This window comes from Phlebotomus papatasi, chromosome 3, assembly GCF_024763615.1.
Source record: "Phlebotomus papatasi isolate M1 chromosome 3, Ppap_2.1, whole genome shotgun sequence".
Classification (NCBI taxonomy): domain Eukaryota; kingdom Metazoa; phylum Arthropoda; class Insecta; order Diptera; family Psychodidae; genus Phlebotomus; species Phlebotomus papatasi.
In genome coordinates, this window is record NC_077224.1 from 34,578,636 (window position 1) to 34,840,397 (window position 261,762).

The 261,762-nt window shown below is 34.6% G+C and overlaps 23 protein-coding genes across 28 annotated transcripts in view; 15 read left to right on the plus strand and 8 right to left on the minus strand.

Annotated features, from left to right (window-relative positions):
• LOC129805400 (phenoloxidase 2) overlaps positions 1–977 on the minus strand; it is a 10,667-nt gene extending 9,690 nt beyond the window's left edge. The window contains exon 1 of the mRNA XM_055853284.1: positions 492–977. Coding sequence (XP_055709259.1) covers positions 492–792 — 301 coding nt within the window. The 5' untranslated portion in view covers positions 793–977. The remainder of the gene's footprint in view (positions 1–491) is intronic.
• LOC129805401 (tachykinin-like peptides receptor 86C) overlaps positions 1–22,231 on the plus strand; it is a 50,496-nt gene extending 28,265 nt beyond the window's left edge. Inside the window, exons 4-9 of the mRNA XM_055853285.1 lie at positions 1,100–1,234; positions 13,579–13,659; positions 13,735–13,885; positions 13,949–14,285; positions 14,363–14,418; positions 18,465–22,231. Of these exons, the coding sequence (XP_055709260.1) occupies positions 1,100–1,234; positions 13,579–13,659; positions 13,735–13,885; positions 13,949–14,285; positions 14,363–14,418; positions 18,465–18,671 (967 nt within the window). The 3' untranslated portion in view covers positions 18,672–22,231. The remainder of the gene's footprint in view (positions 1–1,099; positions 1,235–13,578; positions 13,660–13,734; positions 13,886–13,948; positions 14,286–14,362; positions 14,419–18,464) is intronic.
• A 7,429-nt stretch (positions 22,232–29,660) lies between these two features.
• LOC129805404 (synaptic vesicle glycoprotein 2C-like) lies at positions 29,661–40,244 on the plus strand. Its single transcript, XM_055853286.1, has 10 exons — positions 29,661–30,242; positions 33,275–33,437; positions 33,506–33,687; positions 33,930–34,117; positions 34,520–34,722; positions 37,175–37,355; positions 39,408–39,519; positions 39,579–39,738; positions 39,820–39,947; positions 40,040–40,244. The coding sequence occupies exons 1-10, from the start codon at positions 29,954–29,956 to the stop codon at positions 40,093–40,095; spliced, it is 1,662 nt and encodes a 553-aa protein (XP_055709261.1). The 5' UTR covers positions 29,661–29,953; the 3' UTR covers positions 40,096–40,244.
• A 2,218-nt stretch (positions 40,245–42,462) lies between these two features.
• Positions 42,463–43,430, plus strand: LOC129805405 (uncharacterized). Its single transcript, XM_055853287.1, has 2 exons — positions 42,463–42,966; positions 43,175–43,430. Exons 1-2 carry the CDS (start codon positions 42,709–42,711, stop codon positions 43,343–43,345), a joined length of 429 nt encoding a protein of 142 aa, XP_055709262.1. The 5' UTR covers positions 42,463–42,708; the 3' UTR covers positions 43,346–43,430.
• Positions 43,431–43,648: 218 nt separating this feature from the next.
• Positions 43,649–54,280, plus strand: LOC129805406 (synaptic vesicle glycoprotein 2C-like). Its single transcript, XM_055853288.1, has 8 exons — positions 43,649–43,970; positions 46,967–47,129; positions 47,200–47,560; positions 47,637–47,845; positions 47,910–48,060; positions 50,242–50,359; positions 53,168–53,455; positions 53,956–54,280. The coding sequence occupies exons 1-8, from the start codon at positions 43,661–43,663 to the stop codon at positions 54,009–54,011; spliced, it is 1,656 nt and encodes a 551-aa protein (XP_055709263.1). The 5' UTR covers positions 43,649–43,660; the 3' UTR covers positions 54,012–54,280.
• Positions 54,281–57,897: 3,617 nt separating this feature from the next.
• LOC129805407 (putative transporter svop-1) lies at positions 57,898–65,500 on the plus strand. 2 transcript variants are annotated; one of them, XM_055853291.1, is made up of 9 exons: positions 57,898–58,128; positions 58,219–58,585; positions 58,655–58,875; positions 63,541–63,680; positions 63,748–63,950; positions 64,052–64,199; positions 64,648–64,759; positions 64,843–65,130; positions 65,399–65,500. In XM_055853291.1, exons 1-9 carry the CDS (start codon positions 58,086–58,088, stop codon positions 65,452–65,454), a joined length of 1,578 nt encoding a protein of 525 aa, XP_055709266.1. In that variant the 5' UTR covers positions 57,898–58,085; the 3' UTR covers positions 65,455–65,500. The 2 variants fall into 2 exon arrangements, with proteins under 2 accessions (XP_055709266.1, XP_055709265.1); XM_055853290.1 differs by having other exon boundaries at positions 57,898–58,067.
• Positions 65,501–73,014: 7,514 nt separating this feature from the next.
• Positions 73,015–73,826, plus strand: LOC129805408 (uncharacterized). The gene is made up of 2 exons (XM_055853292.1): positions 73,015–73,232; positions 73,300–73,826. The coding sequence occupies exons 1-2, from the start codon at positions 73,093–73,095 to the stop codon at positions 73,589–73,591; spliced, it is 432 nt and encodes a 143-aa protein (XP_055709267.1). The 5' UTR covers positions 73,015–73,092; the 3' UTR covers positions 73,592–73,826.
• LOC129805409 (uncharacterized) lies at positions 73,588–73,826 on the plus strand. The gene has a single exon (XM_055853293.1). It carries the CDS (start codon positions 73,588–73,590, stop codon positions 73,756–73,758), a length of 171 nt encoding a protein of 56 aa, XP_055709268.1. The 3' UTR covers positions 73,759–73,826.
• A 4,342-nt stretch (positions 73,827–78,168) lies between these two features.
• Positions 78,169–79,593, minus strand: LOC129805410 (proteasomal ubiquitin receptor ADRM1 homolog). The gene has a single exon (XM_055853294.1). It carries the CDS (start codon positions 79,475–79,477, stop codon positions 78,287–78,289), a length of 1,191 nt encoding a protein of 396 aa, XP_055709269.1. The 5' UTR covers positions 79,478–79,593; the 3' UTR covers positions 78,169–78,286.
• A 3,644-nt stretch (positions 79,594–83,237) lies between these two features.
• Positions 83,238–95,112, plus strand: LOC129805411 (rhomboid-related protein 2). The gene is made up of 5 exons (XM_055853295.1): positions 83,238–83,620; positions 83,685–83,940; positions 84,011–84,116; positions 94,157–94,285; positions 94,349–95,112. The coding sequence occupies exons 1-5, from the start codon at positions 83,486–83,488 to the stop codon at positions 94,872–94,874; spliced, it is 1,152 nt and encodes a 383-aa protein (XP_055709270.1). The 5' UTR covers positions 83,238–83,485; the 3' UTR covers positions 94,875–95,112.
• Positions 95,113–99,909: 4,797 nt separating this feature from the next.
• Positions 99,910–144,193, minus strand: LOC129805412 (rho guanine nucleotide exchange factor 17). Of its 2 annotated transcripts, none has more exons than XM_055853296.1 (14): positions 144,010–144,193; positions 143,509–143,756; positions 142,650–143,446; positions 134,760–135,090; positions 127,636–127,896; positions 127,359–127,549; positions 121,079–121,429; positions 120,896–120,984; positions 107,951–108,277; positions 107,609–107,879; positions 107,023–107,465; positions 106,824–106,963; positions 100,773–101,200; positions 99,910–100,700 (listed from the first exon to the last, which is right to left on the minus strand). In XM_055853296.1, exons 2-14 carry the CDS (start codon positions 143,737–143,739, stop codon positions 100,544–100,546), a joined length of 4,017 nt encoding a protein of 1,338 aa, XP_055709271.1. In that variant the 5' UTR covers positions 143,740–143,756; positions 144,010–144,193; the 3' UTR covers positions 99,910–100,543. The 2 variants fall into 2 exon arrangements, with proteins under 2 accessions (XP_055709271.1, XP_055709272.1); XM_055853297.1 differs by having other exon boundaries at positions 143,884–144,188.
• LOC129805415 (uncharacterized) lies at positions 115,946–120,779 on the plus strand. Its single transcript, XM_055853299.1, has 4 exons — positions 115,946–116,257; positions 116,407–116,571; positions 116,637–117,301; positions 120,421–120,779. Exons 1-4 carry the CDS (start codon positions 116,094–116,096, stop codon positions 120,657–120,659), a joined length of 1,233 nt encoding a protein of 410 aa, XP_055709274.1. The 5' UTR covers positions 115,946–116,093; the 3' UTR covers positions 120,660–120,779.
• Positions 144,194–144,329: 136 nt separating the features above from the next.
• Positions 144,330–152,018, minus strand: LOC129805414 (TATA element modulatory factor). The gene is made up of 2 exons (XM_055853298.1): positions 148,550–152,018; positions 144,330–144,749 (listed from the first exon to the last, which is right to left on the minus strand). The coding sequence occupies exons 1-2, from the start codon at positions 151,595–151,597 to the stop codon at positions 144,552–144,554; spliced, it is 3,246 nt and encodes a 1,081-aa protein (XP_055709273.1). The 5' UTR covers positions 151,598–152,018; the 3' UTR covers positions 144,330–144,551.
• A 2,202-nt stretch (positions 152,019–154,220) lies between these two features.
• On the plus strand, positions 154,221–154,886 carry LOC129805256 (piggyBac transposable element-derived protein 3-like). Its single transcript, XM_055853038.1, has one exon. It carries the CDS (start codon positions 154,221–154,223, stop codon positions 154,884–154,886), a length of 666 nt encoding a protein of 221 aa, XP_055709013.1.
• A 1,347-nt stretch (positions 154,887–156,233) lies between these two features.
• Positions 156,234–180,442, plus strand: LOC129805416 (transcriptional regulator ATRX-like). 2 transcript variants are annotated; one of them, XM_055853300.1, is made up of 8 exons: positions 156,234–156,666; positions 156,746–161,584; positions 165,383–166,514; positions 166,590–166,798; positions 166,890–166,910; positions 173,149–175,105; positions 179,617–179,879; positions 179,956–180,442. In XM_055853300.1, the coding sequence occupies exons 2-8, from the start codon at positions 156,751–156,753 to the stop codon at positions 179,979–179,981; spliced, it is 8,442 nt and encodes a 2,813-aa protein (XP_055709275.1). In that variant the 5' UTR covers positions 156,234–156,666; positions 156,746–156,750; the 3' UTR covers positions 179,982–180,442. The 2 variants fall into 2 exon arrangements, with proteins under 2 accessions (XP_055709275.1, XP_055709277.1); XM_055853302.1 differs by lacking the exon at positions 166,890–166,910 and having other exon boundaries at positions 156,262–156,666.
• On the minus strand, positions 180,393–208,223 carry LOC129805417 (FK506-binding protein 59). Its single transcript, XM_055853303.1, has 4 exons — positions 208,169–208,223; positions 196,054–197,223; positions 181,263–181,400; positions 180,393–180,887 (listed from the first exon to the last, which is right to left on the minus strand). The coding sequence occupies exons 2-4, from the start codon at positions 197,122–197,124 to the stop codon at positions 180,756–180,758; spliced, it is 1,341 nt and encodes a 446-aa protein (XP_055709278.1). The 5' UTR covers positions 197,125–197,223; positions 208,169–208,223; the 3' UTR covers positions 180,393–180,755.
• LOC129805418 (transcription initiation factor TFIID subunit 11-like) lies at positions 184,410–192,052 on the plus strand. Its single transcript, XM_055853304.1, has 3 exons — positions 184,410–184,767; positions 184,858–185,007; positions 190,984–192,052. Exons 1-3 carry the CDS (start codon positions 184,717–184,719, stop codon positions 191,947–191,949), a joined length of 1,167 nt encoding a protein of 388 aa, XP_055709279.1. The 5' UTR covers positions 184,410–184,716; the 3' UTR covers positions 191,950–192,052.
• LOC129805419 (delta(3,5)-Delta(2,4)-dienoyl-CoA isomerase, mitochondrial-like) lies at positions 207,994–209,402 on the plus strand. Of its 2 annotated transcripts, none has more exons than XM_055853306.1 (3): positions 207,994–208,244; positions 208,322–208,366; positions 208,429–209,402. In XM_055853306.1, the coding sequence occupies exons 2-3, from the start codon at positions 208,324–208,326 to the stop codon at positions 209,286–209,288; spliced, it is 903 nt and encodes a 300-aa protein (XP_055709281.1). In that variant the 5' UTR covers positions 207,994–208,244; positions 208,322–208,323; the 3' UTR covers positions 209,289–209,402. The 2 variants fall into 2 exon arrangements, with proteins under 2 accessions (XP_055709281.1, XP_055709280.1); XM_055853305.1 differs by having other exon boundaries at positions 208,227–208,244; positions 208,296–208,366.
• Positions 209,403–215,515: 6,113 nt separating this feature from the next.
• Positions 215,516–223,071, plus strand: LOC129805420 (cytosolic carboxypeptidase 6). The gene is made up of 5 exons (XM_055853307.1): positions 215,516–215,568; positions 215,941–215,999; positions 221,093–222,021; positions 222,078–222,393; positions 222,455–223,071. The coding sequence occupies exons 2-5, from the start codon at positions 215,993–215,995 to the stop codon at positions 223,054–223,056; spliced, it is 1,854 nt and encodes a 617-aa protein (XP_055709282.1). The 5' UTR covers positions 215,516–215,568; positions 215,941–215,992; the 3' UTR covers positions 223,057–223,071.
• Positions 223,071–224,069, minus strand: LOC129805421 (NADH-cytochrome b5 reductase-like). Its single transcript, XM_055853308.1, has one exon. It carries the CDS (start codon positions 224,049–224,051, stop codon positions 223,083–223,085), a length of 969 nt encoding a protein of 322 aa, XP_055709283.1. The 5' UTR covers positions 224,052–224,069; the 3' UTR covers positions 223,071–223,082.
• Positions 224,070–224,244: 175 nt separating this feature from the next.
• Positions 224,245–247,387, minus strand: LOC129805424 (DNA mismatch repair protein spellchecker 1). Its single transcript, XM_055853311.1, has 6 exons — positions 247,245–247,387; positions 247,133–247,182; positions 235,835–236,077; positions 230,724–231,014; positions 228,950–230,637; positions 224,245–224,718 (listed from the first exon to the last, which is right to left on the minus strand). Exons 1-6 carry the CDS (start codon positions 247,279–247,281, stop codon positions 224,277–224,279), a joined length of 2,751 nt encoding a protein of 916 aa, XP_055709286.1. The 5' UTR covers positions 247,282–247,387; the 3' UTR covers positions 224,245–224,276.
• On the plus strand, positions 238,197–247,115 carry LOC129805423 (trichohyalin). Of its 2 annotated transcripts, XM_055853310.1 has the most exons (6): positions 238,229–238,264; positions 238,348–238,504; positions 241,106–241,230; positions 241,298–246,509; positions 246,566–246,757; positions 246,821–247,115. In XM_055853310.1, exons 3-6 carry the CDS (start codon positions 241,124–241,126, stop codon positions 247,028–247,030), a joined length of 5,721 nt encoding a protein of 1,906 aa, XP_055709285.1. In that variant the 5' UTR covers positions 238,229–238,264; positions 238,348–238,504; positions 241,106–241,123; the 3' UTR covers positions 247,031–247,115. The 2 variants fall into 2 exon arrangements, with proteins under 2 accessions (XP_055709284.1, XP_055709285.1); XM_055853309.1 differs by lacking the exon at positions 238,348–238,504 and having other exon boundaries at positions 238,197–238,302.
• A 206-nt stretch (positions 247,388–247,593) lies between the features above and the next one.
• On the minus strand, positions 247,594–248,818 carry LOC129805257 (uncharacterized). The gene is made up of 3 exons (XM_055853039.1): positions 248,792–248,818; positions 247,829–248,717; positions 247,594–247,769 (listed from the first exon to the last, which is right to left on the minus strand). The coding sequence occupies exons 1-3, from the start codon at positions 248,816–248,818 to the stop codon at positions 247,594–247,596; spliced, it is 1,092 nt and encodes a 363-aa protein (XP_055709014.1).
• Positions 248,819–261,762: the final 12,944 nt, after the last annotated feature.

Here is a 261,762-nt window from a genome sequence, read left to right on the forward strand (position 1 = left end):
CTTTTAACTCTAAAATAAATACAGATCAAAAAATTATGTTTTAACATTTTTCCCATTCATTTACACAGGCAGTGTCAATAAAAATCAAACTCAGAATGATAACTATAATTTTCAATGATCTTCATAATATCTTACAAGAAATCTAAGAAAAGTATTATTCTTATAAAGCTTTTTTTTTAATTTGTGCTTTAAAATTATTTTAAATGAATCTCAACTCTTCAGTATTTTGTTTGATAAGATAATCAATAAAAAAATCATTAAAATAAATTACCGACGGTCTAGTTGTAGGCAATAAAGTATATCATTAAATTGGTACGACAATTATCCCACTTGTGAAATATTATTGTACTCGATTAAAAGCTGTTTGAGTAAGCATAACAAAAAGAAATCCTGAGAATTCTTTTGACTCAATCACAGATAAATAAACCCTTTGTGGAAGGCTTGTCTGTAGAGATTTGTATGAAATACGAGAAAGAGTTTTGAATATTTACCCATGAAAATGTCGATTAAGCGTCCAGCAATATGACGATGGGCTGGGATGAAAAGAGAGAATTGCTCATGACGTCCGAGGGACATTGGAATCCTCAAGTCGGGTAGAGATATATTCTTCACAGGAATTCGATTCTCAGCAGCTTCGCCAAAGCGATTTTGCAGTTCATTGCCGATTGCCCGATAGCGATCCGGGAGGAAATTGTCTGGTACATCGAAGACAGTTTTCTGTTCTCCCTTCTCTACGAATACCGGCTCCTGGGGCCGGTCATAGAGCAACAGGAGATTCCTCTTGTCAGTCATATCTTCTACTTATTTGCACACAATTCACAGTTCACTGTCGGGGCCACTCGTGATTGGCACTACACAATGCACCAATTGTTATGAGCTCTGATTGAGCTTCTACTGGACATTTTATACAATGGGGACATGAGTCTTATCTCGCTTCTCTAATTTTTTCCCTTTCCACGTGTTAGCAGCTCGCCAGTAAATTTGGGCGAAAAACCACTATTCTGATTGTGGCATAGTGCTGTTGTCTGATACCCGGATGAACAGTAACCGCACAGTCAATTTAGTCTTTCCATTTCTCACTCTCTCCTTTCATTTGCAGATATATTGCCATCGTGAGACCCTTACGACACCGGACATCCCGAAAGAAAGCGAGAATATTTCTCCTGATTATTTGGGCGCTCAGTGGAATACTCGCTACACCGTGTCTTCTCTATTCTACAACCAAAACAAAAAGGTCAGAAACACTTGCTATATTGTATATCCCAAGAACATATTTTAGTGATAAATGTTATGGGAAATGGAATGGGGTTTTATCATCAGTGTACACAGCATGACCTCTTAGACTTATGCTCATTGATGCGTAAAGATCAATGAAGCTTGCATCTTCCATAAAATGTATTTTGTGAGAGACACCTTCAAAATCAAAAGTAATCACCTTTTCTGGATGCCAAGATATTGTTTAAAACAATAATTTGATTTAATAAAATATTATAAAATTCAAAAGCCGTCCAATAAGTCTATAATTTAATCGAGCAAAAATTCAAAAGAAAGTGTCACATTGAATTGATAACGACTACACGAATTAATATGGCAGTTTTATAACTTTTAAAGATAAGATGTTTAATATACAAAAGCATTTTTTCCACCAGTTGAGCATTATATATTTCACTCGTTTCTCTGAAAGAAAAATAGTTTTAACGCGATTTTTTAGGAAAAGTATTCTTAAATTAATCTCTCAAAACAAAGTGCATAAATATTTTCGCTCAAATTAAATTTACATTTTGATTTTATTTTTAAATATTATTTTAAAAATTTTCTTCACGTGTTAAAATTTAAGGAAAAACAATAGGTACCCATTCTCAACTAAAGAATTATAACGCATGATATTACAAGCTCATCTCAATTCAAAATTCAAATTTGATTACAATCAATCAAATAAGAAATTATTATTTTATTAATATAATATTGTTAAAATTAAACAACTTTTCAAGATCGATTTGAATTTTTAGTAAAATTAAATGGCTTCCTTAATTTTAAAAAGTATTAGAAAGACAAAATCGATTAAAAGAGCTTTATGGTGCCCATTTGAATTTTGGATAAAATGTAATTATTTTTTCATAACCAGTTCATAACCGGTTGAAATGAGTTCAGTCTTATCCGGGATTCGAAGGCCTTTCCAACAAACTCAAACTTGCTCCAATAGGTTGAGAAGGCAGCTCCATAAAGCTATTAAACCTTTATATTGAATAAAATGTTATTAAGCAGGATTCAAGGGTAGTACGATAGGGGAGACCGGGGAGACTTGGGACACTTTTTCATGTTTTGACTTTGAGACACTATTCCAAAAAACCACGATAGTGTATTACAATTTTATGCGGTCTATAGGATACTTAAGGGTATTGACTTTATAAAAAGTACTCCATAGAACTTGGAAAACAACTGAGTTTTCTTGGAGAAGATAAAACATTTAACTTGACGCTTTGTCCCAAACCTCCCCGATGTGGGGCAGTATAGGACGCAAAAGGTGATGTTTGGGACGCGTTTTTTCTCGCATCATTTGCATTACTGGAACACGTTAATTAATTTTAAATACCAGATTAAAAATATTTCTGTTAGAAATAAAAATATTTCATCTTTTATTTACACTTAGAAATTAATTGTGAAAAAACCGGTGAGCGTCGGAGATATAGGGCAGCTCAGAAAAACAACGATTCTTCCCCATGGGAAGAATCGTTGTTTTTCTGAGCTGCCCTATATCTCCGACGCTCACCGGTTTTTTCACAATACAAATATTCCGTCGGTAACCACATAAGAATGATTAGAAATTAATATCAATTTTATTTGTACAGTAGAGTCATTTATTGTCAATCAATTATTTAAAGTATTTTCTTCTTATTTTCCATCTACCTTTCTTTTCTTTTTTTATTCTAAATATTGCAATCATGATTATCAAATTCCTCACACGAGTGGATTTTTTTTGCAACTCTTAGTTTTGAACTCATTGATGGATTCCTGTTTGATTTTACGACAACTGCATTGTACCTGTTTTCTCATTATTTCTCTGAATTATCTCTCGCCTGGCCTTTCTGGAGAACTTGTTCGAGAAATTTTCGAAAAAAATAGTTTTTAACTAGATTGGGCAAAGATCGAATATCCTCTGAGAAGGATTCCCAAGACATTGATGGTTTAATTGTCCCTGTAGTTAGAGAAATCTGCTCCACTGCCAAACTTTGCACAAGAGGGAGATTTCCAGTAGGAACTGGGCGTTACTCTTCATTTTGACAATAAACAATTGCATACCACCTATAATCTTGTCGAAAATCAACGTCCCGTTCATCCCCTTTCAGGTGTCCCAAACATCCTCACGTGTAGTTTTGGTATTTAAAACCTTTATGTAAAAAACAAGAACGTATAATCTCTGAAACTTTTATAAAAATATGTTCCCAGATTACACTGCTACCTAATGAGATAAAAAAGTTTTGATTATATATCGCTGATATAAAATACAAAGAGGAAAACTGAGACGTCAAAATATACGATTTTTATCATTTTTTTTAAAAAATGTTCATAGAATTAAAACAATAAAACTGAGGATATCCATTCTTTTAGTCAAGATACATCTTAATATTGCCTACGATACAGTAATGGTTAAATCCCATTTATTTCAAAAATTAATTGAAAAAATCGCCTTGTCCCATACTACTCCTGTCCCAAACCTCCCCGGTCTCCCCTACTAATAATATGATGCTTATACTACCTCCAAACGATATCGAAAAATGAGAGAAAATCCCAAAAATCTTGCTTTATGGTGAGGGATGAAGGGATAAAGTATAAATGGAGGGAATTTTACCGATCCTTGATAAATGATTGAATCGATTTATGAGGGATCAACTGAAAATCAGGGATCTCAGTGGCGCAATAGGCAAGAGCATGGGCTCTTGGGCGGATAGATTCTCTGGCTTGACTCACATTTGTGAGTTCAAGTCCCGCCCGGTGGAAAGATCTGAATGTCTGATTTAGACAATTTTTCATATGACAATAATGTAATATAATGGACCGCCTTCGCTTGACAACTCAGGGAGTAAGGAAGAAGCATCCACATCACGGGAAGGCGCTCCTGAGCGGCCTACAATGGACTTAGCAGATTCTTCCAATACGGGATATAAAAATTATAAAATGATTACCTTCTAATACAATATCCCGGTACGATTAATAATAACTGAAAATCGCAAGTTGCTGTTCCCAACTGTATGGCCTCTCTATCTCTAATGAGATTTGAAATAAAATTTTATTTTTGTCAATAAACGACATTTTTAATTAAAAACAATTTTTATTTTTCAAAAAAACTAGTTCCAAAATTTTAACTTTTTAACTGTTCGTGTATTATGAAGTACTATATTCATACTATTCAACTAATAACAAAATGTTGTAAAATTTGTAATATTAAAAAAAATAAATGCCAAAGTAGAAGCTCTTTTTTCAGGTAATGCAGTACTCAATTTTACTGATCAACAATAAAAAAATAAAAATTTTTAAGAATGGCTGTTTTGAGAAAATAATTGTTTTTGATTTTACTGCTCGAACTCAAAGAGAGAGCAGTTATATAATCGACTTTTTTTTCAACTTCTCACTGTTTTGGAGCTTAAACGGTAAGAGATATCGACTTTCGGTCTTCGATGACCTTTCCTTAAATGACATTATCTCGTACCCAACCTCTTTACTTCCCCCCCCCTCCCCTTTTGTACGTTCCCTAACCCTTCAAAATAGGTCAAAAATGAGGGTTTTCCAATTTTGCAAAAAATTGGCCAAAGCTTTTTCAATAATTTTTGGATATGTTTTAGAGCTGGTCCAGGCAAACATTTCGCCCAAACATACCTATGACCGGAAAATTCGCCATTTTGAATTATTGAAGGTCAAAGTAAAATACTTTGGAAGGCTCATTTTTCTTTTCGGTTAAATTTGGATTTTTTAGAAAAGTATTGCAAATTAGAACCCGGCTGCATCGGTCTTCAGCGGTAATGAATCGGTTAAGAATCGATTTTTTGATTTTGAAATGCTTTTGTGATTTATGAATCAATTTGATCTCTATTGGATCAGTTATTCCAAAACATTATGCAAAAAGCTAATTCAAGGTGAGCTCTATCTCGTGAGTTCGAGCATTCTGCAAAGCTGGGACGCTTTGCCATCTCTTTCAAAAAAAAAATTCAAAACTCTCATGAAAATAATTTAACATATAATACAAAATTAAGTATATCGTATTAAAGAGAACTAAATTATCTTTCAAATAAAAGTAAAGTAAGAAAAAATCTAAACCCGTTCTTGATATAAAGCACTTTAAAATTTTATTCAAAATTTGCAAGTGAGGAAGCGTGAAATCCCATCTTTTGACACCATGTATCTGGAGCCAGGATTTTTTTTGGCAAAAAGAAAAAAATATATATATTACTAACAAAATTCAAAAACTTCTAAGACCATGGACAAACGATTTTCGTTTTTCTCGTCTGAATCGAGATGGATTGGCCCTTATTATAACCCTCTCTCTCTCTTTGGAGTTGGAGCAATAATAAAATATCAGAGGGGCAATTCACGAAATAGCCAGTCAAAATTGACTGGATGGCGAATATGGCGGAGACACATTTGGTGTGGCGAAAAGTGAAATAACCCTAATTAATGCATTTTTCAGTCTGTTTTTATTCGCCGAAAAGTAGGCAAAACGCAATTGGCAGGTAATTTATGGCGCGTATTTAAAATTGGGAGTCGTTATAATATTTTAAGAACTTGAAGAAGCATTCTAATTCTAATTCAAATATCAATATAATTTATATTTTGGTGTAGTTTGTTGAAGATTGAATGGTGTTACTTATATTGCTTCATATCCTTCATATCAAATAAAATAAATAAAGCAATATTGGTTTAGTGCAATTATTAATGTTTATATTTTAATTCATTTTTCCAAAATAACGTTGAGTTTGTTTTAAATTCTAAATACAATTTAAACTTTATATATTAGAATGTTAAAAAATTATTTGGGTATTAAAGATGTCGTCACATATATTTTCTAAGAATTATGATAAATGTTGTAAGTTTGTAAGGACCAATTACCTCTCGAGAGTCAGGAGTAGCATCAGAAAAATTGTATTTAATCTGATAATAAAAATTTTATTCATTTTGTACTTAAAAGTGGTAAATGGTACTTCAAACGTTGCAAATATAATTATATTTGATGCGTGTATTTATTGACACGTGGTGGTCTTGAGAAGGTTAATTTGATATCACAATTTTTTTTTAATATCATTGTAGAAGTCTTAGCTTGGTGAAATATTGTATGTAAAATTTAAAAATAAACAATATAAGACCTATAAAATCCCTAAATAGTAATTCCTTTAATCACTGAACTTTCCCAAAATCTATTTTTCAGAATGCATGAAGTATTTAACGTTTATAAAATTTTAAAATACAATATTTTATTATTATTGTTGTGTCTGGGTATCTTTACTTAAATGAAATAATGCAAATAAATGACTTTTTCGTAAGATTTTGGTAAAAAAATCGTACCCGCCGATCTCGAGCTGGCGGGTGAAATTGTCTGGGTACACCCAGAAATTTCAGCAGGTACAAGACCCAAAACCTTGTACACCCTCCATTTTTAGCGAGGAGACGCACCTTTTACCGGGTTGGCGAAATTCGCTTCACAGAAAACATGCAGTAACCAGTCAAAATTTTGACTGGTTAATTTCGTGAATTGCCCCTCAGGACTATGTTTGAAAAGCTTTTTAGCATTTTATATGAATTCCTTTAATTAAATACAATTTTAATTTGTAATTAGACAAGAACAAAGAGATCCAACACGCTATTTTATTTGTTTTATTCATAGGTATATTTGTTTAAGCCATTGTGAGATAAATATTTGCACGCACAAAAGAGCTTCTCTGGACGCTTTCTACCATTTAGGAAACAAATACATTTAAATTCAATATTATTTCACATAATTAGACCTGAGGTTAAAATACGAGTTTATGATATAAGTGCTTTCCTTTTTCTGCCAGAGGCACTCCTTTTGTTGCCGCACGTGTCAAGTGAAAATTACACTTTGTTCAACGACTTTTCTATGGAGAATGGGATTCCTTTGGAATGCCTTGAATATGTTTCCTTTTTCTCATGATTTATTTCCTTGTTGGTCGTGAATGAAGCGATAAAATTGTTATGTATTTCTGTACATCAATTAAATGGTGCTGAGATTCCTGTTGACCCAAAAGAGGGAAGGTCACCCCAAAATTGTGGGTGGAAATTAATGTTCAACAAGGAAAATAGGCCACAATGGTCACTCTCACTGATGTTATTAGTATTTTATGGCAATTGTGAACATTATATTTCATGCCTCCGAAAATATAGAATCCCGATAGCAATTTTCGTGTCTTGTCTATTTTATAGCTAGACCAACTAGACATTTTTTGTAAGCTTCTTTGATCAATTCTACCATTAGCATTTCACTAGAATTTATTAATAAATAATCCATGACTTATGCTCAGTATGGTAGAAGTCCTTCAAAAAATAAATTTATCTACCCGGAATAGTTAGGGAAGTCCTACAAAATATTATTTTACATGGGCCGAAAGCCATGGTAGAGAGGAAATGTAATATTAATCAAAAGTGTACATTAACGGCGCGAAATGGCACGGAAATGGAAGATAGTAACACTTTATATCTATATATGGAGAACCTATTTATAGAATTTACTGAAACAGCGCGATGTAAGATGGTCTATAACAATATATCTATGATACAACATATTTCATATTTCACAAAATTCACTCATCTCATATTTAACTCTCAAGCATTTGCATATGAATAAATAATGAAATGTAAACAGCTTTTCAGAGGTGTAAAGTGAAAAGTTCTTAGAAATCACGAAAGTCAAACATTAGCTACCTCTGCACATATACTTGACATAGATTTGATATTCCGAAATTCTAAAATTTGGTGAAATGAGTTAAAATGGTTAAAATCCATTTGCAGTGAAGTTTCAATTTAAAATTCAAGCAAAAACAAAGTTTTGATGGTTTTGATATAATCATCATTCTATAAACCTATTAATCAATAAATGTATCACATGTAAGGTAAAGTGCCCTCGAGTCGACCGGTTCCTCGACTCGACCGGTGGTCAATATTTCAATGTTTTAATGGTGAATTTCTATAAAATTGTCACTGATTCGTATTTATTTATGAAATAATTGACCTATTAATGTTAGATCATACGCCAAATATTAGTGCAAATAAATTGAATAAATAAATCTACCGGTCGAATTGAGGGCACTTTACCTTAATTATATTTGAAATTATTTTTTCAAATATAATACTTATTTTTTAATATATAGTGTGTAGGATTTAGATTTAGAAAATCAATTTTAATTATTTAAAATTACTTTAAAATCTATCATCGCCATCCTTCAATCAACTGTAAAGAAACATAGAATATAATTAATGGACATATTCATTGTTATAAATTACATGTACAATACAATGCAATCTTGTGCTACGAGAGATTAATATAATATTAGGAAATTGGAATTATTTCAGCTCATAAATTTGTTTCCGGTATACTGCTTATGTATAACTTCGTCTTGTTAACACCATCATTAAGATATTTAGGTTTTCTTCTACTTTATACACCATTTAAATCTAAATTCTAAAATCTGTGTCACCCATTAAACGTGAAAAAAAATCTAGGAAATTGATACAAATAATCAAAAGAGTAATTTATAAAGTTCGTACCGAATATCCTTCCTTACAGATAAAAAAAATATTTCGTATAATTGTTTATAAATTCTGAGGACTTACGAAATCCTCTTAAATCGTAAAACCCTACTAAATAGTTCGTAAAAATTTGTGCTAAGGTAAGGGAAGTATGTATCGGCCAGTTAAGAAAAATTCTCCATAATTCGCTTAAAATAAATGATCTAAACCAGTTTTTGACATTCTAAAATATGCCAATTGGAACTCCAGTATTACATTTATCTATATATCAACATTTGATTTCTTACTATTTAGAGAAATTAGTTAAAAAAATGGTAAAATTGCAATCATGCACTGCGCATATTGCATCGGCCATATAAAAGCAGATGAGGAAGATATCGGCCAGGAGTGTAGCAGGCATCGGCCGGAAAATAAAACCCAAGAAAAAATATCATAAATTTGAATATTTTTCTAATTGATTACGTTGTACTCGAAGAAACACTCTCTGACATCCACCCCTTACCAGAACCCAACCATCAGGACCACTTTTTAGCACTTTCCAGGGAAATTTTTGGTGAAGGTTGTCTGCATCTTCTCATTTTCACCATATTTTTGATCTAATCCTGGAGCTCGGACTTAAGGATAAGAAATCCAGTTTCGGCTTGATTCACGATCCTCCGGTTCACAAGCTTACGTAGTACAAGCTTACCAGTGATTTCCCTTTTGAATGCCTTCCGGAAAGTTTGTCATTCAGGATCATTCTGGTCACTCCATACTTTGCAGTCATTTTCAAGAAGATTCTCGTGCCGTCATGACATCCAGCACATTTTTCAATCTTTTCTCTGATATTGCAGTTTCTAAAAGACCTCCTTCAAGATGTTTAACTTTGATAAAATGCGGAATTCACACTGAGGAAATCCTTTTTCACAACAAAAACATTACCGACATAACTTCAACTGCACGCGAAAATGGCATCGAAATGCGATGAAAAATGGCCGGTGAGCTCTGTACTTGGAACAAAACGTACTTCCTCTCAATTAACAAATTAATTCTAATTATGCGTAGCGAGACAATTAAAAAGTGTTTTGATACTAAAAGTAGAATAATTGAGTAGTATTTTTTTATTCAGACATTTTCGTAAATAATTTAAATAAGGTATAATTCCTTATTTTGTGTCACTGAAATTCTAGTATAAAATCATAAGAATTTGAGAAATGGCTACTTTTTGATTAAGACTCTGACACAGTGATTCAATTAATTAGATGAATAATTATATTTTGTTAAAAAGTCGACGAAAAACTTAATTCAGAAGATCATATATGAACAAACTTAATATATTTTGTATTAGATAATTGGTAAAACGTAGTTAGTAATTTTTAAATATTCATTTTTATCTTGGTGGCCGATATCTTCTGCAAGCTGGCCGATACAAGGTACATGGCCGATATATACTTCTCTTACCTTATATCACATTGTTCGTAGCATGATCAATTGTTGAGAATTGTTTTTTTCTTTTGAAAACATTTGTTCGTAAATGTTGTAAAATGTTAAGTTGTTTGTATAACATACAAAAAATGTTCGTAAAATTTAGTCATTTGATCGCAAATTTTTGCTAGGCAAACAAATGCGAACAAATGTTTGTAAAAGAACAAAAGATGATCGTTAAGTGATTATGATACAAAGTTTGCGAAAAAATACAAAATTTTACGAACTTTTTAGTGAGTTATACGACTTAAGAGCATTTCATAAGTTCCCAGTAGGAATTCACAAAAATTTACGAAAATTTTTTTTGTATTTATTTTTATATTTTACTCTTTTTTAACGAAATTATAATTTTGATTTTAATCAACACAAAACCTAATCTTACATTGCTCAATGCCGATTAAAGAGGTCAAAATAAATATTGAAAATCTATAACTTCCTTGTTCACATATTAACTTAGGTTAAGAAAGTAAATCGTATCAAAAACTAAAAATTTCAATCATTTATAAAAGTAAAATTTTACAAAAAATTTTAGTTGTGGAATATTATAAATAAACAATGTTACAATTTTCGAGATATTTTAAATGGTTACTGTCCTCCATAAAAGACAGAAAGATTCAGATATTTTTAATAAATTGAAATATTTGTAAAACAATTTTTGTCAGTTACAAATAACTACTCTTTCAAGTTCAAAAATTTCCCACTTTTTACTGCTGGAACTCCACAAAGAGAGTAGTATAGTAGATTTTAAATCTGAAGTTTGTGGTTTTTTCTCTGTCTGTCTGTAAGCAACTCTATATAGACCAAACGGTCAAAGATAATGATTTGATATCCTCGGGGAGCCGCACCAGAAGTCGGCTTCCGTATCATTAATATGCATGATTTTCGTTTTTCCCCAGTCCTATGAAGACCATGTTTTTCTTCGGGATTGCTCGAAAACGTGTCGTACGATTATTCTCATTACTGAATATGTTTTAGAGCTTATCTAAGCGGATATTTTGTCTACATACGAAAATAACGTTGAATCAATCGTACACTGAGAGAAATCCGAAAAAGTTAAAATAACATTTCGGAAATGTTAATTTTATCCTGCAGTATTGATCCAAAATCGATGTAAATATTTCAGGTGTATTAGGGGTTAAAATTACCCTTTTTCATGTTAATTTTACCCTTAAAAAAGTGTAAAATTAACATTAAAAAATGTTGATATATTTTTACACCTAAAAAGTGTTAAAGTTATGAGGAAAAAAAGTTAATCGCACCCCCTTTTTTTCTCAGTGTAATAACGGTTTGTCAAAGTCAAAGGTTAAAAAGGCTCTAAAAGTGTATTTCTCAATCGAATGGTATCACGTTTGGGTTCGTTGGAAAGGTTTTGGAATTTCTGACACGACTAAACAAATTCTAATTAATGAACCGATATAGCTTATTTTTAGCCGAAAGTGAATAAATTGTACTACTCCTAAGCTATTTCGGGAAATCTCTTCAGTTATAGTCATTCGAGGAGAGTTGGAACAGTGGGAGAGATTAACTACTTCGCCTCCTGTCTGCACCCTGTGGACCCTATGCATGATCTCCACCTCATTTGGTCTATTTGTGCCCTTCAACATTCTAATGAAAACCCCCAAGTTACAGATTCCTACCTTTAAAATTGTACGAGAAAATTGAAATAGAATTTTTTGGATGTCTAAAAAATGGCCGAAAATTTTTATTTCGCCATAAGAATACGTGTATTTGGGGGTTGAGGAGAGATTGAACTTAATAGTTTTGGCAACACTTCCGGTGTGAATTTTGGTCAATGTTCTTCAAAATCTTTTCAAGTAAATCTTAGAAATTATTTTCCCTAAATTTCTGGTAAGACTGACTTGATACACTCAGCGAAATTGACATCGAAGTATATGAGCCACATATTCCACAAAATAAATCATTTAATACTGAAAAAATAAAATAAACTCCTATAAATTCAATGAAATAGTGTTCATGTCTAAAACCACTTCCCTCCTATTCTAAATTAACCCATTCAGTCAATGTACCAGAAATACTTGAAATAGAATGTTCATATTTTGGGATAAGTTTCTTACAGATTAATAGATGAATTTTTTGAAAAGAAAAAAAATTATCTATTATGGGGTCGCGGGGAGCCGCTGTCAAACACACGCCTTAACGGTCACTGAATTTAAATTCTTTACAGTAATTCATTACAAACTCTATTGATTCAGATAGAGTAACTATCCAAGAACATAAATTGACAATCAGAATTCAAATCAGAAAAGAGGATGAAGACTAATTTTAACAAATTTGACGGGATGTCGAATTTTCCGTCCGCCATTTTGAACAAAAATTTTGCTTGACCTTCCGCGAAGCAAGAAAACAATAACAAAATGTATTTTCATCTCTGTCGGACTATTTTTCCCAAGTAATTGAAGAACTAAAGTTATTTAAAATCCATTCCCGACAGCAATTCGGATAAAAATTGCACAGGAATAAATCATCTAAAATCACTCAATTTGCGTATGATGTATAATATCATGGTAAGGAATGGGTTATTAAAATAAACTATAAACATTTTGCTAAAATTAGGGGTGTTCCATTTCACCCTCACTTTTTTTGAGTGCCTCAAAATGCAACTTTTTTTAAATCCTATTTTTCGAAGTGACTATTTTCATCTAGGCCTTTCTAATATTGATATCTTGAATTTAGAGTCTTCAAATGATAAACCAGTGAGATTCGTCTTTGCCTCGCATTCAAAACGGATCCGCAATGTTGAATATAAAAAAGGTGTTGCATCTCTCCTCGAATGACTATATTTATATGTTGGCTCAAAACAGATGAGAACGAGCAAACGTTAAATGACACGAAAGTTCTATTGAGGTATAGCATTCATGTTACAAACTTCAGCATTTCAACATTATTGTACTCATTATACTAAATATCTTTTAATGTTAAAGAAACCCTTTTTAAACAGTTAAATTTATTTGAATACATATATATTTCTTTTGTATATCAGGAAAAAAACATTTCTCCTAAAATTAATTTCATTACATGGTTGCAAATTACACGGTTTTCTCAATTTTAAAGAGTTTTTCATAAAGTCAAGTCTTCTGAAAAAGAAAAAATATATCAACTTAAAAGTTTCTACAATTAAAGTAGAGCTGTTTTGTTAAAATTGTGGAATATTCCAAACATCTTCAGCAGACTCAGTCACTTTCAAAATAGCAATAAAGTCTTTCCAAGAAATCATCTGAATAGTATATAATCTAAAGCTCTAGGTATTCAATACACTTACATAGTTCTGCGTGCCATCTTCTACATTTTATATACATATGATGTCATATTCACGCAGTCTTTTTTTCTTCCCTTTAATAGATACTTCAATGGAAAAACTCGAACACAATGCTATATGGCGTGGCCTGATGGGACTTACCCCACATCGATGGCAGATTATATGTAAGTCTCGTTTGAGCTTGGAAACTGATTTGTATAATATTCAACTGCAAGTCACAGAGTTGATGTATTCTGCAGATACAATCTGGTATTTCTCATCCTCACCTACGGCATCCCAATGCTCATCATGATTGTGTGTTACTCTCTGATGGGCAAAGAGCTGTGGGGGAGTCGCTCCATTGGAGAACACACTGAACGTCAGTTGGAATCGATGAAATCCAAGAAGAAGGTAATATAAATTGTAACATTGACTTTCTATCGCATCCGTGATTTATGTACCATAAATTCTCAGGTCGTTCGAATGTTTATTATAATTGTGACAATATTTGCCATATGCTGGTTGCCCTATCATCTCTTCTTTGTGTACGCCTACCACAATAATCAAGTAACATCAACGAGTTACGTGCAGCAAATGTACCTTGCCTTCTACTGGCTGGCCATGTCAAATGCCATGGTAAACCCTCTCATCTACTATTGGATGAATGGGCGATTCAGAGTTTACTTCCAGGAGATTATATGCTATTGCTGCCTCCGCGTCTGGAAGGCACACAACAAAGGGGCTGGGGATAAAGTTCCTGGAATACTCAGCCGACGAAACTCACAGTCAGACTTTGCCCGTACGAAATCATGTGAGAAAATCCCTCTCAATTGTCAAGTGCCTCAATCTCGACTAATACTCCTCTCATCCTATTTCCATTGACTTCAGGTCGACCCAAACCTGTGTCTGTGCAGTGGCATCAAACAATGCCAGGAAACATTCGGGTAAGACGAGATAAGGATTCTGCAGAATGTTCGGAAATCCTCTGCATGTAGCCTGTATCGTACTTTTCGCAAAGATGATATCAGACACATTATAATGCTTTGTTGAATTTTATTTATTACAAAACATGGTTGCTTACGTCTACCTTGACATCTGACTTTGAAAATATATAAATGAAGAAGTAATTTTCCATTTCCTTGATTTTGAACTTTGGATAGAAGTTTCATATCTAAAAGACAGGAACAGAATATCACCCGGTGTGTGCTCAAAGTATTTTCTCAATCTTAGAGATTTTTCTTCCAAAAAAGGCTAGCATTCAATTTATGAAATCTCATGATACAAAACTAACACAGTCCTTTTTCTATTTGAAGAAATTACTCGATCCAGAGCATAAAAATACTTTTATTCTCAATTAAGCAATGGGTGGATGCACTTTTAGCACGAGTGACATTATTAGGGGATTCTGGGGCAAAACACCAATGCTTTAAGTTTTATTGCTCGAACTCCTCGAAAAGAGCAACACAAATAGATAATTCCCAGTTTTAATAATGCCCTCCATAAGTCAGCTAAAAGACTGTAAACATGATGCTCTTTTTTCGTACATGTATGAAATTACCATTTAATCATTTTTATAATAGTTTTTGATGGTCAAAAATATAAAATGCTTTGTAAGACGTATTTCTCAACTGATTTGGTCCAGTTTCATTTCAAAAAATAGGTCTTGGAATTCTGGACCAATTAAAACCAGTACATCTTTGTTGTGATCTGGTGATAAACCTGTTATCCTGTTATGCATCAATAACATTTTTGTTTTCGAGTAAAGCGGATCCCGGATTTAAATTCCAAGTTTTTGACATGAAGTTAGTCACAGTAGGGAATTGAGTTTTGTTTTGATTTTTTTACGTTTTAAGAGAATTTCGCCAGCTTTTCATTTCTGAAAAAAAATATTGAAAAAGGTTGTGTTTTGACTGAGAAAAGTGATAAAAATGAAGAACCTGCGCAAATTGATCGTGGACACGTACCTAAAGAATCCATAAACGAGCTATTCTGAAATCGGAAGGATCACAGGAAAGTGTCCATCCACGGTGCGAAGGGTTATATTACGCTTCAAGGAACGACGAGCCTTATGAGGGGAATAAAGAAGATGGTGCGAGATTTCGCGGAGAAACCGCTTGAATAAAAAAACCATAAAGTGGATTTGAATCACAATGAAATACCTTTTCAAGAAGTATAAATAGGGGAAATGTGCCAAATTTCGGCCAGCTTCATATTTCGGCCACTTTGAGTGTAATTTCGGCCATGGAAATAAATTAATTAAAATTATGTATGTTATCTTCGAATAGTCAATGAATTCATTTTGCTTTTAAATATTTATTCATTTTAGGATGTATTAACACAAAGACCGTTAAATTTTAGGTATAATTTGAATTTAAATTGAGTTGTAAAAACTAAAAAATGTAACAGATCGATTGTGTTTCTAGAAGTCTTGCGATTTGTGGTGAAGTGCAGAAGGTTTTCCTTCGGTGTTTTTCATGAAAATTGTTTAGTTTTCATTAAAGATTGTTTCTGTTTATGTTAATAGTGAATCAATCTTTAAATTTCGGGTGAAATTTCCCAGCTGGATCCTGTATTTCGCGTAAAAAAGTATATACTTTGTGAGCGTCTCTTCGGTGAGGTAGTTTTGCCTATTCCGGCCACATCTTTTGCTTTCCTAAATTTCTTATTCAATTTGTGTTTTTTTTCAATTTCTGAGTTCTACAATGGTCCAGATAAAAAAACCATTGCTTCTATAAAAAGATTATGTGGAAAAGGCATTGGAAGTGTTCAGGAATGGCAAATTGCTACGGGAATCTGCGCGTAAATTTAAGATGCTACTCTTCAGATCTTCAGGACAAATTACACGGAAGATCTCACGGCTTGTGGGTCATATAAACGTATTAAAATAAATATTAAACTCGTTCCGTTGGACGTTTTGAAATTTTCTATCCGTTGCTTCACAAAAGGTGGTCAGAAAAAAGGTGGCCGGTATTTCACACAAAGTGGCCGGAATACTACCCAAAGCAATGTCTATATTAATTATTAATTTTTCAATATTTTAGGAAATGATTTAAAAAAAAAAAAACAAAGATGGTAAACTAGTTTTCAAGGTTCCACACAACCTTCCCGAAAAGGAAGTAACAAAAAATATCAATATGAATTTAAAATAATGCATTTCAAACTTAGGACTTCGGTGCTTATATGCAACTATGCCGAAATTTGGCACACTTACCCTAGTATTTTTATAGTTTTTTAATGAGAGTTTTTTAATGGAATTTAAATCCGGGACACGCTATTAAATGTGTTTATCTTCCAATATTTTTTACCCCCTCAAAAAGCGTTGTTTTAGATACAAATATTTCAAAAATGACTTTTCGAACATAGCATCAAAAAAAATTTTTCAATAATTCAAAATGGCGGGTCTTCCGGTCACAAGTATTTTTGGACGAAATGTTTATCTGGAGTACCTCTAAAACATATCCAAAAATCATTAAAAAAAGCTATAGGGCAATTTTGAGAAAAGCCAAAAAAACGTGGTTTTTGGAGTGGTTGGAGAGAGGTTAAGGAAAAAAAGGAAAAAAGACCACCCGAAGTAATGTCCACTTATGGGGGGGGGGTCATCGAAGACCGGAAGTTAATATCATTTACCACTTATGCTCCAGAGCCGTGACAAGTTGGAAAAAAAAGCAGATTATAAATATAACTCCCCTCTCTTTGAGTTCGACCAGTAAAATAAAGAAATACTGTTCGTGAAGAAAACCAAGGCGTTATATTTGCATTTTAGATACGGTTTGAATTGAATTGAAGTAATATATGATCAGTTAAATTTTTTTTTTACTGAACAAAATGAAACAATTTACTAACCAGAAATATTTCGTCTTTTAGTAAATGGCACATTTTGCTTCAATATAATTCGATATATTATTTGGTGAAGCTGTAAGTTGGTAAATTTTAGGGCAAATTACTTAAATTTTCTATATGATTTAACCGCGTCTAACATTATAAGATCTATAATATTATGCAAAACACAAATCAGTGAAAATTTCGTAGAAATTATCTATAAAACGTTTAAAAAAAACTGGTTAAATTTTTCCACCGGCTGAGTTTAAGAACCGGCCGACTTAATGGCACTTTACCTTATATACTATGTTGAAATAACTTAAATCTTCTGGAAAAATACAATATCCATTTTTAAATATTTTAACTTAGGTTCAGTTGCACACTGAGAAAAAAAGAGGGTGCGATTAACTTTTTCCTCGTAACTTTAACACTTTTTAGCTGTAAAAATATATCAACATTTTTTAATGTTAATTTTACACCTTTTTAAGGGTAAAATTAACATGAAAAAGGGTTAATTTAACCCCTAATACACCTAAAAAGGGTAATATTTACACCGATTTCGGATCAATAATGCAGGCTACAATTAACATTTCTAGAATGTTATTTTAACTTTTTCGGATTTCTCTCAGTGCAGATTTTATGTTAAATTTGTGTCATAACTGATTTAAAATAGACTCTTGAACTGTGATATAAAGATGTCAATCTATAGTATATACATGTATCTATTACCATAGTCTTATGTTTTTAATCTAGCACTATATCTTATATTTTATACATAGTGAGAGAATTTTATATTTACTTTTAGTCTGTTCTTCATTCAAAGTTGGAATAGTTTTATCTCAATTGTGTCTGCAATTTCAGTATTATATCTATTTTGTGAAAAGTTTCTGATTCAGAACAGACATGTATAAAGCAAAAATATATTTTTCATTACTCAGATTTATTTAATTTTATTAAATAATTGCATGCACATACAGAATTATAGAAACTTTCTAAATTTAAATTTTATACTTGTTACATGCCGAAAAATCATAATTCTAACTTTCGCACTAATGGTCAATCACCACAGAAAATTTGCAATTTTCCGCAAATTAGAACTTACCACTTCTGGCGCGCTCTTTTAGTGGACGAAACATATAAATATGTAATGGATTTGCTATTGCATTTTCAGGTGAAGCACTTGAATCCTGATGGAAATGCGCAGGGTAGTCCTAAATTTAACTCTACTGCTACAACCCATATGGATGTTGCAATTCCAGGAGCAAATTACCACGATGGGTATCAGCGGGAAAATTGTATGTTGCAGCCCACCTGTGAACTTGCCCACTCTCTCAATGATGTTCAAGTGTATTCAAACGGTTGCTCAGAGTACTCCTGACATCCTCAGTATGACTGAAATTATCTGAACGGCAGTGGCCGAAGAAATATTGAAGATGTGGCTGAAAGCGACGAAGAAGAGGATTACAAAAAAGATGCTCTATGTGATGTGGATAGGTCTTCAATTTGCCTAAATACCTTTCCGAAGGCAACTGTGCCAAGTGATGCACCTAACAGTGTCTTTACCGCGCCTATGGCACCACAACGAACAACACCCTACAAAAGTACACTTGTTTAGCATCTGAAAACTAACATCCTAATGTCTTTATCTGTGATTGCGTGAGATTTTAATGTGGGTAAAATTGGTATAAAATGTCTTTGAAACCGTCTTTATAAAATATAAAGTTATTTTTATTGCTTTTGGACTGATCGACCTCATGTCCAGTTATTTGGATCTCAAATCCCTTATCTTATGCCCTAGACACACTTACGACTTAAGCCGAGAGACGATTTAGTGGAAAATGATGCTAAGCCGTCTCTCGGCTAATCCTCAAATCTGTCAACGCCCTTAACCTTTTCCTTAAAAAAACTGTTTAAAGAATATTCTCCACAATTTCCCTAAATTTTGTAAGTCTTATAATTTTGACCTTTAACTAGATATTTACATAAAATACTTAAGCCATAAAGAGTCATTGAGTAGCCCAGTAACTGTAATGCTATTTTTACTTATAACAGTTTTCACTATACGAGAAAAATGTTTTGTAAAATTGTTCGTAAATGTTTGTGAATTCTCACTGTGGACTTAAAAAATGCTCGTAAATTGTATAGGGGAAGGTTTTGCACCTTTGTAAGGTTGCAGCTTCGTAAAAATTGATTTTTTTCCAAGTTACTAAATGAATATCATCCATGGTCATATAGTCCAATAGCTAATCCAACAGCTCACATTTCCTGGAAAACTTGGGGCCTAGGCCTTTTTTCCTAGGTCCAAAAGGCAAAAATAAAAAATTAGCCTAAAATCGTAATTCTGATGTGTAATATATTATGCATTTTTCCACAGTTCAAGTGTCTTTTCGAAAAAACGACTATTCCAAGTTATAGAGGGTTTATTAGGGTTAATATATACCGTGAAAATCTTTTGCTTGAAGGGGATCGTTTTTGTGGGTGGAGGAAAATTCATAAAAATTTCCACCTTTACAGCTCAGGAAAATTGAATTTTGCAGATTCGTAAAAACATCTGTCAAAATTATTGACCACCGAATTTGAGAATTCCTCACTGTTTTGGGTCACACTGTGCACGCCGCTCGGGATATTTGACTCATCAGAGATTCCACTGAATAAATTCACAAGACAATTGGGATATTAAACAATTTTCACTAAAATCTCGAAGGAAAATACGCACTTCCCACTCAAAATGAGACTTCATCAGATGTTTTTTTTATTTCACTTCTGTCAAATTAAACATTAAGCCTAAATTTGCTTATGGTAGATGTGATTCTTTCATTGCCCATGCGGTGCGTTTTGAGAATTTTTCATCCAATTTCCTTTGTTTTTAAGTGGAATTTTTCACATTTTACTTTAAATTAATCACTGGTAATTCTAAGAATCACTGATGTTCAAAAAATGTTCTGTAAGACAGATTCGAGGCGTTAGAGAAAACACAAGGATTACAATAGGTGTGATTACTACTCTTTCTGATTTGTGCAGTGTTAAAACTAGACTGCTTGTGGTAGATGTGATTCTTTAATTGCCACTTCGATGTATTTTGAGTATTTCTCATTCAATTTTCCTTGTTTTAAAGTGAAACTTCCCACATTTCACTTTAAATTGGTGGCTGGTCATTTTTGAAATCAGTTACGTTCGAAATATGTTCTGTAAGACCAATTGGAAGTGTTAGAGAAAATCCGAGGATTACAATAGGTGTGATTATGAGAGAATCATACCTAACCAAGCTCTTAACTGACTGTCAGAAGCCAGGGAAAAATGGTTTTCCGAGTGTCAAAAAACATGTGTTAGGAAAATAGCTTATATTTGATTTTTAATGCGTGATACTTCCTATAAATGGTGAAAACAAGTAGATGAAAGCTCCATCTAAGTAGTGATGCCCAAATTTTTGTGTCCGTTGTAATGTTTTCGGGGAAAATGAGGCCTACAGAGGTGGGAAAAAGTGATACGAAGCTGAGTTAATCAGGTCACCTTCGTAAAAAATGCCGCTACATTTTCATTTTCCTGTAGAGAAAAATCCAAAGACTTCCAGGAATTTTGTGGGGCAGAATTATGAACCCAATAAGTAAGAGATTTTTTGACATAGTGATATAATTGGAATCAATTATATCACTATGTCAATGTGTGTCTATGTGTGGCATTCAGTAAAAAATCTTAAATCTTGGACTTCTTTTTTAATACGAACCTTCAAAACCTTCTCCTAGCCCACTCGTTCGTAAAAGTTTGCAATTTTTCACAAACACAAAGTTTTTGTTCGTTTACAAACATTTCTTCGCAAATACTCCTAAACACAGAAAAAATGTTCGTAAAATTTTGTCATTTGCTCGTAAATTTTTGCCAAACAAACAAAAATGTATGTACAAATGTTTTTAAAGGAACAAAAATGATCGTTAAGTGATCATCTTACGAACATTGTCAAAAAATATAAACTTTTACGAATTTTTAGTGGGTTATACAACGTACGAGCATTTCGTAAGTCCCCTCTAGGAATTCACATACATTTACGAAATATTTTTTTCTGTGTAGAAGTAATATAATACAAGCAAATTTTAAGAATAACATGGCGCTTTTACATCTTACTGAGAGACTACTATTAAAAAAAATAAGAAAAAATATTAGAACTTCAAATATTTTAAATACCGGAAACTAGTCCGCCGGAAAGTGTAAGAATCTGTCACTATTTGACCTGTAGCTAATAGCTGTAGGTAATGGCCAGATGAGTATGGGTGTTTGGGTACTTTATGCTAATTTTCCTCCTATGACTTTTACTTCAAAAGCTCAGAATCTGGAGACAAGGTCGACCAATCTAAAATCACTTATATTAGATACCGTTTATGCAGAAATGTTCAAAGAAGATTTTTATCAATTTTTAGTCAGATTTGTTAAACCATAAATCGGCCGAAAACTTGCAGCATTGTCCCACGTAATCACAGTTATATCCTTTGAGTCAACTTTTAGGTTTGTATTTGAAAGTTTAGGTGACAGAGAGTGACTTTCAGAGGAAGTGACTCTGAAGACACATGTTGCATTCACCAGATTTTTTCGCTGCCAGACTCAGGATAGTGTGACTAATTTAGTGCCACAGGAAATTACGAGTGACTCTCTAACAGAGTCATCACATACAGCTATTAATTGTGGCACTTGAGTGCAAAATTCCACAAACTGTAAAAGAGCTTTCCCTTAGCTAAAAAAGCGACAAAAAAATTCATGCATAAAATATCCTTACTGTTTTCTCTCTAGTTTACTTAAAGAGAAATATCTAAAAAGACTGGTTAGTTAAATTAGAATATGTAGTATAAAATGAGAAGAACCTTTCAATTGTAAACACTGATGAGAGCTCTATTGTAAGTTCAAAAGTTAAAAAAAAACGTATATATTAAAGATTATATGACAACGAAAGAATGTTTCATCATTTTCTCTATTTCCCTAATGGACTCTGTGCAAGTACACTAACCACATGAAAGGACGAGATAATGGGAAAGATTTAATACGTCAGAAAATTGTATGCATTACCCTGTTAAACTGTGTGAAAAGTGGAAAGATTTTTACCAGCACTAAAGTCGACAATATTCCTAATTTCCACTTATGCTGAAATGATGAAAAATCACCACATACAGAAAATTAGAAATTCTTATGTAAGTTATACCAATGTAAGCTACAGAATCTATCGCTAACATTGACTTTCATTTGGGAAACTATTCTGAGAAGAACAATGAACAGCCCTAAACTCATTGTTAAAATGCAATAAACGTTCTGGAAACAACTTTTCCCTCAGCAAGGGAAATGTCTGTCGAATGACTTCGGAAAACCGATTATTGGAAACTTTATGTCTTCTAAAAACTGATAATCTAAATTTGTAAAGCGTGTTGTGAATGATATTCAAGAACACTAGTGCAGTACATATAAATAACTCTATATAGTTTTATAACTAAAGTTTTCGGGTGGCTGAATCCAATCCAATCAGTTATATAAAAACAACTATTGGATTGCTCGTAGTCTTTGAAAGCTATATCAAGCTCATTTAAAACGAGATTTTTCAAATAAAGTCGACATATTGAAGTTTTTTTGTTGCTTTGAATTACTTTCCTTAATTTCCTTATTAGTTAGAAGTACTTAAGCATAATGCACACGTAATTCTATAACATATATATTTTAACATTATTGCGTTTCTTTACTGGCTAAACGCTGAGGTATAAAAACAACAAAAGAGATAAGAGCTTTAAGGTTTGTATAAGAGGACTACAAGGCCGCGGTAAGAAAGAAGCAATGAGCGTCTTCAGTTTCCATCCGTGTGTACACATCTAAAGAGCTTTAACCCTTTAAAGACGACTGAAACACTGGTGCCACATACAAAGAATTATTTTATTTTGTTTGAAATTACACGTTTCACTTTTATTTATTGATTTTCGGTCAGTGAAGAGCGTCTCGTCCTTAAAGGGTTAAGCCGGCACAAACCTTAATAAAATTGTACACAGTGATGACCTTTGTTCTTTCTTCTCCTTTATTCTCTCATACGACGTTTCGGAGGCAGATTTCCTCCTTCCTCAGGTACGGAAAATTCGGGAAAAAAATGTCACACCAAGCTTGGTGGGAAAGCCAATGGTCGAGTTACTGGAGAAGTCTGTGGTGCAAGTGGTGGTAACAAAAGATTGTGACATTTTTTTCCCGAATTTTTCGTACCTGAGGAAGGAGGAAATCTGCCTCCGAAACGTCGTATGAGAGAATAAAGGAGAAGAAAGAACAAAGGTCATCACCGTGTACAATTTTCTTGAAACAATTTTCCTTGACCAAAAACACACTTATAACAAACCTTAATATTTAATGTTAAACTTAACTATTTTCTAGTAACTTAATGTTTGGAAAAGTTTAAGACTTTAGAACATCTTCTTAATTAATTTAACCACTTAAAAAAGTTACTTAAATTACTTGATCGTTTGCATTAAATTTTTAAGGTAATTTAAAATGTTTCAGAAAATTCAGGGACATTTTATTATAAATGAAACTCTGAATTTGAAATAATTTTAAATGTGACTGCAAGAGTATCTTTAAATAAAGTATTATCCATGTTTTTAAACATGGAAGTAGTTTAAAGTGGTCTAACCAAGCTCTGACATAAACATAATTTTTGACCACGTATTTTTCAGGAGTTAAAGGGCAAATAAATATATTATTTTTCAACTATCAATAATAAAACTATTATCGTCAATTTAAACTTATACGGGCTTCAGACCTAAGCATAGTCATATGGCTTAACTTCTTAAAATTCCTATCAGTCAACACTTTTTGGAAAATATTAACTTAGTATTGGATATTAAGGATAAATCTTTCATTATATTCTGAAAAATCAATAAAATTGCTTGATAGTTAGGTTATAAAAACTTTCAGGAACTGGGCTAAACCTCTAGTCTGAAGACCACTGTTGGCTGAATTCGAACAGTTAGACATGAATAAAAGAAAAAAATAGCCCCTTAAGAGTTAAAGTAATGTATTGGATGATTATGCAATTGGTATACCAGTTTGCAAATGAATTTCTGCGAGCAAAAACAGTCTATCATGTACCTATATGATTTTTTTTATTAAAATATCCGGTTTTTGCAATAGGTGGTAAAAGCATTTCATTATGTATACTTATTTATTTTGTTCAACTTCTAACTATTAGAAATAGTAATTTCAATATAAATTCGCTGCCTCTGAGATACCTCAGATAAATAAACAGGGGAAACTGGGGCACCACCAAACACGGGGTAGCACCAAACACTAATTTTTATTTATACTTGGACTATCTCAAACATTTCTTCAGTAGACAAGCATTCCTATAGTGCCTATAAATTCCTATAGGTCTTGTCCTTAGAAGTCGAATATCTGATTAAAAAATCGCAGTGTTTGATGCTACCCCGTGTTTGGTGGTACCCCAGTTTCTCCTATATTTAATCATATATTTATTTATTTTTAGTTCAATTCTTGATAAGCGGAAGAATTGTTCTATTTAATGAACTGAAAAATCATTTTAAACAATCTATTGTATATTTATTATAATAAAGCGAAGGTGAATGAGCCTACAAATGGTGCAGAATATAGATGAGACCGGGATAGATTAGCCGTAAAATGAAATTTTTCTTTGCCTTTAATTTGTGAAAAACGTGTTTGAATAAGACAAACAAATATTTTGAATGGAAAAAGAAATAGTTAATTATTTTGAATAAATAGTATTATAGTTTGCTCCATATTCTTTGTAAGAAAAACTAAAACACCTCACTGACTAATTCTGCCCTCGTCTTCTGTAACGTCATTAACTTTTATCTGGAGTTTCAATAATTAATATTATTTTATCGTCATATAAAAATAGAAGTATACAATAATTTAAAATTTAAACACTTGAGACAGCAGTCCACATCCACAAGCTTTTAATATTTATTAAAGATACTCTTTTATTTCAGTATCTTCTGTGACTCTGTGTATTAAAAAAAAAATAAAAACGAAATGGCAAAGCTAAAAACCAATTTATCGGTTAAATTGCTGAAAAATGCCCTCGAAGTTCACAAAAATATTCAAATTTTCATACTATTTGATATTCTTAAAATACCATTTTTAAGTTGATTTTCTATCCAGGAGATTTTAGTTCCATCTTCAATGTGGAACGTGATGTGAAAAGAAATCTCCGCATTTCATATTTAATATCCGCATATGCAAAAAAATTTCACAAGAGTAATGAGAAAATTTCGTATTCTTCCTCAGTAATATGGTACTTTGTATTAAGTGATGAAGGTTATTTTGAGAATGATGGAAAATCCCTGCTAAATTCACGAGCGATCACAGAGTATCAACAGGCGTATGCTCCCATTTATTTAGTGAAAAGACGCACGTCTTTGTTTGCGCAAATATCTAAATCTTATTGCAAATACCAATCCCGAGTGGTGATGGTGCTGATAAAAGTTTTGTGATTAGGAGTTTTTTCCGTATATCGAAATGGGGAGTCAGTCTGAAAGTATCTCAATGAAAAATGCCACATCACGTCTTCTGGTGGAAAATCACTTTTCAATCAATGAAAATCTACTTTGGATTGGGTATGCTTGTCAGCATCTGCGAAAAGATGAGGATTATTTATTGCTACACTCTTGGTTACATTCTCCCAAATAAACCAAAAAGCACATGAGCTGCGCTTCTTTTATTATCACAGCTATTGCTGTGCTGCGGTTCAGTCAACCATCTCTGATCAAACTCATAATCACAGGGTAAGTACGGAAAGTCCTTGATTTCGAAAATAACTAAATAAGAATGAAAATAAGGAAATAAGAAGTACACTAACGGCCAAAACATTAAATACACCCTTCGTAAGCTGGACACGTGCTTACGAAGTTAAATACACGTGATTTGGACCGGGAAAACGCTGTAATATTCAGTTCTATTGACTGAAATAGTTTCATATATAAACCTAAGAACAGTTTTAAACAAGATTTGAGAAAATACATGAGCTACAAAATTTATAATTTGAGGATCAGTCAAAAATGAGCTTTTTGGGAAAAAATGCAAAAGTAGCTCCATATTAAAATAATAAAAAATTAATGAAAAAGTAAAATTTGGGCTAAAAATTTCAATATTCAAAGAAGAAACCCCTTTCAGAACACATCACACCGGAAACCGACCACAATCCGTACCAAAAATATTCCCTCGGTATTATTTTCAGTTTTTCTGACTCTTAATAATATTTACTAATAGTATTTAGCTTATATTAAATGATTATTAAAAGATTAGATCAGTTTTAGAATGTGTAGCTACTTTTGCATTTTTTTTCCCAAAAAGCTAATTTTTGACTGATCCTCAAATTATAAATTTTTTAGCCCATGTATTTTCTCAAATCTTGTTTAAAACTGTTCTTAGGTTTATATATGAAACTATTTCAGTCAATAGAACTGGATATTACAGCGTTTTCCCGGTCCAAATCACGTGTATTTAAGCTTACGAAGGGTGTATTTAATGTTTTGGCCGTTAGTGTACGCTAATTATCCAGAGCTTACGAGATAAGATTTATTCAGTTTGGCTGGTGAAGGCCGATCCTTTCGATAACCCCTCCTGTAAGGGAATTCAGTAATTTTCGTGGCATTGTCATGCGTGAGTTCGAAACCTGACAATGCTATTCGAGCTTTTTTTGTCATATCATATGAGTTCGAAAATGCAATTCATTGAATTTTTAATGAAATCCCTTTACTTGATGATTTTATGGAAATACAGTACGTCTTGGTTGATTTGTTTAACAAAATTCATTGTCATTTGAATTGCCAAAAATCTCAAATATGTGACTTCTGACAATGTCACATGAACTGAAATGGCAATGTCACGGCTATAGATTCGCATTTTCGAAAAAGCTCTCCTAAGATTCGACCCCAATTTGTCATATGGCATTGCCAGAGCGTTACAGAATTCCCCTCCTGGTGCTAACTCACTCTATATTGGAGAGCTTAATCTTGCTTACCAATGAATTTTGCGAGCCAAGGTACCACTCTTAGAATTTTCTGTAAAATTGCAGTTGATTTCAGTAACATTTGTGGCCTGTATTCTTCTGTAACCCCTCTGAATTATTGAAGCAGATATCATATGCTCATTATCGGAGATACTTACAATAAGGTTACAACCCTCTAAATCGAATCCTTGAGTCTGTCAGAAGCATTTTCAGAATATACTCGTGCCTTGTCACCATACAATTTAACTATTTTATGCATATCATGTCATAATTTTCCATAACATTAAACAATTAATTACAATGACGCAGATTCATTCCGGCAGTATCTCTCAACCCTCTGAACTATTTCCCTTCTTTAATTAGTTTGTAACTTGCCATTTTTACCCCAAAATTTTAAATTAATAAAAAAATATATTATTTCTTATTTTTATCATCATTTTATGTGAATATATTGACCGCTGCGAAAACTTTAAAAATGTGCAAATACACTAGCCGTACTCACTATGGCGTTGTTATCTTGTAATCTGTAATCTGTATAGGGCTGTTAAGGCCATCATCGTGAGTGGCAAAATAGTCACTTTGACGTTTCGTAATCTTGTTAAGTTTTTTTGTTTACATTTTGGTGTTTGTCGTCACAATGAGTCGCAAGTACAATAAACAGCATTTTATTAATTTCTTGGAGCAGGAAGCAAACTGCGATCTTTTGGATGTGAATGTTTAAGAAGAAAGGCAGGTGAGACATTCACTTTCTACGAAATTACAATTTTTACCTTATGAATTTTTTTTTGATGACCGACTCAAACCAAAACACTGCACAAATTCTGAGGTTATGTCATTTCTCATTCAATTTTAGCTTTTTCTGAAAGCTCCGAAAGCTTTCGGAAAGGCATGAAGTTAGCTGCTAGTACTTAACAAAATAAAATTTTTACGAGATTACAAGATTACGCACCCCAGAGTCCATTATCTCGTTATGTTCTCGTAATGTATTTTATGAATGGAAAATTGTAACAAGATTACAGATTACGGAGATTACGAGATAACAACGCCATAGTGAGTACGGCTACTATTTGCCTCTCAAATAACACAACTTAATGTAATCAGATTACATTAAGTTGGTTGCATGTTTTTGATAATTTTGAATTACATTTTCAAATGAAGCAACAAACTTTTGGCGCATCACAAATGATCAACCTTGGAAAACTATTATTTTTTATATTAAATAAAATTAATTAATTTAAATAAAATTAATTATTTTAAACAAAATTAAATAATTTTATTTAAATACGTAAATGAGAACTAATTACAGGAAACTAATTTGAAAGAAGAAAAATTTTAAAAAGTAATTTTTGTTATAATTCTTTCAATCTACTTTGTCGAATATACATTAGGCAACAAATTTTTGACACCCACTGTACACAAAAAATATTCCATAGTTACATTAATTCTACTTTATTTTAAAATGGTTTTCTGATGATCTATGAACTAGCCTAGAATCGAATTTTCCTGATTAATTTGCAACTTTTCTAAATTGTACAAGTTTGCATTTAAAACGAAAACTGCTCAAAACCGTTTTTTGTTTTTCACTTTTGCTATATTTATCAAAAACAGCAACAATAGGTACCATGAGTTTTTTTTCAAATACTTTATGCCATACTTTGAAATTCTTGATCTTTTTTCATACTTTGATATTAAAAAAATCAACAGTAGCAAATTTCTTGTGGTTGTGAATTTTTGATAACCAGTTTTTAAATAATCCATCTCGACTTTAAACCGTTTCAGAATCTCCTGTACATTTTTTTTAAATATTTAAGAACCTACTAATAGGCGATAAATCGCCCCAGCTCTAATCTAATCTAGCATAGACCTACAGGACCTACAAAACTAGGTTTATAAGTTTTGTAGGTTTACCAAATTTAAAAAATCCTTCTCTTTAGAATTCTCCGTATTACTGCCACTTCATTAGAATTTACTCACAAAACAGATGTAAATGAATAATTCCAACTACCATAAGCTAAAACAAGCTTATTGCCAGCTTTTATATAAGTCATAGAATTTGTCTGCTGGTATGGTGAGATGGCATGACTCAACTAGATGATTATCCCGAGACTTTAGCGTGAATTTTCCCAGCAATTCACACTTGCCGGTTAAGAAAAGCTAAAGTAAATTGGCTAAAAAAGTTTGGTTTGTTGATTCTAGATTTGTCTTTCTTATTCTCACACCTATCCATTTTGCTCTTGAACAAATATTAACACTCCCCAGATCAGCACATAACAAGTCAATCTGCAAGTAAATAAATGACGATTCTCACCCTGAAGAATATTTTGTCAGATTTTCCACCTCTTAACCAAAATGAATTTATGATATTATTGTACTTTCATCACAGTCATGGTTGTTGACACACATCATCGTCCACAACATATTTCAGAGCTATTCCCGTGCAAAATCTACTTATTAGATACCTGATAGTCATAAAGTGAACTAATAAGAGTTCCAAGGAGCCTCTCAGGTGAATCAGTGATTAACCATCTGTGAACAATATCATTAAATATTAATTTTACTTGATATAAAAGTGTAATTAGGGTGCATAACTTGTCTTATAAGTTACCACAGTGTTTATCAAATGAGACCATTCACAGTGAATTTTCACAGAAAATCCCTCAAATATGGTTGTGGATTCAAGTGTAGTTGCTATCGAAGTACTTGGTGGACAGATTCAACCATCAACCAAGAAAAACACTTCAGAAAATGTTGTGGAAGTAGCTGACTTTGAGGAGGCAATATCTGCCACAGGCTACGGTCGTTTTAATATTTTCATCCTCTTAATTGCCCTCTTCTGCTGTTGCGCCAGCATCAATGAAACCACCACAATAGCCTACATTTTACCAAGTGCACAGTGTGATTTGGATCTATCACTTCAAGACAAAGGCATGCTCAATGCCATTACCTACATGGGTTAGTATCATGGGACACATTTACATCTTAAATTTTCCCAAGGGGCTCATGACTTAATGTTTAGGAACTCCCACAGCATTTAACACTAGAAACAATGAATTGCCTTTCCTCCAAACTTACAAACCTATAAAAAAAAACTTCTTAATTTTCCAAGTGCTTTTTGGTGAATATGTGATACGGAGTTAATCATATATGAAAATTGGTCCATTTTTATAGAGGAAAAATTGCTGAATTAATCACGAATTATCTTCAAAGAATATGGTTATCAAAATTGTTAAATTCAAAAGTGGAGTTGTCTTATTATCTTTTTTAAAAGATAATGTTTAATGACTATTATTTAAGGTGTTCTGGTCGAAATATTTTTTAAAAGGCTATAGCATAATTAACTTGTTTCTCCATATTTTGATTAAATTATCACTTCTTGTTTTGTGAAGAATATTAATAACGAAAATAATATGGTAAAAAATAAAACCTGTACTAAAAGTTGAAAATATGATGAAATTTTATCAATGGCTTCAAAATTCTATAATTTCTATATATTCTACAAAATATTGAATATAGTAGAAAATAAAATTTCACAATACTAGAAACGGGTCTCGGTCTAAATCCCTAATGCCAAAATTGCAAACGTCAAAATCCCGAAAGCCAAAATCCCGAAAGGCAAAATCCCGAAAGGCAAAATCCTGAACGTCAAAATCCCGAAAGCCAGAATCCCGAAAGCCAAAATCCCGAATTCTTAAAAGTGTAGTAATAGCTACTTCTACGATTACACCCGCGCTCGCTGGAGGCAAAGGTAAATTTTCTGTATCTTGCGAAATTATTCTACACATTATCCTTCATATAATTTTATCCCTTTCAGAATTCTGAACATTCGGGATTTTGGCTTTTAGGATTTTGGCTTTCGAGATTTTGGCTTTCGGGATTTTAGCTTTCAGGATTTTGGCTTTCTGGATTTTGGCTGTCTCCGACTAAAAACAGTTCGGAATAAAACGCCTTTAAAGAAAAATTTTAAACAAAAAGTTTTAAAAATATTTTAAGTAATCTAAATAAACTAATCTGCTGAAATTTTATTACCCATCACCTGAATTATTTGTTTAAAAAAAGTCATTTATTATATTTTTTTATATATAATCGAAAAAAAATGGGTTATTTTCGAAAATTGTAAGGCAAAGATGGTATTAAAAGTAATTTGAGCAAAAGGTCATTCAAGCTTTATTTTGGAAAAAATAAATTCAGTCCGTTAAGCATTGTTTGAATCAGTTTACACTTTAATTGGAAAATTTTGGACTCTTCAAATTAATATTTCTAATATTATATTTGTATATCCAATATTTGTAAAAAAAAAACTTTAAAAAATTCTGACAGGATTCTTCTAATTAAAAGCATAAATAATGAACTGCTTTTTTGTAATTTTTTTTGAATCACTGGTAACCCGAAAGTAAATATTTTCTACGTTTATGAAAAGTTAAGTCTTGCTTTAATAATTCATAACAAATTATTTTTTTCTGACCTCCAATTTTTTAATGCTCTCGTTCTTAATTGGTTAAAGAGATGGACTCCCTCCGGATGGATGCGTCACGAGTTGCAATTCTTCCAGGACAGGAAAACACAAAAAAAAACACATCGCAATAGCTTTCGGAGCTTTTACGCGCCTTGCTCAATGGTCAAATCAATGATCTAAAATTTTGTCTAAAAGCCTCTAAAATTTTGTCGTAAAATCTACCCACTATTCCAATTGAGCATTCACAGAAAAATTCGGGAATTCTTACGCAGTCCACCTTCTTGGACATTGATCTGAGCCTAACTTTATTAGGAACGTAGAGAGGGTCCATCTCCTTAATTTGCTTTAAAATTTTCTGTATTCTTTTTGTTCATAAATTTTTATTTCCTATCAAATAAGACAAATTCACAACCTTTCTTTCTGAAACGTTTTACATAATGTCCATTCCACTATTTGGTACTCAAATTTAATTAACACTAAACTTATCAAGACCGGTCAAATTTACCAGTTTAAATCTTTTTATAAATTAACACATATTTAAGCGGTATAATGTCGCTCTCAAACTTTATGAATTTCTTAAAATATGCAAGTAATATATTTTTCAGTGTTTAAATTTTATTTTCTTCCTCTGTACCACAAAAAATTTGTTGTCTGCCATTTGACCGAGCGCACTAGGAAAAAACACGAAAAACGATCGGTAGGTTTATGCCGAACACACAATAACTCTTGTTTTGTAAACATGTTTTTGAAATTTCATTGAGAGTGAGTGAGATCTAGATCTAGTCATCTCGCTCATTCTCATGGGAAATTTTGAAAACATGTTTACAAACAAAAGTTATTGTGCGTTGGGCTTTAGTATTAAACTAAATTCCTGATCAAATTGAATTTAATGTGATGTTCGAAAGAAGAAAAAAAGTGCAAGAAGATACAAATGGGATGTGAATTTTGCTGTCATGAAATTTTTCGGAAGTAAAATATGTGCCAAAGCCATTATGAAACATTTCCAGGAATATTTTATGCTTTCTTGATAAAACTTTCTTAACCGTTTAAGGACGAATGGAACACTGATGTCCCAAAACTAAAAACAATTGTTTCGGACTATTTAGAAGATAAAATTACTTTCTATAATTAAAAACAAAATCTTTTTTTTTTGGACACTGGTACCCCAGTCGTCCTTAAAAGATTAAAAGCCTTCGATCGTGATTAGAATTAAAATAATCAATTTCAATACAGGAAACCACCTTATTAGTTTTCTTATAATTGCCTCATTAAGCATATTCTGAACCTAAAAGAAATAAGGAGACATAAGAAAAGGACAAATAATTAAATTGCTCGAATTATCTGTTCGTAATAAATATTTCTAATAAAAAAAATAATTAAATATTTTTAAAAATATTTTTTAATAAATATTACATTTTTCAAATTTTTTGCATATAAATCAGAATATCTTTTAGGTCTTACTAAGTGCAATATAAGCTTTTTTTTGTAAAGTGTACTGAGAAATGTTACTGAACAGCCTTTTGATTTACAGGAATGATAACTTCAGCCTTTTTATGGGGCTACTTAGCGGACACTTTAGGACGTCGTAAGATTCTAGGATATGGCTACTTACTGACGGGAGTGTTCGAAATGGCTTGCGGATTTACGCAGGTGTTTTGGTTACTCCTCATCTTCAAATACATTTCAGGATTTATGTAATTTCCAGAACTTTTGATTTCTTTTATCAAGCTCACCATTTATAAAAGGAAAATTTCTTTGACAGTGCCTGTGGACCCTTTGCCGTACTCATGAGCTATGTATCCGAACTTCATGGGATGAAGCATCGTGCAAGAACCATGTTAACTGTTGGGACATTTTTCTCAGTTGGCAACATAATCTTGCCTGCCATTGGCTGGGCTATCTTACCAAGATCCTGGACAGTGACTTTCATCGTAAAATCTTTTGGTAAAATACAGAAAATTCAATTTTTATGCCTCGATAAAAGTCTTAAGGCCACGAAAGATGGATATGAAAATTGATGGGAAGGAAGGATATTATCCTGAATTTCCCAATCCATATCTTTTCATCTATCGCTTTATTTGTCCCATTCTGAACTTGGGGAGAAATCCTATGGGGAACTAGGGAAGCTAAAAAAAAATGGGATAAAAGCATTATCTTGCAATAAAGTTTCCTTTTTACTCCGACAGAACTACATTCATGGCACATCTTCTTGCTAATTTGCGCAATACCAAGCCTTTTTGGGGGTATGCTGGTGTTTATACTTTTGCCAGAAAGTCCCAAATTTCTCATGTCTCGCGGCAGGAATGAAGAGGCGTTGGAAATTTTTCAGAGAATATTCCAACAAAATACAGGAAAGGATGTTCAGGAATATCCGGTAATAAGATTTTTATTTCAAGACATGTGTTTTTTTATGCTCATCGCACTTATAATCTCAAAAAATTTATCTTTCGTTTCACGTCAAATAAGATGAATGATGCATTTGGGAAATATGCAAATTTGGAGGAATGTTCAAGAATGTTAAGGGAACATCAAAAGTATTTTATTACTCTGCTTACATTGTAGAAAGGGTAATACAACACTTGGCCAAAATTGTAACACTTCACTCCGGAATTCTACCACGACTATTGCTCATATTTCATCATGGTTATATTTTTAAGAATCCTCCCACTTTAACCACTGTTTAATCTTTAGCTTGAGGATTTATCTATAAATTTTCTAGATATATTTTTTCTCAAACTCAAGATTAATGATTTTGGTTTTCCATTGCACCAAACAGATTAAGGCACTCGTTGACGAGCTACGACAAACTGGAGAAAACTCATCTCAGAAAACTCTACCAAATGGCGCCATGAGTGTCCCCAAATCCCAAGGATTTAATGCTCTGAAGGATGGTTTGTCTCAAATTGCACCAATGCTCAAGCGACCACATTTGGAGAACTGTTGTCTAGTGTTCACTATCCAATTTGGCGTTCTCCTGAGGTAATTAAAGCAATAAATCACGGAAATAGCTTTATTTGTTCAAAGAGAGATTCCAAATTTGTTGAACTATTTACAAAGTAAAACTTCTTTAGGATCAATAAAATTATGCAGAATACGCAAAGTTGATGATGAAAAAATACAATGTCATAGATATCAATTAAATTCCAATTGAATATTTGGTAGATGGATAAGTTCTTGCATAATTTAATACGAATGATTAAATTCAATCAGTGCACAATCAGCTAGTTAGGGTAACTGTACCAAAATTCGGCATCATTTCATGTAAGCGCTAAAGCCTTGAGTTTGAAATGTAATATTTTTAATACAAATTGATTTTTTTGTTGCTTCCTTTAAAGGAGTGTTGCTTGGAACCTTGTTGATAGTTTATCGCTTTTATTTTCTCTAAAATCATTCTTAGTACATTTTGAAAAGAATAATAATATAGACATAGCATTGTGTAATATTTCGGCCACATAGATTCTCCTGTTTCCCTGCCTTTCCTGAATTTTTCCAAAGTATTTTTCCCATCTTCTCGTTCGTTAAAACGATTTTTTTGCCCTGTATGATCTCTAGAATATGCTTAAACTAAAAATATATTGAAATTTGAGGAACAAAAGAAGTGGCCGAAATTACAAGCTGGCTGAAATTTGGTACAGTTACGGGTAAGTGTGCCAAATTTTGGCATAGTTGCAAATAAGCAACAAAATCTTTTTAAATGTAATATCTTGAAATTTATTGTTACTTCTCATTCAGAAATTTTGTTTGGAACTTAGAAAAGTATAGTTTATCATCTTTGTTTTCATTAAATCAATTCTTAAAATATTAAAAATTAATAAAAATATAGACATTCCTTTGGGTAGTATTCCGGCCAGTGTTAATGAAATTTCGGCCACCTTATGACAACCTTGTGTGAAACAACAGATAGAAAATTTCAAAACGTCATACGGAATGAGTCTAATATTTAGTTTAAGACATTTATAGAACCCATAGCTCCCTGAACTCTGAGATTTTCAGTATAATTTATCATGAATAGTTGACCTTGGTAAATTGGCCTTGACCCCAAAGTTATGCGCAGTTAAACTCATACTTGAAAGGCAGATTTTTAAATCTTGATCGCAACTTATTTTACAAGACAAAACGTGGTATAAAATATGCCGAAAATTGTTTTTCTTTCTGTTTTATAACAGGAAATATTTAGTTTTATGACGTCAGATGAATATACTCTGAGAAATCTTATCCACATAAAAGTATGTTTTTTTTTTCAAAAAAGGTCTCCGGAAACCAAATTCCAACTGCTAATTTTTTTTAGATTTCGAAATGAAAATTTCAGAAAATATAGTTTAAATGTTGTACTTTTATGTGCTTAAAAATTTAATTTTACATAAAATTTCTGATAAAAGACATATTTAGAGAATATGGTGTTTTTCAGTCTTTTTGACCCACCTAACCCCTTAAAGAAACGCATAAATTTTATAAGACCAGTAAAATTTTCATACTCAATATGATTCTCCTTCAATTAAAACTATAAGGTAATTGTGCCAAATTTCGGACATGTTGCATTAATTCCAAAATTCTAAATTTCAATAATTCTTTTAATAAAAAAATGACATTTTTTGTTACTACTTCTCCAATAATGTTGTTAAGAAACTTAAAAAGTAGATTATAATCTTTTTACCTATAAAAGTATTCTTAATACAATAAAAAATTGTTTAAACTTGAACAAAATAGATATTCCTTTGTGGGCCATATTAGACATCAAGTTTCGCGAAGTCCCTATCACCAAGGTTGTTTTCATAAAAAATCTCGTTGATAGAGGTGGATGTTTTTTTTTGGCATTAAACAACCTGTGAGAAGCCTAAGAAGTGTGAAATATTTCAAACTGTCCGAAATTCGATAGACTTACCTTAATAGTAAAGGTCTTTGTATAATAATACGTTGAATACAAACTTATTCTATAACTTTGTTTTCAGCATTAAAGAAAATGGTATATTTTATACAAAAACAATATAGTAAAATAATTATGTTTCCAATTCAATTTTCTGTTTACTTCTTTTGTACAAATTTAACAATTGTTCTCGAATGAACAAAGTTTCTTTCAAAAAGAATGTATTTTCTTGGCATACATTTATAGAGAGACAAACCAAGAATGAAATACATGAGGTGAAATTAATTTACCAATCTTAGTCTAAAGTGATTATAATTTTGGTTAACCGAAATTAAAATTTGATACTAATGAGAATACCATTCACGCAAGTAATATTTCACTGTATAGGTATTATGCGATAAATATTTAAACCGCATTGCAAATTAGTGTTGCCAATTATAATTACAATTAATAAGGTATATCGCAATTTAAATTCAATTAGGATCTATTTGTCTAACAGTCCCTCAAATTAATTGCTTTCTATTTACATTTTCCTCATTAATATGTGAATTTGACAAATGATTCCAGCAATAATACATTGCGCCTGTGGCTTCCGGAGATATTTCACATGATAACCGAATACAGCAGTTCAGCAAATAATTTATCAACAAATCATACAGCTAGTTTATGTGAAATAATTGACGCTTCACGTAACATAAAAAGCCTCAATTCAACCCAATTGCCCGTTGAACCTGTGGAATGCAATTCGGTAAGTTCTTTTCGCTCATTCTGGATGCCAAAACCGTGTTGAATCTTTATCACATTATCTTTCAGTGCAAATTTGATTTTTTTTTGTAGATTCTATTTAAGTTCATTTTAAACCAAAGCATAAAATTTTGTCACTTAAATAATTTTCATAATATGAAATCATATTATCATATTACGATTACTCAAACAAATATGATGATACATACATATGTGATATTTGTAACATTTGATAAAATCGTAAATATAACGAACAATTAACAAAGGCTGTAAAATCCTTGAACTTGTAAATTATGTGCTCTATCCCAAAAATAGTTTTCTCAAAAATAAAGCTTCGCTCCATATATCTACATAACAAATTTTTTGAGGATTTTACAAGTAAAAGCGTCATACTCACAAGTTCGAAATTTTCCTCAAAGTTTTTTGTGTAATGCACCAGTTATTAATTTATTTTAACTAATTTATTATCCGATTAAAATATCGCTTAACATACATAAATAATTCATTTTCAGGAAAAATTAAGTTATATATTCGTAAACTGATTATCGCCGTTTGGAATCGGTTCAGTACTGACTGGGTTACAGATTCCAAAACCATTCCAACAAACCTTTGTCCAATCATTTGAGTAATAAGTCCTTTTAGTTTTAGTCTTTCAAATCTTTTAATATTTAACCTTGAAGAACTATTATTACAAATTATTCAATAAAGGCATGTTCGTGAATTGATTGCCCTTCTACACTAAGAAAAAAACGGGGGTGCGATTAATTTTTTTTGCTCATAACTTTAACTCTTATTAGGTGTAAAAATATATCAACATTTTTTAATGTTAATTTTACATCTTTTTAAGTGTAAAGTTAACATGAAAAAAGGTAACTTTAACCCCTAATACACCTAAAAAGCATAATATTTACACAGATTTCGGATCAATACTCCAGGGTAAAATAAACATTTGCGGAATGTTATTTTAGCTTTTTCGGATTTCTCTCAGTCAGTGTAGGAAATCAGTGTGGAAGGGTGGTCGGCGAAGTATCCCAAGTCCCTATCTCTAATTGTTTGACCTCTACCTCTGTTAAGGGATTACGTGGGTACGCAGACTAAAAAGGCAGCATATTTCCTTGACGTCTTTTTTTTTCAACATAATAAAAATATCAATTCAGTTCTTGATCATATCAAAGTACAACATTTCAAAAATATTTTCTAAAAGTTTAAAATTAAAATTTTAAAAATTGTACCGATGGAACCTGATTTTCGTATACATGGTTCTTAAAAAAAAACTTTTCGGTGGACAAGATTTCTCAGAGTTTCATCATACAACAAAAACAGAGAAAAGGCTAAATATTTCTTGTTAGTTTATGTGTTAAACTCGTACTTGAACGGTAAAATTTTTTTTATATTGATCAAAACTTATTTTACAAGACAAAACGTGGTATAAAAAACGCCAAAAATTGTATTTTTTATATAAAACTTTGCCAAAAAAATGCGAGTTACTGGTTTAACTTACCAGGTGACAGGAAATATTTAGCATTTTGACGTCAGATGAATATACTCTGCAAAGTCTTGTCCACGGAAAAGTATGTTTCATCAAAAAAAAAAAGTCTCTGAAAATCTTAGTCTCAACGGCTGAATTTTGAACATTTTAAAATAATGAAAATTCCAAAAAATATACTTCAAATTTTGTATTTCTAAAAGTTTAAGTTCTAAGACCTTCAATTAAAATTAAAATTTATTAATGTTTAAAAAATAGATCAATCTGATGTTTTTCAGTCTTTTCGACCCACGACATCCCTTAACGACCAAAAAGGTGGACAAAATATCGTAACACCATTTCTTAAAAATCGTTTGATTCTCAATTATTTGTCAAAAAATTGTCTTATGGTGAAAATTTTGAGTAATATTATTTTGTTGTCCTGAATTAAAGACTTCTTTTTTTTTAAGTAATGCATGAATGCAAAATGCTCACCCTTCTCTACTCTCAATTAATATCATATCACTACATATAATTAAAATCTCATTCATTATCATGGTTCGATTATGTTTATTTTTTTTTAATTTTCAGATACCTAGTGGAAGTGTATACTTCAATGCACTGATTGTGGGCATTGTGAGTTTAATTGGATACTTCATCGCGGGTTCGATTGTTAACAAAATTGGGAATCGCAATTTGATGAGTAAGTATACTTCAAACTTGCAGCATTTTCTGCTCTAACCCTTAGCTTTTGCTGTTCAGTTGTCGGACTCGTAATTTCTGGCCTCGCAGCTACTTCCATCTACTTTGGTAAAAATATGGGGAGTGTTGTTGCAGCCTCCAGCTTTTGTGTAGCTTTAGGAAGTATCTGCAGCACTGCAATGTTGAGTCTCATTGCAAATCTTTTTCCTACATCTCTTAGGTAGGGTAGAACACTTTTGACCAATTGATCCTTGGGATATTTATCAGATCTAAGTTTTTTGTTTCTTCATTGATTTCTCAGGACAATGACTATTTCCCTAACACTGATGTTTGGTCGAATTGGAGCAATGATCGGAAATCTCGTTTTCCCATATTTACTATCACTCGGCTGCCTTCCACCATTTCTCACAATTGGAGCTCTTTTTGCTGGTAATTTATTGAGAATCTTGAAATTTTGCCACTGAAGCGAGTGCTATCTGATTGCTGGTTTTGTTAATAATTTTATCTTATCTTTTTTTCAGCTGGCGGTTTAGGCGGTCTCTTGCTGCCACGAAACAGTAAAGTTCCTCTTCAGTAGCATACACATCATAAAGGAAGAGATAAAAAATGTCAGTGATAAAATTAACTTAATTTAATTACACAAAGCTTTTAAATTAAATATAAAAAATAAAAGACTTACTGTGAAAGATAATACTAAATAATAAAGAGATTGTTCGGCCAAATAAATAACTTAATAGCTATTGGTGAGCAGTTACACAAGTTCTTTAATTTTCAATAGACGTTCCTTTTCCACGCTGATTTAAAATTCATTTTAAAGCCAATTGCGAAAAGCTTTGAAACGTTCATAATTGGGAAAAATCATCTTGTTCAGTGATATACTTAAAAAGTCCTATATGTAGGGATAAGTCCTCTCCCTTCGAACGTTAAAGCCTTCGAACAATGTGAAATTCTGTTATTTTTCCTGAGAGACTTTCACTAATTATCACGTAATTATCAATAATTGATTATGAGGTAACTAATATTTAACAAAAATGTGTAAATCTCTTAGGAAAAATAAAAGAAAGTTCACATTATTCTAAGGCATGAACGTTTGAAGGGAGAGTACTTTCCCCTAGATATGAGAACCGTGACTGCTAAATATCTCGAACGCCAAAGTCGTGAATAATAAAAATAGTAATGGTTAAAATCCAAATGGGTCAAATTTCGAAAAGCCATAATTGGAAATGGATCAAAATCTTGAAAAACCAAAATACCGAATAAGCAAAAATCCAGAATGGGTCAAAAACTTGAAAGGGGCGAATCATAAATCTTTAAATCAATCTGAAAATGCCAAGATATCCAATAACTTCTTTATTTTTCCTTTGCCAAATTTCACCTGTTTAGGGTAAGTGTGCCAAATTTCGGCATAGTTGCATGCAAGCGCCAAAGTCTCAAGTTTGAAATGTAATATCTTTAATAGAAATAGTTTTTTTTATTACTTCTTTTTAAGGAGTGTTGCTTAGAACCTTGTAGACAGTTTATCCTCTATATTTACTCCAAAATAATTCTTAATAAATTTTAAAATGAATAAAAATGTAGACATAGCTTTGGTGCCCTATTTCGGCCACCTTCATTCTCATAGTTCCTTGCCCTTCGGGAATTCTTCCAATATCTTTTTCACGTCTTCTCGTTTGTCGAAGCTACACTTTTTGTTATTCTTTTGCATTGTGTAATCTCTAAAGTACGTAAAATCTAAAAGTTCATGGAAATTCGAGGAACAAAAAAGTTGGCCGAAATTGCAAGCTGGCCGGAATTTGGCACACTTACCCTAAGTGTTTATAGCTTAAGATTTCCGTTTTATTTTTATACGAATCGAAATTTTGCTTCTTTCGACTCATTCGTAATTTTGGCTAATTCCGAATTTTTGATATTTGGAATTTCGAAACATTTGGATATTGGATATTTCGTATTTCTAGTGTTTAGGACTTTGGCTTTCAGTATTTATCCTTGCAGGTATTTTGCCATTCGGGATTTCGACCCATTCGGGATTTTGGCTTTCAGGATTTTGGCGTTCGGAATTTTGGCTTTTAGTCCAGCTACTGATCTCCTCTCCATTTTTCGCTATGATGATTGTCAATATTGCTTTTTTTTTATAGTTTATAATTTGTAAGCGCTATATAGACTGTAAACGGTTTTGCATTATTATAGTGATTTTTTTTGTTATACTTATTGTAATTTTATAAGCGGCATACACGACTAATGATCTGGGGATTTCTGCCGTCTTACCCGGTGAAGTCGCTTTTGAAGTCGGCGACGACGGAAAAATGGAGATTGGCAATAAACTATTATTATTATTTTGACGTTGGGGATCTTGGTTTTCTGGATTTTGGTTTTCAGGAATTCGGCTTTCAGGATTTTGATGTACGGGATTTTAGCTCTATGAGTTTTCGAATTTCTTGATTTTAACGGGATTCCGTAGAGAGATATTGTTTTAAACCATCTCTATACAAAAACTTATTTTAGTTTGACAAGAATTTCTAATTTAAGCATTTTAATTAAAGTAAATTTTCCTCCTAAAAATATATTATGTTATTTATGTCATATACGGCGTATTTTCAAAATATCCCAAACTAATATCTCCTATGATTCCACCTCTATATTCAGTAATACACAGATGTGTGATTGATTAAAGGAACAAACACCAATAAATACATATGTTTAAGTTGGTACTAATGGTGCTACAATTTTAATTAAAACTTGTTGGAATTTTAAAGTCAACCACATTGTATAATTCATTATAAATTGGACCACTAACTACTTTTTGCGTAAATTACCATTGTTTTATTTTGCCTCGATTAATTTTCAATTAAAACACACTCCTGCATATTTCAGTGTGTTTTTAACTAATGGTCTTGAAAATTTTAAATTAATAAATTTAAATAAACTGGTTTCATTTAAATTAATCACAGTAAGTTTATTATCGAGACAAAAGTACTACTACTGTGAAATAAAAATTTTATAGCGATTTAAAAGTATTTGAGTGCTCTCGTCCATAAAAATTGACTATATGGCTATTTGTTTTAATTACCTTCAGTAATATCTTTATCACATGTCACAAAGATAATTTGCCTGAGCAACAACACACCAGACATCGAGGCTTTACATTGAATTATCGCGGATTTGTTTTGACTGTTTTTCGGAACATAAGAATATGAACGAAGTGAATGATAAATTAGCAATTGTAGCAATTTTGGCTAATGTCCGTTTAGATGTCAATCAGAGAAGGATAATTAAGGATTGGCTCAAGGGATTAACTCCACGATGGATTGATGATGGAAATGTTCAACAGAAGAAGAAAATCTGCCTGAATCACCTTCTTACAACTTTGCTGGAGGACGATGAAATTTGTGAGCCTTTTAATCAACCTCCAAAGGATACCAGGCTTGGTAGCGAATTTTTCGCAGAAAAGGTCAATGTTGGTCTTATTTTCTTAATCTAATACAGTCAAGTTTCTCGATCCAGTAACATAATTGATTTATTTGCCCAGACATCGCAAGTGATTATTTATCATTTGGTGTGACTCTTGACAGGCATTTTAAGTTCGAAGTAGTTGGAAAATTGGGTTAATTATGCTAAATTGGGGTCAATGACAAAATAATTTCAATATAATTTTGCAGAAGTTATCTCATCAATTGTTCACATCGAGTGCCGATGGACTTACAAGGAATGATATTACTGACATGGGACGAAAAGCTCAAAATTGCCAACCAGATGACTTTCTAGCTGAACAGCCAACAGTTGAACAAGGATTTGAGGTCACTGGTTCTTTTAACACTCTGCGTCAATAAGGAAATGCCCACAAAGAAGAACAAAAGAAATCACAGGAAAAAGGAATTGACATACTGAACTTTGTTTGCCATTTTTCCTTATTAAGTATCCCGCATAATTTCGGATGAGTGACTTCTTTTGGTCTTCTAGATAACTTATATAATGGTGAATATTAGAGTATATATATTTAAAGATATGGAGGCAGTAAAATTTGGCAAATAGTAGAAAAACCATGGTTTTTTTTTTATTAAAACTCCTTTTGCACAGACAGGAGATAAGGCATATCATTTATAGACACACTTTAAGTGCTTTAACGCGAATCAAACTTTAACAAGATGTGCCCTCAAAAATTGTGCAGTACAGTAGTCAAGCTCAAAGCTGTAGGATCATTAAGTGAAAGAAAAAAAATGGTTCATACAAGTGCAAAAGAACTCGAAAACAGTGATAAAAAATGCGATTTTGAGACTGCAATATCAGCCACAGGATTCGGCAGGTTCAACTATCTTCTAGCTGCTTTGGGCAGTTTTTGGAATTCACTTAGTATCATCGAAACTACAACATTTTCCTTCGTCCTTCCTGTTGCACAATGTGACGCTCACCTAAATACAAATCAGATGAGTCTCCTGAACTCTGTTGTCTATCTAGGTATAAAGGATAGCGTATATGTAAAGTGCAATCGGGCTGTTTCGGTAGTCAAGCGTTGTTATACGGAAAGTAAATTTAAACTTTTAACTAAGATTTGTTATTTAAGTAACTATAAGTCGTTATAGTGTGTGTTATATTAATAGAATTCGAATGTTTCATCATCGACATTTCATGAATCATCAATTATTTTATCCATTTTTTAATTATTAATTAAGAGAAAGCAGGGGTGTAAAGGTAAAAGTTAGTTTTGGACCGGGCGAATTATTCATTGATTTTAACAAGATAAATTGAAAAAAACTGCCAAGATAGGCAATATCGTGATTTATTTTGGCTCTGAATATCCTTTGTTTTTGTAATTTTAATGCCCAACACACAATAACTTATGTTTTGTAAGCATGTTTTTGACATTTCAGTGAGAGTGAGTGAGATCTAGATCTAGTCATCTCCCTCACTCTCATAGGAAATTTTGAAAACATGTTTTCAATCAAAAGTTATTGTGCGCTGGGTATAATTCCACAAAATTATTAAAAAAAAATTGACTGAAATACGGGAGAATAGGGCAGTAGTAAACATAGGGTAGCACGAAACACTGATATCTATGTCTTTACACTGTGTCTGCCTGGTCTCCTTAAGTCCAAGCTAATTGAAAAACTACAGTGTTTACAACTTACCCAGTGCTTACTGCTACCCCGGTTTCCCAAAGTAGGTTTTTAATTCTTAGTTTTTTCAGTTAAATGAGATGCTTTTAATTTTGTTCTGATGCCCAAACACGCAAATATAGGGTAAATGTGCCAAATTTCGGCATAGTTGCATATAAGCACCGAAGTCCTAAGTTTAAAATGCAATATTTTTAATTCATATTTATATTCTTTGTTACTTCCTTTTCGGGAGGGTTGTGTGAAACCTTGAAGACTAGCTTATCATCTTTGTTTTCTTTTAATATTGAAAAATTAATACAAATATGGACATGGCTTTGGATAGTAGTCCGGCCACTTTGTGTGAAATACCGGCCACCTTATTTCTGACCACCTTTTGTGACGCAACGAATAGAAAATTTCAAAACGTCAAACGGAACGAGTTTAATATTTAGTTTAATACGTTTGTAATTTGTTGTGAAGACCTGAAAAGTAGCATCTCAAATTTACGCGCAAATTCCCGTAGCAATTTGCCCTTCCTGAACTCTTCCAATGCCTTTTCCGCATCATCTTTTTCATAGAAGCAATGGTTTTTTCTCTGGACATTGTAGAACTCTGAAATTGAAAAAAAAACATAAAATGAATAAGAAATTTAGTAAAGCAAAATATGTTGCCGGAATAGGCAACACTACCTCACCGGAGAGACGCTCACAAGGTATATACATTTTTACGCGAAATACAGGATACATCTGGGAAATTTTACCCGAAATTTAAAGATTGATTCACTATTAACGTAAACAGAAACAATCTTTAATAAAAACTAATCAATTTTCATGAAAAACACCGAAGGAAAACCTTCTGCACTTCACCACAGATCACAAGACTGCTAGAAACACAAGTGATCTGTTACATTTTTTGTAAGACTCTTTCCACACTGAGTTTTTGCAATGCAATTGAAATTCAAATTATACCTAATATTTAACGGTCTTCGTGTTAATACATCCTAAAATGAATAAATATTTAGAAGCAGAATGAATTCATTGACTATTCGAAGATTACATACATAATTTTAATTAATTTATTTTCATGGCCGAAATTACACTCAAAGTGGCCGAAATTAGAAGCTGGCCGAAATTTGGCACACTTCCCCTATTAAAAAGAGGAGGAAATTGTACTATTTGAGATCCTTATAAAAAATAGCTTTGAAAGCAGTGGTGTAATAAATTAAGTAACATTCTAAAAGCCGTCAGGTTTTCCTTTTATAGGGGGAAGAGGGGCACCTTTAAATTGAGATACCTTTGAAATTGGGATTTTACTCCTCGACCTCCACAGCGAAATTAGTAGGGGAAAGTGGGACAGTTCGAAACTGGGAATTTTTCTCTTATTTTGAAATATAACTGGACCTTCTTATTGTGATATAATGCAGCTCCACAACAAACTAATTATGTAGATAAATTACATTAAAATAAGTTCCAATCCGTTTTAAAAAGAGGAGAAAAAAGTCCAATTTATAATCCCTCGATTTTGAGTTATATACATATTCCGATTTCTTACCCCCTAAGGGGAATTTTGATAGAATTTTTGAAATCTGAAGTTTCGATTTTTTTGACGTTTCTATGTTTGTCCCGTCTGTCCGTTCGGCCGTTATGCCCTAACCACACTTATTATTCAAGCCATTCAAGCCGAGAGACGACTTAACGTAATTATAATCAAAATAATTATTTGACTAAATTCCCATCAAGCCGAGAGACAGAATAGTCAGAAACCGATGGAAATGTAATCTGATCATTAATTTGATTATAAATACGTTAGACCGTCTCTCGGTTTAAGTCGTATAGGGCATCCCCATACCTAAATAGATTAGAAATAGAGATTTAATACCGTCGCATGACCCTCCTACCCTCCTCCCTTAATTTGACCAAAAGCCCGTTAACTTGCCCTTCATTTCTCCTCCTCCCCTCCCCTTCCCTTCTAAAACCATGTCTTTGGGATTGCTCGAAAGCCTGTCATGCGTTCATTTTTTTTTAGATATGTTTTAGAGATTGTACAGGCTTTCCATCATACAGATTTCCATCCATATACGAAAAGACCTTTGAATCATTCCTACTAACGGTTTTTCAAGGTCAAAGGTTAGAAATGCTCTAGAGAGCGTATTTCTCTACCGAGTGGTATTATGTTTGGGTTTTTGGAAAGGTCTTAGAATTAAAAACTCATTGTGAGAAACTAATTTACCGTATCATATTTTTTTAATAAAGTGCACTATTTGTAAAACAATATTTTGCTGAAACAGTTCGTGTGCGAAATAGCCTTCCCTTATGTAGATTAATGAAATTAAAAAAAATATATTCAAATGATTTATAGGTATGATCGTCGGATCGATTTTATGGGGATTTCTCTCGGACATTTTTGGACGTAGAAATTTTCTTGCTGCAAATTTTTTTGGAATAGGATTTATTAATGTTGCTCTTGGATTCAGCAATACTTTTGAATCTCTTATGGCATTTAAATTTCTTAGTGGATTCATGTAAGTATTCCTTTATAATATTTGCATAGGTGATATTGTATTGCTGATATTAAAAAATATATTTTCGTAGTGTGTCTGGTCCATTGACAATTGCAGGCTCATACATCAGCGAAATGCATGGAGTTCGAAATAGAGTGAAAATCCTTCTATTTACATTCATATTTTTTGCTGCTGGCAATTTTATCACATCTCTTTTGGGTATACTTTTCCTAACACGCCACATGGAAGTGGAATTTCAGGCAATGACGTTGCATTCGTGGCAACTTTTGTTCCTGGCTCTGGCTCTATTGGATTTCGTGGGCGGTATTTTGACTTGTCTGATGCCAGAAAGTCCAAAGTTTCTCATGTCTCGCGGGAGATGTGAAGAAGCTATGCAAGTTCTTAAGACTATCTACAAAATAAACATGGGCAAACATCCAGACACATTTCCAGTGAGTTTCACAAGTAACTTCTTGTGTACTTCTCAAGTGTCGTAAAACTTGGTGATGTATAATTTACATTTTGCAGATAAAGATCTTAGCTGATGAGAGAGAAAGTTCTCATGATTTGAAGGCGATAGGTCATGAATCCGTAGTGAATGGATCAAATTTTAATACATGTACCATCATTGGAGACAAACTCAAGAAAGCTTTCACCCAAATGGCACCAATGTTTAAACCCCCTCATCTTTCAAAATGCCTTCTTGCCTTCAGCATAGAACTATGCTTGCTCTTTGGGTAAGGATCAAATGATTTATAAACTTGTATTTTACTTCTTATGCATTTTCATTTCTGTTTGCAGGATGAACTCCTTTCGACTGTGGATGCCACAAATATTCTCACTCATAGGAGATAGTGAAAACGATACAGAATTTGATATTTGCCACAAAATTCAGTCAAATAGTACACATGTAAAAATAAGTGACATCACCCACAACGATGATTGTTCCTCTGTGAGTAGATTATAGGGGAAAGTGCTCATGCTTCGTACGATCTCAAGCTTCATAATGATTATTTTTTTCTATGTTTCCGAATAAAATTCGGAATTTGGATTTTTTGGAAAGATATTGAAATTTTGAACCCGATTGCATCGGTCATAATCGGTAATGAACCAGTTAAGTGCCGATTTTTGAATAATTTTACATCCCATATTATTAACATTCCCGAAAAATAAAGTTTTTCCAATTTTGCAAAAAATTGGCCCAAGCTTTTTCAATGATTTTCGGATATGTTTTAGGGATACTCCAGGCGAACATTTCGCCCAAACATACCTATGACCAGAAAATTCGCCATTTTGAATTATTGAAGGTCAAAGGTCAACTTCTTTGGAAGTCTCATTTTTCAACCGAATTGGTTAAATTTGTATTTTTTGGAAAGGTATTGAAATTCTGAATCCGACTGCATCGGTCACAATCGGTGATGGATTGGGAAAGTAAAGGTAATAGCTATGTTTTAAAAATTAATGATAAAATTGTTTTTCGCACTTTTTTAGTCTTTTGACCCATATAAAATTCAAACGGTAAGAGATATCGACTTCCGGTCTTCAATGGCCTTTCCTCAAATGACATTATTTCGTACTCAATCTCTTTATTTTTCCCCCTCCCCTTTCATACGTTTCTTATTCATCAAAACTAGGTCAAAAATGAGGTTTTTCCAATTTTGCAAAAAATTGACCAAAGCTTTTTCAATAATTTTTGGATATGTCTTAGAGCTAGTCCTGGCGAACATTTCGTCCAAACATATCTATGACCGGAAAATTCGCCATTTTGAATTTTTGAAGGTCAAAGTTCAATCACTTTGGAGGATCCGTTTTTCAACCGATTTGGTTAAATTAGGATTTTTTGGAAAGATATTGAAATTTTGAACCCGACTGCATCGGTCATAATCGGTAATGAACCAGTTAAGTACCGATTTTTGAATAATTTTACATCCCATATTATTAACATTCCCGAAAAACAAAGTTTTTCCAATTTTGCAAAAAATTGGCCCAAGCTTTTTCAATGATTTTCGGATATGTTTTAGAGTTAGTCCAGGCGAACATTTCGCCCAAACATACCTATGACCGGAAAATTCGCCATTTTGAATTATTGAAGGTCAAAAGTCAACTACTTTGGGGGGCCTATTGGTTAACCGATTTGGTTAAATTTGGATTTTTTGGAAAGGTACTGCAATGTCGAACACGTCTGCATCGGTTTTCATCGGTAATGAACCGGTTAAGTACCGATTTTTGTACAATTTTACATCCCCTATAATAAAAATCTCCTTATGAAAATATTTTTAAAAAAATGGGTTTTCAGTTTTCTATATTTATAGGTATTTGTTGCTAATTTAGATAATTTGTGGCTGACAATAAATGTCAACCGGTCCAGCGGTTCAAAAGGCTCAAACTAACGAGATATAACTTTGCTGGAATTTTTAAAAAGAAAGAATTTTTATCTATTGTCAGGGGCGCAGGCAGCCACTGTCAAAGACACGTCTTAACGGTCACTGAATTTAAAGTCTTTACATTAATTCTTTGCAAACTCCATTGATTTAGATAGAGTAACTATCCAAGAACACAAATTGGCAACCGGAATTCAAATTAGGAAAGAGAGTTAAGGCCAATTTGAACAAATTCGACGGGATGCCAAATTTTTCATCCGCCATTTTGTGCAAAAATTTTGCATGACTTTCCACAAAGCGAGAAAAGAAAAACAAAATGTAATTCCAATTAATTGAAGGACTAAAGTAGCTAAAAATTCATTCCCTACAGCAATTCAGATAACAATTACCCAAGAATAAATCATCTAAAATCACTCAGTTTGCGTATGATGTATAATACCATGGTAAGGAATGGGTTAAATAATTTCTTAATGGCTTTCTCATTGTCTATAAACACGATTAAATCTTCAGTAACCCTATGTGCGTACAAAAAATATGCTAACGAAGAGGACTTTCTCGTGAGTTCGAGCATTTCGCAAAGCTGGGACACTTTGCCATCTCTTTTTTAGTATGAGTGCGATGAGTTACATTTTTTTTTTTGAAAAATAGGAAAAATTTAGTAATTACGAAGCTTGGGATCGTACGAAGCATGGGCACTTTCACCTACTGTATTGCCATACCCAAAACTAATTTTCAATTCAATAACCTTTCAGTCAAGGATTCATTCACCAAACACTTTTTATAATGCTATGATTGTTCAAAGCGTTGGAATAATTGGAACAACAATGGTTTGCTGTTTTATCAGAGTGATTCGCAATAAACTTATGCTGAGTAAGTTTAATTCAATGTTAGTTATTGTTATATATGCAAACTTGAAAAATCTTTTAAATTCGAAACAAATCTAAGTCTTACGTCTTCTTTCGGATTCTGGGTACCCATGAACAAACTTCTTTGGACTCCTTAGAACCAATAAAAATCGGATTGAAGCAAAAATCCCGAAAGCCAAAATCAAAAACGCAAAAATTTAGATTGGACCGAAATCCCGAATAGCCAAAATCCTGATTGGATCGAAATCCCGAATGGGTCAAAATCTCGAAAAGCCAAAATCTTGAATTTGTCAAAATTCTGAAAAGGTCAAAATCTCTATTGGACCGAAATTCTTAAAGCCAAAAAATCGAACTCTAAAATCCCGACAACTAAAATCCTAATAGGGTCGAAATTCAGAATGGATCAAAATCCCGAAAATCTAAAATTCTGAAAAACCCAAATCATGAATTTATCGAAATCGTGAAAAGGTCAAAATCCCAAATGGGCCAAAATCCCGAATGGTCAGAATCATGAAATGAATGAAATTATACGGAGGCAGTGGAAACTCGAGCACCAGTAAACACGGGGTAGCTGTAAACACTGCATTTTTTTAATATGTTGTTAAGCTTCAGAGAACGAAACAGATAGCATAAGGATCCTTGTCCACTGAAGATATAGTCGTTATAGTCCAAGTGATGTAGACATAAAAATCAATGTTTGGAGTTACCCCATGTTTACTTCTGTCCCAATCTCCCCTAATGGATAAAATAATTTCCCAAAAAAAACAGAAAATTTTTCTTTGCCTCCAGCAAGTGCTGGTGCAATCGTGTGAGTAGCTTTGACATTTTTAGGAATTCGCAATTTTGGCTTTTTGGATTTTAGCTTTCGGGATTTTGGCCTTCAGGATTTTGGCCTTCGGGATTTTTAATTTAGATATTTTGACCAGGACCCAAGTTGAGCTATTTAACTTAGAAAATTCCATTAAATTGAACTTCCGATAATAAAATACGAGATTATTCTAAATCGCCCACAATTATCAAATTCTGACAATTAAAACCGGAATCAGAACCATTTCAGAATATTACATACCCTAATTCTATAAGTATATAAAATATGATCAATAATTTTGAAATTTTAAATACTCTTTTAAAAATAGTTTTATGACAAGAAATCAATTTTAATTAACTTAATTTATTCAAAGTTCGTCTATTTGTGTATTTAGAATAATTTAGTTTTGCTGAATATGAATCCGTTATCCATTATAGGATTTTCCGGATTTTCCGAACTTTTAGAATTCTTTCCGTATACCATTATCTGCACAAACTTTTTTGGAAAGATCCAGAAAGGTAACTTTATGAAAATAGCTGGAAAATTACAACTCTTTTCGTATTAAAGAAAATGGTCTTTGAAAAATTAATAAGACAGTAAATTTTCATGATGAAGAGTACTCATTGTATATCACTTAGATATTTTGAAAGCTATAGAAAAAATTATATGTCCGTTTTGCCATTTTGCTCAAAATTCCTCTAATATTTCGACAACATATTAAGTGCTTGTTCTCTTCTACAAAATACTTGAACCTTTAAGTTGTCTTGAAAATATATTTAATTACAAAAAAACTGAAAAGTTTAAAGAAAAGGCATAAGAATTGTTATGACACATTTGGATTATTCTATTGCAATAATACCAAATATTTCCCGTTGGCAAGTAAATATTATTGTTATTGCAACATAAAATCTTATAAACTTTCAAATATTTGTTTTTGACAAATATTTTGCTATTAGAGAAACTTGGAAACTATATTAAATTTCTCTGATTATATACCAATCTTGTAAAAATAGATAGTAACAAAAGTTTGTATTGTGAGAGAAAAATGCCGAAAAAAAATCCAAAAATGAAATTAATATTCGACAAACACATGTAAAAACATTTGAGAGATAGAATATCATTTCCCACATTTTTTGTATACCTCCTCTGTTGCTTTTCTTGCACACTTGGGGGTTGAAAATCACAACATCAACTATACGAAAAAATGTACCACGAGAGTTTCATAAATATAGGAACCCCATAGCAAAAGAAGACATTCCTACATACTGTCTTACCCCATTATGTAGTCAATATATTCTCAAACTTATCTCGCACTCTTATATTATATGCTTTTCGCTTGAACAGCCCTTATGTGACAAGGAACTTGAGCGTTCCTCAAAGTCTGATACTTGGTAATGATAATGTATCTTTAGCATGAAAAAAAAATTGAAGGTGTTTGGAAAAGTTATCTCTCCAATAGAACAGAAAATTGAAAAATTATTTTTGCATTAAACCAGAGCAAATAATTTTCCGTTTAAAGTACCACATTTTGTTGATAAAAGTCATAAAATGTATTTATTTTAATCATACGACATTCATTTACTGATTCTTTCTTGTCTGCTTGCTTTTGCATAACTCTGAATAAATTATTCAGACAAAAAAATGTCAATTTAGGAATTCAACAAAGTTTCATAGACTCTACTCTATGAATATTTTAAATTTAAAATATCTAGTTCATACTGGATTGTACTAAATTATCTATATCAGAATTTTTTTTTAGTGAACGAATTTTCATATTAAATAATTCAAAGATATTTTGATATTTTTTCGTAAATAATTTAAATTAAGATACAGGCTATGGTTCAGTTGATCTGGAACCAACTAAATAACTTTTGTTTTGTAAACTCGTTTTTGGAATTACTCTTAATGTTCACAGAGTTCACAGGCCATTACCCGCCTAGAAACATTTTTGTAAAACAATACTGAGCCTATCCTATGACCTTAATAATTTTTTTTATTTTCTAGTTTGCACAACAATTATACCAGCAATTGCTGCAATTGCTATTTACTTTTCGATCAACCCTATCATGGTTGTCGTATCATACAGTTTGGCTGTGGGAATTAGCTTGACTGCCCAGGCTATACTCAGCAGCATCTTAGCTAATATTGTGCCAACAGCCTTCCGTTCAACTGTCCTTGCAATTTCACTCACATTTGGACGAATAGGTTCAATGCTAGGAGTTTACTTCTTCCCCATGCTTATAGATCATGCATGTTGGACGCCCTTTGTGTCAATTGGGGTGATCCTCTTTGGTAAATTATCTAAACCAGGGGGATGTGGGGCACCTTTGAAATTGGGATTTTTCTTCTATGTTTAAGTGGAACTGAGCCATATCATAATGTAATTTAGCTTCACAATATATTTGTTCAGCTAATTTATATCACGATAAGGCTCAATTTTATTTAAACATAGGTACACTGAGAAAAAACATAGAGTGCGATTAACTTTTTTTCCTCATAACTTTAACACTTTTTAGGTGTAAAAATATATCAACATGTTTTAATGTTAATTTTATATCTTTTTAAGGGTAAAATTAACACGAAAAAGGGTAACTTTGACCCCTAATACACCTAAAAAGCATAATATTTACACCGATTTCGGATCAATACTGCAGGGTAAAATTAACATTTCCGGAATGTTATTTTAACTTTTTCGGATTTCTCTCAGTGTGAAAAATCTCAATTTCAAAGGTGCACCGCTTCCACCTAGATGCTCTGCAATTCAATTTATTAATGTACGATATATTTTGCAGTCTGTAGCTTCTTGTGCATGTTTCTACCCAGATCTACAAAACAAACCCTTCTGTGAAAATTTATAGGTGTTCAGACCTGAAAATGAGAAAGTTAAGGAAACTTTGAGGAAATATATAAAAGATTATTTAAAAATTGTACAAGTACTAACAAAACATACATTCAATTTAGAACACTTAGAATATAGAACGACAAAAATCCACCTAACATGCACTTTTTCCCATCCAAATTTCCCACATCGCACTACACAATTCAACTTAAGTGTAAAAGATTGTAATTATGTGAAATAAATTATTCGTCATTGATACTTGGTCACAGAAGAAGAAATATTTCTCTTATACGTGAGGCAGAGACTTTGAGCGCACTTTCATTAATTCGCTCAGTAACTATACTTCACCATCACTAGAGATTACTGTAGAGCGAACAGCTCGTTCGTAATCTTCTTGGCAACACTGGACTCAATCTTCAATCAATTCTTGAGCACCCACTCTTCAATTCCAAAACTTGTCTCCTACCTAACCGCCTACACGATCCATATCCCCTATATACAATGGGCATGTGGATATGATTCAACAAGTAATTGAGAATAAACCATTACAATTTTATAAGTGCTTTATAAATAAGTGAAGATGATTTTTTTCTTTGTGGGAAACATTCGACAATAAAAGTACAAGAATCCATATTAGACGAGATTCATAACAATCTCACCTACTATAATTCTACGAAAATTTCATGTCCTCCGATCGGGTCCAAACTTTGAAAAACTATATATCGCAACTTCCTGATCACGAAAATATGGGTGGCTAAGTTAGGACTGCAGCAGAATGGTAAGTATTTAGATAAAATGGTAAGCAAAAAAATCAAAAATGGTAAATAAAAAACCAAATTTTTCAATTTTCACCAAAAATCATCATGAACCCCTACCTTGGGAGTTTTAAAAAAGCCAAAATCTGCTCTAAAAACCGCAATTCTTAAAATTTCTCAATGAAAGTCACATTAGAATACTTCAAATAATTCTATCAAACAATTAATATCATTGGTTGATTTTTTTTTGGAAAAATTTTCACCAAAAATCATCATGGACCCCTACCTTGGCAGTTTTTTAATGTTTCAAAAAAGCCAAAATCTGCTCTAAAAACCGCAATTCTTAAAATTTCTCAATGAAAATTACATTAGTGATTTAACTTAAAGTTAGTTAGATTAGGAACATAAGTGGTCCCTAATCTAACTAATTGTCCCGAGATCGTAATCGTCCATCGTAGTCCATGAACTCGTAGTATATTACGATAGAACTACGAAGGGCAATCAGTGAAAGCGCATGTGCTACGCGTTTGGAAGCAATTTTAAGCTGCTGGAGAGCCTTCAGTTGCAGACGTTGTGGTTCCACGTGTATCCACAAAGACGGACAGCACTTCGCCAGAGGTCCCACCAAACCTTTGGGCCAGTATTGGCACCAAATGCCGTATTTATTGATCTTATTCTGCCTCCCATTAGCGAGCCCCATCCCGTCCTTATGGCAGACTGTATTGTCAACAACTTGAAGCCCTTCCGAATTTTGTACGATCAGGTCGGATCTGAGACAAGCCCCGGACGGGTCGATCGGTGCCTTTTTTATAATAACCGGCGCTGAAACCGCCCGGCTGATTTTCAAGATATCATAGTCTCGAACTCTGTCTTATCAGTCAATGCATCGCCTCTTCTTTTGGATGCATATTCCGAGGCTTTGGCCAAGTGTTTCCAGTATAATGCCACATCTACGGCAATTCACATTAGGATGTGGACGAATTTTATTCAGGGCCATGCGGTCACCCAATGTGTTTGAACGTATCCTCTATGATGCTGTGAGAAAGCCACTTGACTTCAGTAACTCCAATCGGAAAAGCCAATTGTTGCTTGAAGGATGCTGTTGCAGACCCCCTAGGTATTCACGTGAGAAATTCTCGGCTTTTAGATCACCTTTTGCAAGGAATTTGTAAAGCTCTCACAAAAAATTTCATTTGAAACACTCACAAAAAAATAAGAATTCATATGACAGTTTTTGTGAAAGCTTCACAAGGTCTTTACAAAAGGAGATCACAGAGCGGTGAGTTTATTACGTGAATAACTCACCGTCTCAGAATTGAACCCTGGTATTTGCTCTCGGCCCACTGTGTCAAATATTTCCTCGAATTTTCTTTAAATGTCTCTAATTCCTTCGAGATAGGCCAATTGATCCGCTTAGTATTGCGGTTTCACGAAGCCTCTTCTTAAGGCCTCTCTCTGTCGCCAAGCTTTGCGTAACTGGATCCACTGCCTGGAAAAATCGCAGGCCCGTCTTTAGGGTGGCTGACACCACAATGACCTCAAGCTGTTGTACACCTAGGCCGTCGTCTTTCTTGCTACAGTATAAAGAAGTCCATCTGATACACTTAAGTGATATATGTAAAATCTGCTTGATAGCCACCCTAGCCACCCTAATGATGCTATCGAGGCATTGGAGAGCTGTTTTAGAGGGAGCTATCATGGTGAGGCGATACAAGTAATGCGGGATTAAGTAAATTTATAGAGTTTTTGATGTAGTTTTAAGGGAGCTTCCGGACTATTCCGAAACATGTCTTCTGCTCCTCTTGCATTCCCGCCAACTTAATGCCCTCCAAAGGCAATACTTGCGATTTCAAGTGTTTCAACGATAAGCCTGGATTAGATCAGTGTAGGGAAATCCCCGTTCGAATTATGATATCGGCGTCTCTCAAATACCAAGTTATGTTCTGCGGTACTACTTCACATGAGGTACATTTAGGAGCTTAAATTCGGCCGAAATGTATGTTACCTATCTTATTTTTGTTGTCAATCCAAACCCTTAAAATACTGTCTCCCAGATATCTTTGTCATTTTATGTATTATATTTCTTCTTAAATGTCGAAATAAGCTAAAGTAATGGGTTCATAATTACTATAATATCCCTCAATATATTGTTGCGATTTTATGTGTGGTGTTCCCAGGAATGTGAATTTTCTTTGAGTTAAGGCTATAATTCTTGGGAGCACCACATATACAATTGCAGCTATAAGTGTGTAGAATGTGTCATGGGGGTGTGTTTGGAGTTACACCGCGAAGGTAGTAATAGAAGGGAGGGATCTGCCCCGGCTTGTCCGTGGGCAATCCAGGATTACCCCGGCATTCTAAGTGGCCCATCAGGCCCCCGGGGCTTAAAAAGAAATGTAAGAAAGAAGAAAGTGAGTTAAATAAATTCCCAATGTGAAATATTAGTGTTTTTCTGGACCTGGGACCCCATTTCGCAGTCCACTGTTGTCGTGGTCCCATTAAGGGTGGTTGCGGGGGTTGTAGGATTTACCCTACCCCCAAAATCGTAACAATATCTTAAAGTTTAATACATTGCATTATTGTATTGAAAACTGATAAGAACATGTTCTGTATAGATTTTCTAAAGACTTTGCTGAACCAGGGGCCCATCAAGCCTAATAAAAAGTGAAGCTATTTTTCACTTTTCCTTGTAAAAATTTTGCAGATATTGCACCGCGATTTAAACAAATTTGCTTGTAGTTCTTGTATTATTTTGACGAGCATTATGAAATATGTATTTTTATAGCTTTTAATGCACTATTTCGAAATATATCAGATTGATAAGTCAATTCTCTTTAGGAAAAAACTTACCAATACTCTTCAGTGTCTCTATTCAAAAACGTATGGAAAAATGAAATGTCGAGAGGCCCCTGGCTGAACACTCCATGAACGTTTAATGTTATTTAAGTAGAGTTTTTTTTAATTTTATACAACTGGGAATTAATCACTTTATATAAATGTATATTTAATACACTCCTAATAAGCTCAATTTAACTACTCAAGCGACTCAAGCTATATCTAACATGCTTAACATACTGAACTTGAGCTTTTTATACTATCTTTTTTTTGTCTTCAATTGTGCTCACCTGCAATAAAATGTCAGATAAGAATATTCCATGAGACAATACCTCATAAAAAGTTTGTGCTTCAATCATCTACTGACTCTGTTGGGGTGGACATCGAATTTTAGGTGAAAGTGTTAATAAGATTCTGTAATCCATGATGACGTCAATAGGGATATCCGGGAATACCATGGATGACCAACAGAATGGTAATTTAACTAATTTGCATGAATAATAGTCCTCAAATGGTGACATTGTTATGTGATTTGGGTAAATACACTAAATGCCAATTTCCATAAACACTATCTTTGGTGATGTATGCTTCATAATGCAATTGTTGCAAATTGTATATTCCGACAGGCAACGAGAGCAAGAACTTTGAGGAGGCTATTTTAGCAACGAAATTTGGACTCTTCAATATCATCCTCTTGGCAAGTTGTATGATTTGGTTTACTGCTTCCCTGATTGAAACAACAACATCTGGAGTCATCTTGCCCATTGCGCAGTGTGACCTAGACTTAGACCCAAATCGTAAGGGATGGCTCACTTCAATTACCTTCTTCGGAATGATATTTGGGGCTACTATATGGGGTATTATTGGAGATATATATGGACGAAAAATAATCATCTCCGGAGGAGTTTTTCTGCTTGGGATATTCAATATTGTCTATGGCTTTAGCACCTCATACTACATGCTCGTTACTCTAAAATTCTTTGGTGGAGTTATGTGAGTTCTGGTGCTAGAACCTACTTCTGAAGGATTTATTAGTGACCACTTTGTTGTGTTTTGAAACAGTGCCAGTGGTCCAGTAGCTGCCTATATGGTTTACGTATGTGAATTTCACGGAGTTAAGTATCGAGTTCGTGTTTTAATGCTTATGTCTGCCTTTATAAGCATCGGTGCTGTGAATGTTATGGTTATTGCTTTGCTAATTCTAACAAGACCCATCAATTTTACCATTGGTTCCACCGAATACCATTCTTGGCAAGTATTCTTCTGGGCATGCAGCATAATTGGTAAGCGACTACACATTTTTTAATTTTTTTTTTACAAATATCATTATTAAACTTGAAGATACTCATAAATAGAATTTGTCAGAGATAAGAAGCAGAAACTCACATAATGGTTTATATACCAAAACACTCAATATCTAGAGAGAGAATCTGAAAATCTGATCTACTATGTATTCCTCAATCCGATTTTATATGCTTATTGTGTTGAAAAGTCGAAAACATTATGTAAATCTACTATATTAAATTTGTTTGGAAATATGTTTGTAGATTTTCAATACTTGTGTGTAACATGTATTTCAGTTGATACCGTGTTCTATAGTTGTTTAATCTTTTGGAAATAAGAGCGTATTCTGCTTCCAGAAATATTACTTATCGCTTAAGTGCTTATTTACTTCTTATATAGTTTTTCACTTTCACTTGAATAATGCGGCAGCTAAATCCTTAGTGAAATTTTTTATATCAGAATTTCTTTACGATTTTAGATGGAAAAAGTTATGGGATAGAGAAATAAATTTAACTTATGTTATTCAGTTGCTGAAGTTTTCGTATAAATTTTAATGCACATATGGTATAGGATGACTGAAGAGGTTACGTAGAGCCATACATGAACGGTAAAATTATAATTTAGTTGGTTGACACTGCTCTTCGAATAGACTTAGCCTTAATTTCATTATTCCATTTGGACCATTTGGATATTTTTTTGCGCTTAACAATTCTCTAAAAAGTTATTAGAATTTCATATTTCAATTTTTGAAAAGAAAAATTTGAATTTCTATGTAATTCATTCATTTATTTTCAACTACTTATTCCTAACGAAGTCGCTGGTTAATATTGTTAAATGCTGCAAGTATTCAAATCATCGAAACTTCACGCGACTACCGCTAGGAGTGCTGAAATCTAAAAATGGATTTTGAAAAATTTGATGCCTAATATCTCGAAATTTCCATTTCGAATTTCAGTTACAATTGTCGTAAATATGTATCTTTATGTGACTAAACAAGCTGGAAATAATTTAAGTAAATTTAAATTTACTTTAAATTGAGGTAAATTTTTACACTAAAAATAAATTGATTAAAATTATGGATTTTTCTTCCAAGACTTGACGAATAATAAATTATATTTGTTCTTTTTGGAAGATTTTAAAACTAAATGCGTTAAGTTTTGAATATGATTTGAGTTAAAATTCCCATCGAGCACAGTTAGTTGAAAAGTGCAGCATTTTCAACATATTTTTGCTGAGTCGATCAGCAAAAATATGCTGACAGGTTAGCAGTTCTCGAACAAAAAGTGCTAACTAAATATATGGAAATGGCACTGCCTCGCGAATTTCGTTTTAGGGTTAGCACAATTCAGTTGAAAATACATATACAGTAGAGTTCCTCAAATTGAACATTTGGGGGGTATAAGATGATATTTCTCACTCCACAAATTTGAACAATATTTTCAAAAACGTAACGTAGTTCATGTAAAATTCATTTTTTTTCTAAATTAAGGAAAATAGCTTTAGAGAATATCAATGAAATTTGGTATTAAATAGGTGGAATTTGTTGAGGAAATTAATATAATACGACAATATTGAGGAGACACCAGAGAATAATAGTTCCAATTCAGATTCCATGCAAAATTTCTTTTACATTAACCTCATATTTTACATTTTGAATGCATTTTGTATTCGGGGTATTGCATTTGTGGAGTTCAAATTTGAGGAACTCGACTATAGTAAAAACAAAGTCAATAACCAGCTTGCCAAGTTTCTATACAACCCTTCTGAAAAGAGAGTAACAAAAAAATCAATTAGTATTGAAAATATCACACTTCAAACTTAGAACATTCATGCTTATAAGCACCCTGTCCAAAATTATGAGCCCTCAGAAAAGAATTATCTCGCCAAAAATGTTATTCAGTCTTCTTATTGTGATCCTAACCAATAAGATTAGGTTAGGATTCAGGGACAAATGTGACATAAATCAATTGGATTAGATTTTTAGCGGGATGAGTATTTTTGTAAAGTTAGAAACTATAGAAATATTATTCTAAACTTCTGTGTAGATTTATAGATACATCGTTAAATCTCAATTAAATTATTGCAAATAATCAAAAAAGCTTTTTGACTCTTTCTCATCACATTAATGGTCTATTATCCAAATTATCTCATTTTCCTATAATATTTGAAAAGGATCTTATATTTTATTCTTGCTCTTTTATTTTTTTTAACCTTTCGTCTCTTATTTCTTTTTGGTATAGACTTAAAAATCCACAAAAATAATTTGTTTCTATGGCTTTGCTACCAAAAACCATAAAATGAGGTTAGATTGAATATCAAGTTACTCAGAATTCCTTTTCTCACACTCCCAAATTTTTTTCGAACGAATTGGGTCATATTTGGACCCGTTGGAAAGGACTTGAAATTTTTAAAAAGTCTAAATTGGTTCCAACCTCTTATGAATCGATTCATAATCGATAAGTAATTTTTATCAGAAAATCAATTTTTTACTCCTAAGCTATTTTTGACAATCTTTTGAGTGATTCAATCTGTGCAATAAATCTGTTGTTAACTGATAAACAGAAAAAGATGCAAAATTACTCTTCATATAGGGTAAGTGTGCCAAATTCCGACCAGTTTGCAATTTCGGCCATCTTTTTTGTTCCTCGAATTTCCATGAATTTTTAGTTTTTACATACTATAGAGATTATACATTGCAAAAGAATAACAAAAAAATTAGCTTCGACAAACGAGATGACGTGAAAAAGACATTAGAAGAATTCCTGAAGGGCAAGGAACTATGAGAATGAAGGTGGCCGAAATAGGGCACCAAAGCTATGGCTAGGGGGAGGCTTTGAACTTTCGCACACAAAAATGATGTTCAAGTTCAGTGATTTTTTCTGACTACCATGCAAACCGTATGGATTCTCCAACTATGCCAAAAAAATGTCTTACTTATAAGGTTCATAATCCCACCAAACAAAATCCCAGGAAATCCTTAGATTTTCCTCCAGAGGAAAATGAAAATTGAATGGCGATTTGTCCGATAGATGAATCAAGTTTCTATTATCGCACACGATTCACGCCATCATTGAACACCCCATTTTCACCGTAAATTTTGCACCGGACACTAAAAGTTGCACATCATTGTTTAAAGGGAACTCTAATCTACTTGATTAAACTATTTTTATAAGGAATAAAACATTTTAATATCACTTTTTTGGAACTTTTATGAGAGATGTTTTATTGACATTAAAAACCATTTTTTTGCTTGATTCTACGAGAATTTCACTCCGGAAACGGTTAAATCTGATGAATACTTTCTTGAAAAGTCCAAATATCACCAAATTTACACGAATCAATAAGTTTTTAAAGCTAAAAATTGACTAAAACTTTGCAAGCGAGAAGACCACACAAGATTCCACCATTCCTCCACGGAGCCGGATATGCACAAAAACCTTTGAATGCGCATCATTGAAGATTTCCCTGTTCCTGCAGCTGCAGGAATCGGGATTTAGCACAGATATTGAGCTTCAGCAGGTGAACAAGCTAAAATTTTCACAAAACATCTTCTTACGGACAATTTCTTTTCTTTGACATGAAAAACAACACAATAGTGAGGTTATGTCAAAGATTGTCAAAAACCAGTTGTAAACTGTGTGAGCTTATTGTAGATGTGATTCTTTCATTGCACATTCAGTTTGTGCAAGCTTGAAAAATATTTTTATATCAAAGAAATGCAAAATTGCTTAATAATTACTCAACTGCAACCTATTTGAGTCAAATTACTTCTTGTTTATCAACTTTACGATTTTTAAGTTTTCCTTTTTAGTGGTGGATCAAATCGGTAGATTACAATAGATGTGAATATGAGGGATCGCATCTAAAATGAAGTTTCTTGGAAAATGTGAGAGAAGCCATGTCTTCTATGTGCGATCGATGAATCTGAGTCAAGTTTGTGAATTTTGTTCCACCCACAAAAAGTGCCTGTTCAGCCTAAAAGATTTTTACTTAAATCTGATTCCTAATAACCCTTCTACCCTGTGTGATAGTAGTTTTTCAGAAAAGTGATATTAATTGTGCACAATCGTATGAAATATTGCACAGCAAAATTACAGTTTTGGACCTGTTTTTAATTTTTGTTTCCTAAAACTAGGGGAAAAGGATTAGACTCCCAATTTTTTCAGGAAAGGTGTGATTTAAGACTAGCTACTAAAATATATGGCCATCAGTGAAAGTTATAAAGTAATACCGGAGAAATTCGAAGTGTCCGATGGTAGCGTATGTGCGAAACATCAAAGCCTCCCCCTACATTTTTATTCATTTTAAAATGTATTAAGAATTATTTTGGAGTAAATATAGAGGATAAACTGTCTACAAGGTTCTAAGCAACACTCCTTAAAAAGAAGTAATAAAAAAAATAAATTTCTATTAAAGATATTACATTTCAAACTTGAGACTTTGGCGCTTGCATGCAACTATGCCGAAATTTGGCACACTTACCCTATATAGCGTTGAAGTCACGAGTTCGAACATATCGGAAAGCTGGGACGCTTTTCCATCACTTTTTAATTAATAACTTCTCTACAAAACTGAGATTCTTAATCTGAATGATATCCAATTTCATAGTTTAGCGAGTTTTGATGGTTCAGTGAACTTTTTTAACTGCTTCTATTTTTTTTCAGGATTATCTGGTGGTTTTATCTCTCTGTTCTTGCCAGAGAGTCCAAAATTTCTCATGTCACTTGGGAGAAATGAAGAAGCACTTAGAGTTTTTCAGCGTATTTACAGAATAAACACGAGAAAGAGCTCAGATTCATATCCCGTAAGATGAGATTCCATCAAACTGATGCACTTGCCGCTCAACACTTTTTTTTTTGTTTTCCATGTAGATAAAAAGTCTAAAGGATGAATCCAAAAATGCTAGCGAAAATCAACAGAACGTGGTGTATATTGCAGAACATCACGGAAAAGCCGAAAAATCTCCTACCTCAGTTATTTGGAAAGCTTTTTCGCAATTTTTACCACTCTTTAGGCCACCATACTTGGGAAAGTGCTTACTAGCAGGAGGAATTGAATTTTTTCTGCTTCTTGGGTAACTTTCTTACCATTTTATATACTTGCCTTTTCTATTTATAGTTGTGAAATTTCCATAAGCTTCTTATATGTATTTTTTTGTCTTTTGATACTCTTCAGAGCCAATACCATGAGATTATGGATGCCCCAAGTATTTGCCCTTCTCTCGGACTCAGACTCCAACGATGGCATCTGTGAGCATATTGTGCAGCCAGAGATTTCAAAATTCGATTTTACCAATCACACAGATGACAATGTTTGCCAAGTGGTGAGTAATCCTTATTCAAAAGCATGCCCAATTATATCAACAACAAAAGAGCTTTTCGAACAGAACACAAAGAGAAGGTATCAAGTACAGGCTTCTGGTTGTGGTTTCCAATTTTCCGGAAAAGGGATTTTAAAATTAGCATCATCATAAGATTCAAATCCGGATAATTCCACGAATAACGTGCAAATGCATTTGATTAAGCGACCCCAATTGATCACTATCATTCAACCAACCTATAATTGATATACAAATTGAGCTTCAATTACACCATTTGGCTAAATGCCGGGAATAGGGACATTATGCCGTGTGTACAAAGAGAACAATCGGACAAATCAATCTGCAAATTACTGACAAAGCTCTGCGGTGAGAGCTTTAATGGATTTGGTCACCCATTTTATCATAAAATTTCAGTGATTGTCTCACGTTCAGGTGATAATTCTAATTTCAGCTCAACGATAAAAGTATCTACGTGAACTCGATAGTCGTCCAAGCTGTTGGTGTCCTGGGCGTCTTCCTGGCAGTCTCTTTGGTCACCACTGTAGGAAATAAAACCATTCTCAGTGAGTATTATTCTCAATAATCATAAAAGAGATACCTTTAGGAGATTCCCAAAAGAGCTCTTTTATCTCCTCCCACATTCTAGTTGTGACCAGCATGGTGGCTTCTGTGGCTACAGTGGCCATCTACTTTGCCAAAAATTCTGTGACCATCGTGATTCTGTACAGTTTGAGCGTAGGAATAGCATTCTCTGGTCAAGCTTCCTTCAACAGCATCGTTCCAAATCTCGTACCAACGGCTTTCCGCTTCACCGTAATCAGTGTCTCGGTAACCCTGGGAAGGCTTGGTTCAATGCTAGGGAATCTCATTTTTCCAAATCTCATGCAACTCGGATGTTGGCAGCCTTTTATAACAATAGGCTTGGCTTTCTTTAGTACGTTTTGCAACCGGTTAGGGGAAACTGGGGGCACCACCAAACACGGGGTAGCACCAAACAGTGCATTTTTTAATAGAATATTCGACTTCAGAGACCAAGACTTATAGAAATTTATAGGCTTTATAGGGATGCTTGTCCACTGTAGAAATGGCTGAGATAGTAGTTTAGAAATAAAAATTAGTGTTTGATGCTACCCCGTCTTTGGTGGTGCCCCAGTTTCCCCTATTTATTTTTTGTATGTTTAAAATTTACCATTTTTTTGCAGTACCCGCTGTGTTGTGCTTATTTCTTCCAAGAACTACGAAACAACCCTTATCCTAAACCCTATAATTTTAAGATATTTAATAAAATTTTAAAAATTAAAAAACAATGGAAATTTTTTATCGTTAGTGGTTTTCTCTATTTTACAAACATTTGCTAAAAGTGAACTGTACGTGGTACCAACTTCTAGTTTTCAGCAATTTTCTTAATTGATCATTATACCGAAAAAAAAAATTTCGTAAAATTGTTCGAAAATGTAAATTCCTATTGGAGACTTACAAAATGAACGAAAATTACATAAAACCCATAAAACTCTAGAAAGTTCGTAAGAGTATGTACTTTTTTCACAAATATTGTTCGTAACTTTATGCTTAGCGCACAATAACTTTTATTTTGTAAACATGTTTTCTACGTTTCAATGGGAATGAATGAAATATAGATCTAGTCATCTCGCTCACTCTCACAGGAAATTTTGAAAACATGTTTACAAACAAAAGTGATTGTGCGTTGGGCATTATAATTTAACGAAGATTTTTTGTTCTCTCACAAACATTTGTTCGTACATTTTAGATTGCTTGGCAGAAATTTACGAATAAATGACAAAATTATACGAACATTTTTTATGTGTTTACAAGCAGATGTTTATAAAAGAACAAACAATGGTCGCTAAGTGATCATGTTATGCCCAACGCACAATAACTTTTGTTTAGTAAACTTGTTTTGACTTTTCAGTGAGAGTGAATGAAACATAGATCTAGTCATCTCGCTCACTCTTATAGACAATTTTGAAAACATGTTTACAAACAAAAGTCATTGTGCACTGGACATTACGATCAATGTTTGGGAAAATGTACAAATTTCTAAGAACTTTTTAGTGAGCTACACAATTTACGATAGCATTTCGTAAGTCTCCAATATGAATTCACAAACGTTTGTGGACAATTTTACGGAACTGTACCAACCTCCATATTTCGAACATTTCGAACATTTCGAACGATTTCTCTGAAATAATGTCATGCTGTTTGTCCGTCTGATCCGTCCGACTGCCGCCAGCTCTACAGGCCAAATGGTTTGAGATAGAGATTTAGAACCTTCGAGGGACCACCACCCCCATAAGCCAAATCAAGGACAGTTAACATGCCCTTCATTTTACTCTCATATCTCCCCTTCCATCATGTCTTTTGGGCTTATTCGAAAGCGCATCTTGCGTTTTTTTCGTTTTTGGATTTGGAGATTACCCAGATATTTCCGGATATTTTTATATTACCCGGATATTTCCCTAACCGACAAATTCTTTATGCAGACGGAAATTTGTCAGATTTCAAAATGAAACTGCCGAAATTTCTGCAAAATTACATCAAAATTTTGGCAAAGGTGATTCCGATCATTGCATTGTATTAAAAAGTCTGCAGAATATGGGCACTTTCCTCAAGATGTCATGTCGTCAAAATGAATTTGGAATATTTTCTCTGAAATTATTTATTAACTTAGTGGAATTTATAAACATAATTTTCGTGTTGTATTTTATAATATTATATAGAAATATTACTAAGGTATGTTGCCATGAAATTGGTTAAATTGGACTCTAAAATATATTCACGACCAAAATTTCTGCTTTTTCTGGTGAGTTGTACCAGAAATTTCTTGAGGAAGAATTTTTTTCACTATGTGATTTTCAGTTAAAGACTATAAAATTATTCATTACTTATGAAAAACGTGTTTTTATTTCTTTTCAAGAAGTATATTTTCCTCAATTATTGCAATAAAATGCAGAGATTTGAAAAAAACCTGAAACAGCCATTAGGTAAAGGTGTGAAACTTCTAATCCGACACAAATTTGAATAACATTGGCTAATCTCCCTTACGATCGCTAGTGCGGTTAGCATTTCATGGTCGTTCGGAAAGAGAAGAAGAAGAAAAGAAGTCCACATACGAAAATACCATTGAATTATTCGTAATAACGATTTTTCAAGATAAAAAGTTAAAAAGACTCTAAAAAGCGTATTTCTCAACCGAATGAGGTCATGTTTGGGCCTTTGAATTCCTAACAAGCCCGAATTGATTCCAATCAGTTAAGAACCGATAATGATCCGGTTTATAACCGAAAACTAATTTTTATTCGAAATTTTATTATATTGTTCCTACACTGAGAGAAATCCGAAAAAGTTAAAATAACATTCCGGAAATGTTTATTTTACCCTGAAGTATTGATCCGAAATCAGTGTAAATATTATGCCTTTTAGGTGTATTATGGGTTAAAGGTACCCTTCTTCATGTTAATTTAACCCTTAAAAAGGTGTAAAATTAACATTTAAAAATGTTGATATATTTTTACACCTAAAAAGTGTTAAAGTTATGAGGAAAAAAGTTAATCGCACCCTCTTTTTTTTCTCAGTGAAAGCCATTTTGGGCGATGTTTTGAGTGATTATTAAATAGATTCAAATCTTTTGTGAACCGGTAAACTTAATAAGAAATTGTATAGTGAAAAACACTCTGTGAAATTCTTGAACTTGTGAATACTACTGTTTCACTGAGAAAAAAAAGAGGGTATGCGATTAACTTTTTTTCCTCATAACTTTAACACTTTTTAGGTGTAAAAATATATCAACATTTTTTAATGTTAATTTTACATCCTTTTAAGGGTAAAATTAACATGAAAAAGGGTAACTTTAACCCCCAATACACCTAAAAAGGGTAATATTTACACCGATTTTGGATCAATACAGGGTAAAATTAACATTTCCGGAATGTTATTTTAAATTTTTCGGATTTTTCTCAGTGTTTCCTCATGAATTGAGCCAATAAAAAATATAGGTAAATAATGTAAAAGTACTTTTGAGGTAATTATATGTCACGAGTTCTATCACTTCGCAAAGCGTGATGTTTTGTCACCCCTTTTTGAGTCTATAACTAAATGCTTTCCTCTAATCTAAATGTCTAAGCTAAATAATCTAAAGTGATTTTTTTAGGTCATTACGAGTGATTCATTTGTTCTTCACCTTCAATTCTATTTAGGAATTTATACATGAAGAACTTCACCTGAAAGTAATTATACAAAATTAAAAGAATAAAAAATTTCAATCAAATATGCAAAAAGAAAAAGAATATAAGAAATTGTCAAACACTATGTTAATAATGATGATTAATGGCTTATTCATAAAAAAAAAGTGAAATAGGGCATTCAAGTTCATCGTGATGTGTTGACAATATTGATTTTTCGCATCTTGCTATTTTTTTGAACCTCAAGCTTCATAAAAATAAATCTTACTTAAAATATATTTTTGCTTACTTCTAGGAAAAGTCTTTCAGGCTTTGCACATCCTCTGGCTTCATATTTTTCTCATACTTCTGTAATTAATCTGAATCTGACCTAGTGGCAATATGTTTTATGAGCTATAGTCTTAAGTCATACATTTCTTCAAAAAAGAATTGGTCAAACTATTAAAGGAATAGCGAAAAAAATATGGAAATGTTCGAAATACTTCCCCTACTTCAATTGCTTTATTTATTCATGCAACAGAAAACATATTTTTCATCGCTTCACGGAGTCTCTGTTACTTGTTTAATTCAATTTTAAGAAATTTACTGGAAAGACTGGAAAGTTGTAACCTTCTTCTACCTTTGTACGGTCTGCTTGGTCTTTTTCTTCTGAGAAGTTTTCAGCGCTGATGAGGTCACAGCAGATATCATTTCATTACTTGAAATCATGAATAACATATCATGAAAAATCCAAATTTAAAAGATGCCCCACTTCCCCCAAAGTAATTTTCCATCATGGGAATGTTTCAATCGTTTTCATTTTTATATTTTTTTGCTATTTTCATTTTTCATCTCATCGCATAATAATCATTCATTTTTGTTAAGTGTTACATTATACATAGAACATTTTGTTCGAGAAAAGCATTTATTACAAAAATTACGTATAAGTAAAATAAAGCTGAAAACCATGTTTTTTTTTACTCTTTTTACTGCTCGAACTTAAAGAGAGAGCAGTTGTAATCGATTAAAGTTTCAAGGGGTAACTCATTTCCATTTTTTCTGACAAGGGTTTCTGGTTTTTCGGGTTTCGCGATGCAGAAATTGGGTTTCTCGAGTTTCGCGATGCAATTCTTGGGTTTCTCGGGTTTCGCGATGCAAAGAGTGGGTGGGTTTCGCAATGCAATTCTTGGGTTTCTCGGGTTTCGCGATGCAATTCTTGAGTTTCTCGGGTTTTGCGATGCAATTTTTGAGTTTCTCGGGTTTCGCGAAGCGTTTTTCGGTCAATTGACGAGGGTTTCACAATGTGAGTTACCCCTTGAATGGATTTCAACTTGTCACCGTCCTAGAACAAAAGGTAAGAGATATCAACGAGAATATCAACTTCCCAATAAAAAAAACGATATTTATATGCGTTTTTTCTTTTCCACCCTCCATCTGTCTAAAATTATGTTTTTTTTTTGGTTTCTCTCGAAAACGGCTCGTACGATTTTTTTTTAATATTTGAATATGTTTTGGAGGTGGTCCAGGTGAACATTTCGTCCAAACATACTTACTTACTTACTTATAACCTAAAAAAATCGTGATCTTGAATTTTTGAAGTAAAAAGTCTTACTATACATAGAGTTTATTTTTCAACCGATTTGAATAAATTTGAATTTTTTGGAAAGATCTACTAGAGCAATTCCAATCCGACTTCATCGGTCGCAATTGATAATGTATCGGTTAAGTACCAGTAAATGACCAGTCTTTTTTAAATATTGTTTTTTTCTGTCCGTAAACTTATTACCCTTATTACCCATAAGGGTCAAACGGTAAGAGATACGAACTTCGGATCTTCGGAGGACCCCACCATAAGTCGACCCAAGGAACCTTATTATGATCTTTATTTCCCCCAAGCCCCTTCCATTCCCTCCAAAATCCATCTCTTTAATCTTTGCCATCTCTTTAATTTGTTGTTCTTTTATTCTTTCCCTCGTTTCTATAGGGGAGACTGGGGCAAAAAGTCACAAATCGAAAAATTCAAAATTCAATATCTTCCAAGATAAAAAAGATACCGGCTCAAATTTTTTTCTGTAGATAGCCTCTATAGACCTTCTTCAATGTCGTAAGTTTCTTAGAATTCGAACAAGGAATTTAGAAAATAAAAAATATCGAAATTTTTAGACCTATTTTTGAAATATTTTCCTTGCAGAAGATAACAATTATTACCTACTTATTTTCCAAAATTGATGCACTGGTGAATATTTTCTAAATAATTTGGATTTTCTGAATACGAATCTGCTGTCTATTTTAGAATTTCACAAAAGTTCTTTTCTCCAGAAATCCTTTTACAGTAGACTCTCACTCAATCGGCTCTTTTTCAATCGGGCGACAAATTTTGCTGACAATTTTCACGTTTAATTATGAAGCTAATTTGCTCAAATTCGCTGTAGTTCTTCCTATTTTATCGTGATTCTTTATAATTGAGCGCTTGTTGTGGAATTTACAAAGGCTTTGACGCTCAATTCTATTGCTAAACCGGATGACATTTTGCCCTATATTCCCGATTGAGAGAGAGTCTACTGTATTAAAAAATGGCCACTTGGGGTAAAAAGTAACAAAAGGTATAGAGCAAAAATAAAAAAAGCGAAGCAATTTCTGATGTCTCACGGCGAAAAGAAACGTCATTATCATGTCTCGCCGCTTGTTGTTTGCATTTGGTCAAACGATTTGCAGTCTTTTGTGTGTATTTTTTTCTAAAATAGCTTGAAAAGCGCTTTTCTCGTTTTCTCACTTTTCTCGCAGAGAAAACGGTGTTTTACAGAGGTGTAGATGAATAAATTTTCTATGAAAATATGTCCTCTAGGTATTTTTTTCAAATTTACGGAAGCCTGTAATGAAGCGAATCAAAATATGATAATAATACCCCATGTCTAGTACTGGTACTATTTGCCCAAGCATTTTTGAGAATGGTCACAAAATTACCTTTTAGAAATTGGCTCGATAAACGTATTTCCTTACAAAATAGAGGAAAATTACTTTCACAGAGTTGTAGAGCGGTAAATTTCCTATAAAACTGCGCTAATTAGAAATTTTTGAAGCGCTCGAGTAGCTTGTAAAAAAATAAAATAGGGTAAGTGTGCCAAATTCCGGCCAGCTTGCAATTTCGGCCACCTTTTTTGTTCCTCGAATTTCCATGAATTTTTAGTTTTTACATACTATAGAGATTATACAATGCAAAAGAATAACAAAAAATTTAGCTTCGACAAACGAGATGACGTGAAAAAGACATTGGAAGAATTCCCGAAGGGCAAGGAACTATGAGAATGAAGGTGGCCGAAATAGGGCACCAAAGCTATGTCTACATTTTTATTCATTTTAAAATGTATTAAGAATGATTTTAGAGTAAATAAAGACGATAGGGAAAAGTACCCAGGCTTGATCCTGTAAAATGAGTTCCCAGGTTTGTGATTATTTTCTGATTAACACACAAACCAAAGCAATTCTTGCACTACGACAAAAAAAATATATCACTTATTAGGTTCATAATCCAACCTCATATAGTTCCTGAAAAACCTTAGATTTTCCTCAAGAAGAAAATGAAAATTCAGTGGCGATTTTTATACAAGTTGGGTCCGGAGCCTTCCTGTATAATAATTGATTGGACAATTCGGAGGCCCATTTTCACTGCAAAAATTTCACCGAATACAAAAAATTGCACATCAATGTTTAGACGGAACTCTAATCTATCTGCTTAAATTGTTTGTACGACTGGTTATTAGATTTAAAATCACTTTTATGTAATTTTTCTAAGCCGTGTTTTTATGACATTAGGGCACTAGCGAAAACCATTTTTTCACTTTGAGTCCATGAAAATGTCACTCTGCAACCTTAAAACTCAGGCAACAGGGTTGAAGGCTATGTCAATTGTCGATAAAATTGGCGGATTACAATAGGTGTAATTATGAAAGAATCACATCTAATGATAGAGTTGCCACAATTAAATTATCATTCATGGACCCTTTTTAAAATATAGGATGGACACAGGTAGAATTTATAAATTTGTCACCAGGCTCAAAAACAGTGTCCCCAAGTAAAAATATTTTTACATAAATATTAATACTGATGAACCTTCTATGTGCCTATGATAGTAATTTTCCTGAAAAGCGACATTAATTAAGAAATACTTATGAAATATCATGTATCGAAATTACAGTTTTGGACCCATTTTTAATTTTTGCTTCCTGAAACTAGGAAAAAAGAGCTGGGATCCTAATTTTTTTTAGGAAATGTGAGGCTTAGGACCAGCTATTAAAATATATTGCTGTGAGTCACAATTATTGATTAACGTAGGGAAAAAATAGTTATTATCAAGCTTGGATCGTATCAAGCATGGTCACTTTCCCCTAACTGTCTACAAGGTTCTAAGCAACACTCCTTAAGTAAAAAGAATAAAAAAAATAAATTTCTATTAAAGATATTACATTTCAAACTTGAGACTTTGGCGCTTGCATGCAACTATGCCGAAATTTGGCACACTTACCCTATCCGTTTTGTGACTTTTTGCCGCAGTCTCCCCTAATATTCCATATTTCTTCCCTGCTGCATTCTCAAATAAAAACCGTTGTAGCTTTGAATCATTAACTTCAGTTCCCATCGTAAGAGGGCAACACCAGCGGGTTAAAAACGTCATCCCCTCAGAGCGCAAGTCCCTAGAAAAACTTCCTTTTTCTGCCCAAATGTTCAGATCCGGGACAATCACACGGTCTGGTGGACTCTTCTCAGCCATCGCCAAACAGTCCAAGTTGATAAATATCAAGCCAGTGAATCGAATCACCTTCACATTTGATCCATTCAGTGAAAAATCCACAGAACTGAGGTTAGAGAAAATGTTTGCGGAGGGAATTCATGAGGTTTTTAATGAAATACTTTTTTTTCAATTGCAGGAGGTTCCTCTTTCAGTATTCCTTTGCCAGGGTAAAAGCTACGAATATCAATTGCAAGTATAAGACCAATATTGTGTGTGATGGCTCACCTCCGGAAGTGCTCTTTGAATTGACCAAACCGTCCGGAGAGAAGGAAAAACTGAGGGTTCTGTGTGAGAATCTCACGTGCCTAGAAATCCTTCAGCTCACAAATAAGCACATAGCGCAATATATTGTGGAACCGGAAGAACCCACGAAGGTGGCAGTGACTAAATCAGCCAAAGCAGGAAAGGTTCAGGCAAAGAAACGATGAAGAAGGGCCATTTGGACATGATTGAGAGGGTTTACAATGATTTCCCTGCCTTCTCGGATATCTTCACCGAAGAGACTTTCTACATCTTTGCATTTTGCTTCGTTCTCTTCACCATCCTTGTGGCCTTTATCCTGTCCAGGTTCATCACTCTGAAGCCCATGGATTAGATTCATTTATTAGAGAATAATCTTCAATAGCTCCCCATGTGAATAAAATGTTGCAAAAATTGCTTTAATTCTTTTTTTTTTAAAGGTGTATTGCGATTTTTCTGAACTTTTTATCAGACCCTCGTCAAAGGGAGCCGGGCCCGTATCCTCCACTTTGTGAGAGAAGATTTTACGCGAACTTCTCTCCATGACATTTTCGCATATTTTTCCACATGCCTTCTCTCCGTACCCACGAATATCGGCGAGAATCAGGCGAGATTTTCGTGTGAAATTCTTTGTGGAAATCGCTTTTTGACAATCCGCGCAATTTATGGTCGCAAAAACAAACTGAATACTGAAGTAATTATAAATTCAATGAATGAATAAACAATTAAATAACATTGTTATAAGCTTTGATTTATTCATCGCGACTCCTCTTAACACTTAAATGACTGCAACGGCATTTCACGCCAAATTTCTTTTTTTAAATATTTTACTACAGTAAAAAACTTAAAAAAGGCCTCTTGCATTTGCAATAAATTCAATTATAAATAACGTGTATAAAGATTTTTTTCATTTTCTTGTGGTTTTGTATATATTTTCTGAAAATTGTAAAACTTGTAAAATAATGCTAAAGTGAATTTTCAGAGATTTTTGTAACAAAAAACTAATTTCCATTGATTTTTTTCTTTTTTTTTAGCAATTTGACAAGGATTATAGGATCCAAATCAACTATATATTTTCCTGTAAAATTTAAAAATTGTCATTTATAACTTTGCTCTTTTTTTATTTGAAAATAATAAGTAAAATTCCAACAGGAATTCGTAAAAGAAAAAAGTGTAAAGTTACTTTTCACCTTATTTTTCTCTGCAATATTATTCGGCAACAATTCTTATTACTTATTTTTTCATATATTTCACATTTTCTTATATTTTTTCTGATTTTTCAAACCAATTTTCAAGAGATGAGGCATATTAAATGTTAAGAGGTTACGAGTTTTCGTCAAGAAAAGTTTTCTAAGTCGCTAATTTGGTATTGTTTTCGGATTTGACTAGTATTTTTGTAACATTTTTGCAATACTTGAGAACCTCGACAAATATTCATGATATTTTCGCAATATTCGATAATCAATTCGCACTTACGCTATTTTAATGGCAGTTTCAGGATTGTTTGATTTTTCGATTATTACAGAATTAGATATAGAATTTTATTCCCTTTCAGCATCCGGTTTTATCTCTATTATAAGAACTTATAGTCAATTTGAGAAAAAAAAAGATCGTTGAATATTTTAAATTTAGAAGGTACTGTACTTATTTACAATCACTCAAGGGTAAAATTCAAAATTGATACATTTTTCGCGGAAAATTCTAGACATTATCCGTTTTCTTTTCTATTTTAAGTGGAGTATTTGAAGGAATTTTCACAAATAAAGACTTTATTAACATAAAGAAAAGCATTTCAAACATTGTAAATAGTTTTTCAATAGAGAAGTTACAATTTTTCTTAGATTTTATGTCGAATAAAAAAGGATAATATAGAATATCAAGAATATCACTCAATATATTTTTTTTCTAATTCAAGGAAGAACACGTAACTACACGATTTTTAAATAATTGTTCAATTATTATCCATTTATTAATTTTAGAATAAGTGATATTATTTCACTGCTTAAAATATTTCTTGAGATCTAACAATTTCAACTTACTAAAAAAAACCTTTTCCCGATAAACTCCCTGTTTATAAATTATACGATCTTTTTTCTCCGGTTTTAGTTAAAACAAAAATTAAGAGTTTTAAACTAAGAGTTCACCGCCAAGTAAACTCCTAAAAATCTGTTCAATTTCGTGTTTATTAAGAATATAAATAGGTTAATCAAAGATCTAATCATTAAATGGCCACAACCGTTTTCTTATTTACGAGAGCTGAAACAAAGTAATATTAAAATACAGTACAGTAGAGTCTCTTAAATTCGAACGCACGGGGGGTATTTTTGACATTTCTCACCTCTCAAATTCGAACGATTTTTTCAAAACCAACGAAATTTGTGTGAGATTAAATTGTACTTTGAATCAAATTCCCGTACTTTTTCTCGCAAATCTTAGTGGTAACCTACTTCTTTTTCATTTTACACGACCATAATGTATGTAAACATTCAGGAAGTTCAGGAAGAAGCACATAAATATGATTTTCATTCACCAAGAATACGAACTTTCTAACATAACCTCACAATTGACATTTTGAATCCAAACGGCGTTCGAATTTGAGAGATTCAGATTTGAGAGACTCTACTGTAGTAGACTCTCTCAAATTCGGGCATATGGGACCGAAATGTCAGCCGAATTCCACACCCAGCGAGCACACTTAGCTGAAAAAAGTAGCGTTTTCAGCATATTTTTGCTGAATCGACTAGCAAAAATTTGCTGACTGATCAGCAGTTCTCGAACAAAAAGTGCTAACCAAATATATGGAAATGGCACTGAATCGCCAATTTTGTTTCAAGGTTAGCAGAATTCAGCTGAAAATACATATGTTTTCAGCTGAATTGCAGTCGGTTAGCATTTGGTGCTCGCTGGGCAGACGAACTTTTTGAAATGCAACGATTTTTTATTCATGTGCATATAGATATTGAGTTTACACACTCATATAACGTAAATTGCATTAAAATCCCTCAATAATGCAAAATCACATCAAAACTAAGCCAAACCCTGACAAATTTGAGCATATTTGATTCATTTCATAATCATAATCACATTTGAAAAATGACAACAATTTTTTTTCAAATGTAACTGCTGCCCGAATTAAAAAGTAGCCCGATCTTAAAAGAGCCGAATTTGCGAGAGTCTACTGTAATAAAAAATTTGGAAAATGATTGTTATTAAACTCAAAAAATTAGAAAAATAATTAGAGTAATAATATTAAAAAATAAATCGAAATTCCTGCAGTTTATTAAGAAAAAAACTTCATTGAAATTATTTATTATAAATACAGTAGAGTCTCTCAAACCCACCCGGCAAATTCTGCAGAATTCTGCAGAAATTCGTCAGATTTGAATTACTAACTGCCGAAAAATCAGCAGAATTTCTGCAGAATTTTGTTCTAAGGTGGATCCGATCGTTGTATGAAAATTCTGCAGAATTTTCTGCAGAATTTCTATAGAAAATTTTAAAATTATCGGCAGAATTTCTTTAGAGTATTTAGATGATTTCTACATTTCTTCTACCCTTTCTAATGTTTCTAAACATTATTTTAACTACATAAAAATATGTATTTCAATTTATTTAAAATTCAATTTTTATTCAACAATTTTACGTGAATACTCTCTTTTTTTACAATATTATTATAATGTTATAATACAATATTATTAAATCAGCCATAATAGAAAATACGAAGGGGAAGAAAATGGTTAGAAAACACGAAAGAAATTCACGATGCTCACGAAGTCGTACGACTATCCCGAAGCCACACGAAGTATCCGATTGAATGACAAGAAACGTTAAAATTTCAAAAGTGCAGAATTGCAGATCGAAGTTTTGCTGGGAATCTGAATCTCTCAAATTCGAACGCCGTTTGGATTCAAAATGTCAATTGTGAGGTTATGTTAGAAAGTTCGTATTCTTGGTGAAAGAAAATCATATTTATGTGCTTCTTCCTGAATGTTTACATACATTATGGCCGTGTAAAATGAAAAGGAAGTATGTTACCACTAAGACATGCGAGAAACTACGGGAATTTGATTCAAAGTACAATCTCACACAAATTTCGTTAGTTTTGAAAAAATCGTTCGAATTTGGGAGGTGAGAAATGTCAAAAATACCCCCCCCCCCCCGAGCGTTCGACTCTACTGTACAGTAGACTCTCACTCAATCGGCTCTTTTTCAATCGGGCGTCAAATTTTGTTGACAGTTTTCACGCTCAATTATGAAGCTAATTTGCTCAAATTCGCTGTAGTTCTTCCTATTTTATCGTGATTCTTTGTAATTGAGCGCTTTTTGTGGAATTTACAAAGGCTTTGACGCTAAATTCTATCGCCAAACCGGATGACATTTTGCCCCATATTCACGATTGAGAGAGAGTCTACTCACTGTATACGGAAATTGTATTTATTAAGTGAAATAATCATTTAAAAACCATTTAAAACTTTTAAACGCGATATTTTAATTTATTTGCTTATTTTCTATGTAAATTAATCAAATTCTCACCGGGAATACCACTCGAGAATTCTCCCTGATTTTTGATGAGAAAAATTCCAATCGAAAATTTCGTGGATACCAAATAGGCGAGTTCCACACGGAGAGTTGGCTTTTTCCACAAAATCAAACTTTCACATCTGGAGGATACGGCCCCTATGAAGCATATGCATCATTGAGCATAAAAAATCATCACAAAGCCATTTGAAGCTTTCCGGACATTCTGTAAATAGAAAAAAAAACATTTTTCGGTTGCGAAACTCATTGTATTTTGAGCAAAAGAAAAAGATTACAAATGGGGCTCATATTGAACAGAAAAATAGATAAATGTAGCGAAGCTGTCCTCCTCTGCAGCATTTGCATCATTTCTCCTCGGGAGTCGCCTTGCTTTCGGCCTTCTCAGCCGACGACGACGTGAGGCTCTTTTCCAGGGCCTGAAGGAAGGATTCTGTGTCACCATCATTGGCAGCAGTCACAGCTTCCACGCCCAAATTGAACTGGGAGAAAACTGGGCCCAACTGCCCACTCTGCAGGGCATTGTTGAAGAGAGACAAGGCCTGCTGGAACTGTGGAGAGGCTACTGTGTCGCGGATCTGCTGTTCCACGGGCTCCTTGGCGGCTGTCTTGGGCAGGAAGGGTTCCAGACCCTGGCGACATTCTTCATCCGTCAAAATTGTGCTGAGGGATTCAGAATTGAGGATTGCTGACAATTCCACAGGTTTGGCTCCGCGATTCCTCTGGCCAGATGCAGCCTGACCAGATGGTGAGAACTCAGACAGGTAACTCTGAAGTTCACTCAGCAGAACATTGGTCTTGTCCGTGGCGGAATTGGAGCTTTCAGAGGCTGTGCCATTATTGGTGACTCTGGCTGAGCCCGTGGTCTTCTTGGGGGCAGCTGGCTGACTGGCAGAACTGGTGACCGGTGGCGGAGTCACTGCTGTGGCACTGGCAGCTCCCGAGCCACCACCGCCAGTTGAAGGAGTATTCCGAGCCGATGAGCTCTCTGAAGAACGTGCATTGCCCCCAAAGAGACTACTCAGGCCACCAATCTGACCAACCCCACCAAACAGCTGCATCAGTTGCTGCTGGCTCATATTATTCAGCATGTACTGCAGATCACTGTTGTCTGCCCCACGGCCTCCAGATGGTATATTCGTGGGTGGATTGTTGATGACATCATTGATCCGACGGCACCACTCATCATCCTTATCCGTCTTTGTCTCCTGCATCCAGAAGAAGAGCTTCCTGGAGGATGACTTGAATTTCAGCAAATACACTCGTCCGGAAGTGCATTGCTCAATCTTCTTGAATTCACAGTCATCCGGAAAGATGATGAGATCATCTTCAGTGTTGCCTGTGGTACGATCCTTCCAGCAAAAGTGGATAAGTCCATCGTCAGACTGATACACGTACACGAGCCCCTTCCTATTGTCCGGATGCACCATTTTGCCCACCATATTCATCCGGCCAGCGCGAAATTCCACCAAGTGACGACTGTTATTGGTGGAGGACAGTCCCGTTGAATTTGTATTGCCGAAAATCGGTCCACTCATGGTGTATTTGTTGAGAAAATTACGATACTTTGTGATAATTTATCTTTCGCCGTGACTCCACTGTTTTTTGACTGTCATTCGAGGTCTGACAGCGTTGTCAAAGCTGAGTACTAAAAGAAAACCCCGGGGGTCTCATGCATCAATTTTAAACGCGAAAGATTCCATTAAACAGAATAATACAAAAATAAATAAGTTAAATAAGAGAAATTAGAAATTATAATCGACAAAATGAAAGATAAGGAATTACATCTTGAAAAATGTGTAATGCAATATTTAACTAATAAAAAAAATTATACAGAGAAGATGAAAATAAAAAATATTTTCTAATTACAGTAGACTCTCACTCAATCGGCTCTTTTTCAATCGGGCGACAAATTTTGTTGACAATTTTCACGTTTAATTATGAAGGTAATTTGCTCAAATTTGCTGTAGTTCTTCCTATTTTATCGTGATTCTTTATAATTGAGCGCTTCTTGTGGAATTTACAAAGGCTTTGACGCTCAATTCTATCGCTAAACCGGATGACATTTTGCCCTATATTCCCGATTGAGAGAGAGTCTACTGTTGTAGCACAGGACTACCCCAAGGTAGCATACTTTTTCGACTTTATTCAATTTGTACACTCTAATACGGATTTACATCAAATAAACGTTGAATGAAGACAATATTTCACTGTAAATCACATACGATATAACAATGATAATATCAAGTAAAAATAGAGAACTTAAAGAGAAAGCAAATGAAATATTGTGAAATTTTCAAAACAGAATTGAAAAAATAAACCTAAGATTAATAAAGATTAATCCAGAAAAATGTAAATATTTTGATAATTCAAAAATTAAAGAAAAACAAAAACCAAAAAAATTAGGCATTCAGGAAATAAAAGAAGTCGCTAGACATGAAATATTATTAGCATATCGTCGGTTGCGTCTACCTCTGTCGTATTTGCATTTGTTTTGTATCTGCATTCGGAGCAGCTACAATACAGACGTCCCCTCTTGCGTGAAATGCTGACACAAAAGAAATGTAGATACGACAGAGGTAGCCGCAACCGACGACATATTGACAAAACTTAAGATGCAGAATACACAAAAAGGTAATTGAAAAATACAATGTAATAAGTGTATATTAATATATACTTAAAATATTTAGTCAAAGTATAAGGGACACACAAAATTCCTCATGATAATTTATAAGTCCTTGATTAAATCGAGATTAAACTCCATAGCACCAGTAATTTTTTAGCTAGAAAAATTATTTGACAACAACATATTTCAAGTTGTTAAAAATAAAGCAGTTAAAGTTGCAATGGAACTTACAAAATCCAAGTCAATGCCTTCATTATAAGATGATTCCGACAAAATGCCTGCTAAGCTAAATCTAGATGAAAACACAATTAAGCAGAGATCAGATTAAGATTCCGTCGGCTCCGAAGACTATTGTAAGTCTACTTACAATAGTATAAACATCAGTGAAAAGTGTCTCGTTCTTTAAGAGCGAAGAGATTAATTTAAAATTGTGAATAAAAACTTATTTTGTAAAAAAAAACTTAAACTTTTTTACTTTATTAATATTTTATTAATTATTTTTAGGATAAAATAATTCATTGTCCAAAAATTATTTTTGTTTTTTTGGGTGGCTCGTGACCCACTGATCTTAACCCTTTAACCCTCTATCAGGTAAGACCGTCTCAAGACGGTCTTCACAAAAATCACATTTACTGCGATTGCAAAGTTTTTATTTATTTAAAAGTGATATAGTGTCCTCGGTAATAGTCTTACTAAAATCTTTTGGAAGTTTGAACTCATTTTGACTATTCGTTTTGTTGCTATTCCCAGTTTTGTGTGACAGGTCAGAGAAAAAGCAACAAAAAATATTTGTGCAAAAAAACTCATTTCCAATTTCCATAAAAATAACGATTTAAAGTTATCTGACTAAAATAAATTTATTTTTTACTGAAAGATATGTCAGTCTACTTTGTATATTTCATTTAAAAAAAATCGAAAAAAGTAAAAATGTGAATTTTAGAGGCAAAACGAGTTTCAAATTTTTTTTATATTTTCTCACCTAGCGCCTAAACTAAAAGAGATAATGAAGAATTGATGGTTTTTTCGACTTTGTTGGACTATAATTATCCAAGAAAACATTTTCTTACAACTTTTTATTACATATTAAAGAAAACACTGGAGGTATCACACTAGAAAATTTCACATTAAAGTTAAAGTGAAAAGTTGCTCATTAAAACTTCTAGAATCACTCGAAATAGCTGATTAAGTCAGGACACATTTCTAGAATTGCTCAATGTCACTATGGCACACGGGTTGTCAGATGAGTGTTTTTGTTTTTGAAGCATTTCAGTCGTTTGAGCGAAAATGTGCGATTTTAGTGAAGAAGAGGAAGTTTTCCTCCTGTACACTACTTTTATGTCATGTAGAAGGACCTGCTAAGCGAGAAGAAGGAAGTTGTGAGCGAGAGATTGGCTCCTAACGCGACCTTCGCATGGTGTCGTTGAAATTTTCTGGGGCGTTTTTTTTTGGACATAATAATTTTCTCCGGATGACTTCGGAGGAATTTAAAGAGCTACTTCATATCGTAGGGCTTTATTTTCAAAAGAAGACTACGAAAATAAGGGAGCCAATATCATCTAAATCCCGACTGAGGTGTGAGTTCCGGCGATTGGTGACTCAATTTGTCGCAAATGGCCTGAAAACCATCAGATCGGCTGCCTATATTTTTGTATTCCCGGCAGTAGTAGTCCCAAATGGTGGTTTCGTTATGCACAGCCTGAATTAATTCGGCCATATCTCATTTGACCACGAAATCGTAGAAGTTTATGAAGGAAAATAAAATATAGATCTAACACATTTTTGTTTAGCTTTTTTCTTACTTATCCTCTGCAGCGATCTTTTTCAAGGTCTTTTGTCCTTTTTCCATCTCGTGCGCGATAAATAGTAGGTATTAGCACTACTTTTTATCACAATTTAATCATGAATAAATTGATGAGAAAATTGTGGCACAGAAACTACCCGAATGATTGCAATAAAGTAGTACCTTATGAAAATTTAATGAGCAAATTTTAATTTTGCTCATAAATTTGCTCACTTCTCATTAATTTGCTCATTAATTATCAATGGTATTTATGCTATTTTAATCTATTCAAACCAATTTTTTGACTCGAGTTCACTTTTTTATCACGAAATGAATCGATTTCTAAAAGCTCTTGACGAAAATTGCACATTAGGACACATATCAGCAACAATTAATGTGAATCACATTAAAATTTTAATGTGAAATTCTCTAGTGTGATACCACGGGAGGGTTAAGGACGATTGAATTACCACGATAAATTTTTAAATTCCATTAACTATAGGGGAAAGTGCCCATGCTTGATATCATTTGAAGCTTCGTAATGACTAAATTTTTCCTATGTTTCTCAATAAACGTGACTCCGCAAAATATTTTAAAAACTGGCCACTTTCCCATAGTTTTTAAAATATTGTTGCGATGAGTCACATATACATTGTGAAACATAGAAAATTTAGTCATTACGAAGCTTCCAATGGTATCAAGCATGGGCACTTTCCCCTATTCAATTTTATAAAAACTATAAAAAAGAAAAAGCCGTATTTCTCATAATCGGAATACATAATGTATTATTCCGAATCGGATGTATATGGTAAACATCCCCCGGATGAATACCCCTTTCTTGTACTAAAATTAAAAAGCCGAGAGCGAAAATCCCGCCAGAATTCGCCGCAGTGATAATATCAAAGTAGTAAATCGGAATCACTTGACGCGCCCCGATCTCTCGTCAATTTTCCCACAATTTCACGCAAATAACAACCCAATTGTTGCTCATAGTGCAAATATTTACCAGATTACTCACCGGCTGAGGTAGGAAAAGGCTAGTGGCAGTGAATGCAGGAGTGAAAGTACAGAAAAGAGTGAATTTCCCAGTGTTGTGCAAAAGGAGAACGATAAACCTGAGCCGGATTCCAGGGCTGAGAAATGGCACAGAGTCGAGAAGATTGGGGTCAGCAGCGGATGCGCCAGGAAGAGATCCCTCTGGATCGCCTGGATAGCGTTAACAGTCAGGCCTCGGAGACTGGAGAGAGAAGAAAAGCTCGTGCCATCTTTAACAATGTGAGTGGAACCTCCGGTGAGAGAGACATCCTGGGATGAGATTTAATGTGTTTTGGGATTTCAGTTGGACAGGGATGGGGATGGGTATTTGAGTATTGATGAATTGAAGCATCTGATACGTAGTCATCAGTGCCGGGAGATGCCTAGGGGAGTGGCACGTCGGGTGATGGAGATCGGAGACACAAATGGGGATGGTCAGTTGGACTTTGAGGAATTTTATCAGCTCTCCCGGACGCACAAGTGGATGCTGAAGCCCTTGGTGGTACGTTACTGTCAGATGGTGGTCCCGTCGCCACACAGAACACCCGAAGACGCAATAGGTGGGCAGGCAAAATGTTTACAAATCTTGTGGTTATTTTGGTCATTGGCTCATTATTTATCTCCCTGCAGATGGCCAGTACGAGCGGAGTATGACCTTCTGCCCACCGCCTCTCACCATGGTTATCTTCTCTCTCGTGGAGATTATCATGTTCCTCATTGATGTTGTTCATCTCAGGTATGATTCCTTGCACTCTTCTCATCATTTTCCTTTTTTTCCTGTAATTCCTTAACACTTTGCCAGTAAAAGTACCAAAGACACGAAGGCCAATCAAACGCATGACTCATAAATTAATTGCTCAATTCTGGGAAATACGTCAAAGAAAGCACGGAAGGAAAACCCCTTTATATATAAATATCCCAATTTAAATAATCCATTAAAATTCTCAGAATTATTAATGGGGATTTAAGAAATTAAATTAATTTTCAAATAAATTGCTCAAGCAACATAAAAGTCCTCCACGTCTTGTGCGATTGATATTGCCTGAGTCGGCTGAATTGATAGCAAATTGCGACTTATCTCATATTTGAGCATTACGAGCATTACCAAAAAAAAATTATTTTCAAGATTGAAAATTATCAAACTCACACTGAACGTGATGTTACTGATAATAGGAAAGGCCGAAAATGAATGTCACTATCTCTATTGATTCCTCACAGTGCATCTTTATCGCGCTCAGAGGAAGGAAATTTTATTAATCAGAGACTTGTAAATATTTGGTGACCCTTTTCAGCTGCGAATGCTTTAAAATTGATCAACACAGAGTGTAATGTTTGTCTGATTCATTTGCACTTTGCAGTTGAGCATCGAATTTTTGAATAACTTTCACCAATCTTTGGAAAACTATCTCATTAATTTAGCAAGGTTCAATTTAATGGGTAATTTGTGAGAAAAATGATTTTTTTTTCAGCTTTACAGTCGAATAGTCAAAGCCTAAAAGAGTATTTTGGTCTATTATTATTTGATCTCTTTAGGTGCATCACAAAGATATTAGTATAAATAATTAAAAATCGAAAGTAAAACTGATTTTCGGTTAACGATAACATTGGACAATGCTTCATGATAAAAAGAAATTTGGAAAATTCACATGAAGCATAGGGCAAGTGTGCCAAATTCCGGCCAGCTTGCAATTCCAGCCATCTTTTTTATTCCTCGAATTTCCATGAAGTTTTAGTTTTTACTCTAGAGATTATACAATGCAAGAGAAAAACAAAATGTAATTTCGACAAACGAGATGACGTGAAACAGACATTGGAAGAAATCCCGAAGAGCAAGGAACTATTAGAATAAAGGTGGCCGAAATAGGGGACCAAAGCCATGTTTATATTTTTAATTCATTTTAAAATCTACTAAGAATTATTTTAGAAAAAATAAAGACGATAAATTGTTAACAAGTTTTCAAGCAACACTCCTTAAGAAAAAAGAATAAAAAAAATCAAATTTGTATTAAAAATATTACATTTTAAATTTGAGACTTTGGCGCTTGCATGCAACTATGCCGAAATTTGGCACACTTAACCTATGCTTCAGTTGACCTAAAAATGCTCAAAACGGCAATTTACATTTGGAGCGATTTTTTAATAAAAAAAAAAATTAAAATCCGGAGTGGACTAAAAAATTATGCTCCAGCCACTGATGAAGGCTTGGAGACCGAGCCGAAAGCTTTGGAAAGGATTGTCGTTTTTCCAAGAGTGACTCCATTCCCCCGACGAGATCCGGTTCCCCTCTAGTAAATTTCCCTAACGTCGGTTTTCAATACACTAAAAAAAAGACTTGTGGGAACAGGGGCATGACATTTCCTAGGTTTCCCATATGTTTCTAGCGAGCCGAAAAAATTTTTGAGTTTATTCGGTGTTTTCTGTCATTGTAGAATGAATTAGTAAAAAATACTAAAATAAAATAAAGGCCAATTTAATAACGAAGAGGCAACCGAAAACCCTAAATTGGCATTCTACGTAGTTTTGGAGATATCTCGTGAAATGTGTACGAAAACAGGGAAAAATTTACACTAAAACTGGTTGCATTTATTTTTTTGGAATATGTTTTTTTTTTAAGATCTAAAGTTGATATCCTTTCCTAGTACTTGACATCATCACAAGAAATGTTTAACTATTTTCTACAATTTTAATTTTACCGATCGATTTAAAATATTCATTCAACGATATATGGAAAGATCGGGTTTATTGTTAGCTATACATTAATGAAAAACAGATAAAAAACTAAAATTTAGTGCTTATTATAAAGCTAATTTAGCCTCTCTGTTTGAAGGTGGATAGTGTCTCAGATAAAGAAATATATGGTGTATTGTACGAGATAATTTGTAATGATGACTGAAACTTTTGATTACAGCAAAGCGTTCACTCAATTGAATAGAAACAGTAACAAGAAACCAGTATCATCTGGATACGTCCGCGAATTTGACCTTAGATAAATTATGTGGTCATTTTTGAACCAGTTTAAACCGGAAACATAATCAGAAATTCTCTTCATGTGAATTTAGTTCAAATTTAAATTATTAAAACATTATATTCAAACCGTAAATCGATTTCTCTAACGTAATCATTAATTAGTTTTGAAAACTTGGGCCGGACATGAATAGATATTAAAAATTTTGAAAGTTTATACAGTCATTGTTTAAAATATTTATAATTCCACTTCTAGAACTTTTTTTTCGTTTAATAGGACCCCTCGCCTTAAGGCTTCTACACATTGAGAGCAATTTTCATCAAAAATTGGATTTTTTACATAATTTTGATATTTTTACCTATAGCTTCGCAGGTAATTTTCATCAAGAAAGTGGTTTTTGATCTAAACTGCTTCCAATGTATAGAAGCCCTTAAGACAAATTTTCATTTAATTTTATTTGTTAAACATTTTTTTCCATGATACTTCAACATAATTCATGTAAAATTTTTAAAATGATTGCAATTTAATTAATAGGGGAGAGCGGGGCAGTTAGCCAGCAAATGAAATTTTTCATTACCTATAATTAAATCTCTCGATAAAATCGATTTTCACACAGAAAACCGAATTTGATATATCTTACCATTTTGTTTCTATATCTAAACACGCTTAAAAATAAAACAAAACAAAATATTCGAACACAATAATTTAGTTACTAATAATTTACCGCTTAATTTTGCTTGGATCCAATGCAGTAAGATTTCAAATTTATGGATCTCTCAATAGAATTTAAGCTTAAACTATGACCTTAAACCTTCAGAACGGTGGATCTTCTGGTCAGAAGCCGAAATGTTAGCTTAGGCAGACTAGAAGATTAGCCGAGAGACGGCTTAGCGTAATAATATTAGAAATAATGGCTAAACTACATTTCCATCATTTTCTACTAAGTCGCCTCTCGGCTTAAGTCGTAAATGTGTCTAGGACATTACAGTTTAATATCCAAAAGTGAATGAAATCTTTTGAAAAATTTTCAGAGTAAACCGAAAGCAATCTTATGAAGGTATATGGGGTGTGAGAAAGAGATACTAATCTGAAGATGAGATTCACTTATGGAGAGGTCACCGTCGTCTGGAAATCGATATTTCTATTTCTAATAATTCGTGCTACTGACAGGTGACAATTTGAAAAACGAGAGGATTTATATATTACTCTGTCTTTCAGTTATACCCAATAATTTTGCGCTAAGTCGACCAAGTCAGTTATCGAACTCAATAATGAAAATTGAGAGCTTCAACCTTATCCGGTCATCGACTTTCGATCTTCGGTGACCCCCACTAAGAAGTACATATGACCTAAAAAAATCGCCGTTTTGGATTTTGAAGGTCAATGGTCAAACCACTTTGGAGGACCTATTTTTCAACCGGTTTGGTTACATTTGGGTTTTTTGGAAAGGTCTTGAAATTTCAAATCCGATTGCATTGATCGCAATCGGTAATCAATGGGTTAATTACCCGTAAATGACCAAAATTTTTTAAATATTCCTTTTTTTCTGTCCGTAAAATGGTTACTCAACTAGAGGCGAAACGGTAAGAAATACGAACTTCCGATCTTCGAAGGACACTCCCAAAAGTCGACCCAAGGAACATTATTATGATTTTAATTTTCCCCCCAAGTCCCTCCAACCCCTCCAAATACATGTTTTTTTTGGTTTTTCACGAAAACGACTTCTACGATTTCTTTTATTTTTGGATATGTTTTGGAGGTAGTCCAGGCGAACATTTCTTCCAAACATACTTATGATTTTAAAAAAAACGCCATCTTGAATTTTAGAAAATCAAAGTTTAACTGGTCTTGAAATCAGGGGTGACATGATAACTTATTTTCGATAGTATCGACTGTCGATTCTGAAAAATTGAAACGATAGCTGCACTTCTTGTAACTAATATAGATGTTTATCAACAGTCTCATTATTTAAGAATGACGCAATGAATTGCCCAACAATCCGAAGAAAGTCGACATTCACTTAATCCAACAGATTATAGATTTATCAATACTATCGATTCGATAGTGTCGAAAAGTTATCATTCCATCCCAGTATAAGGAATCGTTTGAGTATCCGTGAGGGACTTAGAATTACGAGGCCCGAGAGCGGCGAAGCATTCTGGAGGCACGGGCTGCGAGCCAAACGCAGGGAAGCGCTGTCCATGTTTTCAGGGACTCTCGAGAGAGCAATCAATGGCTCTTTCGGCCAGAGCTATTGAGAGAGCTAGCCAAATATCTCACGGCACTTCGTGCGCGAACAAATAATCTTGGCAACAAGGTCGCCACAGTCAGATGTTTGAATCACCAGTTAATAAACTGAAGGAGATGTGGCGCTCTACCCGAGACGCTCGGTCACATTTTGGGTCACTGTACCCACACCAAAAACAGAAGGATCCGGCGCCACGATATGATCAGAGATATCATCACGGAAGAAATAGCGAGAAAGTATCCGGCGTAGTGCTCAGTAAAGAGCAAACCTTCTCCCTCCCCGACGGCAACCGTCTCCGTCCCGATCTGGTGGCAAAGAACCAGGATGGGGTCTTTGTGGTGGATGTCACAGTCCGCCACGAGGATGGGGACGGGCTTGCCCAAGGGTTCAGGTTCAGGGACAAGGTTGAGAAATATAAAACCCTTCTTTCCGTAGTACAGAGGCTGTACAACACAACCTCTGCCTCGGTGGTGTCCATTGTCGTGGGCATAAGGGGTGCAGTACCCTTAGAAACGGTGGAGGGTTTAAAACGCCTCAAAATAAACACCAAAAGGTTTACAACCACCGCCCGTCAAATCATTGCTCTACCTGCCGATTTTACTCGGAGGTTTTTTTTGAATTTTAACGGTATATTCTAGTACATTCAGAGAAAATCTGCAGATTCTCGGCAGAATTTCTCCCTAGAAAATCTGCATAACCTCCATTACTTCACAAAAATATTGTTGATTTATGAAGAAACTGTAGAAGTTATAAAGAAAATTGTATGCTCTGCTTAACAAGCATTACCGAGTACACATTTTAGATAAGTAAAAAAACTGCGAGCAAAAATACTAATTTCTTAAAAATCGCCAATCGAATGATACAAAAACACGAAATTTTGGTCGACACTCTGTTTAAAGTTTTCACTTCACTTTTCTCTACTTGTAACACGGCGTTGCAGAATTCTTTATTTTATATAAACACCGTGATATCACTAAGAATAACTCTATAGAATTTTGCAAACTTCAGTGAAAAATTTTTCCATCTCTTCTGACACATCTTGTCTGGAAAGTCTGGAATGTAGAAAAAATCTACAGAATATCTACAGAAATTCGTCAGAGATTCGTCAGAAAATCTGCCGAAATATTCTGACGAATTTTGTCCCAAGCCCAAATAAAATTCGTAAGAATATCTACAGAATTTATCTGCAGATATTCTGTAGAGGTGTAGATTTTCTCTACAGAAATCTTAAAGATATCTGCAGATATTATTTGACGGGCGTTTAGATGACCGCTCTCCGCTCATCCATCGTTATTTATAACGAATTCATGGACTATGGAGGGCGGTTGAAGTCAGACGTTGGGGTTAGTGATCCCCAAACATACTGTAACGTCCCATGAGTGTTAAATGTCAGTCCTGACTTTTTATGGACTGTTATATTAGGTGAGATTCTTAACAATCTCACCTACTATAATCCTAACAAAATTTCATGTCCTCCGATCGCGCTCAAACTTGGCCAAAATGTGTTTCGCCACTTCCTGATCACGAATATATGGGGGGCTAAGTTACGTTCCCGGCCGGCCGGCCGGCCGTCCGGCCGCTCTTTGGAGCTTAATAGCTCCTAAACTAAAAAAGATATCGACTTGCGGTTTTCGGCAAAGGTTAAATATCGTATGAAAATTGCAACATGGTGCATTGACCCCCCACCCCCCACCCCTCCTTCCGCCATTTTGAAGACCACCATTTTTTTGTTTTCTCAATAGCTCCGGCCCTATGGCATCGAGCGGGCTCAAATTTTAGTATGTTATAGCTGGGCCTTAGAGCTTTCCATCAATACCAAACTTAAGGTCCCCCGACCCCCCTGACCCGAGCTATAAGGGTCCAAAAAAAATTTCTTAAAATGGCCATAACTCCGGTTCTAATTGTCAGAATTTAAAAAATGAGGGCTTTTTGGAAAGCTCTCGTGAAATGCCACTTCCTCTTCTAACATCGCAAGTTCATAAAACCACCGCTAGGGGCGCTATTATTAAAAAGAAAATTTTTAAATCTTAAAAGTTAAATAACTCAAAAATTCCTTATGCGATCGGGCTGAAATTTTAGTATGTTGTAGCCGTTGATTATACCTATCAAACAAAAAAACCTTAAGTCGATCCATAACCCCTGACCCGAGCTATAAGGGGTCAAAGTTCGAACATTGACCGGCCTCTATCTCCGGTTCTAATTAACATAGCGGCCTAAATTTTACCTTTTTGGTTTCGTCTCGATGAGCACTTTCAGATGGAAGTTCAAAAAGTCACCACAGGTGGCGCTGTGATAGCGTCAAAATTCATCGAAATTCAAAGTCACTTTTCTCAAAAACGGCATTGTGCAAGTTAATGAAATTTTAGTATGTTGTAGTCCAGTCTAGGACGTTTCCAAAATGGTGCGTATGTGCGCTGTGGTTTCAATAGAACCGGAGATATGAGGGGTCAAAGTTCACGAAATTCAAAAAATCATATCTCCGGTTCTACGTGACCGATTTTGATGAATGAGGGCTTAAACGAAAGATCTCACCAAATGCTACAACTTTCTAGAATATTTGAACTTCGTGGGACCAACACCAGGGGCGCCACAGTCGAAAAACCAATTTCAATATCACATAACCTTAATTATCTCGACTGTCGCTTAACCGATTTTGATGATTACTTCGACATAATTGTAGAGCACATTTGTCTCTACATTTCGTCCATACATCATTTTTCACTCAGACTATGCTATCACTCCGATTTTTCCGTTTAAGTGTGAAAAAATTGATTTTTCCAATAATAACGCTTTGAAATCACTCAGATGCCAATTTGACTGCCTCTACTCCACAAAGACACTTAAAATAGGGGTTTAAATGGAAAGTCCCGCAAAATACAACAATTCTTTGATATAGTTGAAGTTCAACAAATGACTAGTTGGGGCACTCTGGATGAAAAAACGAGTTAAGAAACAAAAAACCTCGCTTATCTTGGCTTCTGAGTAATCAATGAGTTCAAGTTCTACGGCAAAATTATAGAGAACATTCTGGTCTACATTTCACCCATATAACACTTTTCTGTCAGTTCATCCAAATCCTTGATATTTTGGTTGAAATACAAAATTTGTATAATTTCACGAATTTGATTCAAGATAACTGAATGGCGTCTCCCAACTTCAGCTCCAAATCGAATTTGCATGCACTCCGAGTTAGCTCACGTTAAGAATCTCACCTACATAAGCCGGTTAGGATTATCTGTCCCTTTTACTTATTCGTGTGTCGTCCGCGTTTTAAACAAAGGGACAGAAAAAAAGCGAAAATCCGTAAACCGTCTGTGATACAAAAATCTATGATAACATCTAAGGAATATCTTGTAATGTTTCAATGTTATTTATTTATTTATTTGTAGTCTTTGTAGTATTTATAGTGTGTTCTTCCGACCTTCAGAAAAAAAAAAACCCTAGAGGCGTTTGTAGTCAAAGGGGGGCAGTCATCAGACAAACCCCAAACCTCAATCATTAGGGAGTAAGACGAACGAGCAGGGTGATGGAAGTTCCACGCTCACAATCCCCAGCCGCTCCCTACGAAAATGAATATTTGGCAACCGGGCCTAAAGAAACCGGAAAGTCCGGCTATCTTTTAATAGACGCAAAAAAAATCCTCGTGTTTAAATTTTTTGTTTGTCCACATGCTTGTAATTCATGCTAGAACATTCTAAATGATTTACTTACCAATTTTTGATTTTGAAATGCTTTTGTGATTTATGAATCAATTAGATCTCCAGTAAGATAAGTAAGCACCAAAAGATCATGCTAAAAATTAATTGACGGAGAGTTCTATCTAGTAAGTTCGAACATTCCGCAAAGTTGGGACGCTTTGCCATTTTTTTTTTTTAGCAAAAGCTTATTCAGTAGGGGAGACTAGGGCAAAAAGTCACAAAACGAATGTTTTATTTTTTTACAAGCTACCTGAGCACCTCCAAAATTTCTAATTAGCACAGTTTTATAGGAAATTTACCGCTCTACAACTCTGTGAAAGTCATTTTCTTCTATTTTGTAAGGAAGTATATTTATCGAGCCGTTTTCTAAAAGGTAATCATTTTGTGATCATTCTCAAAAATGCTGGGGCAAATAGTATCAGGCATAATATACTATCACATTTTGATTTGCTTTATTACGGGATTCCGTAAATTTAAGTAAAATACCTAGATTACATATTTTCATAGGAAATTTATTCTTCTATGCCTTTGTAAAACACCGTTTTGTCTATCTGAGCGAAAAAAGCACATTTTAAGCTATTTTACAAAAAACACAAAAAGGACTGCAAATCGTTTGACCAATGCAAACAACAAACGGCGACACATAGCATTGACGTTTCTTTTCACCGTGGAACATCAGAAATTGTTTAGGTTTTTGTTACTTTTTGCTTCATAGCTTTTGTTGCCTTTTACCCCAAGTGGTCGTTTTTAATAAAAGGATTTCTGGAGAACAGAATCTTTGTAAAATTCTAAAAAAGATAGCGGATTTGTATTCAAAGAATATCCAGATAATTTAGAAAATATTCACCAGTGCATCAATTTTGGAAAATAAGTAGGTAATAATTGATATCTTCTGCACGGAAAATATTTCAAAAATAGGGCTGAAAATATCAATATTTTTTTATTTTTTAAATTCCTTGTTCAAATTCTAACAAACTTACGGCATTGAAGAAGACCTATGGAGGCTATCTATGGAAAAAAATTTAAGCCGCTATCTTATTTATCTTGGAAGATATTGAATATTAAATTTTTCGATTTGTGACTTTTTGCCCCAGTCTCCCCTACACTCAAATTTCTTTCCTTGGATTACAGTGCTGTCTCTCTATATGCACACTCTCTATATGCACAGCTTTTGTGTCGGTTGCATTCAAAATCAATTTGTTTACATTTTGACAAAGTAATAAAGAAAATTATTTTCTTGGTAACTAATTTTTCTTGTTTTTAATTTTCTTAATTTTATTTTATCTGTCTCATATTATATTTAAAATAACACGGGAAATTCTAGAACAATAAAAAAATGATAATTTATTAAAAGAAAGAAAAAAAACCGTTGGGAATTTCAAATGAAGTTGTGCATATTCAGAGAGAGAACTGTCAAAAAAAGTACCCAAACTGTGCATATAGCGAGACAGCACTGTATAATGTTTAAGCAAGAAAAAATGTGAGGGATTTAGAATCTTGCCAGGGAACATCTCTGAATCGACGCCAAACACATTATTTCTGAGGTAGCGATGAAGAAAGAAGTGTAGATGGCTAGCCTAAATAATGTCCTAAACCCAACCAGCGTTCCATTTGGGATGCGTGAAAATCAAAATGTAACGGGCATTGAAAATTTATGCACTTATTTTTTACTTCTATTAATTTATTAAATACGACGCCGTGCTAAGAATAATTCTTTAGTCTTTAGTGCATTAAATGATTTTTTTATCGTATCCTTGTCCTTGTACTTTTACACGCAATTTGTATTAAACCATTAACAGAATTCAGCCTTACAAAAAGCAATAATCCTCATTAACTGTAATTCCCCCTTTTAATAATAATTACAGAGATTATACAAATGACGTGAATCAAATAGGTCAGAGCACCAAAGGTCCCGCTGCCACCATCTTCATCTACAACCCCACGCGCCGTTTTGAGGCTTGGCGCTTTGCCACTTACATGTTTGTTCACATTGGGTAGGAATTGTGTCCCATTCCAGTGAATCTCCTCAGTTCCACTAATAATTTCTCTTTTCACAGAATCATGCACCTGATTATGAACCTGTTGGTGCAGATATTCTTGGGCATTGCCCTCGAACTCGTGCACTGTTGGTGGCGCATTGCTTTGGTGTACTTGGCAGGGGTTGTGGCTGGCTCAATGTCCGTGTCTCTTGCCACTCCCACTGTGTACTTGGCGGGTGCTTCGGGTGGTGTTTATGCCCTCATTACCGCCCACATTGCCACAATCATCATGAATTGGAATGAGATGGAATATGCAATTATTCAATTGCTTGTCTTTCTCATTTACATCATCACGGACATTGGGGCAGCTCTGTATCGGCAATTTAGCGATATTCACGATCGGGTATCCTACACGTCGCACATTGGAGGCGCTGTGGCGGGGCTATTGGTGGGCATTGGGGTTCTGAGGAATCTCAAAGTGCGTCCGTGGGAAAAGAAATTGTGGTGGGCAGCTGTTGTGACCTATATCTTGCTGATGGGATCAGGAATTTGTGTTCACATTTTCGTTCCGGATCACTTTATGCAGCAAAATGCCTTCATGTGAGACTTTATCCCGTATTTCTGTGACAATATGTGCATTTAAAAACACCACCATACCCCCCTTCATTCCGCCAATGAGATATCTTGCGATGCGCACAGAAAGCAAATGTTGACGAATTGAATATTTCTTCGAGTATTTTTTTTATCTCTATTTTTGTAAATGGGCTTTTTACGAAGCATCTTTTATCCTTGAGGGTATTTTTGTGAAGAAACTTTTAAAGAAAAAAAAAACAATCCGCCAATGCCTCTTTGTATTATTGTAATTTAAATAAGTGAGTATTTATGCTTAGGCTAGGATGACCAAGTGTCCTTACCAAAGGGGGACATATCTCAAGCACAATAAATAAACGGGTTTACATTTTTTTTTAATGCAAAATCGCAATTTTGCGATAATTTAAATAAGGTAAATTAAGCTAATTCAAAACCTGCTCCAAATGGAAACTTTTCGCTACTCCAAATGGAAACGTCATTTTTTCCATGATAAATACCGTACTAAATTATTATTAATATAATTTTCTATACCACAGTTTCATTATTTTGTTAATTTTGCTCCAAATAAATCAAAAATCCGTTCATATTCACAAATTTTAATTTGTTAATTTCTCAGAAAAATTAATAGTGTACTTTTTCACCATCGAATTTTTCTTCGATTGACCATGTTTTCCAATGAAAAACACAATGAGGTGACTGTTGTTGATTCGTTTTGTTTAACATTTCATGTCATATTTCTGGCTAATATTAGTTAAATTAAGTGTTAATCCTTATTGTTAACGCTCCGTGAAGTTTTCAAATGAAATAATTACTTATTTCGTGAACAATAAAGCTTTTTCTGAAGTATCTGCAAATGCTTCAATAGGCAACCCTGGAAATATGATTTTTTTTTTGGAGAGATTTTCCTATTGTTTTAGATGGGAAAGGAGAATAATAATAATATAATAATAATAATAATAATAATAATAATAATAAGAACAAATCCTGCACTCAAGAGCAACTCAACAAAGTTTTGGAAGCCTTTCGTCGCGGTTTCACTTACACTGTTTCTCTCCAATTAGAAACTTTCCCTTGTCTCCATTTGGATTAATATGTTTCCAATAGAAGCATTTTACGCTCGCGTATTTTTCTTGTATTTAAGAAGTTTTCAAATTATATTTAAAGAATTTTCACTAAACAGTAACATTCTAGAAGAGTCAAGGAGCAAATTTATGAAAATCTCTTCAGAAAAAATACGAACTTAATGCGTTGAATCTTCTGTCAAAGTTAAAGCGTCTAGAAATGGTTTTGAATTAGGAGATTTACCCTAATTTGCGAATTTTAAAATATATTTTTTATTCGCAAAGTGGTTGTCAAAAGTTTGTTGCTTTCTCCAGTTAACCCTCTAACGGGTAAGACCGCCTCCAGGCGGTCTTCACAAAAATCACATTTACAGCGACAATAAAGGTTTTATTTATTTAAAAGTGATCTAGTGTCCTCGGTAATAGTCTTATAAACATCTCTTAAAAGTTTGAACTCATTTTGACTCTTAGTTTTGTTGCTATTCACAGTTTTGTGTGACAGGTCAGAGAAAAAGCAACAAAAAATATTTGTGGAAAAAAAAACTCATTTTCAATTTCCATAAAAATACCCATTTAAAGTTATCTGACTAAAATAAATTTATTTTTTACTGAACGATATGTCATTCTACTTTGTATATTTTATTTAAAAAACGTGAAAAAACTAAAAATGTGAATTTTAGAAGCAAAAAGAGTTTCAAAAAAAATTTATATTTTCTCACCTAGAGCCTAAACTAAAAGAGATAATGAAGAATGGATGGTTTTTTCGACTTTATTGGATCATAATTATCCTAGAAAACATTGTTTTAGAACTTTTTTTCGCATACTAAAGAAAACGCCGTTAGAGGGTTAAGCAGCATTTGATGCACACACACATTGCCATTGTCCCACTAGGTGGGGTTATCAATCCTTGTACACCGTCGCCAGGGTCGCCAGTCAGTGCGATTCTGTGACATCTCGTCTTTAAGACCTCTCGACCTTTTTTTTTAATAATGCACCAGGGTAAAAAATAGCATTGAATTTCACGACTGATTCCCACCTGACTCTAAGTTTGTAATCATATCTGACTGGTTTTGGGGCTTTCCGTTGGCAAGTAAACTCTTCCGCAACACACACACAGAATTATTATTGAGATCGCCAAGACTGTCTTCTCTTCCGACAGTCTTCGAATTCGGGAATTTGGCTGGCTTTCGAATTTATGAATTCGGGATTTTGGCTTTCGGGATTTTGGCCAATTCGGGATTTTGGCTTTCGGGATTTTTACCGGGACCCGTTTAAGACATACCAATTACTCCGAAAATACCCATGTTTTCATAAACTTCATAAACGACCTTTTATCGGCACTCAACCTTGCGTATTATTTACATAAATGCGGATGACCTGTAAGTGTATGTTAAGGATGATCCTTCCAATCCTTCCTTGGCATTCGAACTTATGAATGAAAATCTAGCGCGCATCGAGCACTGGCCGTCCATGATTGGATTTCTGCTAAATCCCAAAAATTCCCAAGTCGGTCATTATTATTACTAAAAAGAGATTAGCCATTCCTCTTCCTTGCCCTCTCCGCCTACACGGAGAAATTATTCCGTATCCTGATCAGGTGAAGAACCTTGGTATCGTTTTTAACAAATCTATCTTACTTGATTTTTACTCTTTAATTCTTCACGACGTTTCGAGGATGAATATCCTCTTTATCAGGTATCGAATTGGAGGAAAAATCACGTACCGGTGGGAAAATTTACTGCTGCACTTCATTTTAACCTGACATAAGGCTGACACCTTTTGTCAGCCTTTTGGATGGTGAACATCTCCGTGAAAAATTGTGAAAAAGTTTAAGTGAAGTGCAGCAGTATATTTTCCCACCTGTACGTGATTTTTCCTCCAATTCGAAACATGATGAAGAGGACATTCATCCTCGAAACGTCGTGAAGAATTAAAGAGTAAAAATCAAGAGAGGTCTATTTTTCCATCCACTATCTCTGCTACATCTCATCAAACCGAAAATTCATTCAAAACTATCTTAGTCTGATCATGCTACTTCCGTATGCCGTAAAATTAACTATTTCCTGTACGTATATAATCTTCGACGCTACCGGGACATCACACCCTATGGCACTCGCCTGCTTCTCTCGCGAGCGCTTTTACTTGTTATTTTTTTCTTATGGAGCTGAGCTCTTCTTCTTGGCTGATTGTGAGATTATCCAGGAGTTAACGTATGCATTTAAAAATTGTATAAGGGATATATGCGCTATGAGTTCTCGTGATCACATTTCTCCTCACAGGGACGTTTTTGCTGGTTGTAATTTGTGATCATTCCTTCAGATGCGTTCCCTTGTTTATCTGCACCGTCTGATAAGGGGTAGTTTCCCTGAATACCTGACTTCCCTCTTGACGAGGGTGGCTTCCGTTAGGGTTCGGGTATTTATAGTTCCGAGAGCTTCAGAGGACACTTTTATACGTACACTCTTTGTCAGGGGAGTTTTCTTGTACAATTCCCTGCTCTGTGAGGTTCGCGCTACTTTTTTAGCATATCGTCGGTTCCGAAGAAGACTATTGTAAGTCCAAAATGTAAACTTTACAGGAAAGAGGTTTAAAGTTTGACAGCTAAAATTTATTTTCATTAATTTCACTGCAATTAGTATACTTTCAGCTTTTAAAACTATTTTATCATACTTCCGCTTTGAATATCTTCTAGTTAACACTACTTTTAAATTAATAATAGCAAAATTGTGGGCAAAAAACTCAATAATTGGGCACGCTGATTTTAAGTTTTTTCTTGTAACTTTTGCAGGAATATCTTAATCAACATAAAATTTTGTGGTGATATAGATCTAAGGTTTCTGCATCCATTGATACCATCTTTTTATACTATTGTAAGTAGACTTACAATAGTCTTCTTCGGAACCGACGATATGTCTCCTTTTAACCATGTCTACTTGACAACAAAATGAATAATGGAAAAATTGTTGGTGTAGGTAAAATAAAGGAGACAAAAGGTACTTTTGACAACCACTGTCGTAAGCCATTATGTAAAATTCATATATGGTCGTAAACTGTTCACAATATCGTAAAGTTTCTACGATAAGAACCGATTTTATGATGGTAGGGGTAAAATATTTGCGTAATATTTGTAAAATCATGAAGTTTCCAATAATTGTAATATCGTAAAATGTAAATAAAATATATACGTAAGATGGGAAATTATTCAGAATGTACGTAAAGCGGTCTTCAGAGTAGGAGTTTGGCACAGTTTCTGAGGGTCTGAAAATCCTGAATAGTAACCAATCTTATTGGGTTTTTAGAATCTAATAGATCATTTAGCCTTAATAATTCAATCCTACGTAAAATTTTTCTGAAAAAATCTTGTTTAAGGCTTAAGCTTGCATAAGATTCCACATCAATTGCGTAATACGCAAAAACGTAAACTGTTTACGTTATTCGTATAAGATCCTGAATTTTTTCCAATATCAGGCTAATAACTAAATGCAATAATCACATGATAATAATTTATATATGCTATTTGTAGGATAATGAACTGTATTTCAATTGTCTGTTATATCGTAAAAATTCATGATTTTCACGAATTCGTAAACAATTTGTAATAGAAAACTTTTCCATTTGAATGTTGTAAACTCAAAACTTCCTAAAAAGTTTATGATATTGATAATGTCATTCATTTTTTGCAATGCTCGTTGTATCATAAATTTGGAAACCATATTAAAATCGTAAATAATTCTTAAACGATTTGCAATTTTCGTAAAAGCATTAAACGTTTGCAATATTTATAAAATCGTGAAGTATTCACTATATTCGTGACATTTTACAAAATATCCCGAATATTTGCATTTATTTACGAATATTATTTCTTTAATCAGTAGATATGTCCCCCTTGATTTTTTGATGTTTGAATGATAAAAGCAATTTATAAGTGTACTTAAAGAGAGACCCTCTCTGCAAAATTTTCTTTGGCATTGAAAAGACATTGTACAATTTTGAAAATGACATAAAATTTTTATTCTCTGTCGAGTAATGCTTTAAAATACAATGTCACTGGTTTTGTACAATTTATATCAATATATATATTTTTAATAGAAAAAAATAATTATCAATAAATTAAGCAAAGTGTGAAAGAGAAAATAAAAAAGGAAACAATAAATCTACCTTCATAAATTTCACTTCCTTAGGAACGTAATAAAAAATTAAAAATGATAAAAAAAATCTGCTCAGAGCAATAAAAACTTCCTGTTTCTTTGTGTCATGATTTTTTTTTAAGTAGAAATTGTACAAATCAAATGATATTGTACCGTAAATAAACTTTTTTTTTGTTATTTTATACAATTAAATAAAAATTCTCTCTAATTTAAATAGTAATACAGTTTTACTTGTTTTTTTTATCACACAAAGATTCATCTCATTTTTGTTATTCCTTGTATTATAACTGAGTGTTTTTTTTCTCTTTTTCATGGCTGAAACACGTTTTTTTTTAGTCCAATATTTGGACGAATAAAATTGTAACTGGGATAGTTTTCTTTTTTTTGCAATCATTATCTAACGCTGGTTAAAATCTTTCAATCTATCTCTCATCAACAACAAAAAAATATCAGTTATTTTTTTTTCTTTTTCTCTACACCTTCCAAAGTAGCAAGTGATTTGTACTATCTTCCCTTCCGGCAATATCATTCATTGAATTAATATTTGAGTTACGGAAATCTTCGCATCCATCTCCTCCAGAAATCAACAAAATTGACGATTCCTTCTTATGCTTCGTTTGTGATCCTTTCCTGATTGTCGCAAGCCATTTAAAAAAATAAATCAACCGCAATTCAAAAAGGAAAAAAAAGTGTTTGACTTACCTGGAATTTGAATTTGAGCCACTGCCCTCAGAAGTCTCCACGCAAGTTAAGAATCTCACATGGCCCGTGTGTCCATGGGGCATTGGCACTGGATTAGTGTTCATCAGACTCCTGCCCGAGGCACTGCCTCCACCCTGAATCACCAGCAGAACTCCTGCACTTGTGCCAATGCAGATGAGATCCCGACACGCCAGCAACGCCGTAATCCTGAGGCAGGCGGCTTTGTGCTGTCGGATTATATCATCGCAATTTGAGAGCATTTTGCTAACGGGTCCGCTGACATTCACCTCCACCACAATCTCATACGTCTTGGAATGGAAACACTTGAGCACGGAAGAGTTCTGGATGGAAATCCAGACGCCATGCTGAGACACCACCATGTTGGTGATTGGCTTAGACTCACTCGAGATTTGCACTTCATTCTCCACCTAATAATTTGTTCAGATAAGAAACATTAGAAAGTGATATAACACCCATAAGATTTTTCAAAAATATCGTTTCATGAAGGGGAATTTTGAAAATATCTTACACTCAAAAAAATATAAGATATGGGGAAGGTAGGTCTATTTTGGACTGTAGGGCTACATTGAACGGGCACTCAATGGGTCAAGTCGTAGAGCACTCGCTCTATAATGCAAGTGTCCCGGGTTCGAATCCCCTTAAGGTCACCAGGAATTTTTCTGGCATTAAAAGTGTTCGAATTGCATCCAGTGAGCTTCACTGCACTTGATTCCACGTGGCATGTGACGCATGTGACTGACAATTTCATCCCAATAAGAAAAATAATAACACTGTGCAACAACCGTGATTTTGTCCCTGGGTTCTCATGCTATATTTTCTATTGCTAGGGTCAAGTGATTTACGAAATACTTATCATTTTGATTTCATTTTGTTTTTTCGCCTAGAATTTAGGCAAAACAGTTTTTGCCGTGTTTGGTACTTGGGTGCCTATATCTCCGATTCTGATGAACCGATTTATTTCTTAATATGGGAACTTTTGTTCTTCTTTAGATGCCCGATAATCCTTTGGACAGATAGAGTTCGTACAACTGACACCAGGGGCGCTGTAATCTCATATATGCCAGAAAACATGGAAAAATCGAAAATTTTAGCAACATTCATCAAAAATCCACAGCCAAAACCTATTTTTTCAACTATTTTTAATCAAACCTAAATTATTTCTATTTCTTTTGGCGTTAATTGAAGAACATTTTCCCAAATTTTTATTAAGATCGGTCAAAAATTGTGGCCTATAGAGATTCTTAAAATCACCTTTTCCATAATTTTTTTTCATCATTTTTGGCTTTTTAGCGACGCCTTCATGCATTCTCATGGTACAGCCAAACGTACTTTTCTACAGAAATTATGCCATATTTATCTAAAAGATGTATCACTGAATGCGAAATGACCATTTAAAATTATCCTTATAAGGATTTACCAGGGGTGAAATGATAACTTTGGTTCTCGCTAGTATCGATTCGACACTATCGAATCTCTAGTATCGTTAGATCCAAATGATGAGATGAAATGAGTGCCGGCTCTTCTCGCATTGTCGACTCATTATTGTGACACTTTGGGACAGTGCAACATAACCTCACTAGTTGCTTATTTTTATTTGCAAACAAGGTTTTTCCAATGATTTTAGTGATTTTAATTAAAAAAGATGACCCCAGAGAAACGTTTTTAAGAAAATTGTGATATACTGAGGGACTACAACTGTCATTTTGGACGAGGACTACAAAATTCCTGTTAGCCTCTGGTGTTTTACAGTTCACAAAGAGGAGCAAAAGATTCGAAGGAAGCAGACAAAACTATGGTGACCTTCGATAACTTTTTAGCTTTCGAGCTCCTGTTTGTGGCGTTCAATTTCACCACGAGGAATCCATGAAAAAATCCTAATCTACTTTCTGGACAGTCTCAAACGATGCAACTTCAATCACTTAGTAGTTGCTTCCACTCATAAGCATTTCCCGGTCCGTGTAGTGTAAAGACATTTTTGTAATTGAATATAATTAATAGAATAAAATATTTCGCATCCGATTTGGCCAATATTATTTCCATGTTACACCGTGTTTTACGATGGGCACAGAATAAATACTATTTATATTTTATATTAACATTAACAACATTTAATAAAGATAAATTAAAAGAGTGTAAAAAAGATTTTTACTGCCGAAAAAACCTTAAACTTTCAATAAAATTCACTTTGAGAGTACAAATCGACAGCTTCAGAGCTGTCGATAAATTAGTGGCGATAATTATCGACACTAGCGACAAAAAATGCAAGTTATCATCTCGATCGCCAATTAGATCGATGGGACAATTAGAGAGAATTATCATTTCACCCCAGGACTTCGATTCATATAATACGTATTACTTGAGATAAATTTCAAATTTTTAAGATTCATCAAGGGTTCTATTTACTTATGAAGCCGCTACTTGTCGCTATTCTGAAAAGGTTTTTTTCCTTCAAATTTAATCTACTTTCATGAAATACTAAGCTCATTTTGCCCAAAGTTGCCCGGGGACCCTTCCGAAGCGATTTTCTGAGACTATGTACACTCAGAATGAGGTTTATAGTACCTAGAAGCCAAGGGATTAAAGATAGAGACTTGGTACCTTCGGGGAACCCCCATAAACAGACCCAAGGATCGTTATCATGGACCTCACTTACGAGCACCCCCCACACCTACCCCGCCAAAACCATGTTTTTTTGCGATCCTTGTAAATGCGTCGTGATACTTTTTTTATTTTTGGCTATATTTTAGAAATTATTTAGGATTAGTATGTTTTAGAGACTATTTTAGGATTATATACGTACATTTAAATTACTCCTAATAACGTTTTTTTTAAAGTAGAAGTTTAGAAAGGCCCTAGAAATCGTATTTATTTACAGCATGGTCATGGTATCATATTTGGACTTGTCAAAAAGGTCTTGGAATTTGGAATCTGAAGCGGTTCCAATCGGTTATGAACCGGTAATGAGTCGATTCATAACCGATAAGTAATTTTTGTCTGAAAATCAGAGGGACAGATAATCCTAACCGACTTATAAACATCCATTCTTCATTATCTCTTTTAGTTTGGGCGCTTAGAATATATAATTTTTTTTTTGAAATTCTTTTTGCTTCTAAAATTCACATTTTAACTTTTTTTCAAATTTTTTAAATAAAATACACAAAGTACAACAACATAATCTTTCAGTAAAACATCGATTTATTTTAGTTAGAGAACTTTAAATTGGGAATGAATTTTCTTGCACAAATATTTTTTGTTGCTTTTTCTCTGACCTGTCACACAAAACTAGGGATAGCAACTACATGAAAAGTCATAATGAGTTCAAACTTTCAAAAGATGTTAGTAAGACTATTACTGAGGACACTATAGCACTTTTAAATAAATAAAAACTTTGTAATCGTAGTAAATGTGATTTTTGTGATGACCTTCTTAAGACGGTCTTACCTGATAGAGGGTTAAGATTACTTATTCGTAGTCTTTATATTTTGTCCACCTACATCAGACATAAGAAATTGCTTCGCTTTTTGTTAATTTTTGCTCTATACCTTTTGTTACTTTTTACCCCAAGTGACCATTTTTAATAAAAGGATTTCTGGAGATAAGAACCTTTGTGAAATTCTAAAATAGATAGCGGATTCGTATTCAATTAATCCAAATTATTTAGAAAATATTCATCAGTTCATCAATTTTGGAAAATAAGTAGGTAATAATTGTTATCTTCTGCAAGGAAAATATTTCAAAAATAGGGCTAAAAATTTCGATATTTTTTTATTTTCTAAATTCCTTGTTCAAATTCTAACAAACTTACGACATTGAAGAAGGTCTATAGAGGCTATCTATAGAAAAAAATTGAGCCGCTATCTTTTTTACCTTGGAAAATATTGAATTTTGAATTTTTCGATTTGTGACTTTTTGCCCCAGTCTCCCCTAGTGATTTAATATCAAGATTAAAATTTATTTTATTATTTATAATATAATCTGTTTCTTGTGAAAATCATATCGTGAAAACGGGTCCCAGGTTTTGAGAAATGCTCAAATTCGCGATTTAGATGCTGTACCTTGAAAGCCTTGAAAGAACTTTTGCATCATTTTTTTAATTTTTGACCTTAAAAAAATACCGTTTTTAGCAATGTTTCGACGGTATTTTCGTATATGGACATAATGTCTGCCTAGGCAACCCCTAAAAGATATTCGAAATATTGAGTTGAATTTCGGAGGTAAAGAATCGCATCAAGAACATAATTCTCAGCTGTCTAATTTAGTTTGACGCAATTTTTATCGCAAACTTCCACTAAAAATCGAATTTGCACTTATTCCGAGTTGCAAGCACTCCGACGTCAACTGTGAAGAATATCTCAGCTTCTCAGCTATCGTAGTATCTTCTGAGCTTTATCAATCACTGATTACTTTCTATTCTAATTAATTTGATATAATAGAAAGACCAACAACAAAAGCAAAATATTCTCAATTAATAAACGTCAAAGACAAAGTTCAGTAAATTTCTGTATGGCACGCGTCGTGGTGTACCGGAGTGAAGTGGGTTAGGGATGTGACCCATTGTCGGAAAGGTCCCAACCTCAGATATAACATACTAAAATTTTCTCAAAATCGGTAAATAAACACCAAAGATATAACCCTGTCAAGATAATTTCGATTATTTCTCGGGTCAAGGTACATCGAAGAACAAGTGCAATCCAGAAAGGTCTCGATCTCAGGTACTACGTATTAAAATTTTATTGAGAAACATCGTATCGGCTTTTCAGTTAAATCGTATGAAATTAGGGTTTTCTGAAGAGTTGTAGCATTTAACGAGACCTTTCCAGATTACGCACGATCATAAAAGTCTTACATTTAAAACTGGAGTTATGACCATTTTAAAATTTATATTTTGACCTCTTATAGCTCGGGTTAGGCTGGTCGGGGAAAGGAAGAACCAAGCTTTTTTCAGCTCTTATTACCAAGTTATAATATTCTAAAATTTAAAATCCATCCATGACACAGGAATCTTGACTAGAGGATGCTTTCCAGGGTTATTCATCCATGTTTTACTAAAATTTACATTAAACCTTATACTTCATGTGAGCTACTCATACCCGCTACGAAGTAAGTGAATTACGCGTGCTCTTATGATTTAACAGAGCAGGTGAATGAAAGGAAACGCTGCTGTACACATTCCGCTTATTCAAATGAGTTTCGCGAAGCAAATTTTGGATTCCTCGAACAATTTAGATTTAGATTCAGATTGAATCAATTGAAAAGGCTTTCTCCATATGAGTTACCTCTTATATGTAAATGAAAGAAAACAAAGTCAAAGTAGGGTAAGTGTGCCAAATTCCGGCCAGCTTGTAATTTCGGCCACATTTTTTGCTCCTCGAATTTCAATTAATTTTAAGTTTTTGCGTACTCTAGAAATAATACAATGCAAAAAATAACACAAAAAATCGATTAGACGAACAAGATGATTTGAAAAAGACATTCGAAGAATTCCGGAAGGGCAAGGAACTATGAAAATGAAAGTGGCCGAAATAGGCCACTAATGTTATGTCAAGATTTTTATTCATTTTAGAATGTATTAAGAATGAATTTAGAGAAAATAAAGACGATAGACTGTCTACAAGGTTCCAAGGAACACTCCTTACAAAAAAGTAACAAATAAATTCAATTTGTATTAAAAATATTACATTTCAAACTTGAGACTTTGGCGCGTGCATGCATCTATGCCGATATTTGGCACACTTAACCCTATAACTTTTTTAAAGAGATAATAAAAAAATGTCGATTTAATCTTTGCTATCCACATATAGTACTCGCACCGTCTATTTCTCGAACTTTTCGTCAAGTGGCGTTCCTACCTTTGAGATTTGACAACTCACTTCGCTCATTCCGCTGGGCATTTTCTTCTCTCTCCTACCTCAGCAAAGATTTAATGAATAAATCCGAATTTAAACTTTTCATATAGGGTTGCATTTTTCTCAAGTGTATTGAATTCAAAATATTCAAGTTCAATTTATTTTATTAATATTTTAGACTTACCTGATGTGTAGAAACATTGAAGATTTTTATAACTCCCTGTATAGAGCACCACAATTTACCATCAACATTGAGAAGTTTTGTGATGGGATTGGAAGCTGATCCAATTGTCAGTGTAACTGGATCTGACGTATTCCATCCAGCTGAAAAAAAATAAGAATCCCTCAACTAAAATCCAAATAAAATTATTTGCACAACTTACTTCCTAAATTCTCTCTGGTATAAATAATTAAATCTCCATTTGCAAGAGCAACATAGACCTTGTTGTTCATATAGAGAATATGATAGACAGCACTATTGTGCTGCATCTTAATCTTATTTCGTTTAATTCGAATGTTATCGGAGCAATTGTAGACATGAATACAGCCATCTTCTGTGCCCAGCCACATGGTGGATTGTGTAAAATCTCCACAATCAAAGGGCTGAAGATGATGCAGATCGGCCTTAACACTATGCCCGTGAATATTGCACTTGGCATCAGTTGTAAATTCCTTCTCAGACTCATTATCACTTGAACTGCTGGAATCGAGGTGGATATTGTTGAAAATAGCCGAAAGGGATTGCACTTTGAGTGATTTTGTACAATTCTCAAAGTTCTCCTCAAACGATGGGGTACTTTTTAATTGATTAGTCACACCGGCATTGCTATAAAAGGTATAAATGGCACCACAAAAAGAAAAAGATAGAGAAATCATTCACTTGACTTTGATCACAATGTGATAATAGAGAGAAAGATAATTGTATAGCTAGAAAAAAAGTAGATGGTAAGATAATTTGTGGTGTATTACCCTTTATCAGGTTGCCACTCAATTTCTGATGGTACCGAAGTCACACACAAAATTCTAGCATTGCACACACCATTGCAGCTCGTGACTGTTGGTTCAGCATTGAGACTGAGAACGCACACCTGACCGACATACCCGTCACTATTGCACACCCACACATCATTCTGCGCCCCCAACGTTGAAGCGGCGCACGTAAATTGTAGACCAGCACGGGTCTTGCGGATGGGAATTGATGAGATGAACTCTGGCATTGGGATCGTTTCTAAATTCGATGCTACACCAAAAACAGAAAATCTTCAATAAATTCACTTCTCTTCAAGATTCTTCTACTAAAAAAAAACCCACCAAATTTCTGTTTTGCCTCCCTAAAGGCCTGTTCCCAAATACTTCTGCGTTCTGGATTAACAAATTGAATAGACATATGCTGACCACCCTCAGATCCAGTCGAATTTCCACCCACAGTGAATTCCAGCACGCTCAATTGACCATCATTGAGTTGCTTTTCACTCAATTGCTTCTCCAGATCCTTCTCTAACTCCCTAGCAGCATCCTCAAGATGCTGATGGGGACAACGAAGAGTAATTACTGCAGCCAGAATATGATGAAGCTTCTTAGAGTCCTCCATCAAATACTCAATCTCCTTAATACTTTTGCGACTATTGTCATCTTTGGCTGCAGAATAACCCAGAAAAATAATGCTTCTTTTAAGGGGGATAGTTTGAAAATATCAGCCATAATAACCGAATTTTAGAATGTCACTTATTTCTAATCATTAATGAATAAGTCCTAATGATTTTAGGAGATTTAACAAAGTTTAGCATTAACTTTATCATGTTAAATCAATTTTTTGTTTCTAAATTTTACATTGTTAGACAATTGAACTGCAAAACTTTGCATTTTTTATTTGAAAACGAAAAACTTATTGATGTAAACGAAAGTCAGAAAATACAAAAGAAATTATAACGTCTATCAAACTTTCGATATAACCATTTTTAGGATGGACTATAGGTCTGAGTCGAGCGATAAACGCCTCACATACTGGCCAAACATAAGTCTCCCCTCCGGAATGCAAGCCCATTCATGACGAAAGGCTGCCTTCAACGCCTTCAACGTATTGATACTCTGATACTCCCTCCGTTCCGAAATAAGTCGTACGTTTGGGGAAAAACTAAGGGTTAAGGAATGGTTTCAGAGAATGTTTTTGTTATTTGCAAATATCTTTTGGATAATATGGGGATCTTACGACGATGGTAAGTTGAGGAATCCATGTTGAAGTTGTTCATTTTTCGCGTTTTCTTCAAAGAGCTCCGTTAGATAGTTAATTACTAAAAAAAGGCCTGTGATTAACATTACAGCTTAGAATTTGTTGTAAATTTTTAGTATGCGCAAGTAGAACTCAACAGTTATTACCGATATGATATTTTTTATTGCTCAAATTTTGAAAAATAAGCAATAAAAAGAACATTCTTTTTTATGTCTATGAATATCTGGGTGCTAAGTGGTTTGAGATAGGGACTTGAGACTTTCGGCGGACCCCCCCATAAGATTACCCCGCCCCTCCCCTTCCCATGAAAAAATCGCACGACATGTTTTCGACCGATACCAATAGTTTTGGATTGGAAGGGGAGGGGTGGGGGTGAAATGAGGGACATATTAATTTTAATTGTATTTTTTAATGCAAACATTTTCGACTACGGGACAGAGAAATCAAGTGAATTTACATCCACTGACGAAACATTTGTTTTTAGCCAGTTTCGGTTTGTACGCGATCTGTGTAACGACGCTAAGTTTGTTGGAACATCCACTCTCTCTCACTAAAATATTTGCATGCCCACAGTTTTAGTTTAGAGCTCCTTCTATAAGACAATTTCTAATGAAAAATTTGCATTATTTTAGATACCATGATCCAAAAGCACCATTATCCAGCTACGATCTGTTATTAAGGCAAACAAACCTATTATTAACTGTTCTAGGCTGCCTAACTTCTGGTTGTTATTCGAATGCAAAAATTGCAGTACAAATCTTAATACAAATTGCTCAATTGTATTTTTTCCTATAAAAAGATGATAATCGAAAACTGACTAAAGTCACACAATGCCTTCGTTTTAACGAGCAAATTTTATTTTTGCAAAATATAGCGCAAATACGCTAACAAATCCGAGTGACATTGTAGCCAAAGTACTCTTCATAAAAAATCACAAATGCTCTTATTGGCCTTGTTCTTCCTGGTAAGGTAGAAATTAAAAAAAAAAGGGTGGCAAAACGTTCCAGGCGTTGCGAAATGCTCGAACTCGAGTTTTAGATGCTAGGGTGAAAGGAACGTCTGTTCGACAGGGAACCCCTATTGACACTCTCATCAAAATATTGAAATTTATTTAATATAAATTGTTTATATCTAGTGAAATTCATATAATCTGACCTGCTTTCCTTTAACCTACCCTTTTCTAGAACTGTTCTGCGAATTTAAGAAGGTTTTAAAAAGGTTTAAGCAATTTCAATTGTCGACGTGGAGAAATTTCAAGATTCTTATGAAAAAGTGTAAGAAAGAAGCTTTTACAAAAATAATTTTTTTCTATTTTTTTTTTAATAAAATGAACGTATATCTGTTGCATAACAGTCAAAAAATAACTAAATTTTAATTTAATACACAATTTGCATCAATTTATTTTAATTAAAATGAATTTAATTACAGTGTCAATAAACCGAGACAAAATCGTCAATTTCAACGTCTATTGACAGGTACAGATTGCCGACTTTTGTATCAGCTTGATAGATGAAAAAGAATAAGAAGAATGAATAAAAGTAAACAAAGTTGCTGCATTTTTGTGAAAGAAATAGTGAAATTACTAACAAGTGTTTGTGCGCAAAAAAGACTAAGAATGTTTGTTGGTGAGTTGCCACTGGTGATATTTTTATAGTAGAACTTCCTTCAGCTCTAGCACTGCAGAAATCTAATGCGTGACAAAAATTTCGACTGCACCAGAGATGCCCCAATGGAAAGAGTATTGTCTATAAGCTGTTGAGAGAGAATTCTTAAGGAGAGTGTCAAGTTTTATAAATCTAAAAGCTGCCCATTGCATCCTGTAAGGAATACAATGTAAGATTATGAGGATAGAGAAGTTTATCATCACGAGAATGGCTGCTGTGAAGGGACATAAAATTTACAGAAATCTCTGTGAGGAAGAGTTTCTTACGGAAGGACGGGGCATTCTGGATGGAGATTTAATAGATTCCCTGGTTGGCAGTCCCCCAGATGGAGTCATCCAGTGCAATAGGGAAATTTTCAGCCAAAATCTCAATCAAAGGTGTAAAGAAAAAGTGTCCAATAGGTGTTCAAATTTCGTGTGTCAATAGATACCGAAAGTGTCAATAGATATGGCATTTAGTCGTGATCTTAAAAAATACAGTTTTTTTTAGTTTTTCAAACATTTTGAGAAAAGTGAATGATACTGAACGGTAGTCAAATTAATAAGTTGATATAAGTTAATATTTAAACACAAAAAAATTTAATACAATAGAAGATATCAGTCAGGAAAGTTACGAAAGTTCTTAAAGTGTCAATAGACGTTCCTTTGACCCTATACCTCAAAAGTATTTTCGCATCATTTACCGGGTTCCAGAATAGTTTTAAAAGTAATAGAACTGATTTTCAGATAAAAAATTAGTTATCGGCTATAAATCTATATATCGGAGGGGTGGGGGAAAATGAGGGGCATGTCAAAGATCCTTGGATCAACTTATGGGGGGGGGGGGTCCTTCTTAGGTTTAAAGTCGCTATCTCTAACCGTTTGGCCTCTAGAGCTGGCGACAGTCGGACGGACAGACGGACAAACAGCGTGACGTCAAAAAACTCGAGACTTCACATTTCTAAAATTCTACCAAAAAGGACAGATAATCCTAACCGGTTTATGTAAGTGAGATTCTTAACGTGTGCTAACTCTAAATGAATGCAAATTCAATTTAGAGCTAAAGTTGGGGGACGCTATTCAGTTATTTTGAATCAAATTCGTGAAATTATACAAATTATGTATTTAAAATTTAAACCAAAATATCAAGGATTTGGATGGACTGACAGAAAAGTGATATATGGGTGAAATATAGACCAGAATGTTCTCTATAATTTTGCCGAAGAAATTGATCTCATCGAATACTCAGAAGCTGAGATAATCGAGGTTGTTTGTTTCTGAATTTGTTTTTTCGACCAGAGCGCCCCTAGTGTTCATTTGATAAACTTCAACTATATGAAAGAATTGTTGTATTTTATGAGACTTTCGATTTAGAACCCTATTTTAAGTGTCTTGGTGGAGTAGAGGCAGTCAAATTGGCATCTGAGTGATTTCAAAGCGTTATTATGGGAAAAGTCAATGTTTTCACACTTAACTCTTTCGCGTCATTAGGGTCATATATGACCCGGGGAAAAAACAATTTCTTTTGACTATTTACATTAATTGAAATCTATCGGTTTGTGCACGACATCATAATAGAAGGATGTAAGATTCTTGGCTAATTTTCTCAAGACTCCAGATATTCAGGAAAAGAAAATATTTGAGATCCAAAATCACGAATTTCGAACTTTATGAAATGACTTTTCTTTTTCAAAATTTTTTATATTCATATATTTTTTTCAGCAAAAAGTTCTTTAGAAATACAAAATAGAATATCCAAAGATTGTATATTGCATATTTTGATATAATAAACTACTTTCAATTTTCCAGAAAAGCCGTGTAGAATTTTCCGGGTCATATATGACCCTATAGTCCCCAAGGGTAACAGTGTTTTCGTCCCAAACCTGCAGCGAAATGTAGTTGGGACATTGTTTTTCTTTGTGAAATGCAGGTGGGACATCTTGCTCCTGGACATTTCATCTTATATCTGATGAATTATAACATATTTTACAATATTTTAGAGTATTCTGCAAGCGTCTCATGTTGTGCAATTGTATTGTGTGTGAATAAATATGTGGATAAGTTTATTTTTGAGAAATACCACTCAAAATATTGTGACAGTGACTGTTCAAGGGATTACCAGGAAGATTCCTTGAACACCAGGAGTACAGTGTTCATCACAACAATCCAATTTGCCATGGTTTTGGCCAAATTAGTAACTTCAAGCAAAAAAAAAACTCTTAAAAAGCCCGTGATATAGATTTTGAAAATGGTAAATACACTTCCCTTGAGGACAACAGGGTCATATATGACCCGGGGGTTTTCCGAGTTTTCACGCAATGGAAAATTTTTTTCCTCTCTGAACTATTATATTTGAGCATAAAGCATTAGGAAAAACTCAATTTTGCATGAATTCATCTGCTGAATAAAAGTGGGACGCGAAAGAGTTAAACGGCAAAATCGGGTAGATAGCGTAGTCTGAGCGGAAAACGATGTATGGACGAAATGTAGACACATGTCCTCTACAATTATGTCGAGATAATTGAGGTTATGTGATGTAGAAATTGGTTTTTCGACTGTGGCGCCCCTAGTGTCAGTCACACGAAGTTCAAATGTTCTAGAAAGTTGTAGCATTTTGAGAGATCTTGAGCCCTCACTCGTCAAAATCGGTCAAATAGAAGTGGAGCTATGGCGTTTTGAATTTTGTGAATTTTGACCCCTTATAGCTCGGGTCAGGTGTTATAGATCGACTGAAGTATTTTTTTTTGTTTGATAGGTATAATCTGCGGCTACAACATATTAAAATTTCAGTCCGATGCACAAAGAAATTTTTGAGTTATTTAACTTATAAAATTAAAAACATCTTCTTTTTGATAAAGGCGCCCCTAACGGTAGTTTTATGAACTTGCGATGTTAGAAGGGGAAGTGGAATTTCACGAGAGCTTTCCAAAAAGCCCCCATTTTTTTAAATTCTGACAATTAGAACCGGAGTTATGGCAATTTTAAGAATTTTTTTTGGACCCTTATAGCTCGGGTCATGGGGGTCAGGGGACCTTAAGTTTGGTATTGATCGAAAGCCCTAAGGCCCAGCTATAACATACTAAAATTTGAGCCCGATCGATGCCATAGGGGCGGAGCCACTGAGAAAAGAAAAAATGGGGGTATTCAAAATGGCGGAAGGAGGGGTGGGGGGTCAATGCACCATGTTGCAATTTTCACCCGATACATAACCTTTGCCGAAAACCACAAGTCGATATCTTTCTTAGTTTGGGAGCTATTAAGCTCCAAAGAGCGGCCGGACGGACAGACGGACGGACGGACGGGAACGGTTTTTAGCCATCCATATATTCGTGATCAGAAAGAGGCCAAACACATTCTGGCAAAGTTTGGGGCCGATCGGAAGACATAAGATTTTGTTAGGATTATTAGGTGAGATTGTTAAGAATCTCACCTAATAAGGAAGTAAAAAGTCAGTGAAAAGTGTAATAATTCATGGAATTGTCGAAATAATGAAATCGATGATAAAATGGCTAGAAAACAAGGTTTATGTCATTCTTATTTTTTTGTACAAATTCTATTTCCTTTCAACGTGTTATTTGAGCTTTAAAATTTAACACAAAGTTTAGTTACTGGTTTATAACCAGCCAGACTTCATAAGGATTCAAACACCTCTGAAAAGAACACAAATTTACCCTAAATTTGTTAAAATGTGCACTCACAAGGGGCTTTTATCTTCGATTTAAAAAAAAATCCTTAGAATGAATGAATAAATAGACCTATAGCAATAACTTCAAGTTAAATACATATAATAACAAAATTACTTATCATTTTATCAATTTTTCTTAAGTTTATCATAAAATTAATTATCCGTAATTGAAGTCATAATTATAGACTTTTAAAATGTAAAAATCGTTTTGTAGATAATACGGAAAAGAATTTATATGAACGTTGAAGTGATTTTTAAGCCACTTAATCTTAATGACATTTATAATAATAATAGAGCAATTATTGTAAAAGGAAATTCAACATATAGGTATGTTTATTGCGGAGCTTTTTCTGTAAAACACATTATAGAATAAAACATAATAATTTTTATAAGCCTTTTTATAAGCCCTAAAATAGATAATATGTAAAAAGTCTAGATAAGCTTATAACAGCTAAAATTCTGTACAGGCGTTCTCAGTGTGCTTTTATCTTGGATAGTTTCCATCTCGGAAAATTCGATTGTGAGCTAGATTTTGGAAGTAAAGAAACGCGTTGATCAAATTTAAGTTTAGGGTTGAAATGGTTAAAACTGGAATTTACTGGCAGTTTTTCGGAATTTCTTGGATTTACGAGAAATTATCCTGTCTTAAGAAATACCTAGAAAATTAGCGATCTATTCTATACGTAATACGGCATGATTTGATTTTTTTTTCAAAAGCAAATTTTCAAAGTGCGATATATTGATAATAGTTTAATTGATCAACAAGTATTTGAGACAATAATATTTAAAGTAAGCAATAAGCATGTTTTGAAATAAACTATAAAATCGCTTTAAAACTGACTTTAACTGACTAACAGAGAGTGTTAAAAAAATTATAGGTTATAATAGAAATTCATAACTAACTTGAATCCATTGAATTTTTTTTTAATTCGTAAACCTTTCAAACAAATTCAATTTTGCTGAAATTGCCCGTGAAATACATTCTCTAGAATTGTTTAACATTTGACCTTGAAAACTCTCAGAAGGAATTATTCAATGTCATTAGCGTGTAAAAAAGAAAAACCTCTACTGAAAAATTGAGTATCCGTTTAACGCTATATCTTACTGTTTTTAAGCTCTGATAACAAGTAGATGGACAGATAAACATCATATTGCTATTTTTCCCAAAACTTGAGATATCTTCATTGGATTTTTATGGATCTTTTAATTATATCCACCTTTTGAACGTTAGCCGAAATCTCCCCAAAAACAGTACAATTTTGTTCTTTACTGTATTCGATGTAAAGGAAATTGATTGATTGTATGAGACAGGTAGTCAAAGTGAGAAGAAGTGTTTATGGAGCCGGTCACTCATTTTATGAAGACAATAAAAATATAGTGATGATAGGCCTACGGTGACTAACCATTTCAGCTACTCCACATGAATTTAATTATCCCACGTTTGAGAAAAGAATTCTGTCTTGATCCATCCAAGAAAACTAATGTGATTCTTTCTCGTGATGATTTCCTCTCATCATCATTCACATTGAATCTTATGACTTTTTATTTTTGTCAAATTGCTAAATTTATTGCTCTCATGCTATCGTGTGGCATACACCGGCTCCACAATTAATACATCACCCGCTTGCGTTGTTATCGAAAGGAGGGCAAAAGTGGTCGATTTTTTTTTTGGATAGAAGTCTTTCACTTTATGTGTATTTTTATCAATATCTTCGGTATCAGGTATGATTATGAAATGCTTTTTATGGCGAAAAACCTCCTGCAAAATTCTCTATTTCATTTTCCGATCAATTTTTGCGGTGTTTGGACGTTTCTTGGAATATATATTTTTTTTAATAAGTTAAATAGGCAATTGTTGAGTGAAGTTGTTTTTGAAGTCGAGAAAACAAAATCAACAATGATTGACGAACGTGCCAAATTTATAAATTCCCTATATCTGAAAAATCTTATTGAGGGTAATTTTCCAGAGAATGAGGTGAAAATCAAAGCATATTCCGTGGAACAATCAAGTGAAGTGATTGCTAATGAAGGGAGTTTCTTCATGAAGAGAGTTCTTATCAAGTAAGGAAGCCCCTTCCAAAATTCTTTTTATATATATATTGTTCGTTTTATACTCAGATAGTCTTCTTTTTATTAAGGCTATAAAATTGTTTCTTTGGTGATTTTTTTTGCTTGTCTATTCTCAATTGCCACTGTTCACGTAATTTTAGATATGCATCCCGAACCACTCGTGATGGTTCCCTATCGTTCATTGTGAAAATCAATGGGAATCCACAGGGACGAAATCCCAAAGATAGGGATGTATATGAAGGAAAAATCCCATCGATTACCAATCTTCTTGTTAAATGTGCCGGAAATATTAAATTCGTTCCAGAGTGAGTGTTTTCCTGAAGGAGATTTACAAGGTATGGTAATAATGGGAATTTTCTCGTATTTTCAGGTTGATTTCCATCACTCAAGAACCCAGGGAAGTATTTGTATTTGAGGATATCACAGCCAATGGCTATCATGCTGAATACATTAAAACAGGCTTAAATTTGGATCAGAGTAAGATGTCCCTGCAAAAATTGGCATTTTTCCATGCAGCTTCGGCTGTTGCAATTGCCAATGATGGGGACACATTCAAAGAGTATGCAAGTGGTGTGTTAACACGCGAAAATGCCCAATTTTATCAAGATATTCTCAAGAAGATTACCCACCCATCGAATCCACTCCAGATCGACGGGATGATATTTGATAAATTGAAAACACTAAGTACAAAAATTGTTACGAAAGGCATTGATGACTACAGAAGAATCACCCCATTTCGGGTTCTCAATCATGGAGATTTCTGGACACGAAATATCTTTTTCAAGTACGAGAACAACAATCTAGTTGATGCTCTCTTTGTTGGATTTCAGAGTGCAGTAGTTGGATCACCATTAATTGATTTACTCTATTTCCTCAATACTTCAGTGGAATACAAGACACTGATAGAGTCACGCGATCAATTGATTTACACTTATCATGAGACACTCAAGTTTGTCCTCGAAAAACTGAATTACAAGGGACCCATTCCTACGCTCAATGAGATCCAGATTGACATCCTAAAGAATTGCGCCCTTGGTAAGTTAGTTTTAAATTTGAAAATTTGAAAATGAAGGTATAAGCTATGCAAGCCATTGTGAGGAGACCTCGGCCTCGAGGCAGACCTAGGACAAGGTGGCTGAATCAAATTCAGAATCTTGCCTTGGAACGCCTCTAATTTGGGCTGCTAATTTGGATGTCATGGGCCCGCGACCCCAATAGGGATAAGCGGTTGAAAATGAATGAATGAATGAATGAAAATGAAGGTTATTTGTCAGTTTTTTGGATTATTTATATCGGTTTTAGAAGTCAAACGGTTAAAGATATATCAACTTTTGATCTATTCGAATATCTCGAAAGTGACTTATACGATTTTCTTTATTTTTCGATATGTGTCAAAGTGTAGATTAGACGGTCATTTCATCCGTATTTGCCATTGACCTTAACATGTGCTATCTTGTATTTTTTCAAGGTCAAAAATCAAACCATTTCAGAAGGTTTATTTCTGAACAAATAATATCAGAACAATAATCGATGAAAAGGTCATAAAACTCGAATTTCGTAACACGTTTTAACTACTGTTTATTACCGACCCAGAGACCAAACGGTTAGAGATGGCGATTTCGGGTTATCGATTTTAAGTTATATATTTGTACAGAGTCGTAATTTGGTAGAATTTTGGAAATTTGAAGATTCGAGTTTTTTGACGTCACTCTGTTTGTCCGTCTGCACGTTCGGCCGAACGCCTAGAGGCCAAACGGTTAGAGATAGAGACTTGGGACCGTCGAATGACCCCCCCCCCGTTTCACGTTCATAACTCAACTAAAGGCTGGTTTACATGCCCCTTATTTTCCTCCCTCTCATCTTGATCCGGTCCAAAACCATCTTTTTAGGATTGTTCTAAGACCCTCAAATGAATAAATGGATAGACTAGTGTCTCTGACTGTAAGATTCAAAAATGAGTAACAGCAGAAAAATATTTCTCATGCCATATCGGGTTTGAATTCGTTTAGTGAATGAATGATTAGTGTCAATGGTACATATTAGCAAAAAAAGTGAACAGCCTGGACAATTGAGGCTGGTACGAGAACGAGTTTCCGCATGAAAGTGGTATTTCGGCCGATGCAAATATTCACTATCACTGATCCAAACACACACCGAGATGGACTGCCGTGATATAGTAGCGGCAATCGGTGTATATAGAGCCCTGATATGAAGCGGCTACTTGTATCGGGGGATAAGATAGAATAGGAATGTGGAAGCATAAGGGGCCCAATTGTGGCCTGGATGCAACGGAAATCCAAAATGGAGAACTGACCCTTGTCAAAATTCTGTCTTATCTTAGGATTGCTCGAACACGCATCGTGCGATTTTTTCCAGTTTTGGACATGTTTTAGAGATTACCCAGGTGAAGATTTCATAAAATACCGTTGAATCATTTCTAAAGACGGTTTTTCAAGGTCGAAGGTTAAAAGGCCTCAAGACAGCGTATTTCTAAAGCGAATGGGATCATGTTTGGGCTTGTTGGAAAGGTCTTGAAATTCTTGAGAAATTTGAACTGGTATAAATTGGTTATGAATCGGTACTGAACCGGTTATCTACCGATTAGCAAATTTAGTTCGAAAATCAATTCTATTACTCCAAATCCAAAGCTATTTTGGAGTACCTTTTAGGTGATTTATGAATTGGTTCAAATCGGTTAAGAACCGGTAAACGATAAATTATGTGAAAGTACTTTTGTGGTATATAACATCTAAATTAGCAAAGTATGGGATGCTTTGCAACTGTTTTTTTTTTATTTTATCACAAAAAATTCTTATGTTTTTTTTTTTAGTTTTGGGTATATTTTGTATAGGTAATCTAAGCTAGATAGATAAATATTTCGCTTAAAAATGCCAGTGATCTCTATTAGTTCTTTTTAACACTTTTTGAAGGTCAAAAGGTCACAACCTGATAAAGTATAGGATTGGCCATTTGAACTGTAAAATGTAAGGATGTATTTCAAGTTTTGGTGACTACCTTCGGTACGAACTGCAACTTTGTGTCTACAGATGAACCTCTAGCATACTCTGAGGAGGTGAACTTCCGGAATGAGGATGACAAAGATAACCTCTTTAACGTAACGAGACTGTTTTTTTTTAATGTTAACCACACAGAAAAAAATATTTTGTAAAATTGTTCGTAAATGTTTGTGAAATCCTACGGAGGACTTACGAAATGCTCGTGAATCATATAACCCACAAACAAGTTCGTAAAATTTTGTAATTTTTTCACAACCATTGTTCGTAAAATGATCATTTGACGGACATTTTTTGTACTTTTACAAACATTTGTTCGTAAATGTTCGTAAATAAACACACAAAAAATGTTCGTAAAATTTTGTCATTTGTTCGTAAATTTTTGTTTGTCTGGCAATTTTTTGTATGTTTACGAACATTTACGAACAAATGTTTGTAAAAGTACAAAAAATGTCCGTCAAATGATCATTTTACGAACAATGTTTGTGAAAAAGTACAAAATTTTACGAACTTGTTTGTGGGTTATACGATTCACGAGCATTTCGTAAGTCTGCCATAGGATTTGACAAACATTTACGAACAATTTTACAAAATATTTTTTTCTGTTCACGGATTACAAAATTCCCTGTACAAAAAAGTCGGTCGGATTTGCTTTCGTTTTTCGTATACATGTAGTAAAATGAGCAACGAAATATTGTATTTTAGCTAATCTTAATTGGTGCGTAATTTGTGTGACGTAGTGAGTCTTGTTGGAACATCCACTCCCTCCCATAAAAATATTTGTTTCTCTACAGCTTCGAGTTCCTTCCAAGACGAAATCCTAACACATATTTGCATATAAAATACAGAAAAATATTTGGTAACTGACCATTAACGGAAGAAGGAAAGCAACTGTGTAATTTGATCACAGTTCAATTGTCCAATTCTGTATTATTTCAAGTGGAAATTAATTTTTATATCGAAAATTCATCGTTTCTAATGCAATATAGGGAGGGTTTTAAAATTATTTACAACATGGTTTAAATCGGTTTTAAAGCAGCACGCATCCCAAGACAAACTTCATAAAATTTACGATGTTTTTTACTGAAATTTTTCTTTTTAATTTTTATTTCAACAACTCTTTTTTATTTTTCTTTTAAGAATTGTGCTACCTCCTGGCTATTGCACCAATTCTCCGTTCAAACACAAACATTGTCCTTCCCCGTGATCAACAAGAAAATGGTGTAGCTGCAGTTTCGGACAAGGAAATCGTGGAAATTTTCAAAGATATCAAGACAGACGTCTCCACCATTCTCTACACCTTCAATGACAACGGACGCCTGGATTGGGCCTTCTCCGAGGGCAAGATTAAGGGTCTAATTGGAAAATTTCAAAATTAATCCATCCCTCGACTTATCCCCAACATTCCTCCCTCTATCGTGAGAGAGATCATCAATACTTATGTGACAGAGATATGTAACAGAAATACAATTGTGGTGTGGCCAATTTTTATCTTATCACCCCGCACGGGTCTTTTCTCTTCTTCGGTTAAATCAGAAAAAATCTCTAGTTTTTTTTTGTTTGATAAAAAAAAGAAGAAATAATGTGTTAAGCAGAAGGAATTTCATGTACTCACTCTTGACAAACTCCAAATCACTTATAGGTATTTTCGTGAGAAATTTGTATTTGTTCGTTTCCACATTGGCGGCAATGTTGTAGTTGATTCTGCCGGATGATTTTGAAATTTACAATAAACAATATCAACCAAATTACTCCCATATGCTCATCAAAAAGGCAAAATATATATTAAATTACTCACATATTTGGCTTCCTAACTGTGCCACTTCGTCGCTTAATACTCGTTAAAATGATCAGATCACTGAACAGGAACAATCCACGTTCCTTCCTTGCTGATTGACCAGAGAAAATGGTTACAAGGTCAAAGGCAATGAAGGATCTGTCGGAGGTCACGAGATTTGACACTCCCTCAATGGCACTCTCAATTTCTCTCAGTACAGCTTCACGTTGGCCACTCTGAAGAGCTTCGCGCTCCTTACAATTGATGTGCAAAAGAATTCTGTGAACAGTCTTGTTGGCCTCCTGAAGGAGAGCTTGGTCAGGATGCTCTCCATCAGTGTGCTTAATCAGGCGTGACAGAATCAATTCGTAGCTGCAGGGGGAATTTTTTATTAAACTATCATTAATTTTTGGATTATATTATTTGAATAATTTTCAAAAAAAAAAAAACAATTAATCCTTCAAATTGTGCAATATTTCTATTTTTTTTTGAGTTTTTTACTAAATGTTTTGCACATTCAAAAAGAAATTTCAATTTTTTGCACAATGATCTTCAAATTTTACTTCAAAATGAAATTTAAATGAATGTTTTTGACATTTTAGTGAGAGTGAGTGAAATCTAGATCTAGTCATCTCGCTCACTCTCAAAGACAATTTTGAAAATATATTTACAAACAAAAGTTATCGTGCGCTGGGCATTAACGCTTTATGCTCAGCGCACAATAACTTTTGTTTTGTAAACATGTTTTTGACATTTCAGTGAGAGTGAATGAAATGTAGATCTAGTTATCTCGCTCACTCTCACAGAAAATTTTGAAAACATGTTTACAAACAAAAGTTATTGTGCGTTGTTCATTAACGACGAGACACTTTTTACGGACTCAAAATCAACAATAAAAATTAAACTGAGAAACATAATCAATGATAAGTCTTACATCTAACCTTGGAAAGTCCAAAAGAGTCTGATTCGGTGTATTTTGTGCTTCTATGAACGATAGGGACAAAAATAACCCAAAAATTTAAGTTTTTTTTTCTGACAATACCAATGAATAATATTTTTCGCTTTAATGAAAAATATTACATATGAGTAATGTAGTTTTTTATTGCCAAAAGGGTTTTGCTTAAAAAAATTGGAAGTATAAAAAATAAACAAAATCAATTATGAATTTGAAAATTTAAAAATTCGCCATTTTTGGGCTTAAATATTTACTACATAGCAAATAGTTAGAGACTTGCAAAAAATATTCTAGATTCCTTCAATTTTCTACTTTACTATTATGTACAGACATAAAAAAAATAACTTTAGGTAGTCAGGAAAAAATATTTTCTTTATGGGACACCGGTGTTCCAATCGTCCTTAAAGGTTTAAAGTATTCAAAACACTGAAACGTGTAAGGTGTAACCAATCAGAGAACGTGATTTTATGAAAATATATTACGGATTTTAATATTTAATACATATGAATAATGCTTCGGTTATTTTTTTTTTTAATTTCGTTCAGTACTGTATTACACAAAAAAAAATTCGTAAAATTTATTGTACATAAATGTTTTTAATTTCTTTTGGAGATTCACGAAATGTTTATAAATTGTATAACCCACTAAAAAGTTCGTCAAAGTTTGTACTTTTTCCACAAGCATTCTTCACACATGATGACCTAACGAGAATCTTTTAGTCTTTGACAAACATTTGTTTGATAATGTTTGTAAGCACATAGAAAAATGTTCGTAAATTTTTGTCATTTGTTCGTAAATTTTTGCTAATCCAACGAAAATTTACGAACAAATGCTTGTAAAAGAAACAAATAATGGCCGTCAAGTGATCGTGTCATGAACAATATTTGTAAAAAAGTACGAACTTTTTTTGTGCGTTATATGATTTACGAGAACTTCATAAGTCTAGTAAGACTTCATAAATATTCACGAGCAATTTTACGAAATATTGGAAACTATTTTACGAAATATTAGGAAACTTGCAAAAAGGTCGCAAATTATTATAGAAAGTTCGTAAAAGTTTGTGCTTTTTTCAAAAACATTGTTCGTACGACAATTACTTGACGGACACTTTTTGTCATTTTACAAACATTTGTTCGTACCTTCGTAAAGTTTTACAAAACATAAAAAATGTACGAACAAATAAGAACAATTTACGAACATTTTTTGTATGTTTAAGAACATTTACGAATAAATATTTGTAAAAGAACAAAAAGTGCATATCAAGTGATCGTGATAGCTTCAATATGTTTATGAACAATGTACAAACTTTTACGAACTTGTTGTGTTATACGACCCATGAGCATTTTGTAAATCTCTAGTGAGAATTCACAAACATTTACAAAATATTTTACAATATATCTGTTTATGTAAGTAAAAACCTCTATGAGACATTTAAAAGTAATACGTAATTAATAATGTACACAGTAAAGAGATTTTACCAGTTTATCGTTTGAAAATTACACAATACGTGAGAATTACACGTTTAAATTTAAAAATGTGTAATATAAAACCGGAACCGGATAAAATCGGAACTGTTCGCGAGAACACCACGTACACTGAAAAACGTCTCGAAATTTCGTAAGATATCCGGAGGTTTTCGGAAGATCAATTAAATTCAATTCAATTTACTCTCTCATATATGCTTGATTGCGGCTGTCGACCGACTTCACTACCGATCTCATCAAGTAAACAGCATAAACCACTGAATCACTGATCGTATAGGGGAAATGCTCATAATTTTGTCCACTTTCTTATTTTGGACACTTTGAGGATAACATTGGACACTAAAAATAAATTGATTAAAATGATGGATTTTTATTCCAATATTTGATGAATAATGAATTCTATCTAAATATTTGTTCTTTTTGGAAGATTTTGACACTAAATACGTTAAATTTTGAATATGATTTGAGTTGAAATTGCTTTGTTGAAAATTCAGTGTGAGCAATTGCTTACGAGAAATATGACAGAACTTCGTGGCTTACTTCAGTCTTATTTAGTTTTGGTGAAGTACTAACAAAGTTTGTTCGCTGTTTTTGAGTGATATTATTAAATATTCATTGAATATAGTGTTGATTCACGTTAGTGGTGATTTGTACATTTGACCTGAAGTGGGATTTGCCTTGTGAATTAGATTTTTCGTGTGAAAAATGGGAAATTTTTTAAGACATTCACCAGTGAGGTGATGATTCTTATTTTGGACAGGTGTTTTTCTCACGAAATTTCGTGAAGTTTTAGCTTTTGTGATAACTAGGTTGGACAAATGCCTGGAGAAACAAAGGAGCATCATCTCTACGAAAGAGATGTAGCGAGAAATGCCTTGAAAGGCTCCCGGAAAGGTCAGGGAATGAGCGAATCTGCACGTACTTGGAGTATCGAAGTCAACTCACTTTAATGAATGATATGGAATGTTTCCGGGCTTCTGTGACATTCTACGTTTCCCTTACATGAACAGGAAGAGGACTTGGTAAGATTGGTTCATCAAATGAAGAACAATGGGCATCCTATTGAGGCGGATTAGCTGTCCAAATTTACAGTCAAGTTGGACAAATTAATAAACAAGCTGTCCAAAATAAGAGCCAAGGTCACCTCTACTTATCAATTCATTTTTAAATGTATTAAAACTAATTTTAATAAAAATAAGGCGATAAATAGCTTGCTAAGTTTCTAAACAACCCTTCTGAAAAGAGAGTAACAAGAAATGTCAATTAGTATAGAAAATATCGCACTTCAAACTTGGAACTTCGATGCTTATAAGCAGACTGTCCAAAATTATGAGCACTTCCCCTATGCCAAATTTTGTACATGTTTTAACAGTTTTACAGTATTAATTATTTAAATTAGGGGAGACTGGGGCAAAATTTGTTAAAACGAAAAATTCAATATTCGCTATTTTCTAAAATAAAAGAGCCTGGGGCTTGAAATTTTTATTATAGATAGCCTTTATGAACCTTTCTAAACGTACAAAGTTTCAAGGGATTCGAGGAAGGATTATGTTAAATAAAAAATAATGAAATTACAGAAAATATGAATACTGATTAGCTCAATTTAAGCACATTTGTCGTTAAGATAGACAAAAATTATCTTCGACAAAGTTATAGAGGAATAAATTTCCTATAAAAATATGTTTTTTTTTTTTTTGATATTTTTAACGTTTGCGACAGTAAAATGTCACAAATTATCCGAAGACTGACAAAATTTGCCCCAGCATTTTTGAGAATCTCCACAAAATCGACTTTTAGAAAATGATTCGAAAATCACATTTCTTTCGAGATAGAGCAAAATAATCTTCTGCAATATTGTAGAGCAGTAAATTTCCTGTAAGAATATGCTCATTATAAAACGTTTAAGTTTTCTCAGAGCTCGTGAAAGAATTAAATATGAGTTTTGACAAGTTTTGCTCCAGTCTCCCCTATAAAATGTGAATGGCCAGTTCTTGCATGCTATTAGGAACAAGCATGGCGAGGGATGCGTCTCAGCTTGGCCAAGAAGGCATGTGTTGCTATAATCTGTATATTTCTTCGGAACACTCACAAAAATGGAAAATCTTTTGAAATCTTCGCGAATCTTTGCGAGTGTGTAGATCTTTTTGGTAACCTTTTGGATCATGACGAACTTTTTTGAAACCAGAGAAACTCAGAAAATTCACGAAAACCGTCGAAAATCCTCAAAAATTTAGTTAGAGAACATTTGGGAACTAAGAATCACTCGACAAAGTTATTCGAAATGTACCTTCAAATAAAGGGAACTGTACCAAATTTCGACCAGTCTGCAATTTCGACCACTTCTTTTATTCCTCAAAATTTACAAGAATTTTTAGTTTTTTGCAAACTTTAGAAATTTTACAATAAAAAAGAACAAAAAAAAATGTTGCTTCGACGAACGAAATGATGTGAAAAAGATTTTGGAAGAATTCCAGAAGGGCAAGAAACTATGAAAATCATGATGGAAAAATTAATTAAGAATGTCGAAAACAAACACAATAAACTATCTACAAAATTCCAAGTAACACTCTTTAAAAAGGAGTAACGGAAGAAATCAATTTCTATTAAAAATATTACATTTCAAACTTAAGACTTTGGCGCTTGCATGTAACTTCCGAAATTGGGTACACTTACCCTACTTGTGAGATAGTACTGAGTTATTAACGAGTTCTAAGGTAAGTGTTTTTTTCTTACGTTTTACGGTTGCAAAAAACACTTATTTAATTTATTTAACACTTATTTTAATTTTATACACAAAAATTACACGTTACTAATAAAATTACACAAATCCTAGATAAATGTGTAAATATTACACAATCGTGTAGTACACTAAAATTACATTTTTATGTGAATTTACAAACTTATTTTTTGCTGAGGATTTAGTAAAAATATAATTGCTTTTTTTTGAGAAGTCATTAACATTTTTGAATAAACAAAAATATAATAAGGCTAAAAATTTATTTTTATTAAATTGTTTGGAATATATTCCAACATTATATGTAAAATGCAAATTTGTGTTTGATTTATTATGCGAAAATGAAAAAAATATTAACAAAAAATCGGCACTGCAAGAACATTTTAACAGAATTTAAAAATATTTTCAATAAAAAAATGTTAAAATTCGAAATTAAAAAGAAAAACAGCGCCGAAATATAATTTTTTTTTACATTTCTTATCGTTGTATGTGAAAACTTTCAACTGGGTAGAATCACATTGACAGTAAAATGCTTATCGTCACCGTCAAAATTTCACCGTATTTCGTTAATTTACGCATTTTCATTGTAATTCTTAGGCAAATTCTCAATTACCGTATTACCTTATCTAATATTCGGTGGCACTAGGTGAAAAAAATATAAGAAAATTCAAGAAATAAATATAAAATGCGAAAAACAGTGAGCAAAAAAAACTGTACGAGAAACCAATCGTAGTTTTCGTTTTATTTCTTTAATTTTCTTATATTAATTTCACCTAGTGCCACCGAATATTAGATAAGGTAATACGGTAATTGGTAAATGCGTAAAATAACGAAATACGGTAGGAACTTTACTCTCAATGTAATTCTGTCTTAGGATTGTATGAAAATTCGTCATTTTTCTCGAGAGGACAGTTATCAATAGTAAGCCGGCGATGGACACAATAAACAAGGTTCTTAAATTTATCAAATTTTGCACTCAAAAATTGATTTTTCGAGCATATATTATTTGCAACATCATAAGAGAGCTTTTAATTAAGATTCTTTAAAATTATTTCACTGAAGAAATTGCGGAATGGAGAATGTGGAAATTCATTTAAATTTAAATTAATCTGCAATAATTATACTTACTTGGGAAATTTCTGGATGGGTTTGATGAGCAAATTGTCTAGTGGCAGTTTTCCTTTGTGCTCCTTGGCCTGCACTTCCAAGAACTTTGCAAAAGATGGTTGTGTAGAGCAACAATTCCTAATGGTATCCCTTGCCTTGCTCAGATTATTCACAAAATTGGAATAAATCTCCAGGACAGCTCCACAGGAAAACTGCAAATCATCATAAATTGCTCAAAATTGCTCCTTGGAAATCCAAAATAGAGTCATAAAAATATAAAATTGTATAGTACACTTACAACATTGTTAAAAGCATCGCCAATGATTTGATTAGAATTCCAGCAATCAAGGCGTTTTTTGAGCTCCTCGAGGAAGCCCTCGTGAATGTTGAGAATCGATGGCACCATATAGAAGATATCGTCGACAATTTGAGTGTCAATCATTACTTCACAATCACTATTTTTCAGGGGATTCATGTACTTTTGCACAATGATTTGGAGACTCTCCACATAGGATTGCTCCGTATTGTACAATTCGATGACAATATGCGTTCTTGTGTCCTGAAAAGGAAGCAAGAAAAAGGGAGAGGGGGTTGATTCGACAAATTCTTCTTCCCTTATTTTTGGGCGGCAAAAGGCTATTTTTTTTTGTTCACAGAAAATTTTCTTTTTTTTTGCACTCACACTCTCAGCAATGCTCTGATAAAATGTATTGGAAAGCGTGGATGTCCTTTTGAATTCATCAAGATCCTCTTCAGAATCCGAACTAGTACCATACATTTTGAGCATATACTTGGTTCTTGAGGAATTTGTGTCGTCACACTTGTTACTATTCACTTGAGCCATTGTCTCAAGTTTTCACAAAACGAGAGAGAGAGGCCAAAAACTTCCCAAAAACTCCTCCGCAAACTCCTACTCTTAAGCACACATGGAGAAAATTCGTTTATATAAATCACAAAATGGCACAAAAATATTGGAATTTTCTGCCACAAAAACCACGTCAATTTAGGCCGTAAAACACTAACTTTTTTCTCTTTTGCAATTTTCCACCCAAAGTATGACTTTTCTCCTATATCTTCCTCTCCTTTTTTCTCTTTCTCTTTCACTCTCTATGTTATATTTCCACTTCCTGAGGCCAATACAATTTTCCTCCAAATACATTCAACAAAAATCAGTCTCTCACTCTCTCACAACACTCTTGTGCCTTGTATATTTAATTGAGATTTTCACTATATAGAGAAAATTTGGCGTTGTGTGAATGGGAAGAAAAGCAAAATAGAAAAAAAAGAATTGACTATCAAAGAGCATTTTCCGCACTACAAAAAGCTCCTCTTTTTCTTCTTCTTCTTCCTCTACAAAACTCAGCTTTTTTAATCCGCGACGCGTTTTATTTTGCAGGAGGGGAGTGACACCTCTCTATAAATACGGAAAAAGATGCGCATAATGATGACGATTTTTTTTTCATATCTTTCCTTCAGGATTTACAACGCATTGGAAGAAATTGTATTTGAATGAACTTGATCAAGCAAACAGTTAAAAAGAAAGAAGGAACAAACTAAAAAAAATCACTTTGGAATTAAAATGACCAAAAAAAAAGATGGAATTGAAGTGATTGTATATAAAGTGGCTATAAATAATACTGCGTCGTTGGAAAATTGTCGATGAGGTAAAGGATGATTGGGGAAAAACAATACTCATGCGTATGGAAATGGAAATCTAACACATTTCCATCCCACAAGCAATAAATTCTCCACATAGGGTGACTCCAAAGATTTGTCTCCAAATCTCTCTCTGTTCCCACTTTATTTTATAATTTATTTCTTTACAGGACAATTTTCTCCATGCAAATTAAGCTTCAAAATTAAGGATAAATTTCTTTATATTAAGTGGAAATTCTAAAGAGTTAACTGATTTAGATTAACAATATTTAGTAAGATTTCTGGAAAGCTTGTTAAAAAAATCATTAAAGATTTAAAAAAAAATCAAAAGAGATATGCTGGCTACAGATTAAAAAAATAATAATGCCCAACGCATAATAACTTTTGTTTAGTAAACATGTTTTTGACATTTCAATGAGAGTGAGTGAGATCTAGATATAGTCATCTCGCTCATTCTCATGACAAAAGGTATTGTGCGCTGGTCATAATCCTGTAACGTTTTTTTTCACAGAGTTTTATCAAAATATGTTTTAAAAGTTTTTAATTGGGAAATATTTCACCTAAAGGTTTTTAATTAAATTTGTTTATATAATCAGTAACCAGGGGCGCAGGAACGAAATTTGCTCACGGGGGGGGGGGGGGCAGAATTTTTTTTACTTTTCAAATTTTTGAAAATATACTCATCCTTAATGTCCTCTAAACACCAGAGATATTTATGTCCATATTAAAGAGTTTTCCCTACACAAGCGTAGGGAATTTGCTCCAATATGAACATAAATTTCTCTAGTGCATAGAAGCCATAAGGGGGAGTGTAAATTAGAAGATCAAAAGTGGTCTATATTTTTTTATTATTTAAATCGATAGATAAACTATCTTAGAATATACCATAAATATTTCGGAAGCTTATTCGAAGTACATTCTAAGTAACAGAGCCGAAAGCAAATGAGCGCCGAACGGAATAGCATGCGTTCGAGCGCACATCCAAAAATTTGAAGCGTGTTTTCTCCACTTCTCATTTTTAAAATTTTGTCGAAAAATTATAGACCAAATGAAATGAATAAAGGCTTATTCTCTTCAGCATTAAATTCTCTTCTAGTTGAACTAAAAGAATTGATGAAAACTTATTTTTCATTTTTTTAGAGCATGTGAAATTCAAAATTTTGTCTCAAAATCGTATCTTCTTTTTTGAAAAACCTTGAAAATAAGTTCCGATTACTGATTTTCTTCAGGATTTCTTAGTTTAACTATGAAATACACTAATGGAAATTGATTTTTTTTTCTCAGATAAAAATTACGAACTGCATATTTTCCTGAAGTAAGGGAGTAGTGAGACGAGGCACTCAAGAAAAATTCAAGAATCTTGACCGTTTCCTTCTCCTCCAAAGAAAAAATCCGAAAAACAGCTAAGTTTTGGCCTTCTAATTGACACTCCTCCCTTACTTCACAATGCGTTAGGGCGGAGTCTAAATTAGGAGACTAAAAATTAACGTTTTTCTGTTTTTGGTTTTACGCGACTTTTCATACGAGAAGGACACAATCAAGTCTTTATTTTTTTTCGAAAAAAAAAAATTATAAAATGGCTGTCTAAAGTACTTCACTAGAGCGTCTTGTCGCAGCACTCCCTAATTAACATGAAATGTGTCTGATAATTCTTATATAAATAATAAATAAATAATCTTATAAAATTAAAATAATTTTCTATTTTCGTAAGTTTGTTTCTTATATAAAACCAATAAAAACTAGAAAAAATCTTGAAATTACATGCTTCAAAATTTTTGATGTTTGCTCAAGTGCATGCAAATTTACTCGACAGTCTTTGGCCTTCGTCTCTGTATTTTTGAAAATACAATAATTTTTATTAGACATAAGTTCATTGAAAACGATTCAAAAATCGTTTTTAATAAAAAAAACAACGAAACCAAGAGGCTTCATAAATGTTTAAGGGTTGATCCTGATTTCAAATTGCAAAAATGTGTTATTGTACTACTCAAAGTTAAAATCTATTGATGAATCTTGTATAGAGTCTTGATTTAAAAAAAAAAAATACATCAAATTTTTTTAAGAGTAAATAGATGCAGAAATTATGATATTTGGTTGTTGCTATGATGAAGAAAAATACATGACAGATCGAGTTGTTCCAAAAAAATTAAATATTATCAAAATTTTAGCTAGATATGAACTAAAATATTAAATAAAAATTACCATTTGTATAACTTATTAATTAATGTAAAAAAATCAATTTTTATTCAAAAATTTTGTCGTTAAATAGTAAAACAATAACGCCTTTTTACTTAACCGTTTAATAAATATTTCTTTGAATGGTTTTGAAAGAAAATCGATCAGTCAAGAAACTGATTCTTAAGGTATCTGCACTGGCAGTAATTTATGTCAAAAATTGTTTTATTTTAAGAAATTGACGGTATTTCCTCCAGAAGAAATGTACAAAAAAAATCCGTTAAGCGAGCAGCTTTCGACGAAAATTGCTCCTTATGAACTCTAAATATTTCTTTCCTTAAAAAAATGCATTTTTGAAGGAAAGTGCCTGGAATGCTGTAGATAAAAACGTAAAAATTCTATCAAAACTGCGATTTTTGACGAAAATTGTTCCCAATAATGTGTAGAGGCCTTTACATTTAAAAGAAGTTTTTAACGACAGAAGCAAATCTAAAAAAGTTTTGTTTTGGATATATATTACAATGGCGCTCTCGAATTCATAAACTTATAATTTTTATTTATATATTGCTTTGAATCTTGAAAAATAGTATATTTTTAAACATCAGTATATGACTAAAAATATCTAGTACGTTTTTCTTAATATGTCACAAAAATGTGGTGCCTGCCCCTCCCCGTTGTTACGCCCCTGTCAGTAACTTTTATAATACGATGAAAATCTTAAATTGGTGTACTTAGGTTCAAACGAGTCCCGGTCAAAATCCCAAACGCCAAAATCCCAAACGCCAAAATCCCGAAAGCCAAAATCCCGAACGCCAAAATCCCGAAAGCCAAAATCTCGAATTTTTTAAAGTGTAACAGCTAATCCCACGATTGTACCCGCGCTTGCTGGAGGCAAAGGGAAATCTTCTGTGTCTTAGGAAATTATTCTAAACATTTTCCTCCATATAATTTCATCCCTTTCAAGATTTTGAAAATTCGGGATTTTGGTTTTCCGGATTTTGTTCTTTTCGGGATTTTGGCGATCGGGATTTTGGCTGCCACCGGGTTCAAACATGTTAGGTTTACGTATACGAAACTACTGTAAAAACTTTGATTTATTATTGTTGAGCTCAGAGGCAAAATTTAACATATCCTATGGGCTAAAGCATAGGCTTTAGCCATAGGATATGTTAAATTTTGCTTCTGAGCACCACTATTGAGAAAGGTAGTCCGTGGTGCAATTGGTAAGAGCACTGAGAAAAGCTGCAAAATTTGCTATTTTCCTCACGATACAACACTGAGAAAAAAACGGAAGTGCGGTTAACTTTTTTTCCTCATAACTTTAACACTTTTTAGGTGTAAAAATATATCAACATTTTTTAATGTTAAATTTACACCTTTTTAAGGATTAAATTAGCATGGAAAAGGGTAACTTTAACCCCCAATACACCTAAAAAGGGTAATATTTACACCGATTTCGAATCAATAGTGCAGGGTAAAATTAACATTTCCAGAATGTTATTTTAACTTTTTCGAATTTCTCTCAGTGAGGGTTCGGCTCTTGGGCGGTATGACCACCCCTCTGGCATGTGGCTTGTAGAGTTGAAGCCAAAGCTCACTTTTACATACAAACAAATATGGGAATTTTTATGTAGGGGAAACTGGGGCACCACCAAACACGGGGTACCACCAAACACTGCGATTTTTTAATCGGATATTGGATATCAGAGGATAAGACCGATAATTTAGGCACTATAGGGATGCTTGTCCACTGAAGGAATGGTCAAGATAGTCCAAGTAGTTTAGAAATAAAAATTAGTATTTGGTGGTACCCCGTATTTGGTGGTGCCCCAGTTTCCCCTATTTGCAACCGTTACGCGAAATAACTTAAAAGTGGGGACTGTTCCCCTTTTGGAAATTACTGATTCCTGTGGAGGGATAAATCTGAAAATCGGCGCCTATTACCTGGAAATCGGCATATCGGCGCCGATTTAAAGATCCGTAAATTGGTTTGTTCTTTATGGTTTCGGCAGAGCCTCGAGTGGGTCAGTGGATAGAGTAGTAGCTCTATGACTGCGAGGTCTTGGGTTCAAAGCTGAGCAGCAGCAGAAAAAGATTTCTCATGCCATATCGGCTTTGAATTCGTCCAGTGAATGAATGAATAGTAATATCAATGATGCGGGTCTCGGTCAAAATCCCGAACGCCAAAATCCCGAAAGCCAAAATCCCGAATGAGCCAAAATCCCGAACGCCAAAATCTCGAATTCTTAAAAGTGTCACAGCTACTCCCACGATTGTACGCGCGCTTGTTGGAGGCAAAGGGAAATCTTCTGAGTCTTAGGAAATTATTCTAAACATTTTCCTCCATATAATTTCATCCCTTTCAAGATTTTGAAAATTCGAGATTTTAGTTTTCCAGATTTTGGCTTTCGGGATTTTAGCCTTTTCGGGATTTTGGCTTTCGGGATTTTGGCTGCCACCGCAATGGTGCATATTGACAAAAAAGTGAACCGCCTAAACAATAGAGGCTGGTACAAAAACGAGTTTCGACACGAAAGCGGTACTTCAGTCGATACAAATATTCGCTGTCACTAATCCCAAACACACACCGAGAATGGATGCTGTGATATAGTAGCGGCACTGATAGCCTACAGAGCTGTGATGTAGAGCGGCTACCCGTATCGGGGGATAAGATAGAATAGGAGTGGGGAAGCATAAGGGGCCCAATTGGTGGTCTGGATACATCGGAATATCCGAAATGGAGAACGGACCCCTGGCAAAATCTTATCTTATGGTTTCGGCGCCGATTGAAAGCCGGAAATCGGCAGGCTGGCTTGTTCTTTACAAAATATCAGAAATCGGGAAATCGGGACCGATTTAGATAGACAGTTAATTTTTATTCATCACAATGCTTTTAGTAGTACAGTTAATAAAGATATAGGATTGTGTAGGGTTCTCTGTGGCCACCGCCGTCTTAGTGTTGATTTGAAGCCAGGAATTGGAAAATCAGCGTTGATTTGAAGCCATAAATCGGAAAATCGGCGCATGCATATTAGAAGCCAGAAATCGACAAATGGGCGCAAATTTGAAGCCAAGGATCGACAAATTGGCTTGTTCTTTGCAAAAAATGAGCATTCGACTTTTATTTTTTATAATAGACATTTTCTTTCAATTTGTAACATGGCTAGAGGCCAAACGGTAAGAGATATCGACTACTGGTGTTCGACGATCCCCCCCCCCGCCCTTAAGTCAACATTATCTAGGACAGTTTTTTATAATTTTTCTCTCCACGTCCCTTTTTTGGGAAAATTAAAAAAAAAATATCTTACCACAAAAAAATCTTTCAGTGCAGAAAGTCTGAAATATTTAGGAATTTTCAGATAATTTCTAGACCACCTCTTTTTCTGATACAATCCAAACCAACTCAAAGAAGTCAATTGCAAGAATATGTCAGAACATCCGAATGTTTACACGTACCTACACAAATCAATACACAGAAAATTCACCCACAGTGACATGATGATCGTCATCCTAATTAATCAATGGATAAGCAATTGCTGAGAGATGATGATCAGATAAACAATCACAAAAGAATGCATCAAAAAGACTCACCATGTGCTGTAGAATGGAGGCGTGTGGCGACAGAGAAGCCAGAATCTCCGTTGAGTGCAGTTGTTCAGTGGAACTCTGGTCACATGAGGATGTCTGGTGCAGAAAGTCCATGAGGAGTCCTTTGTTAATGGTACTTGAGTGATCATTACTGTTCCTCTGGGGTGGGAAGTCCTTGGTGTAGGACGAACAGAGGGAGTCCATTGATGTATTCTTGGTGAGTATTTGTCGGCAGTCGCAGGATTTGTTGTTGTTGAGATAATTCATGGACTTTTCATTGGGATGAGTATTGAGTTTGCCCTCCTCATTGGCATTGTCCTCAGAAGTGAAATTTCTGCAAGTGTCAATAATTTAAAAAAAAAAACAAAATAAAACATTATTTTTTTTACAAAATTTCTTAATATTACTAGAGTAAGTGTGCCAAATTCCGGCCAGCTTGCAATTTCGGCCACCTTTTTTGTTCCTCGAATTTCCATGAACTTTTAGATTTTACGTACTCTAGAGATTATACAATGCAAAAGAATAACAAAAAATGTAGCTTCGACAAACGAGATGACGTGAAAAAGATATTGGAAGAATTCCCGAAGGGCAAGGAACTATGAGAATGAAGGTGGCCGAAATATGGCACCAAAGCTATGTCTATATTTTTATTCATTTTAAAATGTATTAAGAATGACTTTAGAGTAAATTAAGACGGTAAAATCTTTACAAGGTTCCAAGCAACACTCTTTCAGAAGAAAGAATAAAAAAATCAATTTGAATTTAAAATATTATGGCGCTGGCACAAATTTTCAATTGAGTGAAATTCAATCGATTGAAATTTAACCTCTTACTCTTTCAAACTTAAAATCAGATATTGTTGTCTCTTTTTGTCAAACGAAAATTGAAAATGAAATTGAAATTTCAATTTTCATTTGGCAGAAAGAGACAGCCACATCCAAATTTAAGTTTGAAAGAAAAAGAGGTAGAATTTCAATCGATTGAATTTCACTCAACTGAAAAGGTGTGCCAGCGTCATTACATTTCAAACTTCAGACTTTGACGCTTGCATGCAACTATGCCGAAATTTGGCTCACTTACCCTATATCTTTCATTAAATCACATAAATAGAAATTAATCTTACAATTAGGGTAAATTAAGTGAAGAAAGAAAATAAAGAAAAATTAAAAACGAAAATTCAATATATTGAAAGTTTAAAAACAAAAAAGAAAAGCTTTTAGGACCCCGTTTAAAGATGGCAATCGCAGAAGAATATTTCTACTCGAATCAAAATTAAACAAGTTAGGGTAAATGTGCCAAATTTCGGCATAGTTGCATGCAAGCGTCGAAATCTGAAGTTTGAAATGTAATATTTTAAATACAAATTGATTTTTTTAATTCTTTCTTCCTAAAGAGTGTTGCTTGGAACCTTGTAAAAAGTTTACCGTCTTAATTTACTCTAAAATCATTCTTAATACATTTTAAAATGAATAAAAATATAGACATAGCTTTTGTACCCTATATCGGTCACCTTCATTCTCATAGTTCCTTGCCCTTCGGGAATTCTACCAATATCTTTTTCACGTCATCTCGTTTGTCGAAGCTACATTTTTTGTCATTCTTTTGCATTGTATAATCTCTAGAGTACGTAAAATCTAAAAGTTCATGGAAATTCGAGGAACAAAAAAGGTGGGCGAAATTGCATGCTGGCCGGAATTTGGCACACTTATCCTACTACACCCATTACAAAATACGAATTCTTGTAAAGTGCTAAAGATTTCTTTTCTATTTTTTTCAAATTTGTGATTTTAAAGTACTAAAACGATAAATATTAAGAAAAAAAGATGACAAAGTGTCCCAGCTTTGCCGAATTCGCGATATAGAGCTCTCCGTGAATTAGTTTTTCGCATGATCTTTTGGTGCTTACTGATCTACTAGAAATCAAATTCTTTCATAAATCTATAATAATCTATTCATAAGCATTGCAAAATCAAAAATTATTAACGAAATGATAATTTTAGAATGTTCTGGCATGAGTTACAAGGATACAGACAAACAAAAAATGTAAACATAAGAAAGATAAGTCATTCTCGGATATTTAACCGATTTATTACTAATTTCAAGACCAGTTAAATTTTGACCTTCAAGATCAAATCTAGATGGCGATTTTTTTTTAAGATCTCTTAGATAATTTTGGATAAAATATTCGCCTGGACCACCTCCAAAACATATATATAAAAATAAAAGAAATCGTTGGGGGCGTTTTCGAGAAAAACCAGAAGAAAAAACATGTATTTGGAGAAGTGGAGGGGGTTGGGGGGAAAATAAAAATCATAATAATGTTCCTTGGGTCGACTTTTGGGAGGGTCCTCCGAAGATCGGAAGTTCGTATCTCTTACCGTTTCACCTCTATTTGGGTAACAAATTTACGGACAGAAAATATTTAAGAAATATTGGTAATTTACGGACACTTTACCGACTAATTACCGATTGCGACCCATACATTCGGATTAGAAATTTCAAGACCTTTCCAAAAAAAACTAAATTGGTTGAAAAATAAACCCTAATAAATAGGCATATTTGGACAATATGTTCGCCTGGATCACCTCTAAAACATATCCAAAAATAAAAGAAATCGTAGAAAGCTATACAGTAGACTCTCGCTCAATCGGCTCTTTCTCAATCGGGCGGCAAATTTTGTTAACAATTTTCACGTTTAATTGTGAAGCTAATTTGTTCAAATTCACCGTAGTTCTTCCTATTTTATCGTGATTCTTTATAATTGAGCGCTTTTTGTGGAATTTACAAAGGCTTTGACGCTCAATTCTATCGCTAAACCGGATGACATTTTGCCCCATATTCCCGATTGAGAGAGAGTCTACTGTAACACTAAAAAAATGATAATTTTTTAATAATATTTATTTTAAATTATAAGGGCCTTGACAGACTTGAGGATTAGCCGAGAGGTGGCTTAGCGTAATTATATTAGAAATAATGGTTAAACTACTTTTTCATAATTTTCCACTAAGTCGTCTCTCGGCTTAAGTCGTTAGTGTGTCTAGGGCATAAAGGTTTGTGGAGAAATAAAAGAAATTGAGCGTTATCTCTATTTTCACATAATGCCCTTGTACAAGCTTTCATGATTGAGATTCAACTTAGAAAACTTACAACTGAAATATGAATAAAAATTAATGTACTAACCGTGATAACCCGTCCGACAGATCACTCTTATTCTCAAGTCTGTTAAAGGTATTACTCTTATGCCCTAGACATACTTACGACTTAAGCCGAAAGACGCTTTAACGTACAATTATAATCAAAATAGAGAACAGATTACATTTCCATAAGTTTTTGATTAATCCGTCTATCATATTAAGCCGAGAAACGGCTTAGTTTATGGAAAACTGACGGAAATTTAGTCAAATCATTATTTTGATTAAAATTACGTGAAGCCGTCTCTCGGCTTAAATCGTAAGTATGTCTAGGGCATTGGACAAAATCAATGGTCTTTCGATAATTAATTTCACGCATAATATGATAAGTACTATTTACTTGCTTAAAAAAAACTAATTGATATGTTAAGAGAATAGTCAAATAAACTTATTGGGGAAACAACAGTGTTAGAGAATAAACCTTGAAGATGTTGAAAAAGAAGTGTTCATTACTTAAGCAAATTGCACAAAATGTATTCAATGAAAAAATTGCTAAAAATCAATAATGACGTGAATTGTGAAGAATTTCTCACTTTTGACAAAAAAAAACGACAAAATGAAATTCGCATTGAGTATCAATTTTTTCAGAAATTTGAATGTTTTTCAAGCTTAAAGTTAGTTATTTTAATATACGCAAAAACTTATCAAGATATAGCAAATGTACGTCTTATCTCGATAAAGAATTGCATTGTCGATTGCATTTATTGGGTCCCTAATAAAACAAATGTACTTAGTTAATAAGCATTTTACTGCTCGAACCGCTCGAACTCAAAGATACAACATAGAACGGTGTATAATCCGTTTTTCACCTGAAATTCTTTACAACAGAGGTGTGCAAAAACCGTTGAAACCGAATTAACGTCAAAATAAGTTTGTTATAGTAGCGTTTTGACCATTTACGTACATGTTGCATTTGACGTTTATTCGGTTTCAACGGTTCTTGCAGGCCTCTGCTTTACAATATCAGGTTTTGTGGCCCGAGGTGAAATCCGACCTTGTCAAATCGGGCCGTAATTTCAGATCTACCCGTTTTGACACTCACAGACCACTGTATGAATATCATATGCACTAAAACCGATTTTCGGGGCTGTCCCGTCTTTGTGGAAACTTTTGAGTGATATATGAATCGGTTTAAATCAGTTGAAAACCGGTAAAAGGTAAATGATGCAAAAGTACTTTTGAGGAAAAGCATATAAGTTACGAGTTCCTGGGACGTTTTGCCATTTTAGTTTATTTCGAGGATGGTTCAAATGATTTCTTTTATTTTGGGATATGTTTTAGAGCTACGTAAACATTACGTTCATGTATGATCGGAAATTGAAAACCAAGTTCAACATGTGAGAATGTCATTTTTCAACTGATTTGGTTAGAAATTTCAATTTTTTGGGAAGTTTTTCAAATTTACAACGATTTCGATCAGTAAGGAATCGGTGAAGTACCCTTTCTCATTTAATAACAAAATCAAGGAAACAGGGTAAGCTGAAACATGTATTGATAGGTACATTATAAATCGATTTATCAGAAGTTCAGTATTAGAGGTTCTGATATTGAAAGATTTTATGAGGTTGGACTGGACGCCTTCTAGTGTTGGTCCTACAAAAATTCACTTATTCTACACTGAGAGAAATCTGAAAAAGTTAAAAAAAAACATTCCGGAAATGTTTATTTTACCCTGCAGTATTGATCCGAAATCGGTGTAAATATAACCCTTTTTAAGTGTATTCGGGGTTAAAGTTAACCCTTTTCATGTTAATTTTACCCTTAAAAAGGTGTTAAATTAACATTAAAAAATGTTGATATATTTTTACATCTAAAACGTGTTAAAGTTATGAGGAAAAAAAGTTAATCGCACCCTCTTTTTTTCTCAGTGTAGAAACTTGTTCGTATTTTTCGAAACCTTACATTATTTGCCATATAAAAATCATCAATTTTGATCAAACGCGTTTCTTTATGCCTTTATGGGTCAAAATATGAGATATATATAGACCGGCCAATTTTCGAATTCGGCGCCTTGTTCATTGGATCATGAAAGTCTTTTTAGCTAAGATTCTATACAATCTCTTTTCTTTTCTTTTTTCTTGATAGGTGTAATGTCTACACTGAGAGAAATCCGAAAATGTTGAAATAACATTCCGGAAATGTTAATTTTACCCTGCAGTATTGATCCGAAATCGGTGTAAATATTACCCTTTTTCGGTTTATTATGGGTTAAAGTTACCCTTTTTTCATGTTGATTTCACCCTCAAAAGGTGTAAAATTAACATTAAAAAATGTTAATATATTTTTACACCCGAAAAGTGTTAAAGTTGTGACGAAAAAACGTTAATTGTAGCTTCTTTTTTTTCTCAGTGTAGCAACATTAGTAATGTAATAAAATTTAAAGAAATTTTCCAATTTTATCCTTTGAGCTAATTCATTGCGGCAAAATCTTTTTGGTCAGTAAAAAATCAAATTCGGTCAGTAAAAAATAAATATGGTCAGTAAAAAACTTTAAAAAAAATAGGAAAAAAAATAAATTTGGTCAGTAAAAAATAAAATTTGATCGGTGAAAATTCAAATTTGATCAGTAAAAAATAAAATTTGGTCAGTAAAAAATTAAATTTGGTCAGCAAAAAATAAAATTTGGTCTGTAATAAATAAAATTTGGTCAGTATAAAATAAAAATTTGGTCAGTATAAAATCAAATTCGGTCGGAGAAAAGTCAAATTTGGTCGGTAAAGTCAAATTTGGTCAGTAATTTTTTTTTTAAATCAGTAATATGTTAAATTTGATCAGTGGAAAATTAAATATGATCAGTGAATAATAATTTAGTCAATAAAAAACTAAAAGGAAATCAATAAAAGTTAAAACTTTGCATATCCGGATAAAATGTATTGCACATTTCATATTGTGGAAACTTCGTATTTTAGTACATTTCGTATTTTATCATTTCCTATTTCATATTTCGTCTTTCCTAAATTTTATACAAAAATTAAACAGGTGCTACTGATAACTTTCCAAAGCACAGAAAATTTGATTATTTACTGACCAGGTTCTTTATTTTTTACTGACCATTTTTTATATTTTACCGATCAAATTTCATTTTTTATGGCGCTGGCATACCTTTTCAATTTAATGAAATGGAATCGATTGAAATTTTAACCTCTTACTCTTTCAAACTAAAATAAGATATGTTTGTTTCTTTCTGTCAAATGAAAATTGAAATTTCAATTTCATTTTCAATTTCAATTTTAAATTTCATTTGACAGAAAGAGACAGCTGTATCTGATCTCAGTTTGAAAGTGTAAGAGGTAAAATTTCAATCGATTGAATTTTACTAAATTCAAAAGGTGTACCAGCGCCATTATTGATCAATTTTGATTTTTCACTGACTAAATTTGATTTTTTACTGACCAAATTTGACTTCTCACCAACAAAATGTGACTTTTCTCCGACCGAATTTTATTTTTTACTGACCAAAACATACACTGATAAAATTTCATTTTTTACTGACCATATTTTATTTTTTACTGACCGTATTTTATTTTTTACTGACCGTATTTTATTTTTTACTGACCAAATTTGACTTTTTACTGAACAAATTTAATTTTTTACCGATTTTTTAAGTTTTTTACTGACCATATTTTATTTTTATTTTTAACTCACAATATTTGATTTTTCACTGACCAAATTTTATTTTTTACTGACCAAAAGTCGCAGCCATTCATTGCTAATCATAATCACGTGAAACCTCGCGAATCCGCGAAATTTTCTAGTCCGGGAAATTGCTCGTGAACCTAAGATATTTTCGGAAACCATCGGAAATCGGGAATCGACAGATTCTCGCGAATTTTCGCAACTTCTCGTGAATTTATCGCATTTTGAATATTGTCTGTAAAGGATTTCCGGTACTATAAATTATGTTAGGCCGGTTAGGCTTGTAGGGTATGATAGGATAATTTGGAATTATGCTTAATTTAGAACTCTTTGATTTTCCAACAATTTTAAATAGAAAAACGAAAAACAACGAAGAAGTAATCTCGAATGTAAAGTCTTGTACTTCTTTGTGGCTTTCTTTTTCTCTTTAACCATCTAAAACAGTGAGAAAATCTCAAAATTCCAAAATAGACACGATCCTAAATTACCCCATCTTACCTTAATTGACTCTTTTTCATTATAGAAACCCTAGCGATGGATTTATTACCCTTCCACTCTGTTTCAAAGAGCCGTGATATAGATGATAATATGCGATCTAAGCCCGATATTTCTCGTGAAGTAAAACGTTTTCCCGCCAAAAAATCAAGATTTTCAGTTTTTAAGCCATAGTAGAGCTGACCGACTGGGTCGACTAGAAATTTTTTCTTACGCTTTTTTAATTAAATTAAATTGTAAATCCGTATAGCACAAAAATGAGTGCAAGCAGTAGGGGAAAGTACTCTCCCTTCGAACGTGCATGCCTTCGAATCATGTGAATTTTCTTTTATTTTTCCTAGAGACTAATTCACAATTACCACATAATTATCAATAATTTGATAAGCTAAGTAATATTTAATAAAAATGTGTATATCTCTTAGGAAAAATAAAATTCATATTATTCGAAGGCATGAACGTTTGAAGGGAGAGTATTATCCCCTATTGAGTTTACGTCCCTCAATTTTAAATTTCACTCCAGAAAATTTAATTAAAAATTAATAATTCTATATAATAAAATAATATTACTTACACATTATTGAGACTGAGCGCCAGATGATCATGGTAAACTTTCACTGGTTTCTTCAGTTCTGCCTCCAACATCTGCCCATAAGGTCCTCGAATGGACCTCAAAGGTCTCTTGGAGAAAGACCTTCCATTGCCCACAATCGCTCCCTTTCCTGCCTTCCCAGAAGTCCCCAAATCCTCCGAGAAATTCTCATAGCCTCCCTCTGACCAAGCTTGATCATCAAAGGAGAAATCTGGGGTTCTCTGGCAGGGCAGAGTTTCACAACTGCTATTCTTCTCCACATTGGAGAGGCTATCAATAGTTGCTGTGGATTCGTGAATATCGAGTTTCTCTCGAATTGGCCACTGAATATAAATCCCTTTTCGTCGACGGGATTTATCGGTGGTTTTACGAGTGACTGACGACAGCAGAGCATCTGCTGAGGAAAAGGAGACACTTCGATCGAAATCTGCATGTCTCTTGCGCACTTCCTGGGCATCGGAAGGCAAAAAATCAGGCACTTTGGGCTTTTCTGGCACATTTATGGCTTTCTCTTCGGTGACTTCGGGCTGAGGGGATTTTTGCTGATCCCCCTGGGAGATACACTCAATCACACAGACGGGCAGTGTCTCATTGTACTCCCGGACTTGTGGGAGAGATTCTTCAGGTTCTGAGATATTCAAGTGAGTGGTTGTTTTGAAGATGGTGGTTTCTTCGGGCTGAATTGTAACTTCTGAGACATTCTGAGAACTCTCCTCGCTGCCACAGCTCGAGGGAGGAGGCTCAGATGGTGGTGAAGCAACATCCTCACTCACTTCAGACTATATTACGAACGAAACTTACAACCTATCTCCCCAAATACTGAGACAAAAAAAAAACTTACCTCGGATTTGAAGGAATCCTCAGAGATTTCACTACTCTTTCGTGTGCCCAGGGATTTACTTTTGATCTTCCTGGGCGGCGGAATTGGTGTTGTATTGATAAGTGGTGTGGACTCCTTCAACAACTCCGTAATCTGCTTAAGACGTTCCGATCGCTGCTGCTGCTGCTGTTTCCCACTACTGGCCTGAGCCCCAGCATCCGGTGAATCACAATTCTCACTGGGTTGTTCCATTATCTTCCTCGAAAAACCTGGCGGGAAACCGAAAGACATTTTCATTCATATTTTCTACCCACGCCAGAGAGTGTGTCGCATGTCCCGCCCCAAGCACCCCACAAGACCCCTCTCCATTGGACATTTTCTAAAATTATAAATTACCTTGCGCTATTGATAAAAATAAATCCTAAAGTACCACACTTTTCAAACACTCTTCTCTGCCACTCTGTGCTCTGCCCAAAAATTCTACAGAATTTACACATTTTTCCCCCATTTACACGCACTCACCATGCTTGATGGCACTGTAATTCCTTCCTCACACACTTTATCCGCACTTTTTCAACCTCTAAGCGCACTTTTTCACCCAATTTGCATAATTTTTCCGATATTTTTGATACAAATAATAAATTTTCATGCTATTTTGAACTCAAAATGTACCAAACCAACTTCAAGTTTTACCAAAAGCACTTACAAAACGCACGCTGTCAGTACACTGTAAAAAAATGAAGCACATAGCACAAAAGTACTAATTATGTACTAAAATTTCAAAAAACCGAAATTTAAAAAAAACAAATTATTTTTAAAAAATCAAACAAAAAACAAAATAGTTAAAATGACAAATCCATGATAACAATGTATTTTTTTTTGCTAGATACAAGTGTTCTCTAATAATAATTTTGTAATAAGTTTTATATATCTTGAATAATTCTACTGTTATATTATTTTAATATGATCACAATATGACTCGCGCAATGGATTTTGGAGCAAAGGACTCTTTCGCGTCCATTCTCCAGGGCAATGAAACAAAAAAAAAAACCAACATAAAATAATTACGATGACCCCTTTTGCTGCCTCAGCAGGTCGTCAATCTGCACCTTGTACATCTCCTTTACGTCCTGCAGATCCAGTCTCAATTCCTGGGCTTCTTCCTCCTTCTCCCCATACATCTCCAGGAGGGCGTCGTACTGTGTCTGCAACTCGGAAAATCTCTCTTCCATACTCTTCGTTGTCTCCAACTGGGATTCCATCTGCAAAATGGAAAGAAAATCCAAATTTTTACACATTTTAAACTGAAGTGCGTTTTGGGTGAAAACACATTAACATTGGACTATGTCTATGATAACATAACAATTTCTATGACAATATTTATTTACAGTTAGACTCTCACTAATTCGGTTCTTTTAAGATCGGATATCGGACTACAGTGCCCGCTCTCTAATCCTCATCGCCGTAATCCGGACAAGTTATCAACGGTTACATTTAAAATAATTTTGAGGTCATGTATGCAAGTGTGTTCAGCAATGAAAATGAATTACCTATCCTGTGAAGTTTTTGTGTAATAAATCAAGTTTAATAGCATAGAATTCTCTAATTAGGCTTCTTTTTAAAACTTTTATTTTAATTCTAGAAAAAATAGGTGTGATTAGAAGGAACCAAACCTAAAACTTGAATTATATTTTCGAGACGTTGAACAAATTCAAAAAATCCATCCGGATTACGAAGCGAACATCTGTCATATTGTCTCCCAATCAACCGGATAACGAAGTGGGCACTGTACTTTTTAATTCGGGCTGCAGTTAAATTTGAAAAATGTTTGTCAACACATAACTGCATTTGCTTTGTGTCTGCATTCGTTGCAAACGACGCGCAGCGATGCGTTGCTTACAACGAATGCTGACACAAAGCAAATGCAGTTAGCACAGTTGCTGAGGCAACCGACGAATATTTCAAATTTTCGAATGAACCAATAAGCTCAACTTTGCCATGATTTGTCTTAGTTATGATGTGATTTTGCATTATTGAATGGTTTTCATGTAATTTACAATAAAGATAAGTATGTAAAAAAAATTTTAAGTACTTTGAGTATATACAGATGAACAAAAAATCGTTGCATTTCACAAAGTTTGACGCCCGAATTTCCCTCTGATTCGGGTGACATTTCGATCCCAAATGCCCGAATTTGAGAGAGTCTACTGTATTATTACACAGCTCTCTCCGATATCCGGCTGACAGCTGCCAAACACAGACGGTTGATGAATTCAAACTGTTTTACTGTTCGAACTCCCCGGAGAGGGCAGTATATAAATCCCTTGATTTTTTTACTCCCCAAAATTTCCACCTTCCATCCCCCGGAGACCACTTTTCTCAACAAATCTTCACGTTTCAGACGATTTCTGAGAAATGTCGTCACGCTGTTTGTCCGTCTGTCCGTCCGACTGTCGCCAGCTCTAGAGGCCAAACGGTTAGAGATAGAGACTTGGGACATTCGGAGGACCCCCCCATAAGTCGACTCAAGGATCGTTAATATGCCCCTCATTTTTCCACCACCCCTCCCCTTTTCTTTGTGAGAGAGATCAAGATATTGCAGATATCAATTTATTTAAGGATGCGGTGCTTCTGCCTATTAAAGCCACAGGGCCACGTTCTCGATTGTTTCTCTGCTAGGGATGTTCTAATCTTTTATATCTACATTCTGTTATTTAATTTTGAAAGCAAATTATTTTCTGGTTGGAAAAAAATCTTTTATTGGCCCATCCTTCCAGAATTGCAGCTCTAAACTATGGAGTTTCTTTACTCGGATTAGTCGGTATCTTTTAACCTATTATTAAAGTCGGCTGCTTGACATTACTTCTATACTTATGCATTCATGACTCTCTTGGCTTTTTGCTGGCAATTGTTTCTGATCTCGGTGTTTCGGGTTAAATAATCTTGATGTTTTCGTTTTGTTAGTGTTCCTTTTTTCTCTATTTTCATTCCCTCACTCTTTGCCTCGCTCTTTTCTTTAGTTTATTTTGTTTTTCTTTGGTTTTTTGTTATTTTTCGTTCACTTATTGGTATTTATTACTATTATTAAACTAACTGTAATCGGTGGCAGCCAAAATCCCGAAAAGGCCAAAATCCTGAAAGGCAAAATCCCGAATTTTTAAAATCCTGAAAGGGATGAAATTATATGGAGGAAAATGTTTAGAATAATTTCCCAAGGCACAGAAGATTTCCCTTTGCCTCCAGCAAGCGCGAGTGCAATCGTGGGAGTAGCTATGATACTTTTAAGAATTCGGGATTTTGGCTTTCGGGATTTTGGCGTTCGGGATTTTGGCTTTCGGGATTTTGACGGGTACCCACTGTAATGTCTCATTGCCGCGCGGAAGCCTGCAAATCACAAAATCGAAAAATCCTTTGATCATTTAAATCATCTTTTAACCATGTGAGTTTCAATTTTTGAATTTTGATGTTAATTTTTTTTCAAATTGACTTACAAAAAAGCATATTTTTTTTCTGTAACGGCTATAACCTGTGAAGGAGGATTTCCACCGTTCGTCTCTTTAAGTTGGTTAATAACGTTAAGACGGCGATGGACGTAATAGAAAAGCAATTACATCTGTAAACTGTTGCGCTTTTTAGGCATTTGTCGATGAATAATATCCATTTATCTATCTAAAAAAAAACTGTATATTGTAAATATATTATGGGGAGTGAATAAATAAATAAATGTTTTTTTTTAATTGTCTCTGAGAATGAGCGAGAGGATGAGACCTATTTCTCATTCCACTCTCATTGAAATGTCGGAAACATTTTTACAAACCAAAAATTATTGTGTGCTGCTCATTATGACCAGCGCATAATAACTTTTATTTGTTTACATATACATGTTTTCAAAATTTTCTGTGAGAATTAGCGAGATGACTAGATTTCATTCACTCTAATGACCAGCGCACAATAACTTTTGTTTGTAAACATGTTTTCAAATTTTCCTATGAAAGAGAGCGAGATGACTAGATCTAGATCTCACTCACTCTCATTGAAATTTCAAAAACGTTTACAAAATAAAAGTTATCGTGCGTTGGACATAACTGATATGCCAAAAACATGTTTACAAAACTACAAGTTGTGCGTTCGGCATTATTCTGAATAGTGGTAAGCTTCGTATTCCTTTTAACACTTCACAGAACCCTAACTAAAAGTGTCACGGAAGGACCAAGTGGCATTTAGATATTTTTACTTATATTTTAAACATTCGGAGCTTTAGTCAGTTCTTTTCTGGTGTCTGAATCAAAAATTTCATCTCCTTGGGTACTGTATCTAAAGATTTTTAACCATTCGATGTTTTCATCTCTATCAGAATCATGGAGTAAAGGAAAGTGGTTTGCCTTTGAATGCGGCAGCCTTACAGTGTTTCAATTTTTCTCTTATTTTTCAAAGCAAAAATTCTACTTTATGAACAATAGTTAATACTTAACTATTTTCTATTAACTTCGCTTAACAAAATGGATTTTTAGCTTTGGGAAATAAAAGATAAATTGAAGCATTCAAAGGCATGTCAATTTCCCCCATAATTCTTCTCAATAATTTGTAAAAACACTTTCAATTTGTTCTTTTAAGGCTTTTATCGCTTTTATACACTAACAATCAAGAAAATTACATCTGCAGAACGTCAAACTCCCATATAAAATGCATATGGCAGCAACTGCCACTTGGTCCTTCCGAGTGCAGTTTTTTGTTTTTGCAATATATTTACATTAATATTTAATTTTTGTTAAACATTTTATAACGAAAAAATAGCTAGAATCCCAAAAGAGACGAAAGAGTTATTTTATTTTTCCACGCAATTATTTCCAATGCAAATTCATCACCTTGATTCAAATTCAACCCACTTGATGAATTATTCTGATTAGGACTTTCTATGATGATGAACTTCTATGTTAATGTGTTTTCACTGTTTTCTTTTCACCCCATTACATTTTTTTTTTTTTTTCAAAAAAATAAATGGGAAAGTAGAAATGACTTCGCAAAGTGCTCAATCAGCTTCGTATAGGAAAAGTGAACTTACATTTTCAATTTGAAGCGTCATATCGGAGATTTCATTGATCAGCTCACTCTTCTCAGCCTGAAGCCTTGTGAGTTCCCATTGAAGTTGATAAAGTTCTCCATCTCTCTGCTTCAAGGTTGACTGAAGATTCTCCAGTACGGAAGTATGCCCTCCCAGGGTATATACGCCTCCTCCGTAGAAAGATCCTCCAGATGGCCTTCCAGTATTTGACATACAATCCACATCTTCCTGGAACTGCCAGGCATTGCTACTGACCGATTCATCGATGGACACTCGCTCCAAGCTCAATGCTGGAGATGCCTGTCCACCGAAATCTTGGCGGGAAGCTGATGCATCCCCTTCTGGAGTTTCATCCTTGGTCATTAGTTGCTTCGTCTGCAATTCTTGCATTAATTTATTGACTCTACGCTTCTCCACTTGAAGATTCTCCCGTTCAGTTTGAAGCTGTCTCTCGAGGACACTGTTGGTCTCTCTTAGGGATTCTACATCCTTCTCCATGTTCTGGACCCTTCGCATGAGCTCACTGACTTTTAGGGCATTGGCAATTTCTTTTTCCTCGAGCGTTGTGCTAATACGACTTGATTCCACCAGGCTGACTGACAACTGCTCCTCCAGACTCTTAACAGTTGCCCTGAGTTTGGTGGTCTCTTCCGTTGATGTGGACTCGATGTTCTGGAGTGTCTCAAGTTTCTCCAGGAGCTTCTGTTCCTGCTTTTCCCACGTGGCTGTCCGGGTGTTTAGGGTCTTCTGGAGTGACTCTAGCTGCTTTACGAGTGGAATGGTGGCAGTCGATAGGGCTTGAGCTTGTTCCTCTGCACGACGATCAGATTCCTCAAGACGTCTCATAAGATCTGTATTTTCCTCACGCAGCTTCTGTTCCCGAACTGTATTTGCTGTATCTGCCAATCTCAATTTCTCACGCAAATCCTCCAGTTCCCTGATCATCTGAATATTCTGGGATTGTTGTAGTTGCTTCTCAGATGTCAACGTTTCCAGACTCTCAGTTTTCTTCTTGAGCTCCGCAAAGGCATTCCTCTTTTCCAGCAGCTCAGCTTTGGCAGCTTCCAAGGATGTCTGGACGGTTTTTAGTTTTTGCGTTGTATCATCCAGTTCACTTCTCAGTTGTCCATTCTCCTTCTCTAGCTTCCTTTTTTCCGAAGATAGCCGATGAACTGCCTCAATTTGAGACCGTTCTACTTCCTCTTTGGCTGAAAGGGATTTTTTCAGTCGTTCAAGTTCTTCTTGATGCTCCTCAATTTGTTCCTTCTGATTCTTCACCAATTCATCCATTTCCTTCTCTTTTGCTCTCAATTTTTTCGTAATATTGGAATGCTGGAGAATTTGCCTGGACAGTTTTTCCCCTTCGACTTTTAACTCCTCAGCAATGGCTTCTTTTTCCCCAATCATCTTTTCGGCATCTGCCTTGGGGATGCAACTCGTGAGATCTTGCTTGAGGCTCTTTACTTGATCCCTCAGGGTATCTCGCTCCCGGATTGATTGCTGGAATTTCTTCTCCAGAGCCGACAGACGCTGGGTGTATTCCTCAGTGACATTTGTAATATCGACACTGTCTGGCCGAAATTGGCGATTGGTGGACTGAGCCAGAATTTCAGCATTCTTCTCCTGAAGCTCAGCATTTTGACGTCCAAGTTCCACCAATTTGTATTCCCTCTTCTCTAGCAATTCACTCAATTCACTGACTCTTCGCTGAAGCTTCTCAATTTCCGAAGGATTCGGCAGCTCATCACTGCCTAGGCTCTGGGATGAAGCTGCTGATGCCTCCCTGCAGTGTCCCTTGATTTTAACACCTGCAAAATCCGTGTGATATTTCACCCCATTGTCCTTCATTGGACTTGCTCGGTAGACACTATTTGTGCTGCTGGAATCCCCATTGGGATTCGAGATGATCTCAATGTCTGACGAAGTCGTCGTCTCCACCTCATCCCCCGAAGTGTGTCCAGACGTCTGATCCGAAGCCAATTTAACCAGTTCACTTTTCCCATCGGAACTATTGGATGATTGCCTGGATGAGGATTTTCTGGGTGCTTCAGATTTCTGGGTCATTGAAGATAGTCCCATTGGTTGAACTTCCTCAAAGCTTTGGGTGGAATCGGAAAATTCCGTCTGCATCTCGTAATTCTCAATAGCTGCATCCTCCAGAGCACTGGCCACGTGACATCCAGATTTTTCATCTCCCATCGTCACTGTCTGCTCCGACTCATTGGAATCTTCCGTGTCACACGTACTACCTTCGGAAATCATCAATTTGCTGCTGGTCGAGGAGAGACTGAGATGAAAACTCTGACGACTCGGTGGAACTGTGATAATTGCAGAATCTGCCTTATCCGATGGCTCCAGAACCGTAACAGCTAAACTATCAGACACCGTATTGTAGGACATTGAATCCTCATCTAGACTTATTTCTTCCTCACTCACATCTCCAGCATTCTCAGCCGGAATCTTCACTTCACGACTCTCAGATCCCGGAGTTGTAACATTGGAAGCTACCACGAAAATTGATGAAGTCTCACTAGGAGTCTCCAGCCCCAGAATCTCCACAGAATCCGATTGTCCAACAGTATTTCCAGCTGATTGAATTGGCGATGTAATCCCAGATCCCGGAGAACTGATTAAATCCACCGAATCTGAACTACATCCAATCTCACTCTCAGAATTGTGCTCATCCCTCGGTGGGAATTTATTACTGCTCGTGGGAGGTGTTGTCACAGTTGCCTGCAGCACCTCCTGATGGGGTGCCTCGAAGAAACTCCCACTGAAGGAACCCCAGAAATTTGGGGTATCTTTGACATTATTGGCCACTGAAGGTGTTGTAGGGGCAGTTTTGCTAATACCCTCACCCTGTTTCTTCACCTTCTCACCCAATGCCAGCGGAGTAGAGGCCTTCTGCTCCAATTTGGCTCTTTCAGCAGCAACTTCCGCCCTGACATCATCATCCTTGATGTCAAGAGCTTTGTCTATCTGCTTCTGGGCCTCTTTCAGGGCCGTCTTGGCCAAATTGGCCAAGCCTGCCGTGTCAAACCAGCTCATTGTCTCCGCCACGGTTCTTCACACCCCGAGGGTCTCATTCGCGTGCTCCGAATACCAGGGAAATTGGGGCGCTCACGTTGAGACACCCGCAATGTCCAACTCAACACTATAAGCGACACCTCACCTCTTGGAAAATCCCCTTTCCCCGGGATATCTCCCTCGGAATTCACTGTATTTACAATATTTACACTATTTTCTGCCTATTTTATTATCAATTTCAAAATTTTCACGCCCAATTCAAGGGGAAAAAGGAAAATATTTCCACTAAATTTTTTTTGCGTAAAAAATGTTACACTACTGTAAGTAGACTAATGCTTATGAGAATTGTGATTCTTATCGAAGCTACATCAACTTTTACTCATTAACCCATTCATTACGATAGGATTACACTATTACACATCATACGTAAATATTAGGCGATTTTGCATGATTTATTTCTGCGCAATTCAAATTCCAATTGCTGCCGGGGAAGGAATTTTAGTTAAATTAGTGCTTCAAGAACGCAGAAAAAATAGCCCGACAGAAGCAGAAATAGGGGGAAAGTCGTCTGCCTTTAAATGCAGCAGCCTTTAAATGTTGCGATTTTTTCGTTGTTCTCAAAAGCATAAATTATATTCTAGTAACTATTAGGTAGCTATCCATCATCTTCACAAATCATCAAAAAATGGAGAGCCTAGCTCCTATTTCCTAGATGGTAAATCAAAAAAAAATGAAAATGAGCTCTAAACTGTAATTTTGATGTTCCACAAATCATGTGATTTTTCATAGTAAAAATCATTTTACAAATAAATCTTCCATTGTGACACATAGAAGGTTTATCAGGCTTAATATTTCTGTTAATACATTTTGGTTCAGATGACACAATTTTTGTTTTTATTGATTCAATATTCATTTAGTTTTATTGATTCAATATTCTCAGTGAAAAAAAAAAACATTTAAAGGCAGCTGCCTCGCATTTAAAGGCAGACTACGCCCAGCTGCCTTCATACAAATCGACATCACTTTTTTAATTTCCTCAGAAGGAAAAACTGAGGACTTGTAAGTGCTAAATGAGGTAAGCACATACGCTGAATGAACAAGAGAATTTTTTGGTGTAGTAGAAAATAAAATCTATTTTGTGGATTCTTCAGAAAAAAATCTTAAATTTGGAACTCCATTTTTCGTTTGAAGGCAGACGACCTTCCCCTACATTTTAACGGTTTATTTTAGCTTTGTGGAAAGGTTTGCAAGTACCATTTTGACATCGCGTCGTTTTATGATAATTTTTGCCTTCATTTTCTTTCCCAATTTAAATTATAGGCAACTAATCCTTTTCTTAGATAGGTAGATTGTATAAATCAACGGTATTTGTAATTACAGTAGACTCTCTCTCAATCGAGAATATGGGGCAAAATGTCATCCGGTTTAGCGATAGAACTGGGCGTCAAGGCCTTTGTAAATTCCACAAAAAGCGCTAGATTATAAAGAATCACGATAAAATAGGAAGAACTACAGCGAATTTGAGCGAGTTAGCTTCATAATTAAACGTGAAAATTGTCAACAAAATTTGTCACCCGATTGAGAAAGAGCCGATTGAGTAAGAGTCTACTGTAGTTAATGTAAAGAATTTAAATTAGCTCATGAAAAACATGCATATATGATATATCATGCGATCCAGAAATTAGTTTTATTTTGAGTTCCTGGAACATCCATTTTGAGGTTATGAATGTAGACATCAAATTCCGAAAGAAGTGCATACAAAGCTGAGAATTTTCTAATCATTTTATGATTTAATTTCCCAAGAAACTAAAAAAAATGTGAAAGTGAGACATCTGAAAAGACTACAATATGTCTAGTGGGGTCCCGGTCAAAATCCCGAAAGCCAAAATCTCGAATTCTTAAACGTGTCATAGCTACTCCCACGATTTCATCCGCACTTGCTGGAGGCAAAGGGAAATCTTCAGTGTCTTGGAAAATTATTCTAAACATTTTCCTCCATATAATTTCATCTCTTTCAGGATTTTAAAAATTCGGGATTTTGGCTTTCGGGATTTTGGCGTTCGGGATTTTGGCGTTCGGGATTTTGGCTTTCGGGATTTTGGCTTTCGGGATTATGGCTGCCACCGGTCTAGTGATAGATATGTATCAAAAATTTAATCATAATTCATTATAATTTTGGTGAAATAAGCGAGGTTTCTTTCAGATTCAATGATGTGGAGGGTTTCTACTACTGGCTGTTGTCTGAAGGGGAATCTGCTGAGGATGAGATCTCTTCAGCTGATGCAGAAGCATTGCACAATGCTTCACATCTTGATATTGTCCTTCTTCCGGTTGATGATGGAATGGACAGTGACAAAGACACAGCAATGAGCGACGAAGAGGGACAAATTGGTTCATTGGGCCGTGGATTACTGAAACAAAGAGGAGAATACTTTGCAACCGGTCATCAGAGCAGAATTCAGCTTCAGCCAAATAAACCAGATGATCCATTTGAAGATTTTCACCTGCACCAGTGTAGTGATCCGAGGGTTTGGAGTAGAAAGAAGATGCACCGAGTATCAGAGAGTGTCTCATTCTCCAGAGAGAGGCAAAATATTGCGAGAAAAATTCAGGAAGAGGATTTAACCCATTGCAGCTGTTCAAAATGATAATGAACAATGAAATTGTGGATAAAATCTGCGATGAAACAATCAAGTATGCCAGACAGTCTGGAAATATGGTATTTACAGTGTCCCGAGAAGAAATATTTCAATATCTTGGAATTTTCTTAGTTTCTGGCTATGTGAAACTTCCGGAACAAAAAATGTATTTTGAAACGCCGGAGGATACATTGAATTTGCTCGTTTCTGGTGCCATGAGTCGCACTACGTTTGAAAAAATACATCGATATCTGCACTTCAACGACAACAATCATATTGTCAAAGAAGATAAGATATATAAAGTGCGTCCACTTGTGGATCATCTCAACAAAAAATTCTCGGAACTGCGAGAACCGTTTGGAGAAGAGTTTTCTATAAACGAGGCTATGGAACCTTATTACGGACGCCATTCAATGAAACAATTCATCATGGGAAAACCAATCCGCTATGGATTCAAATTCTGGTGTCTAACCACCTCGGACGAATATCTTTTGCGCTTCGATCGTTACCAAGGGAAAGCACAGCCTCCCAAGGGTGTCTCTCTTGGAACAATGGTGACGATACAGTTAGCAAGACATATCGTGCCAGAATATTCCACAATTTACATGGATAATTTCTTCACTTCTTCGTTGCTACTATTCGCACCAACAGAGTTAAGGGTGCGCCACTAAGTGATCTAAAGAAAGAATCCTGTTGAGCTTATGACATTTTGCAAGATGATAAAGGTATCACATTGATAAGATGGAAGGACAATAACCAAGTGACTCTAATATCAAACCTTCAGACTAGAGATACGCTCAGCCTTACCACATGCACCGGGAGGGAAAAGAAAAAAGTATCTGTCCAACAACCAATGCTTGTGAAAATGTATAATCAAGGTATTGGAGGTGTAGATATATTTGATCAACAGAGAGGGGTATATCGTATTACTATGAGAACTAAAAAGTGGTATTGGCCAATTTTTCGATTTTGCCTCAATGCAGTAGCAGTCAATGCGTGGCAAATATTTCGCTTCAAAAATCCTAAAATTACTCTATTGCAATTTATGAGATCAATTACATCAGGACTTCTTACCGCCGCGAATCCAATAAAGGACTCATTTTATACTCCAAAGAAAATAAATTCAAAAGAAATACGTCACGACGGTACAAGATACTTGATAAAATTCATTGAAACACAAAGGCACTGCAATATATGCGGAAAGTGTGCAAAATTTGTATGTATCAAGTGCAATGCTGCGCTGCATCCAAAAGATTGCTTTATGAATTATCATACGCAAAAACATGGAACTGATTTATGTATCTGTAATAAAAAATAAATGAATTATTACAAGCGCAATTTTATTGACCTAGGTTTTTTGTCAATTAAATGGGAAAAATTTGGAAAATTTGAATATTATTACAAAGTTGGTACTTTTTTTGTTCGTTATCCAACGATTACCGAATTTAAAAAAAAAATTAACTGAACCCCGCATTGTATGTTTTATCATAAAGTGCCTCCCCGCGCCCCCTTGTTGATAGATAAATTTTTGTTTCTTTTCAAAAAAATCATCTATTAATCTATAGGAAACTAATCCTAAAATATGAACATTCTATCTTAAGTATTTCTAGTACATTGACTGAATGGGTTAACAAAAGTAAAGAAAAAAAATTGCGACCATAGGAGTCCTGAGAAACTATGAAAAAACAGCTTTAAAATTCCTTTATGAGATATAAAAAATTGGGGACTGGTCTTTTAAGCCAAGTATTTTTTTTTCTAGATTTTTTTGTGTTAAAGAGGTAAAGGTTCATTCGAGCCAAAAAGAGTGAAAGAAATTATTTAAAATTATTTTAAAAACTCACCCTAAAACCATCAAATCCATTTTTTCCTTTCACTTTACAGACACTTGTACAAAAAAAAAATCTCGATAATATGATTTTTCAGCAAAACTCTCCCGAAAAAAATCTTACTGATTTGCAAGAGCTGTGTGTACTAAAAACAAAATGCAACATCTGACGTTGCGCCTACTTAGTGTATGCAATGACTAGCGGCGCTGCCTGCTATGACAGTGAAAAAAAGTCTGACAGCAAAAAATAAAAATAAACGAAGAGAACTTGTTCTCAGTTCAGCATTTTCGCGTTTTTTCACCAATTTTCCAGTTATTTAAGCCACTATCACAATGGAAAATTGCATGTAAAGTGTTTATTTAGAGGTTTAGTGTAGATTTTCTCGCAGGAAAGTGAAAATACAGGGACTATTTGCGAAAGAGGGAAACAAGGGAAACTCCATTTAGTGGCGTTAGAAAAAAAGATGAAAAACTGACTAAAAACACCTTTCAGGGACTTTGTGCAAGAAATATTGAATTTTAGAGTCCAATTGTGCGGTGTTGAAGTGATTCATTTGGTAAATTTGCAATTTGTTGAAGAATTTTAGAGGTTATGGTGTGAGAAACAGCCTCCAACAGCCAAATTGGTAAGAATTTCACAATATCCCGTTTTTCCGGATACCCCCTTATCTTTGGGTGTGATTCCCTTGCGCGCGTGTTTCACAGACACCATGAGCAACAATGACTCAAGCGGATTCCGGGAAATACGAGAGGAATTTGAAGCACCGTCGCAGTTGAGAGTGTTTAAGCGGGAGAAATCTGTGGAATTCAATGATGCCACTCTGTCAGAAGAGGAGGAATTTCTGGGATTTGGGGATATCAGTAGCGATGGACCGCTGTTCACGCAGTCCTCAATTTTTTCCAGCAATGCTCCAACTCTGTCTGTGCTGTCAGATCCAGAGTTGGACAGTGCTGAATTGGCTTCTTCGGCCAGTGACATTGGATCAGCCATCTTCGACCATGACTACATCTCTACTCAGGATTTCCAGGAAAATATCCAAATGGCCATGAGACGCTCAGATTCCAGTGAAGATCAGGGTATCAGACAGTTGCTGTACGATGATGATGGGATTAAATTCAATGTCCAAGACATTGAGGGACGTTTCAAGCTTCTGCTCAATATCTCCAGCTCAATTCTCAATAGTCGCAGTGCTGAACAAGCTGATCAGTCCACAGTCAATAGTTTTCTCAATAAACTCTGCGAACAGACAGAATCCCTCAAGACAAAATTCTCAACTCGCAATGGACTTCCTGAGGATGATCCCCAGACCCCAGGCAATGATTCTGGACGGGCATCCAAGACACCTCCCTCAATGGAGGATTCAGGAAATCTGGTAGCTGAAGATTTTAAGGGAAATTCAGTAAATAATGGAGAAACTCATGCCGGGAACACAAGTCTCTCCGATATTGACATGGTGGAGGACACAGAAGCTCCCGGAACTGACATTGTAGCAGACAATGAGCCGGAGATTGAACTAAGCCAAGAAAATCCCGCCACATGCTTAGATGAGAAGTCTCTGGAGGAGTATACAGAAATAATGGCTCAAGTTGATGCCATTGCCAAAATTGGCACAGATGTAGTCAGCTCCATGGAGGATTTGAGGAAAACACTACCCTTGTCTGTAGCTCCAGAGATTCTTTCGGAATCTCGGGAAGTGCTCAAGAAGAAACTTACTGAGATGCAGGCTTTTTTCAAAGCCTTCGCAATTGATCTTGCCCCGCAAGTTGAAATAGGGATTCAGACTGAAGAGGGTACCATTGAGAGGGATCAGGAAGAGGTTGAACAATCGGAGATTCCTGAAGAAAAATCCCGTGCAGATATTGGTATTCAAACTTGTGATCCTGAAGAGGAAATCCCTGGTGAAGACCCTGTCGCTTCAGCAGAAGATGTACCAGCTGATGATGAAGAAATCAAGAATCCTGAGGCAGATGCAGAAGATTCAGAACCTCCAGAGATTTTGGAATCAAAAGAATCTGATGAGGAAAATCCAGAAGTTCCGGAAGCAAATGGACCTGAAGATCCAGAAGCTCTAGAAGAGGGAACTTTAGAAATTCCGGAAAATAAAGCTTCAGAAGTGGAAGTTGCAGAAGCTCTGGACTCAAAGGTTCCGGAAGGGGAAACTTCAGAAGTTCCGGAATCCAAAGAACTTGAAGATGAAACTCTGAAATCTAAAGAAGTTAAGGCAGAAACTCCGGAAATTGGAACTCAGGAATCCAAAGGAGCCGAAGGGGAAACTCCGGAAATTGGAACTCAGGAATCCAAAGGAGTCGAAGGGGAAATTCCGGAAAATGAACTCCTGGAATCAAGAGAACCTGAAGAGGAAACTCCGGAAATGGAAACCCTGGAATCAAGAGAAGCTGAAGATGAAAGTCCAGAAATGGAAACCCTGGAATCAAGAGAAGCTGAAGATGAAACTCCAGAAATGGAAACCCTGGAATCAAGAGAAGCTGAAGAAGAAATTCCGAAAATTGAAATTCCGGAATCAAAAGAAGTTGAAGAAGATATTCCGAAAATTGAAAATCCGGAGCAAGAAAAGACTTCAGGGGAAGACGCAGTACTGGAAGATTCAATGGATAAAATTTTGGATCCAGGAGGTCTTTTGACTATTCCAAAAGTCGAAAGTACAGAGATTCAGAATGAGAGGATGAAGCGTAAACTATTGGATATGCTGGATTCCTCATCAGATGAGGCCTATTCAGATGATGATCAGGATGATCCTCTGTTTGATGTTAAAATGCTCAGAAGAAAGAGGCGCAGTACACGGAGGATTCGGGAGGACAGTGAAGAAGAGGAAGAACTTCCCGTTGAAGAAGATAAGACAGAAGAAGAGGAAGATGATAAGGAACGAAATGAGGAAGAAGATAAGCTAGAAGAAATGGATGATGATGAGCCTCTGGTAAATTCCCAAGAGACTGTCATTCAATCAGACAGTGAATCAGAATTTGATATTCTCAATTACACGATTTCTGATAGTCCAGAAGATGAAGAAGAAGATCTGCCAGAGCAGGTTCCTGAAGATGACAAAGTTGAAAAGATTCCAAAAGATGAAGAAGTTTCTGAGAGTTTTTCTGTAGAAGAAAAACCTCTAAAGGAGATCCCAGATGATGATGATGAGATTCTGGATCAAATCCCTGAAGATCTCGTGGAGAATGCTGAGGATGCTCAACCAGAAGACATCCTGATGGAATTTAATGATTCTGCAAATGAAACAGAAAATGAAATTTTGAACACTCAACTGACCAGCATTGTTGAGGAGACTAAGAATGTCATGCTCCTCAACAATGAAGAGATTCCTCTAACCATGAACAATGAGCCGGCGGGAGAGGATCAAGAGAAGCCAAAAAGTCCAGAGAAGAGACCCGAAAGAATTAAGAAGGAGACAAGTATTCGAAATACCGATGAAAACATCGAAGAAGGCTCTGATGACAGCAATATGGATTCAGAAGATGATAAGGAGCTTCCTGCTGCAAGTCTCGAGCCTGATATCAATCTCGAAATGCTTGACAAGGGTTATATGGATGATTACTTTGATGATCTCAATGACAAAGAGATTGATAAATTGTTGGATTTTTCAACATTGGAGAGGAGACGGTATGAAGCCACGAAGACCACCGAGAGCAAAGAAACGGATAAACCCAGAAAGTCAGAAAAGAAGAAAGATCAACTTTTGGATATTCTGCAGGAAGTGAAGGCCGGAGGAGTTTCAGAAGACAGTTCGGAGTCATCTGAAGATGAACTAACCGAAGAACAGTTCCTGGAGCAGTGCAATATGAATATGAAGCATAGATTGCTTAATTTCTCCAGTGATGAATCTGAGGAAGAAAATGATGTTTTCAGCGTCAGTAAGATGTACAAGAAGAAATCTGGAGAGGAAGATGATGATGCTTGCAGCATCAGTAGTGATGGATCAGCGATTGTCGATAACTTCCTTATGAACATTGTTCAGAAGGAGATTGCCGACGATGTGGGTGGTGAAAAGCTTAGTGATGAAGAGGCTAACAAGGAAAATACTCCAGCAGAAAATTCTCTGCCTAAGGAAAATGCTCCAGCGGAGAAAGGGGACAAGGAAGAAATTCAGGAAAAACCATCAGAAATGGTTGAAATAAGTGAAAGTGAGCCAGTTCAGAAGTCTCCTCAGTCTGTTGAAGAAACCATTCAAGATACACTGGATGATGTCCAGATAGTAGATCTTGAAGAAGAATCTGAAAAGGAAAAGGAAACTGAAGATGCTGAAAAAGCAGAGACATCAGAATCAAGGTCTAAGGCACCAAAGGTATCTGGCATGGAGAAGATCATCCTCAGTGATAAACTCTTCGATGGAATTGAAGTTCGGAAGGATTTGATGAAGGAAAAGATACCGAGATCTCTGAAAATCATTTCAAGTGATGATGAATCTGAGAAAGATACCAGAAGTCAAGGTGACGATGGTAATGAGTGTCTGGACACTTCAATGTTTAACAAGAAAGATGACACTAAAACGAGTGAAGAAATTAACAGATTGCTTGCGAAGTATGACAACAAAACGCCAACGCATCATGTTAAGGATACCAGAGTTCCTTCGGAAACCATCAGTCTAAGTTCTGACAGCGATGTCGATGAAGTTATTGAGGAAGAAGTCGAAAAGGAAGCTCCTCGACGGAATCTTCGGGCAATGTTGAGTGATGATCAGTTGGAGGCTGAAACGAAGCGAGCACAACGTGAAGAGCAAGAACGAATAAAGAGGCTGGAGAAGAAGACAGATTCACTGAGTCAACGTCTTAGCCAGTCCGAAGCCATAAATCAAGATGAAAGTGAGATCATTTTGGACTATCACACCAAAACGAAGAAGTACATCTCAGTCCATCCGGCTATTGTGCAATACCTCAAACCACATCAAATTGATGGGGTACGTTTCATGTACGATAACGTTTACGGAGGTGTTGATTATGTTAATCAACATGATGGCAGTGGATGTATTCTAGCCCACTGTATGGGCTTAGGAAAAACTCTACAATTGATTGCTCTGCTTCATACAGTCATCCGGTATCCAGAACTAAAGACTAACAGAATCCTCGTCATCTGTCCTAAAACAACCATCATGAACTGGTTTGAAGAAATCAGAAAGTGGTTGAAACCCGTTCGTGGAGATATCAGCATGAAAGTCTTCTATTTTCCCGACAACTCCGATCTCCATGGGAAACTGAAAATTCTCAAGGAATGGCACAAATCCGGAGAGAAAGGATACCGCAATGCTGGTTGCTTGCTAATTGGGTATGAGGCTTTTAGAGTGTTAGTGCTGAAACAGAGTAGGAAACAGCAATCACTCTACACCCATCAGGAGACTTCCTTGATTAAGAAGCAAATCACAGAAACATTGTTGGAACCTGGAGCTGATCTAGTGATCTGTGATGAGGGCCATATGATCAAAAATCGCAAATCTGCCATTAATCAAGCAGTTACCAAAATCAGGACCAAGAGGAGGATTATTCTGACAGGAACACCCATCCAGAATAATTTGAAAGAATGTGAGTAAATATCAAGAACTGCTCAAATTACACAAATATTCATATAAAGCATTTTTAAACCGGTCTAAGTTAGTATGGAAATTGAAAAACTGAAAAATTAAATTAATAATGCCATAAAATGCATTCCGTAATTCTCGTAATTGTACTAGATGAGGATAGTACTAGAAGTTAATAAAAATGTGATAACTTTTTTATAACTAATAGTTTGAAAACTTTTATGATAGTTCAATTGGGAGATTGAAATGATTTTTGAAGGGGTCCCCAAATATCCACAGTAGATATCTCTAAACATTTGGTTTACACCGCAGTAACAGACAAACGGGAAGACACAAATAACAGAACGTAACCCGATAGCCAAATGCTCAATGAAGTTGTTCTCGAACGCAAAATTTCATGGAGTTTCACTCATACTTAAAGAAATCAATTAAACTCAATCCAACTTCAATTAAACTTCAAAATTTTAAATAACTAATTTTAGGGTTTTTTTTAAAGGATAATGTATCATTTCCCCTAACATTTCTTCTTAAATATTTTCTCAAAAATCTGACGTTACAATAAATTAGAGAAGTCATATGGGTAAACATTAGGCCTGAGGAGGATCTTAGGACCTGTACAGACCGGAGGACTAATCAAGATTACTGCATAGCAGAAAATTGATGGAAATCTTCACAATAAATGCTCGAACTTGTGACTTCGATATTGTACCTTAATCCTTTAAGACGAATGGGACACCGGTGTCCCAAAAATAAAAACTATTTTTTCAGAGTATTTAAAAGACAAAGTACCTTTCTATAGTCAATAGAAAATGCTTTCTATTGACTACTAATTCTATTCTATTCTATACTTATTCTATGGCCAACTAATTTTCGTCCATTTTTCAGGAGACAGCATGAAAGATTCAACTTTGTATAAATAAGTATCTGAATTTAATGATTGAAGAAAAACAATATAATTCTTTTCTATTTGTATGAGCACTAATATAAACATCGAAACTTATATTTTTACCTTTCAAAATATGTTTTTTTTTTAATGAGTTAGCTGTCGTTCGAAATAATGCGCAAATTTAGCTGAAATTAGAAAGACAAGGGATCAGCTTGCTTGAGTTAGTCCCCTGTTTCACAAAAATTTGAACGATGAATATATTTTGTGCCCCTTTACTTCAAACAAAATTATGCAAGTAATCAAAAAGATTAAAATTTTGAAAAACTTTTCTAATAACGAAATTTAATGACTTATATCATCCTGAAAATTTATTAAATTGTCTTTCTAAGTGCATTAGAATCTCAAAATCGCAAAAAGTGAGTTGACCCCTTGTAATTTCCAAGGAGCGATTTCATTCATTTTCAACCGCTTACCCCTATTGGGGTCGCGGGCCCATGACATCCAAATTAGCAGCCCACACTTGTCGATCCTCTACCATTTCAGGAAGATGTTCAGTAGGGCGTTTCAACTAGGAAAAAAAAAAATTTTGGCACTATTTTCACGGTGTTGTATTTGATGAGACAAGAAAGTTTTTCTTCTACGACCATATGATCAGAGGCCGTTTAGAGGTGGCTGAACGACCCCCTCTGTAGTGTAAAATCCGGTAAAATCAGAAATTTGTTCTACAGAGAGGGTCGTTCAGCCACCTCTAAACAGCGTCTGATCATATGGTCGTAGAAGAAAAACTTTCTTGTCTCATCAAATACAACACCGTGAGAATAGTGGCAAAAAATTTTTTTCCTAGTTGAAACGCCCTAATGTTCAGGTTCGATCCTAAGGCGTTCCAAGGCAAGATTCTGAATTTGATTCAGCCACCTTGTCCTAGGTTTGCCTCTAGATTGACACCTTTTGACAATGGCTTGCTTGCATAGCTTTTATGGAAAATCTTTCTCTATCGATGCGCTGAACATGTCCATACCACCGAAGTTGTGATCTCTCAACCCGAAGAAGCAGCTCCTCGACTCTTAGTTCCTAACGAATGGTCATATTTCTCACTCGATTTCGATGAGTGATTCCCTTAACCGCCTTGAGGTACCTCATCTCGGAAGTTTGTACTCGCGATTTTACACTTTCGGTCATTATCCAAATCTCATGACCATAGGTAAGAATAGGTATAAACACAGCTTTGAAAACCGATAACTTAGCCGAACGTCTGAGCTCGGCCTTCCTCACCACGCTTCCGCCAAGCTACCTCATTACTGCAGAAGCTTGACCGATTCGCGACGATAGTTCGGTGTGAAACCTACTATCACTCGTGAATGACACCCCGAAATACTTGAACTTCTCCACCCGTGTCAATGATTTTCCATTAACGTGTAGAGTGCATTTCACAGGCTGTCGAGAAATCACCATTACCTCCGACTTTTAGTCGTTCATTTTCATATCTGTTTCGGCACAAACATTTACAAATCGGTCAAGTGCGTGCTGAAGCTTTTCTTCGGAAGATCCAAAAAGAACCAAATCATCTGCGAAGAGGAGATGGTTCACCCTGAAATCCCCAATACGAATCGCATTCCGCCCGTGTGGTTGGGGTACCCATCGGGCGCGTCCCAGGTGGCGGATAGGGAATGGCTGTAGTTGGTTTTAGAACTGGCTATAGTTTGTTTGGAAATAGCTATAGGCACGTATCGGCACCTTTGCGTCTACGAGGAGTCCTTAATGAATACTAAACCGCGGACCACCCCAAAACCCGTGTCTCCTGGGTAAGGAGGTCTGTGCATCAGGTTTGCACCCTGTTGTCACAGTAACTTGTCAGCAAAAAAAAAACATCACAAAGAGCCTCGGATCACGGACGGATTGCACCGGATACGACCTATGCGAGACAATGGACAAGTTGTTGAGTAGAGGAGAGTAACTTACCAGAGTAACGGAAAAGGCTCTGGAATAACATCAGGAGAGTGTTTTTTGGGATTGTCTTGAAAGTGTCGTCCGAGAGCTTACCTAGGCGGTTACTGCTTTTCAAGATTAAAAGGAAAAATGGCTCTAGATAATATACTTTTCAACTGAAGGAAATAATGTTTGAGTTCGTTGAAAAGGTCTTTTTAAACAAGACTGACGAACCGGTGCTAATTGGTTATGAACTGGTAATGGATCGGTTATGAACCGTTAAATAATTTTCGTCCTTATGTTTATTCATAAGCTATTTTGGGCGATTTCTAGAATTATTTACAAATCGGTTGAAAACGGTTGTGAATCGGTAAATCATGGAAGAGTACTTTTGAAGAAAACCATAAAGTTAAGTGTTCGATCATATTGTGAAGCATGCAACGAGGCATTTTTTTCTAATATAACTAAAACTACAAGTATCCGTTTGCGGACCCTTGTAGTCTACTTGTTGTATGATATACCTAAAGCTAAATACTATAATAAAATAAATAATAAAGACCAAACCGTCGTAGACCATAAATAAAGTACTAAAAATAAAGAAAATCTTAAGGATAGCGATAAGTCAGTCACTCTTTGAGGGAAAAGTTATCCATAAAGCCAATAGTTTAAACTTTGTTTCGGTTATAACTATGCTACGTTGTCTTCTTAGGTCTATGCCTATACTGGCAGATTGTAAAGAATTTCAAGGCCTATCTAACGGTACCGAATGTGTCGCGATTGGTTAATACATTTCACAGAAAGCTATATGAAATCATAAAAAAAATGGAAAAAAAATATCCTTATGACCGCCATCTTTTATTATTTTAACGAAAAGTGTAAGAATCTAGCTTGACCGTGAATAGCAAACTCCTTCAAACGATCATAAAACTAGCTGAACTTTCAAATTTTGCGAATATTTCTGTAAGCAATTTTTCTTTAAATGCCTTCCAGACTATTGTATGGTGGACTTTATAAAACCATCATTCTTGGGCACAGAACGAGAATTTGCCAATTTATATTCGAATCCCATCAAGAGTGGTCAACACAAAGATTCTACTCCCAGTGAGATTAGATGCATGAAACAGAGATCTTATGTGTTGCACAAGAAACTCTCACGTTTTGTCCAGAGACGCGAAGCTGCTGTTCTCAAACAGTTCCTTCCGGAGAAATTTGAATATGTTCTCTTCATCCCAATGACTCCTGTCCAGGAGCGTCTTTATGAATTTTTCCTCACGCACAATCCCACGAAGGAAATCAGTGGAAAATCCCTGATTCCTGACTATACGGCACTGAGGAAGATCTGGACGCATCCCAAGGTGCTGGAGAATGCATGGGAGAATGCCATGTTAGCCAAAGAAAAGAAAGACAGAGCAAGGGCTAGGCTACATCCGGAGTCTGATGATGAGGTGCCGGATGATGTGCTGGACAAACAAGTGGGTGCAATGTCGGTGTTGAGTGATTGGTGGAGAGCACATCTGTCCAAGGAGCATTTGGAGTCGATTTTCCCGAGTAACAAATTGAGGTTGATATTTGAAATTTTGAAATTATGCAAGCAAAATGGGGAGAAATGCTTGATTTTTTCGGCATTTGTGGCAGTTTTGAATGTTGTTGAGTATTTTATGCGGAAGATCAATAACAAGGATGAGAATGCAGCCAAGTATGGATTGACTGAATATGATGGGCCATGGGAACATGGGAAGGATTTCTATCGACTTGATGGCAAGACGCCAAAAACTCTGCGACATTCAATGGTGCAGAGTTTCAATAATCCCATGAATACGAGGATGAGGTGTTTCTTGATTTCGGCTAAAGCTGGAGGGCAAGGCATCAATTTGACAGGGGCAAATCGAGTTATAATTTTGGATACATCCTGGAATCCATCAAATGACCAACAGAATATCTTCAGGATCTATCGATTGGGTCAGGAACGGAAGTGTTTTGTCTATAGACTTCTGGCCATGGGAACCATGGAAGAGAAAGTTTACTCGAGATCAGTCACGAAGCAAGCCATGAGTTTCCGAGTTGTTGATGAACAACAAATTGATCGACACTACAACATGGCTGAATTGGCAGAACTCTACACGTAAGCTGAAACCTAGAATTAATCTTCCCGGAATAGTGTCCTAACAAAGTCTTAACAATTTTTTTTCCCCAAAAGACTCACCAAAACGGACATTAGCCAGCGTCCAGTGCCGAATCTCCCAACGGACTTTCTCCTGAGAAGCCTTCTGCACAATCATCATAATCTTGTGTATAAGTATCATGAGCACGATTCGTTGCTGGAGAATAAGCCAGAGCAGGACTTGAGCGAAGCTGACAAGAAGGAAGCTTGGGATGCCTATGAAAATGATCTCAAGACACAAAGATGTGAGTTCTATTTTTATTTATTTATTTATTTTTTACATTTTTTATCGCTAATACATTTTCTTGGAAATTCTTGAATAATTCAACAAAGCAGTAGTTCTTGGAAATAACGATGGTAAATATCCACAATTTCTCAGATTACAATGATTTCTCAATGATTATTTTTACTCCAATATAATTTCTATGAGAATACTTTTTATTTTATTGATAAGTTTGTGGAATTCTAATTTATAAAATTATTGGATTATTTAAATGTCTAGCCTGTCTATTTTTTTATTAGAAAATTATATTTTTTTTGTGTCAAAAATTTAGTTGGATCAAGTATTAGAATTATTAATTTTTAATTATAAAATTGCAAAAAAGCATATGCTTCATATGAGATAGGGGAAACCTTCCAAGGCAACTAATAACTGAGAACCTTAATTTCATCGTACCGTCGTTGCGGGTGACTTTGCACTCGGGGGGTAACTTTGCACTCTGCTGTTCGTGAGACTTTGAACAATTCTAGCACTTAATGATAGTCTTCGCCGATCCGGTCTACCATGTCAAAGTATATAGGGGTATGTTATGTACCAAGTAAGGTACAATGATCCTCAAAAGGATTCTTGTAGTTTCAGTAATAGTCAATGAAATCCTAGTATAGGTATTTTGTCAAAAAACGACTCCGCGAAAAAGTTATCTGAAGATGCAATTCCAAAATCGATTTCAGAGTAGTAAATTGCCCAAATCTAATCAAAATTTATCTGGCTAGAATAATCCACTTCGATTTTGTTCATTATTTTTATTAAAATACTCTTTTTTCACTATAATCTTCCTAAGAACGCATGATTTATATTATAAAATTGCATGTAATGGGCTTTCTTAAGCTTTATTATATAAGTATTTGGCTAAAAATTATGAAATTTTCTGATAATCTAAGATAAAATGACCGAGATCTACAAGATGGTGTGGTCGCCATCTTGGTTTGACGTTTCTGTCCGCCATTTTGAATAACTGTCAAAACAAAAATCTCGTCCGATTGAGCTGAAATTTTAGTATGTTCTAGCTGATGTCAAAACCTTTTCAGAACATATATAACATCCGACCTATGTCAAGCGATTGTCTGGATACTGGGGCTCCAAGTTCAAAATTTTGACATTTTCATGAATACAGAACTACGGGGAGCTTCTTTTATTGAAACCATCACAAAAAAGACAGTACTATCGTTAGGCGATGAGATCTAAATAACAAACAAAAAGAAAAGTAATGTATTTCTTTATAACAGCATATTATTTGAAAATCTGAAAAACTGTTTTTGCAAAGATGAAAAATAAAAAAATAAATAAATAAATTCACTTTTAATTTATTTCTTTAATTATGTAAGAGTAAATAAATATATAAAATAAAAGCCTCAACCATTTTTAATGGTTACTGAAGCATTTAGCTTAGGTTTTAAAATAAGGGATTAGAATATAAAGATCGCCAAAAAATGGATATTTCAAAATTTTAAACTTTGAGCCTCTGTATCTAGGTAAATACTTGACGTAGACTAGAACATAGATACGTTCTGAAAAGGTCTTGACATCAGCTACAACATACTAAAATTTCAACCCAATCGGACCAGTTTTAAGTTTTGACAGTTATTCAAAATGGCGGACAGAAACGTCAAATCAAGATGGCGATCACGTAATCTTGTAGATCTCGTGCATCTTACCCTTAGATGTGAAGATCTTCATTGTCGTTTATTATCAGAAATTGTTGATTTTTTAGTATATATTAAAAAGTGCAGTCACCCGCACCTTATCCCCAGTGCAAGCCTTTTTTCTTAATTTTTTTAAACATAGTAAAATTTTATAAAATTAATGCTAGTGGCACAAAATCTATTCATTAACAACTGAATACAAATAATTTTACTCAAAAACCCCCCTCCCTTCACTTTAACTAACCAGTTTTAGAGAGCAAAGTTGAAAAACAGCGAAAAAACGTGCAAAGTCACCCGCAACGACGGTACTTTAGCTTATTTAAAAGGTTTTAAAAATTAAATCGAGTGTGTTTTATGGTTATTTTATTCATAAATTCTTTTAATTCCTGATCTAAGATATTTTTGATAAAAAATCGTGAAACTCACTTGCTGCATATGCTGTGGTCCCGCAAAGAGTTAAGGGCATTTCCTGAATAAGGATGCCAAAAATTATCTGTGAAATGGGCAATGTCGAAAACACGCTTCAAAGTTTTCGATGTTGAAACGAACACTCGCAGAGATGCTCTTATAAGTACACTCAGTCCCGGCATTAAGTCCTTCGGGATTATGCACCTGACGGAATTATGCACATACAATTATGCAAGTTTGCCTACCATTTGGAGTCAATTTAGGAAATCATTTTTGAAATACGCCTGAATGTATACTATTTTGCGACGCAGGAAATTTGAAAACATTCTGATACTTTTTCAGAATAAAACTTTAATTTCTTTTATTAGGGTAATTTTTTTTAAATTTTCTAACCATTTATTGAAGAACTTTGGCCAAAAAGTATTGTTTGTTTATGCATTTCTATTAAACAGTTGAATCTTTTTGTTTGAACTACTTTTACTCCCCGCGAAATTCGTTCTACGAACGAAATTCAAAAGAAAGCCCCTGAGGGTATGCAAATTTTCTCGATGCGTAATGCCATTTCGCGCGTTTTTTCGGTCCCGAAATTGTGCATAATGCCGGGATTGAGTGTATCTTCTAAAATTCTTTGAACTGGTTAGCTGAGATTCTTTACAATCTCAGCTTTTGTGATCACAGGTAAAATCCGACCTCGTCAGCAGGGCCAAAAATTTTGTATTTAAATATTTTGACACTCATAGATCACTTTGGATATCATATGCGTCAAAAACATATTTTCGTGGCCATCCTGGCCGTCCCGTCCCGTCCGTCGTATAAACACTTCTGAAGAGAAAACGAAGAGAGATATTAACGAGTGGTTTTCGACAAAGGTTAAATGTCGATGGGTGTCTAGAGAAGTAGGTGATGTCAGTCCTACGACCCCCACCCAGCCCCCGTTTCCGCCTTGTTAAAACACCCTCAAATTTTGTTTTCTAAATAACTCAACCCTTGTGACATCGATCAGGCTCAAATTTTAGTGTGTTAAGCTGGGCCTAAGAGCTTTCGATTAAAAAAATTATCCTCTCCGCGACTCCCTGACCCGAGTTATAAAGAGTCAAAAATATAATTTTCAAATGGTTATATGTACAGTAGAGTCTCGCTATAGGCCATCGCTCTATAGTCCACAATTTATCGACCGTTGATTTCAAAACACTGATTTTAAGTTAAGTTATGTTTTTTAGTATGCGACATGCATAATTATTTTAATATTTTTGGCAAACTTTATTAAGAGTAACAATGAAGAGAGCAAGGACAAGTACCACAATCGCAAAGAAAGTGGAAGCCGTCGAGCAATTTCAATATTAAAAATCGTTGATAATTTTAAAAAATTACATGGACTATAAGTGCGACCCAAGTGTCAAATTTGAAACCAAATATGGACTATAGCGAGACTCTACTGTATGTATCTCCGGTTCTAATTGTCAGAATTTGAAAAAAAGTAGTGTTTTGTAAAGCTATCGTGAAGTACTACAACCTTTGTATAGTCCCTTAATTGTAAAATGCTTTGCTTGGGGCATGAATAAATGTTTATTATTATTATTATTATTTATGACACCCCAATTTCATCCGTTTTAATTGAAGGTCGATTAATCTAAAAATCGATATTCGAAATTTCTATTTCGAATATTTCGAAAACTAGACCATGTTGAAAATGTTATCCGACAGGTTATCTACTACTAATATGGGAACCGGTGAATGTCGGGGGAAGAAGGGTCAGCTTAGAAAATTTTAGATTCTGCCCAAAGCTTTCGGCTCAGACTCCAAGCCTTCCCCAGTGCAGTGGTCAAATTTTGTCTTTGCTCACTTTGTCATAAAGTCAGAGATTTCACAGGGCATGGAATTTTGGGCACTGCACTTGATTTGTAATTTAAAAAAATAAATATTGCCTAATTTCAGGGGGGTGACATTAGCTCTGAAAAATGCGACCAGTTTTAGTATAAATTTTTTTTCTGTTTTTGTACATATTTTACGAGATATCTTCAAAACTACGTAAGTTGCCAATTTGGGGTGTTCGGTTGCCTCTTCGTTATTAAATTGGCTTTTGTTTTGTATTAGTATTTTTTGCTAATTCATACTACGATGACAGAAAACAGCTAATGAACTCAAAAATTTTTTCGGCGCACTAGAAACATGGGAAATGTCATGCCCCTGGCTTATTTAAATTTCTGAGTGTTCTTTTAGAGATTTCTTTGTTCTCTGTAAAATCCCTGACTTTATGACAAAGCGAGCAAAGACAAGATTTGACCACTGGGGAAGGCTTGAAGTCTGAGCCGAAAGCTTTGGGAAGAATCTAGAATTTTCTAAGCTGACCCTTTTTCCCCTACGTTGATCGGTTCCCATTAGTACTAGACTATGTTTTTTATTTTAAATTTTAGTATGTTTTAGCTGAGGTCGAGATTTTTGCAACGGTGGGTCGCACTCCTCCCTCGATGTTCCCTGGCCCGAGCTATAATCAAAAATGTCTTGACCGGACTGCATTTTCGAAGATTATGATGCGATTTAGATGAAATTTTAGTATATTTTGTATCTGATATTTAGATTTTCTTAACGATGGGTCCCATTCGTCTCTACACTAACCCACTGTGTCCCGACCCTTACTATATTCAAATGATTCAAATGAACCGGACTCTATTTCTAATGTTTTATTAACCGATTTCAATGAACTTGTTTTTCTTTTGTTCGCCTTTCCCAGTCAGACTATTTAAAATAGAAAATGACCAAATAAGCCCAGATAAGCTTATGATAGCTGAGATTCTTTACAGTCGACCTCGAAATGCGTGCAACTCGGAATACGTAAAAATTCGATTGAGTTGAATTTTGGGGATAAAGAATCGCTTCGAGCTAATTTTATCTATTTCGATCGACAAGATGAGTTTACTCGACCTGATCCTTTACCCTCATAATACAACTGATAATCAGATTTTTACGCATTGCAAGTTGGAAGCAACCCGAGTTGCACGCATTTCGAGGTCACCTGTAAAGAATCTCAGCTTATCTGGGCTTAGCACTGGCTTTAGGTCCTAATATCCATCGTCTTTAAGACTTTAATGTTTCCTTTATTTTTGTTCGTTAAACATTTTTCCCACGATATTTCAGCAAAAATTAATGCAAAACCTTGTAAAATGGAATTTAATTTATTAATTATAGTTAAAAATATAATTATTAAAAGATATTAACTTTAAATCTATCAATAAACCCGAGCTGATTTTATTGTGTGGAATTATGGTACAATTCCAATGAAAAATGAACATGTTTTTCTTTTAAACTTTACTGTTCTCAAGTGCATCTGCATTATCGACTTTTCTTTGTATTAGTTCCAGTCACAATTGTTTCTCCCCAGTCCTCTCCGTGCTCTAAAACCATCAAAACCGTCTTGATAGGAACCAACACAAAGAAAAGTCGATAATGCAGAAGCGCTTGAGAACAGTAAAGTTTAAAAGAAAAACATGTTCATTTTTCATTGGAATAATACCATAATTCCACTCAATAAAATCAGCTCGGGTATTTAGTATTGATTGAAAATGGGATCTTGGTCACAATAAGTCGATGGGCTTCAGACCTATATCAAGGGTAAGGGGGGGATCAAAAAAAATTTAGTATTGATAGATTTAAAGTTAATATCTTTTAATAATTTTATTTTTAACTATAATTAATAAATTATAGTTTAAAAAAAACATGCTCATTTTTCATTGGAATAGCACCATTATACTTATTTTCAACCTAAAAAAAACAAAAAAAAGAAATCAAAAAATACTTAGAATAAAAAATCAGAATGTCGGTTTTTTATGTTAGTTAAAAATTTATGTTATGGTCTGCACATAAATTTTTTCGAGACTTCTTTTTTTTTGTTGAGTTTCTTTAAGGATTATGGGGTGAAATTATACTTTTCCACCACTGTAAAAGATTCTATCTAAATTGGAAATTTCATGCATAGAGTATATAATGCTTTATGTGAACTAAAAATTATTAGCATTTTCTATTATCCAACTATTTCGAATTTTAGTTTGTTTTTTTTTTTTATTCGGCAAGTGGACGAGATAATAGATTTTCCTTTATTTATTTTTTTGTTCATCTTTTTTACAGTATATAAATGTTTTTCGCCTATTTTATGCTGCATCCCATCAAAACAAAATCTTTCAATTTTTTTTTATTCAGTCAAAATTTTAAATCTACATCCTAGTTATCAGCAAGGACTTAGAATTCCCATTTTGTATTCGTTTTTCAGCAACTGGTTTTGACCAAAATGCCCTGAATGCCAGCATGATGGGCTTCAACAACTACATAACCAATCCCAATCTCACGTCAATAAACTACGGTGGTTCGGGATTGCCGGGACGAGGCTATGGTGCAAATTATACTGGAAATCTCAATCCTTCCATGTCCTTCCTAAATCAATTGTCATATCAATCGGGTTTGGGCATTAATCAAGATCCCATGATGCTCATGAATCAACTCTATCAGTCCTATCCGATGGGAATGGGTAGTTCCAGTATGCAGACTCCTTACATGGGATATATGAATCAGAATTCGTACTTTGGTACTGGAATGTACCCTAGTCCTAGTACTTCACTGAATTCCTCTCCACTTGGGCCGCAGTACAAAAATCTGCAGAGTTTAGCAGAGATTGCCATGTTACCGGATTCGAATGCTCTAGCGAGATCACAGAGTGTTAGTCCGTCAACGAATGTAGGGCATTTGCAGACATCCACAACTAGTAGTCCGGGACTATCGATGGCTACGACGACAACGAATGCAGGTCACGTTCAGAGAAATACGCCGACGTGGTCAATGTGGAATCTTAAGAATGCACCAAGTTACTTTACTCCGGGTATAACGACGGCAACAACGCAAGCGGTGACTCAGAGTAGTGCGAAGACAACCCAGGCAACGAGTACGGCAATTTCATCGACTGTACAGGTCACTCCACCGGGAATTTCTCCTCAAACGCAGCAGATGCAAGTGAGGCAAATGGTTAAGACGCCAATTCAACAGAAAACAGGACATTTGGGTACACCAACTTCCATTGTGACTTCCCTGACGCCAAGTACCGCGCCTGCCATGTCCATAAGTACATTTACTCGGACTGATCAAACTTCAGAAAGACCATCCAGTAGCACCAGTCCACAGCCTCATGTCATTATGAAGGCAACAAATACAGTTAATGTGCGCAAAGATAAAGATCCACCACCTCCCACTGTCACGAAAGTCACCAATATGGGCATAGTCTATCCGACTGTTGAACAGAGGGAAAGTGCTGTACCTAGCTTGGCATCACTAACTCCAGCTACCATTACAAAAATACCCACCACAACTGCCCAGAACAACACTCCAACTACACCGAAGGATCCTAAAGCTGCCACGTTGTCTCTTTTGGGAATAAATGCCGTTCTGCAGAATGTTACAGTGACGCCATTGACAAAAACAACAAGGCAACCAAATACAACGCTTACCCCAATAGTTACCACAACGGTCAAATCCAGCCCGAAGAATCTTCCGGGTAGTAACCCGAAAAATCTGCCGGGTAGTAGCCAGAAAAATCTGCCGGGTAGCAGCCCGAAAAATCTGCCGGGTATCAGCCCGAAAAATCTACCGGGTAACAGTCCAAAGACGACGACTCCCACCACAACTCCAACAGGAAAGAAGCCAGGATTTTCGAATCCCGCTGAGATCATGCAGAATTTGCAGAATGTGACGGTGAAGCCAACTAGTACGCAACCTGGTAAGCGACAGCCATATGTGTACCCAGCCAAGGGTAGAAGGCCCATTCAGATCAATCAACGAGTGGTCAGCAATCAAACGAGTATCACGCCAATCTCAAAGCCACCTCCATTGAAGCCTACTCTGAGTCCGATTAGTGCAACACTGACGAGAGCAACTGTGAGTCAAGTGGCAAGGCCTACTACTGTGACACAAGTTACCAAGCCTACTACGTTGACTCAAGTGGCGAAGCCTGCTGTGAGTCAAGTCGTGGTGACACCACCATCAAAAGCACAAGGGCCGCATTTAACGAGGATATCGCGATTAGTGCCATCGACCATTACAACGCCTACTTCAACAGTTCATCTTGAGAAGGCATTGAGCGGGGCAGTTAGGCCGGTTCTTGCAAAGAAACCAATGACGACGCCTCAGTTAACGGTGGTTAGGCCAGGTTTACCAGTTACTAAGACAGTTCAACTTAAAAGGTAAGAATCTCAGATTAATTTAATACTTTTCAATTTACATTTGTGGACTTTTTGGATATTTTTACCTTTCTGGGCGATGTGCATTGTGCATATCGCTCCTTAGAAATTACAAGGGGCCAACTAATTTTCGCCCATTTTCAAGAGACAGCGTGAAAGATTCAACTTTGTGTAAATAAGTATCTCAATTTAATGACTGAACAAAAATAATTTATTTCTTTTCTATTTGTATGAACATTAATATAAACATCGAAACTCTTATGTTTTTACCCAGGGGCATGACATTTCCTATGTTTCCCGTATGTTTCTAGCGTGCCGAAAAAACTTTTGGGTTTATTAGCTACTTTCCGTCAGTGTAGAATGAATTAGCAAAAAATATAAATATAAAATAAAAGCTAACTTATTAATAAACAGCCAACCGAAAACTACAAATTGGCAACCTACGTAGTTTTGGAGATATCTTGTGTAGTATGTACGAAAATTGAGAAAAATTTATACTAAAACCGGTCGCATTTTTTACAGCTAATGTCACCCCCTGGTTTTTACCTTTCAAGATATGTTTTTTAATGAGTTAGCTCCCTGTCCCTGTATTTTGTGCCCCTTTACTTCAAACAAAATTATGCAAGTAATCAAAAACATTAAAATTTTGGAAAACTTTTCTAATAACGAAATTTAATGATCTATATCATCTGAAAATTTATTTAATTGTCTTTCTAAGTGCATTAGAATCTCAAAATCGCAAAAAAGTGAGTTGACCCCTTGTAATTTCCCATAGAAGCGATATGAAGGTGGTCAGACTGGGAACCAGTCTGTGCACATCGTCCATAAATGTAAAAGTGATAGTGAAAGAATTCCCTGACACCCTTTTCCCACCAACTATCATACCTGAGGAAGAATCCATCTAGCTCAGAAACGTTCCTACGTTGGCGTATAGGAGGAGAAGAACCAGGTTGAAATTCCGGGTTTTCCCTATTTGTATCTTCTCGAGGTTTACCTCATTCTACTTCAAGAACTATTCGTGCAACTGTTTTTACTACTTTATACACTTTTTCTCCATATGACCATTCTTATTTAGTTTACTCCTTATCCATTTCTCGAATACATTCTTTTCACAGTGATTCTTCAAGGTACCCACTTTAAACATAGTATTTCTCATAAACAAACTGGTCTTTACCAAATAATGAACAGAATCAATATTTGCTCCCCTATATGACCTCACTCGCGACGACATAGGCCACATGCGCCCATTGAGAAACGGATCCGAGATCCTTAAGTGGGGGGCCCTTTAGTGTTTCAAGACATTCCGTGTGTACCATTTTGGCTTTTTTTAAGGAACAATTTTTCTTTTATGATATAATCAAATTTTGCTGCTCAATCCAGTCCGTTCCAAGAATCTGATGATCTTTTTGAAATTAACGGCTGCTGCTTCATCACCAAGGTCTCTTTGCGTTATTATACCTCCAACGGCAAATCTTCAAAACTACGTGGGTTGCCAATTTGGAGTTTTCGGTTGCCTCTTCGTTATTAAATTGGCTTTTATTTTGTATTTGTATTTTTTGATAAATCATTCCACAATGACATAAAACAGCTAATAAACTCAAAAGTTTTTTCGGCACGCTAGGAACATATGGGACACATAGGAAATGTGATGCTCCTGGCGTGAGTCTTGAAGTCTGCCACTCAAACCACTTGACAAATTGTAGGGGCGCAAATAACTTACACACAAGTTGTCCTTCTAATTAAAACAATTTATTTAAAATTGTACTGATTAGTACAAGAGCCAAGTTGGAACGGAACTCAGTGGCGGAGGAAATGCTTAGCTTCGCAGTATTCCTCCGCACCAACTGCAAGTGCCACATAAAGGAATTTGCTTATTAATCAAATATTCGCGAACTGGACTTTGATACGAGTTCGCGACAAAATCTCCAGAGGAGGTCAGACTCAATCTATGGAAGGAAGTCATTCATGCATTTTCAACCGCTTACCCCTATTGGGGTCGCGGGCCCATGAACATCCAAATTAGCAGCCCACGCTTGTCGATCCTCCGCCACTTCAGGAAGATGTTCGGGTTCGATTCCAAGGCGCTCCAAGACAAGATTCTGAATTTGATTCAGCCACCTTGTCCTAGGTCTGCATCGAGGTCGACTCCTCACAATGGCTTGCATAGCTTTTCTGGGGAATCTTTTTCTATCCATGCGGTGAACATGACCATACCATCGAAGTTTCTCTCAATTCGAAGAAGCAGCTCCTCGACTCTTAATCGAACGGTTACATTCCTCACTCGATCTCGACGAGTGATTCCCTTCCTTAACCGCCCTAAGGTACCTCATCTCGGCAGCTTGTACTCGCGATCTTATACTTTCGGTCATTACCCAAATCTCATGACCATAGGTGAGAATAGGAATAAACACAGCTTTGAAAACCGATAATTTAGCCGTACGGCTAAGCTCGGCTTTCCTCACCACGCTTCCGCCAAGCTCCCTCATTACTGCAGAAGCTTGACCGATTCGCGACGATAGTTCGGTGTGAAACCTATCATCACTCGTGAATGACACCCCGAAATACTTGAACTTCTCCACCCGTGTCAATGATTTTCCATTAACGTGTAGAGTGCATTGCACATGCTGTCAAGAAATCGCCATTACCTCCGACTTATACGGGCTTCAGACCTAAGGTTTAGCAATATGGCTTTAATTACTCTAATTTTTTATCAATTACGATTTTTTGCAAAAATTTAACTTAGGATTGGATTATTAAGGACAAATGATCTATTAGGCTTTCAAAAAGCAACAAAATTGCTCGCAATTTAAGATTTTGAGGCATTCGGGAACTGGGCAGAGCAGAACCTCTAGTCTCAAACCAGCCTTATTCTCGTTCGTCTTTATACCGGTTTCGGCATAAGCGTTTACAAATCGGTCAAGTGTGCGCTGAAGCTCTTCTTCGGAAGATTCAAAAAGAACCAAATCATCTTCGAAGAGGAGATGGCTCACATCGATATCCCCAATACGAATCGCATCCCACCTTCGACTGCGTTCCATAATCTTGTTCATGTATAGTATGAACAATAATGGTGATCAACACACCTCTGGCGCAGTCCAACACCCACCTGAAAACCTTCTGACTTGGATCCGTTTACACGAACACAGCTACTACAGTTTCTGTACTATGACTGGACTTTATAAAGAAACTCCCAATAATAGGCAATTCATATCAAATTCTTTCAATCCGATTTCACTTAAGCCGGAACTCCCTGTAGTTTTTCTGTGATTCTCGACCAATAAAAATCTAAACTTATGCCCTAGACACACATACAACTTAAGCCGAGAGACGACTTAGTGGAAAATGATGTAACTGTAGTTTGACCATTATTTTTAGTATAATTACTCTAAGCCGTCTCTCGGCTAATCCTCAGGTCTGTCAAGGCCCTTACCTTTTATTTAAGTTCCTAATGTGAACTTCTCTCTTTACATGTTTCAAAGACTTCAATGCTTTATCCCTCAAGCTATTCGACTTTTACTTGTTCGTGCCCTGCTCCTTCCCCTCTTTTCCTATGGTGCTGAGCTCTTTTTCTCTTGCGACAAAGTATCATTGCGTCGCTTGTCTGTCACATTTAACAATTGTGTCAGATTCATTTATTCACTTCGTCCTTATGACCATGTTTCCCGCTGTTGTGAGCAAGTCCTTGGACAAACCCTTCCACACTTCCTGCAGTCACGGGTAGTCGATTTCTTGTGCCACGTGCTCCAATTTCGTCAACCTGACTATTTGACGGAACTTCTGCAGCCTGGCTCGTTCACTAGGTCTTCTTATCTCGTCGTGCCAAGGTCCGGGGAGTCGCATTATTCACAGTTCACTCTTTGTCTTGGGAGTGACTCTTTGGAACGAGTTGCCCAGAGAGAAGAGGCAGCGGCTTATTCGATCCTTTTTGGCGTCTTGAACTCTTTTTTTTTGTCTCTTTCTTTTTAAATGCGCAATTATTGTAATGCGTACCCTGCACACTTAATGTGTTGCTCCTGGCATACACAACCTTTGAAAGAGCTTTTCCACCGTTTTGCTCTGGAGGTTGGTCACCAACGATAAGACGGCGGTGGACACTTCGTCGGTTGCGTCTACCTCTGTCGTATCTGCATTTGTTTTGTATCTGCATTCGGTGCAAGCTACAATACAGACGTCCCATCTTGCGTGAAATGCTGACACAAAAGAAATGCAGATACGACAGAGGTAGACGCAACCGACGACTTGTTACTCTCTTTTTCCTATACTACCATACTATGCTTTCAAGAGATTTGTGTCTCAAAAGTCAAATGTAAATGGAAATAATTCCCAACGTACAATAACTTTTATTCAGTAAACATGTTTTTGACATTTCAGTGAGAGTGAGTGAGATATTAGATCTAGTCATCTTGCTCATTCTCATAGGAAGTTTTGAAAACATGTTTACAAACAAAAGTTATTGTGCGCTGGGCATAAAAATAAAAATAAATAATGTTATTGAATGCAATTCTGCCTTTTAGGCCATCAGTTTCCCTGCAATCGTCCCCAGTTGGGGCAGCAGGATCACCGAAGGGGGAGTGGATGGCCATAAAGCGACCATCAACAACGCCAATTGCTGAATTGATGGCCAATTCCAAGACCATTTCGATAACGCAGGTGAAGAAGCCAAATTTAGGGGTTCATCCCAAGCCACCAATTGTTCCACAATCATCTGCCACTCTGCAGAAGATAACTCTTCCCATACGGCGAACAAACAAAGTCCCACCGACAGTTCTTAACAAAGGTACAACAAAAAAGTAGGAAGACGTAGAAGCTGGAAGACTTTTTAATTAAAATTGTTCTTTGGACTTTTTGGACAGATCCTGAAATTGTGGAGCTCGACTGAAGAATCAACTTGCAGCATTGATGTGTAAAAAAGGAATAATTGCAACAAAAGTTATAAAAAAAAAGAAACTGCAAATGGACAACAAGTTTTTCACACTATTGTTGTGATATTTTTTTTTTAATTTTGGTGTTATTACTAAAGATTTAAGCAAAAAACTAATTATTTAAACTGTATTTTACTTAAAATTTCCATTCATAAATTCATCCTAAAAGCAATAATACAATTCTTTTTAGTTACACTTTGGTAATAAAAAAAATAATAAACTATTTTAGCAGTCAAATTTTTGTCAATGTAAATAATTTAATCAGTGGAATATAGAAATTGAATGAAAGACAAGAAAACACCGGAATTTAATTTCCGTGCGAATGGATGAGAAAGAGAAAGGATGTATACGAAATTTATAAAGACTTATTTATATTGCGATTCTCTTTATTCAATTACAATATTTAATCTACAGCAAACACTATTATTTTTAATTTATCTTCATTTTTTTTTCTTTCATTTAAATGGAATTAACACGCACAGATATTTTTTGAGGTATAAAAAATGCCTGTAAATTACAACGTGAATTACAAAGAGAAACCATTACAAGTAGTTTTTTTTTTATATTTTTCTTCAAATATTGAAATTTCAGCGATATTACAATTATAATATGAAGAAAGAAAGATAATGTTTGATTATAAATGAAATAATTTCGATTATACAATTAATCGCCAAATGATTTATTATAATTTTTCTTTTCTTTTGTTGAAAATGAAAATTGATGCGATGGAATTACTTATCATCAACATTATTGAGCATAACAATGTTGGGATGAACATTTTTCATGGTGTCTTCCGGAGCATTCCATTCACCGCACGACGACAGAACATCCGTATTCTGTTGATTCCGTTCCGATTCTTCTCGCTGAGGTGATGTTTTATTTTTATTTATTTTAATAACGTTTTCATTGTATATTTTTTTTGTGATTTTGTGTGTAGTTTTTTTACACAGGAAGTTGAGGTTTTTAGATAAACCACACACAATTTTGTTTTTCATTACTAAAGTCGTAAAGGGAAATTATCAAAAAATTTAACTCAATTGCGATATTTATTCAATAAGGAAAAATAAAAATTGAAAAAAGGAAGCGCGTGAATAAAAAAGAATCCCAATAGAACCCAATAAAAAAATCCCATTATTCGCCCGAGATAAACCCATCCAAAAAATTAAAAATTAAAGAATAACTACCGAGAAATAGATTTATCAATTTCAGAAACTTATTTATGGAAGTTTTTTTCATACCTGTTTGTCAGCATTAGCGAATTTTGTGAACATATTTGCATAAATCTTCCTCTCTTTCTCAGTTGCTTCCTTTAATTTTTGCTTAATCCACGTTATTTGATTCTGAGCCGCTTTATTCGACGGTTCCAATTGTTGAACCTACAATTTTAAAGGAAAAAAACTTTAAACCAGTTACTTCATACAAAAATCCTAAAAATTTATATTATTCAAATTTTTATAGTTTCCTTAATTGTTGCCTTGAGAAACAAAGTAAAAGTTTTTTTTTTTAAATTTATTCGAAAACGAAAATGGGGATTTCGAGATAGTCGACAACGAATTTTTGAAAATCAATCTTTTTGATTTCAGCTCCCCTAGCGGTGCTCGTATGAAGATTACATATCTATTCAGAAGAACTTCAATTAGGGGAAAGTGCTCTCCCTTCGAACGTTCATGCCTTCGAATAATGTGAATTTCTTTTGTTTTTTGTGAGAGATTTACACTAAATTATCACGGAATTATCAACAATTGATGATAAGCCAACCAATATTTAATAGCAATGTATATAGGGTAAAGGATTCAAATTCAAATCTTTCGGTGTTCGTCAGGGGCAGCTTTTTCCTCAATTAAAACTCGAAATTTTGCTCCAAATATCATCCGTCAGAAACCCCACCTATAGTATAGGGTAAAGGCTCATAATTTTGCCCAGTCTGCTTATAAGCATCGATGTTCCAAGTTTGAAGTGCCATATTAGGTGAGATTCTTAATAATCTCACCTACTATAATCCTAACAAAATTTCATGTCATCCGATCGAGCTCAAACTTGGCCAAAATGTGTTTCAGTACTTCCTGATCACGAATATATATGTGGCTAATTTACGTTCCCGGCCGGCTGGCCGGCCGGCCGCTCTTTGGAGCTTAATAGCTCCTAAACTAAAAGAGATATCGACTTGCGGTTTTCGGCAAAGGTTATATATCGGGTGAAAATTGCAACTTGGTGCATTGACCCCTCACCCCCCACCCCTCCTTCCGCCATTTTGAAGACCCCCCTTTTTTGTTTTCTCAATAGCTCAGCCCCTATGGCAGAGATCGGGCTCAAATTTTAGTATGTTATAGCCGCTGATTATACCTATCAAACAAAAAAAAACTTAAGTCGATCCATAACCCCTGACCCGAGCTATATGGGGTCAAAGTTCGAATATTGACCGGCCTCTATCTCCGATTCTAATTAACAATAACATTTGGGTTTTTGGTTTCGTCTCGTTGAGCACTTTCAGATGGAAGTTCAAAAACTCACCATAGATGGCGCTGTGATAGCGTCAAAATTCATCAAAATTCAAACTCATTTTTCTCAAAAATCCTTTGTGCAAGTTAATCAAATTTTAGAGTCTTATAGTTCAGTCTAGGACGTTTCCAAAATGGGGCGTAAGTGCGCTGTGGTTTCAATAGAACCGGAGATATGAGGGGTCAAATTTCACGAAATTCAAAATATTATATCTTCTGTTCTATTTGACCGATTTTGATGAGTGAGGGCTTAAACGAAAGATCTCACCAAATGCTACGACTTTCCAGAACACTTGAACTTCGTGGGACCAATACCAGGGGCGCTACAGTCGAAAAACCAATTTCAATATCACATAACCTCAAATACCTCGACTGTCGCTGAACCGATCATGATGATTTCTTCGGCATAATTGTAGAGGACATTTATATCTATATTTCGTCCATACATCATTTTTCGTTCAGACAATGCCATCTGTCTGATTTTATCGTTTAAATGTGAACAAATTGATTTTTCCCATAATAACGCTTTGAAACCACTCAGATGCCAATTTGACAGCTTCTACTCGACCAAGACACTTAAAATAGGGTTTTAAATAGAAAGTCTCACAAAATACAACAATTCTTTGATATAGTTGAAGTTCATCAAATGAACACTTGGGGCGCGCTCTGGTCGAAAAAACGAGTTCAGAAACAAACAAGAGAGAGAGAGAGTTTATACAAGAGAGGACTACAGCATTATTAAGAGGTCGTGTAAAGGCGGGGTTTCCGCCGTTTACTCGTGGAGGCTGTTGTTAAGACGGCGGCGGCCGCTGCTTGAGTACCAGCGTCAGGATATGGGTGGGCTGTAGGTTTAGTGGTATGGGGCGCATTGGGCTCGAATGTTCAAAATAAATAAATAAATAAATAAAAATAAAATAAAGAACAATCAGGGTCTAAAAAATGTAAACATAATTAGGGGAATGTAGGCATGGTGCGCACACAGTAAACTTTCAAACGATGCGATTTTTTTTTTGGTTCGCAAAGAGCTAGTTTTCCATTTCTCAGCTCGTTTCATGAGGTTAATAATTATCTATCTTATGGCTGAGAAATGCTGAACTAGCTCTTGACAACCAAAGAGAAAATTCGCATCGTTTGAAGGTTGACTGTGTACGAGCCATGCCTACTTTCCTCTATATTAAAAAATACCGCTAAATTTATAGTAGTCCAAAATATTTTTCTAATTTAAATATTTGAATTCTTAAATTGTCAACTTGTTTTTTTCCACGCCCTAATAGCCATCACCGTCTTAGCGTCTAGCTTTATTGACAATTTCTCAGGACACCGGATAAACTTTAAATCGATGTTAATAAATGTACTACACTTGAGATTACGAACCGAGGTAAACCCTTCCTCAAAACACTCGGAAAAAATACAAGTGGGTGTGGTTAAATTTTCCAAAGGAAGCTGAAGTGGGTGTGGCTAAATTTTCCAAAGGTGGCTGAAAGCCCCAAAAGGTTAGCCAAAGATTAGCCTGTTCTTATTTCTCTGGTTTCGTGAGAAGTTTTTCGGATAATCGCCAAGGAGTTTTCCGTATGTCTCGCACCTCATGATTTTCCCTTTCTCTAACCGAACCTGCCTACAAACTACATTATTTATTTATTTTTTATGAGAAATTCCACAAGATGCGTTAGGCATTCCAATGAAATAGGAAATTTCATTCACCAGAAAAACAATCTATCAAAAAAACATTCAAAATCATAACATATTTTAAATTTATTATATCGTATATAATAGCAACATTTATATCACACGAGCCTATATAGAGATTGCATGACTGCATCTTCTTCTTCAACATATCTAATTACAAATGAATGGTTAAATGGGTTAGTTATTCACAAATTGCAAGCCTCGAAAGATCTTTGAGACACGAATTATTATGTTGCTGAGTGCAGATTTTTTGCAAAGTGGGAAAATAACACCTAAACTAGATGCTCAAACTCCACTTTGATGGTATTTTGCTGTAAACCTTTGAGTGGAACACATCATATTTTCCAAAGGGAATTTATGATTTTCAAATCCTCATTTTTTTTAAAGTTTTAACCTTCGCATCTTCATCAGGACAGTTAAATTGTGCCGAATATCGTAATAAGTGGTAGTATGGAAAGCAAAGTGATATGAATTTGAAAAATTTTATCCATAATTGCATATTTAAAATATGTACTACAAGTTTAGCCTTATTTTCTTCTACTTAACAATTTATTCACAGGTAATTTCAATTAAATTAAAGTGTTTTCTTTTTGAGTTTATTAAAATTGAAAGTGTAAAAAATGTCCTTTTTACCCTGAAATTATTATAGTTCACAATCGTGGTTTACGGTGAAGATGAATTGCGACATAAAAAGAAGAAGGGACAACAGCAAAAGGATCAAGAACCTAAACCTACAATTTGCATTCTTCCAATCCCACTGCAAACCTACCAACCATCCTATGTACACTCAGGAGATCAGGTGAGATATTGCAACATCCAATTGATTTCTTCACAATGTATCAAGTGTATTTAATTGAACAACTTTCCAATCAAATAATTCATGATACACTCAGATGATTTGTGTTTAAATAATATAAAAAATTTAGTCCATTGCGTTTAATCGGAAACGAAAAAAATAACTAATGAGTGAAGGCAAAAAAATATTAAACCATAATAAGGTTTAATGATGGTCTGGAATTCATGAGTATTTCTTTAACGAAGGCGTAAATTAACTAGAAAACTAAAAGAAAATGCGTTAAGATCAATCCAAGATCAAAAACTCCTAAAATAACTAAATAATTATCGCATTAAGCAGTAAAAAACGCATAAGCCTAAATAGAAAGTAAAAATGTGTGCTAATAACATATGTTTCTGCAAAAGTAGAATAAATGCAGTGTACCTTAAATGTTAGATTGTTAAAGATGAACAATTTAAATACTTGTAAAATGTTCTAATTATACTTCTTTAGTAATAACATATTTTACAATTGCTCAAGCAGCTTTTGGTTTCTGGGGAAGATTCTTCAAGCGGAAAAAAAATATCAGTTGCATTATGTTTTTAACATGTTTGATAATTATTAAACTTTCAATAACAAATTTCACTTAACATTTAATAAGACACTTTTGACCTACTATCTGTACCACATCTTCTATGCCTTCGATGTTAATTAATTAATTTCGCTAATTCGAGATGAAAATGAAGGGAAATTCGGAAACTTATACAATAGATTCTCGTTATAATTCGGTTCTTTAAATACCGGGAAACGCCGGGAAATGTTAACATTTTGCAAGTTTGATTTTGAATAACGAATGAAGCAAATGGTCAAATTTCCTAAAGAATTTCACACTTATGTTGTGTTTTTCATCATGAACCTTTTATCGAATTTACCCTAATTAACAAAAAAAATCATTGAATTTTAAACAGTTTCACGCCTGATTTTTCCTCAAATTTAGATGATATAATATTTTTGTTTTAAATACCCGAATTTCAGAAACTCTACCGTAACCTTTCACCGTATTTAAAGTTTATTCGATAATACGATGCGCGCTGAAATAATATAATGCCTTTAATAATATGATTATGATTTTTAAACACTTTACTGTTCTCAAGTGCCTCTGCATTATCGACTTTTCTTTGTGTTGGGTTTAGTCTTGTTTTCTTCAATACTCGCCGTATTCTAAAACCATCAAACAGTCATGACAGGAACTAACAAAAAGAAAAATCGACGATGTAGAAGCCCTTAACTCTTTCGTCTCCTTTGGGACTCTGGGTACCCATGGAAAAAATAATTTTTTTAGACTATTTAGAATCGATAAAAATCCGATTCTTGTGGATGATTACAAACTATAAGGATGTCCAAATCTAGGTTATTTTTTGCAAGATCCTAATTAACTCCTGAGCTTAGATATTTTTGGTCAAAAATCGTGAATTTTCGATTTTCTGCTTCCTTGCAGATATTGTGACTTTTTTGATATTTCTAGGCCCGAATAAGGAAAAACCTCTCGGGGTCAATAAGTATGATAACTAACAATTACAGATTGCATGAATTCGAAAAATATTTTTTTTCTTAAATTTTCAAAAAACTTGTTCAAACTTTATGGGTACTCTCGTCCACAAAAATCGAAATCTAGAGGTCAAATGTAAGGCTATCCCGCCAATGCCCGCCATTTACTTTTTGACACCAATCTTGTAACAAAATTCCAAGCGGGAGCGACATTTTTGCCAATATGGCCGATAATTTTGACATTTGGCAGCGAGGGATATTGCTTTCAGGGAAGTTTTTTCTATTCTTCCTGATTTTGGTGAATTCTGATTGTCCAGGAAGTGTCTTTTATGCTTTTGAGAAAGCTTAATGTGTCTACAATAACATCGTGTTGAAAGAAATGTGTTTTAAAGTGTTATGTGTAAAATATTATGAGGAATCTGTTGACAAGCAGGAGCTGGGTGTCTTTTTTTAGCACTTCCTGGACATCCCACAAGATACTGGTCAAAAATTCTTCTTGTTTTAGTGATCAACATCGTACAGGAGTCCTTTGACATGCACAAAAAGTTTACAAAATCGATAATATTGTCTTTGGGAAAATTGAAGTTTGTATCCTTTGCGTTCTTTTGGGGACGAGAGTACCCATGAGTTTTCCAATTTCCCAGAGGCGGAAAAAATTCTTTCTCTACTAAAGTATCATATTTGACCACTAAGTAAGAGTTACAATAAAGTGAGTTTTACTGAAATTCGTTCGCTGGATATGTTGTGGTCCGGAAAGAGTTAAGATTTATAGAATTTACTGGAAATTTCTCACAGCCAGGACACATTTTGCAAGAAATTTGCTCAATTTAAAATAGTGCCGTGAGATTTTTGATTGTGAATGACTTCGGACAATGTATGATAGTACTTAAAATATCTTATAAATCGCTTATATATCTGTTATGCAAAAAAATCCCCAAAGCCAGAAGAAAGGGCTGTAGGCAAGAGGGGCTCATGAACAGACTCTCATACAGTCCTATTGAAAATCTGTATGAAGGGTATGAAGTCATCACAACTGCGATTTCTTGACACAACAATTTCGTTCGAATTGCTTTGCAGGAACTCAGCAAATTACTCCTGATACTGGAGCTTCAGTCGCGTACAAGTTTATCACTAATCTCTGTACTTATTTTATCTATATTTTTCACCAATAATAATTAATTACGAGTGAATAAATTTAATAAGAACAATTTAGTTCAAAAGACTACTTGTTTAACTGCAATAAAATTGAATTTAATGAGCAATTTTAATTTGCTGAATTCAAATTTAATTGAGCAACCACATTTATGCTATTTTAGCATGCTTAAACATGTTTTGGTGAGCCAAGTATTACTTTATATCAATAAATAAGCGGAAATCTATCAAATCAAATGGTTTTTAATGCAAAATAACGCATAGGAACAATTTATCTGAAAATTAATTTGAATTTAGAAATTGATAAAATCCTAATGTGGTAGCACGGTTAGATTTTGAAAAATCAATAAAATTCCTTGTTATTTTTTTTAGAATTTTTAGACCTTCGGAAACTTGGATTTCCAGTCTGAAGCCGGTATAAAATTCAATTAAGTATTTTGTTTATATCAATTACGCAAATTGTGCAATTCCAAAATGTACAACAAAAACGTGTTTTAGCCATACATTTGCTTGTTTTCATATAAAATAATAATAAAATCAGTTATTATAGGGCAAAGAATAGTGAAATAAAAAAAACTTGAACACTTTATTTAAAATTCCATGGAATATTAATGCAAAATGGGTAAAAAACGGTGTGAGTCACTTGTAAAACGCAATATCATTGTTTATTTGCACAAAGAAAATTAATCAATCAGAAATATTACACAAAAATCAAAATTTTCCAAAGGTACTGTTGAGAGTGCCATAATGATTTAAAAAAAAAAACTGATGGTTTCAGCAACCTCTGATGGTTTCAGCAACAGTTCGGAGCGATCGGACCCGAATGACCACGACACGTGAAGATAAGATGATTGCTATACATACAATACGAAAACGACGACTTACAACCCTGAACTTACAGCCGATTTCATTGAAGTTTGCACCAAAGATATCAAAGTTTGACTCGTCTATCCAAAGTACCCTTTCCAAGTCAAACGGTTAGAGATTGAGAATTTGAACCTTAAGCGGACCCCCCTCATAAGTCGACCCAAATACAAAAAAACATGTTTTTTGGGGGGAATTGTTCAGAAATGCCTCGTATGATTCTTTTTAGTTTTGGATATTTTTCCCAGGCTGTCTAGACGGCAATTTATGTTTAGTTTATTCGTCGTCTGTCCAACTTTTATCACGCCTGGAAGCCAAACGGTTAGAGATAGAGACTTGGGACCTTTGGGAATCCCACCCCCATAAGTCGACCCTGGGACCATTTAGATGCGCCTTATTTCGCTCCGCCTCTCCCACTCTTATTCAAAATCATGTTATTTCTGGATTGCTCGAAAACGCGTCGTGTGATTTTTTTCTTCATTTTTTGGTATGTTTCCGATGCTGCTTATAGGCGGATATTTCGTAATTATACGAAAATACCGTCGTATCATTCCTAAGATTGGGGTTTCGGGGTTAAAAAGCCTCTTAAAAGCGTATTTCTCAATCGAATGGGATCATTTTGGGCTCGTTGGAAAGGTCTGTACCAATTCTAATCGGTTCTAAACCGGTGATGAAGCAACTTTTGTCCGAAAATTATTGTCCTATAGTACTCCTGAACTATTTTGAGTGATCCCTTGAGTGATTCATAAATTGATTCAAATCGGTTGTGAACCGTTGAATAATAAATGATGGGAAAGTACTTTTGAAGTATAGCACCTAAGTCTCGAGTTCGAGCATTTAGCAAATCATGAAACGCTATGCCATCCCTTAAAAGAAATTATAGAAATGTTTCAGATCTTGAATTTGATTTAATTCTTAAAATTTTAAAGTTATTTGTCTTCAAGATTACAATAAATAGGGTAATTATTGATTAATAATAATTATTATTGATTAATAATTATATTATTGAAAAAACGTCTACTTTACAGAAATAAAAGGGAAAATCTTTAAAAATTTAACATTATTTTGTAAGGTCTTTTTTTGTAAGTTAGGGTAAATGTCCTAATTCAAAACCATTTCCAGACGTTTTAACTTTGACAGAAGATTCAACACATTAAGTTCATATTTTTTCTGAAGAGAATTACATAAATTTGCTCCTTGACTCTTCTAAAATGTTACTGTTTAGTGAAAATTCTTTAAATATAGGGGAGACCGGGGAGATTTGTGACAGGGGTAGTGTGGGACAAGGCGATTCTTTCATTATTGTTTTAAATAAATGAGATTTATGCCCAACGCACAATAACTTTTGTTTTGTAAACATGTTTTTGCCATTTCAATGAGTGTGAGTGAGGTCTAGATCTAGTCATCTCGCTCACTCTCATAGGAAATTTTGAAAACATATTTACAAACAAGAGTTATTGTGCGCTGGACATTAACCACTACTCAATCGTAAGCAATATTAAGATGTATCTTGACTAAAAGAATGGATATCCTCAGTCTTATTGTTTTAATTCTATGAACACTTTTTTAAAAATTGATAAAATTGATTATTTAACTAAAATTAGCCAGAAATATGACATAAATGTTAAGTAAAATGAATAAACAACAGTCACCTCATCGTGTTTTTCATTTGAAAACATGGTCGATCGATGAAAAATTCGATGGTGAAAAGGTGCACTTTTAATTTTTCTGAGAAATTAACAAATTAAAATATGTGAATATGAATGGATTTTCACTTAGTTGGAGCAAAATTAACTAAATAATGAATTTGTGGTATAGAAAATATATAAATATAATAATTTAGTACTGTATTTATCATGAAAACAATGATGTTTCCATTTGGAGCAGCGAAAAATTTCCATTTGGAGCAGGTTTTGAATTAGCTTAATTTACCCTATTATTGTTTTACTCCTGCTAAGTCAACCTGATAAAAATAATTCTTTTCCATTTTTCTCCTTCCAAATAAAAACCAGTCTAAAGATTTCTCTTTAAAACTTTTAAAGTGAATCTGTAACTTTTTAATAAAATGCTTTCTAATCATGATTTAGAAAGATTATTATTAAAGAGTTGTTTACAGAGTAATCAACTAAATCATTTTCCACAGTGACAAGTGTTGTGTATCTTAATTATTTATTGACAAGTTAATTGCACTGTTAACATAAGAAATTTATGTTTACATAGACAGTAATAAACATTTATCGTATATCTATAAGGGCAATAGCAATTTGATTAACCAAGTGTAATGATAAATTCAGTAGTTACACATGTCTAATTCATCAGCCTCGGTCATTTTTTGCTTGAGTTCATCTGCCTCTCATTAAGAACACATCTGAATACAGATTTGGTGAAAAAGAAAAACACTTCAATTTAAATAACTAACACTAGTTTCACTTGCAGTTTCAGAATTCGTACATTGGAAGTAATCAAGAATTGCGGAAGAAGGGAAAACCACTTAAATATGATAATGCCAATAAGAGTGGTTGTGTAGTTGTAGCCGCTGAATCTCAAAACCCCAACTCTGATAATCCTCAGCAACAAACAACGAAGAAGACGAAGAAGAAACCTCTTATATTCAAACCACATAAGATTAAAAAGAGGAAGAAGAAGAAGAAGCAACAAGCTCAAATGTTAGCACAGATGGAACATGATTTGGGATCAGCTTTTAAGGATCTCATGACAAGTCTTGATTACTTTTGGCCCAAAGTACAAGTCACTTTCACCACGGGAACAGCATCAATTGGACACAACATCTTCAGGGGAATTATACCGCTAATGGCGGCAGGCATGAAGATTAAGAAATTGCTCTTTTTGATGATGGATCCAATGTTCAGTACGATGATGTATTCACTGGGATACGGGAGTGGTTATCGTCCAAGACCAAAGACAACAGAGGAACAATCAACAACCAGTGAAAATCAACCTGAAGAAGAAACGAATGAAGATGTCCAAGAAGATGATCAAACCCATTATTCTGATCCTGTTATGACGCAGGAACAATTCGACAATCAGAAAGAAGATGAAGAAGAAGAAGAAGACGATGAAGATGAGGAGGAAGACGACGAAGAAGCTGAACAACAGGATGACGAAGATGAGGAAGAAGATGATGATGAAGATGAATCAGGGGATAAAGAAGACGAAGATGACAGTGAAGATGCATCAAATGACGTCGAAGATGTAGAATCTGAGGAACCAGTCGACGGAAATATTGACTACCCATCTAAAGACAGCGGAGAACAGATAAACAATGTAAAGAAGTCAAAGAAGAAGACGAAGGATAAGGGTGACCTTCTAGTCGGGCTCAACTACATCTGGGAAGGTATGGTTACAGGATTTGATGATTTGGCAATGAGTCGTAAGCAATGAGGTGAGATCGTTTTTTATCATTAAGGTAGGGATTTGTTGTAAATGCTCCAATGAAAAGTATTTATAAAGATTTTTGTAAATAAATTAATTATTAAAAATTTAATCTTTCGTTTTTTAAATTAGTTTTTTTTTACGATTTCGGATTGCCAAACTCGACTGCATCCTCGAATGTATTATTGTTATTTCTTAAATTCAAATAGATCTTGAAAATATTTTTACTTGCAGTTTTATAGACCTATGGCCCTTACTAAACGTGGGGAATTTTCTTCAATATGGACATAAATTTCTCTAGTGTGTCATTAGAGAAAACTTAGGAATTGATAAAAAAAAAAACTTTTTGCGGGTAAATAATTAAACAATTAAAAGTTGAGCGGCCAATTCGTTCAGCCTATTCGGCAGCTGAGGCATAAACCATCTTCGGCTGAGTACTCGATCGAATAGACTTTTGTTTAGCCAAAACTCAAACCTTTATTTGTATAATATTTTCTTTTGGAGAATGAATAGAAAAATATTACTTAAACTTGCGGTATTCGGTAACGGTTCAATATAAATTAGTGCGTAGTAGTTGGTTATAGCCATTCCATAGTTGATTATAGCCGTTTGACCGTAACCAACTATTAGGAACGTCTTTATATTGGACCATTGAAGCACAAGTCCATGTGGTGGTTTCCTTCTTTCCAATATCCAGTGAAAGCCATTTACCACAAAAGATCGTCTAAGACGACAAAAGATTATACAGTCTGAGAAGAAGCATTTCCGCCGTTTTAGGTTAGCGCCAACGCTGAGACGGCGGCGGACACATGGTACGGGGGGTTAATATCAAGACACATGAAGGCAAATAAATACAATACAATATCTCTCAATTAATCCTCCAAAAGAAGTTATTATACGAATAAAGGTTTGAGTTTTGGCTAAGCCTAAATTGGGTTATGTCTCAGCTGTCGAATAGACCGAATGGGCTGAACAAATCGACCACCCAATAGCGGAATTCTGTAATTTTCATGGCATTGTCACGCGTGAGTTCGAAACCTGGCCATGCCAATTAAACTTTTTTTGTCATATGAGTTCGAAAATTCAATTCATTGGTTTATTAATGAAATCCCTTTACTAGATGATTTTATGAAAATACAGTATGTCTTGGTTGATTTGTTTAACAAAATTCATTGTCATTTGAATTGCCAGAAATCTCAAATATGTGACTTCTGACAAAGCCACGTGAGCTGAAATGACAATGTCACGGCTACAGAATCGTATTTTCGAAAAAGCTCTCCTAAGATTCGAACCCAATTTGTCATATGGCATTGCCTGAGCGTTACAATCCAGATCTCACAATACAAGTCGAACAACTCGATTTTTCACAAAAATCGTTTTATTCGCTTTTTGGATACTTCTTTATACCTCTGCATGTAAAATCGCAGCTTCAAATCGCCCTCCGATAAAATTTGCCTACTGCTAGTTGCTCGTTTCTTATTCTAAGCGGTCGAAATTATCCTTCTAGAAGATACCTAAATTTTGTTTTCCAAATAATTTAGTCGCTATGGCATGGATCCGCGTAAAACTTTAATATGTCATAGTTTGTCCTCAAAGCTTTCGATTAAAAGAACTATAAGGGGTCAAAAATAGTCATAAATAGTCATAGATCCGATTCTAATTCTCAGTCAGAATTAGATTCTGGATTCACTGAGAGAAATCCGAAAAAGTTAAAATAACATTCCCAAAATGTTAATTTTACCCTTACAAAGGTGTAAAATTAACATTAAAAAATGTTGATATATTTTTACACCTAAAAAGTGTTAAAGTTATGAGGAAAAAAAGTTAATAGCACCTTCTTTTTTTTTCTCAGTGTGGGAAAGGTCTTGTTAAATAGTACAACTATTTTGGAGATTAAAACTTCATACGATTCTAAAACCTAAAGTGTGATTTTAAAAATTTGTAGTCGAATATCTCGAAATCTCTATTTTCGACTTTGATGAAATATTTGTAAGTTGTAGTAAAAGTCAAAACCATTTCAGCTTCATCACATTATCAGTTCATATTATCGTTCTCATCTTCCCTGATCTGAGTTATTTTAAACAATCATTTTTTTAGATTTCATCACATCTTCTGTACCATCGATTTCGATAATTTTAACTGCTTGAACTCCAAGAGAGAGAGCAATTTTAAAAGATTCGTGTTTTTTCAACTTCTCTCCATCGTGACTGCCAAACGGTAAGAGATATTGACTTTCGGTCTTCGGTGCCCACCCCCCCCCCCAAAGATCTTCTAACTCTGAACCCGACCGCATCGGTCACAATCGGTGATGGATCGGGAAAATAACGGTAATAGCCCTATTTTAAAAATACTGTTTTTCACACTTTTTCAGTCTTTTGACCTATTCTGAGAAAAAAGAGGGTGCGATTAACTTTTTTCTCAGAACTTTAACATTTTTTAGGTGTAAAAATATATCAACATTTTTTAATGTTCATTTTACACCTTTTGAGGGTAAAATCAACATGGAAAAAAGGGTAACTTTAACCCCCAATACACCTAAGGGTAATATTTACACCGTTTTCGGATCAATACTGCAGGGTAAAATTAACATTTGCGGAATGTTATTTTAACTTTTTCTGATTTCTCTCAGTGTAATATAAAATTCAAATTGTAAGAGATATCAACTTTCGGTCATTTGAGGAGATGACCCCTCAAATGACATTATCTCGAAAGTAATCTCTTTGTTTTCCCCTCCCCCTTCATGCGTTCCCTAACCCCAAAATTAGGTCAAAAATTAGGTTTTTCTAATTTTGCAAAATATGTTTTGGAGGTAGTCCAGCTGAACATTTCGTCCTTAGACACCAATCACCGGAAAATTCGCCATCTTTAATTATTGAAGGTTAAAGTCAACCATCCTGGAGGGCCTAATTTTCAACGAACTTGGACAAATTTGGACATTTTTGAAAAATCTTTTAATTCTGAACCCGACCGCATCGGTCACAATCGGTGATGGATCTGTAAAGTAACGGTTATAGATCTATTTTAAAAATACATTTTTCGCGTTTTTTCAGTCTCTTGACCCATATAAAATTCAAACGGTAAGAGATATTGACTTATGGATTTTGATGACCTAAAATGACATAATCTCGAAGCTATTCTTTCTTTTTCCTCTCTCCTCTTTTATGCTTTCCTTATCTTTCTAAAATACGTCAAAAATGTTTTTTTTCTAAATTTGCGCAAAATTGGCCATACCGATTTAAGAAATCGCCATCTCGAATTATTCAAGGTCAAAGGGCCTACTTTTCAATCGATTTGTTCAAATTAAATTAATTAAAATATTAATTTTTTTTTAAATTAATTCTTGCACAATTTTCAACCTCATGATGGTTTTGTGGTATTTTATGGACAAATTAATCGAAATTAATTTTGTATAGGGTAAGTGTGCGAAATTCCGGCCAGCTTGCAATTCCGGCCACCTTTTTTGTTCCTCGAATTTCCATAAATTCTTAGTTTTTAGATACTCTAGAGATTATACAATGCAACACAGAATAACAAAAAATGTAGCTTTGACAATCGAGATGGAAAAAGACATTGGAAGAATTCTGGAAGGGCAAGGAAATGAGAATGAAAGTGGCCGAAATATGGCACCAAAGTTATGTCTACATATTTATTCATTTTAAAATGTATTAAGAACGATTTTCAAGTAAATGAAGCCGATAAACTGTCTATAAGGTTTTAAAAGATATTACATTTCAAACTTGAGACTTTGGCGCTTGCATGCAACTATGCCGAAATTTGGCACACTTACACTAACCATCCAAAAAAATTCCGAAAAAGATATAAGGCAGATATCCTTCTCGGGAGTTCGAGCAGCTCGCACAGCCTTGGACGCTTTGCTACCCCTTTTACAAATTATACGCAATGAAGAATTTCATTTTCTGGCTATTTCTACCCCGGTCTCCCGTAATAAGCCCATAAAAGCTTATGGCAGCTGAGATTTTTAACAGAAAACCTTAAAGTTCTTGCAACTCGGAATGCGTGCAAGTTCGATTGTAAATTGAATTTTGGAAGTAAAAAATCGACCCGAACTTCTGTTCAGAAAAAAATGTAATGAATAAAAATTATGTCACTAACCTCTTTGAAGTCCTCCAGGGCCTTCTCCAAGAATCCCAAAGCCATCTGAGCCTGTCCCCTGCGATAGTACGCCTTAACGGACTTATTGTTCATCTCCAGGACACTGTCGCAGGCCATTTTGACTTCTAAATGGTCATCCAGTTTCTGGTAGCAGAGAGCCTTGTTCAGGAATACGGCAGTCTTGAGGACTTTAGCATCTTCGGCTGAGCAATTCGAGAGGTAATCGTTGCTGCGATTGAGCATTTTAATGGCCACTTGGTATTTTTCCTCCTTGATGTACTTGGCCCCTTTGTCCTTGAACAACTGAGCCTGTTGCAGACTTTCTTCCTTGTCCAGCAACCAGGTATCCTGGGCACGCTCAAACTCCTTCAGAGTCACTGTGTACTCCACAGTGGCATTTGGTGGGATACCAAATTCCTGATTACCCTGAGATCCAAAAGCAAATTCAGGCTTGAGAATGAGACGGGATGTTTCGTATTGACGGAACTTTTCAAGAGCTATTTCCACTCCTGACACCACTCCAAAGTCAGTCCCCATGCCGAGATCAAACTTAACCTCCCGATCCTCAAACACTCGCTCCTCATGCTTTCCCACGAGATGCACGTGCACGTGGGCAAATTCATTGGGTGTTCGTTTTTTCTCACTCGCCTTCACCACTGCCCTCAGGATGCCTTTGTTATGTCCCGGACTGAGATCTTCCAATTCCCAACTCAGCATCTCCAGCTCAAATTGCAGTGTGGCATTTGGAGGGATATTGGGACCACTCCCGGCAGAGCCATAGGCATATTCCGGAGCACATGTCAGGATGCACTTTTCACCCTTCCGCATCGTTGCTACGCCCATATCGAAGGCCTTAATGACACTCTCCCGGCCCAGTTCAAACTCAAAGGGAACCCCTCGTTCCACACTCGAGTCAAACTGAGTCCCATCGAGGAGAGTTCCGGTGTAATGCAGAGATACTCGACAGCCCTTCGAGGGCAGTTCATCTCCGACTCCTTCTTTCAGGATTTTCTTCTTGACACCTCCATCTCCGGACAGATCAAGCTCCTCAGTCACACTGGGGTCAGTCATTTTCACAAATTCTCAGGAGATCTGGATACTCTGGCGATGGGTAAACAATGTCTGAGCTCAACTCAGAGTCTCTTCCGCGAATAAAGCCGCTCGATTTTTCTGGAAGATTCACGAAGCACAATTCAGGGATGTAAAATTTCGTGAAACTTTCAAATGAGTTGAAATATTGTAAAGAATTGGCTTAAGATATTTTTGTTACATAAAAATAAAATCACAGGTAACTGAGCCAATTGTAAAATAAGTTCATAGAATTTTTCTAATTTTTTTATGAAAATGCTAAATACAATTAAAAAAATTAATAATCTTTGTGAATGTAAATATGAAAGGGAAAGTAATTTTAAAAATTCTAACTAATGATCAAGGGAAATGTTCTATATTCAGCAAATAGTTCATTTTAAGAAGCATTTTATGAAGCGATAGCGTTTTGAGGTGTTCGTCGAAAGAACCCGCTATAAGTCAACCCTATAATCATTATAAAATCTTAATTTTACTCTCACTCCCTCGATCCCATATCTCCTTCTTCAAAAACACGTTTTCTAGAATATCAAGAAAAATTCTTTTACAAATTAAATGTTTAAAAAATAAATAATAATTCAAACCGCTAACCGCGGTGCGATAATTAATTTCAAATTTAAATACAATCTTTCCCCAACTTACCATCGAAGCTGGACCTCAAAACTATCGAAGATAAAAGATAGTCTACAGCAAGGTCTATTCATATTTACCACATCAATAACAAAAATATTCTCTAGAACTATTCTTTAATTCGTTGTTTTTCACAAACCGTACGATTTATGTTGGATCATATGGAGTGTAAAGTAAAATATTCATTAACATTTTAAAGCCCGAGGCACAAAATCAAACAGTATAACAAATTGTCAAAAAACGTCGTGCAAATATACTCAACAAAAATACCAATTTTCTATTGTTTTTCATTTCGGAAGATTCCTGCGACATTCTAATGGCCTGTGCACACTAGAAGCGATTTTCGTCAAAAAAAATACGTTTCTACCCAGATTGATAGGGGAAATTTTTTTTTAAGACTAATAAATCCATTTCCAATAAATAGTCGGTTGGATCAGCAATTGTGCTAACTGCTTTGAAACGAATGTAAACACAAAGCAAGTTCAGGAAATAGACGGAGACACTGAACCTTTCTTGATTTTCACAATTTTATTCTCTACGACGTTTCGAGGATGGATGTCCTCTTCATCAGGTATCGAATATGGCAGGGAAAATCACGTACAGGTGGGTGTTGTTACACTGCACTTGAACTTTGATCACGAATTGATCCGTGATGTTCACCATTCGACTGACTGACACAGATTCTGTGTCAGTCAGTCGAATGGTGAACATCACGGATCAATTCGTGATCAAAGTTCAAGTGCAGTGTAACAACACCCACCTGTACGTGATTTTCTCTGCCATATTCGATACCTGATGAAGAGGACATCCATCCTCGAAACGTCGTAGAGAATAAAATTGTGAAAATCAAGAAAGGTTCAGTGTCTCCGTCTATTTCCTGCTACATTCTGTCGAACCGAAATTCTTCCAAAGCAAGTTCAGCAATAACACAGTTTGATTCAATAGATAAAATATTTTTTAAAAATTTTTTTTTTGTTTTAACAACTTTCATCGGAATTATAGAAATTTTGAATTATTCAAAGTCAAAGTTCAACAACTCTGGACGGCCAATTTTTCACCCAATTTTGTTATGAATAAATAAAATATAAGTGAATTTTAAAATAACTTTTTCCTGATCAATTTTCAAATTCATTATGGTTTTATAATGATTTATATAAATTTAAATATAATAATATATTCGTCCTCCTAAGTAACTCTATTGATTAAAATCTGTTTCTAACTTTGCCAGGACTTACCTGGACATCTTTAAATTATTTCCGTATTTCCTTATTCAATTTTTCCGTAGAATACTTTGCGGTGGAATACTAGGATCATTTTAGACAGATAGAACTGAATTTTTTAGACGTAAGGTAATTATTTAAACATTTCTACGTCAAAATTCTTTCAGCCCAATAAGAAAAAAAGTCACAAACATGAATGTGATGTTTCCAGAAGCTATTCTATTTCAGTGTCCGACCTCTAATCCGGATCGCCGTAATCCGGACGAGTTACCGACGGTTACATTTAAAATAATTTTGAGGTCATGTATAAATGTGTGTTTAGCAATGAAAATGAATTATTCTGTGAGGTATTTGTTTAATAAATGAAGTATAATAGGATAGAATTCTCTAATTATGTTTTTATGCTTCTTTAATACTCTTATGCTAATCATACAAAAAAAACTTGTATTATATTTTCGAGACGTTGAACAAATTCAAAAAATCCATCCGGATTACGAAGCGGACATCTGTCATATTGTCTCTCAATCATCCGGATAACGAAGCGGGCACTGTATTTTGTGCGCCATTGTAAGTTGTAAAAGAGAATAGGATGAATCTCATGTTAACATCGCTCAAATGTAGGATAAGTATAAGTTTTTAGTTGATCATTATTCATAGATTTCCTTAATCATAATATTTTTATTGTAGTTTTTCTCAAATTTTCGTGTAATTTTCTTTTCGCAATTTCGAAAACTAAATGGAAAGCAGCATACTTTATGTTGTGTTTATTCCACTATTTAGTTATTCACAATTTCGAGAAGAGTTTTTTTTTTATCATTGGTTGATTTTTTTCTTGTTGTAAACAGACCTGAGCTCGTTAAAAGTCGTGTAATATCGAAAATTTTGTGTTGATAATTTTAATGGAAATTGCAAATAGCTGTGCTGGTAACACTAATCCCGCTTATTCACGGTACCATGATGAATATTTTTGCATAAAAAGGACATAATAGAAAGAAAGTCACATAAAAAGAAATTGTCTTCTTGATATCTTTGTCGGAAGATGGGTAGCTCTTCACTACACACCCTTTTACAGTAGAGTCTCTCAAATCTGAATCTCTCAAATTCGAACGCCGTTTGGATTCAAAATGTCAATTGTGAGGTTATGTTAGAAGGTCCGTACGTATATTCTAGGTAGGTGAATGAAAATCATATTTATGTGCTTCTTCCTGAATGTTTACATACATTATAGTCGTGTAAAATGAAAAGGAAGTATGTTACCACAAAAACTTCCGAGAAAGTACGAGAATTTGATTTAAAGTACAATTTAATCTCACACAAATTTCGTTAGTTTTGAAAAAATCGTTCGAATTTGGGAGGTGAGAAATGTCAAAAATACCCCCCGAGCGTTCGAATTTAGAAGACTCTACTGTACTTGAATCTTGCAGAAATACACCAGGGCCTCGCGATTGGGGCTTCGGAGTTGAAGCCATTTTTTATTTCACTTCTCCATCTCGCTTACTCTTATAGAAAAGAGCTAAATTTTTAAACGTTAGGGCTTGTAGTTTAAAAACTATGGTTCTTATCAAAATATGGTTTTGACTTATCAAAAGTGGATCTAATAATCCATCATTATGCAAAATATAATAAAAGTCTGAGGTCTTGTTTAGGCTGTGGTACTCGTTCCGAAAAAAATGCGTATCAACACACAGCATATTTGAGTGTATACTTCAATATTACGCAATTGAATCAACCATTGCGTTCAATTTGAGTTATATTGTGTTCATTAATTGCTCTTAATGATAATGATTTAAAGAATTAATACTTATAAGATTAATTTGAGCACATTTCGTCAAGATTTTTACATTTTTGCCATTTACTTTTGTATGAAACCCAGTAAATAATCAGAAGTGGAATTTTTTTGGAATGTCCATGGAATTTTCTTAGGAATGTTCTTCTATTATATTAATTTGAAAAACAAATTTTTTTCGTGAAATATCATTTCCAATAGAAATTTAACATTAATTCTTCTTTTTAATTAGAAGATAAAGTGCAATACGAATTATTTTGTGCTTGAGATATTGCATGAATCTTGAAATATTTAAGAATACATCTCCTTTTTTTGTTTTTTTAAAGCAATTAATGTAAAGTTCCCTTTATGTTTGGGAGGATTGTCTAAAAGGCAATGAAGGAAATATTAAGAAAGGTATTTTTTCCAAAAATCAACAAATTTTGAAATAAAAATTGTTTTCAAAATTTTTTCAGTTAATTTGGAGTTATACTCACCTGTTAACAATATGGTTTTATGATTCTTAATAAATTTATTATGCGTTGTGCTGACTAACACTAAGTTGAGTTTTTTAAAGAAGTCTCAAAAATTCAAATGCCAACAACAAGATTTTGATTTGATTTTGTGTAAATTGAATCAATATTGCAAAACCTAAAACTTTGAGCAATAAAAAATATCTAAATATATTTCCATTTAAGCAGAAATGGAAAATTAAGTCTGATTTCAAAGTCTGGAAAATATTAAAAAAGAAAAAAAAGCATTTAATGTTTTTATATATTTATATTTTAATAAAATACATTTTTTCTTTAAAACAAAAGTGGATCACATTTTTCAATTTCTTCACATTATGTCTTTTTTCTTAGAGTGAATCAATTTCTATTTATCCAGAAATCGAAAATTCAGTGCGTTTTTAACGATTTTGACAAATATAAAAAAAAAACAATTAAGAAAAATTATTTTATAATTTCTTATAAAATAATGAAACATATTTAAATTTCTTTTCATTGTATCTTTTTTTCCTTAAAGTGGATCAATTTTTATTAATGGGGAAATGGAAAACTTAAACTACTTTTAACTGGTTTTGAAAATAATAAAAAAAAATATATATAAAGCATTTTGGTGTTCTTATATTTTTATTATACATTTTAGTCATTTCTTAATAAAATATTGTTAGCACTAGCTTCTCCCCAACGGTTAGACCCCCCGTTGGTATTTGAATTTGACATCATAGATGTCTCTCGGAACGGCGCCGATTTCTCCTAAGAGTGTTCCTAGTGTTAGCCTGTGAGTTACCCCTACGGATCGTCGTAGTGTATAGATCGTTAGGAGGAACGCTGAGGGTTCTGGAGAAATCTCTGGTGGCCAAGGCGCTCATCCACGCGATTGCATTGAGGGCTCCGCCCTTACAGATTCCCTGACGGTTCTAACAATATGTCTTTTTCTGCAAAAAAAAAATGGAACATATATACATATATAGACATGTATTTACATTAATTTGTACTATAGTCAAGTGTGCTAAGCTAATCCGGGCGCTTCGCTATTTGGATCGTTTATGCCTAATCCACTTAAAATAATATTTTTATTTTTATTTCCGTAATATACTCACTACAGTAACATGATAATATAACAATTCAACTTTGAAAAAAGCAAAATTATTATTTATTTCCATTAAATAAGTGAGTGTAATCGACTCATTTAAACTTGTGCCAGCTGGGTTCTGCACTAAAAATTTTTTAGCAGTGATATTTTCGCTAATGAAAGCTGGTTGATTGAAAACAATTATTGTTCTTATCCTTGTGAAAAAAAGTATTTAAAATCCAAAGGTTTAATTAAAAGTGAATTACTCAAAAGGCGACCCAGTTAGTGCATGCTGATTTTTTTCAGTATTTATCATTATTTTATAAATTTTCGTTAATATTTTTGATATTTATTTATATTATGTTTCTGAATGAAACAGTGCATAATTCTATGGATTTAGAAGAAGTAAAAAAGAATTTTATCAGTCCAAAAACTAGCGTTTAAGTAGCACTCTACGGAAAACGATCCAGTTACCCACCTTACTATACATAAAAAAAATTTACATATTTTTAAAATGCACTAGACTGTGCAACTTGCTTCGTTCTGAAATTACATCATTTATTTGAAGGCTTTGGACATATTCCACGTGAACATTTCGTCCAAACATATGTGACCAAAAAATCACCATTCAAAGATATAAGTTTAACTATTATAGAGGGTTTTTCAAACGATTTGATTCAATATGGATTTTTTGGAAATGTCTTGAAATAAGTAATGAATCGCTTAAATATCCATAAATGACATATCTTTCTCGTATTTACATTATTTGTATATTCGTATGCTTGTAACTAATGCCAAAGTATTATAAAAATTATCATTTCTTTATCAATTTTTGTTTTTGAAATGCTTTTGTGATTTTTGAATCAATTTAATATTTAATCTCTAGTAGACAGGTAAGTACCAAAAGACCATGTAGAACAATATCTAATTCACGGAAAGCTCTATCTCGTGAGTTCAAGTATACGCAAAGCTGGGAGGATTTACCATTTCTTTTTTTTTTAATTCTTTTATACGTAATAAGGTCAATAAAATACATAAAGCAAGTATAAAAATTATTAATCAGAATGGGCCACCGGTGTTCGATTTTTCTTTACTATAGACAACAAACTATTTATTTATTTATAAAGATACATTCGAGATCCCCTTACATAGAGATAGACTACGTGGTTTTTAGCGTCCACCGCCGTCTTAGCGTTGGTGACCAACCTCCAGAGGAAAACGGTGGACAAGCTCTTTCTCAGGTTGTATATGCCAAATAACTCATTAATCTTTAAGAAAGGGTTTACGCAAACCTCGAAGTAAAAAAACCATATTTTTTCTCTTATTTTTTTTTCAAAATATTAAAAAGGAAGTATATTAAATTTAAACTCTTACTGTGTTATCACACTTGCACATTAAAATTTTAATATGATTCACATTAATTGTCGCTGGTGAGAGTCCAAATGTGTACTTTATGTGTTTGAATCATTTTATATTCAAAATTTGATCTATTTGTTGATAAAAAGGTAGACTTGGCCCGCAAAATTTGATATAAATTGATTTTTATAGCATTAATGCGAAAAATTAATGCTATTTTCTCTTTAATTTTTTAATGTGAAAAATATTTATGCTTTAGGTAAATTTAAACTTATTTTTGCAGCCCAAGTCCACTTCTTTATCAATAAATAGAAACGCCCTAAATATCAAGTGACTCAAAGACTCAAATAACATATTTGGACGCTCACAAGCGACAATTAATGTGAATCACATTAAAATTTTAATGTGCAAGTGTGATAATGCCGTTAGGCATGAAAAAGGACATTAATTGAACATACTTAATAAAATGAAATTTATTAATAAAAAAGAGATGGCAAAGCGTCCCAGCTTTGCAGAATGCTTGAACTCACGAAATAGAGTTCACGGTGAATTAGCTTTTTGCATAATCTTTTGGAATCACTGATCTACTACAGATCAAATTGATTCATAAATCACAAAAGCATTTGAAAATCAAAAAATCGGTTCTTAATCCATTCATTACCGATGAAGATAGATGCAGCCGGGTTCTAATTTGCAATACTTTTCTAAAAAATCAAAATTTAAGCAAAAAGAAAAATGAGCCTTCCAAAGTGGTTGGCCTTTGACCTTCAATAATTCCAAATGGCGAATTTTCCGGTCATAGGTATGTTTGGGGGAAATATTCGCCTGGACCAGCTCTAAAACATATACAAAAATCTTTGAAAAAGCTTGGGCCAATTTTGAGAAAAACCGGAAAAGCATTATTTTTAGGGAATTTTAATTATTGGGGATGTAAAATTATTCATAAATCGGTACTTAACCGGTTTATTACCGATAAAGACCCATGCAGCCGGGTTCGAAATTGCAATACCTTTCCAAAAAATCCAAATTTAACCAAATCTGTTCAAAAATGAGCCTTCCAAAGTGGTTGACCTTTGAGAGCTCTGCCTTATATTCCTTTTCACAAATTTTTCTGGTGCATATAAAATTATTGTCGAATTAAATTTGTCTATAAGTCGCCACAAAACCATTTTCATGAAAATTGTTCAAGAGGGTTTCAAAATATCATTAACCTCTTAATTAGTTAATTGACCAAATCAGGTGAAAATTAGGCTTTTGACCTTGAATAATTCAAGATGGCGAATTTTCCGGTGATAGGTGTCTAAGAACGAAATGTTCAGCTAGACTAGGGTTAATGTCCTAATTCAAAATCATTTGCAGACGCTTTAACTTTGACAGAAGATTCAACACATTAAGTTCATATTTTTTCTGAAGAAAGTTACATAAATTTGCTCCTTGACTCTTCTAGAACGTTACTGTTAGTGAAAATTCTTTAGATATAATTTGAAAACTTCGTAAATACAAGAAAAATACACGAGTGTAAAATGCTTCTATTGGAAATATATTAATCCAAATGGAGACAAGGGAAAGTTTCTAATTGGAGACAAATGAGACGCTCAGTGCAAAAGTGGACCGTTTTAATATGGAAATGCATACAAAGGAGACCACTCTTGCTCTGAGCGTCTCAAATAGTGTAAGTGGAACCGCAACGAAAGGCTTCCAAAACCTTGTTGAGTTGCTCTTGAGTCCAGGATTTGTTCTTATTCCCGGTCTTTTCTCCTTTCCCATCAACAACAATAGGAAAATCTCTCCGAAAAAATCATATTTCCAGGGCTTCCTATTGAAGCATTTGCAGACACTTTAGAAAAACCCTTTTTGTTCACGAAATAGGTAATTATTTGATTTGAAAACTTCACATACCGTTAACAATAAAGATTAGCATTTAATTTAACTAAAATTAGCCTGAAATGTGACATTAAATGTTAAACAACACCAATAAACAACATTTACCTAATTGTGTTTTTCATTGGTCGTTCGATGAAAAATTCGATTCGACACTTTCGACATTTTTCATTTTTTTGAGAAATTAATAAATTAAAATTTGTGAATATGAATGGATTTTTGCTTTATTTGGAGCAAAATTAACTAAATAATAAATCTCTGGTATAGAAAACACATAAATATAATAATTTAATGCTATATTTATCGTGAAAACAATTATGTTTCCATTTGGAGTAGCGAAAAATTTCCATTTGAAGCAGGTTTTGAATTAGCTTAATTTACCCTACCTGCAAAACATATCCAAAACTGAAAGAAATCGTAAGGGCCAATTTAAAAAATCCTATGAAAAAATTTCACTGCCCGCCCATACCGACAAGAATTTTTAAAAGCTCTATTTTCCAAAGATTTATTTCGAAGGAATTGAAACTCTGGGAATTTATTCTTTTTACGTTATACAATTATTCAAACAGATTTTATTTTTTAATTCAAAGACCCACGTAACTCATTAAAAGGTTAAATTAATTGAGTATTCAATTGCGATTAAATTGCGATTATTTTACATATATATTTAAATTAAAGTTAAATAAAAAATTAGTGAAAATTTGATTTTTTGGTTAAAAATACCTGTACTGTTATTAACGTCAATTTGGAATTTATATGATTTTTTCTTCGAGTTTTAAGTGTTAAAATACTAAGAAAAAGACAATTATGTTTTCCTCACGAGAGAGAGAAAATGTTTTTTTTAGTAAATTTTCAATAATTTTTTACAACATTGGAAAAATGTCCTATGGATGTGTCTTATGACTCTGCGGACAAAAAATTTATTGGGATTTCGTGGAATTCTCCCGCCTATGAAGTGATTCTGCGAAATATCGCTATTTCTCTATTGTTTTATAGATTTCTCACAATTTCCTTAGATTCACTAGGTTCTATGAACACTGATTAATAGAAATTTGGATAATTTGGTTCACCATATAGTTGTATTTCACAGAATTTGAGGATTTTAACACTATTTTGCACTACATTACTTACCCGTGGAATGACACCTTTCGGGAGTCTCTTTCTGTCGCTCAGCACACTATGCATCGCATTTTTCATCACACTGATTAATATTTTACCAAATTTACACTTTATTTTGCGATTATAAAACAAATTTTCGCTTAAAAATTACGCGACGGCTTGCTTTCATGCACACACATACACACACTCATGAAAGGACCGCGAAGCCTTTCGACTTTCCGAAGCAAGTCGGCGCTGCTACCGCCACAAATCAGAATTTCGGAAGAGCTTCATTTAGCTCCATATAAAATGAACAGAACACCGAGGCCCTGAAATACACTTGACAAACGTCTGGCGGCGCTGCGGTTGCAAAAAAATCTCTAAAATGCGACAAAATATTTTCTTCTTTAATTTATTCTTATTAGCAGGTCGTGTACCTTCTTGTAATACATACTTTTGCATTCCTTATTAACTAAACAACTTGTACATAAAGATTTTTCTCAAACCTATCCTGAATTTTGAGACAGCTCAAAAGAATATGAGTCTTCCATCTCAAAATTTCATCCCAATGTTTTTGTTGTAACATCGACAATTATTCAAAATTATCCCAAATAACTGTATTCAACTAAATTATTAAAAGGAATTTCTTGTGAAAAATAACTTAACTCTTAAGGAATTAAGCAATTTTATCATTAAAAAAAACTCTCATTTTCTCTACGTGAATTTTCGCGGCTCATTGAAGAATCTCAACAGGCACCACCAAATTCACTTCGGCTTTTATTTTAGCTCAGGTCACAATGCAAAAGCACTAGGGTAAGTGTGCCAAATTTCGGCATAGTTGCATGCAAGCGTCAAAGTCTCAAGTTTGAAATGTAATATTTTAAATACAAATTGATTTTTTTTATTCTTTCTTCTGAAAGAGTGTTGCTTGGAACCTTGTAAAGAGTTTACCATTTTTATTTACTCCAAAATAATTCTTAATACATTTTAAAATGAATAAAAATATAGACATATGTAGCTTTGGTACCCTATGTCGGCCACCTTCATTCTCATAGTTCCTTGCCCTTCGGGAATTCTTCCAATGTCTTTTTCACGTCATCTCGTTTGTCGAAGCTACATTTTTTGTTATTCTTTTGCATTGTAAAATCTCTAGAGTACGTAAAATCTAAAGGTTCATGGAAATTCGAGGAACAAAAAAGGTGGCCGAAATTGCAAACTGGCCGGAATTTAGCACACTTACTCTAATAGAACTTTTATGCAACGTTTCATGAAATATTGAAAATTTCATGCAATTTACAAACCCTAATCATTTTCGCGTCTATTGCCATTCACAAAAAGTGAGGTTAGATTGATTGTTTATATTTTTTATAAGTTTTTAAATTTTAAATGAAAAACTCCTTTTCTTTGTTGTTAGTATTATCCGTTGAACGTTGCGTATCTATTTAATTTTTATGCATTAATTATAATATGTTTGCAAAATGACTAATTTTTAAAAACTAACCTCTTTATTAAATTATTCGGATCGTTCGGACACTTTGACTTGGACATTGGACCTCAGACCTCAGCTGAAGTTGATTGTAATTTTATAGCTTTATTTTCTTAATTTTCATTTTGAAATTTTCCTCAAGATATTCATCTTATCATCGCATTTTAGTTATGCTGCGTAACGTATCACGTATATTACCGTCTCCCTCATCCAGTAAGTTATAAGAATTAAATATTTTATTTGATTGATTCTATATTGTTAATAAATCTTACCAGGAAACTTTGTAAAGACTGCCCTTAGTACCATGTCCACTTTTGCCAACTTGAAAGTCACCTCTCCCAGTCCTTTTGTCTATCACGTTGAACTGGACAATCCCAAAAGGAGCAATGCCATCAACGCCGAAATGTGGAAAGGCATCGGAGAGTGCTTTGCAGATCTGCACCGAAATTCCGATTGCCGGTCGATTGTCTTATCCGGGAATGGCAAGAACTTCTGTGCTGGCATAGATCTCATGAGTGTCATGTCTTTGGGCACAGAACTGAGCAATCACGAAGACGTCGGACGTCGTGGTCGGATTATGGAACACAAAATTCGAGAATATCAGGATGCAATCTCTTCCATTGAGAACTGTGTAAAGCCTGTGATTGCTGTAATTCAAGGAGCTTGTGTAGGAGCAGGAGTGGATCTTATTACAGCCACTGACATGCGCTACTGTAGCTCAGATGCCTGGTTCCAGGTGAAGGAAGTGCAAATTGGAATGGCTGCAGACGTAGGAACTCTCCAACGTCTTCCCAAAGTCATTGGTTCCCAGAGTCTCGTGCGGGAATTGTGTTTCACTGGAAGGAAAGTAGACAGTGAAGAAGCCCTGAAATGTGGCCTCGTGAATCGTATCTTGAGCACCAAGGAAGATATTCTGAAATTTGCTCTAGAAACTGCCGGACAAATTGCCTCACTGAGTCCAGTTGCAGTTCAGAACACCAAGAAAAGCATTCTTTTCTCCTACAATCGTTCAGCTCAAGAAGGACTTGATCATATTCGGGAGATCAATTCATTGGCCCTCCAGAGCGAGGATTTCCTTAAGGCTGTTACAGCAGCAGCCACGAAAGGAGAAGCTGCAGAATTTTCTAAATTGTAAGATATTCAACTAAAAGTTTGAATTTTAATTTACAAAACAGAGATTTTTATTAATTATATTTTGTATTGATAATCATACTAAATTTGGGGAATAAAATCAAAATGGAATGGGCAATTTTTCGCTTTGTAAAAATTTCGTACTACCAAGGGAGGTGCATTGTTGCAGGTGGTGTACGTATAAAAAATAATGCAATTTTTCCCGTTTTGAAATTTCCCAAAATTGAAATTTTAAGAAAAATTTCCTGCCGTGCTTTCTCAATAGTTTTTACTTATAAGCAAAACAGTTTTGAAATATCGTCGTTTGGATCACTAATTGTAGTAATTTCAAGCTAATAGACTTCATTGAAACACATTACAGTAGACTCTCTCAAATTCGGGCATGCATATGGGACCGAAATGTCAGCCGAATTAGACAGAAATTCGGGCGACAAAGTTTTTGAAATCCAACGATTTTTTATTCATGTGCATATAGATATTGAGTTTACACACTCATATATAACGTAAATTGCATGAAAATCCCTCAATAATGCAAAATCACATCAAAACTAAGACAAACCATGCCAAATTTGAGCATATTTGATTCATTTGATAATCATAATCAAACTTGCAAAATGACAACAAACTTTTTTCAAATGTAACCGCTGCCCGAATTGAAAAGTAGCCCGATCTTAAAAGAGCCGAATTTGCGAGAGTCTACTGTAGTTATTATTATTAAATATTTTCTATTAACTTGATTTAATAAAATAGAATTTTTGTTTTGCTATATAAGAGAAAAATTGAAATATTCAAAGACAGTCTAATTTCTCTTACAAGACTTGCTAATATAAATAAACAGACAGTAACGAAAACTGCTGTCCGTCCGTCGGTCTGTCTGTCCGGCCGATTGGACCGGTTTAAACTTCGCCGGAATTCCAAGACCTTTCAAACGAGCCCAAACATGACCTCATTCGGTTGATGAATGCGCTATCAAGAGCCTTTTTAACTCTTTCGCGTCCATAGGGTCATATATGACCCGGGGAAAAAAGTTTCTTTTTGGCTATTTACATTAATTGAAATCTAACTGGAGTCTTGAGAAAATGAGCCAAGAATCTTACATCCTTCTATTATGATGTCGTGCACGAACAGATAGATTTCAATTATTGTAAATACCCAAAAAAAACTTTTTTCCCCGAGTCATGACATTACCCTATGGACGCGAAAGAGTTAACCATTGACCTTGAAAAACCGTTATTAGGAATGATTCAACAGTAACCAAAAAGCATTAAAAAATTTAGATTCAGTCGTTTTGGTCAAAAAATTCGAATCTTTAATAAGGAGTTGAAATACAGTAGACTCTCTCAAATTCGGGCATTTAGGATCGAAATGTCACTCGAATTAGAAAGAAATTCGGGAGACAAACTTTTTGAAATTCAACGATTTTTTATTCATCTGCACACACATATTGAGTTTACACAGTTATATATATATCGCAAATTGCATGAAAATCCATCAATAATGCAAAATTACATCAAAACTAAGACAAACCATGCCAAATTTTAGCATATTTGATTCATTTGATAAATCATAATAAAACTAGAAAAATGACAACAAACTTTTTTTAAATGTAAGTGCTGCCCGAATTAAAAAGTAGCCCGATCTTAAAAGAGTCGAATTAGCGAGAGTCTACTGTACATAGAAGAACTCAAGATCGAGGAATTATACTGCTCTCTCTGTGGAGTTTCAGCAGTAAAATGGCCATTATCGTCTCATCACAAAGGATGAAATTAACATACTTTATAATGTAATGCTCTAGACCAGAGGTGTGCAAAAACCGTTGAAACCGAATTAACGTCAAAATAAATTTGTTATAGTAGTGTTTTGATCATTTTGACGATTTTGACGTACACTCGACTCTTCGTTATCCGGCTGACTGGGGGACAAATGACATTTAGGTTTTTTGAATGATCAACGGTTTTTATATTTTGTGCTGTGTGAATTTATTTTCTGTCTGACAAAGAACAAGAGAATTTTCTTCATGGTGTGCATATGTTTCATTTTTTATCACAATTATGTATTAAGAACTTCGATACAATGATAATAATACTTTAATTCACACTGGACAAACTTCATGTTTAGTAAAAATAATTTTGAATACATCAACCGCCAGTGTTTGGCAGCTGTCACCCGGATAACCAAGTGCCGGATAACGAAGAGCTGAGTGTTCATGTTTCATTTGACGTTTATTTGGTTTCAACGGTTCTTGCACGCCTCTGCTCTTGACCTAAAGAAACTTATGACTTAAGCCGAGAGACGACTTAACGTAATTGTAATCAAATAATGATCAGATTACATTTTCATCAGTTTCTGATTAATACGTGGCATAGCTTAAACTGAGAAACGGCAGTTAGTGGGAAACTGATGGGAATTTAGTCAAATCATTCTTTTGATTATAATTATGTTAAGCTATTTCTCGGCTTAAGTCGTAAGTGTGTCTAGAGGGTATAAGGTTATTATGTGCTAATAACCTTACCCGTCAAAAAAAAAAAACATTTCTTTCTGCCTAAAATTACTTACAGCTATGAAGACAATAATGTCAGAAATCTGCAACCAAATGGATAAATTTTACGTGGGCCTAGGAGAAAACTAATATTGAAATTTAATTTGCCGAAATTTCTGTAGAATACTTCCAACATAATCTACAGATTTCTCGAATCACATTTTTAGCTTTTTAACAAATTTGTTTTATTTCTGTTTATCAAAATTTCTTCAGATTCTCGAGATCAGCGAAAGCTTTATAAAAAACTTTCTATTAACAAAATTATAGGTTTACGTGCTTTCCCTCAAGTTTTGTAGAATTATCTATGGGTTTTTCTATTCTATGGGTTAAAATCTTCCAAAAAGAACAAATATTTAGATAGAATTCATTATTCATCAAATATTGGAATAAAAATCCATCATTTTAATGAATTTATTTTCAGTGTCAAATTTTATCCTCAAAGTGTCCAAAATAAGAAACTGGACAAAATTATGAGCCTTTACCCTATATAGAAAAAAGTTGAAATAAAAATTTCAGTTTTTTAGGGTTTTTTTTTAATTGTGAACCTGGAGAACTTTTGAACTTAAAATACAAATGTAGGAAATTTAGAGGCCAGATTGACATAGATGAAGCACGTGAAGAAATTAGCCTTTAACTCTTTAAGGACGAGAAGCTCAAAAATTGGGGGTCAGAAAAATCAGTTTTTCAGACTTTTTAGGGCGAAAGTCGTAGGAAGAATTTCATTTTTGGATCACCGGTGACCCAACCGTCCTTAAACGGTTAACACTGAATCGTAAATCCTTAATTTTATCGTAAAATTTGATTTAAATCTTTACGTTTTCTTTATCTCAAAATTGAAGGGACAATCTGAAAAATAATAAAACACAAGAGATTCCTTACACCTCCTCAAAAATATTTGTGTGCAGCTTCGTTTGGAAAATGACGTCACAGATTTAAGATTTTTTACTGAATGCCACACAAGCCGAATCAATTATATCAATATGTCAAATATATTTCTTACTTTATTAGGTTTGTAATTCCACCTTACAAAATCTCTGGAAATGCTTAGATTGTCCACTAGAGGAATATGAAAATGAAGTAGCGATTTTTACAAAGATGCCCCGGTTTGTTCAGCTACGTAAAGAATTGTCACACTTATGTACGCGTTATTTTCACCATAAACACTACACCCGGATACAAAAATTTGCACATCAGTATTTAGATGACACTTTCATCTACTTGCTTTAACCGTTTGTAGGAGGTATCATGCGTTTGAACATAAGTTTTCTGCAATTTTTCTAAGAGATGTTTTTGTGAGATTTGTAAAATCATTTTTTCACTGCATTCTTACAGTCAGTTAGGTGTGATTCCCTTATAAATCACACCTACTGTAATCCTCTGATTTTCTCTAACGCCTCCAATCGGTCTTACAGATCATGTTTTTAAGAAAATTGATACTGAAAATTACCAGTAACCAATTTAAAGAGAAAAGTGGATTATTCCGATTCCAAGGCAAATTGTATGAGAAATGCTCAAAATGCACCGAATTGGCAATAAAAGAATCATATAGCTACCTTAAGAAAATTTTGGAAACGGAATTGAAAGTTTTTGAAATCGTTCACGCTCCAAAGAATAAAAGATATGAAACAAACACACAAATTAGTTGTGTATTGTTTTTTTTCAAAGCATAAACGCAAATTTATGTAGCTGTTAGGGAAGCATGTAAAAAGCTCTTAACTCTTTCCGGACCACAACAAATCCAGCGAACGAATTTCAGTAAAACTCACTGGACTGTAAGTCTTAGTGGTCAAATATGATACTTTTGTAGAGAAAGAATTTTCTCCGCCTCTGGAAAATTGGAAAACTCATGGGTACTCTCGTCCCCAAAAGAATGAAAAGGAGACAAACTTCAATTTTCCAAAAGTCAATAATATCAATTTTGTGAATTATTTTTGCATGTCAAATGACTCCTTTACAATGTTGATCACTAAAACAAGAAGAATTATTAACCAGTGTCTTGTGGGATGTCCAGGAAGTGGACAAGAAGACACCAAATTCCTGCTTGCCAACAGATTCCTCAAAATATTTCACACAATAACACTTTAAAACACATTTCTCTCAACACGATGTTATTGCAGACACATTAAGCTTTCTCAAGAGCCAAAGGAACACTTTCTTGACAATCAGAATTCACCAAAATCTGGAAGAATAGGAAAAACCACCTCCCTGAAAGCAATCTCCCGTGCTGCCAAATGTCAAAATTATCGGCCATATTGGCAAAAATGTCGCTCCCGCTTGGAATTTTGTTACAAGCCCGTCAAATAATATCTGCAGATATCTTTAAGATTTCTGTAGAGAAAATCTACACCTCTACAGAATATCTGCAGATAATTCTGTAGATATTCTTACGAATTTTATTTGGGCTTGGGACAAAATTCGTCAGAATATTTCGGCAGATTTTCTGACGAATCTCTGACGAATTTCTGTAGATATTCTGCCGATTTTCTGTAGATTTTTTCTACATTCCAGACTTTCCAGACAAGATGTGTCAGAAGAGATGGAAAAATTTTTCACTGAAGTTTGCAAAATTCAATAGAGTTATTTTTTGTGATATCACGGTGTTTATATAAAATAAAGAATTCTGTGACGCCGTGTTACAAGTAGAGAAAAGTGAAGTGAAAACTTTAAGCAGAGTATCGACCTAAATTTCGTGTTTTTGTATCATTCCATGGGCGATTTTTAAAAAATTAGTATTTTTGCTCGCATCTTTTTACTTATTTAAAATGTTTAATCGGTAATGCTTGTTAAGCAGAGCATACCATTTTCTTTATAACTCCTACAGTTTCTACATAAATCAACAATATTTTTGTGAAGTAATGGACACTATGCCGATTTTCTCGGCAGAAATTCTACCGAAAATCTGTAGATTTTCTGCAGAAATTCTGCCGAAAATCTACAGATTTTCTAGCAGAAATTCAGCAGAAAATCTACAGATTTTCTCTGAATACACTGGAATATACCGTTAAAATTCAAAAAACCTCAGAGTAAAATCGGCAGGTAGAATAATGATTTGACGGGAGGTTGGTGTCAAAAAGCAAATGGCGGGCATTGGCGGGATAACCTTACATTTGACCTCTAAATTTTTGGGGACGAGAGTACCCATAAAGTTCGAACAAGTTTTTTTTTTTGAAAATTTAAGAAAAAAATATTTTTCGAATTTATGCAATCTGTAATTGTTAGTTATCATACTTATTGGCCCCGAGAGGTTTTTTCTTATTCTGGTCTAGAAATATAAAAAAAGTCACAATATCTCCAAGAAAGCAGAAAATCTAAAATTCACGATTTTTGACCAAAAATATCTAAGCTCAGGAGTTAATTAGGATCCTGCAAAAAATAACCTAGATTTGGACATCCTTATAGTTTGTACTTATCCAGAAGAATCGGATTTTTATCTAATCTTATTTACTAAAATAAAATGGATAATAAATTGTAAAAGAAACTTTAGCATACGCACTTTATGCAAGAAACTGCTGCAAAATTATTATTCGTGGTTAACTGCATCACAAACAACATAACTAAATTGAACATTCAGCACAAAATAGTAAACATTATGAGAGGGGTTGTGTATAGTATTTTGGCGCCAAAATTTTCATGAATGAAAAACACTATTGATTAAACAATCCTCAAGTATTTTATTTATTTGATCAAATAAAAGAGACAAGTCGAGAAATTCGTCAAAGAAAATGAAGTAAAGTTGAAGTAAAAGGTGAATTTTTCATTGAAAATTCTTCATACCATCACATCAATTTTTTGAAGTGTTTGTCCTAAAAATGTTCAAGTGATTTCTCAACACCCACTTAAGACACCAAATCAAATAATATCACGCAAAGGCTGCCTTTAATTTTTATTCCATCAACCTCTGCATGGAACATTCCTTTGGTTTGATGTCTTAAGTGAAATCTATTTTAGTTATTTACCTATTTTACGTATTCCCTTTTTCACATAAGGAGTTCAATTTGTGCCTCTCTCCTTATTGCATTTAATTCAAACAAATTTGTCGGAATATTTTTTTTGCAGCATAATTACCATTCGTGTTTGAATTATCCTTATTCATGCATTTTCTTTATTAACTTTTCAGGAGGAAAGATTTTCGAGAAGTTAATTATTGTGTTTGAGAAGAGTCTTCCAGAATGGATGGTAAGAAAGTAAACTCCCTTAAACTTCTACAAATTACATTATAATCCTTATTGTAAAAGGAGTTTAACCTTTATGCACACGAACCATTAAAATCTGGAGCAATATTCTGCAAGCAAACTTTCTTCGGTAACGAGAATATTCCTATCAATTTTTGCGTTTTGACCCCGTAAATAGGTTTAATAAACGCAACATGCAATAAAGTATTTCCTTTTCGAATATGCCTTCCAAATGCTAAATGTGTGCATCATGCAATCAATTCCTTTCTCACGTCGATTTCTTTCTTCAACCACACACTTTAAGACGCCCAGAAAGGAATCTTGATAATGCTTTTGACGCTCTAAGGCTACAACTTTGCACCCCACAGAGTCAGTTTAAACGTAGAGCTTGAAGTGGATAAAGCTCTTGCACTTTTGCTTTCATTTTTTTTAAATTTCCGTGAGAAAAAAAGGATACTTTTTGTAAAAATGTTGTTGGGTGAAGGAGTTGATCCTCTTCAGCACACTAGCATGTACCAAAGAGTCATGGAAGGTTGTAATTAATTAATTTAAAAAAAATAGAAAATAAGTTTTTGTTCACTGAGATAAATCCGAAAAAGTTAAAATAACATTCCGGAAATGTTAATTGTACCCTGCATTATCAATCCGAAATCGGTGTAAATATTATGCTTTTTAGGTGTATTAGGGGTTAAATTTACGCTTTTTCGTGTTAATTTTACCCTTAAAAGGTGTAAAATTAACATAAAAATATGTTAATATATTTTTACACCTAAATATTGTTAAAGTTATGAGGCAAAAAAGTTAATCGCGCCCCCGTTTTTTTCTCAGTATTTTAAAATAATGTTGCAATTGAGAACTTATTTTTAAGAGAAATTATACCTAAGTAACAAAAACTAGTCCTTATGACGTAAACTTCAGTAAGTCTTTTTTACAACATTTTTACAAAAAGACGTATTGATTTAATTATATTTGTACTGAGAAAAAAGAGGGTGCAATTAACTTTTTTTCCTCATAACTTTAACACTTTTAAGGTGTAAAAATATATCAACATTTTTTAATGTTAATTTTACACCTTTTCAAGGATGAAATAACCAAGAAAAAGGGTAACTTTAACCCCAAATACACCTAAAAAGGGTAATATATACACTGACTTTGGATCAATACTGCAGGATAAAACTAAAATTCCAGTATGGGATTTTTGAAAGCTATGTGACAGCAATACGACACCAGATTTTTCTAATTCAGAACTTTTACGACGATTACCGATTTAGGACAGAATTTCATTGACAATAAAATGCTCACCGTAGCCTCATTGTATTTCGTTAATTTACGCATTTTCATTGCATTTCTTACGCAAATTTTCGATTACTGTATTACCTTATCTCATACTCGATGGCACTAGGTGAAAATAATATAATAAAAAATTGAAGAAATAAAACGCAAATGCGATAAACGGTGAGAAAAAAAACTGTAAGAGAAATTAATCGTACAGTTTTTTTCTCACCGTTTATCGCATTTTCGTTTTATTTCTTCAATTTTTTTTTTAATATTATTTTCACCTAGTGCCACCGAGAGTGAGATAAGGTAATACAGTAATCGAGAATTTGCGTAAGAATTGCAATGAAAATGTATAAATTAACGAAATATGGTGAGCATTTTATTGTCAATGTGATTCTGTCCTTAGATCAGTAATCGTTGTAATTTCTTTATCACCCGTATACAAGGAGTTCCGCTTTCAAAGAATTCTCGGGATCGGAAAAACCCGCGAATTCACTCCAGTAACACAGAAAAAAGTGCATACCCACAGGAGAGGTCTTTGAAATAAGTTACGGAAACGCCGTGATGTATGCAATATTTCCGATGGCAATGGTTCATAAGAAATGTATTTCAAATTTACCCCGTGAAAAAAAAATTGTATACATTTAGGGGCATTTCAAAAATTATTTTATAAATGAGCTCCCAATAGTAGGCAATTTAATATCAAATTCTTTCAATCCGTTTTCACTTACGCCGAAACTCGGTGTATCAGTAATTCTTGAAACGATATAAAACACACTAACTCTATAAGATTTGCAAATAATTTAGGTAAGGAATAAGTTACAACAGTTGCTGATCGAAGCGACAATCTTGTCAAAAAATTATGCCAAGTATAATTTGTGAGTAGTCTGTACATTTAATCAATTAAAAGGTGTTGCAAAACATCCTAGGTTTTGCGAAGTGCTCAAACTAGTGACTTAGATGCTATTCCTCAAAAATACTTTCGCATCATTAGGGGAGACTGGGGTAAAGTCACAAATAGAAATATTCAAAATTCAATATCTTCCAATGTAAAAAAGATAGCGGCTCATTTTTTTCTATAGATAGCCTCCATAGATCTTTTTCAATGTCGTAAGTTTCTTAGAATTCGAACAAGGAATTTAGAAAATAAAAAATATCGAAATTTTTAGCCCTATTTTTGAAATATTTTCCTTGCAGATGATAACAATTATTACCTACTTATTATCCAAAATTGATGCACTGGTGAATATTTTCTAAATAATTGGGATTTTATGAATACGAATCCGCTATCTATTTTAGAATTTCACAAAAGTTCTTTTCTCCGGAAATCCTTTTATTAAAAATGGCCACTTGGGGTAAAAAGTAACAAAAGGTATAGAGCAAAAAGTAACAACAAAGCGAAGCAATTTCTGATGTCTCACGGCGAAAAGAAACTCGCTGCTTGTTCTTTGTATTGGTCAAACGATTTGCAGTTTTTTGTGTTCTTTTTCCTAAAATAGCTTGAAAAGCGCTTTTTTCGTTTTCTAACTTTTCTCGCAGAGAAAACGCTGTTTTACAAAGCTGTAGATGAATAAATTTTCTATGAAAATATGTCCTCTAGGTATTTTTTCAAATTTACGGAAGCCCGTAATGAAGCGAATCAAAATATGACAATACCCAATGTCTGGTACTATTTGTCCCAGCATTTTTGAGAATAGTCACAAAATTACCTTTTATAAATTGGCTCGATAAACGTATTTTCTTACAAAATAGAGGAATATTACTTTCACAAAGTTGTAGAGCGGTAAATTTCCTATAAAACTGCGCTAATTAGAAATTTTTGAAGCGCTCGAGCAGCTTGTAAAAAAATAAAATATCCGTTTTGTGACTTTTTGCCCCAGTCTCCCCAATCTTGTCTGGTCCTCAACTGATTTGAACCGATTCATAAATCACTCAAAAGATCCCCCAAAAGAACTTAGATGAACTTAGAATGAGTTTCGGATTAAAATTGGTTCTTGATTATGAACCGGTTCATGACCAATTGTAATCGATTCAGATTTGTCCGAAATTGCAAGACCTTTCCAACGAGTCCAAACGTGATATCATTCGGTTGACAAAAGCGCTCTTCAGAGCTTTTTAAATCTTTGACCTTAAGACCCCGTTATTAGGAATGATTCAACGATATTTTCGTATTTAGACTAAATGCCCGCATGAGTAATTTCTAAAACATTTAAAAATGGTAAAAATCGTATGACGTTCGAGCAATCTCAAAAAACATGAGTTTGCAGGGGAAGCGTAGGGTTGGGACAAAATGAGGGATAAGGTAATGGTCCCAAGGTTGAATTATTGGGGGGGCCTCCAGAGGTCTTACGTCTCTATTTCTAACCGTTTGGGCTCTAGGCGTAGTAATAGCCGGACGGATGGACAAACAGCGTAACGTCACTTCTCAGAAATCGTCTGAGATCTGAAGATATGTTAAAGAAAAGTTTTCTCCAGGAAGTGGAAGTTGAAAATTTGGGACGGATGGGGTAAGGGGTGAAAAATCGAGAGATATTCCGCTCTTTATGTGGAGTTTGAGTAGTAAATAGAATAGACATATAATCAAGGTGGAATTTTTTTCTAATTTTGTAGGTCGTAAAGCTAATTAATGGTCACCGTAACGTCGCCACTTCGACACTAAACTTACTAGGGTAAATGTCCTAATTCAAAACCATTTCCAGACGCTTTCACTTTGACAGAAGATTCAACACAAGTTCATATTTTTTCTGAAGAGAATTATATAAATTTGCTCCTTGACTCTTCTAGAATGTTACTGTTTAGTCCTTTAAATATAATTTGAAAACTTCTTAAATACAAGAAAAATACGCGAGCGTAAAATGCTTCTATTGGAAACATATCAATCCAAATGTAGACAAGGGAAATTTTCTAATTGGAAACAAACAGTGTAAGTGAAACCACGACGAAAGACTTCCAAAACCTTGCTAAGTTGCTCTTGAGTGCAAGATTTTGTTCTTATTCTTGTTCTTTTCTCCTTTCCCATCTAAATCAATAAGAAAATCTCTCCAAAAAAATCATATTTACGGCGTTTCCTATTGAAGCATTTGTAGATATTTCAAAAAACCTTTTTTGTTCACGAAATAGGTAATTATTTCATTTGAAAACTTCACGTACCGTTAACAATAGAGATTAGCACTGAATTTAACTAAAATTATCCAGAAATATGACATAAATGTTAAACAAAACGAATAAAGAACAATCACCTCATTGTGTTTTTCATTGGAAAACATGGTCGATCAATAAAAAAATTGATGGTGAAAAGGTACACTTTTAATTTTTCTGAGAAATTAACAAATTAAAATTTGTGAATATGAATGGATTTTCGCTTTATTTAGAGCAAAATTAACAAAATAATGAAACTGTTGTATAGAAAATATATAAATATAGCAATTTAGTACTGTATTTATCATGAAAACAATGACGTTTCCATTTGGAGTAGCGAAAAATTTCCATTTGGAGCAGGTTTTGAATTAACTTAATTTACCTTATTTTATGAAGTTATTCAACCAGAAAAATTTTAGTTATTCCGGTGACTTAGAATTAAAACGTTGCAACGACGTCTTTACAACGTAATGACGTCTTTCTAGTCTTAAGCTGTGACACTTGGGATTGGACAGAAGTCTTGCTTTTTGGGAAATTACATTTTCAATTTGCAATTTAATGTTATACACTTTGCATTATCTGCAAATCTTAACGTGACGTTTCTACATGTCAAAATTAAATTTTGAACGATTACTGCTCTAACGGATTAAAACAGAACATACACGACTTTTGTTTTTACAGATAGTGAAGATAGTGATGGAGAGGGAGGATTAGGAAACGTCAGTCGAGTAGTCATTCGACCACCTGGCCACAGTGGCAAAGCCAAAAGAGGTCATTTGTGCTTCGATGCTGCTTTTGAAACTGGCAATCTCGGACGAGCCGACCTAGTTGGTGAATTCGAATATGATCTCTTCCTTAGACCAGATACCTGCAATCCTCGCTACAGATTCTGGTTCAATTTCACCGTAGACAATGTTAAACAGGACCAACGGGTAATTTTCAATATCGTCAACATCAATAAGAAGAGAAATCTATTTAAAGATGGCATGACTCCTCTCGTGAAGTCATCAGGACGCCCAAAATGGCAGAGATTGTCCAAATCACATGTATTCTACTACAAATCTCCAATGCATCAAAATAACTATGTCTTGAGCTTTACTTTTGCTTTCGATCGAGAAGACGAAGTCTATCAATTTGCCCTAGCTCCTCCGTATAGCTATTCGCGTTTGCAATCTTATCTTTCGGTGTTGGAGACGAAATTTCCCGAAAAACGTTTCCAGCGATCAACTCTGTGTCACAGTCTGCAAAATCGTAAACTCGAACTACTTACGATTGATCATGTGGAAAAACCAGAGAGGATAGATAGTAAGAATAAATTACGTGTTATCTTCATTTTGGCCAGGACGCATTCCGGCGAAGCTCCAACGTCATTTGTTATTCAAGGCCTTATAGAGTTCCTAATTGGTAATCATCCGATTGCTCAAATTCTCCGATCTAACTTCATCTTCAAGATCCTACCCATGGTTAATCCGGATGGAGTGTTTCTAGGCAATAACCGTTGCAATCTTATTGGGCAGGATATGAATAGAACCTGGCATGTTGCTACGGAGTTTTCGCATCCTACACTTTGGGCAACTAAGAACCTATTTAGGGAATTTGATCAATCTGATGTAAGGGATCCTAGCCCTTATGACAACAAATCTTACAAAGTTTCTGTTCTTTTCAGTGCTATCAAATAGATTTTGTGATTGATCTCCATGCTCATGCAAATTTACTAGGATCCTTCATGTATGGAAATACCTATGAAGATGTCTACCGATACGAAAGGCATCTAGTCTTTCCAAAGATCCTATCAACGAACGCTGGAGACTGGATTTCCGAGAATATGATGTTCAATGCCGATGACAAAAAGGCTGGCAGTGTTAGGAGATATTGTTGTGAGAAACTTAGCGACAACGTCAATGCCTATTCCTTAGAGGTCTCCATGTGCGGGTTCTTCCTCAAAGGTACTCAAACAATGACCCAATATACCGACGACGGATGTAAGTTTAAACTGAGAATTTCGTTTTTAGACTTCCGAGGTAACTAAATTCAATTTTTTAGATATGCGTTTAGGGAGGAACCTAGCAAGGACTTTCCTGGAATATTATCGATTTATAAATGTCCTACCCGTACCTCTTGCATCGGAAATCCGATCGAAACGAGGTCGCCCTAAGACCCACTGTGCTAGGGCTCGATCTAGAATCCGCCGAGAGGTTCAGACCCGTCCGAAGACTACAAGAACCTACGCTCCAATTAGCTACAAAGATCTTTCGGTTTGCTACGACAGTGATACTTCTTATGAAGGATCCCCTATTCGGAGCACCTACCATGGATACGGATTTGGCACTAGATCCACTGGGAATATCTACTTGAATCAAGATCAATTTTCCCTTTTGCATATTCAATCTTCCAAATTCAATACACTTGATTTTTCCAATGAACTCCGTCCTAGAGCTTCAACTAAATCTCCGCCAAGGATACGCACAGCCTTCAATAGGAACGACGATAACGTAACGCTACCTCCTAAGCCTTATCTTACGATAATCGATTTTAATCAATTAACTAGGGGCGGTTTGGAACAAGCTGCTAAAACCAAAGCTGCATCATTCGATTTGCCTAAATATCGATCGTCTAGTAAGGGAAGACTACCTTCAAAACTCTAAATAAACTTTTTTTTTACAAAATTTATTTACCTAAATACAAAAATATTATCTTGATCTATGCCTAAGTGTGTTAAAGTCGTGCAAATTTCTCCTGTGAATTTTTCTGTACCACAAATAAGAAAATATGATGTTTTATCTCTAAATTGAATTATTTTATCGATGTTATCATGCTGTAGCCTCTTCCTGTAAATATTCTCACGAAATTTAACCTGACCCTCAATGTCAGTTGTTTCGTGTGCCAGATATATTGACGCATTGAAATTCCAAAATTGCCGCAAATTCTGTACTTCATCCCGAAGGAGTATTTCATTGATATTTTGGTAACATGCAATAAGGTGAATGAAGGTTTCATCGCTCTCGTCACTTACAATTGAGGATATAAGGCTGTATAAGGGTGCAACTGCAACTCCATGACTAAATAGGTACAAGTTCCTAAAGGTATTCCGATGGTAAACTAATTCTCCGTAGGGTCCTTTGAACTCAATTTCATCCCCAATTTTTAATTTAGCTATCAATTGAGACATCTTTCCGAAGTTTTCGAGTTTGAAAAGGATATCAAAGGAGAGATTCCTGGCATCAGTATTAATTGGTGTATAAGGCCGGCTCAGGTATTCCTTGGAAGTATCTTTATCATGTTTAGCCTGACCCTCTAATTTCGCTAGAAATTCTTCAGGATCTTCGAATGTGTTGAAGTCTTTGAAAATGACATTCTTATCTTTCCGTATGGAACCAGCCTTGATTCTGAGTTGAAGGTACCATCCTGGAGGGATTTTTAGTATCAGATTTTCAGTCAATCCTTCTGACTGCCACCGGAAATTGATTAAATAAACACTTGTTGCTACTTTTTTGATGCTTTCCACTGAGAAATTCACGTAATTCCCATTGAAAATATTAGTGTAATTCTCCGGTAATTCTGATTGATTCTTCTTAATTTTGCTATCTAACACACAATTGTTACAACCTGAACCACAACACTCCTCCTCCTCACTATCCATTCTTTTAAAACTAAGAAAAATCAAATGGTTCAAAACGTCCGAAATCCTCAATTGAAAAGTTTGTAAACAAAAACAGCAATAATTCTTGACGTCTGTCACCTTCTTATCAATTCAACGAAGATAATCTCAATGCAAAAGAACAACGAATTCAAATCATAAAAATACCAAAGAAATCCTAACGGAAAATCACAAATTTCAGTATCGAAACAGAAGGAACAGAAAACTTTATTGAAAAACTTCTGGGCAAATGGACTTGAAATACTCATTTCCAGATTTCCTAACATTACCCCTTACCTCTGCAATAATCTTTGTGATATCCTCAAGGGATTCTACATCAGATAATTTCTCGAGAGAACTTGCAAAGAGACTTACAGCTTCCGGATCGGCGTTGGACTTCAAATTGGAAAAATGATCTTCAATTTCGTCATAACATTTCTGAGCCAGTTTCACCACATCTTCCGGAAAGTCCGCCAATTTGGCCACTTGAATCCCAAAACTATTGTCCATTGGTCCAGGTTTCACCTGATACAGCAAGATGAAGTTTGAATTCTCCACCATGGCTGAAAGGTGACTGTTTTTAACCGTGGACACTGTCTGAGCAAGTTCTGTGATCTCATGGAAGTGAGTGGCAAAAAGAGTGAAGCACTTGGTTTCCTTGGCGAGGTATCTGCATAAAAAGAGAGAAAAGGCATTATGGAATAAGACTTCATGCGATTTTTGGCTTAACATTGAACAAATTATTATCATTTCTTGGCGATTTTATAATAAAGTGTGTTTTTCTTTAATATAAATTAAGGCAATTGAAAACTTTTTGTTGATGATTATTGCTTAATTTTAAAAACTTCCTAAAATTTTCTCAAAAACGAGTGATGAGCCCAAGTAAGTTTATGATAGCTGAGATTCTACAAGTAACTTCGGAATGCTTGCAAATTCGCTTTTGAATTGGATTTTGGGGGTAGATAATCGTGTCAAACACTGAGAGAAATCAGAAAAAGTTAAAATAACATTCCGGAAATGTTAATTTTACCCTGCAGTATTGATCCGAAATCGGTGTAAATATTATGCTTTCTAGGTGTATTAGGAGTTAAAGTTACCCTTTTTTCATGTTGATTTTACCCTCAAAAGGTGTAAAATTAACGTTAAAAAATGTTGATATATTTTTACACCCGAAAAGTGTTAAAGTTAAGTCGAAAAAAAGTTAATCGTAGCCTCTTTTTTTTCTCAGTGAACTAACTCTTCTCAATGGTCGAAACGGATAAAATTGTATTTACATTATGTGCCATCATGTGTTTTTACAATAACCTCCCGATCCGAACGTCCGCCGCCGTCTTAGTATTGCTTACAAGCCTTCTGAGCCAAATGGCGCAAATGTTTCTTCTCAGGCTGCAGTCTTTTGTCGTGTTTAATGATTTTTTTGTGATTAAGTGGTTACAATAGAGCCATATGGAAAGGACGCGAAACTACCAGATTAGACACATAGAAGATACGACTATAATTATATATATTTAATAAAAGATATTGAGATTTAAAATTGAAAAAAAAAATAAATTTAAGATTTTTTAGACAATTAAATAATTTAGGGCAGAATCACATTGACAGTAAAATTCTCACATTATTTCGTTGATTTACGCATTTTCATTGCAATTCTTACGCACATTTTCAATTACCGTATTACCTTATCTCATACTCGGTGGCACTAGGTGAAAATAGAATAAAAAAATTGAATAAATAAAACGAAAATGCGATAAACGGTAAGCAAAAAAAAAAACTGTAGAATTTTTGGCTACAGTTTTTCGTAAAATTTTTCTGTTCAACGTTTATCGCATTTTCATTTTATTTCTTCAATTTTCTTATATTATTTTCACCTAGTGCCACCGATAAGGTAATACGGTAATGGAGAATTTGCATACGAATTGCAATGAAAATGCGTAAATTAACGAAAGGGACAGATAATCTTAGCTGGCTTATGTAGGTGAGATTCTTAATGTGAGCTAACTCGAAATGTACGCAAATTCGATTTAGAGCTGAAGTTGGGGGACGCCATTCGGTTATATTAAATCAAATTCATGAAATTATATACAAATTTTGTATTTAAACCAAAATATCAAGGTTTTGGATGGACTTACAGAAAAGTGAAATATGGGTGAAACGTAGATCAGAATGTTCTCTATAATTTTGCCGTAGAACTTGATCTCATCGATTACTCAGAAGCCGAAATAATCGAGGTTGTTTGTTTCTGAACTCGTTTTTTCGACCAGAGCGCCCCCAGTGTTCATTTGATGAACTTCAACTATATCAAAGAATTGTTGTATTTTGTGACACTTTCCATTTAAAACCCTATTTTAAGTGTCTTGGTCGAGTAGAAGTAGTCAAATTGGCATCTGAGTGATTTCAAAGCGTTATTATGGGAAAAATCAATTTTTTCACACTTAAACGGCAAAATCGGATAGATCCCATTATTTGATCGAAAAATGATGTTTGGACGAAATATAGACACAAATTTCCTCTACAAGTATGTCGAAGTAATCATCAAAATCGGTTCAGCGAGAGTCGAGATAATTGAGGTTATGTGATATTGCAATTGGTTATTTCGACTGTGGCGCCCCTGGTGTTGATCCCACGAAGTTCAAATGTTCTAGAAAGTTGTAGCATTTGGTGAGATCTTTCGCTTAAGCTCTCACTCATCAAAATCGGTAAAATAGAACCGGAGATATGACTTTTTTGAATTTCGTGAACTTTGACCCCTTATATCTGTGGTTCTATTGAAACCACAGCGAATCCACGCCACTTTTTAGAAACGCCCTAGACTGTACTACAACACTCTAAAATTTCATTAACTCGCACAATGCCGTTTTTGATAAAAATGAGTTTGAATTTTAAAGCTATAGCAGTGCCATCTGTGGTGATTTTTGAAGTACCATCTGTAGAACAATGCATAACAGATTCGATGAAATTTATTAAAGTTCCCATTAGAATAGCATAATTAATACTTGAGTCATCATCGTATTTGTGCTCGCTGGGATAGAAGCCGTCACTTAAGGTGTTGACTTCTTGAGGGGAGCTGTGCGCACGTCCTTTTCTATCAGTCAGTCTATCGTTGCCTTTTGGTGAGTGCAGTGGGTTTGCTCAGGGATGCAGCTCTCCAATGGGTAACGATAATTCTCCCGCGAGTATCGGAATTTGCGTGGTGGCTCATCGCGATTTAATCTCTTTTAATTATCCTTTCTTCACATCTGAAAGTGCTCAACATGACGAACACATACCAAAATTTTGGTCAAAATGTTCATTAAAATCGGAGTTAGAGGCTGGTCAATTTTTCTACTTTGACCCCTTACACGTTGGGTCAGGGTTGTCCAGGGCACTTATGATACAAGGTGCAGCTAATGAATGACACTACACTTTGATCTTAGGCGCTAGGCCGAGAAGCGATCAAGGTGCAGTTATATCAATACAATTTCAGCACAATCCATGCTATAAGGCAGGAGCTGATTAACTTACGGCATTATCACACTTGCACATTAAAATTTTAATGTGATTCACATTAATTGTCGCTTGTGAGCGTTTAAATATGTTATTTGTGTCTTTGAGTCACTTAATATTTTATGGTTCTTCTATTTATTGCTAAAGAAGTGGACTTGGCCTGCAAAAATAAGTTTAAATTTACCTAAAGCATAAATATTTTTCACATTAAAAAATTACAGAGAAAATCGCATTAATTTTTCGCATTATTGCTATAAATCAATTTATATCAAATTTTGCGGCCCAAGTCTACCTTTTTATCAACAAATAGATCAAATTTTGAATATAAAATGATTCAAACACACAAATTACACATTTGGACTCTCACCAGCGACAATTAATGTGAATCATATTAAAATTTTAATGTGCAAGTGTGATAACACAGTTAGATTTAGAATAATGGAAAATTTTCATTTTAATAATAGCGCATCTAGCGGTGGTTTTACAAACTTCCGATGATATCAGGAGATGCGGTATTTTACTGGATCTTTATAAATCGCTCTCAATAATCAATTTCTGACAATTAGAATCGAAGCTATGGGTATTTTAAGGACATTTCTTTTATCTCTTTTAGCTTGGGTCAGGGGAATCGGGCAGACGTAGGGCTCAAACATACTAAGACTGATCCTAAACAATCTTTAGCCTGTAAAATTTGACAGTAAAGATTTATCCCAGAGCAGAGGTGTGCGAGAACCGTTAAAAACCGAATAAACGTCAAAATAAGTTCGTTCTGGTAGCGTTTTGACCACTGACGTACAAATTTCATTTGACGTTTGTTCGGTTTCAACGGTTCTTGCACACCTCTGTCCCATAGTATCACATACAAAGGACTTAGGATCATTAATTGATTTTATTAGATGTTCTCTGCATAAATGTCTTTTAGCTAAGCCCTTACTGAAAAAATTTGCAGGCTAAAAATTCTCTAGGATAAGCCTGAGTTTAATTGAGACGTTCAGAGTAGAAGTGGTCGCTTTGTATGCATTTCCTACTTCTGCTCTAAGCGTCTCAATTGAGTTCTTGAGTTTTTTTTAATCGAAAGCTCAGAGGTCCAGCTATAATGTACTACACTTTGAGCCAGAACCATTCCATAGGGACCGAAACATTGAGAAAACAAGAATATGGGGTCTTCAAATGCACCAAGTTGCAATTCTCACACGATACACAGCCTTTTCCGAAAACCGCAAGTCGGTATCTCTCTCAGTTTGAATGACCGGAAAAGATTTTTAGCCATCTACCATTTTAGCCATCTACATTTCGTGATCAAGGAGTGCTGAAACACATTTTAACAAAGTTTGACGCCAATCGGATGACATGAAATTTTGATAGGATTATAGTAGGTGAGATTGTTAAGAATCACATAGATATGCGATAAAACTTACTCAGCAATTGACCAGGCAATTCCACATCCATCGTACGTTGAAGTTCCCCTGCCCAATTCGTCAATAATCACCAGAGAATTCTCCGTGGCAGTACGAATAATTCCCGATGTCTCAATCATCTCAATCATGAAGGTACTCAAACCTTTCATGATACAATCACTAGCTCCAATTCTGCCCAGAATTGAATCTGTAATTGAAATTTCAGCTTCATCGCATGGCACAAAAGATCCAACATGTGCCAGGAGGACAGCAGATCCAACTGATCGAATAAAAGTACTTTTGCCGCCCATATTTGGTCCCGTGATGATATACATCTGTGTCTCATCCTTCCGGAAATCAATGTCATTGGCAATGAAGTTAACATCGGACTGCATCTCCAAGCAAGGATGTCTGACTTGCTTGAGATTGAGTACACGTGTTTCTGCTGGGCGCATTTTGGGCCGGACATAGGGGATTGGAGAAGATGTTGCTGCAACAGCAAAGCTCGTGAAGCAATCCAATTGAGCAATTAAGTGACTGAGATTTGTGAGTGGAGGAAGATAGCCAAGAACAACTCGAATAACTTCATCTACAATGGATTTTTGCTGTTCTTCGTAACTTTCGCGAACTTCTGAGAATTCACTGTTGAGATCTGTTAGTTTGTCCGTGGTGAATCGGACACCTCCTTTGACAGCATCAATTGTGCGATATTTGGTATTTTTCCGGAGGACAGAATCTTCCTTGAGGGATATCCTGAAGTGATAACCAATGTGAGAGACAACATCGAGCTTGATGGATGATCCTTCGTCCAAATTGAGATCATTGGCTGCTTTTCGAAGTTCCTTCCTGATTTTCTCTTCAATCTCATCCATTTTCTCCTTCATCGTCTGCAATTCTTCATCAAAGGAGGGTTTTATGAAGTATTCACCCTTCTCAATTCCCTCCATGTCCAGGATCTTCTCAATCATCTCTTTGAACTTGAAGAGATCCCCATAAGTATCCCTAATGGGTTTTGACAGAATATTGTTCACAGTTGAATTTTCTAGGTCGGACAGGAGACCCAGGAGATTGGGAACTCTTCCAACGACCCTATAGAGTTTGTAAACATCCTGAAGGGATGCATTTCTCCTCATCAATTTCTTCGTTAGCATCATTATATCAGGGATTCTTTTCAAATAGTCATCATGAATTTCCTTCCTCGTATTCAGAGATTCAACAAAACACTCCACAATATCATGACGATCCTTAATGGCTTCGATATCCTTCAGTGGTTGCTTCAGCCACTGAACCAACAATCGTCTCCCCTGGGGCGTTCGACAGTAATCCAAAACACCCAAAATACTCTGACACCTGTAAACCTGTGATGTAACAGACGTTCCTGGCTTTGGGAGGATATTGAGAGCTGATACAGCTGCAGCATCTAAATGCACAAATCTCTTGAGATTCATCACTTTCAGCTGAAAGTGTCCGAAATTGGATGAATCAGATCCCAAGTCGAGATATTTAATAGCCACATTGAGTGTCTGCAGTGCAAATGTCTTATTCGTCCCCCCAAGCACAGTATTGAGATTTTCCTGTTGACCTTTCTCAAAAAATAGTAACCTATTTAAATCATCTTCAAAGTCACTTGTGCTCACTGTAAATTCCTGCCTTTTGCGCACAGTCACAAGAACACCATTTCGCTCCAAAAGTGCGTTGATTTTCTCATACTAAAAACCCATCCCCGCGCCAAAGAATATAATTTTATAGCACCAAAAATTTACAAAAGATTAAAAAAAAAACATTTCCCACTCACCTCACCCTCTTTCGATGGCAAGAGGCACTCTTTGGGTCCTAGAAGGACAACAATAGCCTCGAGTTCTGTGAAAAAATCATCATCGACAATTTCAATCAGAGAAAAAATGCGATCTGTTGTCTCAATGCAACTCAATCCAACTGAATTCAGCTGATTTTCCTTCTTCAGCTGCAAAGCCATAATTGCTGAAGTATTAATTTGTTCATTGTTGCCAAAAAGAATGTCCTCGAATTGAATAACATTCCCAGGAGATCCTTTCAGTTCGATCTTCCAGTCATTTTTAGACCCACCCTGAACCAAAAAATTGTTGTGTTAAAATTTATAAAAGTGGAGGGAGTGGAGGTGTTCGGTATCTTACAAAAATAATTATAATAATAGTTATACTTTAATTGCAAAATATAAAAATTAGTTAAAACTTGATTTAACGTTAAATGAGCCTTGAAACTTCTACTAAAGTTCTTTTAATAGGTTGGAGATATTGAAATTTATACCAGAAAAACTGTATGAAATTTCGGACAGCTTGCAATATCGGACATTTATTTTATTTCTCAAAATTAAATGACTCTTAATTTCTTTAAATACCTAAAACTGTTACTATGCTAAAGGAACAATACCACGAAATGCTGTAAAAGGATCCTTAAGAGAATTCCGGAATAGCAAAGAACTTTGAGAAATTTTGGTTTCCGATATATCACACAAAGGAAGATCTTATATCTTTACTCAATTTGAATTGTGTCAAGAATAATTTTAAGTTTATTTAGAGAAAATAAATGTGGTAAAACAGTAGGGTGGAATCACCAGTTCTCGCCAGTGCCCCACTTCTCGCCACTTACATTGAAATCGCTATTTTTCGCAATTTATGAAATAAATGAGTCGCAATTTTTTTGTATTGTTTCTGCTTCTACGCATAGAATCGAAAAATAATTATTATTCGTTTTGGATTCACGATTTTGATCACTTTTTAGAGCAATATTTTAAGCAAGTGCATCGAATCCAACATCTCTTACCAAATGTACTAAGTGTCGTCAAATTTTCATCAGGCCAAAAATACCTATTTGGGTAAATAATTTGGCTATTGAATATTTAATTGCACTTGTGGAATACATAAAATTTGTATTTAGTCAATTAATATTTCATTTTATATTATTTTTGTATAAAAATGAGGCATGGCGAGAAGTGGTAATATTCTGGAATTGATTTTACCACCTGTCGCCATATCTTTTCAATAGGCGACGCTAACTTCACTTCGTACATTCTCAGTTGTTAAATCTGCATTGTTTACTTTCTGCAAAAGCTCCATAATTTGATTTCTCAAATAAAAGTGAAGAAAAATCATTTAAAGAGAGTAATAATAAAGTGATCACAAGGAAAGAGAAATGGTGAATGTATTCTTTTCATAGCATTGCCTAAAATAACCGAGTGTGGTTCTTTTAAAGTGGGTGGCGAGAAGTGGTTACAAATTTTACAAAACTGGCGAAAAGTGGTAAAAAGTGGCGACGAAATGGTTATTTTTGCATTATTAATAAAAATCAGTTTTTAAGTAGTCCAGCGTTATGTTCTAGGATTATTGTTTTCACGTATCTAGAGCCAATACATCTAAGTAACTTTGTGTCAAATTTGACTTATCTTGTAACAAGGATTCAAAAGTTATGATTAAATGAATTTAATTTTTTCCTAAACATGGCGATAGCCGGTTATTCCACCCTAGATTTTTTTTACACAAAACATTATTGAAACTAAAATTTATAAATTAGAATAAACAAAAAAATCGATTAATATAATAAAAAAAATTAATTTAAAACTTAGAACTTTGAGGCTTATATGCAACATGTCCGAAATTTGCACAGTTCTTTATAAAGTATAAAGAATATTTCTTGTCTTCTAACTACACTGAAAGTAGAGGTTTTTATCCTCTTCATCCAAATAAAATTTGAAAAAGTTTTATCAAAGTCTTCGAAAGTACAGGGTGATCCAACCGAACTGCAACTTTTCAAAATGATGCATAGCACTTTTTTGAAAATAAATTTTATTAATGTAAACGTTAATGTAAACATTTCGCAAAGCGTCTCAAAAGATTCCCCAAAATAGTTTTAAAAAAGTACAGTAGACTCTCGCTAATTCGGCTCCTTTAACATCGGGTTACTTTTTAATTCGGGCAGCAGTTAAATTTGAAAAAAGTTTGTTGACATTTTTCAAGTTCGATTATGATTATCAAATAAAGCAAATATGCTCAAATTTGCCATGCTTTATCTTTCATGAAATTTACGGTCAATATGACCATGTAAACTAATATGAGTATGCAGGTAAACAAAAAATCGTTGCATTTCAAACAATTTGATGTCCGAATTTCTCTCTAATTCGGGTGACATTTCGGTCCTAAATGCCCGAATTTGAGAGAGTCTACTGTAATATTTTGGTTCTCAGATAAAAAAATTTTATCGGTTATGAACCGTTTCATTACCGATTGGAACCGGTTTAGTTTTGTCGGAAATTCCAAGACCTTTCCAACGACCCAAAACATGACCCCATGCGCTTGATAAATGCGCACTCTAGTGTCCTTTTAATCTTTCGTATATGGGCGAAATGTTCGTCTGGATAATCTCTAAAACATATCCAAAAATGAAAAAAAAATCGCACGACGCGTTTTCGAACAATCCCCCAAAAACATAGTTTTGGAGGGGAAGGGGAGGGGTAGGGGGAAGTTAGGGGCATGTTAACGATCCTAAGAGATAGCGACTAATGAGGGGTCCTCCGAAGATCCCAAGTCGCTATCTCTTACCGTTTGGCCTCTAGAGCTGACGACAGCTGGACGGACAGACGAACAAACAGCGTGACGATATTTCTCAGAAATCTTCTGAAACGTGAAGATTTGTTACGAAAAGTGGTCTCCGGGGGGTGGAAGGTGAAAATTTGGGGGGGGGGGGGGGGGTGAAAAAATCGAGGGATTATACTGCTCTCTCTGTAGAGTTCCAGCAGTAAATTTTTCTTTCAAAAAACATTCAAAATTTGAGAAAATTACTTCAATTTTTTATATGATCATTTTTGGTGCTGTGGCTCGCAAACTGTTCGAATCTTTTTAGGAGCCATCAAAATGCGACGAATTTACGATGAGGCATTGTGTTTAGCTTTTAGACACTCTGGCACATTTTTAGTGTTAACCTGACTACAAAATGTCTCACGTGGAGAAGTCAAGTTAAATTTGTATTCGGCCACCGCCCAGCGAGCACGAAAAGCTTACCAATTTCAATTCAGCTGAATATATATATTACATATATATTTTCAATCGAATTCTGCTAACCTTAAAATAACACTATCAGGGCAGTAGTGTCATTTCCATATATTTGGTTAGCACTTTTTGTTCGAGAACTGCTGACTGGTCAGCATATTTTTGCTGATCGACTCAGAAAAATATGCTGAACACGCTGCCTTTTTCACCTAACTTCGAAATAAAACGAATTATTTAGCCAATTTCGTTCGACTGCCAAATTTTCTAGCAACGTCCACTCCCTTTATAGAGGTTTCAGACCAAATGCTTAATCATCTGGCTTAACTCCTCTAACTCGTCATTAGGCATATTTTTTTAGGGAATTGTTGTTTAGGATTGGATATTAAAGGCAAATGATCCGTTAGATTTTAAAAAATCGGAAAAATCTATAAAATTGCTTGTTATTTTGATTTGTGAGACCTTCGGAAACTGGGTTAAACCTCCAGTATGAAGAGGGAATTATCGAAATTTTTGCGAGCCAACATGTTTAAATAATTTATTAAAAGATAATTTTCCAATACGCATTTTCGGGCACTTTAATACCATGACCCATTATTCAGGAAAACCAAATGCTCAAACTTATCAGAACAAGTGCTAAGTAGTCCAAATTATTGTAGGGAGAAGCTGAGTACCTTTGAATTGGGGTACCTTTGAAAATGGTAATTTTTTCTTCTATTTTTAAAAGGAATTACGTCTTATCATAATGCAGGCAATTTTGCTTTACAATTGATTTGAGCTGAATTACATCATGGTAAAGTCCAGTTCCATTTAAAAATAGGACAAAAACAGATTTCGAAGGTACCCCAATTCATATTGTATTGAGCTACAGGATTCAGGTGTTGAAGAGCCCTAAAGATAGAAATTTTTGCCTTTTCAGTCAAATACTGGAAACTCAACTAAGTCACAATAAGACTATAATATATTTAAATTCCCTTAAATTCTGAAAATACCCATTATTAAAGTCCAGAAGCGACTAAGCCTGTTTATAGCCAAGTCAGTTCCTCAGTCAGAAACTGATGGGAATGTAGGCTAAACATTATATTGATTGTAATTAAGTTAAGCCGTTTCTCGGCTTAGGTCGTAAAAGTATTTAGCACCACAAAAAAAAATTTGTAAAATTGTTCGTAAATGTTTTTGAAATCCTATGGAACACTTACGAAATGCTCGTGAATCGTATAACCCACAAACAAGTTTGTAAAATTTTGTACTTTTTTTCGCGCAAAGATTGTTCGTAAAATAATCATTTGACGAAAATTTTTTGTACTTTTACAAACATTTGTTCGTAAATCTTCGTAAAGACACAAAAAAAATGTTCGTAAAATTTTGTCATTTGTTCGTATTTGTTCCTAAATTTTTTGCCAGACAAACAAAAATTTACGAACAAATACAAGCAAATGAAAAAAAATTACAAACATTTTTTTTTGTGTGTTTACGAACATTTCCGAACATTTGCGAACAAATGTTTGTAAAAGTAAAAAAAAAAAAAAAAATTCGTCAAATGATCATTTTACGAATGTTTGTGAAAAAAGTACAAATTTTTACGAACTTGTTTGTGGGTTATATGATTCACGAGCATTTCGTAAGTCTGCCATAGGATTTAACAAACATTTACGAACAATTTTACAAAATATTTTTTTCTGTGCATAACACACTACAAGCGAGGTTAATTAGCATTGGTTGCAGTTCAAATGAACCACCCTGTATAACAAACCTTGATAGAACACCGAAGTTTATTACGTTACTTACTAAATATCTCCAATAAATAATCTTAAATAGATAGTCTTAAAACTGAGAATTATTGTATCCTTTAGATAAAATATCAATTTTAAATTGAATTTAATCCTACCTTATTTGCGTAGACTTCCACTCGATAGTTTTTCACAAGGAGCAATTCTCTCACGAAGTTCTCAAAGTTGTTCTTGCTGAGTACGGTGTAGGGTAATTCGATGTCCTCATCATCTCCTGGAACAGACATAATCTTCATGCTGGCTGTAGACTTAAACACCATTCTAGCAGCCAATTCAGCATCTTCAGCGTGCAATGAATAAAAATCATTGCGATCAAAAATTCTCACGGTTGTTTTGGGTTTCTACAAAGCAAAATAGACAAACTTTTATAGATTTCCGCGAAACTGATTCACGGTTTTTGTTTGAAAAAAAAAAATAGATGGAAGATTTCTCAGAAAATCTCTTGTCCTCTAAATATTATTCGTTCTATTGCTCGAACTCTACGGAGAGAGTAATGCTAGAACCCCGATTTTTTTGACTCTTTTAAATTTCCTTTTTATACCTTCTCCCTAAGGCCTATTATTTTACAAAAATTTGGATTGCGTAAAGTGATGTTCACTGTGCTTGATTCAACGTGGAATGGAACTGACAATTCCATCCCCGTATAAGAAATAATAATAATAATAATGCATGACTAGAAATTTCCTTGCAAGAAGGCTTAGTTTTCATTTATTTCTTCGCTGCATAGGGGAAAGGCTCATAATTTTGGACAGTTTCTAAATTTGGACACTTTGAGGGTAAAATTGGACACTAAAAATAAATTGATTAAAATGATGGATTTTTATTCCAATATTTAATGAATAATGAATTCTATCTAAATATTTATTCTTTTTGGAAGATTTTAACACTAAATACGTTAAATTTTGAATATGATTTGAGTTTAAATTGCTTTGTTGAAAATTCAGTGTGAGCAATTGCTTACGAAAAATATGACAGAACTTCGTATTTACTTCAGTCTTATTTAGCTGTGGTGAAGTACTAACAATGCGTTTTCGCTTTTTTTGAGTGACATTATTGAATATTCATTGAAAATTGTGTTGATTCACGTTAGTAGTGATTTGTACATTTGACCTTAAGTGAGATTTGCCTTGTGAATTAGATTTTTCGTGTGAAAAATGGGAAATATTTTAAGACATTCACCAGTGAGGTGATACTCCTTATTTTGGACAGGTGTTTTTCTCACGAAATTTCGTGAAGTTTTAGCTCACAAATGATGACTAGGTTGGACAAATGCCTGGAGAAACAAAGGAGCATCATCTCTTAGAAAGAGATGTAGTGAGAAAAGCCTTGAAAGGCTCCCGGAAAGTCCAGGGAATGAGCGAATCCGCACTACTTGGAGTACCGAAGTCAACTCACTTTAATGAATGATATGGAGAATTTCTGGGCTTCTTGTGACATTCTACGTTTCCCTTACATAAACAGGAAGAGGACATGGTAAGATTAGTTCATGAAATGAAGAACAATAGGCATCCTGTTGAGGCGGATTAACTGTCCATATTTACAGCCAAGTTGTCCAAATTAATAACCAAGTTGTCCAAAATTCGAGTCAAATTCACCTCTACATATCAATTCATTTTTAAACGTATTAAGACTAATTTTAGTAAAAACAAAGACAATAAACCTTTGCCAAGTTTCTAAACAACCCTTCTTAAAAGAGAGTAACAAAAAAAGTCAATTAGTAATGAAAATATCGCACTTCAAACTTGGAACATCGATGTATATAAGCAGACTGTACAAAATTATGAGCCTTTACCCTAGTGCATTTTATTACGTTTTATCACAGTGAAAATGTCTTTTTCTGACATTCTGTTGCAAGACCCAACGGTCTTGCCTATTGCGCCACTGAGATCCCCAAAATCGTGATGAAACCTTCTTTATCAAAACAATTAATGTGCAATCAATTTTGAAGGTATAGAATCTAGCATCAAAGTCTTGATTTCGAGCATTTCGCAAAGGTAGGACGCTTTGCCACCCCTTTTATTGATAACATCCAGATTTAGAACATTTCATCAAACATGAAATGCATCTCATTAAATTGCGTTTAAATATATATTATTTCCAAATTATTTTTCACACTTGATCAACATTTATAATAATAAACTTCAAAAACAGAGAGATCTCTGGTGCATAACTTTATTTTGGGACATTGTGACAACACTTTGCTGACCATTCAGCAGTTCCTAAAGGCAAAGTTTTGTGGGTAATATCTCCGATGTAGTTGTTGGTATAATCATTTGCATATACACATATGTGTTGTCCGGAAAAGAAAACCCATAAGTGAAGCAAGAAGAAAATTTCATATATATGAGCGAGAGAGGGTGTTAAGATGATTCGGCCTACATGAGTGTCTTTGTAGTTCACGAGCAGTAACGGCAGTGACATGCTATTTTATAAATAAAGTTCCAAAGACGATTTTCACTCAGTTCTCGTTCGGATTTCATCCAAGTTACTTGATAAAAGTGAAAAGAGGCCTGTGGATTTTGGGCTGAGTAATAAAAAAATTAGTCTTTCTTTAGAAACCCATTTTGTGAGTGTTTTTAATTGTTAAATTGATTAAATTATTTCATCCTAGTTTTTCCAGAAGTTGCATAGTTGGGAATAACAGTGACGTGTTCTAATGAAATAACCAGGACTTCCTTTCTGAAAATCCCGTTTTTTCCCAGTGACAATAAACAATTTGCGAAATATTAACTGATAACTGACCTCTGGGATTATCTCTGTTTTTATGTGTAAATACTTTTTACTGAATGCATCTTATTCATGATAAGAAATCACTTTAAGACAATGCCTTTTTTTTACTCTAAAGCGCTTTTTTTATTAAATACAACTGTGAATTATTGTGGATCTAAATTTAGTGTCACAGAAGATATCTTTTTGAATGAAAACGTGGTGATTTGTCGTATATTTATAAATCCTATTGATACATTAGACATTAGGAGAGTCGAAAAAAAATCTCTCACTCAAGAGGCAAAAATAAATATACAAATTTGTTAGGAATATCGCTTACGTAAATGTAGGAACTCATATTAGTTGTTTGTAGAATCGAATTTAATTGAAATGTTTCAAAGGTTCTATTCTATACTTATGTAGTCTTTTGTTTTGAATTTACAGACTTTAAGTCCAACCGTAAGTGTATTCTGAGTGGCACAGCTTAAATCCTTTTCTCTTGTCTTTTACAATAATGATTAAATTCAAAATCGGTTCACAAAAAGCAGGGGTGACATGATAACTTATTTTCGACACTATCGACTGTCGATTCTTAAAAATTTAAACGATAGCAGAACTTCCTGTAACTAATACAGATATTTACAAACAGTCACGACTTTTTAAGAATGTCACAATGAATAGCCCAGAAATTCGTAAAAAGTCGACATTCACTTAATTTAGCAGATATAGATTTATCGATACTATCGATTCGATAGTGTCGAAAAGTTATAATTACACCCCAGATTTGTGCCTAGCATAGTGCCCCTGTATTTTCCAAAGACCGACATAATAATATCCTAAAATTACAACATTTCAAAAGAACCATATTTGAAGTTTGGGAATAATACGTAATCCCAAGTGTTTTCGTATTATGGACAGAGGTTTACTAGACAGAGCTATTGATACCCACATTCAAAATCTCCACCAAAGTAAAGATAGTAAAAATTTTGGACTACGGAAACACTTGCTCTGACTAACTACATCACCTTGTAGAAAGCATTACCCATATGATTTTTGGTGGATTTCCCTGGCAAGGGAATCACTCGTAGAGATCGAGTGAGGAATGTGGCCGTTCGTGAGGAACTAAGAGTCGAGGAGCTGCTTCTTCGGGTTGAGAGATCACAACTTCGATGGTATGGACATGTTCAACGCATGAATGAAGAAAGATTCCCCAGAAAAGCTATGCAAGCCATTGTGAGGAGACCTCGGCCTCGAGGCAGACCTAGGACAAGGTGGCTGAATCAAATTCAGGATCTTGCATGGGAGCGCCTTGGGATCGAACTCGAACATCTTCCTGAAGTGGCGGAGGACCGACAGGCGTGGGCTGTTAACCTTGGTGTCATGGGCCCGCGACCCCAATAGGGATAAGCGGTTGAAAATGAATGAATGAATGAATTCCCTGGCAAGGTCAATAACATAATCAGTTAGATTGAGTACCTCCGCAACTCGGATTCAGAGTATACACCAACATAGCGAGTAGTCTTAAGTGCAATCCTAGGTGGAGGTAGTAATTTTTCCTGTTCTTAAATAGTCTGTTGAAGATTACTCAAGAAGTAAAGAAGTAAAGTGCCAGAGGAGAATGTATCTTTCCTCTCAAGACTAAACCTCTTCTAAATCTTATTGCTGCCCTGACCTTTGGGATATTCAAATATTCACCATGTCAGACCCAGGACACATAGCCCGGTGCATCCTTTTCTTCATTCTAACTAAGGCAAATTTCCCATTACGCTGATTACGGTGCCGTTCTAGCCAAGGCAAATGCCTCGCAACCTTTAAAGTATGACCGATGCAATTTTAAGAGAACAGGAATGGAATGATAACTTTTCGACACCATCGAATCGATAGTATCGATAAAACTATATCTGTTAGATTAAGTGACTGTCGACTTTTTACGGATTGTTGGTTATTCACTGCGACATTCTTAAACGAATGAGACTGTTGATAAATTGTTACAGGAAGTGCACCTATCGTTTAAATTTTTTAGAATCGACAGTCGATAGAGTATCGAAAATAGGTTATCGTGTCACCCCAGACTTCTATAATATCATAATATAAAAGTCAGTTATCCGCTATGAAAAAGCTGCCTTTGTATCTCGAAATCTTAATTCTAGCAGTTTTCATGTTGTGGACTTTTATAAGTTTGAGAATCCTAGCAGTTCTATCATTTGTTCCTTTTAATTTTACAAAAGATTTCAAGAGTAAATTGTATCGTTTTGCAAAATAATGTATATTTTCTAGCACCATTGATTCAAATTTCTAGCAGTTCTGATCTCATTACTAGAATTCAAAATTTGTACTATCTTGCTGATATAGGTATATCCTTGTAATATGATTTCTACATTTCAACTAATATGCGATTCTACATTTCACCGGTTGAGTATGAGTTCCTAATATTCAAAGATCTATCTGTGTCGGCTACTCTCTTTAGCATCCCATCTGAGAATTTTGTTTTTAGAACAATATTTCAAGTGTGAAAAAGATGATATATTTACTGCTTTATTCCACTTGATTTTGAAGAGTGTGTGAGACATTTTCTTTGATATGGGAAGGCGTGAGATGATTAACCTTTCGTCAGAGCGATTTTTCTCATCTGATTTTTTTTTCTCTTCCACATCTTTTAACAGTGACTTTTGGAAGTTGAAATGAGGTTTTGCAAAAAAGGCCCCTTTCTCTTCCTAGCCCTGAACATCATCATCACTGCAGTATCATGTGAGGATTTAGGACAACAGAGACTGCAACCTGAATCTCAGTATTTATCACATGTTCCACCGCTCTACAATTCTAGATCTCACAAATTGTTCTGTATTTTCTTTTAGGCTCTATTCGGCAGAAGTTCAAGAGATAGCCGATCGACTTCGTGCTGAATACAATGCAGCCGTTGCATCATCTCCGTCCAAGTACCCACATCAAGTGAGCGGTACTTATGAAAAGCAATACAGGACTTCAGGGAGAGGATGCGGTGATACCGGTTGTGCTACATCAGTCACCTCAAAAGTCACCCATTCTTCCAATTTTGATGCCAAAACACAGGCAGAAGTGGACACAATGGCCAAAGATTTAGCCCAAGAGATCATTAAGGATATGCAAACGGGTAAACTTCAGTACAGTCAAATTTCCCAGCCCAATTGGTTTGAACAGAGAGCTGCCCAAGAACTTGAAGCATTCAACAGTGGAATTCGTCAATCTCAGAGCCAATCTCAATACATGGGTTCGTCGGGAAGGTTTCAACAGCAGCAGCAACAGCAACAACAATCCTATGGACCCTACTACAATCCCCAATCCAGCTATGTATCTCAGACCAACATTCACGATTCATCACGCACTGTCGTCACTCATCGTCCACAAGTCACATCATCCCGTCATCACGTCTATGATCATCTCTATGAGGAGCGCTTGCCAAATTACCAACCTCCCCACATGATTCACACAAATATCGAGAATGACTATGGTGATACTCAAGTTCAGCAGAAAATAAATTTCAACCAAAATGGCCACACATACCATCGCCTGCCCATTCTTATTCGACCAGGATCTGGGTCAGTTCAAGTCAATTACACCGTTAGCATGTACAATCGCAGTGCTGATGGTTCCAGGAGTCCACCCAGTACCCATGTTGTGACCTTCAACCGAAATTTCACCGAAGAAAACAAGAGGGAACAAATTCAGTCAATTTTGGAAGAAATTACACGACTAAACCGAAGTCAGTTGCATGGGATTGATGATTTGCTATCATCCCTAGTTATTGAGATAGACGATACTAATATCGGAACAAATAAACAGGAGATTCAGGACGAAATATACAAACTCATTGAGCAAATCCGAAATCAAACTACTTACAATACCGGTTGGAGATATCCATATTCAGGAAATCGTGTCACGGAAGAAGAACTTCTTTATCAAGAAGTTCAGGAACTTATTCGAAATTTTTCACATATGATCAATACGCCACAGCCTAGACCTCAAAACACTCTATCATCCTACATTCTTTCCATCCAACATTCCTTTACCGAGGAAGAAAGAAGAACACAGACAGCGGTGATCCAGCAAGAGATCAAACGTTTGACTGAAGAGATCAGAGTCTGGAGAAATGCTCAGGGAGTCAGTGAGGAACAGAGACGACAGGAAATCTATGCTCTGCAGCAAGAAATTCAGAGACTTCGTCAAATTTTGACCGAGTGGAATCAACAAGTTGTATTAACTCCAAATGTCGGTCAGGTATCTTCTCACATCATCCAAATCGAGCATACTCTGAACCAGGAAGAGAAGCAGAGACAAACCTCTATTATCCAGCAAGAAATTGAGCGACTGAGACACGAACTCGAAAGATGGCAGAGACATTCAACTGGAAATGCTCAGCAACGTCAGCAGCAGATTAATTTGATTTGGAAAGAAATTAGCACCCTCAATCAGATCATTGAAGATTGGAAATCCAATCAAGTAAACTACCAGGAAACCCCTCTATCAACCTATATCTTCACAATAGAGAATACCTTGACTGAGCAGGAGAAAGACGAACAATCCCAAGTGATTCAGGATGAAATTCGAAGACTACGCCACGAAATGGAACAATTTAGTAGGATGACAACGGATAATGAACAAAGAAGACAGGAACAGATTTATGAGTGTCGTGAAGAGATCAATAAACTCACAAGAATTATTGAGGATTGGAAGGCCACTAAACCTACTCTGACTCCGCAAAATCAACTCTCAACACACATCATCACGATCGAAAATAACTTGACCGAGGAAGATAAATCTTATCAAAGTGAAGTGATCAATACAGAGATTCAGAGATTGAGGCAAGAACTGGAGAGATGGAAGCATCTACAACATGTCAATGAGGACAAAAGAAGGGATCAGATCAATCTCATTCGGCAGGAAATAAACAAATTAACCGAGATCATTGAGGAATGGAAGGAAACAAAGGCTACCTTGCAGCCTGAGAATCTGTTATCTGAGCACATCATCACCATTGAAAATACCTTCACTGAGGAAGACAAAGAGAAGCAATCTGTGCAGATTCTCAGCGAAATTGACCGACTCAGACAAGAATTGGAGCGATGGAAACATTTGCATCATGTCAATGAGGAAAAGAGAGTCCAACAAATTCAGCTGATCAATCAAGAAATTAGCAAGCTCTCCCATATTATTCAGGAATGGAAAGAAACCCGGCCAACGATTGTTCCTGGAAATCAGCTATCTCAACATATAGTTACAATTGAGAAAACTTTCACAGAAGAAGATCGCAGTCGTCAAAATGCAGTGATCCAGGAAGAGATCAATCGATTGAGGCAGGAACTTCAGAGATGGTCTCATATGCAGAATGTTCAGGAAGAGAAGAGACAAAGCCAAATTGGACTGATCAAGGGTGAGATAAGTAAACTCACAGAAATCGTGGAGGAATGGAGAGAAAGTCGACCAACGGTTACGGATCAAAATCGCCTATCAACTCATTTCATCAAGATTGAGAACTCCTTGAGTGAAGAGGAGAAAGTGGAACAGAACAGTGTAATTCAGCAAGAAATTGCACGTTTGAGGGAAGAGTTGCAGAAATGGACAAGACTCCACCATGTTAATGAACAAGAAAGACAGAACCAAATCCATCTGATCAGGAATGAAATCAACAAACTTACCGAAATTGTTGAACACTGGAAGGAAACGCGTCCAACCCTTACAGCTGAGAATCAACTGTCCACTCACATTGTAACAATTGAGAGAAATCTCACGGAAGAGGACAAGACCCACCAGACACGAGTGATTCAGGATGAGATCAATCGTTTGAGGCAGGAGCTCCATCGTTGGACGCAAATGGCCAATGTTAATGAGGAGAGGCGTCAGGGTCAAATTCAAATGATCAGAACAGAGATCAAGAAACTTACAGAGATTGTGGAAGACTGGCGCCAAACTAAGCCCACTCTTACAGCTGAAAATCAACTTTCTACCCAGATCATCATCAAGGAAAATACCATGACGGAGGAAGAGAAAGTTCAACAGAGTGCCGTGATCCAAGCTGAAATCCAGAGACTACGACTCGAGCTTGAACGCTGGAGGAGGCTTCAGAACGTCAACAAGGAGAAGCAACAACAGCAAATTACGCTCATTCAGGAGGAAATTCAGCGCCTAACAGAGATTGTTAATGACTGGAACTCCAGTCAGATCACCATAATTCCAGGAAAGCAGATGTCATTGCACATCATCAGTGTGGAAAATACCCTCACGGAAGAGGATAAACGACAGCAGACTGGGCTGATTCAGGCGGAAATTTCAAGACTCCAACAAGAGCTAGAGAGATGGAATCACCTGACCCATGTGAACAATCAGAAGAAGCAGCAACAAGTCTTTGCCATTTGGCAGGAAATAAATGCCCTCACGAGAATTCTTGAGGATTGGCGGAATACTCAAGTTCCTGGACCTGAAAATCTCTTGTCATCCCATATTGTGGCCATAGAATCTACCCTCACAAATGAAGAGAAACTTCTCCAGACAGTCATTATCAAGGATGAAATTGCACGACTGAAGGAAGAGTTGGAAAAATGGACGAGAGAAACCAATGAAAATCAGCAAGTTCGACAAAGAGAAATGGCATGGATTCGTCAGGAAATACAAAAACTACAGGACATTCTCCAGAATTGGCAATTGACAGAATCTCAGACTTCTGGAGGGCTATTATCTGCCCATATTCTCTCAATAGAGCACACCTTGACTGAGGAACAGAAACAACGTCAGATTATCGTGATCAAGGAAGAACTTGTGAGATTGAGGCAAGAGCTGGAGAAGTGGAAACGCCAAGGAAACATCAATCGTGAGGATAGGGAGCAGCAGGTCTTCTGGATTCGCCAGGAAATCAACAAACTCAATGAGATCCTGGCCAATTGGAAGGCCAAGGATGAAATTGGAACTGGAGGACAACTCTCAACGTACATCCTTTCCATTGAACACTCCCTGACCACTGAGCAAAAAGATGAGTATGCCAAGAAGATCAATGAGGAATTGGCCAAACTGAACAATGAACTAAAGACTTGGAGTCTTCAGCAAGGGAATACCGTTGAGAAGCAAAAACACACGGGATTAATTTTGGAAGAGATTCGAGTGCTTTCTAAGATTTTGGAAGATTGGAAATTGGAGAGGATTCCTCTGGACTTTAGTAAACTTTCCTCCCACATCCTCACCATGGACTCTACTCTATCTGCTGAGGAGATTGAGCACAGGGAGAAGCAAATTAGGCAGGACATCAGGAGGCTTCGAGGAGAGTATCAGAAATGGGCTAGTCAGAGGAATATTGAGGAGAGTGAGAGGCAACGTCTGCTGCGATTCATCCAGCAAGAGATTGATCTGCTCAATCATATCCTGGAAGAGTGGCAGAGAAGAGCCAACAGTGCTACTCTTCTTTCTCAGTTTATCCGTTCAATTGAACAGAGACTCAACAATGAGAGTAAGTACTTCTACTCCCTGCTGATCATCCAGGAAATTGAGCGGCTCCAGCGAGAAGGAGCTCGTTGGAATAAAGCCCATGAGAGTGAGAGTCAATCGCTCTGGTATATTGAGGAAGCCCATGGAGGAAGCAATTTCCAGGAAGTCAAGCAGAGACAATTACGCATCATGCACGATGAAGTGCACAGATTGGCCCAAATTCTCAGGGAATGGGGTTGGAGGAAGACAACTGCCGGCAGATGGATCCATCCCATTTATACTCAGTTCACAGATTTGGGTGCCCGATACCCAACAGTTTTTATCCACAATAAGAACGGATCTGGCTCTCATCGGCCTCCACAGAAGGCAATTAACAAAGATCGTGGGGATCAGCCTCCTCAACAATTTGAGGATGACTATTTCTCAGAGGAGGAACTCGAATTGGAACCAGGAATTGGGCTCTATCCTGTGAAGCCGGAGATTGGACTATCTACACCAGCACCTATTAGATTGCCTCCACCCGAACCCATCCCAGTCGTTGTGCCACAGAGCCAGAGAGAATACAGGAGGAGGGAGTACCAGAAGACGACAATAACCAGAACAAATCAGGCAGCAGTGGTGAGTATCGTGTTATTTGAATTTATGAAAAATCTCTCTAAATTCATAAATTTCAGCCACAATTTCACCTGACTGCATCAGCCAGTGCTCAAGCCTTTGGAGGACAAAATCAATTCTCTTCTGGATGGGTAACTCCACGAATAACAGCTGGGGACCCGAACTATGACAAATTGGAAAGCATGGCTCATACCCAGACACACTCAAATGCAAGAGCCACAAGAATAAATCGACAAGGAGTCACAGGACAGGCAAATAGCCCATATCTTCAAGATTCAAAGCCCCAAATTATTGATTGAAATTGTTTTTTTCAGGAACCTCTGAATGAGGAATTAGATCTGCAGCAGCAGACAATGGACTGGGATGACACGGTAGATATTGACCTTAGTCAAAAATATCAGAACCCAGACTATGAGGTAGATGTCCAAGCCATTGTCAAGGACATCACGGAAACCTCCACGACCACCGAGGCGCCCGGATTCTGGAAGCGCCTCGGCGAGAAGGCCAAGAATGTTTTCGGTTGATTTGCAGAGTGTGCAAAATAATCAATTGTGTTTTATCTAATGAGCATTACTGAGTAATAAAGTTTATACTAATGATTAAAAAAAATACTTGGAGGGACTCACCTTGCCCAGGGAATGAAAGAATTTGATGAAATTCCTCTGCTGATTCTTGTCTGAAAGGGATAAGAGAAAACATCAGTTTTTTCACTAAATAACAATTGAATTTTGTAACTACCGAGATTCAAACACTGCAGTGGCTTTAGATTTGCCATTTTAGCTTGAAAAACTTTTGTAAATTATTGTAAAACGCAGAAAATTGAGAAAATCCAGCACAATGAAAAAGCGTCCTCAATGGAAAGTGAGGTTATAAATCCGCGTAAAATTTTGTCTGTCGATGTTGGATAAGTTGGATAACGATAAAAATTTCACTGAACGAAGGATTTATTTGAATTTGAAATTGTTTAACGGTCATGTTCACGTGGCTTTTCAAGTATAAAATGGAAAATTGTCTTCTTTTGAGTTAATTCTTGGACTTTAGAGTGATTTATTGAAAGATTTTCAAGTTATTTGACAATTGAGTGAAATTAGGATCGCGGTGGTCCAGATAAATTTCTGTATTGCCATTCAGCAGCTCCCCAACCTCTAACTCCATTCACCGTGAATCGTGAAAGTAATTCTACGACTCTGCTCTCCCTTTCTAAACCAATGAAGAACTCCTGGATGGCATAGCAATTCACCTCCACAAGGTAAGTCTTGAGTTCTGCAATAAATTTATTTAATTTCTTAAGCTAGACCCTAGAAATTAACTCAAAAGCTTACCTGTTGTAAAGGTAAAAGCATAATTCTGAGGAGGATTCCCATTTTCTCCATGTTGGTAAAGTTTAAAATTGCAATCCGTAACAGGATGATTTTTCTTCCCTTCTGAATCTGTTACAAATCCAACTACAATGCTAGAGAAATTCACAGGAATAGAAATTACTCCAATTGTTATTCTCGTGCCATCTTCCAAAGTGAAGAAGTGCATAACGTATCTGTGAAAGATCCTCCAATCCCTTTGGAGGCCAAAACTGTGATCCCGAACAGAATTCACCGAGATATCGTACTTTTCATCTTCAATTATAACATATCCTTTAACATCTCCATACTGCTCATAATGGGTCTGATGGAATGTCTTGAGGTTCTCAAAGTACTCCCTTGTCCAAGATTCCCGCGACATTGCTCTTGCTGCACTGGAAAAGTGCATATCCGTGTCGTAGTTGAAAACCGGAAGATTGCTGGTAAATGTAGCATTGAGTTCAACATCAAAAGCTTCAGATTTTGCTGACTCAAATTGCATTTTGCCCTTGTAGATAATCTTCCAGGTCTTCATGGGGATCAATGGTTTCAAATGTAGGCCTTCAGCTTTAAATTGATTCCCATCGGATTCAGTTTGATAGAGATTTGTGTCCGGAAGTTGAGGAGAAAGCAAAAATTTATCACTAAATTCTGGGATACGAAGATAGAGAAAACCATTAACGAGGTTGTTCTTTCTTCTGGCTAATCCACACATTAACACTTGCTGGTCCTCAGACGATCCATTAAAGTAAACCGCATCTATTGCATTTTTGTGGTAAGATAGAGGCTGAACTTGATCCAAATCGTCAAAATTAGGTGGTTCAATATCTCCACTAAAGTACTTTCTGACTCTCAACCTCAATATTTTGGACTTCTACTTTCACAGGGTTCACAAAGAAATTAAGATTAGATAATCTTCAAAAAAGAAACACCTGTCTGATAACTTACCTGTCGTAATTTTAAGAGTATAGCCATCAGAATATATTTGATAGTCGAAAACTTTGCATCTTGTCGATAAACACCACAGATTACACTTCTTGGACGGTGGTTCTTATAGTAGAGGTAGAGAATAAGGAATGCAGCGAGGATGATCTCGTAATAAAACCCTAAACCAATCATTATGAAATCTCAAATCAGAAAAAAACTTGAAGAACTAGGTCTTCTCTCAAGGAAGACTACCTTATCACTGAAACGAAAGCAAGTAAGTGAGACTGAGAATATTGCCCGTATTGAATTTTTATCAATCTACTCGCTGATAATAAAAAAAAGACAGAATGGTAAAGATAATCTGCAAAATAATTTTGGAAATATATAAATGTTTTAAAATAAAATAAAACATTAATTAGGGGAGACCGGGGTAGTTAGCCAACAAATGAAATTTTTGATTGCGTATAATTTGTGCAAAAAATGTTTGTATGAGGCTGATAACTATTTCAATGAATAGTAAGGGAAGTTACTTAATTTAGAAAAAAGAGTGGTTTCGTCAATATTCCTTCGAAGGCAAAACTATAACATACCATTATCTAATACTATGGGTGGCTAATGCCCTAGACACACGACTTAAGCCGAGAGACGGCCTAGTGGAAAATGATGGAAATGCACTTTAACCAATATTTCTAATATAATTACACTAAGCCGTGTCTCGGCTAATCCTCAAGTCTGTCAAGGCCCTAATTCTACCCCGGTCTCCCTGTTGCTCTTAGATTAAAATAAAATAAATCCTTTAAAATTAATCTAGATTAATTCAAATAAATAAAGAGCAAATCCTCTTATAACTAAACTTGGAGAATAAATTATTATTTAACAAAATCTGTCTGTTCTGAAATTTTACTAAAAAAAAATTATTCGAAAATAAATCTTTCATCTTTATGCGATTTGATTTCAAGAACCAAATAAAAAGTCTTTAAAAGAAAAAAAGAAAAATTTTAAAATCATGAGCGGGATATTATGATTAAAAACTTGTACGTACACCTTGGAAGTAAGGGACATTTGAAATGAGAAAGCTTTGCAATTGGGCTTTTCACCTCTTTTTATGTGGAATTGGGCCTTATCATGATGTAACTTAGCTTAGCAATTGGTCTTCTGAGCTAAATTATTTCAGAATAATGTCAAGTTTAATTTAAAAAATAGAAGAAAAAAGCTCAATTTCAAAGCTACATCATTTCAAAGGTGTCCGAATTCCCCCTACAGATCTTCGGAAGCTATTCAAAAATCAGTTCTCACTTCTAGTGCTGATTGCTGATTGTACTTTCTATTTAATTTTAAATTTAGGAAATTCTAATTCTTTTAATTAAAAAAAACAACAAAGCATTATCAGATTACCAGTGAAAAAATGTCTTATAAATATATTAAGAATTTGTCTAAAAAATTCCAAACTATTTCTCAAACTTTCTATTTCGTTGAATATATTATATTCAAAGGACTTGAATAATTTATATTCTAATATTTTCGATATTTGAAGAAAATACATGTTAGAAGAATGGGTTACAAGTTTCAAAGACCATAATGGACCCTACATTTTGTACTTTTAAAACTTGCTATACTCTAATTCTGTGCATTTTGACTTAAAAGTTCTGTGATTGATGTGTTGTATTTTCTTAATTTAAATTTCAAAACGCCGATAGTGAAAACTTCTAAAGGTATCTATACTTGGAAGCAATTTTCGTCAAAATTTGCTATTTTGAAGGAAATCGTGTGTACTGTTATTAAATTACTCCCAAGGATGATTGGGTCACTTTAATCATTTAAGGACGAGGTCAAAAATTAGGGATCAGAAAAAACAGTTTTTCAGACATTTTAGAGCAAAACGCAACTTGAGAAGGCCGTAGGAGAAATTTCATTTTTGGGTCACCGGTGACCCAATCCTCCTTAAAGGGTTAAGGACGATTGGGTTAAGGACTCTCTTGGAGTTCGAGCAGTTAAAATATTCACACGATTTAAACTAAATTGCTGTAACTACGCTCTATTTATATTTAAAAAAAATCTGTATATCAAATCATTGTATAATAATCTAGGTAGTAATATTACGGCGGTTTTGTTTACAAATGTGCTTTGAGACGTGGCACTATGGAGTCGCTAGTGTCTCAACGTTTGTCAAATTATTTTTCCCGCCGAGAGTAATTTTTCCTTCTTTTTCCTTAGTTGCCTCTCGGCAGTTGCATGGAATGGGTGGATATTGCTGCGTGCACTGCCGACGGCAATACACACACCTCACAATGCACACAATGCGCACACTAAGCCACCTCGCACTGAGCGATCAGGCGAGAGGAAGCGTGTGAATGTATGAATAAAATATTTTCTGTGAGAAGGATTTCATTGTTTCTCACTCATTTAGTGTCTCATGAGATTATTGATTTTTCTATGTGAAGATGTAACATTCATCATCCTATGCGGATTTCATTTGATTCTTTTTCCGTATGAGAATTAAAAGAAAATAGTAATTTTTATCGTAAGAAATGTTTTACTCTCAGCAAATAAAAAAAATTAACCACTCTCTCAGGAGATAAACCAATATTGCAGCTAGAAAACACATCATATTTATCAATAAAAACGCACCATATTAATTAATCAATGAAATATTTTATTTCGTTAAGTAAAATACCTGACGTTGAAAAGAAGTCGTTTTTTTTATAAAACTACATTGATTTACATACCCTTGTGCTTATATTTCCTTTAACGACAATATTTCATTATTTCTCTGCAATAATATTTTCTGATTTCTCGAAATATCTATCGACACTTCTAAAAATCTTCGCTGAATAAATTCTTAAAAAAAAAAATAGAAAAAAACATAACATAGGTATAGAGCTAGTGGGGCTATTGAAAGGCTGCAACAAATTCGGACAATATTTATTTAAAAAGTACTGAAATATGGGAAAAATGCAACTAAAGACAGGAAGTAGATATCTCTCACCGTTAAGCCTCTGTAACCATAAGAAACAATTTAAAAAAATAAATATTTCCGGCAGAACTAAGTTTCTGGGATTGAAAAAAAAAATGATTTTTTTTTGACGGTGTAAGGGAAAGTTTATGGGAAAAACTAATTTTTTGTGATATAAAATTTCTTTTTCAATCACTAAAATTTAGTTTTTTTCTACAGATTTTCTCTCAAACCATTTTGCGTGCTCACCTAAAAGACAAGAAATAATTTTCGAGATTAAGGAAATAATTCGAGATTAAGAAATAATTTTCTTGAATTATTCAAGATGGCAATTTTTGTGGCGATTAGTGTCGACGTCGACATGTTCAGCTGGACTATCCCACCCGGCAAATTCTGCAGAATTCTGCAGAAATTCGTCAGATTTGAATTACTAACTACCGAAAAATCAGCAGAATTTCTGCAGAATTTTGTTCTAAGGTGGATCCGATCGTTGTATGAAAATTCTGCAGAATTTTCTGCAGAATTTCTATAGAAAATTTTAAAATTATCGGCAGAATTTCTTTAGAGTATTTAGATGATTTCTACATTTCTTCTACCCTTTCTAATGTTTCTAAACATTATTTTAACTACATAAAAATATGTATTTCAATTTATTTAAAATTCAATTTTTATTCAACAATTTTACGTGAATACTCTCTTTTTTACAATATTATTATGATGTTATAATACAATATTATTAAATCAGCCGTAATAGAAAATACGAAGGGGAAGGAAATGGTTAGAAAACACGAAAGAAATTCGCTATGCTCACGAAGTCGCACGACTATCCCGAAGCCACACGAAGTGGAGTTGGTAAATTTCAAGAAATTTCATGAATTTCCGCCTAAAGTAGGTGGCGACTGCTGTGAAATTTCTGAAATTTTACCATCTCTAACACGAAGTATCCGATTGAATGACAAGAAACGTTAAAATTTCAAAAGTGCAGAATTGCAGATCGAAGTTTTGCTGGGTACATCCAAAACATATACAAAAATGAACAAAGTCACCACGGCCAATTTTGAGAAAAATTAGAAAAAAGTTCATTTTTGGCATATTTCAGTAGGATAGGGCACACATGAAAGGGAAATAAGAAAAAGAATAACATTATTTTCGAGATTATGTCATTTGGGGAAGGTCATGGAAGACCGAGAGGTCGATATCTCTTACAATTTGAATTTTATATGGGTTAGAAAACTGAAAAAATGCCAAAAAACATCATTTTTAAAATAAAGCTATTCGTTACTCTACAGATCCATCCCAGATTGTGACCGATGTAATTTAGAAGCAAGATATTTAAAAAAAAAACAGTAAATTTGACGAAATCCGTTAAAAAAGCCCTGCAGGGTGGTTGACCTTGACCTTGAATAATCCAAAATGGTGATGTAACCGGTATGTGTTGATGGATTAATGTTCTGCTGGATTAAGTACAAAACATATCCAAAAATGAACGAAATCTTCAGGGCCAATTTTGAGATAGGTTGAAAAAACCTATCTCAAAATTGGCCTATGGAGGGGATAGAAGGGATGACAGGGTGATTTAGGTAAGTTGGTTCGCTAGAGAATATTGACTTGTGGGAGTTGAGGGCTGTGATCGAAGATCGGAAGTCGATATCTCTTCACGTTTGGAAGCTAAGACGGTGAGTAATTCCAAAAAAAAAAAAAATTGAATTGTGGAAAATGCTCTCTCGTGAAGCCCGAGCAGTTTAAAATAAAAGTTCACCTGAAATCAACTTGTTAAGTTTCCCTTTTCAAGAGTGTTTAATTATTTCTATGCATTAAGAGTTTCTGATTCAACGAGTTCAGGAATTAACACTTTAAGGACGATTGGAACACCGGTGTCCCATAAAGAAAATGAATTTTCCTAACTACCAAAAGCTATTTTTTTCTTATGTTTGTAAGTAATTGCAAAGTAGAAGGTTGAATGAATCTAGGATATTTTTTACAAGTCTCCAGCAATTTTCTATAAAATAAGTATTTAAGCTCAAAAATGGCGAATTTTTAAATTCTCATACTGAAAATTGATTTCAATTATTTTTTATACTTCCAATTTTTTTTAAGCAAAACCCTTTTGGAAAAAAACTACAATACTCAAACATAATATTTTTCATTAGACTGAAAATTATTATTCATTGGTATTGTCAGAAAATTGATTTAAGTTTTTGGGCTATTTTTGTTCCTATCGCTCGTAGAGGCAAAAAATACACCGAATCAGACTCTGTTAGACCTTACAAGGTTAGATGTAAAAGTTTCATTTTCATTGTTGATTTTCTGTTCGTAAAAAGTGTCTCGTCCTTAAAGGGTTAAGGCTAATAGTGATATAAGAGGTTGCCTAATAAATTATCTTTAGATAATTATCTAAAGATAATTTATTATTATTAATAATATATAATAGTGATTAATAATAGTGATATAAGAGGTTGCCTAATAAATTATCTTTAGATAATTATCTAAAGATAATTTATTATTATTAATAATAATTTATTAGGCAACCTCTTATATCACTATTAGCCTTAACCCTTTAAGGACGAGACACTTTTTACGAACAGAAAATCAACAATGAAAATGTTAGACCTTACAAGGTTAGATGTAAAAGTTTCAGAGTCTGATTCGGTGTATTTTTTGCCTCTACGAGCGATAGGAACAAAAATAGCCCAAAAACTTAAATCAATTTTCTGACAATACCAATGAATAATAATTTTCAGTCTAATGAAAAATATTATGTTTGAGTATTGTAGTTTTTTTCCAAAAGGGTTTTGCTTAAAAAAAATTGGAAGTATAAAAAATAATTGAAATCAATTTTCAGTATGAGAATTTAAAAATTCGCCATTTTTGAGCTTAAATACTTATTTTATAGAAAATTGCTGGAGACTTGTAAAAAATATCCTAGATTCATTCAACCTTCTACTTTGCAATTACTTACAAACATAAGAAAAAAATAGCTTTTGGTAGTTAGGAAAATTCATTTTCTTTATGGGACACCGGTGTTCCAATCGTCCTTAAAGTGTTAATTCCTGAACTCGTTGAATCAGAAACTCTTAATGCATAGAAATAATTAAACACTCTTGAAAAGGGAAACTTAACAAGTTGATTTCAGGTGAACTTTTATTTTAAACTGCTCGGGCTTCACGAGAGAGCATTTTCCACAATTCAATTTTTTTTTTTTTTGGAATTGCTCACCGTCTTAGCTTCCAAACGTGAAGAGATATCGACTTCCGATCTTCGATCACAGCCCTCAACTCCCACAAGTCAATATTCTCTAGCGAACCAACTTATCTAAATCACCCTGTCATCCCTTCTATCCCCTCCATAGGCCAATTTTGAGATAGGTTTATTCAACCTATCTCAAAATTGGCCCTGAAGATTTCGTTCATTTTTGGATATGTTTTGTACTTAATCCAGCAGAACATTAATCCATCAACACATACCGGTTACATCACCATTTTGGATTATTCAAGGTCAAGGTCAACCACCCTGCAGGGCTTTTTTTAACGGATTTCGTCAAATTTACTGTTTTTTTTTTTAAATATCTTGCTTCTAAATTACATCGGTCACAATCTGGGATGGATCTGTAGAGTAACGAATAGCTTTATTTTAAAAATGATGTTTTTTGGCATTTTTTCAGTTTTCTAACCCATATAAAATTCAAATTGTAAGAGATATCGACCTCTCGGTCTTCCATGACCTTCCCCAAATGACATAATCTCGAAAATAATGTTATTCTTTTTCTTATTTTCCCTTTCATGTGTGCCCTATCCTACTGAAATATGCCAAAAATGAACTTTTTTCTAATTTTTTCTCAAAATTGGCCGTGGTGACTTTGTTCATTTTTGTATATGTTTTGGATGTATAGTCCAGCTGAACATGTCGACGTCGACACTAATCGCCACAAAAATTGCCATCTTGAATAATTCAAGAAAATTATTTCTTAATCTCGAATTATTTCCTTAATCTCGAAAATTATTTCTTGTCTTTTAGGTGAGCACGCAAAATGGTTTGAGAGAAAATCTGTAGAAAAAAACTAAATTTTAGTGATTGAAAAAGAAATTTTTATATCACAAAAAATTAGTTTTTCCCATAAACTTTCCCTTACACCGTCAAAAAAAAAATCATTTTTTTTTCAATCCCAGAAACTTAGTTCTGCCGGAAATATTTATTTTTTTAAATTGTTTCTTATGGTTACAGAGGCTTAACGGTGAGAGATATCTACTTCCTGTCTTTAGTTGCATTTTTCCCATATTTCAGTACTTTTTAAATAAATATTGTCCGAATTTGTTGCAGCCTTTCAATAGCCCCACTAGCTCTATACCTATGTTATGTTTTTTTTCTATTTTTTTTTTAAGAATTTATTCAGCGAAGATTTTTAGAAGTGTCGATAGATATTTCGAGAAATCAGAAAATATTATTGCAGAGAAATAATGAAATATTGTCGTTAAAGGAAATATAAGCACAAGGGTATGTAAATCAATGTAGTTTATAAAAAAAAACGACTTCTTTTCAACGTCAGGTATTTTACTTAACGAAATAAAATATTTCATTGATTAATTAATATGGTGCGTTTTTATTGATAAATATGATGTGTTTTCTAGCTGCAATATTGGTTTATCTCCTGAGAGAGTGGTTAATTTTTTTTATTTGCTGAGAGTAAAACATTTCTTACGATAAAAATTACTATTTTCTTTTAATTCTCATACGGAAAAAGAATCAAATGAAATCCGCATAGGATGATGAATGTTACATCTTCACATAGAAAAATCAATAATCTCATGAGACACTAAATGAGTGAGAAACAATGAAATCCTTCTCACAGAAAATATTAGGTGAGATTCTTAACAATCTCACCTACTATAATCCTAACAAAATTTCATGTCGTCCGATCGACCTCAAACTTGGCCAAAATGTGTTTCGCCACTTCCTGATCACGAATATATATGTGGCTATTTTACGTTCCCGGCCGGCCGGCCGCTCTTTGGAGCTTAATAGCTCCTAAACTAAAAAAGATATCGACTTGCGGTTTTCGGCAAAGGTTATATATCGGGTGAAAATTGCAACTTGGTGCATAGACCCCCCACCCCCCACCCCTCCTTCCGCCATTTTGAAGACCCCCTTTTTTTGTTTTCTCAATAGCTCCGCCCCTATGGCATTCAGCGGACTCAAATTTTAGTATGTTATAGCTGGGTCTTAGAGCTTTCCATCAATACCAAACTTAAGGTCCCCGACCCCCCTGACCCGAGCTATAAGGGTCCAAAAAAAATTTCTTAAAATGGCCATAACTCCGGTTCTAATTGTCAGAATTTAAAAAGTGAGGGCTTTTTGGAAAGCTCTCGTGAAATGCCACTTCCCCTTCTAACATCGTAAGTTCATAAAACCACCGCTAGGGGCGCTTTTTTTAAAAAGAAAATTTTTAAATCTTAAAAGTTAAATAACTCAAAAATTCCATTGTGCATCGGGCTGAAAATTTAGTATGTTGTAGCCGTTGATTATACCTATCAAACAAAAAAAACCTTAAGTCGATCCATAACCCCTGACCCGAACTATAAGGGGTCAAAGTTCGAACATTGACCGGCCTCTATCTCCGGTTCTAATTAACATAGTGACCTAAATTTTACCTTTTTGGTTCGTCTCGATGAGCACTTTCAGATGGAAGTTCAAAAAGTTACCATAGGTGGCGCTGTGATAGCTTCAAAAATTCATCGAAATTCAAAGTCACTTTTCTCAAAAACGGCATTGTGCAAGTTAATGAAATTTTAGTATGTTGTAGTCCAGTCTAGGACGTTTCCAAAATGGTGCGTATGCGCGCTGTGGTTTCAATAGAACCGGAGATATGAGGGGTCAAAGTTCACGAAATTCAAAAAATCATATCTCCGGTTCTATGTGACCGATTTTGATGAATGAGGGCTTAAACGAAAGATCTCACCAAATGCTACAACTTTCTAAAATGTTTGAACTTCGTGGGACCAACACCAGGAGCGCCACAGTCGAAAAACCAATTTCAATATCACATAACCTCAATTATCTCGACTGTCGCTGAACCGATTTTGATGATTACTTCAACATAATTGTAGAGGACATTTGTGTCTACATTTCGTCCATACATCATTTTCCACTCAGACTACGCTATCACTCCGATTTTGCCGTTTAAGTGTGAAAAAATTGATTTTTCCAATAATAACGCTTTGAAATCACTCAGATGCCAATTTGACTGCCTCTACTCCACCAAGGCACTTAAAATAGGGGTTTAAATGGAAAGTCCCGCAAAATGCAACAATTCTTTGATTTAGTTGAAGTTCAACAAATGACTACTTGGGGCACTCTGGATGAAAAAACGAGTTAAGAAACAAAAAACTTCGCTTATCTTGACTTCTGAGTAATCGATGAGATCATGTTCTATGGGAAAATTATAGAGAACATTCTGGTCTACATTTCACCCATATATTACTTTTGTGCCAGTTCATCCAAATCCTTGATATTTTGGTTTAAATACAAAATTTGTATAATTTCACGAATTTGATTCAAGATAACTGAATGGCGTCTCCCAACTTCAGCTCCAAATCGAATTTGCATGCACTCCGAGTTAGCTCACGTTAAGAATCTCACCTACATAAGCCGGTTAGGATTATCTGTCCCTTTTATTCATACATTCACACGCTTCCTCTCGCCTGATCGCTCAGTGCGAGGTGGCTTAGTGTGCGCATTGTGTGCATTGTGAGGTGTGTGTATTGCCGTCGGCAGTGCACGCAGCAATACCCGTCAAATCATTGCTCTACCTGCCGATTTTACTCGGAGGTTTTTTGAATTTTAACGGTATATTCTAGTACATTCAGAGAAAATCTGCAGATTCTCGGCAGAATTTCTCCCTAGAAAATCTGCATAACCTCCATTACTTCACAAAAATATTGTTGATTTATGAAGAAACTGTAGAAGTTATAAAGAAAATTGTATGCTCTGCTTAACAAGTATTACCGAGTACACATTTTAGATAAGTAAAAAAACTGCGAGCAAAAATACTAATTTCTTAAAAATCACCAATCGAATGATACAAAAACACGAAATTTTGGTCGACACTCTGTTTAAAGTTTTCACTTCACTTTTCTCTACTTGTAACACGGCGTCGCAGAATTCTTTATTTTATATAAACACCGTGATATCACTAAGAATAACTCTATAGAATTTTGCAAACTTCAGTGAAAAATTTTTCCATCTCTTCTGACACATCTTGTCTGGAAAGTCTGGAATGTAGAAAAAATCTACAGAATATCTACAGAAATTCATCAGAGATTCGTCATAAATCTGCCGAAATATTCTGACGAATTTTGTCCCAAGCCCAAATAAAATTCGTAAGAATATCTACAGAATTTATCTGCAGATATTCTGTAGAGGTGTAGATTTTCTCTACAGAAATCTTAAAGATATCTGCAGATATTATTTGACGGGTATCCACCCATTCCATGCAACTGCCGAGAGGCAACTAAGGAAAAATGAAACAAGTAGGGAGAAGCGGGGAAACGGCGGAAAGGCAATTTTGCACGGGAAAAGAATTGTCAAATCTCGAAGGTCGATACGCCGACAGGTGGTGGCGTCTCGAGTTATACCATGGGATGACTATCTCTTTCTAGACTGTGATCAAATTCAATATAAATAATTTCTATTGTAAGTCATTTTAAATTACCGAGTTCTGATGTTTTACCAAATTAGTATGGTATGTTGACGATGTAGACTTATCACATGCATCTTGTTAAAAATTTCGCGCTATATTATGATAAGTCGAGATACATTACAGATTTTTCAGACTTTGTTAAATTTCCCAAAGACACTAATAAATGGACATTTTTTTTACGTTTTCCACTAAAACTACAATCGTGGAACATGTTTCATGTAGAAGCACTTACATTTTTCTACGATATAATGCAAAAAGTAGAGGTATACTAATTGCACTAAAATTTTTATAGCTTAATATTGTATCTCAAACTTTAAACCTCTCTCCTGAAAAGTTGCATTTTAGACTTACAATAGTCTTCTTTGGAACCGACGAAATTTGGTCAAAACTGGAGCGATAATTAATGAAGTTCACCACTAATTTTTTAATAAAAACCTAATGAAAATTTAAAAATATATATTTTTTATATGCGGTCGTCCTTATTCAAAATAACACATTAGAAGTGATTTGTTATGCTCACATATTGTTTTTGAAAAAAAAATAAATAAAAGACATTAGAAAACGCATTTATCAAGCGAATAGGGTCATGTTTGCACTCGTTGGAAAGGTCTTGGAATTTCCTATAAAACTGAACTGGTTTCAATCGATTTTGAATCGGTAATGAACCGGTTCATAGTCGATAACTAATTTTTATCTGAAAATCAATTCTATTGCTTTTAAAACAATTTTGGGGGATCTTTTGAGAGATTTATAAATTGATTCAAATCGGTGAGAACCGGTAAATGGTAAATGATGCGAAAGTACTTTTGAGGTATAGCATCTAAGTTACGAGTTCGAGCATTTCGCAAAGCCTGGGACGCTTTGCCACCCCTTCTTTTGGGGATAGAAATTGCAATACTCATACCTAATATTTTTAAGTAGAGTGAAAATTATCATTCATTAGTATTGTCAGAAAAATGACTTAATCCTCTATCTATCAGGTATGACCGTCTTAAGACGGTCTTCACAAAATTCACATTTACTACGATTACAAGGTTTTTATTTATTTAAAAGGTTTAAAAGTGCTATAGTGTCTTCGGTAATAGTCTTACTAACTTCTTTTGAAAGTTTGAACTCATTTTGACTCTTCGTTTAGTTGCTATCCCTAATTTTGTTTGATAGGATTTAAAGTTATCTGACTAAAATAAATTTAATTTTTACTGAAAAATATGTCGTTCTACTTTGTGTGTTTTATCTAAAAATTTTGGAAAAAGTTAATATGTAAATTTTAGATGCAAAAAGAGTTTCAAAGAGTTTTGTATTTTCTCACCTATCGCTTAAACTAAAAGAGATAATGAAGAATGGATGGTTTTTTCGACTTTTTGGATCAAAATTATCCTAGGAAACATTTTCTAACAAGTTTTCTAACAATTTTTTTGCGCATATTAAGAAAATACTGTTAGAGGGTTAAATTTTTGGGCTATTTTTGTCCTTATCGTTCATAGAGACAAAATATTCACTGAATCAGACTCTGGATGTTTTGATGTTTATCAGTTTCATTTTTATTGTTAATTGTCGGTCAGTAAAAAGGGTAAAAAGTGTATCGTCCTTAAAGGGTTAAGAAAGTAAAAGTGTGTCTGTCTGGGTTCGAAAATTGTTATATTCATATTCAAGGACCCTTCAGATCAAGATCCAAGAACCATTCTTGGAACCACTTGCTATAAGAGTTCTATTAATTCACAATTTACACACTATACATACTTCCGAAAGCAATATAATCTCTTTTCGTGAGCTTTGTTCCTCTATTGTTAAATTGTAAGGGGAAGGATTACAGAAGAATCGAAGTTGCTATCCCTATCTGGCTTCTAATTCCATTACAAAATCATTTCAAAATGAACTAAAGAAATAAAAATTAAGAATTTTTAAATCAAATTAAAAAAATGCTTTTCATACTATAGTAAAGAGTAAATAAAAGAAAACAAAAATTTAAATTAATAAATTACTTTAAAATATATATATGTAAAGTAAAGACTATACGGTTAGAAATAAAGACTTGGGACCCCCCCTTAGGATCTTGGAATTTTATAATTTGACTCAAGAAAGAGCAATTTAATAAGACTTACATTTTCTTCGCCCTCCTCTCCATTTTCTTTGAAAAAGATATTTTTTGGGATTGCTTGAAACGCGCCATTCATCGTTTTCTTTTATTTTGGTAAAGTTTGGCGACCATTTCGTCTGTAATTAAAATACCGTTGAATCATTCCTAAATAAAAGCTCTTGACAACGTATTTTACAACCGTTTGCGGCAAGTTAGGCTTGATTGCAAAGGTGTTAGGAATTCATGAAAAGCGTGAATCCCGTTTTAAA

Coding starts and splice junctions, on each gene's coding strand:
- LOC129805421 (XM_055853308.1), bottom strand. CDS start 224,051: ATGGATAGTGAGGAGGAGGAGTGTTGTGGTTCAGGTTGTAACAATTGT.
- LOC129805410 (XM_055853294.1), bottom strand. CDS start 79,477: ATGAGTGGACCGATTTTCGGCAATACAAATTCAACGGGACTGTCCTCC.
- LOC129805256 (XM_055853038.1), top strand. CDS start 154,221: ATGATAATGAACAATGAAATTGTGGATAAAATCTGCGATGAAACAATC.
- LOC129805417 (XM_055853303.1), bottom strand. CDS start 197,124: ATGACTGACCCCAGTGTGACTGAGGAGCTTGATCTGTCCGGAGATGGA. Junction 181,401..196,053: donor CCCTGGAGGACTTCAAAGAG/GTTAGTGACATA, acceptor TTAAAATTGTAG/GTTCAACAATTGGAACCGTC. Junction 180,888..181,262: donor TCGCTAATGCTGACAAACAG/GTATGAAAAAAA, acceptor ACATCACCTCAG/CGAGAAGAATCGGAACGGAA.
- LOC129805415 (XM_055853299.1), top strand. CDS start 116,094: ATGATTGACGAACGTGCCAAATTTATAAATTCCCTATATCTGAAAAAT. Junction 116,572..116,636: donor AATATTAAATTCGTTCCAGA/GTGAGTGTTTTC, acceptor TCGTATTTTCAG/GTTGATTTCCATCACTCAAG. Junction 117,302..120,420: donor CCTAAAGAATTGCGCCCTTG/GTAAGTTAGTTT, acceptor TTTTCTTTTAAG/AATTGTGCTACCTCCTGGCT.
- LOC129805409 (XM_055853293.1), top strand. CDS start 73,588: ATGAAGAAGGGCCATTTGGACATGATTGAGAGGGTTTACAATGATTTC.
- LOC129805406 (XM_055853288.1), top strand. CDS start 43,661: ATGTGCCCTCAAAAATTGTGCAGTACAGTAGTCAAGCTCAAAGCTGTA. Junction 43,971..46,966: donor GAACTCTGTTGTCTATCTAG/GTATAAAGGATA, acceptor AATGATTTATAG/GTATGATCGTCGGATCGATT. Junction 48,061..50,241: donor ACAACGATGATTGTTCCTCT/GTGAGTAGATTA, acceptor ATAACCTTTCAG/TCAAGGATTCATTCACCAAA.
- LOC129805424 (XM_055853311.1), bottom strand. CDS start 247,281: ATGGCAAATCTAAAGCCACTGCAGTGTTTGAATCTCG. Junction 231,015..235,834: donor TGGAAGTCTACGCAAATAAG/GTAGGATTAAAT, acceptor TTTTTGGTTCAG/GGTGGGTCTAAAAATGACTG. Junction 230,638..230,723: donor TGCCATCGAAAGAGGGTGAG/GTGAGTGGGAAA, acceptor ATGGGTTTTTAG/TATGAGAAAATCAACGCACT.
- LOC129805423 (XM_055853309.1), top strand. CDS start 241,124: ATGAGGTTTTGCAAAAAAGGCCCCTTTCTCTTCCTAGCCCTGAACATC. Junction 241,231..241,297: donor AGACTGCAACCTGAATCTCA/GTATTTATCACA, acceptor ATTTTCTTTTAG/GCTCTATTCGGCAGAAGTTC. Junction 246,758..246,820: donor GACAAGGAGTCACAGGACAG/GCAAATAGCCCA, acceptor TGTTTTTTTCAG/GAACCTCTGAATGAGGAATT.
- LOC129805418 (XM_055853304.1), top strand. CDS start 184,717: ATGTACTACAAGTTTAGCCTTATTTTCTTCTACTTAACAATTTATTCA. Junction 184,768..184,857: donor ACTTAACAATTTATTCACAG/GTAATTTCAATT, acceptor AAATTATTATAG/TTCACAATCGTGGTTTACGG. Junction 185,008..190,983: donor ATGTACACTCAGGAGATCAG/GTGAGATATTGC, acceptor TTTCACTTGCAG/TTTCAGAATTCGTACATTGG.
- LOC129805411 (XM_055853295.1), top strand. CDS start 83,486: ATGGCACAGAGTCGAGAAGATTGGGGTCAGCAGCGGATGCGCCAGGAA. Junction 83,621..83,684: donor CTCGTGCCATCTTTAACAAT/GTGAGTGGAACC, acceptor TTGGGATTTCAG/TTGGACAGGGATGGGGATGG. Junction 94,286..94,348: donor TACATGTTTGTTCACATTGG/GTAGGAATTGTG, acceptor CTCTTTTCACAG/AATCATGCACCTGATTATGA.
- LOC129805420 (XM_055853307.1), top strand. Junction 222,022..222,077: donor GGGAATTTGATCAATCTGAT/GTAAGGGATCCT, acceptor TGTTCTTTTCAG/TGCTATCAAATAGATTTTGT. Junction 222,394..222,454: donor CCAATATACCGACGACGGAT/GTAAGTTTAAAC, acceptor TCAATTTTTTAG/ATATGCGTTTAGGGAGGAAC.
- LOC129805419 (XM_055853306.1), top strand. CDS start 208,324: ATGCTGCGTAACGTATCACGTATATTACCGTCTCCCTCATCCA. Junction 208,367..208,428: donor ATTACCGTCTCCCTCATCCA/GTAAGTTATAAG, acceptor AAATCTTACCAG/GAAACTTTGTAAAGACTGCC.
- LOC129805407 (XM_055853290.1), top strand. CDS start 58,016: ATGATGACGTCAATAGGGATATCCGGGAATACCATGGATGACCAACAG. Junction 58,586..58,654: donor AAATTCTTTGGTGGAGTTAT/GTGAGTTCTGGT, acceptor GTTTTGAAACAG/TGCCAGTGGTCCAGTAGCTG. Junction 64,200..64,647: donor ATGACAATGTTTGCCAAGTG/GTGAGTAATCCT, acceptor TTCTAATTTCAG/CTCAACGATAAAAGTATCTA.
- LOC129805405 (XM_055853287.1), top strand. CDS start 42,709: ATGAACGAAGTGAATGATAAATTAGCAATTGTAGCAATTTTGGCTAAT. Junction 42,967..43,174: donor GCGAATTTTTCGCAGAAAAG/GTCAATGTTGGT, acceptor ATAATTTTGCAG/AAGTTATCTCATCAATTGTT.
- LOC129805404 (XM_055853286.1), top strand. CDS start 29,954: ATGGTTGTGGATTCAAGTGTAGTTGCTATCGAAGTACTTGGTGGACAG. Junction 34,118..34,519: donor AGGATGTTCAGGAATATCCG/GTAATAAGATTT, acceptor TGCACCAAACAG/ATTAAGGCACTCGTTGACGA. Junction 39,948..40,039: donor AATTGGAGCTCTTTTTGCTG/GTAATTTATTGA, acceptor TCTTTTTTTCAG/CTGGCGGTTTAGGCGGTCTC.
- LOC129805412 (XM_055853296.1), bottom strand. CDS start 143,739: ATGGAACAACCCAGTGAGAATTGTGATTCACCGGATGCTGGGGCTCAG. Junction 121,430..127,358: donor CCCATCCAGAAATTTCCCAA/GTAAGTATAATT, acceptor TTCCCCCTGCAG/CTACGAATTGATTCTGTCAC. Junction 101,201..106,823: donor TCAATGTTTCTACACATCAG/GTAAGTCTAAAA, acceptor ACAAATTATTAG/GTGGAGAATGAAGTGCAAAT.
- LOC129805414 (XM_055853298.1), bottom strand. CDS start 151,597: ATGAGCTGGTTTGACACGGCAGGCTTGGCCAATTTGGCCAAGACGGCC. Junction 144,750..148,549: donor TGACGCTTCAAATTGAAAAT/GTAAGTTCACTT, acceptor TCCATTTTGCAG/ATGGAATCCCAGTTGGAGAC.
- LOC129805257 (XM_055853039.1), bottom strand. CDS start 248,818: ATGGCTATACTCTTAAAATTACGACAG. Junction 248,718..248,791: donor TACTCTTAAAATTACGACAG/GTAAGTTATCAG, acceptor CTGTGAAAGTAG/AAGTCCAAAATATTGAGGTT. Junction 247,770..247,828: donor TGCTTTTACCTTTACAACAG/GTAAGCTTTTGA, acceptor AATTTATTGCAG/AACTCAAGACTTACCTTGTG.
- LOC129805416 (XM_055853300.1), top strand. CDS start 156,751: ATGAGCAACAATGACTCAAGCGGATTCCGGGAAATACGAGAGGAATTT. Junction 166,799..166,889: donor TGATCTCAAGACACAAAGAT/GTGAGTTCTATT, acceptor TCAACAAAGCAG/TAGTTCTTGGAAATAACGAT. Junction 179,880..179,955: donor ACCGACAGTTCTTAACAAAG/GTACAACAAAAA, acceptor CTTTTTGGACAG/ATCCTGAAATTGTGGAGCTC.
- LOC129805408 (XM_055853292.1), top strand. CDS start 73,093: ATGTTCAGATCCGGGACAATCACACGGTCTGGTGGACTCTTCTCAGCC. Junction 73,233..73,299: donor GAAAAATCCACAGAACTGAG/GTTAGAGAAAAT, acceptor TTTCAATTGCAG/GAGGTTCCTCTTTCAGTATT.